Source organism: Hesperophylax consimilis, chromosome 2 (genome assembly GCF_061612785.1).
Source record: "Hesperophylax consimilis isolate HC1 chromosome 2, BYU_Hcon_1.0, whole genome shotgun sequence".
In the NCBI taxonomy this organism is placed as follows: domain Eukaryota; kingdom Metazoa; phylum Arthropoda; class Insecta; order Trichoptera; family Limnephilidae; genus Hesperophylax; species Hesperophylax consimilis.
In genome coordinates this window covers 37999736-38231119 of record NC_142837.1, presented here as the reverse complement: position 1 = coordinate 38231119, position 231384 = coordinate 37999736, and the positions used below count along the sequence as shown (strand labels likewise).

The window sequence follows — 231384 nt, the reverse complement described above, 5'->3', positions numbered from 1 at the left end:
ACCTACCCAAAGACATGACAAAGACAATTATCATACCGATAATAAAATCCAAACTGGCAGACATAACTTTACAGGAAAACTACAGACCGATATCCATCGCCACGGCCATCGCTAGAATATTTGAACGAGTTCTCTTAGATCAAGTCGGATACCATATGAAAACGAAAGATAATGAGATGGGCTTCAAAAGAGAGTGCTCTACTGACTGCGTAAAAAGAATGTTAGAATACTACAGGAAGCAGAAAATAACAACTTACGCATGCTTTCTGGACCTTAGTAAGGCATTCGACAGAGTTTCTCACCCCTTATTATGGAAAAAACTTAAGGAAAGAGGGATACCATGGAAAGTGGTAAAAATTCTAGAATCATGGCACTGTCAGCAGGAAAACCTTGTAAAGTGGAAAGATGGATTCTCAGAACCCTATTTCTTGAAAAGCGGGGTCAGACAGGGAGGATGTATGTCCCCAGTACTGTTTAACATATACATGGATGAACTAACCCACAGGTTAAACAATGCTGGAGTGGGCTGCCACATCGGAGGTCTATGTATTAACAATATGAGCTACGCAGATGATATGGTTCTGATGGCACCGTCAATAAGGGGATTACGAATTCTCCTGAAAATCTGTGAAGAATTTGCACTCGAAACCAACATGATTTATAATGCGAAAAAACAGCACTGTTGGTCATAAAACACGGGGAAGGCCCAAAGCAACATCTCCCCGCCTTTTTGAATGGTGAGCTTCTGAAGACAGTAGAAACCACAAAATATCTAGGACATGTCATCAACAATAAGCTAACGGATGATGAAGATATTGACAGGCAGAGGCGTCTATTGAGTATAAAATGTAACATGCTCAGTAGAAGATTTCGGCTCTGAGTGAAAAGGACGCTCTTCATAGCCTTTTGCACCACCCTGTACACATGTGAGCTCTGGGCTAATTTCAAAAAAATAACAATGGAAAGGCTTCGGGTGCAATATAACAACGCTTACCGATTGATGTTCGGACTCCCCAGGCACTGCAGTGCCTCCTCAATGTTTACAGAAGGGCGAGTTCCAGGATTTACAGCTCTAAGAACCAGGGTTGCAGGACTGAGGGGAAGGATAAACCATTCCAGAAACATTCTTATCATAGAATCCCGTCTGACTTCAGGATCGAGCATTGAACACCACTGGAGAAAGATACTTGCTCCCACAATCTTAGATCCGATGGATTCCTGTGCTTCTCTGCTTTAATCTAATTGTTTTTTAAATTTTTATCTTTATTTTCCTATTATGTAAATATTATCTGTACTTATACCCTTTATGGGATGTGTGGGATTGCACTCACCTCCCCACATCCTGGAATAAACGCCAATATTATATATTTTTACTTAAATTTAAGTTTTAAATTATACCCTCAAACACGTTATTATATTCACTGTGGGCCTTTAAATACTCGTGCTATTCGTATTTACATACTTATAAAAACTGAATGTGATATATTTGTATGATGAAATGTTACATAAACTATATTATTTAATAAATTGCATTACATATATTTTGGCCTTAAAAACAAGCAAACCATAAAAAATGCCTTAGCCTTTGGCAGTTTTGATATAAAATTATATTACATGTTCAAAATATACACCTATAAATAATAATATTATTGTTATGTACGTTGTTTATTGCCTTTTGTTTTGCAAATAAAATAATTATTAATATTTTATATTGTTTTTTTAAATTTTATATAATGTAGATATTTATTTTATTACCAGTGGAAGTCCCCGGCGTTGCCCGGGCTTTACAAATTACACAGAGTTTTTCAAAATCTATTATCTTCCTCTTGTTTCGTAGTCAAGTGTGCAAAATTTTATCAGTTCTGCAATTAAACTAGATTTATATAAAAATCAAATTCACGCTGCCCATTCTTCTTTATATGAATAAATAGATGTAATTTTTCACGTGTAGCAAACACATTGTGGATATACATAATTAAAATAAAATAAACCTTGTTTTTAATACCACTTTATCTCTAAATAGTATAAAATAAAGTCGCTATCCGAGTGTGTCTGTTTGTGCGCTTAGTTCTTCTAAACTACGCAACGGATTTTGATAGGGTTTTCACTATCCTTTAGAGAATTTCTTCCGGAAGGTTTATATATATATAATACAATTATATTTATAGAAAGTATAGACAAGTCAATGTTTTCTAAGCAAAATGGAAAAAAAAAATTTCAGGCGCTTACATTGCTAACGCTGGCTTACCCTTATAAGATATATCAAAATAATGTACTACGGAATTATAGATGTTGAACAGGCCTACAGAAAAGTCTGCCATGGAATATGTTTATCTCTTAAGGATAACTCCCAGCAACGCCGGATAAACGTCAGCTAGTTGTCTATATTTTTTAACCAACCGGTTTCGGATCACCTTGAACCTTTACCAGAGTTATATAACAACACTAGCTAAACCGGCAAACGTTGTTCTGCCATATAAATTATTTATATTGAATATTTCTGTTGTTAAATAAAAATAACAAATGTAGTGTAAGTGTGTGGGGATGGGATATATGGCAGAAAGGTGAATGGAGCACTGAAGACGGTGACCGCCGACAAAAACAAAAAACCACACACACCATTCATTTTCTCAATTCAATGTGTTTCATTAAAGTAACGGACATATTCATTGTTCGATCTTTTAAAATTTAAATGAAAAGTCAAAAAAATCTGTATATTTTTTATCCTAAAGTATGAAAATGAAATAAAGAAAATCAATATTAATTTCGAAGAGCAATTGAGTGTACAATATTTTTTGTCAGTCCGTCTGTAATGGAAAATATAAGGTAGTAGGCACGTTGTGCGCCATTGTAGCAGATTTGAATCCACTGTTGCAACAATTAAAAGTTAAAATTAGTTTGCAACCATTGTAAAATTTAAAACGGCTATAACCACGAGGGTCGCCTTTGTATAAATCTGAAAGGGAACCAACAACGGGTTGTTACGTTTGCAATAATGAAAGAATTAAGAATTTCAACAAAGCATTTATTTTAACAATGTAAAGTGCAAGAGCAAGAGACAAATTTAAATGTTCCATCCCAAGGCGTTAGCGTCAGAACGAAGTTTATATTATTTATAGGTAAAGGGTCACGTATGGAATATAGGAATCATAGGGCTATTAGCCTGCTAAGTTCAATTGGCAAGCTGTATGGTAGAATTTTGATTGAAAAGCTAAGAAAGGAACCAAAGGATAAAATATGGGATGTGCAAGGTGCTTTTATGAGTGGAAGGGGGTGCATAGACCAGATCTTCTCATTGCGTATGCTCACCGAGAAGTTTCTGGCAAAAAAACCAGAAACTTTTATGTGCCTTTGTAGATCTACAAAATGCATACGACCGAGTCGACAGGAAAAAGCTATGGAAGGTGTTGTCCAAGTATGGAGTGAATACAAATCTGACTCAGGTAATTGCGTCTCTGTATAAGGGAAGCGTTGCATGTGTTAGGGTGAACAGTGGTTTTTACGGGGTGGTTTAATATCACAAAGGGTGTTAAACAAGGCTGCGTAATGTCACCTTGTTTATTCAATCTATACATGGGTAATTGTATCCAAGAATTGAAAGAGGTGGGATTGGGCACGAATTTGAGTAGTCTGAAAGTATGTTGCCTGTTGTATGCTGAAGATGCAGTGCTGATTGCTAATAGTATGGATGATCTACAGCAGAGGTTCCCAAAGTGGTCTATATGGACCTCCAGGGGTCGATATCGGCTTGTTGGGGGTCTATGTCAGCGAGAAAAAAATTTGGGGGTCCACGAGATTCAAATGGGGGTACATACTTGCGGACCCCCATTTACCTCAACTTTATATTTAGGAGTTCCGTAAACGACACAATATGTACACCTAACACAAATAACACAGTTTATAGACTGAGAAATGACTTATTTGATATGTGTATGTTTATAAATCGTAAAGTTGTTTATTGAGGTGTATAAATAGAGTCTACGTTCCTTTTCTTGTCAGAATTAATATATTGAACCAAAACATTGCACATTGGAAGCTGCGAATTTTCCTAATTCACTTCAGAAGGAAGGTTTTTTACACTTAAGTTAGAAAAGTTATTAATTAATAAAATACGGCGCCATTGATAAGTAATACATATGTATTATCATTGATTTTTGTACAAGGACTAGCGAATAAGAAGCGATTACTGATTACCTTCCTTCTGAAGTCAGACCGGCCTTTTATACCAGTAATAATCTAGGTAAATTTCTAATCAATTCAAAAGATAAAGACGACAAACTAAGCCATTGAGGCATTTATAAATTAAATTGTAATAATTGTGCGGCATTTTATATCGGTAAGACAACACGTAATGTCAATATTAGGATTAAAGAGCATCTTCGTTGTCTCAATAATAACGGTTTCTCTGAATTTGCCAATCATCTGATTAGTACAGATCATACTTTCTGTCATAACACAGGCGCTAATATTTTACATACAAACGGGCATGGTTAACAGACTCAATAATCTAGAAGCACTGGAAATAAAAAAAAGCTGTAAAAACCAAAAGTCCTATTCTTAATAATCAATTAGATATATCAAGTAGTCCAATATTAACTTTGTTTCCAATAAACCCTTAAAAAATGTCCAAGTTCTCCTTATCACCATGTCAGTTGATGCGTTGTTTCTCCATATATATTATTATAATCCATTAGTCTACATAATTATCTTTCGGTTTTTCCCATGTCTTTTGTACTTGTGTAAATGTATTGTATGATTTCTCTGTGTTTGTTATATTTATATCATGTTGTCTCCCTCAATTCTTTTTTTATATTTAAGCTCACACTTTGTACTTCTTGTCTAGTAATAATTTGTACCCTGAAGATGCTTGAGTAAAGCGAAACCGGACGGTTCTAAAAATTATTAAAAACTCGTGGTTTTAAAACAAAAAGTATTTTATTTTATCAAATAATAATTATGAGTTTTAATTTTATTTTTTACGTATCTTTTGATTACAGGTAAATATTAGTAGTAATTGATAAAATTCAAATTTCAATAGTACATACTTAGTATATAATTAACTATTTAATTTTATCATTAATTAACAAAAAATTTTTTTTTCTTTTTTTACAATATCCTCTTAAAAAATTATATCAGCATTCGAACCACCAATAGCTTATTGTCGCAATTTATTATGTACCTTCGCTTGCAATATTATCAGCTCCGTTTACTCCAAATGTATAAAATAACTCCATGTACTTATACCACCTACTACCTACTTATTAATCGAAATGTAATAATATTATTTTTATTTTACTTTTATTCTTAAATTAATGTTAAATGTAAATAAATATTTTCTTCAATTTATTTACATTTACTGTGTATCTAATTTAGTAACTGCTATTTAATGTCACGTGTTCTATTACACGTAAAATGAACCATAAATCAAATCCACCATAAAATACGAGAGTAAAGAGCTCATTCAATTGGTTTTGAATAAATCACGGGAAAAGTGGAATGAAGAAATCAGCCTACCTTGAATTCCCATTAATCTGGGCAATAGTGCTCTCGATGAACTTGCACTGTTCGGGTGAAATTTCCTCCACAACGAGATAAACGAGATGTGATTTTGATATTTAGCACAAAGCATGTGAATAATACAACGAGGATACTACGATTGCACCTTCTTGCTATACGACACGAATTCGACTCTTGACTTGCGACAATTTACAATGCAACATAAAATCTCCTTATTTTCAAATGTTGGTGTTGTGTTCGCACAAACAGATCTCCAACTCGTCGTGGAAGGAGTTTTATAAATAATTGGTTCTTTTATATTAATCAGGGATTTATTAATACTATGCGTATTATATTGGTGACTCGATAGTCGACCTAACTAGAAGCTTGCAAATTGGAATTTGGGCCAGTGAGATTGTCTGAGAGCCTTCGCACTGTCCATGGCGACAACTGGCCACTGGCTCCATCTTGTGAACTTCCCCGCAAGCTCTATGCACAGCTATATATGTGCGTGCATCTACAAAGCTTCCTAACAGTGGGTAAGGCTGTTTTTAAGGAAGGAAATGGATAGTAGGTATGAGGCTAGCTTTAGACTTGTAAGTTTTTTCGTAAATTTACGACTTCTAGCCAATGGGCGTATTGGATTTTCAAAATGCAAGATGCCCATTGGCTAGAAGTCGTAAATTTACGAAAAAACTTACAAGTCTAAAGCTAGCCTGACAGTAGGTATATGATGGGAAAAATGGTAGACATTATCCAAAACTGTCTCAATACTAAACATTCCACCCGCCTTGAGGAAATGTACAAATTACAATTCTCAACAATTGTATATCGACATAAAGAAGAAGATCAACAAAATATATAAACTAAAGTTAATGTAACTCTAAAATTGGAGACTAAATAGAACAAAATTTATTCGATAGGAAATCGATATAGTTTCACCACGGGACGTTTAAAAACATCCTGTGGCGTGCGAACTGAAACGACACAAACAATTTTATCAGCGCCGGGAAATAATTCAACGACTCGCCCAACGGGCCAACGCATGGGCGCAGAATGTGAATCGTCAATCATTACTAGATCGTCGACTTTCAAATTGGGTGATGATAACGACCACTTGTTCCGTTGTTGAAGAGTGTGTAAATATTCTTTTTGCCTACGATTCCAAAAATGTTGATACATTTGTTTCAATAATTGCCAGCGCGATAGACGGTTCTTGGTACGTCCACAAAACCTTCTTCAACAACAGAAACTAGAGGGGCTCCAATCAAAAAATGTGCTGGAGTCAGGGCGTCCATTTCAGACGGTTCCGTTGACATCGTGCCAATAGGACGAGAATTTAATATTGCCTCGATACGAGTCAAAACAGTGGCTAGCTCTTCAAAAGTGAGTACTTGATTTCCCACCACCCTTTTCAAATGATGTATAGTTGACTTAATTCCAGCCTCCGATACTCCGTTAAAGTGTGGGGCGGAGGGAGGATTAAAGTGCCAGATAATTGAACGAGTGGCAGTGGAGTCTATAAGTGTGTTATTGTTTTCGGGTAAGCTTAAAAATTTAGAAAGACCTATATGATATCTATTGGCGCCGACAAAGTTGGTACCACAATCGCTATAAATGTTTTGGCAGAGTCCACGACGAGAAATGAATCGAACTAATGCTGCTATAAATACTTCAGTGGATAGATCTGACACTAATTTCAAATGAACGGCTTTGGTCAATAAACAAACGAAAAGACATAAATAGGCTTTATAGGTTTTAGCACCGCGACGCCTACTTTTGCGGACTAAAAACGGACCTCCATAATCGGTTCCTACATTTAAAAATGGACGACCTTCTCGAAAGCGGGAAGCGGGCAATTTACCCATCAAGGGTAAACTAACGCGCGGGTTGTTTTTAAAACAAGAGATACATTTGCTCAAACGATGTCAAATTACGTTACGAGCCGAAATTATCCAATATTTTAATGATAGATTGCAATGCACGCGGACCAGGGTGAAGGTTACAAAGGGTAGAAACGATGGTAATAATCTATTATTTAAGTTGTTAAATGACATTGCTTTGGTAAAATAACAGGATGTCTAGAGGTTTCCGACACTACTTGTGCAAAGCGAAGACGTCCGCCCACCCTTAATATTCCAAATTCATCGATAAAGGGAGCAAGCCTTTGCAGTTGCGGTGAACACACATTATGCGAGATTATACTATCTATATCTTGTTTAAAATAAATATTTTGAACGAATTTAATGCAACAGGTCAAAGATAAATTAATTTCTTTCAACGAGAGTGTGTTGCAACTTATCTATGAGTTCAAACTTAATCTATTAATAAATCGACGACACCAAGATATAACCCGTAATAATTTAGATAGTTATGAAAATTTCAATAAAAACTCTTGGTCACGAGTTGACACATTAGTTGATAATGAAATTAGATTCTTCGATTTATACTCTGGTATTTGTTCTACCGGAATATCTTGAGGTTTAACAAAGGACCACTCCTCTACGGGTGACGATATAAAACGTGGTCCATACCACCGTAAGGAAGATTCGGCAATTTTACTAGGAAAAACTCCTCGTGACCCCAAATCTGCAGGATTTTCTTGCGACGAAATGTGAAACGAATGTTCATAAGGAAGAATTTGAATGATGGTTTCAATTCGATTTGCAACAAAAGTTAGCAAACGAAACGTAGGTGTTTTTAACCACGCCAAGACAATAGTGGAATCGGTGAAAGCTATAATGTTTTCTATTTGAAGTCGGTCTTTATATACTTCTTTACAATACCTAGGTTAAAAGCTTTGCCAACAAAACTGCTCCAAGCAGTTCAAGCCGTGGAATAGATATCACTTTAATGGGTGCAACTTTTGATTTAGCTAGTAAGATGTGACTTGAAATTTCTTGATTATTGATTACAATCAAATAAACAACTCCACAATATCCTCATTCAGAGGCGTCTGAAAAACCAACCAGTATATAACAACTTTTTTGAGAGGTAGTAACAAAGCGATCAATTCTTAAATTGGATAGGGAAGGAAGTTCCGTTATATATATCTTCCACTTGAAACTCATTTCCATAGGGATTACCTCATCCCAATCAAGTTGCATCTTCCACAATTCTTGCATGAAATATTTAGCGACAAAAACGACAGGGTTAATGAATCCCAATGGATCATATAATCGTGCAATGGTAGATAGCATTGTACGTTTGGTACAGTGGTCACTAAAAGCATTATTAATTTTATATGTAAATTTATCGAGCGACGGGATCCATTGAATACCTAATATGTATATTAATATTTTTCTTATCACCGTCAAATTCAAAACTTAATGGTACTTCCCGATAATTGAGAGGAATGTCTTCTAAAACTTCAGGATAGTTGCTAGTCCATTTTCTTAATTCAAAACCACCCTTTTGAAGTAATGCATTCAACTCCATGATGTAATGTCGTGCGCTTTCCAAAGTTTGCGCACCACTGACAATATCGTCTACATGTGTCATTAATTAATATCCTTGCAGCCTTTGAATAGTTAGATCTTTCATCAGCTGCTAATTGATGAAATGTTCGAATAGCTAAGAAAGGGGCACTTGCTGTCCCATATGTGACCGTTTGTAATTCAAATTCTTTTACAGGATGACTGCGCGATTCACGACATAATATATGTTGATAGTTACACGAGTTTGAATCCTTGAGGATTTGTCGATACATTTGACGTATGTCAGCTGTAAAAACGACTTTGTGTATCACATCAATTCGACTATGTCCTTTTGTAATTTTGGACCCACCAAAAGTATATCGTTCAATGCAATACCCAATGATGTTTTGGTACTCGCATCAAAAACGACTCTCAAACGACTTGTAGAACTTGTCTCCTTGATTACGCCGTGATGTGGTATGAAATAGTTTCCCACTGGTGACTTACAATTATGTGTTCCAAAGATAAATACTCTCTCATAAAAGAAATATATTGGGTTTTGAGATCAGGATTTGTATCCAGCCTCTTTTCTAAATGCATGAAGCGCGACACTGCGGTGTCATATGACCTTCCCAATTTCTCTGGGCTTTCCTTAAATGGTAAAGCTACGACATACTTCCTGTCTTTGTTACGGTAGGTATTTTCAATATACAACTTTTCACACCAAATTTCATCAGGGGATCGAATTTCTTTCAAAGTGGGGACATTTTCGATCTCCCAAAAACATTTATGTTTATCCTCAATTGATTCATCCATTGAAGTAAAAAATGAATTTATCGAATCATTATACGATCCAACATTTCCCATTAATTTATTTATTCTAATATTTATTCTAATATGTTGCCAGTCATGTTCAACGATATGAGACGACGGAAAGTACGATGAAATTTTTTTGATTGACAGGACGAAAATTTGTTTTTACCAATCCGTTTGATCCAATTGTGCGAGTGCCACCAATACAGACGAGAGATAATGAATGTTTACTTGAATGAGAAAAGCCAAGGCGTTTTGCACACTCCTCTGAAATGAAATTAGCCTGACTCGCCGAGTCCAAAAGAATCCTTGCTTTTTGAAAAACGCCATTTTTTCCTAATATTTCCACGTAGGCTGTAGACAACAGTACCGATTTACTATTTTTATTGTAGAACGTTGTTAACGCAAGTGGTTCCGAATTTTCATGATTTTCGGCGCCACTTCCATCCGCAACTCGCTTGTCTGCACGCTTCCGGAATGTCTATATATTATACCAATATCTGGGAAAGTGGGAACAACAATCAATTCAATTCAAACTCTTATTTTAGAAGCTTTCCGAGCTGTCACACTCCACATGCAACAAAAAAATTCAAGAAATAAATCCACAGGACGGCTCCTTGAGGAAATGATGTAAATCTCTTTAACCATACCGATAACGTTCATACTAATATATACTTCTTAATACAAATTCTGCCTCAACACAGGCTAGCTTAGTGAGGCGGTATTTGAGAAACCTCAACTGTACTTTTATTTTCTCTTTACCTTCACAATATTATGTTTGTATTAATAGTTCTTCATTTTTGTTAATTTTAATTTTATAACCTTAAATATAAAAGTTACAAATCAATGTACACCATAATATGTATGTATAGTTGTAATGTGTAAACTTTCCTAAATAAAGATATTATTATTATTTTACCGATAATGGCCTCATAATCGACGATCAAGTGAAATCGGATTTGCCTGATAGTCTTGAAATCCAATTTAGCCCTAACTCCAAGCACGTGGACCCAGTCCACGAGAGTGGTTTATTTATGCAGTCCACATAGCAAATTCAACTGTCAAATATACATAATATTCGACTCCCTTCTCGATACACACACACATTTCACCAGCCCCTCTGAAGACCGAAGGGCCATAAAACACCGGAGCAACAAAAAAGCTTCTGGTCTAGATGGCATTACAAATTTCGCAAAGCCCTTCCCCCTAAAAGTATTCTCGCCATTGTGAACCCCATTAATTCCGCACTCAGCTGCGTTACTTCCCGAAATCAGCCTTCTCTCAAATATTGGTAAAATATTGTAACAAATTCTCTTCACCCGGCTCTTAAAGCACATCCACGAGGTGGCAACCCTCCCTGGTGAGCAACGTGGCTTCAGATCACAACACTCAACCCTACACCAACTGCTCAGAGTCTCCTAACTCATCCTCGGCGACATCAATTCCCAGCGGTCCCTGGACATAGTCAAGTATGGTCAAACGGCCTGCTTCTCAAATTGCATAACACGGGCATCGATCCCTAACTCCTCGGTGTCTTAAAATCGTTTCTTCGGCTCCGGACTTTTCAAGTAAAGATCCGAGGCGCATTTTCAAAGCCCAGATTCATGGCAGTAGGCGTCAACCAAGGATCCCTGTTTTCCCCCACCCTCTTTAATATCTACATGCATGATATTCCACTCACGGAAAATCAACATTCTTATAAAACCTTGTACGCCGACGACACCATCATTATTGTTCGATACAGCTCCCCAGGATGTGCACGCTCCGCTCACAACACAACATAAACAGACTTCAAGACTGGTGTAACAAATGGCGTATCGACGTGAACCCTTCCAAGAGCGCTGCCATATTCTTCTTACGAAGAAAGGTTCACAGCGCTCCTAAAGGTCACGTCTCCATGTACGGCCAAGCCATACCTTGGAAAAACAAAGTTAAATATCTTAGAGTCACACCCGATAAAAAAACTCACTTTATTTATTGTTTTGGTGTTTAATTCGTAGAACTCCATTTAATTTTTTAAATAAATTTAAAATAAATCAAATTTAATAATGTTATTATAATTATTAAGTTCTGCAAGTATTTCTGTTATTTTTTACAGTTTTTTAATGTGACAGCTGTTTCGGCTTTTGAGGCCATTATCAAACTGTGGATATGTCCACACGGCGACGACTTATTTATATGATTTTATTTATCCCCACCCATTTAAATTTCTATAATGGTCAAAAAAGATTCATTAAGAATTGGAATAACCAAAATATTTGGTAATCCAGCAGTGTTTGCACACCTGTTAAAATTAATGACCTAAGGGTTTTCTTAATTGTTGGTACGTGGGTGATTATGCTAAAGAATTATATTGTTTGGGTTTTTTGAAAATATTAAGTAGGGGAGAATTGATCATTTTTGTTTGATTATTAATTAGGGTTATGTTTGGATCATTAGTTCTTTTATTTATCTCTAATTGTTCTAGTAAATTTAATCTAAAATCCTTTCTTTATACGTGTAAAGGTTTAGGCTCGTTGTTGTCAAGACTTTTAAAGACGTTGATTTTAAAAAAAAAAAAAAATTAAAATAAAAATAAAAATAAAAAAACTCACCTAGAACACACACATCAAACATACAATTTGAATCGGTATCGGTGAATCAATCCAATATTTTATTTGTATGCCTCTCTTGAAAGAATTGAGTTATTATACGAACAAAACTATTTATTCATATTCACATTGCGTATGTACGGTCGCAAACAAAGAATTCACCTTAAAAAAAGTAAAGCATAACTTGCAAAAAGTGTAATAAAATAAATTAACTCCATCTATGAACACGTAGATTATAACGAACGTCATTAAGTGACATTTGTGTGTATTTGAGAAGGATTTGTGTGTAAGATTGAACTCCAAACACTTTTTCTGCTATTACACAGATGTCACAAAAATTCTCTCAATGGAGCTCAAGCCACCACGGTATGGCATGCGGTATTTGAACACGAAAGAAATTCAATCGCCCGATCACGGAGACAGATGCCGATGGACCCATTGTGCTATCTTCCATTTTACCTCATTCCTTTGAGTTCCCGTGACGGTCCTTGTTTTCCCGCATATGGTCCCCTGGATAATCATGAAGCGGAAAGTGTTTTCCCATAGTAAGTTCCTCTTTATTTGTGTTCCATGAAGACCCCAAGAGCGAAGAATCCACGAAGGTGGTCTCAGCTCTCCTCTCCATTTCCCCTTGGTTCCGTGTAGGCCCCAAGAGCGAAGAGTCCCTAGAGGTGTCCTCATGTCCCCTCCACTCCTACTAAACTGTACACCGATCTGGACTCCTTTATACCAAGCCCACATCGAAAGAATAGAAAGAATTCAAAAAACTTTTTTTAAACACATAAATTATAAACTAAACTTACACTTCTCAAATTATACCGAATCCATTAAAATTCATAATTTTTACCACCTTCAAACACGACGTCTAATTTTTGATCAAATCTTATTGTTTAAAATCCTAAATAATGGTCTGGACTCACCAGAACTTACCAATTTAATAAATCTTCATATTCCGTCTAGATCAACCCGACAATCTGATTTATTTTATCTACCCTCGTGTAGAACAAACATTCGAAAAAAATCCCCAATTCCTCATATTTGTGCACAATATAATACAAAATTTTACAGCATTGACATTTTTGGTAATAACCTAAAGAAATATCGATATGAAGTAATGCGTACGATCGATTATTAATATGAGAGTATGGAATGTATCGGGAGCATCTCCTATCCTCTTCCTATTTTCCTCTTCCTCTCCCCTTCCTTTAACACCAAATTAATTTTAAGATATTAAAACTTAATTTCCAATGAACTTTAACATAAGAAACTTCTGTGGCTTGACTTCATTTAACTTGTATATTTATATATATCATTGTATACAGAGGCGGATTTGCCCTTAGGCCTATGTAGGCCCGGGCCTAGGGCGGCCAGATATTAGGGGCGGCCAATCGTGACAAAAAAGTCACAGATGATAACAAGAAATTACTTCATAAGTTCCTAAATATTCTACGTACGAAATAGCGATATGCAAGAGCGTGTTCACACACAGCACACAGCGCACGACAATCGACAATTATACAGTAATTGAACTAGCGAATTTAGCAAGCGTATTTTTTTACATTAATTCCACACAGGAGGCTTTGAGGAAAATATTTTCCCTCGCGACCTATGTCATCTTAAGTGATGCTGTGTGGAGGGTCTTTTTAAGGAAGGGAAGGATAGGAAGTTCGAAAAGGAACATGTATGAGGGGTGGGTAGGAATCTGGGGATTAGTGTGTCCAGGAGTGACATACGTATGAATACATCCCTCCAACTGCGGTGCAAGGCGATGGGTCAAAATAGTCCGGCTGGAAAGGTCAAAAGGCCACCCTCACCCAGTCTCTCTCATTCCAGCCCGCCACGCAACAGACGTATCCGCCGCCAAGACCTGGACAAATCTCACCCCATGAACCATGAATGATAATGGCAGGAAAATTAAAACGGTTTTGACCCTAGGAACTTACTGAAAAGTTTGGATACTCCTGGTCAATATGATGGGTACTGAGAAAGGGGCGGCTACATGGTCTGAGGCCTTAGGGCCTAGGGCGGCCAAGACTGCAAATCCGCCTCTGATTGTATATTATATAAAAGCTGTTTGTTTCTTACAAAATAAATAAATAAATAATTATAATTAATTCGACATAAGGGCCACAAGGGTAATTTTCCTCCATGGGTAATCCGAAATTATTTTTATTCTAGATTGAGGTCAAAGCACATTTTTATCATCCTAAAATATTAAAGACCATGTTATTCTGAGTGGCTGATGTCATCGCAAAACCCTGGCCACCTCTCCGCAGAACTTTTGGTTCCGCGAAACCCACTTCGCTGCTCCAGGAAGTAGGAGATGGGAAGAAAAAAGGAAGAAGTTAACTAGCTAATCAGATCTACTTGTGTTTCGTTTCTGAATGGTAGTTTCTTTAACTCTAGAGTGAAAACAAAATACATTTCCAGTGGCGGTTCTTCACAGGGGGACAATGAGAACGATCCCCTCCAGATATTGCCGAAGCCTGCTAAAAGAAAAAACAAACGATGCTTTGTCTTCACCAAAATGAATAAATTTTTTAAATTAACATTTGCAGAAATCTGTCTCGATGTGGGTTTATTTTTAAACAAATCTACAATTTTATTCCGAGATTGATGAAATTTTGCACACTCGACTTTCCAAACAGGAGGAAGGTCACTGTCTACATAAGATTTGAAAAACCTCCCCCACCCCTTCAAAGCTGAATTTTGATACATCTTGATGAGATTTTTCATGCTTGAAGCGCCACAATTCATCTTTCCTCTATTGACTAATGACGGCCTATTACACGCTTGTAGGGTGAAAGCTAGAAACATTTGAGAAAAAATAAAAAATTATTTTTAAGGTAAGTTTTTAGATTCTCACGGCCAAAAGCATTTTTGTTGTTTGTTTTTGGGGTGTTATGCCGTGTTGCGCTAACTCCTTCTTTAGCCGACGTTTCGGACAGCGTTGCAGTGTCCATCATCAGGGCAGATCCGGTAGCAGACAGCAGATTCGGATCTACCGGATCTGCCCTGATGATGGACACTGCAACGCTGTCCGAAACGTCGGCTAAAGAAGGAGTTAGTGCAACACGGCATAACACCCCAAAAAAAAACAACAAAAATTATTTTTAAGCTTGAATTTTGGTGAGACACCTCGGCCACAGAAGACGGCTCCGCGCTACGTCTTGGAGCTTGCTAGCAACGGGAATCGACAGTCAGAGTCGGCAGCTTGTAGCAGTCCATTGTGGTTGGCTTACTTGCAGAGATGTGCTTTATTTCAAATAAATCCATTTCAAATGGAAATGCAAAATGCAAAATGGGTATTTTCCATTTTGCATTTTAAATGCTTTTCTAAAAACCATTTTGCATTTTGCATTTTAAATGCTTTTCTCAATGCATTTTCCATTTTAAATGCTTTTTTGCAACATTCTTCCTACTGTAGACGGTACCTACCAGCGACCTACTAGCGAACAACACAAAATAACTATTAAGTTAATTTCCTTATTATGGCAACATTCTGTGTCCAACACAACGGTCTGTCAGTCTGCCGACCGAATCATTCTTGATTTCCCTTTTGTCCCGACTGGTTGTGCCTTTTAGATTACCGTCTACATTCTAGAATCGTCCTTGTAAATTTTATTGTCGCGTATAACAATGTGTTCAAATAAACTCAGTGAATTTATATATTCTTTTATTAAAAACAACCTTCTGATATTGAGAGTCCTTTAGGATCTGTTTTACCCAAAACACGTAAGTAAGTAATCCTAAACTACTATCTCCACTTATCTTTTTTTCATAAGCCCCAAATATCAGTCGGTCCTCAACCTCACTATGAGAGATAATTTACATTTGTCAAGTTGGTCCCTGGTAGGAGCCCTGGCGATTGAGTGATACCATTACAAAAAATACTGATTCAAATACTGAACATGGAGCCATTACGCTGTAATATTAAATGTTAGATAGCAGTTTCTATGTTTTTACGTTGGCAACATTAGTCCTGCGCAAATTTTTTGTGGTTTCAAAATCTGTAGTCACATGGAACACCATGTTTTTGGATTTACCATCATGTAATATGTTTGTTCTACATTGATGTCCATTATTAAATGACAAAATTGTTTAAAAAATCTATAATTATTTTAATTGTTTAACCTGAGAAACCATTTTGCATTTTCAATGCATTTTGAAAATAGGTATTTTGCATTTTGCATTTGAAATGCTTTTCTAAAAACCATTTTGCATTTTGCATTTTCAAATGGAAAAGTTTTGACCCATTTCCATTTTGCATTTCAAATGGTTTTGGGTACCTTTTTTGCACATCTCTGCTTACTTGGTTCGACAACAGAGGGACAAGAATCATTATACAGAAATGTAACTTCTTTTTACAAATAAATTAGTATCCTGACGTGTGCGGCTAAGGAGGTTAAACAATCAGTTTCCTCATAAAGCCGTGGGGAAAGGGTGGGTCCCCACCAATGCCTCGACAACAGCAAACCAATAGCATCGCGCCAGCAAGGAAAACATCAGCTGCCAACTCGACAGCATGAGGACAGCTCAAAAAGTCTGTTATGAATGAGATTTTTGTATGAAAACTGTGACTGAATTCGACTACACGGAGCTGGCGATGCCATCAGCTGCTATCTGCTCATCTATTGTGGCACTTTGGTGCATTTTTCAGTGCGCAGAACCTACCGCGAACATGGTTCCCATTCCCAGGTGTCCCTGCATTTGGGTGCATTCCTTAAATTTCTTTCTCGCAATTGTTTGTTGATTTCATGCAGCTTTGGGACAAACCATTTTAAATTCCCTTATGATGAATTGGACAATTTGTTTTTGTTCAAGAATGTTACGTAGTTTCGGGAAGAAAAGAGTACGATGATCTAGCGTACGATGATAATTTACTATAGTACTTTACTATAGTCCGCCGTTATTTTAGTACTTGAAAGCAATGTTGTTAGAACATATATAAACACGCTGTAGAAATCTCAAAGTGGCAAGCCAAGAGAGTCAATTGTAGTTCTCTCAATTTCGTAGTTTTAGTACTAAACTGTCACGCGTCGCGTAAAGTTGTGTGCTTCCTCTAAGTAAATTGAATTAGAAAAGTGCCAAAATGTACTCGTCTGTGATGAGAAAATGTTTTTATTACTCGATACTGGTAAAAGCAAAGAAATAAGATTTCATTTGTGAATACATACAAATTATTTTATTATTATTTTGTTTATTTATAAAGGATGGTTTACATATAGTTCCCATGAGCACTTAGGCCATAGGCCCATTGTGCTATCTCCCATTTTACCTCAATCCTTTAACAGTCATCCGGTCCCTTTTATAAAGCTCACCAGGGTTGTCATTGGATATGTGGCTATGTCTTCCGGTTCCACAATGTGTTTTCTCAGGTCTCATCTCTCCTCTCCAATCCCCCTTGGTTCCCTGAAGGCCCCACAAGGGAAGAGAGCTTCGTCTCTCCTCTCCACTCCTCCTTGGTTACCCGAAGGCCCCATGGGGGAAGAGTTCACTCCCCGTTGGTTCTCTGAAAGCCCCACGACGAAAGAGTCCACTACTCTTTGGTTTCCTGAGGGCCCCACGAGGGAAGAGAGCCTCATCTCTCCTCTCCACTCCTCCTTGGTTCCCTGAAGACCCCAACGAGGGAAGAGAGCCTCATCTCTCCTTTCGACTCCCTTTTGGTTCCCTGAAGGCCCCACTAGGGAAAATTTCATGGAGGTGGCCTCAGCTCTCCTCTCCATTCCTCCTTGGTTCCCTATTTGATTTTTATAAAAAATACAATTATTTCAATCGTTTTCCGTCGATTTTCAACACCATTAGGGCCCGTTCCCACTTCCGTTTTCAAATCGGAGGCGGGTCCCGTTTTAAAAACAGATGGCCAATGGCCCTGTTCACACTTCCATTTTAAAAACGGATCCGTTTTAAAAACGGACCATACTCTACGAAAAAAAATAATTGTCGATTCAACAAAAACATGTTATTTGCTCATTCTTCAGTAATGGTGCGCAATGGACGACAATGAAGCTCTTGTTGTCATGTGGTACTTATTAAAAAGAAGGAAAAAAGTGAAAAGAAAATTTTGGGTACACCCAATCATAGCTGAATGATTTTCTGTAGGAATTTTCCAAGTGTTAATTGGTGAGTTGAGAAGTGATGAACTAAAGTTCTTTAATTATTTTAGAATAATAATGATTGGATTATTTATATAGCGCCGTTTTCACCGTGAGAAAATCACCTCAAGGGCGCTTTGGCTTAAGAGAATGTCTATCACTTACTTTAACCATCTACTGGAATGAGTTTCAGAGAGCTTAACATATCAAAATACAAAATTGACAGAGTGCATTTGTCCTGAAGAAAGGCTATCGATATTTTAAAGTAAGAAAACAATAACAACTCAAATATTTTTTATTATGTGTTTATTAAACTAATACGCTCTTCCGTGCATCGTGCATCTCATTAAAGCTTTAAAATTTTAAAAAGAGTAAACTTTAAAAAATTAAAATATAAATTTTGATATACAAAAGTTGTGTACGCCAAGTGTTTTGTTTTTATTTAGTTAAAAATAAAATATTACTATACTCTTTCTTCGACCAGTGGTATTAAATTTTCGGGTTTTATTTCCTTATCCATTATTGAAGTTTTGATTTATTTACTTAACAAAATTGCGACTGGGAGCGGGCGGGGAGGGGTCGGGGTGTGGCGGGGACTCTGCCGGAACGACTAGGCGACAAGTGTGAACAGCTCCATACAACACTATGAGCGAGCGTGTTCCGACACGATTTGAAAACGGACGCGCTGCGCTGGCGATCCATCCGACAAAAAATGTCGGATCCGTTTTCAAATCGTGTCGGACAAGTGTGAACAGCTCCATACATCCACTACAGCCACTAGGGCATCCGTTTTTAAAACGGGACCCACCTCCGAACGGAAGTGGGAACGGGCCCTTAGAGAAAGCAAAATAGCAAATGTGGCAACACATAAGTATAAGAAGTTCAACCTAATAGCAGTAGGTCATCTCATACAGAATTATGTATTCGTCTTATAGTTTAAGCGAGTAAGCGTGTCTTGTTATCTCAGTTACACCCGTGATATAGAATAGTATTAGAAGCAATTCGAAAATGCCGCCCAAGATCTTTTTTTTTTTTACCACACAGGAAACTTGACTTAAGTCATCTCTGGGAATGCTGTGTGGAGGGACTTTTTGAGGAGAGGAAGGAGTGAGCATGGGTCTTAAATAGACCCATGTTGTAGGAGGGAGGAAACACAGAAGCTGGCAAATCATTCCATAGCTGAGCTGTTGAACTCAAGAATGAGTCGTAAAAGCGACCCGTTCTCATGTGACAAATGTCAACCGTGTACATATGTTAGGAGCGCGTTTCCTGTTTATGCACTGGTGCCGAAGGGATCAATAACACGAAAAAGCACGAAACCAAGCTCTATAATTCGTAGAGCATAATTAAATACAATTATTTTATTTTTGTGTTGTTAATTAACCCTTCAGGCCTCGGAAGGACATTACTAGCCACAAACATCATATTCGATTATAGCCTCTGAAAGACAGATCTGACCGGGGCGTCAATACATTATAAAATGTACGTAGATCTGTCATTTGTTCGTCATTGGAAAGATAAATAATTATTCTTCACAATTTGTATCAAATATTTATACATTATAACATGGATAAAATTTAAAAAAATTGTCTAAGTGCATGATTACGAATTGGTGGTATTTTTTCATTGACAGTTGAAAGTTAAAAAACAATTTTTTTTTATTTTATTGTATAAACGGCATAAAAATTGAAGTGACAGTTTTACTACTAATTGCCTACAAAAAAGGAATATGTTTAATAAACATCAATTCTTTCAATCGAGTCAAAATGTCCTGGTAAGTTTTTTGTTAACATTTTCGTGTTTGATATTAAAAATTTATTGCTTAAAAAGTTCAATGTTGTTTTCAAATGCAAATATATCAAAGACAATTTTATCTAGTTTCTAAATTAGTATTTCTTTTAACGATAACTTCAAAAATAAGTATTATGTAGCACATTTTAGATACCAAGGGAGCATTCCAAAATTCCAAGAAAATTCAACTTGTCGTTGGAACTTGTTGGTAAAAATATTTAAAAATCTGAAGGGTTAACTACTTGTCATTAATTTCAATTTTGCCATCTATTTTTAGTCATAAAAGGGTTTGGCGTGTATCAACCTCCATTTGACATTTGAACGGCCCCTGTTAAATGAAGTTTCTCAGCCCGTCAAATATAACGGTCATGCTGTTATGCACCATGGCTGATACAATTTGATAGAACACTGAAACTTATCAGGGAAATCGCCTTTTATCGGGGACCGTTCAAATGTCAAAATGGTGGTCAATCAAATGTGACAAGAGTTTGAAACAACCCAACCGTAGGCAATAATAACCAAAACATTTTTTTATGTTTTTTAATAAAGTTTATTTGCAAAACAAAAAGCAAGTACAAAATACGAAACAATAAAATTGACATTACAATAAAATGTATAGATTTTCGGGTACATATATTTTTAACATGCAATAATACAATAATTATAATAAATTTATGTTAAAAAAGAAGAAATTCACATTATTATTCAATAAAATATATATAAAACTTCACAAAACGTACATATTGTTTGAAAATTCATTAAATTGTTAATAATAAAAATGGTAGATATCCTTAATTTTAAAAGCATCAATATTATTTGAAGGCACATATAACGGCTAAATATCAGTAAAGTCTCATTTCATTTTCAAGAGATTCTTTAGGATTGGACAGTTTTATTATGTAAATACCGCAGAAGAGTCCCAACTGCTCCAAACCGTCTGGAGACAGCGGGCCTGTGGCTCAAAGGAGTGGGACAGTTAAGGATATAAACATAAGCTATAACCATTTCATTGACGGAAGTCATCCGTGGTCGAAGGGTAAGACTCTCGACTAGCTAGCTGAAGGTTGCGGGTTCAAATCAAAGTAAATTTTATTTGATTAATTTGTTTTATTTCATAAATTTACTCATTTAAAATAATATATAGTATATTTACGGCACATTCCAGAGTTTAAGATACCCTCAGTATAGTCCTGGTGTAAGACAACCATTCAGAATTGAAACGTTGCTTGAAATGGCTTTGGCTGCATTTGGTGACCAGATCTGAGTAGCCATCCCACCCCCACCGTCCTCTACCTCATCTCCTTCCCCTCCCCACTACCTTTAGCCTCACAGCATACCATTGGAGATGCCACATTCTCACTGGCTCCTGACGGTTGGTGTTAGTGTTAATTATACAGGATTTTCCAATAAGAGGCGTTATTTTGATATTCAATCGTAAAAGATCAATGGTTTCGTTGCTTGTGGGGCACGTAGCGCCGTCTTGTTGAAAGTAAACGTTGTCCAGACCAATACCATCCAATTCCGGCCATAAAAAATCATTAATCATCTCTCGATAGCGCAATCCATTCACCGTAACTGTTGCTCCAGCCTCATTTTCGAAAAAGTAAGGTCCAATGACTCTGCCGGACCATAAACCGCACTAAACAGTAACACCTTGAGGATAGAGAGGCTTTTCAACTATAACTCTTGGGTTTTCCGAGCCTCAGATGCGACAATTTTGCTTGTTGACGAAGCCACCGAGGTGGAAATGGGCCTCATCCCTCAAGATGATTTGCATTTGATTCACTCAAGTGAATTTTAATAATTTCAATGCGTTGTTGAAGCGTGTATCGTTCCATTTTTATTAATGGCGTAGTTTCTACTTGTCAAATGTCAAAAAATGACAGCTTCAAAAGTAACACCTACCGAAATAGCGGGCTATTCAAAATAACACCTCTTATTGGAAAACCCTGTATATTAGAAATATTGGCAATAACTTATTTTTTACTAAGCATGTTTTGTCCATGAGAAACAGTGTCATAAAAATAATAAACATTGTTACGCACCAGAGTTAAGCTGACAGATTTACATGTAATGCTGCGTTTTAAAAATGTCAAACCAACTGATAACACCAATACACAACGCTGCAGCGCGTCATTATTCGTGTAGCGTCAACCATTTGAAATTTTCACAACGAGTAGCATCCACACGGTCTTTGCCCGTGTAAGACGCAGCGTAAGGAATTATAACTCGTAAAGAAAATTATTAAAAATCAGTCATTGAAATTGTGTCTGTTTTATATTATTAAAATTATTATTTTTGGATAATTATCTAACAAAAGACTAAATTTTGTGCAATTGTATTAGTTCATATTTCATTTCTTAAATCTAAATATTAGTAAAAAGCCATTCAGGTGGACTTAGGTCTATAAAAGTGCAATGCAATTATTTATGCAAAATCCTTATAAATAAATTGTATTCAATCGTATATACAAAAAAAACAGGGCTGGAAGACAAACTATCTTATCTATTGGCTGTATTATATAATAGGTTGTAGGTTATACAAACAGAGTTGAGTCAAACACAGTACTCACAAAAACGCATTGCTTGCATACAGCAAGTTTGACCATTTCCGACCATGCGTATATTTCAAAATACATAGATTTAATTATTTTTTCCTTCCTATCTAGACTGAATAAAAATTGGCAGTTGTTTTTAGATTGCTTGTATAACTGGCTTAGCGCGCTATTTTTTAAATTGGATTTTAGCTACTAGTTTAGGCGGCAGCCATTTTTATATTTAGAAATGTGATTTTTGTGTTCAATCTCGACTAAAATTTTTTTACGTATAATTTTTTTTAAATTAAAAAAAAAAAAAATATTTTTTTACCTAATGTTCTTTCAAATGAAATTAACAATAACTTTTAAAGTATAAAAAAAATCAAATAACCTTACCTATAAATTGTCTTTAACCACTCGGAACATTAGAACGTCAAAAGACGTAAATATGATAATAGCGGTCAAGACATTAGTACGTCTTTTCACGTAAACGCGCGAGATTTTACAAAAATCGATTTATTTCCATCACTAGTATACGGATTGCCATGATTTAAAAAACAGAGTATCGATAATGAATAACGCTACGCGTCTGCATTCGAGAATATCTATGGAATTTCGAGGTGCATTATCTAAGTCGATTGGACTTGTCATCTTGTTCGTTCATAATTTATTGCGTTTTTAAATAATTTATTAAAAATATTTTAGTTTGGACGGTTAATATTTTGAGGTGACTAATAGTTTTTAATTATATTTCTTCAATATATAAAGTGTTATTTCTTTATGATACTCAGAAAATAGTACATTTTTCACAGCTTTGAAATAATGGTCAGCGATTTTTACATATTTTTGACGTTTTCAGAAAATGTATATTTAGAAACGCAAATATTTACGTATAACAAAACAATACGATAGTGAATTTCATAATCTTTCCAAAACATTTTTTAGAATGAGGCTACGTTTCCCAAAACGTGAGTTATGAAGCTTTTAACAAAACTCGTGAATAACACAAAAATTTTCGCGTTTTGACAGTTCGCAAAGGGACACAAAGTAAATAAAAGTCCTTTTCTGAGAGGTTAAGCATCAAAAGTCTGAAAGGGTTTTGAAAAGCTGTTTCGCCTTCCGAAAGCATTACAATGATTGTATATACTTGTTGTCTCTTTCTCTCTAATAACAAAAAGTAAGCGCAACAAAGACAAAAGGCTGTTGAAAGTGTATACATATAAGCACCAATACACATTAATCATTATATTGTGTTTATCTCAACTCTAATTGCACAACCTATACCTATAACATTATGTAATAAGATTTGTTTTTGTGCGGCGCTTTATTATATTTATAATTTTAAATCGTTTTTTGAAATTGTATGTAATCTATTTTTTTAAATAACAACCTGAGAGATAAATAATATCATAATGCGAATATCTTTTATTCAACTTTATATATATGTTTCTTTCCATAGATATATCATAGACAAACAGAGTCTATATTCTAATAGAGTGTATAGTTTATATTAAAATATTATAGAAGGTTATAGAGAAATAAATCGACCAATTTTCAAATTATGTACTATGTAACACACAGCAAAGGACTAAATTCATCCAATAGGGTATTTTCAATGTTTTTGTAATTCTGTAAAAAAATTACAATAATTAAAGTATTTTTATGTTAACGGATATATAAATACAGGGTTTTCCAATAAGAGGTGTTATTTTGATATTCAATCGTAAAAGATCAATGGTTTCGTTGCTTGTGTGGCACGTAGCGCCGTCTTGTTGAAAGTAAACATTGTCCAGATCAATACCATCCAATTCCGGCCATAAAAAATCATTGATCATCTCTCGATAGCGCAATCCATTCACCGTAACTGTTGCTCCAGCCTCATTTTCGAAAAAGTAAGGTCCAATGACTCCGCCGGACCATAAACCGCACCAAACAGTCACACGTTGAGGATAGAGAGGCTTTTCAACAATAACTCTTGGGTTTTCCGAGCCCCAGATGCGACAATTTTGCTTGTTGACGAAGTCACCGAGGTGGAAATGGGCCTCATCACTCAAGATGATTTGCATTTGATTCACTCAAGTGAATTTTAATAATTTCAATGCGTTGTTGAAGCGTGTATCGTTCCATTTTTATTTATGTAGTAGTTTCTACTTGTCAAATGTCAAAAAATGACAGCTTTAAAAGTAACATCTACCGAAATAGCGGGCTATTCAAAATAACACCTCTTATTGGAAAACCTGTATATGCCATTTTCAATTTGCCGCCACACCGACATGTTCGTTTTTATCCACTGTCAATACAGCGGGGTTGACGTCACGCCGGGCAACGTTGGCGAAAGTTTTCTGCGTCAAAATGACGTTTCGGAATTTGCGGTTTTAGATCATTTTTAAAATCAATAATTATGAATGAAAATATTAAAATTATCAAAATCAGAAAAAACAACTTAAGATCCTACACAAATTTTTAACAGTATTCATAATTTGTGAAAACACCCCTTGGTTAGGTTAGATTAAGGCTGATTCACAAAAGTAGTTTTATGCTATTTTCACCATCCTACAATCTTGAAATAAGTGACTTTTTAAAGTTTTCAGATGCAGAGGTAGAACTGGCAGACAGCTCAATTCACCAAGTTACATTAAATTTATGATCAACAATTATGACACCATTTGAACGAAAATAAATATGGAGATCAATTTGTATATACTTATGAGTGAAATTCACCACATTCGATTAGCTGTAATCATCGAGTAGAGTACATTATCTGTTTCAACGCCACTTAGAAATGCTACCATTAATTAAATGTCAGTTTTTACAGTCGTATAAATCCCATGATTGAAGTTACTCGATGAGTAGTTTCTCGACAGTTTACTCGGAGGTGGTGAGACACCCCCTTAGTGTAAATGTTAATCAGACAATGGAAAGCACCTTTAAATAACGCGTAGTTCCCCACACCGAAATGTCTCTAAATAGGCTGTTAAATTTGATTTATGACCAACATTCTGAGACAGTTTACAGCGTGGGTTTCGAATTCTGTAGGAGTTGGGTTGAGCTAAGTTTAATAACTATATGTTTCATATCTAATCATTTGTAGAGTAATGAATTAGGTATTAACGCAGTGGAAGTATCAAGAAAGCACATTATTTTTTGGTATGTAATTAATTAGGGGAAGCACCATTCTTTTAAGACATAGCCCATAATAATGCATAGTTATATTAAGCCTTATACAATACGTAACATTTAAAGGGGTGTTGATCTTATTGCTGCGGTTGAGGGTAGCCTCCGTAGGTGGGGTAGCGCGGAGTGAAGTCAGATCTGCCATTGATGATCATGTTCTGGTGGTCGTCAGCATCGTGGATGGTTCTTGCGGAGAACTGACCTTCTTGGAATGTGGGTTGTGCTAAAATGGAACAATTAATAAATCGATAAGCATTTTGTAAAATTAAATAAAAGGAAACCATTTTGAAACAAAAATAAACAAAATCTTTGTTCATGTTGCCTATTTATTTATCTATGACAAACAGATATTATCATAGAAAATAATGTAATTACAGTAATGGACTGACGTATTGCATAGTCGCTTGTTTGTACCGGGGAAATCGTGACTACTTTTGATAAAAAGCAGGGCAATTGAATGGTTACGGGAATAGTTTAGGTGGTCAGGATGTTCAAAGCGTCAGGATCCAACTCAAGCGTTGTGGGTTCAATCCCCTGCTAGCTAAGTCCTCCATCATTGCATAAGTAACATTTGACGCCTATTATGATCATAGTAAGAGGAATTAAAAAAATTTCAGGTTATTCATATTATGTTTGTCTTTCTTAAAAATTAAATTAAAAAGAACAAATTGAGGTTGACAGTAGAAACCCCAAGAAGTTAATACTTTAAAGGAAGTTTACTTTGAAGGAAGATTAAAAGAAAATATGGCTGTAGGAAATGTGAAGTAGATGAACACATATCGATTTGGTGTCAATGCCTCGCTTTATAGGAGAGAACTCTTAGTGTGAGGCGCGTGGTAGAGCGTTCTGCGGAGTGGGCTGCGAGCGGGGCGTGCGACCATGGAGCTTCGCTGCCTGGCCTCAGTGAACAGACAGCGTTCGGGGGAAACAGTCATGGCTTCATGTGATATTATCGACATGTATTTAGAAGAGAATTTTAACTTTATCATATGTGAAAGGAATGTTGGAATGAAATTGTAAAACAAATTTTAAAAAATTGGGAATTTTATACACTATATGAAAATTCAAGGTTAAACAAAGATAATTCCACCCATGTACATGAATATCAGTGTCACCGTTTGATTATACAGGGTGTATCGGCAAGTACCCGACAAACTTTAACCAGCTATTCCTTAGCACATTTGTAGTAAAAAATGTTATGGGCGCTTTGCTGTCCGGTAACATTTTTTTTCCATTAAAAACAAAAAATAAATAAAAAATCCACACTCCGTCACTGTCATTTGCATTGTTTCTCGTGTTCAACAGCTGTTATTAGCAAGTGTGTCAAAAAGTGTCCTCGCTCTTTCGTACACACTAAATAATAATAGTTAAAAATGAGACGAATGGTGCCGTGCCATTTCGTTGTGATTGTAAAAGCGCGCCAACATAGTTACGTAGTACATTATTCAACGAAACTCGAACAAAATATCGCCAGACGGGTTTTCAAACTTTGACAAAGGATAAAACATTGGTGACATGTGGTGAAAATATGAATAATAAATTTTTTATTAAAAAAAAATGTTACCAGACAGCAAAGTGCCCATAACATTTTTTACTCCAAATGTGCCAAGGAATAGCTGGTTAAAGTTTGTCGGGTACGTTCCGATACACCCTGTATATTAGAAAAAAATAGAATCGCTATAAAAACTTCCATGTACCTACTAACTTTCATATTATATCAGATTTAATAACTCCTGCATTATATCTTCCAACGATATCATGCAAGTGTACTACAAACGCTATTCCAACACAAACCGGTTTGAGCCTGGACGCGCACACCCCGCTGAACGCTCTGTACACCACTCAACCGGCCGTCAATCAGGACTCTTGCATGTACGAACTGATGTGATTGTGGTGCATGCTGCACGCTCCATCTCGTAGAACGCTCGATTAGAAGGGGCACTCGGGCCGTACACAGATTGGGGGGTTTCACAGAAATTCAAATTATACCTTAGACACCCGGGGGTCAAGCTGTTGAATCAGGACACCCTTGGTGAACATGCCCGGTCCAGTGCCGGCACAATTGGAGCAGTCCGCTCCAGGCGGCGTCTTGCCAAGGCGCTGACAATATCTAATACAGCATCTTTGAGGTGATTTTTTTTACAAAAACGGCGCTATGCAAATCACCCAAATATTATTAATTATATCTGGGGGGAAGGATGTTTGTAAAGTTTTGTTGCAAAATAAATGTATTTTCTTTGTTCAAATGTGGTTTTTTATGTTATTTTGTGTGTCTAGTGTGACGGACATGCAATTACAATAGCACAATGAGCTATTTTTTTAGAAGTCCAAAAGAAAGCTGCATTGTTGATGTAGTTTTAGTTAAGGTTAAACGCAACGCTCGTTGTATTCTACGTGTTCACAGATGGCGTTAATTAATTAATTTTGTTTAAATACGCTTTTGCAAGGTATTGCTTTACAGTATTAAGACAAATTATTTGTTTGCGCCCTCATATACGCAATATGAATATGAATAAATAGTTTTGTCCATATAAAAACTCAATTCTATCGAGAAAAGCATACAAATACAATATTGGATTGAATCATCGGTAAAATATTGTATTTGTGTGCCTTTCTCGAAAGAATTAAGTCTTTAAACGAACAAAACTATTGATTCATATTCATATTGCGTATATACGGGCGCAAACAAATGATTTGTCTTAATTTTGTAAAGCAATACTTTGCAAAAGCGTATTTAAACAAAATTAATTAATTAACGCCATCTCTGAACACGTAGAATACAACGAGCGTTGCGTTTAACCTTAAGACTTTTTAACATTTAATCTGCGCCAGTTTGTTGCGCTATTTGGCTCAGGGCCGGGAGTTAAACTTTATAAAAGCAACCAAACTGTCGACGGAATCAGGTAAAATACGGGGTAAATAATTTGAAGACGTGGTTAATGTAATATTATGAATGAATTACCTAGTTGAGGATACAGTGTACTAGCTCCAATGGGCATGATTGCGGGCTGGTTGGGATCAGGCCCCAGACCAGGGTCAGGGATCATGGGGGCGCTGGGGAGCAGGGGGGCCTCCGCCCCTGGCTGTCCATAGCCCTCCCCTTGACCCTGCGCGGGCACGGGGGCCCCGCCAGGGGGCATGGCATCGAAGCCAACGATGGGCACAGTCCCCAGGATGATGTTCTTCTTGTCTTCCATATCCATATGCACACCGGACGGTGAACATGTTACCTAGAAGTCAAAATATCAGTACTACTGCGCAAGAAAATAACAAAAAAAAATTTAGTTAACAAATAAATAGTTATAGTCCAAGCGATGACCGTAAAAATCCCATCCCATAGGCCACATGAACCAAATTGGTACTGGGCTTTAACCCCAAATAAGATTAGTAAAAAAAACGCATTCATCCACATTTCGGCCCGGGAGGAGTCCTGGAAAGCGACGACTTCCGGTGTCATTTTTGGGATGAAAATATCTGACGTGCCACATTACCAAAACTAATGGCAAAAGTTGATTGCAAATTTGTTACGAAAAAAAAAATCGTTCGGCCAACTTTTGTGTGGGGAGAAGTACCTAACAAATGACATTGTAGGTATCCTCCAGATGCGGCAAAACATCTCATCGGCCCACAAATCGATGTCAGAATTTAGATAAAAATTCCCTTTTTATGAATATGTCGTTCGGACGAGGAGAACCTTGTGGTCTACGCGATTATTCGAGCGAAAAATACCTTTCTTCTAGCGACATTTTTAAATTACTCGCGTAGACCACAAGGTTCTCCTTAATATAATTTTGGTTGAACGATATATTCGTAAACAGGGAATTTTTATCTAAATTCTGACATCGGTTTCATTCTTGTGGCCGATGAGATATTTTGCTGCCTCTGGAGGTTACCGTAAGGAGCATCAGCTTGGTGAGCGGTGAAGGTACTAATTTGGTTCACGTGGCCTATGGGATTGGATTTTTACGGTCATCGCTTGGACTACTTGTAAGGAACAAGAGAAAACACCACTCTTTATACTCAAATCTAGAAGTTAAATAAAGAAAAATTAAAATGTGCACCTGTACAAAACCAAAGGTACCGACTGTGATTTGAAGAAAACTTAAGACTTTTTTATAAATTATTTTTATATGAAAAGTGAAAATTCTCCAACTGTCGACAGAATATGGCTGAGGCCTGAATGAGGAGTTAAAAGATCACTAACAAAAAAAAATTCCACATGTAATACCAGTGCCTACCAGTACCAGTGGGTATACCTGGGATACTGAGGCAGCATAACTTAATGGAATGTTTATATTATAATATTATACATGTATGTGCTTCGATACACATATATGGATATTGGTTATATTTAAAAATACATTCATACATTATATATATATATATATATATATATATATGTAGAATAATGTTCTCGGTTTACCCGCGTAAAGTAGTCCTTAAAAGGACTTTTTAATTTCTGACGTTTCGGACAGATCTCACTGTCCATCTTCAGAGGCCTTATGTCCAGAATTTCGTCTCAAACTGAACGCTTTCGCGTGTCTGTTCGGTCCGGAAGTCAAGATACAAGTGTATCTTGACAAGACTTGTATCTTGACTTCCGGACTCAACGGACTTCCGGACTTCAACAAGACTTGTATCTTGACTTCCGGACCGAACAGACACGCGAAAGCGTTCAGTTTGAGACGAAATTCTGGACATAAGGCCTCTGAAGATGGACAGTGAGATCTGTCCGAAACGTCAGAAATTAAAAAGTCCTTTTAAGGACTACTTTACGCGGGTAAACCGAGAACATTATTCTACATCTTACACCCGTGAAAACCTTAACCATAACATATATATATATATATATATATATATATATATCCCGCTACATTTGTTGCGTCCGACCCCTAAAAACTCCATAGCATTGCAGCGTCCACCGACTTACAGCGTCCGATATACGGACGCTACAATGTTTTGACCTCAAAATTGGCCAGAACGATGCTTACCCCATGTAGAATCGTATGGCAAAAATTTTTGTGGAAGCAAAAAATGTCTCAAAATGTCTGAAAACGAATATTGAACGTTTGACATTTTGCCGACAGGTTCGCTACACGATGTATATATCGAGCAGTGTATGTTTTTATTCATTTCTACGATCTTGCCGCGTCCACGAAGTAATATAATTTTCGATACATAACGACGATCATGCTGCGTCTACGCATTACATCGTTAGTATTGCGTCCTCAAGACCGATTACGAGTAGATATTATTTTATATACATAACGACGGTCGTGCTGCGTCCACGCATTACGTCGATAGTACTGCGTCCCCGTAACCGCTCATGAGAATATACTATTTTTAACTCATAATGACAATCATGATGCTTCCATGCATCACGTCGATAGTATTGCGTCCCAGTGAACGATCACGAGTAGATATTATTTTGAATATACAACGACGGTCATGCTGCATCCACGCATTACTTTGATAGTATTGCGTCCCCCTGGCCGATCACGTTGAAATATTATTATGAATACATAACGACGGTCTTGCTGCGTCTACGCATTACGTCGATAGTACTGCGTCCTCGTGGTCATTCGGAGTACATTGTTAAATATTATTTGAGCGTTTGGTTGAGTAAATCATCAGATTTGGCAACATTTGGTTAATTTACAACGATGCCGCTTGATACTCAGAACTAAGAATCGTCTTGCGTGGTTTTTAATGCATAACGACGATTTTGCTGCGTCCACGCATTACTTCGATAGTACTGCGTCCCCATGGCCATTCACGAGTACATTTTTATAAATTTTTTGAGCGTTTGGTTGAGTAAATCATCAGATTTGGCAACGTTGGGTTAATTTACAACGATGCCGCTTGACACTAAGAACTAAGAAGCATCCTGCGTAGTTTTTAATGCATAACAACGATCGTGATGCGTTTACGCATTACGTTGGTAGTATTGCGTCCGTTGTTGTTTTTTTTTAAAGAAAAAGCGTTTTTTTTGGGAGCGAAACCCGGTCGGCACAAAGTATAAAAAATAAAAGTGGTGTTTACAAAGTTATTGTTTTATTTTAAATTAAATATTGTTGTCAATTAAACAAACAATTTATAAGTTCCCGAATATTATCTGAATATAAAATAAATCTTATAGAATAAAATAAAAACCTCAAGATATGAATTAAAATCTAGCAAGAATATCGTAACACAAATTGTGATGATTATTATTAATATATTTATAGAATTATAACTATATATTTTATCACACCTTCATAAATGCAATGAAAACTTTAACTTAAATGAAATCAACAAAAAATAAAAAATATAGAAGAATACGTATGTGAAACATACAGCGAATGCACTAAAATCTAGAACAATATAATAAACCTACTAACAATCTTGCACTTAAACATAAGGAGTATAATTTGAAACATGGACGAACTTCTGGTATACCTATGTATTTAACATTATGTCCACAACCAGATTTTTTAATACTATCCGAGGCACACTCGCATGCAATACATAAAAATATACCAAGTATTCCAAACTACAAACAATATGTCACAAATTAACACAAAAATAAAAGTAGTGGAATTGTAGTCTATGCTAAAGAAAAATTTACGGATATCAATGTTAATGAAATACCAATATGTAACGCAAACTGTTTGTCAATTAATGAATCTAAATAATTAGCCAATTAATATAATCGCATGTATCGAATACATAGCTCTATTATACCCTTATAGTCCAGTAGGTACCCAAGCGATTCCTTCAGAAACTTGATCAGGGTGCTTAGGCTGTGAATATCTTGGAATAATTATCGATAATAACATCAAATGGAAAAGTCAAATAAACTCCACAGTAGACAGAATGAGAAAACTCATCTTTATGTTTTTTAGACTTAGAAATACTTAAAGGTATTTATTTTGCACTTGCACATTCTACACTACTACAATATGAAATCGTGTTTTGCGGGGGGGGGGGGGGTGCGTATAAATCATACCTACGTCCACTTGTGACAATTCAAAAAATATTAATAAAAATCATATTTAAAAAAGCCATATAACTATCCAACAAATAAATGTTTTCCAAGGTTTCCCGGTTCCCTTCTCACAAAAATTTATGACAAAAATACTCGTACATTAAGAACTTCAATTACATAAAGATTTATTTGATAAAAATAATATTCCATAATTAATTTTAAGCTAAATAATTATTTATATTGGAGGACTAACCGTACCACTAGTTCGAACTACAACAGCAAAACATCATTATTTATTTAACGGTATAAAATTATTCAATAAATTACTCCTGGATATATCTGAGGAAAATTATGACAGTTACAAAAAAAACAATTTAAAATTCTCTAATACCACCTAATAAATTTTCTTATTGTTTTAAATTATTTATTTATTTATTTTATTTCAGGGAAATCAACAGTTTACAATGTGGTTCATTTATACACGTGTAATTTACCTAACTGAGAAACCAATTGCAGATTTCCGCAATATTCTATTTTATTATGTATGTAAAAATTTAAAAACTATACTTACAAGAACTAAAAAATATTAAATTTATCTAAGAAAGCAAACACTTAGTGGCTTGACATTATACAAAATGAAACAAATACTTTGTTTTAAACCACTTTATTTTTATTTATATTTCGTCGACCGGTTTGGATTGAACCCAAATATTGTATAAAATAAATATTAAGTGGTTTAAAACATTGTATTGTTTCATTTTGTAAAAAATATAACGTTATTCAAGAGGGAGATTATTATAACATGAGATTATTTTAACTGGAGATTATTATAACAGGAGATTATTAAAACAGAAGATTATTATAACGTAATACTACATAATATATGTCATTACATAATATAATAACATTTTATGCAGTTTGGTACACGTTTAATACATTTTTAATATAGTTTTTATATTTATTTTGGTTACATTGAAGATAGAATCAGAGAGAATGTTATTATACATATGTTGAACATATTCTTCTAAGACAAGCATTTTTATTTTACTAGATTACATGAGCGTGTGTGCCGTGTAGGTACTTTCAAATCAATTCTGCTTAATAAACTCCACATATTATGTTTCTGCTTATCATTCCTTGGTATTATTTATAACTAACCTGTTTTTATTGCTTTTATTGTATTTTCTTGTAAGGCTATTAATAGTTTTTGTAATAATATTTGCAATATAAATATGTAAAAATATATTGTTGTCCTCTCCTAAGCACAAGCATCTTACTTATCAGAAAAGTGATTTAAATATTATTTAATATTATGTTGTAAATATTGTAACACTAAAGATGTTAAGAAATAAAAAAATTAAAAAAAAATATTTTGAACTTAATGGTATTAATAAGTTTAACTCATTAATTAAAATATTGCAATTTGAGGTTGAACTAATTAAGTTAAATATAAAAACAGATATTATTATATTGAATACGTAACGACAGAAGTTCTGCGTCGATGGTATTGTATCCTCGTGACCAATCACGAGTAGATATTATTTTGTATACATAACGACGGCCGTGCTGCGTCCACGCATTTCGTCGATAGTATTGCGTCCCCATGGCCGTTGGCGAATTTGTACATTTTTATGTATTGTTTGAGTCCTTGGTGAAGCAAAACGCCAGATTTGGCAACATTCAGTTCATTTACAACGTTGCCACTTAGCACTCAGACATTTTTGTAAGATGGTTTACAGTGGACGGTAAATTGATATCCCGACCTAAAAATGTCCAACCGCCCTCTGCAATGGAGCGAACTGGCGCGTTATGAAATGATACATTTTTACTAAGGATATCATTGTAAAAAAAATTGTCGCACGCCTGCGCCCAGTAGGTACGTTTGTATACAAGGTGCAACAAGATTTTCATTCAAACTTCTCACTATCAATAGACAGTTTGTTATCAGGTCTGGTGTGTTTCTGGATGTCAAAAAAATAAAACATAAATGTATATACATATATTTTTTATATACCTCACAAGAGTCTCAACCGCTCCCGTCTGGAACAGCGAGACTGTGGCATCCCCAATCTGAGTACTAGGGTGAAGGTATTGGGGAGGGGATGAAGATGAGGAAGAGAAATGTAGAAAAGTACCTGGCTATTTATATCTGGTCACCAAACACGGCAAAAGCTTGGAAATAACGTTTCCATTCGGAATGGTGGTCACACACCAGGGCGATACTGAGAGTATACTTCACTCTGGAACGTGCTGCAAACACACTTTATATTATGTTTAATGTATTAATTGTGAAATAACACAAACAAATAAAAATTTATTTGCGCACGCCGGGTTTGACCGTCAGATTACGGACTTCGGATTACGAGTCGAGAGTCTTATCTCTCAACCACAGATGCTGTAATTAATTAATTAATTCACTATGAACGTGAAAACTTCACTAGAAAAGTAAGAAATATTTTGTGTTGTTTATTTATTTGTTAATTTATTTATTACATCTAATAGACGTTTACATTCTAGTTTAATAGTTGAGTATCGCAGTTATTATAAATTCTTCAAAATTAAAACAATAGAGAAAACAAAATAGAATGAAAAAAAATGTTACAAAAAAGCGTATAATAAAATAAGATACATTGGTAAAAATGATAAGAAGTCTCACATAAGTAGATATTCAAAATGAACAAAAGATTGCAAAAAATATAGATGTCTATTTGTCTAGATATATAAAAGAATTAAAATAAACAATATTTATATTGATTATTTTTAAGGTGAAATATATCTCCCATATCAGAATAATTCATGTAATCCTAAGGGGTTTAATAATATAAGGGGCATAACAACGGCCTAAATTTACCTTTTGAAACTCTCAAAACAAATCCAAGAGTCTTAAGGGCCTTATATACGGAAGACGTAAAAATTAAATCGACCTTCAAAACGCCATGTACCAAACAAATAATATACACTCGGACGCAAGAATATATTATTCAGTATGGACGTGAAACCTTTATTAGAATAGTCAGCAATATACGGCGGACGTAACAATTGAATTAGAGTGAACGGACGTGAAACCTATATTAAAAGGAACCTTCAATATACAAAAAATATACACCCGGACGTGAGTATGTACGTGACGCTAGAAATGTATGAAAGTGTAATAAACATCAAAACCTGCATTATTATGAATATTAAAAAAATATGATATTAGCGATTATCGTGAGTAAAACATAGTGCAATATTCACAAAAACAATCTAAAAAAAAGAACTAGAAGTGCTGGACGCCCAAAGACGGATTTACGCACGGACGCAATAAATGTAGTGGGACCTATATATATATATATATATATATATATATATATTGACCTCTTCCCGTAGTATGTTGATCCAGTAAGAAGTTGTTAGACTAAGTTGATCCACCTTTAACACCATATAACTTGGCAATTATGGAATACATCTGAATGAATTGACAACAGTGGTACAATAATTATCAATGTTGCCAGTTTGCCAGAAAAACCATTTGATGTACTGTTCATAAAATTTTCAAAATTTGTTTGCAAATCGGATGCATAATTTATGTTGATCTACCCAAATTGGCATACTTATGTTGATCTCATATATATTGATCTATTCCCGTAGTATGTTGATCCAGGTAAGAAGTTATTAGACAAAGTTGATCTGTGTCCCTATATATGGTTTTACTAAATGAACCAATCAAGGGGGCAATCGGTGGACTGTTCATCACAAGGTTTTATCTGATTCCGTAATCTTTTGTGATATTGAACTCAAAGTATTAGTCTCTAGAGTCGAATATCGCATGAAATGAGTGTGAGATTGTACCGTTTCAAATAAAAACGACGTGTTCATTCGACTGTTTGTTGCTTGAATTGTTTATAAGAAATGTATGCGTATTTAGATTGAAACGAAACTTTCGCAAAAATCAAATCCATAAACAAATACCTACTGCGTGGCGGGCCGGATCGAAAGAGACTGGTTGAGGGATACCTTTTGACCATCAAAATCCAAAATGGCGGCAAAAGGCATAATGTTATATGGGAAATTTTGAACTTGCATCTATTACCATCTCTCCTGATTACGCTTCGTGACTTAGTAGGGGTGGCCGGGTTCTTGGTTATAATGAGTAATTAATGGATGATTGGACGAGGTTGGAGCTAACAAAAAACTGTCCAAAGAAGCGAAGCTAGCAGTCCACAATGGAGTGCTGGTACCTACCCTAATATATGGAAGTGAGGCATAGAACTGGCAGAAGAAGGCTGAAAGTAGACTGAATACTGTAGAAATGAGATCCCTGAGGCATATGTACGGTATGGTTAAATCATGTATGACGAAATGTGCGTATGCTGTGTCTATTCTACAGATATTTTATTAGAGCCTGTTAAAAGGAGCTAGCAGCATTGATCCCCGGTGCACCGTGCACGTACTTGATACTCGACGGACACGCGGAATACACGTTCACAGTTAAGTTGATGTTATCTATACATATATGAACGGGTCGTTTCTCCGACTCGTTTTATCGTAAGTCGGCTCGCATGTGGAACGAGCTATCGGCATCTTTTTTTCTTCCTCAATATAATCCGGGCCTCTTTAAGACCCGCATTAATAAATTCATTCCTACAGACCCTATCTTAACCCGCCCCATAACGCTGCCCAACTGGGTGGCGACATAGTTTCTTTGTATTTAACGTGTAAAGACAGGTGCGCTCTAGTGAGAGGTGTCACATAAAAAAATCATATCTCCGAATTTGAATATAGAGACATTCAAAATGATCTATATTATAACCAATGAATCCACCCATCTTTTATCGATTATCACATTTTATTAGGTAAATAAAATCCTAAACTTTTTAATCGCACAACTCAACTCAACTTCAAATATTAATATTCTGTATAAGCGATTGTTACATCTTACCGGAGGTGACCGGATAAATCATCAAAATGATAATTCATCACATCTTTAAAAAGTTATATAAAGTCATGGAAAGTGATGAAACAAAAACATTATTAACTGGGTTAAGTAGGTTAGGTTAGGTTAGGTTTAAATTTTTTATTCATCATTTCTAATGACTTTATATCACTCTTTAAAGGTTTGTTGAATTGTCACTGTGTTCAGTTATCATGGAACCCTTACCGGAAATGTGTATATTTTAAAGTTCTCTAAATAAAATGAAATGCTCTTAAAAGAATCATCTCATATTTAATATTGTAAAACAATATGACCGGAAGTCGGCATCTTTCTTTGAAATAAAATAAAGCATAAACTAAAAAACAGCTACAAGGTGGTTACAAATGCAATTATATTTAATCAATTTGTTCGATTATAATTTATATGAAGTTTTTTTTACAGTGGCCCAAATGAATATTATATGGGGCCAATTGAACCAATTTGACTTTAAGCATTTTCTACGTTTTGCGATAAAACTTAGATTTAGTTGTAGTACTGGGTCAATTGTACTGGTATCCCCCGAAAACATAAAAACAGAAACAATATAAACTACTTTTTGAAAAGAAAGACAAACATTCCCGGGTTAAGAATAACCTGGAAATATTTGAAAATCTCCTACTACCACCACAGTTAGCTGAAAATGTTGCTTGTGTTGTGATGGAGGACTTAGCCAGCCCAGGAATTGAACACACTATGCCTGGGTGGGACCCAAACGCGATGTCAACTCGGCCACCGACCGGTCTAAAATATGGCAGAAATCGCTCCAGTGGATAAGTAATAAAACGTAGTTTAATTGTCTAAAGAAACAGATAAATTTTTAAAACAGTAATAAATAAAATACATTCTGGAATCGTTAATAAGTCGGTTTGAAATATTTAGCCGTGTTAAGTAATCAATAGTATCGCGGTGGCAAAACGTGGAATTCCATAAACGTTTTTAATTTATTAAAAATATTTATTAAATCAAAGACAAAACAATTAAATGTATTCTAATCAGGGTGTTGTTATATCCCGGCTGGCGCAGAGTCCGCAGGTGCATTATTGTTGACCTTCGGATTGCTAGTCGATAGACTTACCCCTCGATAACGGAGGCCGTCATTTAGGTACGTTTTAAACTATGTTTTACATTTGAAAGTAGACGTTTATCACAATTTGGGAGGAGGGTATGTGTACCGCCGCCCCGGGAACCATTTATTGGATAACCCACACTTCTGCCATGGGTCACCCCAAGTTGTTTGATATGTTTGGTGACTTATCAGGAGTGCCCGAGTTTATGGGGTGAGGTATGTGAGGGGCTTGGCGGCGGATGCGCCTGCCTAATAACTGCGTGGTGGGCCGGATCGATTAGTCCTCTTTCAACGCATCGCCTTTCAACGCAGTAGGAGAGTTAGATTCTTATGTATATCACTCAAACACACTGAACCCCAGATTACTACCCACCCATCAAACCTATTTACTTCCCAGAACTCACTCTCCTTCCTTTCCTTCAAAATTCCCTCAACACAGCATTCACAAAGATGACATAGGCCCTGAGGGTTACGATTTTCCTCAGGGCCTACTGTGTGGATATGATATGTGTAAAAAATATAAGAAATAAACAAAAATCTCGCTAAACGTTGGCGGTGACCTATGGTAGGGGTGTTGGTTATCTAATGAATGGTTCCCGGGGCGGCGGTACACATAATTGTAATAGTTCTCGAGGGCTCTGATGTACAGACATTATGGCTACTGTTGATTGACGAACATATACTAAAACATCGTTGGTTGGAATCGTAGCTTGAAATGACTTTAGCCATGTTTAGTAATAAACAAATTAGAATAAATTTTTTAGCAATCATAATTTAAAATTTGAAAAATTTAATTCTCACCAATCTAATCGCCGCAATTTTAATAGGCACATATTATGGATATTACGCTTTGTTTCAACTTAATCATTACAAGAAACTTACGTCGGGAGAGATGGTAAAAGATACATTAAAATAAAATTTTATTCAATCAAAGTTCAAAATTTCTCTTATAAAATGACCCAGACAAACCTCACCCCATGAACCCGGGCACCCCTGCTAAGTCACGAAACGTAGTAAATGTTGTATCAAATTTACAATTTTTGTTTAATCAAGTTCAAAAGATTTTTTTATCATGGATTTGACGTTTGCGAAAGTTCCATTTCAATATAAATACTCGTGAGGCAGTCTATCCTCTGTAAGTATAAAGTCATTTTCATAGAATATGGATGTGCTAACAGGATCTAAAAAGTACGACAACGCGCACGAAATTGGCGGTTAAGTTACAACACATGCAAGCCGTCAAGTTTGTCAGAAATATATAGATCAACAAAATAAATCGTGTAAAATGTATATGCGACCGAAAAATGGGCGTGGCTTACAGCTAAATCTCGATGACACAAGTTGATCTATAGGGATTTACATATGTATGCCAGATTGGGTAATGGATCAACATATCCGGGGTGGATCAACAAATGCAAACGGATCAACATATACCTGGCGTACCGTCGCGCGAGATCAACATAGTACGAGAGGGGATAAATATATATATATATATATATATATATATATATATATACAGAAATAAAAAATCCACACTCCGTCACTGTCATTGGAATTGTTTCTCGTGTTCAACAGCTGTTATTAGCAAGTGTGTCAAAAACTGTCCTCGCTCTTTCGTACATACTAAATAATAATAGTTAAAAATGACACGAATGGTGCCGTGCCATTTCGTTGTGATTGTAAAAGCGCGCCAACGTAGGTACGTACGTACATTATTCAACGAAACTCGAACAAAATATTGCCAGACGAGTTTTCAAACTTTGACAAAGGATAAAACATTGGTGACATGTGGTGAAAAGATGAATAGTAAATTTTGTATTAAATAAAAATGTTACCGGACAGCAAAGGAATAGCTGGTTAAAATTTGTCGGGTGTATCGGCACTTACCCGACAAACTTTAGAACATTCCGGGAAAACATATATTTTAGGCATTGTAGATAATAAATTTTTCTCATGTGTAAGAGTTCGGATTCTTGGAATAATTTCAATGAGGGGTAAGTATATATTATGTATATATTTACCCTATTATTTAATTAATATTACTCCTCAAAATATTAACATGGAAACATATGAAACTGCTTACTGCGGTTTAAAGTCAATGAATCCACCTAGATCAATTCCGTTATCCCATATTTTTAGGTTAAAAACGTTTTTATTTTATTTTTCATGTGAAACCGCACAAAAGTCCCAACTTCTCCCAACCGTCTGGAGCCATTGAGACTATGACATCCCCAATTTGTTGTGAGGCTGGGGGTGGTGGTGAGGGGAAGGAGATGGGGTAGAGGAAAGTACCTGGCTATTCAGATCTGGTCACCAAACACGGTCAAAGCCATTTCAAGCAACATTTCAATTCTGAATGATGGTCTTACACCAGGGCGATACTGTATCTTCACTCTGAAACGTGCCGCAAATACACTATACATTATTTTAAATGAGTAATTTGTGAAATAACACAAATTAATTAAACAAAATTTACTTGTGTACAATGGGATTTGAACCTGCGACCTCTGACTTGCTAGTTGAGAGCCTTACCTCTAGACCACGGAGGTGGTCATAATATGTCAAAAATCATTTTAATGGTTATATAAGCCGTTTGATCTTAATAAATAAATAAAAAAATGACCTTTATTTCATAATCCAAATCAATAATTCCACAGTTGGTGAGGTTGGAGGGGGGCAGCGGGGGTATCTGCATGGTTTCTCTCCAGTTCTTGGAGGCGTTGGCTCCCACCTGTCCCAGCTTCAGCTCCGCAATCACAATCTTCTCCTCCTTGTTCTTCGCTGTTGGTAATTGAGAACGGAAGTTCACTATCTGAAAATTAATAAAATTTCATAGACTGGGGGACCAGGTATTTAAATAATAATAATAAGTGTTTTATTTTTAATATTTTGGAATAACTTAATGAGTAAAACCTTAAATTGTAATATTCAAAATGAAACAGAAAAATCAGAACTAGGACTTGAACCCAGGACACTCGCCTTGAATATGACCGAAGGAGATAGGGTCCCATTAGCTCAGTTGGTAGAGTGGTGCCCCAGCAATGCGAGGACCCTGGGTTCAAATTGCGACTGTACCTTTTTCTGATTTTTCTGTTTCAATTTTTTACTTATCAATCGCTAATATAACTAAATAACCATCACGCCGTTTCCCCGCAGGAGTAGGAAGAGAGGACAGACCGCAAAACAACTCGGTCTTGGCACACACTTCTTGCCTCATTCACATTCATACATACAGTACCTGATTCACTTGCTCGTGCCATGTCTTCCTCGGCGTCCCCAACTTCTTCTAAAATTCACATTTGCATCGTATATTCTCCTTACACTCCTTTCTTCGCTCATTCGCTCTTCATGCCCAAACCATCTAAGAGTCCCTTTCCTGATCTTACTCACTACGCTTTCATCAGCCTTGTACTCTTTGCCGATCTCCACATTTCTCACACGATCATACATGGTTTTACCACCCATTCGCCTCAGGGATCTCATTTCTACAACATTCAGTAATCGCTAATATTGTCTTCAATAATTAATAATTGTTTTATTATCTCATCAAAATGACAATTAAACACACCTTTGAAAAGTGATATAGAGTCAACAAAAACTAGGTTAAATAGTTACCTATACATGGGTAACTATTTAACCTAGTTTTTGTTTCATCACTTTTCATGACTTTATATCACTTTTTGTAGGTGTGTTGAACTGTCATTTTGATGAGATACCCGGTCACCGTGCGTAACAATTCAACCATGGTCTATTACAGAGGCCATTCAATACATAATAATATTACCTTTCTCATTTCGATAGTAATCTCATTGATAGAAACATTGCTGCCGTTTTCGCAGCTGATGTCTAGCGGGATGACCTGTCCAGAGCAATACCCCACCACGGGCAGGTTCACGTCTAGTATCAGAGGACCAGACTTGCACCAGCAACAGCAGAAGTTCTTCTCCAGGTGGATTTGTAGGGGCATCTGTAAACAAATTTATTGTTAATTATACAGGGTTTTCCAATAAGAGGCATTATTTTGATATTCAATCGTAAAAGATCAATGGTTTCGTTGCTTGTGTGGCACCTAGCACCGTCTTGTTGAAAGTAAACGTTGTCCAGATCAATACCATCCAATTCCGGCCATAAAAAATCATTAATCATCTCTCGATAGCGCAATCCATTCACCGTAACTGTTGCTCCAGCCTCATTTTCGATAAAGTAAGGTCCAATGACTCCGCCGGACCATAAACCGCACCTAATAGTCACACGTTGAGGATAGAGAGGCTTTTCAACAATAACTCTTGGGTTTTCCGAGCCCCAGATGCGACAATTTTGCTTGTTGACGAAGCCACCGAGGTGGAAATAGGCCTCATCACTCAAGATGATTTGCATTTGATTCACTCAAGTAAATTTTAATAATTTCAATGCGTTGTTGAAGCATGTATCGTTCCATTTTAATTAATGGCGTAGTTTTTACTTGTCAAATGTCAAAAAAAGACAGCTTCAAAAGTAACATCTACCGAAATAGCGGGCTATTCAAAATAACACTTCTTATAGGAAAACTCTGTATTAGGGCCAAAATTATTAATCCTTTTGGCTGATTTGTTCGTTTTTGGTCCCAAATAAATCGTTGTATCTTCCTTACTGTTGTAGTGAGAAATATGATCTAAACAGTGTTAGAAAGAGAAAATACCACGCTTTATATTCTAATCTCGAAGTTAACCACAGAAGAATTAAAATGTGCACCTCTATTAAATCAAAGGTAATGAAAACAATTTGAAAAAAATTTCGAGTCTTCGTAAGTTTTTAATTAATTATTTTTATATAAAACAACAAAAAAGGGAGGTAACAATAACGTTTGTAATTTTTGTTTCATCACTTTTATTGACTTTATAACACTTTTTATAGGTGTGTTGAATTGTCATTTTGATGAGTTATCTGGTCACCGCAAAAAACGTAAAGTGAGCCATTATAATTTTTTTATGTTTGCATTCAAAATTTTAATATTTAAAAAAAGTTTATTTCTAATAATAAAATATGAGAGTGTATTTCTCACTGTTCAAAAACAGTTTCTGCTAGTCCTATACAAGACCCCAAGTTAGTTATGGTTAGCGATTTTTCCAGTCAAAACTAAATTTACAAACCTTATATTCAGGATTAGAGTTCAAGTCCAAATGCGAGACAACTGTGAAAGCCATCTTGGTGTCCTGATCGAACTTCCACGGCCGGTCCAGGGTTGACTTGATAGTGTAGCGGACGAACCCATGTTCTCCCTCAAACGAGGAGGGCAGGGTGGGGGGGAGGGCACAGGTGAAGGGGTAGGTGTGTTTTCCCTGCGGCAGTTCCATTTCATTTCCTGAATTAAAAAAAATAATTATTATTATATCTATGCATTGTACAAGAGAGTCTAGTTAAAAATAGTGGGCCCTGGATTGAAATAGTTTTAAATGGCAACACCAAAATAATTTAACATAAAAATAATAGGAATTAATAAAATACTTCGTTTTTACCACTTTTATTGTTTATAACATTAGTAATACTATTAGAAAACGTAATTTACATACTTGCTATATAGACTACCAAAAGGCTTTCGATAGTGTCCCGCACTCGTGGCTGATCAAAATATTAAATATATATAAAATTAACCCCATTATTATTAACTTTTTGGAAAATATTATGTCCTTTTGGAATACCAATTTACTTATCAATTTAAAAGGTAAGAAAATAGTAATACCGGGCATTTCAATTAAAAGAGGAATTTTTCAAGGAGACTCATTGAGTCCTCTTTGGTTTTGCTTAGCATTGAATCCTCTATCTAAAATGTTAATTAAAAGCACGTTTGGAATAAAAGTTAAGGGTAATACAGGGGAGAGTAGTACAATTTCGCATTTATTATTTATGGATGACATAAAATTATTTTCGAATTCTGAACAAAATTTAGAGAAAATGATTGAGGTAGTTAAAAACTTTTCAGATGATATCAAAATGACTTTTGGTTTAGATAAATGTAGAACGATCCATATAGAGAAAGGCAAAATTGTAGATGGGGACGAGAGTATATTTAGAAATTTTCAAATTACTAGTATGAAAAGGGATGAGGTTTATAAATATTTAGGATACCCACAATCAAATAGATTAGACCATACTAGTATTAAAAATGATATTAGGATTAAATTTCAAACTAGGATCAGGAAAATTTTAAAATGCAATCTATCTGCTAAAAATTTAGTAAAAGCAATAAATACTTGGGCAATACCTCTATTAACGTACTCATTTGGCATAATTAAATGGTCTAATACAGATTTAGATAACTTAGAAAGATTAATTAGAACTACGCTAACAAAGTTTAATTGCCATCATCCAAATTCAGCTATAGAACGAGTTAATTTACCTAGAAATTTAGGAGGTAGAGGTACAGTCAAAATAACTTCTTTAAAACATAATCAGGTAGAAATGCTAAGAACTTTTTTCCATAGGAAAGCTCATAGCTCAGAAATGCACAAAATAATTTGCAAGGCAGATAGAAATATTACACCTTTAAATTTATACGATGAGAATGCCAACATTTTTATAAATCCCAACCAGGAATTATTAGATTCCTGGTCAAATAAAATTTTACACGCAAAACATTTCAATTATCTCAACCAAACATATGTTGACAAATTTTCGTCAAACAAATGGTTGAGTATTGGAGAGTTGAGCGCAGAAATAGAAGGATTTATGCTTGCCATTCAGGATAGAGTCATTAATACTAAAAATTATAGAAAGCATATAATCAAAGATACAAATCAAATTGATGATTTGTGTAGAAAATGTTTGGCTTTTCCGGAAACTATAGAACATATTATATCTGGATGTTCTATATTAGCACCGTCCGAGTATACATTTAGGCACAATCAAGTTTTAAAAATAATTCACCAAAATTTGGTAATTAAACATAACTTGATTGACTGCCGTAATATAGTACCATACTATGAATACGAACCAAATTCATTTTTAGAAAACGAATTTTATAAAATATATTATGATAAAACTATACTAACAGACCGAACGATTAGTCATAATAGACCTGATATAGTTTTACATGACAAAATTAAAAAAATAACTTATATCATTGATGTCGCTATTCCAAATTCCTGTAACATTCAAAAATCTGTTAATGAAATAATTAGAAAATACACAGATTTAGGAAACGAAATAAAAAGAATTTGGCATTCTCAGACTATAAAAATATTACCATTCGTTATTTCGGCTACTGGCATTATACCTAGCTCTCTAATTAAAAATTTAGGCGTATTAGATCTATCAAAAAATTTATATATAAAGATGCAAAAGTCGGTCATTTTGAATACATGTAGGATAACGAAAGATTTTTTAAATATTTATGTTGAGGGATCAGTAGGATTTATAGGCCCTGTTAGAAGTACTACCGAGCCGAACCCTCTGATATGAAAATATCTGGAGTCGGTGAATTTTTTTTTTCCCATTTGATCTCTGGTGAGTTGACGTGTTGTTGTTCTTGTATTGTTTTGTATTTATTTTACTTATATAATGCACTTGCATAGTGTTGATTGACTAGCTGATCATTTGTGGAAAAGTGAGTGGAAGGGTTTAGTTTTTCCTATGGGGAAGATTTAACCCGGACAACAAAATCGGAAGCATAAAAAAAAAAAAAAATTAAAATAATACTATTTTATTAATAATACTATTTTAGTATTATTAAAAACCCTGAAGAAGTGAGCGTTGCTCATGAAACATGTTGGTAATTATAAACAATAAAAGTGGTAAAAACGAAGTATTTTATTCATTTCAATTAAAATGGTGCCACAAAATATGTTTGCTGTGTTAGAAGAAATAAAAATAATATTTTTAATATCAAACGGTGTTGGGAAAATTGTACATCGTATTCATAACGGTGACTGGATAAATCATCACAATGATAATTCATCACATCTTTAAAAAGTTATATAAAGTCATGGAAAGTGATGAAACAAAAACTTTATTAACTGGGTTAAGTAGGTTAGGTTGTGTTAATTTTTTCATCGATTCTAATGACTTTATACGTATCACTTTTTAAAAGTGTGTTGAATTGTCACTGTGTTGAGTTATCATGGAACCATTCATAACAGTATGTATTTGTAAAAGTAAATAAATATGTTAGTCACAAATCTCTAGTTTTAAGACATAATTGTAAGTTTAATTATAGCAGTATTGTGTAAATACCCACTCGGTCATAAAAATATGCATGGTTCTAAGTCATTAGTTGTAAGACACTAGCTATGAGCAGTTATGTTATATCTCAGTTATAAGCCACTAGTTACAAATTGAAGTTATAAGTCTAAGGACGGGTTGTTTCGGAGTATTTGAACAATTCATCAAATTTCAACGTTCATTTTCAAGTTCTGTGAAAGATTTTTTCAAGTTTTGTATTTATTTCAGTTCTGTCAAGCAACTAGCCTATAATGATATAATAACAGAACTTGAATTGGACTTTCACAGATCCCAGAAATGAATGTTGAAATTTGATTAATTGTTCAAATACTCCGAAACAACCCGTCCTAAGTGAAGGGGAATAGGTTGAATTAAATTGTTAAGCACCCTTGATGTGATTTTCTCACGAAAACGGCATTGTAGAAATGATCCAATCATGATTATTAATAATTTTAATATTCCTTCTTGTCGTTATTTTAAAATTTTAACACTTAGCAAGATAATTGCATGGAAAAGATTTCTGTATTTTTAAAATGCAGGTCATATATCAAAGAAGTCATTCATTACAAATTAACCCTTGGAATGCCAGAAGTAAAATGCGTATTATCCGCCGTGTGCCGGTTGACACTATTTTGGTAAAAACTCACAAAACAACGCCAAAACCTGTCTCCTAGTCTATCTGTCCTGTACACTTATAAACACATATGTTCTTGTATAATACATTATTATATAGGTTTATTACATTTGTTCTACTTCCATTTTCATACTTGTTACTTAGTTCGGCTTTTAAATTTGTTTCTTAGTCCTGTTTTTTATATTTTAGTCTAAATTCACTAAATACTTAGTTGTATATTACTAATTCAACCATCTGTGAACATTTATAATTGGTCTGTTTCTTTTCCATCCTCCTTTGTACATTAAATTAATATTATGACTGTTTATGTTCCGTAACACGTTGAACGCCATGTAGGTCACCAGTGACCTCATAACGAAAATCGTCATTTTTCTCCCATAGCAGCATGACGGTCACCGGTGACCGCAGTTAATTTTCTCAATATTCATGGAAAATTTTGGTAAAAAAAAAAAAGGAATACGTTTTGATGGTCGCCGATGCCATCTGAGTATTTTTTTTTTTAATTTAAAATTTAATGTTTCTTCATTTCCACAATGGCGTTCAAAGTGTTAAAATAAATAAACAAATTAATGATGGTTTTGTAAATTGTACTGTCTTACCATATAATTCATTTATATATTTATAAAAATTGCATCCAATGTAGTTTCTTCCGGATAGCTACTTATATTCAGAGAAATGTGTTTTTTTTTCTCTCTAATATTATAAAAAAAAATAATATGTATAATGAAGACATTTGTAATTGTAAAGCGAATGTAAAGCGAACTCAATAATTTAAATACAATCTTGCCATCATCAGTACTGATATTAATTTATCAATTTCTAAACAGGAAGTTTGTCTTGCCGTCTTTATAGATATAGAAGGCGCCTTTGACAATGTTTCCATCCCAATCTTGAAAAAAAAACTTCTAGGCCTTGGCCTTCCCCCCATGTTTGTCCAATCTATTATTAATCTATTTCTAGATAGAAAAATGTTCATTGAACTTCCAGATATTTTTCCTCAAAGTAGGTCTATTTGGAAGGGTTTACCACAAGGCGATGTATTGTCCCCCTTACTGTATAATATATACACATATGATATGCATGTCGTTATTCCCCCACAAGTAAAAGTTATTGAGTTCGCAGATGACATAGCTTTCTTCTTATCATCCAAAATCATCCCTCTCGCCGTCAAATATCTTAACGAAGCCATGAATGCCCTTTGCACATGGCTCACGTTAAATGGTCTTGAACTTTCAATCCAAAAGACTCAGTGTGTCACCTTCTCAAACCGCCATAAAAACCCCCCCGTTCAAATTTTATTTAAAAATTCTCCAATCCCCAACGCTTCTGAAGTAAAATTTTTGGGAGTAACATTTGATAGGAAACTTAAATGCTCTTCCCATATTAATAATTTAGTTACTAAATGCGAAAAAAATTTAAATATCATCAGATCATTATCTGGCGTTTGGTGGGGTGCTCACCCTACTTGCATTAAGTTGCTTTACAACGCACTTATTCGAAGCCATCTTGACTATGCCTGCCCACTTTTTAGTACTGCCTCAAAAAATGTACTTGATAAATTAGACAAAATTCAATCTAAATCTTTGCGAATTATAACTGGAGCGATGCAATCGTCACCCATCAATTCCCTTCAAGTAGAATGTTCTGATCCTCCTCTTTATTTAAGGCGTCAACTATTTGCTGACAAATTTGTTCTTAAATGTTTAAATTCTAAATGTCATCAGGTTATCCCCAGCGTCTCGTTGTTCATTGACTCAAACCATTCATCTACAATCAGAGCTTCAACTAAACCTCTTCCTGACATCTGTAAAAATTTTAAGTCTCTCTCAGAGCTTCACATCATCCAAAATGATCTACTACCCTTATACAAATTAAAATATAGTCACGTCACACTATCCCCAACAATAATAGAAGGGATCGGAATCCTTAAAAGTCATTCCAATCTCCCGCCCCGAACTGTCAATAATATGTTCAATGACATTATTTCATCTAAATGGCCCAACTTTTCTCTTTTATTTACTGATGGATCCAAATCTCCCGACTCTCCTAACTGTGGTATAGGTATTAACGTTTACCACAATAATTCTAATGACAGAATATTTCATTCAATTTCAAATCAATTTTCAATATTTTCAGCCGAGTGCATTGCTATAATAGAATCTCTCAAATATATAATCAAAAATAATTTTGAACATTCCCTCGTTCTCTCTGACTCTCTTAGTTCCCTCCAAAAACTTAAATCCAGTCCTCTTCTTCATCCTGATGATCACTTTGTATGCCTTATTCGAGAGATGATAGCCTCCATTCAAAGCTATGGTAAAACTGTAACTCTGATTTGGATTCCTGGACATGTTGGTATCATGGGTAATGATATTGCGGATGCCTTGGCAAAACAAGGAGCGTCCAACCCTGTTGTTACCCTCGTAAACCACATTCCCCTATCTGACATTTTTTCCATCATCAAAGATAGATCCCGCAATGTTTGGTCGGAGTATTGGCACATTGCTAGTCAATCCAAGGGAGCCTGCTATGCCTCAATACAAAGGACTATTCCATCAAAACCGTGGTTTCAGCAATTCCCTCATTTTTCCAAAAAAGAAATTTCTTCACTCATTCGAATGAGAATCGGACATTGTTCCGTTCCTTCCCATCTTTTTAAAATTCACGTTGTTGACTCCCCAGATTGTACATTCTGTGGTCTAGAAGTGGGAACTTTAGATCACATATTTTTTGGTTGTCCCTCTCTAAACAAATATCCTCTATTCTATCAAGCCTTATCTAAAATTGCCTCCCCTCCATTCAACATCTCATCTCTTCTAAGTCTGAACTCGACTCCAATTTTCATTATAATTTTGAAATTTGCCTATTTAAATAAAATTAATATTTAAATTCACCTTTCATTTCTCAATAATTTTAAATGATGGCCAAGAACACCCTTGAAGGGTGAAAGCCAGAAATAATGTTAAAAAAAAAAAAAAATGAAGACATACAAAATTGATATTTATTAGATTTTCCAGCTAAATAAGGAGCTCTTCACAATAAAAATAAGTCGTATAATAATTCCTATAAATAAATACAGTAATATTAATTTGAAAATCTTAGTAATGAAAATAAAACAAATGAAACATAAATATTATATTTGCAAGTGACGAAACGACAAGCTACAGTTGCCAAGCGAATGAAATATAATTTAGTATGCTCGTGGCATTTTTAAAGTTCAAAATAGCAGTGGGGTACTAACATATCCATGGTGGATTTCTTGCCACACTATCGGCCAATAAAAAAATATGGAAGAAACATGCACTTTAAAAAAAACAACTTTGCGTTATGTTGTTTTCCTCTAAATGACAAACTGACATTCGGGAATTAAGCATAACCTCACATTTTAATGTGCTAAAATTTGTTCCAAAATCGGTATTACTCGGCATTGCAGTTATATTAATAATTTTTTTTTAGTTTCATTATATAAAATTATTGGACTCTCTTTGGGGACTGTCTGTGCATTCCAAAAAAATCAACACTAAAACAAAATAATAATATTTGACAATGTTCAGTGTGAGTCAATTATGTTATGCATAGAATGAATGTATTCACAGCACAGTTTGGAGACGCATTCATTAGCCCAAGGCCGCATTTGGAAAGGATATTGTGTCAAAGATTTCTCTTTTTAACAAGCTGCATAGTAATAATATTGTTGACGCAAAAGGGCAGTTGTACAATATTGTAGGTACATAATATTTTTGTAGTTTGGAGTCATGAACAAATTTGGTTTGTAGTTTGGAGTCATGAACAAATTTGGTTTGTAGTTTGAAGTCATGAACAAATTTGGTTTGTAGTTTAGAGTCATGAACAAATTCGGTTTGTAGTTTGTAGTCATGAACAAATTTGGGTTGTAGTTTGGAGTCATGAATAAATTTAGTTTGTAGTTTTTCACAGAAAGCACACAAAAATGCATTTGTGAAGTAAAATGTTATCAGAATTTATGCATATTTTGTTTCCTGCAGTTCAATGACAACTCAACACAGTGGCAAATCAACCTAACCCTAGCGTAATCTAGTTTTTTTCATCACTTTTCATGACTTTACATCGCTTTTCAAAAGTGTTTATTTGTCACTGCATTGAGTTGTCCGGTTAGTTTCCGGCAAGTGTAGGCAGAGAGGACGGACCACCAAACGACTCGTACGGCGCACACTCCTTGCCTCATTCACATTCATACTCTTCTTACAAATTTTTTTAAAATAATGCAATTCTGTTTCTATGTGGAAATGAATATTTCAGAAGAAAAAAATTCATAACAAAATGCGTTACAAAATATTTTTTTTAAACTTCACTTTCATACTAACAACACTCCAAGTGTTTTTCTTAAAAACCAATTTAAGCAAAAAATTCTTAGCTCGTAGTGTGATACATACAATTTTTTTTTTTAGAACTCCATAAAAATCACACAAGATTCCCATCTGGAGCCAGTACGACTATGGCATACCCTATAAATTGGGGCGTGTTGTGAGGCTAAAGGTAGTGGGTAGAGGTAGGAGGATGACCATTCAGATCTGGTCATCAAACATGGCAAACAAGCGACGTATCGATTCTGAATATTGATCTTTCATCATGGTGATACTGAAAGTATCGACCACTTGGGATGTGCCGCAAATGTATACTATATATTATTTTAAATGAATAAATTGTGAATTGACACTAATTAATCAGATAAAATTTTATATTATAGAAACAAAACAGTATATTGGTAAGATGAAACATTATACACGGTTCTGTGATAACTCAACACAGTGACAATTTAACACACTTTCAAAAAGTGATATAAAGTCATTAGAAACGATGAAAAAAAATATTTTTTTAACCTAACCTAACCTACATAGCCCAGTTAATAAAGTTTTTGTTTCATCACTTTCCATGACTTTTTATAACGTTTTAAAGATGTGATGATTTATCCGGTTACCATTATACACATAGGTACTATTAAATATTATTTCATAATGGCTGTCTGTGATATGTTTCCTTGTAATGTCTTATTAGTGGTAGGTACATTAATTACTGGGTGACGCGTGTATAAGTGTGTGTGTACATGCCAGCATGTTTGTAGTGTGAGTTGTGTAATAAGTGGTGATCCATAGAATTGAAGCGATATATATATACATGTGATTATATTATTGACATGATGTTCCTTTTAAATGTAGTCAGTGTATCTGGAAACATATCCATGTTAGAGTTTTGTCAGATTTTATTGAAGGTATAAAGAGCAAGGTTGATTGAATTGTATTGTATTTGTTTTGTAATTGGGCATGTAGAATAGTGGTGTATGGCGGGTACATTATGCAGGTATATTAAAATTCTAGGTAGAAATGTTAATTCAGCTGCTGTTAAATTTTGTTGCAGAGATTGAAATGTACTGTTTTCAGAGAACATGTGCGCTTCACTTTTTACGACCGTGTTTGCGCACACTTGTGAGCTCTAGTACTGTCCACGCTGGATCTTTTTGCGATGGAATTAAATAACCCTTAACTATTAATTACCGACTAACCCTTATGCTTCAAAAAATGTATAAAGGAATAAATCATGTTTAAAATAGGTACATTTTATTTTACTGATTATTGATAATATTTCAATAAAAAAAAATATATATATTATTTTGATAATAAAAATTACAGTAGGTAGGTACTAAATAAGTCAAAACATTCCTGTGAGAATGGTTCTGTTCTCGTCCGCCATGTGCTGTCGGTAATTACTCTGGTACACCTTTACCGCCGAAGATTCTCTATCCTTATCTATAGGCAGGCATTTGGAATTTGACATTTCTTTACTGTCGATAGTTTTTTTAAGACATTTTAAACGGTGTTTGTTTGGCGTTCCTCGGTTAATTATTTTAATGCGAATCATTTATTTGTAGACAATTGTATTTCTCTTATTTGCATGTAATAAGAGAATGTCTAATCTCGTTGAATTTAATTAATCTCGTCGAATTTAATTAATCTCGTCGAATTTAATGTTTCAAAGACCCAATCCTGTCTGATTACGTCTAAAAGGGATCTAAATGATAACCTAGTCTCCTTCAACGGAAGCAATCTTCCGAACAGGCCTTCCATTGATATGCTTGGTGTAACTTAGTAACTGTTTTTGACCGGTCAGTGGTTGAGTGGGCATAGCGCTTGGGTCTCACCCGAGCGTCGCGTGTTCGATTCCTCGGTTGGCTAAGTCCTCCATCACAACACAAGCAACATTTTCGGCTTTCTGTGGTGGTAGTAGGAGATTTTCAAACATTGTTGGGTTATTCGTAACCTGGGAATGTTTGTCTTTCTTTAAAAATAAAAAAAAATAAAAAAAATAAAAAAAATAAAATAAAAAAATCTTCCGAACAGGCCTTCCATTGATATGCTTGGTATAACTATAAGTGACCAGCTCAGGTACGGGGGCTCCATCGAAGCCAGAGTAAAGCTGGCCTCTCAGAAGCTGGGCGTACTGTACAGGGCCAGCAGATACTTTAATAGTACACAACTGCTGACCCTGTACAAATCGCAAGTGCGCCCTACTGTCGAATTCGGCAGCCATCTCTGGTCCGGAGCCCCTAAATACCTGAAAAAAACCCTCGACTCTGTGCAAAAACGGGCGGTCCGTTTGATAGATTACCCAATCTTAACAAACGGACTGCAATCTTTAGAGCACAGGCGTCAGGTAGGTATGCTGTCCTTGTTCTATCGGTATTACAATGGAAGATGCTCTGAGGAACTAGCGTGATTGATCCCTTCGGCACCGGTGCGTAGTCGGGATACACGCCAAACGCGCGCCCAACATTTGCACACGGTTGACATTTGTCACATGAGAACGGGTCGCTTCTACGATTCGTTCTTAAGTTCAACAGCTCGGCTGTGGAACGAACTGCCGGCCTCTGTGTTTCCTCCCTCCTACAACATGGGACTCTTCAAGACCCATGTTCACTCCTTCCTCTCCACAAAAAGACCCTCCACACAGCATCCCCAAAGATGACATAGGCCCTGAGGGAAATTATTTTCTTCAGGGCCTCCTGTGTGGAGTTAATGTAAAAAAAAAAAAAGTCAGACATTTTTATATTTAAGAGTAACTTGCTCAAAAGCATGCCAGTAGCGGCGTACAGCTTGCCAGTGGCATGTATATTGTGTCAAAAAAAAGCAAACAACAGCGCACACATATGTTCTCTCTGTTAGCTACTAGCAGAACGCGTTCAGACTTGCTGTGCGTCCCCCAATACTCCCCCCACGTCACACTGCATGCCACACACACGAAAAATCAAACGCCGTGCGATTGAATGGAATGCGAATTACTAGCATGTTGTATGTTGACAAAATTGTTGTTTTATTTTATTTTATTAAATTATTAAGTTTTGGAATATCGAAAAAAGTTATTTTTCTTTTTTACTTCTACCATCGTGTAGAATCAACTGCCGAAATTAGCGCACTTTATCCCCAGACACCCTGTATATGGTCACCGTGGCTTGTGACTTTGGAGTGTGATACTATGTTTGAAAAATTCGACAATAATGATGTTGTTTAGTCCAAAACGTTTTTCAATTATTTTTCGAAAATTCGATTTTATGTATGAAGATTTTCAAGAAATTTCAGTTTGGCCGTGCGCCACACCGATTTCATGAAAATCTCTAGTACGCCTAAAAGTCACGAGCCGCCACTGATGGTCACCAGCACTTAAACTGGGCAAAACCCAACCAAAAGCTGCCCACGGGGCCTAGCAGCAAAAAAACATTATTATAACCCTAATTAAAAGCTAATGAAAACTACTGACATCTTATGCATTGAAAATGCCTAGTAGCTGACGTGTTTTGCAGTCTTATGACCCGTCCTTTCATCGCCAGCCAGATCCTCGCTGTGGAGAGCGGCTCCTGGCAATCCACCACCTCATCGGCTTGCCTGACGGGCCTGTTGCCATCTGGGTCTTCGAATCACCTGGCTTTGCTAGATTAGAACATTGCATTTGAATGATCCTCCGGTAAGCAGTATTATTGTAACTATTGGTATTACTCCCCATGAGGGAGGAATTTGTATATTTTTATTACTTCAATATACATATAACTTGCTAAATGTCACCCTGTGTTCTTATTGGACTTTAATCACACTCTAAGAAACATGATACAACAGGTGCCCTCATCCTGATGTTGAATCTCATGCTCTGCTACTGAAATCCAATCCTTTTCAGGATTTGTAGCGCCCTTCTTTAATTAATTAAATTTAACTAACTAAGCCTTCAGTCTAGTTAAGCTGTTTGGGGCCTTTGAGACATGGTTCGATACATGTCTCAACTAACTTCTATCAACCTAACCTACCCACTTATCATACTGTCAATATTTTACTGGAGTCAGACGTATTATTAATATTCTAGGGTATTTGGTGACACATACCGACAGTTGCAGTTTGGTGGAATCAAAAACAAGTCACAACTTTTAATGTTGATGAATATGACCTTGTCGGTAAATTTTCATGTAATTTACGAATTACTCAAAGTAACTGTATATTACTATTACTCAGTTTGTGGTCAATAAAATTCAATTCTTACTCAAACCGGGACAACACATTAAATTCCGATTATTTCGTTTTCACTCCACATAACGAACTATGGCAGTACAGTTAAGTATGTCAAATCTCTAAATAGTATAAAATAAAGTCGCCATCCACGTCTGTCTGTTTGGGTGACCGGGTATCTCATCAAAATGACTGTTCAACACACCTACAAAAAGTGATATAAAGTCATGAAAAGTGATGAAACAAAAACTAGGTTAAATAGGTAACATAGGTAACTATTTATCCTAGTTTTTGTTTCACCACTTTTAATTATTATATCACTTTTTAAAGGTGTGTTTAATTGTCATTTTGATAAAATATCATGGAACCGTCTGTTTGTGCGCTTAGTTCTTCTAAACTACGCAACTGATTTTGATAGGGTTTTCACAATCATTTAGAGAATTTCTTCCGGAAGGTTTATATATATATAGAAAGTAGAGAAAAGTCAATGTTTTGTAATCAAGTCCTAAAAGCATTATTTTCGGGCATTTACATTGCTAATGTTGGCTAAACCTTATGAGATACATCAAAATAATGTAATACGGAATTGTATATTGTTATGAAAAGCACTTTCTCAAAATTAAAACATTCGACCCTGCAATATTTTTTGAAATCAAGTACTTTGTATATTTAAATATTTTCATATGGTTACCCCATGGGGGCGTTAACCATTATGTGGGAGGCGGGCGAGGCCTCCAGCTCCGAGAAGTGCGGGCGAGGAAAGCTCTCTTGGTTCCTAGCTTTCGTCAGCACAGGTTGTTTCGCTTCTCCGCTTGGAATTCGAGATTTGCTTTGCAAAACAGTGTTTTGAAAGAGTTTGCCACCAAAAATTAAGTACTAGTATATTTCGAGCCAGTATTTGCCGCTGCTCCCACCCTGGACGTCTAAAAAATCAACGCCCTGCGGAATCGTTCCAGTTTTATTCTGTTTATTTCTGTCTCTGCTCTCTTCCAATAAATTTAACATCATTTTCCATTCTTTTAACCCTCCACAAAGAGATTTAAGCTTTTCCTACGCTTATTTTGTATTTAGGCATATGGAAGCAGCGACCAATGGAAAAAAAATTGTACAGCGATCTTGAAGTGCTTTACAAATCATCCAAATATTATTATTATTCTTTTAAACTCCCAGCATCATTTCTACGTGTGCGCTTACAGTTGTGTGGCATTCCATCCTCTCTGCCTACCCTCACAGTACCAAATATTATTATCATTATTGTTTTAAGCTCCCAGCATCATTTATACATATGCACTTAGAATTTTGTGGCAGTCCATCCTATCTGCCTACCCCGCAGAAACCGCGTGATGTCTACTTAGTTAAAATAAACTGTTAGTTTTACATAACAATTAAAGATTGCTAAAACCATGAAATACACATAAAAATATGGCGAGAAACCTTTTACCTTAAACCTTTTAGTTCAGAAGCTCACCGACCCACAATATAATCTGATAATAATGAATGACTCACCGCTTTTGCTGCCCACCAGATAGTAGGAGATGGTGAAGTACTCTTCTTCTCCGGAGTAGGTGATGGTGGTGTTGGAAGCCTTACCCTGTGCATCCTTCCGCATGCCCGTCTCTCCCCACGAGGTCGCCGCCTCGCCTTTGAACTTGATGCAGATACCTTCAACACAAATTACTAAATTAGAAACTTATTCATTTGAGATCAGCTTATACACTAGAACCTCCGATACATTTTGCAATGTATCTCTCTTAATTTCTTGGGTGCCGCCGTCTCCATATTTATCAATTAAAAAAAAATTCAATGTCCTATTCTGGGGAAACTACTTATGGTAAAGTATATACTATTTTGACAAATATATTAACACATTATCTGGTAATAAAAAAGTTATTACATATTTAGCGTATTATTATGTGTGGCCGGCCGCGTTACACTGGTATGGTATAGTAAGACAACCAATCCTAGTGAAATATGAAAATATTAATGGGTAATATTTAATCTGAAGTAACATTAAGGGCGGCTTGCACCATAAGTTAAATTTGATTTAAATATAATTTTAAACACATTATTTGATTTAAGTCGACTTGGCGTCTTGCACCACAAAATTTAATTCGTTAAATGCGTTTAAAGAACTGTCAAAGTTAAATACCCAAAAGCGGCTGTTTAACTGAGTTAAACGTGTTTAGCCCTACTCGTAAAGCAGTACTGTCAAAAATATTTAGGTTATCTCTTCGATTTCTGATTGTGTTTAAAATCTATCTCATTTTAATTTGTATTCACAATGAACATTTGGGATTTGTATTCTGACGATCATGAAGAAATTATGTTATTGAAATTATAAATAACTTAAATAAATTATAATATAGTCAGAAAAGTAAACAAGAGAACAAATTTATTTGAAACACTCAGTGCCAAGAAGTTTCAAAGAATATTTCGTCTCAGTAAAGAAATGACATCATTATTAGTGCAAGAAATTGAACCTCAGTTAAAATTCAACACCAATAAAACATCAGCGAGGTGCTCGTCACTTGGAGCTAACACTCCTTATCGAGGAGTACTTTGCAAGGTTGTAAACTTCTAATCATACCTACAGCATTCTTATAATACTTTAAAACAATATAATATGTAAAAGAAATAAAAAAAAAAACAAAATTACTCGGATAATTGTTTTATTTTTAATTCCAACAACAGAAGCTCTTTTTGTATTATTTCATCATTATGTCTATTTGCTTTAACTTTTTCTTCATAAAATAAATGAACACACTATTAAACCACACACACAATCACAAAATATTTTGACACTTCAAGTAAAATGAAACATCGTAGCTGTTTTATTTACGCGTAAATGGCGGTAAACACGCGGTAACTGTTTTACCGACGCGTTAAACGCGTTTAACTAAAATTGCCACCGAACTGCGTGGTGCAGGACGCAACTAAACGCATTTAAGTTAAATGTATTTAGGGTCTTAAATACGTTTAGTTAAATACAATTTAAGATAAAATTTGCGATAGTTGGTGCAAGTCGCCCTAAGGCTTGTACAATTCATATATGGGTAATGTTTAAACTGAAGTAACATTAAGGCTTGTACAATTCATATATGGGTAATGTTTAAACTGAAGTAACTTAGGCTTGTACAATTCATATGTGGGTAATATTTAAACTGAAGTAACATTAAGACTTGTACAATTCATATATGGGTAATGTTTAAACTGAAGTAACATTAAGGCTTGTACAATTCATATATGGGTAATGTTTAAACTGAAGTAACTTAGGCTTGTACAATTCATATGTGGGTAATATTTAAACTGAAGTAACATTAAGACTTGTACAATTCATATATGGGTAATGTTTAAACTGAAGTAACATTAAGGCTTGTACAATTCATATATGGGTAATGTTTAAACTGAAGTAACTTAGGCTTGTACAATTCATATGTGGGTAATATTTAAACTGAAGTAACATTAAGACTTGTACAATTCATATATGGGTAATGTTTAAACTGAAGTAACATTAAGGCTTGTACAATTCATATATGGGTAATGTTTAAACTGAAGTAACTTAGGCTTGTACAATTCATATGTGGGTAATATTTAAACTGAAGTAACATTAAGACTTGTACAATTCATATATGGGTAATGTTTAAACTGAAGTAACATTAAGGCTTGTACAATTCATATATGGGTAATGTTTAAACTGAAGTAACTTAGGCTTGTACAATTCATATGTGGGTAATATTTAAACTGAAGTAACATTAAGACTTGTACAATTCATATATGGGTAATGTTTAAACTGAAGTAACATTAAGGCTTGTACAATTCATATATGGGTAATGTTTAAACTGAAGTAACTTAGGCTTGTACAATTCATATGTGGGTAATATTTAAACTGAAGTAACATTAAGACTTGTACAATTCATATATGGGTAATGTTTAAACTGAAGTAACATTAAGGCTTGTACAATTCATATATGGGTAATGTTTAAACTGAAGTAACTTAGGCTTGTACAATTCATATGTGGGTAATATTTAAACTGAAGTAACATTAAGACTTGTACAATTCATATATGGGTAATGTTTAAACTGAAGTAACATTAAGGCTTGTACAATTCATATATGGGTAATGTTTAAACTGAAGTAACTTAGGCTTGTACAATTCATATGTGGGTAATATTTAAACTGAAGTAACATTAAGACTTGTACAATTCATATATGGGTAATGTTTAAACTGAAGTAACATTAAGGCTTGTACAATTCATATATGGGTAATGTTTAAACTGAAGTAACATTAAGGCTTGTACAATTAGTATATGTGTAATGTTTAAACTGAAGTAACATTAAGGCTTGTACAATTAATAAATGGGTAATATTTAAATTGAAGATATACTATATTTTGAACGTTGGATACCAGTATCTTTCCCCCTTTTATTATCTTCTTCTTCAATGATATATTACATTGATTGGTACCTTTAAATTAAGTTTAAAAAAAAGTTGTTCCTGAATATTCATTTAGGGGGTATTTCACTATCTCTGATTATGTTCTGACCAAGCACTTATCCGCGGATTAGTCATTTTTTCGTTTTCACTATATCTGAATAACGCTAACGCTCGGGTTAAAGTTAGATTTGACTAATCAGTGCTCGAACTTCACGTTAGGCGCTATTCCTCGAATCAAAGATGGCGTCAAAACATTCCGAGTTTAACAGCTGAGAAGTGAGTCGAATTTTGTAGAATGAATTTGAATGCTTGTATGATCCATCCTGAATTATTTGATTGTGTTCAAAATAAGAAACAATGTATTAATTCGACACGAATCTATCTAAAATGACCTGATAATCAACATAACATAACCAAAAAAATGCACACTTCGCGGTGTGCGGACTGTGACGCATGACAGCCGTGGCAGTAGATGGAGTAACTGCAAACATTTTGCGATGTTGCCAGACTATTTCGAGTGTTATCTATCCGGAAGTTCGAAACAATGGTGAAACGGTCGCCGTTGAATAACGAAGTTATTCTGATCTTTAAAGCCAGCCAACGGATAGCTAGTCAGATATTTAGCCCGACATAGTGAAATACCCCCTTAGACTTTTAAAAAGTCAATCCCTTATAAATAAAAATCGGATATGTTTATCCGAGACACTATCTAGGTTACAAACCAATTTCATTAGAAACTTTGTTTCAATTAAAAAAGGTAGATGCCAAAAATATGGGAAAAATTAGTTGCAAGATGATATTGTTAATTCTGAATTTGAAATACAAGATTGACAAGTATGACGTTTAATAGATAGGTCCCAATGGTCAAGTTGATTAAAACGTCTGTCCCCGGAAGACAAGAGATCCTGGGTTCGATTCCTAGATGTGACTATTGTCTTTTTATTTTCTGTCTTGTTCTGTTTCATTTAGAGTTAATAGTATTATCTTCTACTTCAATGATGATCAAAATAAGTTAAAAAGAAAATGTTATTCCCGAAAATACATTTTTAAATTTAAATTTACACCAGTCATTTCTCTAATCTAATAAGACTTATTTGCTGATCGAGGTTACAATGAGCTAAGAGAGATAATTATGAAAACACAAACTAACCTAACCTAGTATAGCAGTTGCTAGTGAAGTTGAACTCTGTGCAATGTTCTGAAATTTGTTGATATGAAGCTAAATCTGACAAGAACCCAATATTATAATATCCATGAATTTCAATTAATTAATTAACAGGTTTTTTAAATATTAAAAAAAAAACTAAATAATGTAATATCCTCGCCGTTTTTGTTTTCTTTCGAAAACGCTTGACAAGACAACATCAAAAAAATTTCAACAAAATTTTCCACAAGTGTGTCATTATTGTTTACTAATGAGTACAAGCGGTGATTAACACGATATTTTTAGCAGTGATAAAACCATAATAAAGTGAGAAAGTAAACATGTTTTATAATTACAATTAATAAATCAACAAATTTTATGAAAACTCCGTGCTAATAAAAATAAATAAAAAAAGATGACCCTTTGGGATGACACAGACATCTCACTTACCTCTAACTTTTTTTGGAGCATCGAAAGTATATTCGACGGTCCCGTTAATTGTTTGTCCCGGATAATATGAATTCCACGGATTATCGAGAGTTATCTGACAATCTTTTAGACCCATTTTGAAGCTAATTAGGTTTATATTAATACGATCAGATCACGTACACGCCTCTTTGCTATGCTATATTCGTATAAAAATAAATCACACGTAGCTACGGACCCCGCCGGTCGTTTAAAAATGACGTACACCAAAAAGTATTTCTTCTCAATAGAGATGGTCGACATTCCCGTCCCATTTACTTTGTCTCGGTGACTTCGCTGTCACTAAATCACCCGATCATATCGTATTATTATCAAGGTGTGATGGGCCTTTTTAGGGAAAGAAAGTTCTGCGAAAGAAAAAGGTATGAGGGGTGGGTAGGAATCTGGAGGTGAATGTGTCCATGAAGTATGAATTCATTCCTCCCACTGCGATTGCAAAGCGATGGGTCGAGAAGGTCCGTCTGAAAAAGTCATATGGTCTCCCTCAATCAATCTCTCCCTATAGTGATGAAGCCATGTTAAGAAAGGGGAATATATCAAACGGACCGCCCGTTTCTGCACAGAGTCAAGGTTTTTAAGGTATTTTGAGGTTCAGACAAGAGGTGGCTGCCAAATTAAACAGTGCAATTGCACTTGCAATTTGTACAAGGTTTTAGCAGCATATTAAATTATGTGCGGGCCCTATACAGTACGCCCAGTTTTTGAGAGGCTAACTTGACTCTGACTTCGACGGAGCTCTCGTGCCTAAGCTGGTCACTTAGAGTTACACCGAGCATATCAATGGAAGGCACGTTGGGAAGATTGCTTCCGTTGAAGGAGACTAGATTGTAATTTAGATCCATTTTAGACGTAATCAGACATGGTTGGGTGTTTGAAACATTAAATACAATTAGGTTATTCTCACCCCAAGAGGAAACTTCTCCGCTTCAAAGCCCTCCGAGCTGTTGGAGTTTGTGTATCATTTGAGGGCATTCAAACAAAAAGCTATCATGGACTATACTGTTATCCGTGTAACAATGAATTGAATCGCAAGACAAAAGGTCAATATAAAAAAGGCAAGACAAAAATGTGCAACAAAAACAAAGTCGGCGACAGAACTGATCCCTGTGGGACACCAGCAGAGTGGGAGGAAGAGGTGAAACCATCAGCAACCGTCTGAATGGCCTCGGTGCCAAACCCGGTCAAAGGACATTCCAGGTACCGTCCCCAAATATGTGCCTCATACGCGAGAAGATCAAAGCACGAGCGGTTCCGCCGGAATCCGTATTGACGGTCGTTAATAATTTTGTTCTTCTCGGGGTTTGTGAGCAGTTTGTCGTTTACATCACCTTAGAAAGAATAAATGTGAACGCTATGGGGCGGTAGTTGGCCGGGTTGGAGCGGTCACCCTTCTTTGGAATAGGGTAGAGCATTGTCGACTGAACCACGGCTTTGGGCCCACACTAGTTTCTAAGAGTGGATTGTATGGAGTCATCCATCGCGGCACATCATGAAGGATACGAATTCTGAAAACAGACAGCTGACCATGGGAAAGCTTTGAAATGTGCCCGCAGACATAACCAATCTGATGACCTATAGTGCCGCGCTTTTCTGTTTAGCCTCTCGTTTGGCGGTCTGATGTTAACGAGGATTGATGCAAAACCTCTAGAAGGTTTTGATTGATGTCGTCACCAGACAGTGGTTGGACGATCCTAAAGGGGCTGTGACCTCAATCTTGTAACCGGGTGGTACAGTGGCTAGAAATAAGTCTAACATATCGGAGCGGTGAGTCTGGACATCTGGAACCCTTTAGACTTCTGAACCATTTCCACAAATCCGTGGCAAAAAGGGCAAAGGATTCCGTCTATCATCCGATCGAGTCTGTTGATCCTGAGAACTTCAACCATGGTTGGTAACGAAAATTTAAGTCCCCCAGAATCACAAACTCGGCGGAAGGGTAGCGGGGGAATATCATCAATAATTTCGCTCAAATGTTTTAATAGCTCGGATGTGTCTGATTCGCAGAGCTTCCGAGAGCATTGTATGGACACACGTCTCCCTCAACCGGTATATTCTAATCCGGCCCGCCACGCAGCAGGTGGGTTAACGCACCCACCACCGAGACCTGGACAGACATTATCCATTAACTCAGGCACCCCTGCTAAGTCACCAAACGTAGCGAACCAATTGGGGGAACCTACGGCAGATGTGTCGGTCATCAAATAAATGGGTCCCGCGGCGGTGGTACCCATACCCTCCTACCAAATTAAAAACATAGTTTAATATTATACTGCATTTTCCCACCTGATTTATTCTATGGCCAATTTATAGAACGAAAGTCGATTCACCAGTTCCACTGCGGTGATCGGTAACGGGAACCGCATTGACACCCATTTCAGAAATCACCATCTCTACGTTCTCAACAGTGACCCGTGAACATGTCGGTCGGTATTGCAGATTTCTGTATTCGCACACTCACTGTTTACTGTTTACCGCTGTCACCGCTGCGCTCACCGCTGAATGCACTCCATAAATAAACTTGCGTGCACTCGTGATTAGTTTATTTATGCGTTCACTCGAATTCTCGAATGCACTATGCCTTGAATGCTATCCTGAATCGGGGAGAACCAAAGTGAACTGTCTCATTGCGAGGTTTATCTATGTGCCTACTGCCTAATGCTATGACTGACTTCATTCAGTGTATTCTGTCATCTTGATAACTTATACACCGATCACTGTATCTCAAACAAAATCAAAGTATGTCATCGAGTGATTCAAGTGATGTCGAGGATATTATAGTGTGTTACTTATACCTACGATTGAAACGGAAGAAGAGGAGGTTTTGGGTGCACCCGCACCCCTACATTGAACGAAACATCCATTACAGGTTAAATGTAGCAGCCAGGGAATTGTCAGAAGCTGACGAAAAATTTAATGACATATACCGGATGTCTAAAAGTACGTTTAAAGAACTGGCCCGTGTTGTTACTCCATGTATCATAAGAAGGAATACAAACATGAGAGAGTGTATCGGTGCTGAAGAAAGGATATTAATAACACTGAGGTATAATAATTAACAAGGGTAGTTCCACCTTTTACGCCGGTCCTACTATAATGGCGGGAAAGGCATTGCTATCCGATATATATTTTTAAATAATGTATACAAATCTTTTTATAAAAGTTGCAAATAGGTATATGTTTAAAAAACATTTGTTTAAACAACTACACTACGCTCGGGGGCAGCTAGTGTTTTCTGTTTTGTTAATTGGTTTAACAAATGGCAAGGATAAATATTTTCCTAACATTTAATAGGCGCAGATTATGGAAATTACACTTCATATCAACTTATTTGCTACATGAAAATTGAATTAAAAATTAATGGAGTGACGATTGCAAAAGTTTAATTTCAATCTAAATACCCATAAATTACTTAATTACCGCAAACTAAGAACCTAATAGCCTACTATGTGCATGTATAGTTGTTTCTTGTAGTAATTGTTGAAGCGAAATGTAATTCCATAATCTGTGCCTAAAAGTGCAGCGGTTAGGGTATAATTGCTAATTATTTCCCTAACCGCCGCACTTTTAGTCACAGATTATGCGAATTGCACTTTGGTTTAAAAATGACTACAAGAAACTATATTCTTTATTGATGCAGAAAACAGGTTTTAAGGATTTTAGTTTGGGGTTATAATTAATGCGTATTTAGATTGAAACAAAACAAGTGACACTCCATACAAAAAAGTCCAAAATGGCAACAAAGGAATCATTTTATAAGGTAAATTTTGAACTTTGAATAAAAATGGAAAGGTAAATAATTACCAGAATAAATGTGGATCTCACGATCGATCCTCCAGCTTTCTTTCTTGCACTCGGCAACTGAAAATAATATACCTAGGAACTATGTATAAATTTATAATAAAACTGTTTTTTAGGTTCCTCACTACCGGCTGCACTTTTGTTTCCTTGGCACTATATTTTGCTCGAGGAGATACTACTATTTCGAAGATAATAGCGGAAACAACGTCAGCGATATGGGATACTCTTCATCATGAATATATGGCTATACCTTCAGCTGACAAATGGAAATCAATAGCAAACAGATTCAACGAACTATGGAACATACCTAATTGCTTGGGAGCTATTGATAAAAAGCACATAAGAATTCAAAAAATTTCTAATACCGGTTCATCTAATAACAACCACAAAAACCATTCAAATATTCTAATGGCCGCTTGTGACGCCGATGGATTATTTACTATGATAGAAACTAGATACGCCTGTAGCAACAACGAAGGTGGAACATTCCAAAATTTAAGTTTAACACATTGGTTAGAAAGAGATGGTTTAAACCTACCTCGATCTGCTCCTCTGCCTCATGATGAAACATGTCAAGAAGTACCATATTTTTTTGTAGGAAATAATGGGTTCCCTTTAAAACGGTGTTTATTAAGACCTTTCCCAAATGATTATAAAATTGACAATAAAAAAATAATATACAATTACAGGCTTAGTAGAGGAACAAACATAATGGAACGTAGTTTCGATACGATGACACAAAAATTTCAGGTTCTTTTAACTCCCGTTCGTTGCTTTAGCTACCAAACTGTCGCAAGCATTTCAAAAGCTGTTTGTATATTGCATAACTTTGTTGGTGTCAAAGACGGTTTGCAGAATTCCGCACCTGTAATTGAATGTGATCAAGGCAACGGGACACAAGAGTTTAGCTTACGTGAAGAAGTTATGCAGATAAATGCGAACTCGTCTGGCGCAACAGTTCGCCAGTACATGAGTAATTACTTTATAAAACCATGTGCATCACTTCCGTGGCAATACAATTACTGTGTACCTTCATAATAAATGAGGACTAAACATACTACATACCTGATCATTGTTTTATTGTTGCAATTTCACTCCAAGCTTGTCCATTGTAGTTTCTATTGAGTGTGCAGATACAGGGTCACTGAGAGGGGAGTTTAAATCATCAGGACCGGGGTTTGTGAAGGGGCTGCCCCAACAATCGCAGTACCTGATATTACTAAAGCAACGATTGTATCATGAAATGGCTATACAAATCATCCAATTATTATTAATCAGACCAATTGGCAATGCTTTCTGCCCTGGCAGTTATTCAAATTGATTTCCCATAAACACATGCTGTCTCAAGTAGAGCAATTCTTATCGGAACAGCATAAATTTATTGGTGTACAGAAGCTAGGCATACTGCGCAGGGCCCGCAGATACTATGATAGTACACAACTGCTAATCCTGTACAAATCTCAAGTTTGCCCCATGAGCAACCACTTCTAGTTAGGAGCCCCTAAATACCTGAAAAAAACCCGTGATTCTGTACAGAAACAGGTGGTCTATTTGATAGATTCTCCTGTCAGACGGATTGCAGTCTTTAGAACACAGGCGTCGGATAGGAATTCTGTCCTTGTTCTACCGGCATTTCAATGGAAGATGCTCTGAGGAACTAGTGTCATTGATTCATTCGGCAGCAAACATTTGGACACAGTTGACATGAGAATGGGTCGTTTCTATGTTCAACAGCTCGGCTCTGGAAAATTTACTGGCCTCTGTGTTTCCTCCCTCCCACAACATGGGTCTCTTCAAGACTCAAGTTCAATCTTTCCTTTCCACAAAAAGACCCTCCACACAGATTTACCATAGATGGCATAGGCCCTGAGGGAAATTATTTTCCCCGGCCTCTTGTGTGGAGTTAATGTAAAACAAAAAAACTTACAGATAATATATTAGGTGAAGGCTACCAAGTCGAGTGCCCATACAATGATTTCTTAAAGGCCTATGATACCGTAAACCACAACATCTTTTTAAATAAATTGTTAATAATAGGTTTTCTGTACGGTTTCTCATATTCTGCAAAATTTCATCAATCTTTGAATAAAACTGCTGATTTGTATAAAAATCAATGAGGAGAGATCAAAGGAGTGAACATGGGTCGTGAAGAGAGAGGAAACACAGAAGCCGGTAAAATTGTTCCACAGCCGAGCTGTAAAACTCGAGAATGAGTCATGTGTGTCAGAGAATGTGTCAAATGTCAACAGTGTATGTATAAATGTTTGGTGCGTTTCCCGACTATGCACCGGTTAAATGACTCTAGTTCCTTTGAACATCTTCCATTGAAATATCGGTAGATCAAGGACAGCATTCCCACCTGACGCCTGTGCTCCAAAGATTGATAACTATTCCATATTATGCTGTCTCAGTTAAAGTCACAAGGAGGAAATCCATAATTGGTTTTATTTTACTATATAGTACAAACTGATGAAATTTAAACTGTTGATTTCCCAAAAATGAATAGGATAAATAAAATGTGTCATACTTGGCTTTACCGGTATACTATGAAGGCCCAAAATTTCATGTTAAACATGTAATCAAATGTGTAACTCCACTATGAAGGATCTTGGTAGCACGTATTGAATAGTAATAGACATTTTATGCTCATATTGAAATGACCTGTAGTACTTCATTGAGAATGCCGGGTTTCGTCCTCTGAGGATTGGCACATTGAGAGGATTTTTAGGAACATCCATTTCTCATAATGCACATTGGTTAGGACCAGAGATGTGCAAAATGGGTACCCAAAACCATTTGAAATGCAAAATGGAAATGGGTCAAAACTTTTCCATTTGAAAATGCAAAATGGTTTTTAGAAAAGCATTTCAAATGCAAAATACCTATTTTCAAAATGCATTGAAAATGCAAAATGGTTTCTCAGGTCAAACAATTAAAATAATTATTGAATTTTTAAACAATTTTGTTATATAGAACAAACATATTACATGATGATAAATCCAAAAACACCACGACTACAGATTATGAAACCACAAAAAAATTTCGCGGGACTAATGTTGCCAACGTAAAAACATAGAAACTGCTATCTAACATTTAATATTATAGTGTCATGGCCCCATGTTCAGTATTTGAATCAGTATTTTTTTGTAATGGTATCACTCAATTGCCAGGGCTTCTACCAGGGAGCAACTTGACAAATGTAAATTATCTCTCATAGCGAGGTAAGGGACCGACTGATATTTGGGGCTTATGAAAAAAAAATGAGTGGAGATACTAGGAAGAATGTTGCAAAAAAGCATTTAAAATGGAAAATGGTTTTTAGAAAAGCATTTAAAATGCAAAATGGAAAATACCCATTTTGCATTTCCATTTGAAATAAAGCACATCTCTGGTTAGGACTAGGCTTGAGAGTGGGTCGCTGGTTTGGGGCCCGCATTAGCTGAAGTATTCCCTCATGTTGAAGAAGTTTAGAAGAGATATCTCTATCTGACTCCATCTCACTGACTCTATGCTCGGAATAAACCATCTACGGGTCAGAAGGGATGTGCATATTTCTTCAGTCTGGTTTGTGGGTGGTTTGAAAAATCAACTACCATGAAGAACATCAATTTCTATGTTCCCTATGGTTATCTGGTTGACCGGTCGATGGCCGAGTTGACATCGCGTTTGGGTTCCACCCAGGTGTAGTGTGTTCAATTCCTCGGCTGGCTAAGTCCACATCACAACACAAGCAAAATTTTCAGCTTACTGTGATGGTAGTAGGAGATTTTCAAATATTGTCAGGTTATTCGTAACCCGGGAATGTTTGTCTTTCTTTTAAAGAAAAAAAAAAAAAAAATAAAATAAATCTCCGTCACCGACAGCATATCTCCCAGTCTGCAAACTTGCCAATGATCATGCCGGTGGAGAGTAATATCTTGTTGTTAAATAGAATCACTTCTAATACTGATATGTCGTACCACGAATTACTGGAAAGGAACGAATCAACTGCAAGCGGCATTTCGCGTTATTTGTTGTTGCTTCGTTCCTTTCCCATAAGTTGAGGTTCAGTTCGGCAGTTTGGCTTGCTGATGTATACGTAGCATAAGACAAGACAATAACCTAAAATAAACCCAGAATCTTAACGACGTAAGTGAAGCAGTCGTGCACAAAAATATGCAATGTGTGGCCCAGTTTAATGGATAGACCTTCGGTCAAATTTTCCCCAACAAATCTCTAAAATAAAATGAGAATCTTAACGACATAAATGATGTACTCGTGTAAAAACAATATTCGCCGCTTAGCTCTGCATAATGGATGGACCTATGGTCGACTTTGCCCTGGCAGGCATAGAAAATCAATCTTTCTGTGGGGTTTATTTTAATTATTTCCAGAGATGTGCTTTATTTCAAATAAATCCATTTCAAATGGAAATGCAAAATGCAAAATGGGTATTTTGCATTTTAAATGCTTTTCTAAAAACCATTTTGTATTTTGCATTTTAAATGCTTTTCTCAATGCATTTTCCATTTTAAATGCTTTTTTGCAACATTCTTCCTACTATCTCCACTCATCTTTTTTTCATAAGCCCCGAATATCAGTCGGTCCTCAACCTCGCTATGAGAGATAATTTACATTTGTCAAGTTGCTCCCTGGTAGGAGCCCTGGCAATTGAGTGATACCATTACAAAAAATACTGAACATGGGGCCATGACGCTATAATATTAAATGTTAGATAGCAGTTTCTATGTTTTTACGTTGGCAACATTAGTCCCGCGCAAATTTTTTGTGGTTTCATAATCTGTAGTCGTGGTGTTTTTGGATTTACCATCATGTAATATGTTTGTTCTACATTGATGTCCATTATTAAATGACAAAATTGTTTAAAAATTCTATAATTATTTTAATTGTTTGATCTGAGAAACCATTTTGCATTTTCAATGCATTTTGAAAATAGGTATTTTGCATTTTGCATTTGAAATGCTTTTCTAAAAACCATTTTGCATTTTGCATTTTCAAATGGAAAAGTTTTGACCCATTTCCATTTTGCATTTCAAATGGTTTTGGGTACCCATTTTGCACATCTCTGATTATTTCTGATGAACGTATTACTAAAATCTGAAATGTTTCTCGAGGGATCCCTCGGGAAGTTACTAATTTATGGTCTATAACAATAAAATTTGTTGCTTACTGCTAATTTTATAGTTGAAACAGTTTTATAAAATTTTGAAACCATTTTACATAAAATATTTTAATGGTAAGGTCCTATTTTTATTAATATTAAATATAAATAACTTACATCCGTAGGGATCCCTCTACATACATTTGGGATTTTAGTAATACTTTCATCAGAAATACTATTTTTTTTTAAATATTTTAATAATTATCTTTTCGGTGAACTTTTAAAGATGAAGCAAACATAGATTTTATTTTTATTAAAAACAATAATTTTATTGTAGAACTTATTTGTATTTCTCTTTCGTCAAAATTCGGAATTTTCAACTTTTTAAATAAAGATGGGCTTTTGCAAATGAATTGAGTTTTATTTTTATTCATCATGCCTTAAGAGTTTTGAATTGAATTAACCTTCCAGCGGGCGCGCTGTCGTAAAATTTACGACAAACGCGCCTTATCGCTTCCCCCACTCTTGCGACTTAGTTGTAAGCACCGAGCTTCGAGCTATGCTAGAGTCAAATCAAATGTCAAACATTTACCGCAAGATATAAATGCTTTTCTCAAAGTGAATTACGGTAGGGCAGTTGAACCGATAACAGAAGAAGAAAACGGAAGCATTCCAAAATGCGGTGTTGGTCGGTTATGTGCACTGGATAAGAAAAGATCCTCAGCATCAATGAAGTGTTGCCGTTGCCAGTCCTTTACATGCAAGAACCATTCTTCAGTTGAGGTGGTTTGTAACAATTGTAAGGATGAGAATATTGATTCTGACTAAACAGGTCGATAAAATATTTTGTTTTGAAATATTAACATGTTTAGAGTGTTGCTTCGTTTTTTTAAGAAAGTCTAATTTTTTTTTTTTTAAGTACTGCCTATTATGATTTTTCATATCCTTAAAGAAATTCCCTAACGTTTGTATAAAGAAAACACCACTTACATGGAGAAAACTTGATGACGTAAAATTTACGACAAGCGCCAGCTCAAGGGAAATTTCTCAACGCGCCCGCTGGAAGGTTAAAGATTATCATAAAATATTAAGCCAGACTGTTTAGTAACTAACCGCTGCACGTTTAGTCACAGATTATGGAAATTACACATTGTTTCAATAATTACTACAGGAACAACTATTTGCCCAATATATGTTATTAGGTTGCGTATTTAGATTAACTAAACTATCTAAGGGTCATTCCATACCAAAGAAAGTAAAAAATGGCAGCAAAGGGATCGTTTTTTAAAGTGAATTTTGTACTTTGAATGAAAATGTAATTGTAATTATAATGCATCTTTTACCATCTACCCCAACATAAGATGAAACAATTTGTAATTACCATGATAAGTGCTGCAGTTAGTGAAATATTTACTCAAAAAAGTTTTTGTACATATTGCTCTTTATGAAAACGCTCCTCAATTTGAAATTAATTAATGAAGCTAAATGAATACGCTGGTAAGTGAATCTATATAAATAAAAATTTAATGTTCGTTTTTTTAAATCTTAAATCTCCAAAAGTTCTACACCGATTGCTTTGAAATTTTGACACAACTTTGCATTCAAATACGCGTTTTTTATATGCCTATATTATGTAGATGTTACATGTCAAAGGTAAAAACATGCTTTCTTGAAAAACAGCACCATCTGTTGGCGAGGTACAGCTAGTAATAAATAAAAAGCTAAGTTAGTAAACAAAAATATGTATTGGTTCATCTATTTAAACATGTTATAAAAATAAATAATTATCACTTTTTTGTAAGGTTTTCTATTCTAGTCAAATACGAATCCTTTTAGTTTTAAGTCTTGCCTCGCTTCCAAAATTTGAGCTTGAATCTCTAGAGCAGCTTCCTGGCAATCATTGAATGTAAACACCCTGTAGAGGACGACAGATGCAGCATAAATGCCGAATAATCCAACGAAAATGATTGGAGAAACAACAATCAAATTCATCCATTTATCTAGGCAGCAGGAATGCACGTAGCCAAATACGATTGAAAACCACGCTCCAAATAATACGACTGCTACTGATAACCATTCAAGTAATTTCGTCATTATGATCTGTAACGTAAAACATAACGTTAAAAATTAATTCATTATTATGAATTACCCTCGTATAAAACAAAATAGTATAAAATATATAAACTTACAAGCCGGATTCGGGAAGCTTATAAACAAATGGAATGTTGTCGAAATAATAATAACAAACAACTTGAGTAGACTGAGCAGACGATTTGTTTCTTGATTCAATTGAACTTTTTGACAGCGTTGAGTTGACAGAGTGTTGCCAACGGATCTTGGATCTTGGCCTAATGTCGCCGTTTTTCAAACATTAAGTAGCCTAATTTAGCCGAATTTCAGTGCTGCAGTAATTCTAATGAACTCGCATAAATTCTGCCCACATATTCCCCACAAATATTCTACGTGAGCTTGATTCCTCCTTTTATTATTCGAAATCCATGGGGGGGGTTAGCTACGGAATTCCATTTCGAAAAATTCCTCACCGGTTTTTTTCCGGTCGCAAAAATTTTTATATCAAATACCGATAAATTACCACTGACAAATAATACAATATATGATATGGTAAGTAAATTCAAGTTTTTCTTTCTTTTCTATTGGTATTAAAGAGACATTACGACTTCCAAGAAGTATTTTTTGTTTTTTTCATACTTTTATTTTTCCCAATTTTTACATTGTACATATAATATTATAAAAATCAATAAGAATAATGGGAACCAACTAAGGCGCAGCCTGTGCGTAGGTAATATAGTTAAATAATTTATATTATTGTATCTAGAAAGAAACAAATTGTCGGCATATTTAGCAAAAACAAGATTGCAATTTGTCTAAGTGGTTTGTATTAAAAAGTGTTTAAAATAGTGTATAGTAAAGTTATAATTATTTAGTGTAATATTAAGTGTATAGTTTGTGAGAAACATAAAGTGATACAAATTAAATAATAAAAGTTTCAACTGCTGTATTGAAAAAAAATAATTTTAAATATTGAGGAAGTTTAGTTATTACTTGAATATTTTTCGGTAAAAGATTAAAACTATGAGGTCCAATGAAACTGCATTGTGTTTTTATTTGTTTGGTATTCGTTTGGGGAGTATAAAATACATTTTTTGCAAAATAAATATTTTTTTATTCAATTTCGGTTCTCGGTCCTCATAAATAATTTGAAGTGCCATTTTGAGTACTTACCTAAATTTGTGTTTTAACAAAAGTTGCCAATTCATGGGAATTCCCCAAGTTCTAGGGAATTTTCAAGAGTTGGGTATTTTGGGCAATTCTTGATTTGTGAGAATTTAGAACAATTTCGGATTCCTAAAAAAAAAGTATGAATTTTTAAACCCTGAATGAAATAGAAAATCCGAAACCGACCACATGATAAAAAATAAATTTGAATGAATGAATTTGGCTCATTTTGGAAGTAATCAAGTTAGATCTTCAGGGGATTTTGTGCGGAATTTAAACATCTATTGTGGGTATTTTAGAACATATGCATTGGCAACCCTGGTTTTAACAAATAACAACACGATATATTTTGTAATAGCAACACTAAAAGTAATGACGTTTATCGCTTCGGTGTCAGATTATTGTGAATTGTGTTTTTGATTAGGTTTTTGCATTTTGTTTAATAATTGTTGAATCTTTGTCATACGTAATATTAAGAATGTCTGAGTTTCCCTCAAGTTAGTTATATTCATCCGAATATTTTACTTCTTTCATATCACTAAAAAATTGGCACTTTCCCCACATTTGATATCTCGGAAGAAAGTGAAGAATTCCGTTCGTGAAAATGTCTAACCCGTCGTATAATAATGACAGAACAAGCGTTGCAGGGGAGGTTGAGTACCCTGCAGACCCCGCGTCTGGTGGATTCTTCCAAGCTGACTACAAGAAGTGAGTTGCCCAACTCTATTAGCCAATTACTCTTATATTAACCTTATTTCGAATATTTGGCGTATATTTGGTGTAGTCTAAATTACTTAGGTGTTCATTTAGGCGCCGAAACCACTAGAAAGCTTTGCTGTTAAATATGGATATAAGAAATATTTATTTGATAATTTCCTCTTTCCCCAGCATTTCAGTTAGGTAGTTTAAATCCTATATTATTTTTGTACAATTTCACACTATTAGCATATTTAAAATTATATTAGTGAAACTGTTCAATTGGTGCTTACATTTTGTAATGGATATTTGGACTTTGAAAGGTGTGAATTATGTCTTCCATATGCTAAGCTTGATAAATGGAAAAATATTGTATTTTAAACATAGCTATATTGTATTTTCTGTAAATCTCTCTAAGTTCGGATTAGTTAAAAAGTTTTAAGATGATTCGTTAACAGTGTTCTTATTTATCCCAATATCTAATACTACCATATTGTTTTGACATAAACTATTATGTATCATTTGAGTAAAAGCCAATGTTTATTGTTCATAGTAGTTACACTAAATCGATGGCCTAGCGCACACATGTGTTAAGTGCAGTTTTAAGTAAAAACAATCACATGTTTTATATAGCATTTATCAAGATCGTTTACTTTGTAAATAGATCTTAAGTGCGAAACTTTTCATTACTTATTTCGTCTAGAATGGATAAAAAGTGGAAATTCGTATTAATTTTGTTGTTTTACATCTTATACCCTGGAGTATTCTTATAAATTGAATTTTCAAGTTGCTCTTAACGCAGGTGTGCGCTAGGCCATCGAAATACATATTGATAAAAACTTAAGAACCATTATGATTTATTTTAATAATGAAATTAGGAACAATACAAATTTTTTATTTACGAGCTTGTAGCTTGTAATCTAGAACTATTTAGTAGCTTGTAGTTTGTACTCGAGAACTATTTACTAGCTTGTAGCTTGTACCTCAGAACTATTTACTAGCTTGTAGCTTGTAGCTTGTACCTCAGAACTATTTACTAGCTTGTAGCTTGTACTCGAGAACTGTTTACTAGCTTGTAGCTTGTACCCGATAACTATTTATTAGCTTGTAGCTTGTATCCGAGAACTATTTACTAGCTTGTAGCTTGTAACCTAGAACTATTTACTAGCTTGTAGCTTGTACCTCAGAACTATTTACTAGCTTGTAGCTTGTACCTGAGAACTATTTACTAGCTTGTAGCTTGTACCCGAGAACTATTTACTAGCTAGTAGCTAGTACCTGAGAACTATTTACTAGCTTGTAGCTTGTACCTGAGAATTATGGTGAGAAAACTTTGTTCAGTAAAAGTTAAGAGACGATTTAATAAAACAGTCAATTCTGCTTAATCGGGACACAGCGGGTCCAATCATTTTGTCCCAAAGAGGCAGCTGTCCCAAATAAGCGAAGTTTAAGGTCATTAAAACAAATAATTTCGGGTCTATGGCTTATTCTGTAAGAAGGACGGAGTATTTTCACTTTGCAATAAAATCCAAATAAATTTGATAATTCAGTATGCAACTGAAACTTGTTTTTGAAAGGTGATGAAATACAATTTCAAATTTAATTATTAGAAATAAACATATAATTCTATAAGTACTAAAATTTTAAATGCAAACATAAAAGTTTCAAAATGGTTCAACTTACGTTTTTTTGTACAAAGACTGAACTAAAATTATTGATAACGAAAAACGCAAATTTTTTTATACAAATGTACTATAAAAATTACCGTCACCTCTTTTTTTTTGGTTTCATATAAAAATAATTGTTAAAAAATTCACGAAGTTTCATAAATTTTTCTCAAATTGCTGTCAGAATCTTTGGTTTCATAAAAATGAACATTTTAATTCTTTTGTGGGTAACTTCTAGATTTGAATATAAAGCATGGTTTTTCTCTTTCTAACACCGTTTATTTTATTTTTTATTTTTATTTATTTTTATATATATAAATTACAAACAATACAAAACAAAATGAACCGTTGTCTGTCCAACTGGGGAGGATTCCCGTTTCAGGACAGTGTATTTAGTACATAATATTCTTACAATCGAATGGCGATGCTGTCAAAACTAATTTTGAGAACATTGTTGATTGTATTCGAAGTGACAGGATGGTTTCATTATCCTTGAAAGAATCGCAAAGATGTATTGCCCCGTAGACCACTTGCCAAATATTATTTGTTCCGTAGACCCCCTGCCTACCGAATATTGAATTTTCCTAAAACTATTAACATCCCATGTGATAATCATTTCTTTTTTTCGTAAAAAGATTCCCTTCCCTTGCCTGCCCAACAACCGGGTGGCAATATAGTTACTCTGTTTTTGCATTGTGCAGACAGGGGCGCCCTTGTGAGGTATTACACCAAATGAAAATGGAGCAGAATAAGGAAAAGGAATTTCTTTCTGTAGCTGGCCCTACAGAACTGCCCCTTAAGTTCTTTGTTATTGCTTATTCCCATCAGGTCTTCTTGTCATATGATATCTGATTCTTCAACATTCCATTTCCCCAATCAAAATGTCCTCAAACTTAGTTTTGAAGTCTGTGAGAAGTACATCTAAATCTTGAACGTCATTATTACCCTGGACGTTTTTCAAAAACAAGTTGGGGAACTAGAAAAATTCGCGGCTTCAAATGTGCAATGTTTTGGTTCAATATATTAATTCTGACGAAAAAAGGAACGTAGACTCTATTTATATACCTCAATAAACAACTTTACGATATATATAAACATACAAATATCAAATAAGTAATTTCTCATTCTATTATTAGTATTACGTAAACTGTGTTATTTGTGTTAGGTGTATTGGGTCATTTACGGAACTCCTAAATATTGAGTTGAGGTAAATGGGGGTCCGCTCATATGTACCCCCATTTGAATCTCGTGGACCCCCAAATTTTTTTCTCGCTGACATAGACCCCCAGCAAGCCGATATCCACCCCTGGGGGGTCCATATAGACCACTTTGGGAACCTGTGGTTTAGATCATATTTTTAACAATGAAAGTAAGGGAAATACAGCAATTTCTATGAGACCATATGAGCTGTTCCCAAAAGCGAATAAATTAGCATTCTCGGATGTTTTTTTAAACTTAAAAAACTTGAAAAATAATTATGTAGATGTTCTCAATATTATTTATCAATCCTTTTTCAGGCATGATGATCTCAAACAGATGCTGGATTCCACCAAGGATTCCCTGAAGCTGGAAGCCATGAAGCGTATTATCGGAATGGTGGCCAAAGGAAGAGATGCTTCGGACTTGTAAATATAATTTCCATTTTTCTATATTTTAATTGCAGTGATACAACAAGCCCCCAACAACTTTTCAAATTGCTTAACTTTGTGGTTGCATCTTGTTTCTAATTCGGTTAACGAAATCCGCAATTCTAAACCTACATCCGTGGTCAAACCAGGGTGCTTGCACTATTCAATAATAATATTAGTTGGGGGATACGCGTGTGCCATGCTTGGGCGATATTTGGGCGAACACGATTTCAATCTTCTTGGAATTAATTTAATTTCAAACTAATAGTAATCATGTTCGTATGGACTTCGCCCATGCATAAGAAAGTGTAAAGCTATGTATTCTTGTATATTCATGCTCGACGTTTTGGTTCGATCGAAAATGTTGACTTGGAACCATGCTCGTTGTTGCCTGCACACGCAAAATGGGTACCCAAAACCATTTGATAAGCAAAATGGAAATGGGTCAAAACTTTTCCATTTGAAAATGTAAAATGCAAAATGGTTTTTAGAAAAGCATTTCAAATGCAAAATGCAAAATACCTATTTTCAAAATGCAAAATGGTTTCTCAGGTCAAACAATCAAAATAATTATAGAATTTTCAAACAATTTTGTCATTTAATAATAGACATCAATGTAGAACAAACATATTACATGATGGTAAATCCAAAAACACCACGACTACAGATTATAAAACCACAAAAAATTTGCGCGGGACTAATGTTGCCAACGTAAAAACATAGAAACTGCTATCTAACATTTAATATTACAGCGTCATGGCCCCATGTTCAGTATTTTTTGTAATGGTATCACTCAATTGCCAGGGCTCCTACCAGGGAGCAACTTGACAAATGTAAATTATCTCTCATAGCGAGGTTGAGGACCAACTGATATTTGGGGCTTATGAAAAAAAGATGAGAGGAGATAGTAGGAAGAATGTTGCAAAAAGCATTTAAAATTGGAAATGCATTGAGAAAAGCATTTAAAATGCAAAATGCAAAATGGTTTTTAGAAAAGCATTTAAAATTTCCATTTCCATTTCCATTTGAAATGGATTTATTTGAAATAAAGCACATCTCTGGACGCATCAAACTTGGCCAGCCTGAGCATGAGTTGCCTCTGAGTTAGATTGTCATTCACGCAGAGATCGGTCAAGTATGATGGTGCAAGCCCGTACAGTTCTTTATTGACTCCTCAAATAATACGCAATTTTAACTTGTATAACAATGACACAAAGATGTTTGGTTATGTCTATAACTTGTTCCTAGTTGTATTATTCGGCTAGTAACTTCGTCACTGTTTAGAATGCTAATAACAAACAAAAAACCGTTGTATTTCTAATTCTTAACAGGAAATTTTGATAAAAATTACAATGTTGAATTATTTTTTTGTAGATTTCCAGCTGTGGTTAAAAATGTAGTCTCAAAAAATCTTGAGGTTAAGAAGTTGGTTTTCGTGTATCTTGTTCGTTATGCGGAGGAGCAACAAGATCTTGCCCTTCTTTCTATCAGCACATTCCAACGAGCTCTCAAGGTATGTAAATAATGTTATTAGTCACTGAAGAAGATAATACTAGTAAATCTAAACGAAACATTAAACAGAACAAGACACATAAAATAAAAAAAGGTAGCAGGACTTGTTTTACCGGGACAGTTCTCTAACGACAGTAGGTCAAATTTTGTCATATAACCACTTGAGCGAAGGCTAGAAAAATTATAAACATAAAAGAATATGGGATAGTTGGTGAAATCTTCATGGATGCATTTGCCGAAGTAAGCAGTTCATATGTTTCTGTATTAATATTTGAAAGTATGATACTAATTAAAACGAATGGCTGAATAGAAAACGGTTCCGTGATAACTCAACGCAGTGACAATTCAACACACCTTTAAACCTAAGTAATATGAAGTCAATAAAAGCGATGATAAAACTACTGTATAAACCTAACCAACGTAACAAATTATTATAAGCAATAATTATTCGCTTGAAATATCCATACAAATCGAAAATATCTCCCGAGTAAAAATAAATGCCGCCAACGAGAATGTACGGATATTTCAAGGGACTAATTATTACTTAGAATAATTTTTTATCCTTTGTGCTATGCATAAAAAACCTCGTATTATAAACATTAGTAATCTATTTAACCCGCAGGAGCCGGCAAGAATATTCAATAAATAAAAATACAATTTTGTTAAGGCCAACATGAAGACAATACCAAACTTGATAAAGAGACATTTTGATTTTGTGATTTTGTCGAACCCAGTAGAAGTAATATCCTAAGGTAAAATGAATGTGTAAGGTCGACACTGCAATTGCAGTGCTTCGTCACATGCGTGGGCACAATTCTTCAACACTGCAATTGCAGGGCTCCAGCTCCCAAGGGTTAAACTATTTTTTGTTTAACTTTCACTTTCTATGACTTTAAACTAACTAACCATCACGCCGTTCCCGCAGGTGAAGGCAGAGAGGACGGACCGCCAAAGCACTAGGTCTTGGCACACACTTCTTGCCTCATTCACATTCATACATACTCTTCTATTATTCTGACTCTTGACATGGCCCGACTCAAGTCTCTGATTCACTTGGTCGTACCATGTCTTCATCAGGTGTCCCCGACTTCTGCTACCATTCACATTTGCATCATATATTCTCCCTACACTCCTTTCTTCGCTCATTAGCTCTACATGCCCAAACCATACATGCAATTATTCATGGTTTTACCACACATACGCTCAGGAATCTCATTTCTACAGCATTCAGTCTACTTTCATCATCACTTATATTATCACTTATCCTTCTTATATTTTCATCTCTCACGGCGTTTACTTTTACAGCTATGGTCAGTATTTATTTGGTAATTTACTTTCAGGATCCCAATCAATTGATTCGAGCCAGTGCATTGCGCGTGCTCTCTTCCATCAGAGTGGAGATGATTGTCCCCATAGTGATGCTTGCTATTAAGGAATCGTCATCAGACATGAGTCCCTATGTTAGAAAAACTGCGGCCCATGCTATTCCAAAGTTATACAGGTAAAATGATAACTTACGCTATGTTTTTTTATGATACTTATTACTATAAAAACAATTTATGCAAACACCTTGCAAGATTTCCAACCGTGGTCGAGGACTAGCAAGTTAATTTTATTTGACGAATTTATGTCATTTCACAATTTATTCATATAAAATAATAAATCTAGAGTGGAAGATACTCTCCTTATCGCCCTGGGGGCTTACTCTGTATCTTTAGGGTTAACAAACCAGTAAGTTCGTGGTTTAACCTTTCCTTGCCGGTGCTGTCAACTGGGTAAACATCATCTCTAATTAATAAAATCTCTCTAATATACTATAATAATAGTTTGCCGGCAAACCGGTCGTTTATTAGTCGTTTAAAGGTTTTTTGGCAATGTTGGTAGGTAAGTTATCCGTCTCACTAGACAACGTCTGTTCTGAGACGGGAAATAAATAAATAATTTAGAAGAGATAACCTGATTTGAAGGAGAAATATTGCACAGAATTTATACAGAACAAATTTGATATAATATAGTGATCAAAAGAATATATTATGTCTCATTTGAGGATAGTTAAGTAATAAATCATAACACCGATAATATAAAAAGCACATAAAGACATATCACATAAAATGTACACAGTCAAATCAAGCATGAAAGTACGAAAGAATCAGAAGTATATAAGAGATATCTCCTTTGAGGATGGTTGAATAATATATCATATCATAAATAGTATAAAACATAAAAATGATGTATATGCATAAAAGAATGTCGTAATCGTAAAAATAGAAAGTCAAAATTTCATAAAAAATAATTAATAAATTTATTTATTTATTTTGTAAGAAACAAACAGCTTTTATATAATATACAATGATAGATATAAATATACAAGTTAACTGAAGTCAAGCCACAGAAGTTTCTTATGTTAAAGTTCATTAGAAATGAAGTTTTAGTATCTTAAAATTAATTTGGTGTTAAAGGAAGGGGAGAGGAAGAGGAAAATAGGAAGAGGATAGGAGATGCTGCCGATACATTCCATACTCTCATATTAATAATCGATCGTACGCATTACTTCATATCGATATTTCTTTAGGTTATTACCAAAAATGTCAATGCTGTAAAATTTTGTATTATATTGTGCACATATACGAGGAATTGGGGAATTTTTTTGAATGTTTGTTATACACGAGGGTAAATAAAATAAATCAGATTGTCGGGTTGATCTAGACGGAATATGAAGATTTATTAAATTGGTAAGTTCTGGTGAGTCCAGACAATTATTTAGGATTTTAAATAATAAGATTTGTTCAAAAATTAGACGTCGTGTTTGGAGGGAGTTAAAATGATGAAATTTAATGGATTCGGTATAATTTGAGAAGTGTAAGTTTAGTTTATAATTTATGTGTTTAAAATTTTTTTTTTAAATTCTTTCAATATGGGCTTGGTATAAAGGAGTCCAGATCGGTGTACAGTGTTCCAGGTGCGGACGAATATATGAGGTGTAAAGGGAATATAGAGTGTTTATGTTGTGGAAGGGTTTTGTTATGCGAATTATAAATCCCAGCATTTTAGTCTACTCAGTCTACTGTCAATCGGGGTGATAGATACTAGTTACAAATATATGTTTTTTATGATATTTTTTTTTCTTCAATCTTTGCAGCTGTAAAGAAATAGATTTGTGGCAGAAAAAATGTACCTAGGGTTTTTCCAATATGTCTTGATTTTTTTCAATACAATTTCCCATTCTATAGAAAATTTGGTAGGAGTAATAATTTTCTTCTTCTTTTATTATTAATTAACTAGCGCAGACCTGTGGAAAATCACGTGATATTATAATAATTTTAGGATTTGTGAAGATGTATTTATTAAAAAAATATTTGCCTTATGATCATTGCCCTTCAAACAAGTAATTTAACTATTGAATGTTAGTAAACTTGAAAAATTACAAAATCTATCCAATGACATTATAAAAATACAAGGCATGTTATATTCGTACTAATAGAACAAAAATGTATACCGCTTATGAAAAGGATACGCACTCAAAGAATATGTAAATGAATGGGCCGCTAAAGTATGTTCACTGGACCTAGTTCAGCGAAACCTCCCACATTAATTATGTTAATTCATATAAACATCTGCCAAACGTTTAAAAAAAATATATACACATTTCAAATAAAAAATGATTCATTAATAAAATTATATTAGTGCTTACTTTAACGCTTGTCTGACGTGATAAGTAGTTCAATTAATTATTTGCGACGGTGACATTGACTGCCAAAGATGAGCACTCAGCATAAAGTCGAATATGCTCAGTAGAAGGTTCTGGCTTGGTAGCCCACGTGTAAAAAGAAGCTATTCCTTATGTTTTGTATATCCTGTTACATGTACGAGCTTTGGGCTAACTTTAAGAAGAGCAGCATAGAATTGCTACGCGTGCACTATAACAACGCCTAACGCAGCGTCAATAATGTAGTTTTAGAGATTTATCTTATATGTAGTATTTTTCTAGTCTCTATAGTATTTTATGTTTCTGTTATTGTTTTATATTCATTAGCTTTAACCCTTTCACACCCGCATTATTGTTTCCACACATATAAAATATGTAATGCTTGATAATACCTCAGAAATTTTTTTGAAAATTTTTGGCATTAAATTTTTTTTTTTTTTTTAGAAATTTTTCTATATTAATTTGGATTAACATTGGGCTTCAGAGGGTATTTTTTAAATAGCAACGTAAAATAAACATAACACAAAAGTAATACAAATAACTGTTTCATGTCAAAAATGCATATTGACAATGAAGTGATAATCTCTAAGGTACAAACAAATAACATTTTAATTAAAATTCATTCATAAATAAAGAAATAATCTAGGATAATAAATCTTTAAAAATTCGCCATACTAGTCGAAAACATGTCCGTCACTACCAGTGTTAATTTGAATGAACATTGAAATTCATTTACAATATTCTGGGAAATGACTGTGATCAGTGAATTGAACTGATGTTATTATTATAGAACACTTCTTAATGCATTAAAGTATTTGTAATTCGAGTATAAAATATTGATATCTCACCTTAAATGAAGTAATCAATGACGGCAGAAATTCGATGAAACTCACAATCAGCAGATGTCAAAATATTTATCGTTGTTGTGGCGGGAATAAGGGTTTCAACCGAGCGAAAAAAAATAGACGCCATAGAAAAGACTACAAACTATAAGAAACCGAAAACATGGCTTTTCTAAATCACTACAGTTACGGTAAAAAAATTAATAAAGTTCATGTTAATTTGAATTAACACTGGGGCTGAAAGGGTTAATTTTTTTTTTGTATAATTTTCGATAGCTTACTGGATAAATTCTGTTTTAAAAAGCACATAAAAGCAGTGGCGGCCAGCTAATATGTGCTCCCGAGCGCCGAACAACCAACAATATTTCCGACATGGCTAATCACAATACGAAACTCGGTTCGGTTATAATATCTCATTCAAAAGGTACCTACTTAGCGCGCAACTTGCAGACCGACTTGTGCCTATGTTCGTAGCAGTTCGTTTTCGATTGCGATCCAAAATTTAACTGCTTTGTCGCATATTCTGTGGAACAGTCGAAAGCGTGGGTACATACCAGTTCATACTATTCTTTGCAAATAATACCATATCATGAACGGCGTTCGGGGTTTTACCACCACATCAGAAGGAACGGTTTATTCAGTAGAAAGTTAAACTAAAACGCGTATTTTTGATGTTATTGTCGATATTGTGGTTTCAATTAACCATCTGCTATTTTCAGCGAATGTTTCGCTTCTTCGATACAAGCATTTAAGATAAAATTTGTCATTAAGATATGAATGATGGTCAGATTACTTATTATATCAGTTCATTTATTATTATATCAGTTCAGTCAGCCGTCGCCTTTGCCGGACACTGTCTGTTGAATTTAAAACTTTTCTTACTCTGCGAAAGTTTTGAAGTTGCAGGTTATATCGATCTTGTATATCAATTTTATTAATAAGGCATATCAATTGCAGGTTATACCAATATATGTTTACTTTTGTGTTTGTTCAACGCATAAATTAAGAATGAGTTTGAATGTGGAATATATTAAGAACAATAGGTCGAGTTTTGAAAACAAAGTGATAATAAAAAATGCCGGTCCACCTAAACCTGAACTGATAATAAAACAAGAATGCAAATCTGGATCGAAGAAGTTTACTCGATCATTTAACAAAACAATGTATAACAAAGCTTCTTGGCTCTGTGGATGTGATCAATTGAATAGTTTATTTTGTTTTCCGTGTTTAATTTACGATGTTGATTCAGTTGGGACAATTAGCGGTGTTACTGATTTAACTCACCTTTCTGAAAAAATCAAAAAACATAATTCTTGTCATTTACATTTGCAAAAAGTTTTAAGCTTAAAGGTTTTAGGAAAAGTTGACATCAGAATGCAATTGGATTCAGGCTACCGTGCCCAAGTTAAACACCATAATGAGCTAGCTAATAAAAATCGATACATCCTGTCCAAACTTATTGATTGCGTAAAATTTTGTGGTGCATTTGAATTAGCTATGCGTGGACATGACGAAAAAAGAGACTCGGTTAATCCCGGAGTGTATCGTGGTTTAATTGATTTTGTGGTCGAACTTGATATGGCAATGAAGCAGCATATGGAATCAGACTCTATATTCAAGGGTACTTCAAAGACAATACAAAATGAAATATTAGATGCAATTTTGGAAGTGTATCACAGCGAAGTAAAATCACAAATTTCAAAGTGTGAATTTGTAGCGATTCAAGCGGATGAAACGACTGATGTATCCACAGTTATGCAAATGGTAATGATCATTCGTTACGAACGGAATGGCGAAATCTGCGAACGGTTTTGGGAGTATTTAACACCAAAATCCCACTGTGCCGTTGGATTATCAGATTCGCTGTTTCAAGAACTTGGCATTTTAAATATATCTCCGAAGCAATTCATTGCTCAGTGCTACGACGGTGCTTCTGTAATGAGTGGGAAAATTGGCGGGGTTAAGGCCAAAATTCAAAATGTGTTTCCGTATGCGCATTACATCCACTGCTACGCCCATCAACTAAATTTAATTGTAGAAAAAAGTGTGTCCCAAAGTAAAGAAGTGAAAATGTTTTTTTCGAATTTGCACACATTCCCCAAGTTTTTTTCGCGGTCGTCGAAACGAACAGATATTTTAAATGAAATAGTGAAACGCAAAATTCCCTCAGTTTCTCAGACGAGGTGGAATTTTAATATAAGGACAATTAAAACCGTTGGTACTAATCGCGAATCCCTAATTGAGTGCATGGAGGCGATTTTGGAATCCGACAATGACAGCAATACCATCAATCAAGCTGATATGCTCTTACGCTACCTCAAAGATGAAACATTTATTTATTGGTTGAATTTTTTCCAAAAAATTATGCCGCATTGTGATATTTTATTCCGACAATTGCAGTTAAAAAACTTAGATCCCGTTATAATCCGAAATAACCTCAATGAGTTTGAAAAATCTGTTCAAAATGTACGCAATTCTACAGACAATTTTCCTGAGCCACCTACTAAACGACTAAAAACCGCCAAATCAATTATTTGTAAAGAGGTCTGCGATACAATTCTGTCCGAAATGAAACAACGCTTTGAATTCAGTAAACATCTTTCTGCAGCAACATTACTCGATTGCGAAAAATTCACCGTGTACAGGTCAAATTTCCCAGAACATGATTTCAATGTGACTCTTAAAACATATGACTTCCTAAATAAAATTCAGTTAAAAGGTGAACTCTGTGCAATTTACGCCCGCGACGATTTTTCAAAAGCTGACGGAGCTTTATCAATTTTACAACTTTTTTATAGTACTTGTTTATTAGAAGACTTTTCCGAGACTGTGAAGTTACTAAAACTTGTGTGCACCATTCCAATGACTTCAGTTGAAAGCGAAAGATGTTTCTAAACGTTAAAAAGAATAAAATCCTTTTTAAGAAACACGTTTAGCCAGGACAGACTGAACGCTCTATCAGTGTTAAGCATTGAAAAAAGGTTTATTCAGTCTATGCCTGATTTCAACACGAGAGTCATAGAGGTCTTCGCTAAACAAAAGGAGCGGAGAATAGAACTTCTTTATAAATAGGTATGTACCTTTATTTAATTTATTTTCTGACTTAATGTTGTAATCCGGTGAACCGCCACATATTTTGACCACCGGCCGCCACTGCATAAAAGCCCGGCTGGGCGTAAAACCTAATAAAATAAAATAAAATATAGATTTGTGGCATGTTTGGCCTACCCAGATACTGCAGTGCTTCCAATATGCTCACGGAAGGGCGAGTACCAAGTTTTGCAGCCCTCGTAAGAGCCCGGGTAGCAGATTTAAGGGAGAGGAAAAACAACTTCAAAAATGTCGTTATCGTGGGATCCCGCCAAAATCCAGATTCAATAATAATCATGATCATGATTTAGAATCATGTCTAAACAAAATCCTATCTATCCTAAAGTATCCCATAAATTATTGCTTAGTAAACTGTATGCATTGGGAGTGAGAGGCAAGTTGTTGTATTGGTTCTCGAGTTACTTGTCTAACAGAATTTTATTTGTCAAAATTAAATATTACAAATCTAAGTTATTTATGCAACTAGTGGCCTACCGCAAGGGAGTCACCTCGGCCCCATTCTCTTTCTTATATTTATAAATGATATCATAAATTGTTTTGACAATGTAGAAGTTCTGCTTTTTGCCGATGACATCAAATTACACAAAAAAATATCTAATATAAGCGATTGCCTAATCTTACAGACAAACATCGGCAAATTACATAATTGCTGTATAGCTAACAACTTATTCCTCAATATTGATAAATGTAAGATATTAACATTTTGTCGAAAAAAGACCCCACTATTATTCACATACACAATAGCAACGAAATCTTAGAAAAAGTCAACGAAATTCAGGACCTTGTAGTTATGTTTGACACTCAATTAAATTTTGTAAATCACATACAACAAATAACTAAGAAAGGTATGAAGACACTGGGATTTATAATCAGAACCATCAAAGACTTCGACTCGTTGGAGGTTATAAAAATCGTGTATCTGTTGCTAGTACGCAACTTGTTAGAATACAATTCAATATTGTGGTCCCCATACTACCAGATTCATATAAAAAATATTGAATGTGTGCAGCACAAATTTTTACGATTTATTAACTTCAAATTACACATACCTATTCAACACATAAACTATACATTCTTATTAAATACACTTAAAATACTGTTACGTAATAAAGTCACCCTATATAAAAAGGATGCTCACTTTAACCCCACTTTCCCCATGCAAACGGTCGCGGCGGGTAGCGATGAGTTTAGAGCCGTTGACACCCTGGGTGGTCCGTCACGTACGCCGCGACCGTTTGCATGGGGAAAGTGGGGTTAAAGTGAGCATCCTTTTTATGTAGGGTGACTTTATTACGTAACAATACATTCCCTAGAAAACAGAAGGAAAATAAATAACCTAACTTTTTAATTTAAGATTATTCACTCCAAACTAGACTGTTGTGAACTCCTGCAACTCATAGATTTCAGAGTACCTACTCGAGGAACTAGGAAAAATATATTATTCTGCAACAATAACTTTATTACCAACTATCACATATATGCACCTATTTCTCGCTTTCGCACACTTGAAACAAATTCACTTCAAATATCGACATATTAAATATAAGTTTGCCTGTGTTCAAGAGATACCTGAATGACATTTTTATGTAGCATATTTAAAGAGCGATTGCGTATATTTGTTGTTTTCTTGTAGATATGTTGTGAACTTAAAAAAATTGTTATTTTTGTGTTGATGTTTTAAAAATAAAACTGTATTATGCAGTAAATTATGTATAATGTAAAAGCCCATCAGGGCGTTTAAATTAATAAATAATAATTGGCTGATGATGTTTTCGTGAAAAATCACCTCAAGGGCACTGTAGAAATATATATATTTCATAATAAACTGGCTTACGGCATCCTAGTAAGCATCTTAGACACTGGAGAAAGTTGTTGGCCCTGTCAATCTAATGCTTTAACGTCTTTTTTGTCCTATGTATTTATAATAATAATAATTTCCTTGCTTGTGCATTTTATATTATTGTATTTGCTTTATGGGGGGATTGTACAAACCTCCCCACATTCCGGAATAAACACATTATTATTAAGTTAATCTTTTCTAGTCTCGATCCAGAACAAAAGGAAGAACTCATATCTGTGATAAAAAAGCTGCTTTCCGAACACACAACCATTGTGATTGGTTCGGCCGTGATGGCGTACAGTGAGGTGTGTCCGGAGCGAAGTGATCTCATCCACCGCAACTTCAGGAAGCTCTGCAACCTGCTGGTGGACGTGGACGAGTGGGGGCAGCTGGTCATATTGAATGTGCTCACACGGTATGCCCGGGAGAACTTCTGCGATCCTAATATCGGGGTATGTTATTCTTAATACAAGATAGATTCTTCTTCAGGCACAGCAAACTTATTTTGTGGCACCATTTTAATTCATAGTAATTATTAGTTTTAACCACTTTTTAGTTTTAATCCTTCCCAAAATTGAGTTTTTCCCAAAAGCGAATAAATTAACCTGATGGGTTAATTATTAATATAAATAAAAACGTAAATGTTTGTTTGTTCAAAATCTTAAATCTTTGAAAGCTCTTCATCGATTGCTTTGAAATTTTGCATTCAAATACGCTTGTGTTTTTATGTACATATATATTATTAATTATTGCCGGTTGTTTATTGACGTCAATGGTTATTTACAAATCATGTGCGCTACCTCACTCACTAGACAATATTTGTTCTGAGCCGGGTAGCAGTATCATTTCATATATTTTATAAACAAATCAGGGCTTTATAAAAAATACTTAAAATAATCTACATATAAAATATTACATACATATATAAAAAATAAAAAAAAATTGAACAAAGTGTGAGAGTTCTTATTGAGATGGAGTATCCCATAAAAACTTATCATATGTATAGAGTAAAGTTGTATTTAAAAATAAAAATAAGTAGGAAAAAAGCTAGCAATTGCGTTTAAAACATTAGAAACAGTAAAATAGTCTGTGAAGGTGTAAAAAATAAAAATAAATTAAATAATACCACGCTCAATTGCTTAACATAAATGATGTACCCATAATAAATTGTAAATACAATGCAAGAAGGAAAGAAACAATGCAACAAAGAAAATAGATATATAGATACAGGTAAAAAACATGCTTTTTTGTGAAAAACAGCACCATCTGTTGGATGTAAAATCAACATGCGCTATTGTCTCTCTATCTGCACAGATAGACTGAGCCACTATATAGATGTTACATGTGACAGGTAAAAAATGTTTTTTTGAAAAACAGCGCCATCTGTTGGACAAACAAGTTTTTTTTTTTAAATCAGTGCCATTATTTGGACGTAAAAACAACACGCGCTATTGTTTCTCTATCTGCAAAGACAGATTGAGCCACGGCGAGGCGTGGCTCATTCTGTAATTAATTAAAAAGATATAAAATAAAAAAATATGTAATATAAAATATAAAAGATAAAAATAAAAGATGATTATTTATTAATTAATAAATAATCATCTTTTTATTCCCGGCAGGTGCTAAAGTGCCTACCTATAATATGTTTTACAAGATGATTATTTTAATTCTCGTTTTGAAATGTGTAATGTTTTTTGATTCTATAGAATCAAAATTTCTCAATTTTCATCTTGGCAAGTCAATTTACATTGTACACTAGTATGATATAATCAATCTAGATAAAAAAAAAAAATGTTGACTAAGTGGCGGTGAATTATAACATTTCATAAAGTTATCTCGAGTATATCAAATCTTATCCTAGTATAATCTGAGATAACTTGTTTGTGATATGATTTCAGTTCTTGTTCTAATTCTTTAGCTGGCATGTCTTCGCTCTAGTTTGTATTTGTCCAACAGACCATTTTTTGCAAAATTGAGTTATGTATTAAATTGTTCTCAGAAAGCTTTTATTTATATGATATAAGTAAAAAAATAATAATTCCAAGCGTGTTTATCCAACATCTACAAGTTGGACAAAACAAAGCCTCATTTTTAAACCCAACATTCACAGCCATTCGTGTAAATTGGAGGTTGCCCACAACTTTCCCATGGCGTGCTAAGGAAACAGATAGTTTCCTCCTTCACCGTACACGACAAGATTCTATTTTTTTTTTTTTTAATAAAAGAAACTACTTTTTATAAAAATCCTACAAAATAAAGTTGGTTGTTTACTGGTGAAAAAATATAATAAGCAGTAATTGTTGATTGAAGTACTAATAAATATTGAATTATTTGGCGTGTTGGAAATAAGCCGACGTAGCTCAGTGGACCACAGCACCTGACCGGACATCAGAAGGTGCGGGTTCAATTCCCGTCAATGGCATTTATTTTTACTCGGGAGATTTTTCAATTTGTGTGGATATTTCAGGCAACTAATTATGGCTTATAATAATATGTTATCTTTTTTACAAGTCTACATCGTGCAATATTAGATCTAAATTCTACCCCATGTGTTTAAACGTCGAACCATTTTGAAAAAGAACTATTCGATTATTGTTTTACAAATTTCTAAAGAACATGTAGGTTTCAATTGTGTTTCGAAATCCATTTAATTATCTTACTATGTATTTTGAAATGTTACCAAATTTCTGTTGTCACATTATCCAATCTTCCGGGTTTGACCATAAAAATAACAATATTTCTAAAATTCGTACAGCGCAGTTTTAGCGTAAAATAATTTCAAGGGTGTTATAGTGATTTATTTTTGGGGTATTATGCCTTGTTGCGCCAACCTTCTCAACCTTCAACCTTCCTCCTTATTTAGCCAACGTTTCGGACAGCATTACAGTATTCATCGTCAGGGCAGATGTGTCACTGTACACTGTGATGATGAACACTGTAATGCTGTCCGAAACGGCTAAAGAAGAAAGAAGCGCAACACAGCATAATACCCCAAAAATAAATCACTATAATATAATAATTGTGAATATATAGTTTCTATCTTATTACTAACGATTGATGACCTACCTGATGCACTAATTGCATTCACCGGCTGCTGCTCGTAAATCAACAATAACACATGTAATCAATGTATGTATTTAAAAATCAAACCAGAATTTTTCGGTTCCTCCTAAAAAATATAGCAAATAAATCGATATTTTTGACTTTTAATCTAATCCCATAAGTATCAATGTTCAGTGTTAGACCTATTTTAACTGTGTTTCATATCAATATTAATTTGTTGATATATGTCATATCAATATTAATTTGTTGATATATGTCATATCAATATTAATTTGTTGATATATGTCATCAATATTAATTTGTTGATATATGTCATATCAATGTTAATTTGTTGATATATGTCATATCAATATTAATTTGTTGATATATGTCATATCAATATTAATTTGTTGATATATGTCATATCAATATTAATTTGTTGATTCTGATCTTCCTGTAATTCCGGACACATTGGATAAAGCAGTATTCACGCAAGAGTGCAATGTGCGCTTTTGTCCAACATCCAGTCTTCTTTATCCAATATCCAACTTTAACAAACAAGAATTTGTTACTTTATCCAACATCTAAATTAAAAACGTGTTTTCTGCATAATTTTAAACATTTGGAACGTATTATATTTAAAAATAATATTTTTAAATCATTTTAGTTATATTATCTAGCTAATTTCATTTTATATGCCTTTTTTGTAAAAAAATTTTAAAGCCCTATTTCTCGTCTGTTGGATAAAAACGAACGATGATGAAGGCAGTAGTATTTTCCTGTATATGTCATATTTATTGCCTCTGAACAATCCAATATTCAACGGGTCATAATTTTTTTGTCATGTTATTCTTCTTTCGTATGGTGGGGGGGTCAAAGGGTGACATCTAGGTCTGCGAGCCAGTCTCAGGCATCCCCATGTGGACCTCATCAATCCCGCTGGGGAATGAATGGAGCAGGCATTCGTTGACCACGTGTTCGGTGGTCTGCACCGCACCACATTCACACATCGCCGACTCTTTAAGGCCCCATCTGTGCATCATGTAGGCACAGCGGCTATGGGAGCACCTTAACCTATTATTTTGTCATGTTATGACAAACCATCTAGTATGCTAATTCCGAGTGTATATTGATTAGTTCTCTGATTTCGAATACTTTCTCATTCCCGCATCTCATTAGAGCGAGGGATGCTTTTGGTTAGTTTTTCACCTCTCCGCTCAGGCTTACAGATGTGATCCCTGGAGGGGATTTCACAGCTGTGATGACCGATGAAAGGTCATGTTTTGCTCTAGAAAGTTAGGTTACCTAACTTTGGCAGGTCTGCCTCAAGAGACACTCCGTAAACCATCTGCTTCGGAGATCAGCTAACCCAGAGAGAAAAAATACTCCCAGAGAGAGTTGAAACCCTTTTGATAAAACAAAGGGTTAAGGGAACATATTACGTTTCTTTGTGAGGAATGATACAGGTGTAACCTGTTTCCTCAGCGATCCCATAAAGGGGTTGTAAAACTGTATTACACCGTCTTATAATTGCTGAACTGCTATAAGTAGAGATGGCAAAATTTAGCATTAATTTTCAGATTTTTTAGCATTAACAATTGGAAATTTAGCGTTTTATAGCATTTTGAGGCATAATTTAGCGTTTTGTAGCAAAATAGAAAAAAATGTATTTCCTGAATGTTTTTAGCGAATATTTTAAGTATTTTTGGTAAAATATATGTTTAACCTTCATTTGCAAGTATTTCCATGTGAAAGATTATAAATAATTAATTTTAATATTAAATTAATAAGAAAGGAAACTCTTAGTACGGGTCGAACACAAACACAACAAATGCAGATTTCGATTAACATCAATAGGCGTAATTTATTTCGTACAAATTGTGCAATGTCAAAAAGCAATTTTAGCCTACAGTACAAAAATATAAAATATTTACACATAAAATAGTAACAAAATTATAAAAAATCGTAGGAAAGGCTTCTAAAAATGAAATAAAGTAGGCATAATACTTTTCCCTGCACATTCACATGAAACTACCTTCCTTATGCATTTTTCTCAATTCTTCTTTAGTTGTACTGGACTAAATATTACTGTATCAGCTTCTCCAATTTGTATGGTTCTTTGACTTCTGAAATACGCTATATTCTCGGAAAGCGTTTAAATTCAGCGTACAGTATAAATTAAAAATATTAAATATTTACTCATAAAATAGTAACAAAATTGTAAAAAGAGGTAGGACAGGCTTCCAAAAATGAAATAAAGTAGGCATATTTGAAATACAGGTAAATACATGCAACAATGGATGTGGCACTTTACTGATTGAATGATAGCATTGCGCACGTTTCAATAGTGGGCTCCTTCATTCTCGTACGCCTGTCAGTCAATACCCGGTATTTTCGGGAAATTCGCGCCTATTTAGCTAAATAGAATAATTTTTCTGAAATACGGCCAAAATCACATTTTTCGCGTTAATTCGCGAAATAGAAATCACTGGAAACACTTTCAAATGCCTTTAAACGCAAAGAAAACTTATAAATGCCCTATTTTCGAACCATAAATATTTTTTCGCGTTTTTAGTTAAAACGAAATTTTGCCATCTCTAGCTATAAGTATGTCTCATCTCTAAATAGTATAAAATAAATTCAAGTGTGTTTGTGCGCTTAATTCTTCTAAACTACACAACGGATTTTGATAGGGTTTTCACTATCATTTAGAGAATTTCTTTCGGAAGGTTTACATATATATCACATGCATATTATATTTATAGAAAGTATAGAAAAGTCGATGTTTTGTAGTCAAGTTGTAAAAAAAATATTTTCAGGCGCTTACATTGCTAACGCTGGCTAAACCTTCAGAGATAAATCAAAATAATGTACTACTGAAATGTATATCTTAAAAAGGCCTGCAGAAAAGTCCGTGATGGTATATGCCTATCTCCTAAGTATAACACCCAGCAACTCTGGGTACATGTCAGCTAGTACTTTCTAATTGATTTTACCCAAAATGAAGACTAATTGTGTTCACTGTTGAAATTGTGCATTTATTTATCAATCTCTTTACAGCGTTAAATTATATATTATTATATTGTCATTATAATGTAACAATTCACATTCAATTATTTTCCAATATACATTAACTAACAAATTTTATACTGGGTTTTTACCATAGACATATGAATATTAGTAGACCTGCCCTAAGTGATTAAAAGCGTATTATTCCCCACTCCCCATACCGGTTCCATTGGAGCCGGCTGTGCTCGCATATGGCCTCAAGTGAATTTAGAAAACGTGACGTCATCATTCTTGTGCGAACTATGGTCGAGGCATCATCGGTTCATTTTACGAAATAACACGGCAAAATGGTATCTTGTGGTATGAAAACTTGTAAAAATAGTGAAAAAGAGAATAAACCCAATTAATAATAATAATAATACTTGGATGACTTGTATAGCGCCGTTTTTGTGCAAAAACACCTCAAGGGCGCTGTACAAACTTATAATACATTTGTACAGTGGTCTATGTTATTACTTAACTATTTATGGAGAAAATATACAGTTCAATACTTACCTGATAGGTCACTTGAGATTAACACTTAATTAACATTATCTAATTGTTTATTGGCGAAATTTAGATACAGGATTTAGGACTTAATTGAAAAATTGAATATAACTGGACTTTCTCTTAGGATTGGTATATTTATTTTAAGGATACGACAGCTTAAAAAGGTAAGTTTTTAATTTAGACCTGAATTCTGTTGGACTTGTTATGGATCTTAGTTCCGGAGGGAGTTTATTCCAAGCCTTCGGCCCAGATACTCCGAAAGCGCGATCACCAAACTTAGTATTTGGCTTGCGCATAGGTTCTATCAGTCTGCCTACAGCTGCTGATGTTGCTGATCTAAGCGTTGACTGCCTCAGACCAGTGTTTTCCGGGAAGCATAGTTCAGAGATGTAGGGTGGGGCCATTTCATTGATGGATTTAAACACCATCCAGCACAGTTTGTACTGGATTCTTTCAGGGCACTTGAGCCAGTGAAGGTTACGAAGGTGTTCTGAAATGTGTGAATATTTTGAAACCCCGGTTATGAGCCGTGCTGCTGCATTAAACACTGATTGAAGTTTGTCAATTTGATATTTTGGAAGGCTGGCATAAATGCCGTTGCAGTAATCGAGACGTGAGACTACGTAAGAGTTGATAAGTAGTTTTGTTGCTTCTGAAGGAAGGTTTCTTCGGACAGACTTGAGTTGTCTTAGGTGAAAAAAACCGGTGCTTACAGTCCTATTTATTTGACTTTTAAACGAAAAGTCTGAATCTAAATTGACACCGAGAAGTTTGACTGTTGTTTTTGGGATGATATCGCTGCCGGAAATTGTAATAGGTGAATTGTCTATGAAATGTTGACGTTTGTTTGTGGCTACCCAGAGAAACTCAGTCTTAGATGGATTGAGCTTCAGCTTGTTTGAAGACATCCAACGAGTTATTGCTTCTAGACATTCAGTTATACGGATTTTGAGACTATTGATATCATTTGGAGCGCAGTAAAAATAAACTTGCTGATCGTCAGCGTAGCAGTGAGACAAGAGATCAAATGACTCGATTATTTTGGCGACATCATTTGTAAAAAGGATGAAGAGAAGTGGACCCAAAACGGATCCCTGGGGTACCCCTGAAGATAGTGTTGCGAAGTTGGACAATTTATTTCCAACCCTCACGGCTTGTAAGCGATTGGATAAATAGGATACCAGCCAATTTTTTATGTCGGAATTCAAACCAAATGTTTCCTCTAATCTCCTAATGAGGAATTCATGATCAATCGTGTCAAACGCTGCACTCATGTCTAGGAGTGAGATAAGTGATAACTTACCTGACTCTACGGCCAGAGTTATGTCTGATAGCATACGAAGTAGTCCGGTTTCAGTTGAGTGGAACTTTCTGTACGCAGATTGACGTTTTGCGAATAATTTATTTGAATTCAAGTGACTGGTTATTTGTGCGGCAGCAATTTTCTCCAGGATTTTTGAAATAAATGGTAAGTTTGAAACGGGCCGATAATTACCCAAGTTATCGGCGTCTAGTTTTGAATTTTTCAGGATTGGTGTAACTACAGCTGACTTGAGTGGTTCAGGAAAGTCACCCGTGCTAAGTGATTTATTAAAAACGTGAACTAGGAATGGAGCTAAAACAGTAGAACATTGTTTTAATAACCATGTCGGTATGGGATCAAGACTGCACTGTTTATTAGGCGAGCTTGAAATAATTTTTATTACTTCTTCCAGCGTTGTGGGTTTGAAGGAAGACAAAATTCCTTTAGAATTTAATGTGAATATTGGCGGAGGGGCGTGAGATGCGGAAGCACGAATGGATTCAATTTTTTCCCGAAAAAAAATTAAGAAAGCTTCCAGGGTAATATCTATTTTCGTTGGAACAGTGACTTCGGAAATTACTGTCTTTATTGAGTTCCAAAGACGTCGCGGGTCGGTTCGCTCAGAGTTAATCTTTTCTTTCCAATAGTCTGATCTTTTGGAATTAATTTTACACATATACTGTTTTTGAGAAAGGATCCACTCGTCTCTTGTAGTTACAGAAGAGTTTTTCCTATAGGTCCTCTCTAATTTCCGCATAAGTCTCTTCTGGTTTCGACATTCATCGTCAAACCAGCCGTCAGACTTTCGAACTTTGCGTGTTTTTGATGATGTCGGGGCATATTTATCTAACAGACATGAAAGTGTTTTATTATATGTCTTTACAAGTTCGGTAGGGGTCTTTGTTTCCCAAACATTGGGTGTACATAAGAGAGAGGTCTGTAACTCTTCCAGAAAATCGCTAAAGCAAAATTTACGCCATTCCCTTGATACAATTGTTTTATATGGTACTTTAGGCGGGTTAAAATCAATATCAGTGCAAACGAGCCGATGGTCTGACAGTCCTATATCACGAATATCTGCTGAAAGCGGTGGATCACTGTTCTTTGAAATTAGTACATCTAATGTACCACCAGCATCATGAGTTGGGACGTCGACCCATTGGTGGCATCCAAAGCTGGCTAATAGATCTAAGAATTTAACAGTGTTTGGTGATGTCACGCGCTCGAGACGAATATTAATGTCGCCTGTAATAATGAGTGTGTCGGAGAGTCCGACTGAAACTTCCAAAAACTGTGAAAACTCATTATAAAATTCGACAGAGATTGGTTTCGATCCGGGCCTATAAAGGGTGCACAACATGAACGACGTTCCTGAAGAAGAAACCCTGCATCCAATATACTCAAACGTGTTAAATGTACCGAGAGCTACTTTGTTTAGCCGTAATCCTGGTCGGGCTATTATCGCGACACCCCCGTGATTCACGTGTGAGATATTGTTTGATGGTAGGTCCCTACTAGGTCGGGCTTCTTCAAGAACCACATATCCTAAAGCTCGGAGTCTCTTAATTGAGTACGAATCACTGTTCTCGTGCCAAGTTTCTGTGACAGTAAGGATATGGAGTTTTTGGTCTCTGAAAATATCGTCCACCACCTCTAGTTTGTTGTTAAGGGATCGAGCATTCCAGGAACCAATCGCAAGCTGTCTGCTCCTATAGTTGGCATGTCGTTCTAATCTAATTTCATTTAAGTTGTTGTGGAATTTATCAGAATCGCGGAGGGCTTTAGACGGTAGGTAATTCTGTTTGTCGATCGGTTCGACTACTTGAACATCCTGTACTGACGGAGACTTATTGTTATTTTCATTACCATTGTTATTATTAATAATTTTTGGAACGTATTGTTCCTCCCTGCAAAAATATTTTGTTTTTTGTCCACCGCGACACCCCCTGTATCTAAATTTCACATTCGGATCACGGACTGGATTGTATATGGTTTCTTTTGCAGTCACTGAAGGGTTCAACACACTATCACTTTTAAAACTTAGGAGTGTAGCCCGATCACTTACAGCAGGAGTGTTTTCGGCCTGTACTGCATCACAAAGTATTGTGTCATATTGTTCCTTTCTGATGCACAGTGTATGTTTTTTATGATAGCGTCCAGCACGGCAACCACGAAATCTAATTTTACGAGTAGTATAATTATCGCGTCCAAGGTCATATAATGATATTTTTGCGGCTAATTTAGGGTCCAAAAAATCACTTTCACTTTTGAGATGTAGTAGTGTCGCCCTGTCGTATCGGATATTGTCGTATTACATTCCATATATAAGCATTATTTTACTTTATTTTAAGCATATTCACATCGTATAATATGGATCAGTTGTAGAAACATATACTATCACACCGAGATACGTCTGGACGCGAAACACAAAGCTGGTTGGTTGCTGGGAAGTAAATTATGAACATTTATAAAAGTGTCTTAACTAAATACGTAAGCGAAATATTCGACTCTGAAAATAGAAGAAATTTATTTTGCCGAATTTTGACTTCGCAAATTTGTTCATAACGTGGCGAGTAATTTGCGCTCCCATGTGAAATGTCTATTCATTCAATAGCAGATTTTACTTTTAAGAACTAAATGGTGATATTATAATGCGAGATGCCTATATACTGTCAGATTGATTTATTGACGAATCACAGTCAGCTTTACCCCCTTCGTTCTTCAACAGTTGATTTTACCCCTCATCTTTAATTTCTAGTCTATATATTCATATGTCTGTGGTTTTTACAGACGATCTCACTTACGTGAGAACAATCCAGTTATAAAAAATCATTTAATACACAAATAGTTACAAAAATTCTAAAAATCTACTCAGACGTAGGATACATTAATTTTCATACGTCTAAATAAAGATTAAAATATAAAACAAATAAAAATACAAAATTATAAAATTATATGAAAGCTCACTCAAATGACAAATACTACAAAAAAGTAAGAGACACAAATAAAGACGCAAGTAATACATAATATAATCAGCCCAACATATTTTTTAGCAATAGCAAAACATTTTTTCTGAATCCGTATAAATTATCGACGAAAATGTCTACTTCAGCACATTCTATCTTATTATATTGTCGACACATTTGGGTCAGAGAGCAAAATAGGCAATATATTTTTGAATGTATTCCGGTGAAACATGCTATGGCGTCTTAAACTGTGGGAATTGGGAACATTTATTTCAATATTGCTAAGGGCCCGTTCCCACTTCCGTTTTCAAATCGGAGGCGGATCCCGTTTTAAAAACGGATGGCCATTGGCCCTGTTCACACTTCCGTTTTAAAAACGGACCATACTCTACGAAAAAAAAAAATTTCGATTCAACCAAAACATGTTATTTGCTCATTCTTCAGTAATGGTGCGCAATGGACGACGATGAAGCTCTTGTTGTCATGTGGTACTTATTAAAAAGAAGGAAAAAAGTAAAAAGAAAATTTTGGGTACACCCAATCGTAGCCGAATGATTTTCTGTAGGAATTTTCCAAGTGTTAATTGGTGAGTTGAGAAGTGATGAACTAAAGTTCTTTAATTATTTTAGAATAATAATGATTGGATTATTTATATAGCGCCGTTTTCACCATGAAAAATCACCTCAAGGGCGCTTAATGGCTTAAGAGAATGTCTATCACTTCCTTTAACCATCTACTGGAATGAGTTTCAGAGAGCTTAACATATCAAAATACAAAATTGAGAAAGTGCATTTGTCCTGAAGAAAGGCTATCGATATTTTAAAGTAAGAAAACAATAACAACTCAAATATTTTTTATTATGTGTTTATTAAACTAATACGCTCTTCCGTGCATCTCATTAAAGCTTTAAAATTTAAAAAAAGTAAACTTAAAAAAACAAAAATAAAAATGTTGATATACAAAAGTTGTGTACACCAAGTGTTTTGTTTTTATTTAGATAAAGATAAAATATTACCATACTCTTTGTTCGACCAGTGGTATTAAATTTTCGGGATTTATTTCCTTATCCATTATTGTAGTTTTGATTTATTTACTTAACAAAATAACCAAATACAAGCACGCAGCGTGCCTGCTTCCTTGCGACAGGGAGCGGGCGGGGAGGGGTCGGGGTTTGGCGGGGACTCTGCCGGAACGACTGGACGACAAGTGTGAACAGCTCCATACAACACTATGAGCGAGCGTGTTCCGACACGATTTAAAAACGGACGCGCTGCGCTGGCGATCCATCCGACAAAAAATGTCGGATCCGTTTTCAAATCGTGTCGGACAAGTGTGAACAGCTCCATACATCCACTACAGCCACTAGGGCATCCGTTTTTAAAACGGGACCCGCCTCCGATTTGAAAACGGAAGTGGGAACGGGCCCTAAGACGTAATTTAGTATCAAGATGGCCGTGAATTATTTTGTGTAAACATATTAGATTAGTCAGTTGCCTTCTAATTTAAGTGTATTAATCTTGAAGTATTCAAGACGTACAATATGGCATAGAATATTATAATCATCATCAATATTAACACTCTGTTGTTCATATTTAATACACTTTGTTAACTAATGTTTGGCATCTTCAATTTGTTCACATAACGCCAAACCGCTTATTGGTAGACAGAGACTCAAAATGATCATTTCACATAATGTTACATTATTTTTTGGCAGTAATCTTCAGCATCTGGCGTCCAGTCATATATTTTTCCATTCACGCAAGCTTCGTTTGCCAACAAATCCGCCTATTTATTCCCATATATTCCTACAACATTATCTTATATTTTTGATTCTTTAGGCTGGAAATAGTGTACATCGGTAGCTTACATCCGTCACTTATGGTGATATGTAAGTGAATGAATGAAGAGCTGTAGTGCCGTGCTGACGGACAGCCTTGTGAGACACTACGTGCTGCGTGCGAGGACTAACTGTCCAGCTCATCAGCGCTACGCCGGCCGTTGGTCGACCGATGCGCTTACTATCTGTATGAGAGCGGTCAGTGCTGTGCTGATCGCGTAAACTAATGGGATTACACATGTGCAGTCTTAGTGAGGTGCATCTTCGCCTCGGACCTCGATTGGGACTTATCTACAGGGTTTTCCAATAAGAGGTGTTATTTTGATATTCAATCGTAAAAGATCAATGGTTTCGTTGCTTGTGTGGCACGTAGCGCCGTCTTGTTGAAAGTAAACGTTGTCCAGATCAATACCATCCAATTCCGGCCATAAAAAATCATTAATCATCTCTCGATAGCGCAATCCATTCACCGTAACTGTTGCTCCAGCCTCATTTTCGAAAAAGTAAGGTTCAATGACTCAGCCGGACCATAAACCGCACCAAACAGTCACACGTTGAGAATAGAGCGGCTTTTCAACAATAACTCTTGGGTTTTCCGAGCCCCAGATGCGACAATTTTGCTTGTTGACGAAGCCACCGAGGTGGAATGGGCCTCATCACTCAAGATGATTGGCATTTGATTCACTCAAGTGAATTTTAATAATTTCAATGTGTTGTTGAAGCGTGTATCGTTCCATTTTTATTAATGGTGTAGTTTCTACTTGTCAAATGTCAAAAAATGACAGCTTCAAAAGTAACATCTACCAAAATAGCGGGCTATTCAAAATAACACCTCTTATTGGAAAACCCTGTATTAATTTATATAAAGATCGGGTGTGTGAGTCATTGTTCTGATCTTTGATGAATACAATGTTAATAAAAATTACTAAATTTATTGATGACGAGTTAACTCGGGCGACGTCGGAGCGGCTCTTCGGCATCATCGTGTAACTGACGGTACGCGACTGATGTACGCCTCGCACTATTCCCAGCCTTATTGAATCTTCATAATAAGGTCTGTTCACACACACTGTCTATTGTGATAGTTAGTGTATTATATCCGTGTTCATTTACTGTTTTACACCTTTCGTGACGTTATATCTCTTTCGAAGAGTGTTCAGTTTTATTAGGGAATCTAATTTACTCTAGTATTATTGTTTATTTTGTCTTTACAACTCTAAATTCCAGGTAGTTATCAATTCTGACAATGATGAAACAGAAAAGCCATTCTACGATACGGACGGGTCTGAAAATTCCGGCAGCAGTGCTAAACAGAACGGTACTAATAAGAAGTCAAAGAAAGGCTCTAAGAAGGACAAAGGCGACCGCAAGAAGAAGTCATCTTCCGGTGCTACCCTGGACCCTGACCATCGTCTGCTGCTGCGGAGTGCCAACCCACTGCTGCAGAGTCGGAATGCCGGAGTCGTGATGGCGGTTGCTCAACTTTACTATCATGCTGGTCCAGGTATTAACTAACCTCCAAAACTAATGATCACTATGCCAATTTATATTCAAATCACATTTTTATTTTTATTTTATGTGATGTCAACTGATTTATTGCCTAGTAATTATTTCGATATCTCTACATACACAGGGTGTCCGGCAGTAAAGTGCACAAACTTTGAGAGGTGAATTTTTTTAGAAATTTCAATGTTTTAAGGTACAAAAGTTGAATTGTTTGTGTGGAAAAAATATTATTCTTCTATTGAAAAATATTTTTCTATGGGGAAATAACAACGTAATTTCGAAAAAAGTTATTAATCTTTTTTACTTTATTTTTATTCAGGAAAACCAACAGATTTTTTACATCTTTAAATAATAAACTTATAAACAATATAAATAAAATCTAATGACAGATTTTCACGTAAACATAAAATTATAACAACAAACTAATAGTCCAGTACCCGTGGGCTAAAAATATTTACAAAAAATACAAAATTGTAAATATTAAATAAAATTAAAATAACATAGGATATAAGAACACAAATAAATGACAACATATCAATTTTATCCTCACTGACAACACAAATAATCACTAATATATGTATACAGGGTTTATCGGCACTATCCCGACAAACTTTAACCAGATATTCCTTAGCACATTTGGAGTAAAAAATGTTATGGGCACTTTGCTGTTCGGTAGCATTTTTTTTCAATTAAAAACAAAAAAAATTAAAATTTCCACACTCCATCACTGTCATTGGCATTGCTTTTCATGTTCAACAGCTGTTATAAGCAAGTATGTCGAAAAGCGTCTTCGCTCTTTCGCACACACTAAATAATAATAGTTAAAAATGAGACGAATGGTGCTGTGCCATTTCGTGCCAATGTGCTAAGGAATAGCTGGTTAAAGTTTGTCGGGTACGTGCCGATACACCCTGTATACCTACAACTAAACTGAATAAATGTTTATAAAATGAATCACATGCAACTGGACAGGTTTTATATCAATAACATGATAACTTGCAGTATGTAATTAATAATTATTTAATAATAGCTAAGGCATATTTTTTAAATGTTCTATAACTACACGAAAATATGTAAATATCATTAAAATTCTTATTATATAAGGTAAACGCTCTGAATATAAAAGCGTTTTGTCTGAGATTAGTAGAACATTTTTGAAGGTGAAAAAGTGATTTGTCTCTATTTCTAAAGCTTGGGACTCTAAAATTAATCTCAGACAAAAGGGGCGAACAATCAATAATGCCATTGATAATTTTATGGAGATATATTATATCTGCGGAGTCTCTTCTAGTTTTTAATGGCTTTAGTCCATAATATTCTATCAAGCTGTTAATGTTGTGGTTACCAATATTCATCATAAAATTTAAATGATTGACAATTTCTTCTTGGATGGCTTCAATGCGCTTTACATAAATATTTCTACCACTGACCGAAGTTGGTGCACTATACCGCCGGACATGTCTGAACACAGAATTCATATTTTAGGTGTTCCTCAGCATAAAATAATTAAAACATAATTAACGTAATTGTTCAAATTCTGTGAAACAATTGGACCTTAGTGTCGTTCGCTAGATGTTGTAGAATTATTAGTTTAAGAATTAAAAAAATAATAATTGAAAAAATAACTTTGTTTTAACATCACATTATTGAGTATATATGTAAATGAATGTACATACCAACCGGTTTCAGTTCAGCCTAAACCTTTCTCAGGGCCCACTAAAGATGATGTTCCTTCTCCCGTTTCTATTTTTCCTATGCACTGTAATTCTGTAATTATTTTACTGAAATGTTTTTATGAAACCCTGAGAAAGGTTCAGGCTAAACCGAAATGGTTGATTTACATAATCATTTATGTAACCACTCTATAAAGTGGTATTCAAACAAATTTATTTTTTTCAAACTATAATTATGTATGTGTAAGTAAAAACACTGTATGGTCCTTGAGACTCTCGAAGACTGTTTTTACTTATGACAGCAGTATAACCACAAAGTGATCGCTACCTGTGAAAGTTTAGTAATTTAATGTTATTTTTCCAGCTAATGAGTTGCCCCTAGCAGCCAGGGCACTCGTAAGATTGCTGAGGGGCCCTATTGAAGTACAAAGTATTGTGCTTCATTCCATAGCTTCGTTAACCATAAGCAAAAAGGTAATAAAACTACAAATAAACCATAACTTATTATTGATTTTAAGTCCTTAGATTGGACGAGAACACTCTATATTTCATTAGTAAGAAGTCAAGTGGAATATAATTCACCTATTTGGTCCCCTTTGTATAAAGTTCGCTTTAAAAATATAGGACGAGTTCAGCATAAATTGCTTAGTGTTGTGTTCCCACAAACAGTTCTCCAAGTCGTCGTGGATGGAGATTTTAGAGAATAAGTTGTTTATATTAAATCAGGGATTTATTCAATGCTTCGTGTATTACAAGTGTGACTTCGATGGTCGACCTAACTAGGAGCTGGCTAAATAAGATCTGCAAACACCATGTTTGTCTGGAAACAGCCTAACTGGCCCTAGCGACTACTGACTACTAGCTGCCATCTTGCGGACTTCCATGCAAGCTCTTTGCACTGCCCTCTATGAGAGTATCTGTAAAGCTCTTAGCTAACTCACTTCCCAACACTTAGTTACATACATTTTAAGCTCAAAATTCCAATTGAATACATTAATTATGTCAGTTTAATTAATTAATTGCATCTAATAACATTGTCAGACAGGAAAATGATGTCAAAACTAGTTGTATTACACGGAGTCATTAACAACTTAATTGACAGCCCTGCCGTCGTCTCCACTATTAAATTCCATGTATCGACTAGGAACACAAGACAAAATTTAACATTCTTCTGCAATACATACACAACCAACTATCAGACACACTCACTAATCAATAGGCTGCATGATCTAATCAACAAGTTTGGGTGTACTATTGATATATTTACTGACACCATTTAGAGAAATAAACATAATCTATATCAGCACTTTGTTTAATCTTACATATTATAATAGCATTGGTAATGTAGTTTTAGTGATTTGTCTTATATGTAGCATTGTTCTAGTTTCTATTTTATTTTATTTATTTTCAGGAAATTGACAGTTTAAATTTAATCAGTTTGTACATAAGTATTATATAGCCAAAATAAAACCAATTATGGATTTCCTCCTTGTGACTTTACCTCTACTGAGACAGCATAATATGGAATAAGTAAATTAAATTTGTAAGAATGGAATATGAATTAAAAAATTTATACAAAACAAAAGATTATATAAAACGAAAAACTTACAAAACCATAAATTTATCAATATGTAAATTTATAGCCATGGAGAGAGGTTGTAGATATATTGGATAAAGAACTTACTAGCATACTTAAAACATTGTCGTAGAAGTTTATGGAAATCCTTACCCAAAACATGAAGTTGAACCATAGAAGTCGCTGAAAACTTCCAAAACCTAGTCCCCCTCAACACAGGATTTCCTAGTGAGGAGGACTACGAATATAATCAAAATCTATTATATGTATATATAAATATACATATTCTTGTAAAAATGTAAAAAAATAAAATATAGCTATTAAAAAAAAAAAAAAAATCAAATCATAATAGAGATACAAACAATTAAGACATAAACATTATTCACAAACCATCAGAGAAATATTATGCTACTGTTACATGTTTCACTAATATATATTTAGTTTATCAGTTTATAGTTTCATATTTAGTTTATCAGGTTTATTTTATTTCATGCTTTAAAAATTTTGTGTATTGTATAGCTCGCTAGGTATATTCTGTTCTTATAATCCACGTAAAACCAAATAAAATTAAATAAAAATAACACGGAGCTGCACCCCGGGGTTGGAATTGGTCTTCTCCACAAATGCTCTTCACTGGCTTTCTCTCTATGACCATCACAGTCTTTGGAGCCTACAGCTCTACAAGATTTCAAGTTCATGATTCACCTCTATCCTGTGCTATCTGAAGTCCCGGGCGTTGCTCGGGTTCTACCCAGGGTTTTTCATAATCAGTCAAATTTGATACTACCGTAATTCTGCTTTAAGGGGCGGGAAAAAAGAATTTGGGCGGTTTTTCAAAATCTGATGTTGACAGTCACCTTCCTCTTGTTTTGAAGGTCAAGTGGGCAAAATTTCATCAATCTTGGAATAAAACTGGTTTTCTATTAAAAACAAACGTTGTCACAAACACTCTTCCTTATTATAAACAGTGTCCGGAACTCGTGATAGCGGGAAACTGGTGAATCTAGTTCATTTTTGGAGTCTATATACATGGATAATTCATTTTCTAGTGTTGGTCTAAAGACCTACAATCCAGCTTAAATCTATCAATTAGTGCAGACTTTATGGTTTCCGGCAGCGCATTATAATATTGTATTCCTTTGTGTAAACTATTTTGTGTATTCGTATATTATATTTGTATTGTATTTTATGTCAATATCTCATGGTGTTTACTTCAGTTATGGTAAAAGTCCTCAGGCCTTCCTGTCTGCCTCTGGGTTACTTCCACCAAAACCCACCTCAACCCAGGACAGGACACTGAATCAAGTTGACCGCCGCAAGCAGGTTCAGTGTCCTTTCCTGGGTTGAGGTGGTTTTGCCTCCACTGGGGCACCCACAATTTTTGGTAAACTGAAATTAAATGCTTTTAAATCTCCTTTTCAGGGAATGTTTGAACCATTTCTGAAAACATTCTTCGTGCGTACAAGCGATCCGACGCATATAAAACTCCTAAAGTTGGAGATTCTGTCGAATCTGGCCTCTGAGGCTAGCGTCTCGGTGATCCTGCGGGAGTTCCAGACCTATATCACGTCCAGCGACAAGACCTTTGTGGCAGCCACCATCCAGGCCATCGACCGGTGCGCGGCCAACATCAAGACCGTGACGGACACTTGCCTTCAGGGACTCTTGGATCTGCTTTCCAATAAAGATGGTAACCAATTTTTTTACAATAACACAATAATGTCACAAAAAATTGACCTGTAGTAACTGTTAGTTCCCATAAAATATTTATGTATTACCTTTCCGTACCTGAAGGAAACAATTACATACGATTCGAAGGGGGGGTCTCTAGGATACCCCATAACATGTAAAAACTACCGTGTATCTTAGTATTCCTTTTGCCCTTTCCAGTAACACTCAGGTATTAGTTGCTACCATAAATAAACCACTCTCTAGATCGATATCTTCGGGCTTTTTATACAGTACTTAAGTACAGATTACAAGCGGTACTTACCGTATGGAGCAGAGCAGTAGACAAGGTAGAGAAACTCAAGGCCATTTAAAAAAAGGTGCAACCATAGACAATATAATTGCACTGAGCAATTCATTATTTAGCCCAAAAAACTATTTAAAAATAAAAATGTCCTTGAAGCAGAAAAATGTCGAAATGTTTTCTGACGGCAAGGTTCATCTGACTAAGAAAATGAACTTTTACAGTTTATTTCCTTAAGATGAAACTTTGCCAGAAAACCCAAACGTCGGAATAACCTAAAAACTGTCAATTCACTTTAAACTTGAACTTCGTAGGTAGGTTGAATATATGTTTGTAACTCTCTAACACTATACTGGCTTATATTGTATTTTTATCACGAAGAACTTTAACAAGCAATATTTTCGACGCGAAATGATAGTATTTCGGCTTCAAATGACAACCCGCATGCATAAATAAACCACTCTCATTTTGTTTGAATGATTTGAAAACAGTCAAACGACAAGATTCCGTCATCTCTTTCTGTTCCACGAGTCACTATGGAAGAGAGCGAGAGATCAAACCAATCCATCTGCTCTAACCAATGAGATCTGAGCTTTTAGCCACACTATTCGTTTTCTATAAGAATAAGGAGATTGCGTGGCGGTTTCAAATGGGTTTCAAGGCCAAAGCTGATTTAAATGCCCCTGGTTGCTACCCACCGTTTTAACCCGACATTGCAGATCTTTGGCCAGCAGCAGTCAAAGAATTGAGTAATGCAAAATGGCTAAAGAGATAATACAATATTGAGCGCAGCTCAAATATGTATTATTATTATTAGTTAAAGAGCAGGCAGCATTATGCTGATACGCTCGTATTTAATTTCCCAATAAGTTTAATAGAAATTGTGTTAATTAATATTTTTTAAATAATTCAGTCCTTTCTTCTTGAGAATTGAGAATTCAATCGAGCTCTATAATAAAATGTTGGATTTGTAGCCCTTTCCAGTAAAATAAATTTTAAAGGCCACACTGGCGGCTTGTTTGCAGCGAGGAAAATTTTTGATAACTAATAACTTATTATACCCCTCTGACCTCTGGTAATTCTGTCAGAATTTGTTTCTATTTACGTCTTTAATTAATTCCATATAAATGGAATATTTCTGCATCCCCGAAAAATAAAAACTGTTTTTGAAACAAGATGAAATAAGCTTTCTAATTTTTACACACATGCATTTTATTAGACAAATGTATTACAAAAGTTATTGTCACCTCACTTGTTTGTTGTCGTTTTGTATAAAAATAATGAATAAAATATTCACAAAGTTTCATTAATTTTTCTCAAATTGCGGTCGGGACCTTTGGTTTCATAGAGGGTACATTTTAATTATTCTATGGTAAACTTCTAGATTTGAATATAAAACGTGATGTTTTCTCTTTCTAACTCTGTTTAGATCACATTTCTCACCATGACATTAACTCTTTGCACGCGGCCGTATCAACTGTTGTTACGGCAAAAAGTCCATACTCACACGCGGCTGTATCAACTGTTGATACGGAAACTTTGAATGCCGATATTCCAGCGGTCTTTCGACATAAATTTATTTCCCGCTCGCTATAACATTCGTAGAACTATCACAATGCTGACATTTACAAGAATATCTCGAAAATAAAATTGTATTTCATTAAAAAACATCGATAATCAAGTGAGCCTCTTTGCGCCTTCGAGTGCTATAGTTTACAATTTTGTCAACGGATGGCGTTAGTCCAATTTTGTTATTATATTACGTGACATAAAATTTAAGTGTTCATTTTCATAACTAAAAATGATAAGTGCTCATGGTGTCCCACTTGTGTCTATCAACGCAGTGGCCTAAGTACACACACGCCGAGTGAATGGCGGGACCACATTCAAAAGATGCGGTACGTCTTTGTATGAAATTTTATGTTATTGTTTTTATAAACATCTAAGAGTGTTGACACACGAGGATTTGTTTTCATATTGTGGAGAATAATCTGTTCTGTCTATATAGTCCAATAAATCATGTCAGAATGCTATAATTTGACATTTAATTGCGTGCATAGGTATTTGAAAATATGTACCGCGTACGGGTATAGATAAAACGGAGCAAATTAACGCGTTCAAAAGGTTAAGGGAGATACTGATTTATATGAGACCATATTATGAGCTGCTCGCAAACAGAATAAATTAGCCTGAAAGGTCAATATCTTAAAAACTACTACATATTGGTATATTTTTTTTAAATACAGATATAGTTTACCAAATAGTTTTTCTAGGTTTACCTAAATTACTCACAAAACTCTCATTTGGGGTAAGTGTATTACCCCCTTTGGGTACGGGAGTGTTAAATTCAATATTTTATTGAAATATTCCAGAGGCAGTAGTGGCTGAGAGCGTGGTGGTGATCAAGAAGCTCCTCCAGTCGGAGAGCAGTGTGGACCACAAGGGCATCATCAGCCAGATGGTGCGTCTGCTGGACCACATCACGGTGGGGGCCGCCCGCGCCGCCATCTTGTGGCTGCTCGGGGAGTACAGATCTGATAAAGTGGCACCGGACGTGCTCAGGAAGTGCGCCAAAACCTTTGTGCAAGAGGTATTGTTGTGTGATTAACCTTAATTACATTTAAGGTTCCCACATGAGAAGTTTTGTTTTGTCAATCCCTCAAAGATTGGCAAAAGCCCTCATCTATCCCACATACAATGTTACATTCTTCTGCAATGCATACACAATCAGCTATCAGACACACTCACTAATCAATAGGATGTATGATCTGGGCAACAAGTTTGGGGGTACTATTGATATATTTATTGATTCCATTTATAGAATTAAGGCGATGCCATACGTAGTAATGCAAAATCATGTGTTTTTGGTTTGAAAATTTGGTCACCTAGAAATGTTTCATATGCTTTAATTAAATACTGCGAATAGAATACATCTTGGCCTTTAAAATAATCTAGTATTTTTTAGATAAATATTTTTATACGCCCAGAAAAAAATTATGTATAAGGCCTATGAAAACTGCTTTAAAGTTCAAAATCTCCTACTTACGAACCCATTTTCGGTTATGATTTTATTGTATAATGTGGCAAATTAAGTTATTTATAAAATGATCGAAAAAAAAATTAAATATTTATGCCTGAACATCCACAAAATAAAATAAAAGGCACTTTTTGGCCATGTTTTTTTCTTGCATAAATCAAAACAGGCGGATGGTGTTAAGTGGGAATTTAAACCTTATCGCCATCTACGTAAGGGTTATTATTGATAGCGGCTCAATTTAAAATATTACACGACGTAGTGCATCGCCTTAAGCGTAATCTATACCAGCACTTTATTGAATCCTACAAATTAAAGTAGCGTTGGTAATGTAGTTTTAGTGATTTTTCTTATATGTAGTATTGTTCTAGTTTCTATATTATTTTGTTACTGTTACAAGTTTTACTAATATCTTTTCATATTCAGTTTACTTTTATAACATGCTTTAAAACAATTGTGTATAATTTTCGATAGCTCTCTAGGTATATTCTGTTCTTAAAATCCATGTAAAAGCCCGGCTGGGTGTAAAACCAAATAAAATAAAATACAATCAATTCTGTTTTTACATGGTCGACAAAACATTATGAAAATGTTTGTTCCTATAATGCTACGTATACGTACGTGAGCCGAACTGAACTAATGGGAAAGGAACAAAGCAACCGCAAAGGGTGCGAAATGCCGCTTGCAGTTGCTTCGTTCCTTTCCCGTAATTCGTGGCTCGGTTCGCAAATGTATACGTACCATTAGAACTCTCACGTTTTTCAATACCAAATGTACTGAAATTTTGAAAACAGTTTTTTTTTATCGGTATTCCATGGAACATATTCCTCGTGTAAAAATACAATTTAGTGTATAAGGTTTTCCCATACCAATAAAAAAAAATCTTTATTCAAAAGAGAGTTTCACTGTATTACCTTTAGGGCGCCCGCAGATGAGAATCGTTAGAAAGCTATTCCAAAATTCATACCATTCGAAAAAAGTCTCCCAACTAAAAAGTCTCTCTTTTCCGCCTCCATATATTGTAATGGATTTTTATGCCTGCAATTAAAGTTTCCCATCTGCGGTCGCCCTCGTTAATGTTACCAAAGGCATACTGCTTATAGCTCTGTTGTAACCTCTTACTCTGTTTCATAAACATGTAACAAAATGGGAGGTTAGAACTGAGTTCTCAGCGGCCATAATTATTGCAGATATACGTAGAAATATTTATACATGCTTTTTTACATTGGTGGCATCACTAGTGAAGATCCAAAAGAATTCTCTTATTTAAAAAAATATTTGGAACATTCATTAGTCGCTCCTTTGGCCAACTCCTACGTTATTCGCACCAAACATATTATTGATTGTGTGCCCGGGGCCTAAACTTATATTTCTGTTAATTAAATTTAAAATGGAACACAAAATCTCTATCCTATTTTTATTACAGCATGTTTTAGCATTAATTCAATAATATTACACGTCGTAGAAAGCAAACTACGGCGACTATAAATATGCATTGGTAGAATGAAAAAAAATCGATGTTAAGGAATTGTCCGACAATCGAAACAGTTTCTCTGAGAATCTTAAATGTCCTCCATTTGCGTAAAATTATTAGTGGTTTGTTTTTTTATCTCCTTTAAATAGGACAAATATGATTTACACAGTGATGGATGATTGTCCGTGTTTGCATTAGTTTTGTTAATCTAATTTTTTACTGTGTAATGGATGAAATGATGGCTTGTTTGGAATTATTAGGTAATTTGATTATTAATTTATTTATTTTATTGTAGGATGACCTCGTTAAATTGCAAGTCTTAAATCTGGCTGTGAAGCTTTGTTTGACGAACCCAGCACAGACCAGACTTTTGGCTCAGTACGTGTTCACGCTAGCGAGATACGACCCTTCTTACGACATACGGGACAGGGCACGGTTTCTCAAGCGGTTTGTTTTCCCCGGTGAAAACGATTCCGAATCAGAGCTCATGGAGAATGCTCAGAAGATATTCCTAGCTGTAAAACCTGCGCCGTTGATTGAGAGCAAATTCAAAGGTAAGAAATACATTACGCCTCTGACATGTAATATATTTTATATCTGTTAGGTACAAGTAAGTATAATTACTTTAATTATGCTAATGAATTAAGCATTGATCACAATAAACTTGTTTTCACCCGTGGAACCATTACGGCTGGTTCAGACTAGGCTAGTAATTTAGTTGTGTGGAGAGTAACTTATTAATTCATGTTCTCCATAAAACTGTTATGTACATTTAAGTACAAACGTATTAGTGAGTGGCGTATTGGAAGATGAACGGGCTGCAACGCAACAAAGTAAATAAGCTAATTAACTAACTAACCATCACACCGTTTTCCGCGGGGGTAGACAGAGAGGACAGACAGCCAAACAACTCAGTCCTGGTACACACTCCTTGCCTCATTCACATTCATACATATTCTTCAATTATTCTGACTCTTGACATGGCCTGACTCAAGTATCTGATTCAGTCGGGCGTCCCTGACTTCTACCATTCACATTTGCGTTTTATATTCTTCTTGCACTCCTTTCTTTGTTCATTTTCTCAACATGCCCAAACCTTGGCTAGTTAAACTGATTGTAATGGATATTTTAGAAGAGGTGCAAGAAGGAATTAGTGAGATGAAAGTAAAGAAACTATGGAAATGAAAATTTATTAAAATTCTCTTCTCAAGGAAATAGCATTAGAAGATCCCAAAGAATACTTCGCAACTTTGAGAAGAGAATTTATAGCTCCTAATTTATCTCTTCTATTAGTGAATTTTCGTTTCTTTATTTTCATCTCACTAATTTCTTCTTGCACCTCTTCTAAAACTGAAAGTGTTTTAATTTTCTGTTAACCACTCAGAACATTAAAACGTCAAAAGACGTAAATATGATAATAACGGTCAAGACATTAGAACGTCTTTTCACGTAAACGCGCGAGATTTTACAAAAATCGATTTATTTCCATCACTAGTATACGGATTGCCATGATTTAAAAAACAGAGTATCGATAATGAATAACGCTACGCGTCTGTATTCAACAATATCTATGGAACGTAGAACTGCATTATCTAAGCCGATTGAATCTGTCATCTTGTTCGTTCATAATTTATTGCGTTTCTAAATAATTTATTAAAAATATTTTAGTTTGGACGGTTAATATTTTGAGGTGACTAATAGTTTTTAATTATATTTCTTCAATATATAAAGTGTTATTTCTTTATGATACTCAGAAAAAAGTACATTTTTCACGGCTTTGAAATAATGGTTATCGATTCTTACATATTTTTGACATTTTCATAAAATATATATTTAGAAACGCAAATATTTACTTATAAAAACACAATGCGATAGTGAATTTCATAATCTTTCCAAAACATTTTTTAGAATGAGGCTACGTTTCCCAAGACGTGAGTTATGATGCTTTTAGCAAAACTCGTAAATAACACAAAAATAATCACGTTTTGACAGTTCTCAAAGGAACACATAGTATATAAATGTCTTTGTCTGAGAGGTTAATGGAAATTCATTCACGAATTGAACGTAAGGATACTCTTATTAGGTTTTCCATTTTGTTTTTATAATCAGCTTATGCAGATTGCTTCATTTGTTTATGCTTATACAACATATATTCCATTCTGGCACTCATGTTGTAAATATAGCGTTACAAATTTCACAGTTGTATCTTCACTCAAACGAAACGACATTTTTGCAGCAGCTGAACTCTACAAAACAACGAGTTCGGACTTGTTTAGTGGTTGAGCCAGAGAGCGGTGAAACGTAGTGGGGGGCGTTACTCACCTGAAAAAAACTCCTTATATAGAATATCTTTCCTACCACACAACTTTTCTTGTGGCTTTTCTTAACCTTTACATCACTGGCCTTCCTATCATGAAGCGTATTTTGACACAGTGTATTAGTTATAATAAAATTTTATAGATCACATGCAACATATGTTTCAACTGCATAGAAAAGGTTAACAGCATTTACTTATAAACTTAACTTATGTTTGTTTGTTCCCAGAGCGCCAACAGTACACCCTGGGCAGCCTGTCACACTACGTGTCGGGACGCACCTCGGGCTATGCCCCCCTCGCCCCCTTCCCCGCACAGGCCTCCCCCTCCTCCCTGAGGGACCCCGTGTCCCCGCAGGGCACACAAGCCCCCTCGCCTCGCACCAAACGCACCGAACAATTAGTGAGTTCTATTTTGTTCGCCCTTAAATTCCAACTGCTCCAATCTTAGGATCATAAAGATTTATCTTATTTGCAAATCAGGCAGAATCCCTCTTATCCTAATCTCTATTTGAACTGTGCAAAAATCATTTTTTCCCATCTGATATCTTTGGTGTATTTTTATTTTAGGTTAAGAAGTTATTCTATTCAGAGTCCGAAGACAGTCCAGCTACTTCTTCCAGCAACTCTGGAGATGGTTCGTCCGATGATGGAGAATCTGATCAGGATAGTCAAAAGTATGTACGACCAGCTACCTTTTAATTTTGTAACCATTTAAGGCTTTTTCTTTATCCTGCGATTGAAATGCTTTTTTTTCCTACAGTACTAATGACGGCTTTGAACAGTTCTCGTTAAACGACGATCTTAAACACGTTAAACGTCAAGGACGAAGTTTATGTTGTTAGGTTGACAGTCGATCGCAATGTTGTTAGACAAAAATTATTACATTTGACAAAGAATTTGCGATGCGCTTTTTCACAGATAAAAAAAAATCAATATTTGCAAGTGAGGAAACAACAAGTTAGAATATTATTGTGGTACATTATTTCCTTGCCAAGCGAATAAAATTTATTTTAGTATGCTAGGAGCATTTTTCATATATATTTTATAACCCATGGAATATGAATATATAAAGGTTAATTGATTATTTGTCTTTTAAGGAAAGCAAAGAAGACCATCAAGCACACCAACAACATCGGTTCCAACTCGTCCAACTACGGCAGCGCGTCCTCGGGCTCCGGATCCTCGGCCGCCAGCTCCGACAGCGAGTCCGACAGTAGCAGCGATGGGGACCACAAGAACAGCAAGTCGGTCAGCTCCTCGTCGGATAGCTCCGACAGTAACTCTGATGATGAGAGCGATCACTCAACCAAGAATACAAATGGCATTCTTGTAGATGTACGTGTTTCTAATCAATACATACTACCTTGTTAATTCAAAACCCGAGAAGTCCAAAAAAAGTTCATGTAAAAATTAGAATTATTTTTTACTGTCAAACAGATTACTTTTTACATACCATTTACAGTATAACATTTCCCATTTTGACATTCTTAACACTTGGGAAGATAGTTATATAGAATGTTTTAAGCTTATAATTAAATATGTCCTCTGTTTTAAATATTTCATTCAATAGCACTATTCCTCTTGTCATGCTATGCTGTTATTATATATGTGTTCTGCAATGTGGTATTGTTCACAAGTCGTGGCTAAAGTTTTCTGGCAATTATAAGCCATAGCATTCAAAGAGGAATGGGCTACCAATAGAGTTATAGATTTGTATAGCGTCTGATTTCTAGACTAAATTTTTGGTCCACGAAAACTTGTCTGCGTAATTCAAAAAACTTGTCAATTACCTTGATCTGAATCTGACATGCCGGCCTTGACGGATTAACACTATGAAATTTCGATTTACGCAGGTGTATGTCATACTAATTTGTATTATTATTTCATATATCTGAAAGACTGGTTGACTGTAATATTTCAGTTTGCATGGGAATATGTTTTATTATTACGAATTTGATTGTTTTGACGGGGCTTAGGCGGCCTGTGAGCGATCGCAAAATTTGAATATATAGCAGTTTTTTTTAGCACTGATAATTTTTTTGATTTATTAAAGAAAAGTTTGTTGTATTTTGCCGCGCTGACTGATGTGACTTGCAACAATAATTTAAAACTATTTTTAGCACAAAACTTTCAATACTGTTAACACACAATGCAAAGAAGTTCACTTTTGTGAAAACAATGCAACAAAATTCGAAGGTCTTTAGTAAAACCAAGAAAAAAATATATGGTGCATGCAAAAACACATCAGAGTACTAGACCACCATTAATAATCGAAATTTTGCTTGAAAAGGCTTTAGCCATGTTTGGTGACCAAATCTGAATAGCCAGATTTTTACCCATTTTTTTCACTCTCATCTTCTATCCCTCCCCACTAACTTCAGCCTCCCAACATACCCCAATTGGGGATGCCATAGTCTCACTGGCTCTAGACAATTGGGGGCAGTTGGGACCTTGTGCAGTATATCAAAAAAAAAATTAAATGCCGTGAAGATCATTGTCATTAATAATATAATATTTTGTTTCATCAACAGAGTGCACCAGTTCCACCGGAAGTGAAAAATGAATCAAATGAAAAGTCACAGAAAAAGGAGAAATCCAATTTAGATTTATTACTGGAGTTAGGAGATATGGGAGACGCTCTGCCCATCATGACACCAACCTACGGAGGATTCCTGTCTCCTACGACTGGATCTCAACCACCTTTGGAAGGTAGGAACATTAAATTAATCTATATTATAGATATCGCCCCAATGCTGATGCGAACACGGTACTCCAATTCCAGTTTGTAAAATCTTGTTTGAATATTCAATTTCAATCAACATATACTTATAAACTTGTCCCTTTTTCGCTTTGTAAGAAGGCACAAATACCCTAGAATATAGGCAACACTTCCACCTACTGTAGTACTGACATTTCCTATACATTCTGATGGCAGTATGCTACACTAGTGCCTCCTATCGGCGGAGTTCTGCTGGTTGGTTTTCTTTCATACATTTTAATGGATTTTATGTGAATATTTTACATTAACCTTTCCCTTACTGTGCTAAAAAAATCCACAAGTTCCTGTGCTGTGTAGTCAATACACATCTCAAAATAAGCCATTTAATATCGGAAAAATATGAATATTCATAGCTAATCGCTTATGTTTATTATATTTTATATCAAAAGTGATAATAATTGTAATTTAATTGCTGAAAACATGAAACCATCGGCAAATGCTAAAAAAACGTGCGAGGGGTCCACATCTAACGACGGTCCGCGACCGACTAACGGCCGGCTGGCACAACAGGCGCTGGACTGCACACCGACAGCTATGCGGTCGTGGGTATCGATGGTCTAAATCAAAATACAACTGCGGACGTGTGGATTTCTCATGTTCCCGCATAGCGAACTAAAGCGGGACATCAATAGCGTGTCATTTCCTCGCACATTCTTCGCATAGCAGTGTCACACGGTTGATTGTATTGGTGTATTTGTTCCCGATTCTTAACAAAAATCTCTGATTTTTAATTGAATTTGAAAACTATGTAAAATATTATTTTTTAATTCAGTGCATAAATGTACAACGGAGCAATTCCTAAAATCTGAACCCAGAATTTATTATATTTTATAGAGTTATTAAAGTTATTAGAAGCAATGTGTAATAAATACGCACCACAGATGAGGAAAGGTTAATAAAAATTTTCAAATTAGTGTTAGGTAACTTACATACGACCTTACTACTTTTAAAAAAAAAAATTACACTCTCTTCAATCAATGTTGATCAAAATACAAAGAAAGCGCAAAACACCGCCACCGAGTACTAATTTCTATTATTTCCCACCATTATCTGAAAGGAACGTCAACATGCTACACTGGCGTAGTTAACTCTGCAGGTGGCCAGAAGAGGAACTAAAGTCATGTTTTTCGATATTCTGCTATAAAAATATTCAGTGAGGTTTCTTCAATGGTTTTTATTTAGAGGAACCCTCTTACCCTACAATAGTCCTACGATGCAGTACACTACTAGACGAGCAAGAAAATTATATTTTTTTACTTTTCCCAAGTATTTATTTTTATTTTTGAAATAATTTATAAAAAGACACTGTTTGCAGGCGGGACATGAAAAATTAAGGTTTTGGAAATGCGTGCAAAATTACTTAAGTAATCAAAATCTATAAAGTGTTGCATGAAGCATTATTCCATAGTCTAAGCATTCATTTGCAAACTTTGAAAACATATGAAAAGTCCTGATAATTCCAGTATTATGACTAATTGCCGCCAGTTAAAGTTATATCCCGAAAATAATTTTTTGATCCAAATGAAATCTGTCCATTTATTTTACACTGGTATCCACAATATCTACATCGATAACCCCACCGGCTGCAAAGTTAATTGTGTTGATTTATAAGATAACAAAAAATAGACAATATTGTTTTATTAATATTTCATCTTTATTTTAATAATTCAACCCTTTTTACATAGTGTTATATAGCAGCATGTCAGATAGATGTAATTCCTTGGTTTTTTAATAGTGTTTGACCAAGTAATTAAAACACTTTCGCATAACACAAAAAGGCATTTTGGCACCTTTTTAAGGCAATTTAGGAAGTAGCACACAACCATAAGCAACGCTTGACAGTTTAGTACTAAAACTGCAAAATCAAAAGCACTACAATTGTTGTTCTTTTTACTTGCCACTTTGAGATTTCTACAGTGTGTCTATGTATATTGTAATGTTATTGATTGCAGGCTGATTTTTTGCATTGCTCTTTTGTGATTAAGATTAAATCTCAATTAAAAACAACACAGACATGGTTTTAGTGGTTGCATTGTTCTCTTCAATTTACTGAATTAATGTTGGTCTTGATTGAGACAAGTGCATCTTGAGATATGAAACAAGAGCAGGCTCATCATTCTCTTTTACACAATCTTCTATTGACTTCCTTTATGGTTTATTTGTTTCTTCATCAGTCATTATTTTACTGCTGAAAAAAAAGGCAAATGATTGTGTTGAAACTCGAAAAAATGCCTAATTAACGAGCTTATAATGCAGGTATATTTGATTTTTTTTTTCAGATACTATTTCCACTGTCAGCCCGTCATCAATTCCCCTCAAGTCATATGAACTCCTTTCAAAAATATCAGGAAAAGGTCTGATGGTACTATACAGGTTTACGAGAGCGCCCCACCTGTATTCCAATAAAATGGCTTCCATAGAACTGTTCTTCAATAACCAGTCCAATGATGAAATTTGCAATATTAATGCAGGAACCAAGGTAAATTAAACTTAATTCCACATCTATATAAATAAAAATGTTAATGTTCGTTTATTCAAAATCTTAAATCTCCGAAAGTTCATCATTTTGTACACGGTTGCAGAATTTACATTTTCTTGTCAACAATAACTTCTATATCATCAACTTCAGGATCAGAGTCCAAATCTATGACATAATCAGGCTCAATATGATTGCAAAATTTGCCCACTTCTGCAGAATTTTTCAGTACTTTCATGCTAGAGTCGTCACAAAATTTATCTTCCAAAACTTCAACTGCCTTGTCTTTCTCCATTAAAGTTTTTAGTGTTTCATTGATTTCCATTAATTTTTCCATTGAAAACTTAATGAAATTCGTTAAAGTAATAAGTTTTTTTAGTATATCCATTTTATTTTCACGAATTTCTAACTTTTTTTCTTCAACTCTGGAATTTGTCATAGTTTTTACATGTCGGAATACTTCTACAACCTGATTCAGATTGAGATTATTTCTCAATTTACTTTGCGCAAGAGTTTCAGTACTTTTCACGCCCAAATCATCATTATCTATATGATATATGCAATTTTTCAATTCTTCTAATAAACCTTCAACGGTATCTTTGACTGTAGTTTTTTTGGTGGTATCCTTTTTATTTTTGCTCTTGGATTTTCTTATTGTTATCTTAATCACTCTCTTACTGTAGATTGAACCACTCCTTAGAACTCTGCTGACTTCCATTATAAATATTTTAAAAATAACATGCGAATTACAGCATAAACTGGCTTTCAAGATGAAAACAATTTGGCGGGAAATAATGCATCATATTTTTCCACCAGTGTTGCCAATTTTTTTCTTCAGTGTTGCCATGAAAAAAATTAAAGACCTCTTTGTTAGTTCAATATTTTTATGCAGTGTTTTCATTAAAATAAATCGAACACAATTTTTTTATTCGGTACCTACTTTTAAACTTGAAAATCTGTCTTTATCATGTCATGTTTTTATTTGACTTCTCTTTAGGGCTTGTCTTCCGATCAATCATTACATCCTTTTGCTGCGGTGTCAACGTTAGGATCTGGGTCGAGTCAATCTGCTATTTTAGGAATTGATTTTAATGACACCACACAAGCTGCGACATTCTTGATATCTACTAATTTAGGTAAGAACTTAAATGTTAGTATTTAACCCGTGGTTTGCGCGAGTAGCCTTCTGATAAATACCTGTTGTTTGCGTAATATATATAAGCATATAAACATAGGTTAGATATTAAAAGGCAAGTATTATAGCTTATTGACTGTGTACAATCGTATGTGTGTACAGTAAATCAAGTTAATATAAACTAACTAGGTGAAAGTAAATTTTTTTTTAAATAAATACGAACATTGTTAAAGTTTTCTTATTTCAATTAAATTCTTTTACTAGATTATCAGAAACATTATAAGGTTTGAATAGATGCCAAATAATTAAATATTTTGTACTTACTTTTTATTGATTTTCGGCATTTTCGAAAACTCTTTGGTAAACAACTATAATAATCACAATTACCAGAATCTGAAATTCATTGGCCAGTAAGAATGCTCCATTATAATGGACATATCTCTCTGAACCAATCATAAATAAGTCCCGTCCAGCAATTCTATGAAATCCATCAGTCTGAACTTGAGTTTGAGCACACGATGGAGCAAATTTTAACGATTGAATTTGAGTTACGTGCAAACCACAGGTTAAAAGAAGTTTTAAATTCTTAAGTATTTTTTACCATCCATCCAAAAAAATATCTCTTTTATAAAGGGGGAAGTTTTTAAAAAAATTAAATAAATATTTCTCCCCTCCAAATTTTCAAGTCATTATTTAATAGTGTTCTAAGTACGCATAATATTATTGCAAAAACTATAGAAATTTGTTTTAAACTTTGTTTGGTCATTATAAACCCCAAAACTTATATTTAGCTGGAAAATAGGTCTCATCGCTCTAGGTCTCGAGCGATGGCTACCCATATTTAGGTCTCATTGCTCTAGGTCTTGAGCGATGACTGTCTAAATTTAGATAGCAGGTTTTTACAAATTTATTTCGAAATTCCCGCAAATAGCTCACTTATAAACCTACAAATATGTTTTTTTTTGGAATAACTTAATGAGAAAAAAAAATTGTAATATTTAATTATTCAAAACAATATTAGCAATTTCTAAACGATTATTTGAAACAGAAAAATCAGAAAAAGATACGGTCACATCTAGAACTCAAACAAAGGAAAGACCCTTGCCTTGCCGGGGCACTAATTAAATATTACAATTTGAGATTTTACTCATGTTATTCTAAAAAAATTAAAATATTCATCCTAGACTTGCAGATTAAGTCAATAGATGTCGCACATTAAAATAAAAATAAGATATATTTATCTAACACACTGTCTAGATTGCATTTAGTTCGAGTTGAATCTTGCGATCATACATAAAGATAGCAGCCTATAAAAATGTGCAGTGAGAAAAATGAAGGCAATGTCGGTAGTTCTTATTCGAAGTATGATACAGTTAAATATGACCGAAGGAGATAGGGTCCCATTTGCTCAGTTGATAGAGCTGTGCCCCGGCAAAGCAAGGGTCCTGGGTTCCAGTCCTAGATGTGACCATATCTTTTTCTGTTTCAAATATTCATTTAGTAATTGCTAATATTGTCTTCAATAATTAAATACCACAAATATGCGATAAACGGTGAATTAAAGGTGGATTCATTAGCATTGAACCACAGTAATCATATGTTTCCATATTAATATTCAGAGATATGATTTTTGAAATGAGAACATATATATTTTGTAAATATCCCATCGATCGATTGGTTGAAAATTGGTTTGAAGGCTGAGTTTGAAAAATGCTCCAATTTATCCCACGAACTTCCTTCTTCTTTGAACTTCCTTCTTCTTCTGGCGTTAGTAAGATTAGATTGTTAATATTAATTTTAGTTGTAAGTTGCCAAATATGTAAATACTCGTATATATGTCGTTGAGATAGTAGTTATAGGCCTTAGTCGTAAGTAACTAGATTTAAGTCTTAGAGATAAGTCAGTAGTTCTAGTATTAACTATTTAAGAAATATATGTGTACAGCGCCCTTGAGGTGATTTCTCACGAAAACGGCGCTATATAAATTAGCCAAATATTATTATTATTATTATAAGAATTTTTTTCCGGTCCCTCGGAAAACCTTATAAGAGAGTTTAACGGTAATTGTAAATGATTCTAGGTGACAGCGCTGTATCTATTAAGCCCCCCGTGGGAGAGTTGATGAGAAGCGTTACAATGTCCGAAACTAAATTTCAAACTGAGCAGAAAAGACTACGAGGAATGACCCAGGTATACAATTTTCTTTTCTAATTTCAATTTTTTTTTTTAAGTTAAATACGGTATCACAAATAAAATTGTTTTTTTTTCAGGTTGAGGGAAAGAGTGGTGTTCCTGGATCATCCCAATTGATCTGTGAAAGAATTTACGAGGTTGCCAACGTCGCCCCTATTTCTTCTCAAGGAGAAATATTAAGGTTCGTAAAGGCAAATCATTTTAAAGAGCGCATGTTTGTATGTTTTTGTGCACACCGGCACTGATTCAAATTGGTTTGAAATAGTTTGTAAAACCCGTCCGCAGTACCCTCTCACCCTCCAGTAGTCCTACGATGCAGTACACCACTAGACAAGCAAAAAATCTTAAAATTATATTTTTTTACTTTTCCGAAGTTTTTTTTTTTTTATTCTTGAAATAATTTATAATAAGACACTATTTGCGGGCGGGACATGAACAATTAAGGTTTTTTGAAATTACGTAAAATAAGTACCTACAACATCTGAACTATTGCTTATCTATCTATCTATACAACGTCGCTCTAGTTCGTTTTTATCCAACAGACCAAAACATAAATCGGGAGAAATAGCGCTTCAAAGTTTTTTTTACGAAAAACGCATATACAATGAAATTAGCTCAATTCTAAGCTTACTAAAATGATTTAAAGTGATAGAAATTATTATTTTTAAGTAAAATTCGTTCCAAATGTTTAAAATTACGCAGAAAACACTTTTTTAATTTGGATGTTGGACAAAGTGTTGGATAAACACGCTCGGAATGTTGTTTAATTTTGGTGGACTTAGGACAAACTGCGTCTTGAAAACACATTAAAATATTTTTTTAAATTTGTTTTCCCTTGTATCGTATAAATAAATGCTTTCTGAGAACATCTGCATACTTAACTCAATTTTGCCAAAAATGGTCTGTTGGACAAAAACGAACTAAAGCGACGATAAATAAAAATGTTAATTCAAATGTTCGTTTCTTCAAAATCTTAAATCTCCGAATGTTCTTCACAGATTACCTTGAAATTTTGACACAACGTTGCATTCGAATAAGCACGTGTTTTTATGTACCTAAATTATATAGATGTCATATGTGACAGGGAAAAACATCCTTTTAAAAAAAAAAAAACAGTGCCATCTAAAAAAGCAAAAGGCACTATTGTTTCTCTATCTGCACAGACAGACTGAGCTACAGCAACGCGTGGCGGGGTACAGCTAGTTTTTAAATAAAACTTTCAATTTCTTATCTTATAGTGAATGCTTTATTAAGATTTAAGACAATTGTTCAAAAGCTGTTTACTCATCAACCGCAAAACCCAATTTTTTTAATGGTTCCGACCGCTGACATTGACACTTATGTGATTACTGCACTGCTCCAACTGCCTGGAACCAGTGGAACCGTGGCATCCCTAATAAAATTTATGTGATTTTTTTTCAATTTTTGTTTGAAATTAAAATATTCCAATTTATAAATATTAAAGTACATTTCAAATACAAAAATCTAAAAGGTAATTTTATCTTGTTTATAAAATAATATTTGTTTTCAAATATATGATTTTTAATCGATTGTATAAAATTTTCTCCACATATATTGGGAAGGCTGAATACGTAACAAGAAATACATAAACTAAATATTTGTATTGTTTCCACTGACAAGAACATAATGCATGCACACTTGTACCATGTGATATGCACCATTCCTCCCTGCCCAATACAGTGGGAATGGAACGGTTCTTCATATACACCATCCTACTTTGTTCTTCCATTTTCCCATTTTTCATCTATTACAATTTAATTTCTTAGATGCAGGTTTGTAAATAATGTTTTTTTTAAATGCAGGTTTGCCGGTCAGACTCTATCGTCCCAGTGCCTGGTGTTGGTATCAGTCCAGGTCTCTTCAAGTTCTTCAGAAATCATCGTAAACTGTGATAAAATGGTTATCGGATCAATGTTGCTAAATGAGATTAAACTTGCTTTATCTAGATAATTCCCCTTTGTACTGCCAGTCATCGTAATTATAATTGTAAAATAAATCCTATTAAAAATACTGTAATAATTAACACACATTTATTTTAAGTTCTTCTCTGTGTGTATTGGCGGTGTTTTGTAGAAAGGAAAAAAGTCTTGAAAAACCTAGTTATTTTATTAGTACTTACTTGCTTATACCTGTGGTGTTTTGAAATATAACAAAAAGTTTTCGCATTGCTATATCTAGATACTAACAATTGCATTGTGTATGCCCCTCTCAACCTTATCTAGGTGGCTGTCATGCATATGCAGGTCTTCCATTGGCAACTATCAACAACAAGTGTCGCATATGAGATCCATGAAGTTTGACTAAACATATACTACTTTTTAAAAATGTGCCGCATGGTGATATGTATTGCAATGGAAAGACCAGCATTAAAAAAGGCATAACATAACTCAACAATGTTACTCTTCCTTTTGTTATTGTATACATTTTTCCCATCCCCATATATGTTACAACTATTGTTCGGTTAGGTCTGGAGGAGCATACATTGTAATTGTTACTGAATGCATGTAACTGAATCTGCGCCGATGATTATTAGAAATTAATGAGGACAGTTTAACCTTATCTACGCTGCTTTTGCGTACGTGATCTATCAGTGGATGTGGCATGAAGTTTCATTAAAGCGTATACATTTTGTCGAAACGCGATGCTTTGTGGGATAAATTGCGTTGAAAAGGCTTTCTACAAAACACCGACAATAAGACAATCTATCCAAGAGAGTTGACATCTTGTGCTACGTTGTGTGCATGATTATTATGTTCTCTTATAGTTATTTTATATTGAATATCATTCCATGAAATCATTTTACAATGTACCTTCGACTGGTACAGTTTGAAACAATCTTTTCATGCGTCAGAATATCGAATTTATACTTAGTTATTTAAACTATGCTTAGGTGCTTCTTGAATATTTCATTTATTATGAAGACTGGTGTAACCATCTCATTATTACCTTCACAACTCTATTTTTACCATATTCTATGCAAATTTTATTAGTACATATAATAAAATACAAATGTTTTTTTAACAACTTATTGACTTTTATTTTTCCTCATTTTATTTTACCCTATTAGCAAGAAAATACATTTTAAAATCAGGAATACATCTAAAGTCTGAGGATTCTCAGTTACATTTCGTATGCAGAACTGTTTTTCACCATAATTATGAAATTCAAATTGGATGGCCATATTCAGGGCGCAGCAAAACAGACAGTTCAGTTTTGAAGAGCCGGTACATCCCGTGTGGTGGGAGTAAGAATCTGGGTCACATTGTGTTGGGAGGGTCGTGCCGTTTTCAGTCGTTACCATGGTTTGGTCCCGTGCTTCGTCATCCACACGTTTCTTAAAAATGGCCGTTCTTTCGTCACAACCAAGCGGGCCTTCCATCTCTGTGGAGCGGTGAATAAACAAGATTTTCAGTACTGGGCTGAAAATAACCCAAGGCATCTTTACGAGAGATCTCCTCAATCCCCAAAAGCGGTGTGAGATTTCCAAATTTGGGGAGATTGGGCCTTATTTGAGGAGAATGGAGGAACCATGACTGTCTATGCTCAACATTATGTTTCCATGTTGGAAAAATTTTTTGAACCCCAATTGGAAGAACTACCGGAGAAAACAGATCTGGTTTCACCAGGACGGTGCTACGGCCCATACTGCTCGAGTTTCAATTATGAAACTGCGACAGATGTTCCCTTCTCTCTTCAGGGGTGACTTGGGGTGGCCCTGTGTACTCACCTGATTTGGGCATTTGCAACCTCCTGCTGTGGGGCTACCTGAAGGAAAATGTTTTTATACATCGGCCTCATACCTTGGAAGAACTTAAGGATCGAATTTGGAAGAAAATTGCCGCTATACCCGTTGGGATGTGCCAAAATGCGGCCGGAAACCTCAGAAATCTAATTATTCAATGTAGCTGCTGGGGGCCATCATCTTTATAATGTCATCTTCAAGACTTGATGCATAAAACGACATGATGTACAGAATATAATAAAATGAACCCCATTTCAATGTCAGACAAATTCAAGAGAGACAGAGAGCGTGCTAAATGGGCTAGAACTAAAAGGTACTAAGTCAGTGGTGACATTGATTAGCATTCAAATCTAAGTGTAAGGCATTTCTTGTGTTCTTCTTTATTGACTAACTGTTGTATTAATACATTTCGGCCGGGTATTTTTTGCGCTGGCGTTATGTTGTCTCCGGGCGAAAATAAAGGTTCCGCGCGAATTACTTTAGATTGTTTTAAATCGCTATATCTTCGAAAATAATTGAGATATTTTTATAAAAATTTCTACGGAGTAACTCAGCATACCCAAGCTATAAAAGTACTAAACGAAAATCGAATATCATTTGAAATGCAACTCAATTAATCTTGTAATATGTTTATTACGGTCTGTCTATCGGTATTTGCCCACACCTGCTTTCTTTAAATACGCCCGACATCTCTCGCTCGCTTGTACAAAGTAGTTGAGAGGGGCAGAACAGAAATAGAGATTCGAATCGGGTTTCACAGTTATAAAAACCCTCGTTCCAGGAATTGACTTATTACAATAACAAATAACATACTATCCTTTTGTTAAAATACCGATGAAAACGAAAGGCATGAAGAAAAATACTAAAAAAAGACTTGCATCATGATTAGATAATTATGTACATACTAAAAATAATTTTTTTATGTTAACATTAATATCATTTCCCAAAAACCCGGTTTTTGTAAGTTTGCAACTTTTGGCAGTAACCCCACGATATGTTACCTAAAATATTTATGGTTTATAATTAAGTAGGTAGGTATTTAAGTACCTGCTTATGAATCATATGATTTCAGTGGAAATTTTGGTTTTGATTTATTAAATAAGAAAAATTCTTTTTTTTTTTATACCCGAGGTCTAATAATTATATGATCAATGCTTATAGGTATATCACTACCAGAGTTGAATCGAACATAGTACTAAACAGAATGGTATATCCTTGACTCAACAGGTTTATTGCCTGCATGTAGCATGTTTCATTATGTGCTATTTGACTTCATAAAAGAAAACTCCAGTGAAAATGAAAAACTTTTCAAATTCAATCAAAGTGAACAATTGCTGTCCCTTTCTCACTAATAACAATAAATAGGTAAGAATGACTGTTAACAAAAAACTTAAAAACAACTGTTTCTCAGTGACGTTTGGCAAGGACATTACTGTCAGAAGTGAATATATTTGCACCGATATACTATCCTGCACAATATTAAATTTGTGTTGTTAGGGTCTATTTGGCCAATCTTTTACTGTTGACACGTTTTCAATGTATTGTATACCACTTCATTGTGGGTGTATGGGAGTTTCCTCTACGATACTAAATAAACAACGATCGGTCGCTTGGGCAACTCTTAAAAAGAACACTGAGAAAAGTTTGTTTTCTGTCATGCTTTAGAATTATGGGGAAAGTATCACCTGAGACTGTACAGTGCCATTACTTAAAAAATAAACTGTAATAAGGTAAGACAAATCAAACCAAATAGTTAGTATTTCTGTGTTTTATTTGGAAAAGAAAAGATATTGGATACAATATTTTAAGATTTATTTTAAAGGAATAACTTGGACTAAATGGTAACCTTCAAATGTTTATTCTAATAATAACTATTATACAGTGTTTAAAATCATAAAATAATTAACAAATAACATTGCCTATAATGTATTTCACGAACCATTTGAATAAAATATGACACTAGAATTTTTCTAATGGTATCGCTGGACTGTTTATAGAAAACTTAGATAAATATTATGTAGTTTTATATTGGGCGGCAAAACTTTATTCTATTTTAATCAACTTCTCAAAGAGCTACATATCACAAGATAAAAATATTTAAAAAAAAACATTAGTTTTTTCACATTCCTGTGAAAATTAGAATTTTGTCACAATAGAAGTTTAACAGCCCAGTGACAATGTAAAAAAAAAATAACACAGTGGGACAATATTGAATTAATTTACCTTAATGTTCTTAATATTTTTATTATCTTTCTTCTCTTTTTCAAATTAATTCTTCTTTTACAACACTAATTTCCACTAATAAGTTTACAAGTATTTTCATATTATGATGTTTTGTAAAATAAACTAGGTAATGATAAAACCAAAGTGTTCTGTTTGTTTACAAAAAAGATTATTTGCTAAAACGACACACAACATAGTTACCGCATTCATTGAGCTTATTTTGTTGTTTTCTTTACAAACTATCTAGGCTTTAACAGTAATTAACTCACTCGATCGGATCTTGCCTACAAGAACCGCAAATAAATATATATACACATACTCCTGAAGCAGAATTGCTTTGAGTTGGTCCTTTCATAATACAAAAACATTTTTATTGTCAAGTTACCTGTAACATGTTTTTGTCTTCATATTTCGAATGAATAAATAAATGTACTGAATCTATTTAACTGTTGAAAATGTATTCAAATCCTAGTTAAGTTTCCCAGAAACATTTATTTTTGCTTCTACTTCATAAGTAGCGCGATTGACCAGAAATTTACCCTACTTTTTATTCTAGATTGATTATTGCATAGTCACATCTAAGAATGATTAAAAACAAACACACCGAATCCCCACAAACAACCATCGCTACTAAATATCGTTTTTAATAAAATATTAAGTCTAAATATATTTCAATGTTGTCCCACTGTGCAATTGATTAGCCAACTAGTGTTGGTGCTTCCTGAATACATTAATTTAATGATTTAATTCAACGCTATGTTAAATGCTTTCTAATTCTATAAAAGCTAAGTTAATGTTTCCCTTTTTAAAATGCTTTTGGAAAATGAATGCCCGTGCGAGCATATAATCTGCAATATATTAAAAAAAAAAATTCCCTTTTTCTGTTTTCAGCGCATACTTATTCAAAAGCATTTTTGTAAATATGGATGCATAATTGTGTAAATAATATTAAGTTAGGGGTTATACATATTTTATTCTTCCTGTAAAAATTATTTACAAAGATATATTTACATTGTACCTGTAGCCAATTAGAATGTAAAATAACTCGACAATTCACAATGTTTTATACAAATATTAACAACAAATACTTGGGGCATTTGGTTAATAATTAGGTCCATAAATTTATATTTAAAATACGTTTTTGTGAACAATCTTGTAAATAAATTTTATACCTATCTTAATAAGTCTTTTCGTAAACCTCTCGTAAAACAAACCGTCCTAAGATAATACAAGTTTTACAATACAAATTATTCAGATCAATTAAGACACTTTAGTTGGATCATTATTTCATGTTTTGAGATTCGACAAAAGATGGTTGGTCTTATATGCTGGGTTTTAACCTTGTCTATCTATGTCAATTTATTTATAGAACGAAAGCTGAAGTCTATTCAACTTTAGGTTTCTATTTCATAGAAAAGCGTGTTCCATCTGATCTAATTAATAGATTCTGAAACAGATCATAGAAGAGATCAGGTAGAATCCCTCCTTTACCGAAAATAACAAAATCATGGTTATATTTTCTAAATATGACTGTAACTTATTTGTAAAACTTGTATTAAAGTTCCTGAATTCTATTAAAACACTTCAATATTCTTTTCCCTTCATTTCTAATTTGTGTGTACACCTACCACCACCTGGATCCTGGATATGTAGAGTTTATAAAATTGTTTTTTCATAAGTGCAAATATTAAGCGTTAATTACAATTTTCATTGATAAGCAAGCAAACTTGCACACAACCCATTGAAATATAAAAATAAATAAATATAATATGAACAGAGACATTTGTGTCCAAATAATGAAGCAGACATTAAAATTATTAGTAGCAGACTTCCCATTTCCAATATTTTAATATAATATTACATAGGTATATCAGTTGCCAATGTTGCCATCACCCAACTTTGTTCGAAAAAAAAAAGCAAAAAATGTTTTTAATATGGCCCCGTATAACAGTAGTTTATGTAATGGTATCATTTGCCAGGGCTGCCACCGGGGACCATCTTGACAGAAGTAAATATCTCTCATGCCGAGGATATACAGGGCCTATGTAAACAATCCAATTATATTCTGACAAGAAGCTTTTGTGATTCTAACATAAATCAGAGGATCAAATAACATAAATCTGGATATTTAGCGACTTTCCAAACTAATTTCCATAAATAATGTATATAAATGTAAAAAAACTAGGTTAGCACTTTTAAAAGCAGTTATGGCGGCAAACCCAAATCAAGCTTACAAATCACTAACTTGTCAGATTGAGCTGATTTTCCAACATAACATTGAATTTTAAACTTGAAGAATCTTATTAATTAATTACTTTACAGCAGGGGTAAATTTATAGAAAAATTATATTTTCGTGCCCATTTACATTGTGTAATCAGGGTTGAACAACTGGCTTTTGGCAAATAATATTGGAAATTACTTGACGTTGTGTAAACACGAAGCGTTCATAACATATTGTGATAAAGGACTGAACGTTTTACATAAAAGAAAAGCGTTGTTATATTTTTGTATCCATCCGCGTTTTCCGCAATGACCAAAACTTAGGGTTGACCTCCATTTTCGCATCTCTTTTCACGATTCTAAAAATGTTGCGGCAAAAATATGTTTTATGGCTGTGAATGTATTTTCCTAAATTTTAATTAGCATATTATATCATTTCTCTTAAAACTAGTAATGCGTTCATTTACAGGCAATACTAAAAATTAGTCTAAAAGAGTAAAAATGAATTTTTCAGATGGTATTATTGTATCTAAAAATGTTTCGAGTAAAACATATTAATTATTTTAAGGAGGTAAAATATTTTAAGTGGGCCCTTTATTCCCTGAATGTAATAATTCGTTTTTATGATGTCCGCTGTGCGACAAATATTTCTGAAGTTTAATTCTGGATAAAATACAATCACTGGAGTTAGAAGGCCAGTGAGAAATGGATAATTATTTTAAAATGTGAATTTTAAATTTTAATAAATAGGTACTAGGTTTTAAACAAATAAGTAATAAACATCTTAAAATTACTTATAATAATAAGGTTTGGTCTGTAGATTACCTATGGACCAGCAATTAAAGCTTTGATTCGTCATGCAAATATTAAAATCCGTTTATTAAATTAAAATGCATTGATTAATAATAATATTTACATCATTTTTGCCAGGTACCTATTCCCTGCTTTCTGGTAGGTACCTACTTACATTACAATTATTAGGAAAGAGATTTTACTTATGATAAGTTTTGTGTAAATAAATTTATATAATAATATTCAAGTGTAGCGTTTATGTAATACATACCTACACTAGGTTCTAAATAAAAAGTGTATCAAATGTGTGAATCATGTTGTGTTTTTTTATATTAAATATTAAATTTTGTAATGATAATTACGAGTTCGTGAAATTAATGTTATCTAACTAGGGCTTTATTCCTAATTCCTATTATTACCTATGTAATATCAAAATTGAAAATTATTGATCGCTCTATATTTTTACAGCAGATTTAAAATTTGTCTTTATTTATAAGTTTATAATCATGTTTAAGACTTTCGTATTTTTAAATGGCCACATAAAACGCAACCATAAAAATAAGCCTGTACAAATTCAATGTATTGACAGTGATGCCACCATATGCGTACAAAAAAGGGTGTACGAGTACCTACCCTACGCACTACGAACGTAGACTTTTAAATTTAATAAGCACACCGAAAATAGCCTTTAAATGAGGAGAAAATAAACGTTTTTTTCTACTCAAGCATGAACGATGTAAAGTTGACTACATAAATATAGTTTTTTTTTTTCAAAAAGTAAAAGCTACACATATCCTTATGTTTATCTATTTCATGATTGGTTAGTAGCGCATTTTGTCTTCTCGTGAAATATTTATTATCACGCCTGTTCTACAGCCCCGGCGAGAACTCATCGCCCTTTGGATTTTGAATTCTTGTCGAATATTTCGGCAAGGCGCCACCGCGAGTGTAGAGCAGGCATATCATTACACAGTAATACCAGTCGTGAAAAATACAAATAAATATTGTATAGTACTTAATTACAATAATTAATTTAGCCTTGTGATCGCTACGCACAAGAGTGATATGGCGGTGGGCAGTTTATAATTTGGGTTGAGATGGGAGGAGGTGGCGGATGAGTTTCCCGCGAGGATCTGCGCCCGCAGTCTGAGCCTCTCCTGGTAGCGAGAGTCCTCTCCCGGCGGGTCCAGGCACTCGAACTCGCAGCATCTCTCGCCCACTCGGAATTTCTTACAAAACTGGACAAAAAAAGCATTTATTTTTCAACGGTCTCACATTATCGCACCCCGCAAGAAAAGTGTCGCAATTCAAAAAATGTGATTTGATGAAATCATTTAGAAATCTTTTTTTAAAGTTCATAACGTTTTTAAAAAATATGTTTGTGCTAGCAGTTATTCAGTTCCCCAGAGTTTCAGCACTCCGACTCCGATGTCTAAGTACAACCAATTGAAAAAAATGGCTGATATAAATTTATGATGGAAAATCGTTGTTTTGACCCAGAAATTCGAGACACTAAAAGCCATCTAAAAGCCTTTTAATTATCACGCCGCCAGGGCTCACTGTTCGAGAGTTTGTGTTTCTTCTAACAAACAGATTTTCTGATTTATATTGAAAATGATAGGTACCTACCTATATCATTTTGAAGGACGCCATTTGGGAAATTTTTTACAATAACCTCAATTAAAAAAAAAATCCAATTTTAAATAATATTATAACAAACTCGCCGGAAAAAACGTATTTATTACGAAGAGTGGAAAACGAATGCAATAGATAAATAACCCTACGACAGTAAGTTTGTCCCCATTTTGTAGAATTACTGAAATGAAAATTCGCTGTGCCTACAGCTTAGGTAAATTGGGTTAAGAAAAACAAAACAAACAATTAAAAAATGTCGCGTATCTAGGTACGCCAGTTTCATAAAGAATATCCTTGCACCGTGAGTGGCGTCGAGCCGTATAGCCCGGGGCTCATAGCTTTACTCATAGGTATATTTATTTACTTTGTGAAGAAAATATGTTTACTTAAAACTCGTGTCCGGTTATTTGTACAGTTTTCTAACTCGAGGAAAGAGAATTGCTGTGAAATCACGAGGTTGTGTTTAAATTTTTATTCAGACTGGAGATGTATTGCTTTTGGACGGAACTTTGAGATAATGCTATCATCATTTTTGAAGCATTTTCTGTTTATAAGTTATTTCTAGGTTTAGGCAACGATTTTAGCTCGCAACGTTATTTCCATGATTTAATTCGTAGGATCACAAATAAACCACTCACGGTAGGATAACTCTGTCAAAAAATGAAGTTGAAGTAGAAAGATATTAAAATACTTTCAAATAAATGGTAAATTGAGGTGATGAAAAAACACAATAAAACTGTTTACACTGTAGTTAATGAACTAATATGACATATATGGAAGTGTCCGGGAACTCTTACTACAAGCTTAGTAAAACTGGTGAATCTACAAACATTACATAGAGAACACAAAAAATCCATCTGAGCATTTACATTTTTATGTTTTTCGACAACACTAAAGTGTTGAGAAATTGGTTCCGGGTCTAATCGAAAAAAAGCTCATATTAAAAAAATATACATATATATAAACCTCAAAATCGACTGATCGATGTAGATTTACCAGTTTCCAGTACTACGTGTTTCTGGACACCGTGTATATAAAGGATATTATGGTCGGGGTGGAGGATTTGGTGGCTACTCGCCTGAGTGACCAATGATGACACGCGAAAGATTTTTTTTTTAATTTACTCAAAATGTCACCGGAGACCAAAATAACATTGTTTTAGTCAAAATAATATCAGGAACTACTGCTTGTAGTAAGTTCAATACGTCCCCACCCTGTATATTATAAAATAAATAAGAAAAAAAATTACATAGGGGGCATCACAGTAAATGGCTTTGCACCACATGGGCTCCGAATGGTAGCACACACAGAGCGAGCACACGCCCGGCCCGGGTACGTAGAGCAGCCCGTGTGCGATGCTATTACCCTGGAAGTCCACGCAGTCCTCCTCCATGCAACCTGAAACAAAACATCAATCATGTAGCCATAATATATAATCCGAATGTAAGAATATTACGTACTCAATTTGCAGGAAATTGCTTCAGGTGGTAGGTAGGTACTGTACTTTACTTATTGGATAAGTATCAAATTGCTAGTTTGAGTGACGTGGGGGTATTTGTCGCAAGTTATGAAGTTTATTCGGTTACCTGAAATGGGGTATTTTCACGAACTATTATGAATAATGTTAAAATATGTTGAAGATTTAACTTTTATTTTTTGGTTACATTCATAATTATAATCATTCATAACTATTAATCGCATATTCCGAAACGATTCCAACTGGCTACCACGTCATGTTGGCGTAAAAACGCCACTGGCTGGTAACAGGTTGATTAGTTTATTTATGGCTGTCACCGTCTGCGTGGTGCAGCCAGTAGCGGCGTTAGGGTAGGGCGCGGTTGGGCGACCGCCCAGGGCGCCGGATTTAAAGGGGCGCCACAGGCGCCCGGCGCGCCCCTTTATATCCCTCGTTCTTGGAACGAGGCCTACTTAACTACTTACTCGTAAATTACCTAAATATAAGGAAAAAATTGTTATGGTTGCAACGCTAGAATCTAATTCAGCGTCGTTGGTTAATATACTCCAATTCTAAGGATCGAATTTATTGTTTTTGTTACAAGCTATTTGATAGTAGCTCAACGTCGAGTTTAGTATCTGAAGGATATAACAACTGGAAACACTTGTCTGAAATGTTAAAAAATCATGAGAATAGCACTTCACACAAGAAGTTTTACTTTTCATGGGTTGATACTGAACTACGATTAAAAACAGGAAAAACAATAGATTGCCAAGAGCAACATTTGATTAGAAAGGAAACTACCAGATGGAATAATGTTTTGTCTAGATTGATGCATATTACACTTTACTTAGCTGAAAACAATATGGCGTTCAAAGGTACTTCTGACAAACTATATACGCCAAATAACGGAAAGTTCTTGGGCTTAGTACAACTATTAGCCAAATTTGATCCAGTTATGCAGGAGCACTTGCGATTAGCTATGAAGGTTGATGTTTCAGACCACTACTGCGGAAAAGACATTCAAAATGAATTAATAGAGTTGATCGGTGAAAAAGTAAAGTCAGAAATCATATCTCGCGCAAAGAAATCAAAATATTATTCTATTATAGCTGACTGTACTCCGGACATTAGTCATGTAGAACAACTTTCACTGACAATACGATTTGTTGATTTATCATCAGATGACGATAAAGTATCAATAAAAGAGCATTTCATAGAATTTATACCTGTAAATGAGTCGACTGGTGAAAAACTGACTGAAGTTATTATTGATGTTTTAAATAAACACGGACTGGAATTGAACGACTGTAAGGGGTCAGGGTTATGACAACGGAGCGAATATGAAAGGGAAAAATATTGGGGTTCAAAGGAGGATTCTGGACATAAATCCCTTAGCTGTTTATGTACCTGGTGGTTGTCATAGCTACAATTTCGTACTATGCGATGCCGCTAAGTCATCCATAAAATCAGTCACTTTGTTTGGGGTACTTCAGAGGTTGTTCACATTGTTTTCAGCTTCTGTTCATCGATGGAAAATTCTAACCGATCATTTGGGATTATATACTATAAAAAAGCTCAGTGACACACGTTGGGAAGCAAGAATAAACAGTGTTAAAGCAGTCCGTTATCAAATTAGTGCCATCCATGACGCTTTAATTACTTTGGCTATTGAAACTCAGAAAACTGATGTTCAAGTCTCTCATGAGGCTACTACTCTAGCCGAACAGTTAAAAGATTTCAGCTTCATAGTTTCGTTGGTTGTTTGGTATGACATACTTTTTCAAATTAATGTCGTTAGTAAATCTCTACAATCAACAGATATGGATATCAGTAAATGCACAGAAATGTTGAAAAAATGCTGCACTTTCTTGGAAGAATATAGAAATACTGGCTTTAAAAGCGCCATTTTAACTGCGAAGGGATTGGCTGAAGAAATAGAAATTGAACCTGTGTTTAGAGCCACAACAAGAATTCGATTTGTTAAGCGTCAAGCTGGTGAAACTGCCCACGACGAGCCTATAATTTCTCCAGAAAAAAATGGAGGGTGAATTTTTCAACTCTCTCTTGGACACTACATTAATTTCAGTTAATGAAAGATTTGAACAGTTAAATGAGTACTCGGAATCTTGGTCTTTTTTGTACAATATAAAACAGATTCCGGAAAAACCCGACCTTGTCAAACTCTGTGGTAATCTCCAATTGAAATTAACTGTAGACTCTAAATCTGATATAGATGGTTGTATGTTGTGTGATGAACTCGTAAGCCTGAAATCTTTTTTGCCTAGTCAGAATATGGTTACCCCTGCTTATGTTTTAAATTTTATCAAAGATCGCAACCTACAAGAACTGTATCCAAATGTGTGGATAGTATTGCGTATATTATTGACTATACCTGTAACGGTTGCTAGTGGGGAGAGGAGTTTTTCTAAGCTTAAGCTGATTAAAACCTATCTGCGATCGACAATATCACAATCTAGATTGACAAACTTCGCAACTTTGTCAATCGAAAATGAAATTGATGAAAATATCGATTTTGATAGCCTTATAAAAGAGTTCGCCGATAGAAAGGCTAGAAAAGTGAAGTTTTTTTAAAATAAATAGTTTTTTTTTAATAAACGGTTATTCCATTATACCCATTGCCTTTTTTCGTATGGAATTGAATTGCAGTTAGGGGGCGCCGTAAAAATCTCGCCCAGGGCGCTGATGGTACTAAAACCGGCCCTGGGTGCAGCGTGGTCGTGGTGTCAAAGCCATTCATGAATATAAACGAACATATCGTTTTGGCAGCTAATTGAAAATGGCAAATTTTAAATAGCTAAAGAAAATTTATTCGACAATATACAAACAAAATAAAAAATACCTTCACAATCGTAATTTTTTCGTTTAGGCTAGGGAAATTGTACATTTGATAGCCATTTTGAAACAAGGAAAAAATTACACTGCAGAGAAAAATATGTATGTATCAAGGTAAAAAAGCATAAAACAGAAACAAAAATTCGTTATAACTATTTGAATTGCGATTTTGTTTTCTTGATTCAATGAATGCACTGGAATCTTGGAAGTGGAAAGTTGTCGATGACAATACATTCTATCAACTTTTGGTGGCACTCATATACACAAATATATTTAAAATATTGGATGACATTATTTTTGAGTGGAAGATACTCTCAGTATCGCCCTGGTGTAAGACCACCATTCAGAATTAAAACTTTGCTTGAAATGGCTTTAGCCGTGTTTGGTGATAAGATCTGAATAGCCAGGTACTCCCCCACCTTCCTCTTTCCCATCTCCCTCCCCTCCCCACAATATTCAGCCTTCCAACATACCCTAATTGGGGATGCCATAGTTTCACTTGCTCCAGAGGGTTGGGAGCAGTTAGGACTCTTGTGCAGTATTCTCATATACATATAATGAAAAATTACAGCAGTTACAATAATAAATAAATGTCGGTACTATCCAATTAGAATTTGTTTTAGGTTTTAGCGTTGTTTACTCCAGTCCCTGGGGAGGAATGTTCAATCCTCAGTCAAACAAATTTTATTTAAGTTCACAACAGTTAAGAGCTAGTCCCTGGGGAGGATGGTTCAATCCTCATTCAAACCAAAAAAAATAATCTTTTAAATTGAAAACCGATTGCCTTCTCTAATGCATAGACGCAATGTAGGCATGCTGTGTCTGTTATACAGGTATTTCAATGGAGCCTGCTCCAAGGAGCTAGCAGCATTGATTCCTGATGCACCGGTGCACGTGCGCGAAACTCGACGGACACGAACTGAACACCCGTTCACGGTTGACGTTGGCTTCATGAGAACGGGCCGTTTTTACGACTCGTTTTTGTGTAAGTCGGCTCGTATGTGGAACGAGCTACCGGCATCTGTTTTTCCTCCCTCCTATAATCCGAGCCTCTTCAAGGCCCGCATTAACAAATCCCTTCCTACAGCCCCTACCTTATTCCGCCTCACAACGCCGCCCAACCGGGTGGTGACATAGTTCCCCTGTCTGTACACTGCACAGGCAGGGACACTCTTGTGAGGTGTAACATAAAAAATAAAAAATAAATTGACCACTAGCCGGCCCAGGAAATGTGCAACTAGGTCGAAAATTGAAAATAGATGTATTTTATTTAAAAAAACATTAGTTTATTACGGGTAATTTAAAAAAAAAATCGCATTTACCGATTGTGAAACCTGTGCCTCTGCTAACATATTTGCAAAAATAGCGAAAAAACTTGCATATAATAATTCATATGAGTCAGTTTATAGATCGAGGGATATTATTTTTTAAAATTGTATGCAAAAACCTATTGTCGGATTCAATATATAAAGAAAAAGTACATCACACATTCCACACAAGATTTAGTCTAAATGAAGGTACGTCAATTCCAAAAATTACTAATAAATACGGCCTACCAACCAAATTGCACCACTGCAATAATAATACAATATTTAAAAAATGGTTTGCTATTGTTTATAAATATATCAGTATCCATTGATTGTGTAAATATGCCTATGAGTGTGTTTATGTTGTTTGCTATTGAGTGTGTGTATGCCTATGAGCATACTGACTGCATGTTATATCTAAATGCCTATGTATATATTTTCTACATTGTGGCTCCTAGTTAAATGTGAAGAGCTAGAGAGTCTAAACTCTAAATAGTATAAAATAAAGACGCTATCCGTGTCTGTCTGTTTGTGCGCTTAGTTCATCTAAACTACGCAACGGATTTTTCAATATCATTTAGGGAATTTCTTCCGGAAGGTTTATATATATAGGGTTTTCCAATAAGAGGTGTTATTTTGAATAGCCCGCTATTTCGGTAGATGTTACTTTTGAAGCTGTTATTTTTTGACATTTGACAAGTAGAAACTACGCAACAACAACTTCAACAACTCATTGAAATTATTAAAATTCACTTGAGTGAATCAAATGCAAATCATCTTGAGTGATAAGGCCCATTTTCACCTCGGTGGCTTCGTCAACAAGCAAAATTGTCGCATCTGAGGCTCGGAAAACCCAAGAGTTATTGTTGAAAAGCCTCTCTATCCTCAACGTATGAGTGTTTGGTGCGGTTTATGGTCCGGCGGAGTCATTGGATCTTACTTTTACAAAAATCAAAATGAGGCTGGAGCAACAGTTACGGTGAATGGATTGCGCTATCGAGAGATGATTAATGATTTTTTATGGCCGGAATTGGATGATATTGATCTGGACAACGTTTACTTTCAACAAAATGGCGCTACGTGCCACACAAGCAACGAAACCATTGATCTTTTACGATTGAATATCAAAATAACACCTCTTATTGGAAAACCCTGTATATATGTCGTAAAAAAATATTTTCGGGCGCTTTCATTGCTAACGCTGGCTAAACCTTTTGAGATACATCAAAATAATGTACTACGGAATTGTACAGGCCTATAGAAAAGTTAGTGATGGTCTATCTATCTATATATGGTCTGTCTATCTCCCAAGGAAAACCCTCAGCTAGTAAATAATATTGTGAAATTGACCTGCTGACAAACTGTTTTGGTAATTTAGCTGGGCTTATAATGAAGAATAAAAAACAATTACAAAATAGGATTTGGAGAATATTCAATACCAATGGTTTAGCCTCGGCTAAACGGAGGCTCTTGTCCTCAATTATTGGTTTGCAGGGGAACAATAGAATACTGCTTCCATATTATTTCCAGTTCTTGCTTCCTACGCCTTTGTTTGAGTATAAACGTTTTGTTCATATGGCGTTATATTTTTAATAATAAAAAAGCTCCCTCTATTGTGGAAAACAAAGGGCTTTCACTTCATAAGGAATTATTTAGCAGCGTTAAATATTGAATCAAAGGAATTGTAAATAGGTACTTACTTACGGACGGATGTTTGAATTACCCGGGCTTTATTTAAATGAAATATCCTGCATGTTGTGAGGATGAGAGACTGGCTGATCAGTAAAAGTTTGCAATTAGACTGACTGATCAGTAAACATAGCTAAAGCCATTCCAGGAAAAGTTTACAATTTCTATTGTGGATTTTTCTTCTCGGGATATTAAATTCTACTTAATATTGAACTTGATTATTTTGTGTGTGAATACCGCACAAGAGTTCCAACTGCCCCGAGCCAGTGGAACTATCGCATCCTCAGTAGTCCCCTAGAAGTATGGAGGGGAAGCAGAATAACAATGGAAAGGTTAGAGGAAGGCAATTCGCTATTCAGATCTGACCACTAAACGTAGCACAAACCTCTCTTAATGGTATCGCTCAACAGGGCGATACTGGGGGTATATCCCGCTTTAAATCTTCTCGCCACTCTGTTGTCTTTTCTGTATCTTTGGTTTGGTTATCAGACCCATGAATATGTCATTTTTTAAATATGTGATTTACTATCTCCAATTATAAATAAGTCTTTTCATATTTTTGTCTTTATTTTCCAATGTTTGAAATCTTTTGTACTGGAGGTTCTAAATAACAATAAATGCCATTGTTGATTTCTTTTCGTTCGGAAAGTAAGATTCCGAAGAAAAAATTTATGAACTAAATCTTTTTAATTTTATGAAACGGAAAACTTTAAATTGAATCAGACGTAGATCTCGACAAAGAAAAGCTGATTTATCTATAGTGTTTATAATAGAGTAAGTACAAGATGCATCTCTCGCATAAAATCTCTAAAGCACCTCCATCTAGTCCCCCATAAAATCTCACGAAAGCACCTCGATCTAGTCCCCCATAAAATCTCTCAAAAGCACCTCGTTCCGGTCCTCCCAGTTTAAAATACATTCAGATTCTATCGAAAAAATTCAACATATAAATTCCTAAGACACATCTATTGTGCACTCGCTATTCCCATTGAAAGCACCAACTATAATATTATTTGATAAAGTAATAAAAATTATTAAAACTCTCAGATCGATTGATTTTATGTTCAGAATGGTAAATAGTAGAATAAACCGCCCAGAATTACTTAATCTCATTGAATGTCCTATACCTATGAGAGCTACTCCTTCCGAATTCATTTTTAAATGTAACAATACCAGGACTGATAATTTTAAACACTCGCTTGTACCAATATTACGTGAAGTTTGTACTATACTAGAAAATAAATATAAATTGATGTAAATATCTGCTTTTTTGTGTTTTGAATTTATGTCGATAGGTGGCTATTTACATATTAATTACAGTTTATTTACGAAACGTATCAGTTTGTCATATTAATATTATTATTATGAATTGTCCAGTTAATTATCCACGAAAGATTATCTACTTTGAATAGGTCAGTAAGCGCGCAATATAATGTGAAAAAAATCAGGAATAGGTCAGAAAATCTAACCCAACCTAACCTCACTTAACCTTGGTAAATAATATATTGCGTCAATGCGCCTTTGAAAATTTTCCACAGTAAAAAAAAAAGTACTTGCGAAGCGCCTATAATATGAGTTTATACAATCTGACTAGCACGGAAGTAAAAATACGGAATGCAATTAATTTTACGGAGCAGATTTTTCTAGAGAATGAGAAGATAATTATTAGAGGTACTTTTATTCTATTTACTTATTCATTGATCTACTAATATTAGATTGATTAGATTACGTTATATTATGTACTAGTAAAGCGGAATTGTAATGGTAAAATATTGACAAATTTTACTTTGCACATTTAATATTACTATAATTATTATTCAAAAAATTGTGCAACACGGATGCCCTATCTATTGTTTGATAATGCCTAAAGTGGTAGAAAAACATGTCACATGTAAAATTTAACGTTATCTGAAGTTAATCAATTTAATATCGATGTTTTATACTTATTTAAAAATACATGGAAATCTAAAAATTAAACAGAAGTCAATATAGGAATAGGAATTCTAAATAAAGAATTGTATTTTTTTATTTAACATCTCCTTTTGGTTTTTTAATCCAAATCTTAATTTTATATGTTCAATATTTTCTGTTCCCCACATTTTTTTTGTAGAGTATAACATTGTTAAAGCTTTTGTTATCTGTTTTAGCCTGCCGACTGGTTTTTTTTATTATTATTTATAATTTTTAGTTTTTTTTCTATAATATATAAGCTTACGTCATCAACTATAAAACAATATTGTATTTATTAATACATTTTTAAACTTAATTAAAATACATTCTAAATATCTAGCACATTTTTGTAGCCGCAATTGTGGAAGGAAACTGTATTTGAAAAACGTTTTAAAGTTTTGTCAACATCTCCAGAGAGTCATCCCATTTATTAAATGGAATTCATCCAATTCATCTAATGGAATCAGTAGTCTTTGAAAAGCATAGTCACACCAAATGCTACATTTACTCTAAATATATTTATTGTAAAACACACATTATAAAAATAATATATTCGTATAGGCAGCCATCAGACGCACTGCTGACAAATTAAATCGCACGAAACATGAAGAAACGAAATTGAAATTAAGACGACAAGGTTTAAGAAGAAAAAAATGTTTTAAACAAAGGGTTTCTCGTAACCCACTGAATCACAGCATTATTCTCAGAATGGACTAACCCATTATAATAAAAAGGAGTTAATGTTGTCAGTAACTCACTTTTTTTGCTTGGCTAACCTTCCAAAGCATTACAATAGAAAATATATAGTAGATAAATATATCAATCAGCGGCATATATCTTTATTGTATTATTATACATTATTTATGTAATGAGTTATAACTAAATTTAAGAGCATTGTCACAGTTTTTTCACTGTCAATTTATGAACAAATCAAATACAAATAATTGTAATTACTTATTAGAAAACTGACCCAGAAATGAAATGAGGATGGATGTCGGATCAAGATGCTTACAATCTGAAAATAATGCCTTAAATATATTGAATTTACTTAATTGTAAGTTTATTTATCTATTAATTATTATATTTTCGAAGTTTTCCACAATATTATCAGCTTATCTTCTCGTTTCTTTATTTTTTGTAAGAATATATATGTTGAAATTGTCGTCTATTCACAATTCAAAAATAAAAATAAATAGCTACTAATGTACATATCGCCTGCTTTGGACGAGTTTAAAACTACGTGTGAATACCTACATTAAAAATAAATACAAATTGATTTTTTTACGTTCATTGCTTGCTATACCTCACGAATGGGTACACACTGTGTTAGGAATTGCATCTAAACTCAACACATTTTAAATTGTTTAATCTAATATATAAGATTCAATAAATCTCAGTTATATTATAACATAATATAATCGTAAGTAATATTTATTACAGATGAAATATTTTAATATACGCAGCAGTTGGAACTATATAAAAACGTATACATACATTTATTACACATCTAATTTAATTAAAATGAAGTAATAAGACATTACGAGATAACGAAAAAATTAAGTTCTCGAAATATCAGTTAAAAATATTGCTTCATTTGTAATATTCTGTAAGTACCACAAAATTTAATAATCCTAAAAATATTTACGGTAGACATAAAATTGCGTAGTAAAAAATAGCTACCTAGTTAATCATTCAACAATTGTTTTTTTTTAAATATTTTTAGGTTTCGTGTCGGTGTTTTTTAACATTATTTTTTAGGTTATGAATCAAAATAAAAACTAACGAGAAAATAATGCGGCAAAACTTACCCACGATACCAATCAACACTAGGACAGTAGTTGCAAAAGAAAATATACTAAACGACATAATTAGCACTGTGAGCCTTCAGGCCAAATTAAAAGTAAGGCACAACCGACGTTCAGGGGACGAACATGGACCGGGACTAATGAACTAGTGGGCTATTGGGCTAGTGGACTAGTGGGCTAGTGTCAGCCTGTGCAGACTAAGGGCACGGGGAGTGGGTCGGACTAGAGTGGTCGTGGCGCGGCCTAGCTGATCGAGCACGAGCACGAGCACGCAGCAGCACGGGACCGGAGCACGCGACAATCTTCCGCGAGTGGTGCAGAACACTGGCGCAGTGATGCTTATGCCGCGGAATTTTCCCGGAAAGTTGGGAAAAAATTGAGAAAATGTGAGGAAATTTTGTGAAGGATAGAATAAATTGGATAGATCTGTAAAAATACAGCTTTTGGTGGGGTTAGGTTAGGTTAGGTTTCAAAAGCTCTCCAGATATTCCAAACCTAAACAAAAACTGTATTTACACACAATGTGTCATTACTAATATTGGCTTTATTTTGAATGCATGAGCTTGTAAAAAAAATATAGTTTCTATAGCAAAATTATTATCAATCAGCGTTCAAACAAGTAATAGATGCGACCTTTTTGTAATGGCTAGAGTTTTTTAGTAACCAGTTCTGCTGAACAGATGTTTTAATGTTGTACAATATTTAAGGAGTAAGTACGATTATGTAACAATTTACTCATCTGACTAGATTCCAGGGTGATGGGTGACCTTTCTGTGGTGAATTTAATTGGTTTCGCAAAAGTAAACCATCAATTTAAAATATATAAATTAACCTATGCAGAAGAAAAATAGTTCAAAATGTGAAAAGAACCACGGTAAAGCAGGTAGATTGCCAGAAAAATATAATTACAATGAATTTTAAAAAAATGTTAACATTTGTCTTTTGAATATGTAAGGTAACTCTGAAATGTCATGTATTTTCATTTTCAAAAAAATAAATATTTTTTTTGCAGATTTGGGTAAAACGCCTCATCACTCTGGCAACACCTCTGGCGGCATACTGCGGCAAGCACCCTCCCCCTATCAACCCCTCACCCCACGCGGACTTTTATAGGGGTAGGCAGTAGGTGGGCAGTAAGCGGCAGACACTGACACCAGGCACTAGGGCAGGCAGGAACTGGGTACAGGGTTGGTAGGAACTAGGTAATGTATTAGGGGTAGACCCACCCTGAAGCCACCCTACGACCACATAAGGTGCGAGTCTTTGTTGTTTGTTTAGGCAATAACGTTTATTCACATTTCGCCGGCTTGCTCCGACATTACATAAGCTGCGTATAATAAATTCAGCGTAAACAAACACGAGCTCGGGTTGTTTTGTCGTTATTTACGTATTTAGATTGGACTTTCGTAATTGATAACTAATAATAGATATTGGTAGATTTAGTATTTCTATTAATTTTCTACTATGCTTGGTAAAAGTACCCATACTCAAAGAGACGCGAAAAATGCCATTATTAGCCGTTCAGAAATCGAATGGATTAAAAAACTTAAGATTATCTATGTAACGCGCCCTTGCCTTGGTGCGATTTTTTTTAATTCCTGGTGGCTAAATAGTGCGATATAGAGTTGACCAATAATAAAAAAATATATATATTTAACTTTATCTTAACTTAACTTTATCTTTTTCTTTAACTTTATATAATACCAAGTCCTTCTTACTAGGGATTGTGTTGATTTTGCGCATGATTTCCTCATGTTCATGTGTGTAGACCTCATCTTCATTTTTTTAATGTGTTTGTTAAATATCTCATTTTCATGTTTGTAAACCTCATCTTCATGTTTTTAGATCTCATCTTAATGTGTTAGACCTCATCTTCATGTTTGTAGGCCTCATTATCATATTTGTTAATGTTCATCTCTAAATACTATAAAATAAAGTCGCCATTCTAGTTCTTCTAAACTACGCAACGGATTTTGATAGGGTATTCAATATCGTTTAGAGAATTGTTTATTAAATTTCTCATTTTTATTTTCATGGACCTCATCTTCATGTTTTTAGACTTGATCTTCATGTTTACAGGCCTCTATCATATTTGTTGGTTTTCATCTTTAAATAGTATAAAATAAAGTCACTGTCCTAGTTCTTCTAAACTACGCAACGGATTTTTCTTCCGAAATTTCTTTCGAAAGGTTTACATATATGATATATACATATTATATTTGTAGAAAGTAGAGTAAAGTAGGCACTACATTGCTAACGCTGGCTAAACCTCATCATGAATATCAAAATAGTATACTATGGATATTAGCAGCAGACACATACCTGGACGGATGACGCACCTCGTGCTGGCACTGTTGGTGGACTCTCTCGCTGCAGCAGCTGGTCCAGTTTCTTCAACACCTAGGATTCTTGCTGCAGAGTCTCCATCTTCTATCTTCGTGTCACCTGTTCCTGTACTGCATTTACTTAACTTAACTTCACTTTATTTTTGTAATATTTAAATTTTTTGTAATACCTGCATCAAGTGTAAAGCGCCCCTGAGGTGATATCTCACAAAAGCGGCGCTATACAAATTGTCCAATATTATTATTATTATTACATAAGGATAACCCCCAGTAACGCCGGGTACACGTCAGCTAGTTAAATAATTTTGAAAAATATACACGGTGTCCGGAAACTCGTAGTACAAGCGGGAAACTGGAGAATCTACACCACATGGGGAACCCAAAAAAACATAAAGTTTTTTGATTTGAGCATTTTCAAAAAAAATAAATATATATATTTTTCGGCTATTTTAGGGTTAAAGTTTTTTCTGGTGTTTAGGGTTGAATAACAGATGTTTTAACCCTGCAGAGCAGAAATATTTTATGATTACACCGGGTTAAATGAAGGGTGATTTCAAAATAATGCTTCAAATCCGAGTTTCTTCATTTGTTTTACTTTCAAATAGTTTTAATTAGTTGGGTACTTTGATCTTCAGTAATAATTTATAAGAATTTGATTAAAAAAAAAAAAAAAATCAACTTCAAACTCGATTTACTCGATAACGAAAGCTCAAATAAAAAAAAATATACTACAAAATCGACTCCAAATGTGATGTAGATTCACCAGTTTCCCGCTTGTACTACGAGTTTCCGGACACCCTGTATAAGGTTGCATTTTTGCTGTCGACACGATTCGAAATGCTTCCATAGCCTGGGTACAACTGAAACTTGGTATTTAAAATATTAATAAAGGATGCTGTTAACAAACTTACTAGGTAGGATTAATTTTAAACCGTAACTCTTTTGGCACCCAATAGAGTCAAATTAGATTCCGGTTAGGCCAAAAGTTCAAACAACAGCCGGTACACACTGCATTATGAGCACATTCTTGGCAGCGGCCGAATAATTTCGTCAATTCAATTTTAAAAGGTCCAATTCTGCCATTTCCGCACTTGATTTGACAATATATTTATTATTCAAGAAGGAGCCGATTGATTTTGATGATAAGACAGTTTAATTTATTGGTGGGGCGAGATATTTTGGCATCTCGGAAATTCTATTATAAATAAATCGCGAGTATTGTGATAATATTTTCGATCTGAAAAATCGATTGTCTTTTTTGAAATTAGCATTTTACCACAGACATAGGAATTAATAGACGAGAAGATAATGGCGAGGGGTAAAATCAACTGTTGAAGAACGAAGGGGGTAAGGCTGACTGTGATTCGTCAATAAATCAATCTGACAGTAAATAGGCATCTCGCATTATAATATCACCATTTAGTTCTTAAAAGTAAAATCTGCTTTTGAATGAATAGACATTTTTACATGGGAGCGCAAATTACTCGCCACGTTATGAACTAATTTGCGAAGTCCAAATTCGGCAAAGTAAGGCAGCTTCTATTTTCAGAGTCGTAGTTAGTTTCAGAGTATTTAGTTAAGACACTTTTACAAATGTCTCATAATTTACTTACCCCAGTAAACAACGATGAGCACACTTGAGAATCGCTACATTGTGATGTGATAGTATATGTTTCTAAAACTGATCCATATAATACGGTGTGAATAAGCTTAAAATAAAGTAAAATAATGCTTACTTATGGAATGTAATACGACAATTGGGTTTATTCTCTTTTTCACATCTATTTTTACAAGTTTTCATATCACAAGTCAACATTTTGCCGTGTTATTTCGTAAAATGAACCGATGATGCCTCGACCATAGTTCGCACAAGAATGATGACGTCACGTTTTCAAATTTCACTTGAGGCCATATGCGAGTCCAGCCGGCTCAATGGAACCGGTATGGGGAGTGGGGATAATACGCTTTTAATCACTTAGGGCAGGTCTACTAATATTCATATGTCTATGCAGCGGCCGAATAATTTCGTTAATTCAATTTTAAAAGGTCCAATTCGGCCATTTCCGCACTTGATTTGACAATATATTATTCAAGTAGGAGCCGATTGATTTTGATGAAAAGACAGTTTAATTTATTGTTGGGGCGAGATATTTTGGCATCTCGGAAATTCTATTATAAATATTTCGCGAGTATTGTGATAATATTTTCGATCTGAAAAATCGATTGTCTTCTTTGAAATTAGCATTTTACCCTTTATTAAGGGTATTTTCATTCACATTATTATTTTATTCATTAGGTAACGCGCAAGAGTCACTATGGCATTATCAATTTGGATGATAATATGCTGAAGAATCTGGGGAAGAGAAGGTGATGGGATAGAATGTGGGAATGTAACCCGCTATTCAGATCTGGTCTTATCTGATCTGGTAAACGGATAAATCCATTTCAAGCTACGGTTCAGCAACACGAAGGTAGGAATGTAGAACTAGTGAAAGACAATTATTTAGAACCGCCGATTAGGGATTCCATAATCCCACTGGTTTGGATATTTGGGACTCCTGTGAAATAATAAAAAAAAACTAGTAAAATGTACATAATTCACAAATTTAAAAACAAAATTTTACCCATTTCGCTTTTGCAATTAGGTAGGTACCTACCTAATATCGCAAATATTTTATGGATACAAAGAAATGTTATTTTTTTACCAACAAGTTTTGTAAAAAAAATAAGTAATGTCGATGGCCTGAGAATGAACATTGTACACTTCTATTTCAAATTATTTGCTATTTATGGCCCATTTACCAATCTTTTACTCGTTAGCTGGCTAAAAATAGCTCTAGCGTGTTTATTTTCATTATTATTAAGGGCTACGAAGTACAAAAAACTATAAAGCATTTTCAGACGGCGCCGAAAACAAAACGCCAGGAATTTACCTATTGCCTAAATAATATTAAATTACGAATATTTTTTCTTATTCCTAAATTGATAGGTCTCTCTCGAGTTGTTCGAGAGTGTTGCCGATCTCATGGCGAAGCTTAATGCTAAAGCACTAATTGATTAATCTTTATAACGAATTGTTGTTCATTATGAATACCAAATAATATGCTTTAGATAAATTGAAAGTTTTCCTATCGTTTCGCTTGAGTAGAATACAAATTAAAAAATAAATTATGCAATAAAAAATATAAATGTAAACTATTAAAAAATATATATTTTCAAAGGAAATTTATGAACGCGTATAATTTTTTTAAAAACAATACAGGATTATAGCTAAGATTATCTGTGACAGTTTCACTTGATTAACTTTTTTGCTTTCTTATAAAACTATGTACAAAATAAATTTAAAAAACAGTTTGTGCTTGAAATCGAACGACTCTAGATATAGACCAGAGGTTCCCAAACTTTTTTGCCCTGTAGACCACTTGCCAAATATATTTTTTCCGTAGACCCCTGCCTGCCGAATATTGAATTTTTCCTAAAACTATTAACGTCCCATGTGATCATTTCCCTTTTTCGTAAGAAGATTCCCTTCCCTTGCCTGTCTAACAATCGGGTGGCGGGATAGTTCCTCTGTCTTTACATTGTGCGGACAGGGGCGCCCTTGTGAGGTATTACACCAAATGAAAATAGAGCAGGATAAGCAATGGGAATTTCTTTCTGTAGCTGGCCCTACAGAACTGCCCCTTAAGTTCTTTGTTAGCGCTTATTCCGATCAGTTCTTCTTGTCATATGATATCTGATTCTTCAACATTCCACTTCCACAGTCAAAATGTCCTCAAACTTGGTTTTGAAGTCTGTGTGAAGTACATTTAAATGTTGAACGTCATTATTACCCTGGACGTTTTTCAAAAACAAGTTGGGAATCTAGGAAAATTCGCAGCTTCCGATGTGCAATGTTTTGCTTCAATATATTAATACTGACGAGAAAAAGAAAGTATAATTTTATTTATATACCTTAATAAACAACTTTACGAAATATATAAATTCAAATATCAAATAAGTAATTTCTCAGTCTATTATTAGTATTACATAAACTGTGTTATTTGTGTTAGGTGTATTGTGTCACCTACGGAACTCCTAAATGTTGACTTAAGGTAAATGAGGGTCCCCTCGTATATACCTCCATTTGAATCTCGTGGACCCCCAAATTTTTTTCTCGCTGACATAGACCCCTAGCAAGCCGATATCGACCCCTGGGGGTCTATATAGACCACTTTGGGAACCTCTGATCTAGACCAATGATACTCAACCTTTTTCTTCTGCGGGCCACATTCATATGCAACAATAAACGGAATATACAACAATAAATATCACTGACAGCTGTCGAGTTTTTTCTGTGTCTTACTAGAAACTTATAAATAGAACAAAAAAAACAGTGTTTTTAAACAAGTTTCAGTATACTGCAACATAATTTAGTGCACTACGTTTATTTATTAATAATCATTTCGAAATCATCGTAAATATTCACCATTATTATAAAATTTATAAATCAATTTGTTTAATAATCAATTGTGCACAGTGTTCCCTACGTCTCGCTCTAACAAGTAACAGGATAAGGTATTCTCTCCCTCGCACTTACTGGATAACACTTGTGGACGCTCCCGCTACCTACTTGAGTTAATTACCTGTACATTGCGAGCAGGGTTGTCACTCATATTATTTTCTTATAAAAAAAAAAAAAATTTAAATTTAACTTTCGAAATGAATAATAATGAAGCAATTGCTTTCCTAAACAAAGCTAAGGAGGAGATTAATAGCATCCACAATGCCATTACCGATCCTGTCTTAAAAATAACAAAAGACCAAATGGCAAAAATACTCAGTAAACTTTCTAATCTATCTGGAACTATGCAAGACCTAGGAGTAACTGTTGGAGTTCTTGAAGGAAAAGTTATGACATTCGAAAAAATCATTGAAAAGAAAGTATTACCACAGGAAACAACGCCAATTTGTGAGGTGCTCGCTGAGATAGAGGAACGCAAGACCCGCTCGAAGAACATAATTTTACTCAACGTCCCCGAGTGTAATTCGAACTCAACTACAGTGAGCGTCTTGGAGGATGGAAAAAAGGTATTAGCAGCTATTAGTGAAATTAATAGCGAGTTCAATCTAGAAGATGTGAAAATTTACAGGCTCGGAAGTAAAATTCCAAACAAAACCAGGCCAATTAAATTAGAATTTGATGAAGTCAAACAGGCGAAACTAATACTCTTTAACAAAACTACTCTGTCCAATGGAATTATAATCAAACCTGACAGGACACTACAACAAAGAAATCACTTAACTGACCTCTGGAAGGAATTAGAAGAGAGGAAAGAAAAGGGCGAAGTCGATTTACGAATCAAACATTTCAACGGAATTCCCAAAATCATCAAAACCCAAGCAAAAAACTAAAAAACAAACAGAACAGATTTTCTAGACTTACAGGATATTATCAAAATGTACGGGGAATGCGTACAAAATTGCACCAACTTAAAACTAACTCCCCAATCTTCTCACACGATATTCTGTTTTTAACTGAAACATGGTTAAATGCTGATATCAGCTCGTCAGAATTAGGCCTACATCAATATACCACATATCGTTCTGATCGAAATTCTATTACGAGCAAAAAGTCTAACGGAGGAGGTGTGATGCTGTGCGTATCCAAGAATATATCATCTACTAAATTACCGGTAAAACACAAAAGTGTTGAACAAATTTTTGTATTGCTCAATATACCTAATGGAAAAATTATTATTGGCTGTGTCTATATCCCACCTGCATCGGATTTGCAAACGTATAAAAATCACAATGAGGACATAGAAGTACTCAAATTCAAATATCCTAAAGCAAAATTTATTATTGCTGGTGATTATAACCTTCCTAACTGGACCAGCCAAGATGACAACGGACCTGCTACAAACCAAGCCGATTTACAGTGTGCTAAATGTAGTGAAATTCGTGATATGTCTTTATTTTTGGGACTAACTCAATCAAACAAGATTTTCAACTTTAACAATCGAATGTTGGATTTAGTGTTTTCAAGTGATTCGAAAATAGTGGTTGAGCTATCCGACGAATTATTATTACCATTAGATCAACACCACCCACCGTTGGACATTATCATAACAAATAGGCCTTTAACATCTTCAAAAAAAACAAGTGTCCCATCGTATAACTTTTCCAAAGCTGAATACCATCATATTACGGAGTACCTTGCCCAAACAGATTGGTCCTTTTTAGATGAGGAAAATAATATAAATGATCAATTAGAATACTTTTACTCGATTTTAAATACCTCTATAGAACAATTTGTTCCCAAGGTTAGCTTTACATCATCTAATTATCCGAAATGGTTTACAAGGGAACTAACTAATTTAATTAATAAAAAAAAATGTATCCACAGAAAATATAAACATACCAGAAATTCTAACGATTATATAGCATTTACTAAACTACGAAAACAATGTAAAGAATTATCAATAAAGTGCTATAGTGACTATGTTAACGTAATTGAAAATGAGGTACATCATCACAATGTGAAAAAATTCTGGAATTTTACTAAATCTCAACGAAAAGACAACTGTGGATATCCTAATAGCATGTTCTTTAAAGAAAAATGTGCCGACAGTATTGAGGGTATAGTTAATCTTTTTGCTGACTCATTTAAAAGTGTCTACGACAAAGATATTCCCATCAAAGCAGTCTCCAGTACGTCAGTGGAAGAGTCATTAAACCTAAGTCAATGTTTCATAAAATTAGATTCCATAGAAAGAAGCATAAAAGCACTAGATAGTAATAAATCTGCTGGACCGGATGGTATTCCTCCCATATTTTTAATAACTTGCATTGATAGTTTGATATATCCCTTACATAAACTTTTTAACAAATCCTTAGCGTCTGGCTGTTTTCCGGCTCTGTGGAAAAAGAGTTATTTAACGCCCATTCATAAAAAAGGCGACAAAAGCGATATATCTAACTACAGACCTATTTGTATTATGTCTGCTTTACCCAAACTTTTCGAGTCATTAGTATTAGATACCATTGTAAAACCTATCAACAATATTATTGTTCCTAACCAACATGGCTTTATCAGAGGTCGATCTACCTTAAGTAATTTAACTATCTACAATAATTACATATCTGAATCGCTCAGTCTGAAACAACAAGTGGATTCTATATACACCGATTTCAGTAAAGCATTTGATAAGGTTCGACATCATATTCTTATATCCAAACTCCGACTGTTAGGCATCAAAGGTAGTTTATTGACATGGATTATTAGTTACCTCAGTAATAGAGTTCTTTGTGTCAGGATTAATTTTATAGAATCCTATGTATTCGAGGCCACAAGTGGTGTCCCGCAAGGGTCCCACCTTGGCCCAATATTATTCTTAATATTCATTAATGACATTGTAAACATATTTTAAGATGTACAAGTCCTACTTTTTGCAGATGATCTAAAATTGTTTAAAAGAATACGAAATATATATGATTGCCTAATTTTACAAGCTAATTTAGATAAATTTTTTAAATGGTGCGAACAAAATATGTTATTTTTGAACATTGAGAAATGTCAAGTAATACGATTTTCCAGAACTCATTCTCATATCTTACATGAATATAATTTAAATAATGTTAAATTAACACCAGTATCACAAATTCGTGACTTGGGAGTTATATTCGAATCAAACTTAACATTCACAGCGCATATAGATGATATAACTAATAAGGCTTTAAAGATTCTTGGCTTCCTTTGTAGAACCCTAACTGATTTTAAGTCCTTGGATTGCATGAAAACACTCTACATTTCACTAGTTAGAAGCCAAGTGGAATATAATTCACCTATTTGGTCTCCTTTCTATAAAGTACACTCTAACAAATTAGAACGGGTTCAACACAAATTTCTTAGGTACTTAAATTTCAAGCTTAAAATTCCAATAGAAAACATTAATTATGTAAATTTGATGAATGGACTTAATTTAATTACGCTGTCTGACAGAAGAACCATTTCAGACCTAATTTTATTATACAGAGTCATGAACAACCTTATTGACAGCCCTGCCATCGTTGCTGCTATTAAACTCTATGTACCGACAAGAAATACTAGACAAAATACAACATTCTTTTGCGACACATATAAAACCAACTATCAGTCAAACTCACTTACCAATAGGATGCATGATTTGGGCAACAAGTTTGGTGGTATTATAGATATATTCCATGATTCCCTTTATAATCTTAAATTCAAATTAAACCAACACTTTGTGGAATCATACAAATTATTGTAATAGATTTAACGATTAGATATGTTATTGTAATGTTTTATATTATATTTTGTTCTTTGTTATTGTTAAATATTATGTTGTTTAAAATGTTTCTTTACGCCATATTCTTCAAAAACTACTTGTATATTTTTTTAAAATTCTTCACTTTTATAACTCTTAGTATAAATTCTAACTCGATAACTTATGTAAAACTTATTTATAATCTATGTAAAAGCCCCTATGGGCGTATAACAACAACAATATGTTTGTAAAGCTACGCGGGCCGCAACACCATACTGGTATGACAAAAAATATCATGAAACCCACCACCCCCGTTTTTTTGGAAAACAATTTGAGATTCATAAAAATATAACCAAAACAGAATAATAATAGTACATATCACTTATCAGCATACCCATCGTTAAAAACAAAACAATATTTTATAAGACAGCAAAAAAAACTATCGTACCCGTGTTACGCGTAATTTTTACTTGAAATAAAGCCGCAACATTGTGACTGTGACGCATTTAACTTTGGAGCTGTCAAAAATTTATGTGTTACCTCGAGCAAAATTTATTTGCGCGCATATTTGTCTGTCAAATCTTTGTTTTTTGGAGATATATCTAGCGTGTGCAGTAGCAACACTCTTATACCAGATCTGATGTTGACACGACAACGACTATCCTCTTCGGGTTTCAATGTCTGTACGTCAAAGTCGCAATTAATCTCAAATTAACATGATATAGAATGCCAGATTTTGTAAACCATGTTCCTGATATTAAATGTATTGAGGGCTGCACAAAATAGCTTGGCGGGCCGCAGGTTGAGTATGACTGGTCTAGACTGTCAGGCGATTTTAATGCCTATTACCTACAATATAAGGTTCGACGGCCGGCATAGTCCAGTGGTAACGCATTGGACTGCCATTCCGAAGGTCGCGGGTTCGAACCCGACGTGCGCAAATAAATTTTATTTGATTAATTTGTGTTGTTTCACAATTAATTAATTAAAAAAATATATAGTATATTTGCGGCACGTTCCAGAGTGGAAGATACTACCAGTATCGCCCTGGTGTAAGACCACCATTCAGAATTGAAACGTTGCTCCAAATGGCTTTAGCCGTGTTTAGTGACTAGATCTGAATAGCCAGGTACTTCCCCACCTTCCTCTTTCCCTTCCCCACTTACCTTCAGCCTCACAACATCCCCCAATTGGGGATGCCATAGTCTCACTGGCTCCAGACGGGAGCAGTTGGGACTCTTGTGAGGCATTCACTGTAAAAAAAAAAAAAAAAAAAAAATAAGGTGTACCAAGAATATACACATTTTTGGCTTGTAGCTTTCTCTTAAGGCCTCATCATGTGGGTACAGCGGCTGTGGGAGCACCTTATCCTACTGATGGAGGACCAGAGGCAGTCCTGGCTGTCCTCAGTGGGGTCGACCAACTACCAATCAAGTTTCCACCTATCTTCTGGAGGGAGAGGTATTCGTAAGAGTCTCTCTCCTTCCATCCAGAAGGGTTTGCCTGACTTTAGGCTGCAAGCAAGGTGAAAGACGACATCATCGTGCAAAGGTACTGCCCTATTTTGCAGCGCCTTTTTGTATTCCCTCAGTATTGCAATCAACATTTATTATAATAAAAGTCTAGTCCAGAGGTTTCCAAAGTGGTCTATATAGACCCCCAGGGGTCGATATCGGCTTGCTGGGGGTCTATGTCAGCGAGAAAAAAATTTGGGGGTCCACGAGATTCAAATGGGGGTACATACGAGCGGACCCCCATTTACCTTAAGTCAACATTTAGGAGTTCCGTAGATGACACAATACACCTAACACAAATAACATAGTTTACGTAATACTAATAATAGACTGAGAAATTACTTATTTGATATTTGTATTTTTATATTTCGTAAAGTTGTTTAATGAGATGTATAAATAAAACGTTACTTTTCTCGTCAGTATTAATATATTGAAGCAAAACATTGCACATCGGAAGCCGCGATTTTTCCTAGATTCCCAACTTGTTTTTGAAAAACGTCCAGGGTAATAATGACGTTCAACATTTAGATGTACTTCACACAGACTTCAAAACTAAGTTTGAGGACATTTTGACTGTGGAAGTGGAATGTTTAAGAATCGGATATCATATGACAAGAAGAACTGATCGGAATAAGCACTAACAAAGAACTTAAGGGGTAGTTCTGTAGGGCCAGATACAATAAAAAAGTTCCTGTTGCTTATCCTGCTCCATTTTCATTTGGTGTTATTACACCAGGTATTCCTCACAAGGGCGCCCCTGTCTGCAAGATGTAAAGACAGAGGACCTATACCGCCACCCGGTTGTTGGGCAGGCGAGGGAAGGGAATCTTCTTACGAAAAAGAGAAATGATTATCACATGGAACGTTAATAGTTTTAGGAAAATTAAATATTTGGCAGGTCTACGGAAAAAAATATATTTGGCAAGTGGTCTACGGGACAAAAAAGTTTGGGAACCTCTGGTCTAGTCTAAACTAAACTGCGATCTATTTTATTGTTATTTTCTATAAACTTAGAATATATCTTCTTGTTTATAAACAACGGAATCCTTATAAAATGCGTAATAAATTTTGGTCTTGTTGCTTGTAAATAAATTCCGCTTTGTTTTTGTCCTTTCATTCTTCATTTAGTTTTTTGTTTTAAAAAAAGGGGTACCTAGATATCGGATTCTGATTGCTCCCAAAAGGCCGGCCCTACCATTGCATTATATATTACGTTGGTAGGTATATACCACGGCGACGGAAAAGAATCCTTGATTAAAATATTGATTAGTAAACATGACATGCTTGCTGGCAGGGCTGGCCCCATGCTGGCGCAAGGAGCCAAGGCGCTGATATTAATAACACCTAGGAGCCATACATAAGCGAGCCGAACTGCCGAGGTGAAACTAAACTTATGTGAAAGGAATGAATCAATCGCAAATGGCGCGAAACGCCGCTTGCAGTTGATTCGTTCATTTCCCGTCATTCCTTTGCTCGGCTAGCGTTGAGGTTCGCAAATGTATACGTACCCTTATACAGTGTCAGACGCCCACAGTGTTTCGTTTCACACAAGCTAGACGGTAAAAACTCTAACACACCAATCAAGTGCTAGTAACCCACATGTGGGGTATATTTATCCCCAAAATGAAGACTATTTGAAATTATAAACACGGTTTTTTTTTTTTTTTTGTAATACGCATAAATATAAATATATTTTTTTTTTACAAAATTATTGATTTATGCGAATTTTTGGTCACGTATACTAGGCGCTGTGGTAGGTGTTAGTTATTATCAGCGCCTTTGCAAGTCGGCGCCCGGAGCAGACTGCTCCGATTGCGCCCGCACAGCACAGGCCTTGTGTATTTACAGGTTTAAAAAATAGATTAAAATAAGCCCACATTTGCTTTTTAAATACTTTTTCCCTAGATTTTCGAGAGACTTCAAATAAAGGTGCTTAAAATATTATTATATATTTTGTAGCCTTATTTTCTTGGGCAAACTCCTTCATGTCACGAACAATTCCTGCCTGGAAATCTCGTACGTACCTGTAAAATAACAAAAGAAACATATTATAGTACACTACATACCTTCGAAAGTAAACTCTATTTTTTTCAGAATCGAAATATAACACCATAATATACAACCCACAACGCAGCGCCGCAAGAAGTGAAAAAATCATAATCATCTAAATATTTCGTAAACTAACTATCGGACTTTCAGACTCCGGTATTGGTTAACCCGTGCATTAATCATCCCAGTAAGGAATCTATTTGTCACACTGTGTATCTGGTAATACACCCATGACGTCATCGTTCAAAAATTCCAAAGTAATATAAATATATTTCTTTTAGCTTTTATGGTGCCAATCACAGTGCGCCATTTGGCTCAAGTCCGGCCCTGCTTGCAAGCGGCCAAGGAAGAAACTATTTCGTAAAAATAATTATTTTTTAAATCCATACAATTTTCTTATTTCCAGAAATTCTACACTTGTGACGCCGCTGACTACAAAATTAAGACTGTCGATTTGTATAATATTTATTTATAGGTATAGTTGGTTTGACTCCCATTTACGTAATCATTTTAGTTTGTGACACAAAACTCACCCAAGAAGTTATCAGTGTGATCTGTGAACCCCGCGAACCGAAATATTAAATAACGCTATACACTTCATCAATCTATATTATGTATACAGGGTGTATCGGCACGTACCCGACAAACTTTAACCAGCTATTCCTTAGCACATTTGGAGTAAAAAATGTTATGGGCACTTTGCTGTCCGGTAACATTTATTAAATAGATGACGTATTCAGTGGCGTTTCGAAATCATCGTACTTATCTTGATCACCTCTCACTCCAGAAGACAGGTAGAAACTAGAGTGGCAATCGGCCGAGACAGCCTGGATTCAACAGGATAAGGTCCTCCCACAGCCGCTGTGCCCACATGTGTGAATGCGGTGTGGTGCAGACCACAGAACGTGTGGTCAAAGAATGCCCGCTGCATTCATTCCCCGGCGGGCTTGATGAGGTCCACAGGGTGACGAATGTGGCCCTAGACTGGCTCATTAATCTAGATGTTCCCCTCTGACCTGATACGAAAGAAGAAGAATACCCGTCGTTGGCAATCCCTGGCAGTGAATTCAAAGGGAAAAAAATAGCAATAACTCTGCAGCGGACTGGAGTTTCCCTTCATTCCTTGTCGTATTTGGGGATGCTGTGTGGCAGGTGTTTAAGGAAAGGAAGGAGTGAACATCATTGTTGGCTGACACTATTTCCATAATAAATAACATTTTTTTGGAAAATAATGTTTTTTTGTAAATTTTACTGTCTTTTAATGTTCCGAGGTATTTAATCCAGGCCTCTTCAAGACCGCATTAATAATCCCTTCTTACAGTCCCAACCTTAACCCGCCTCACAACGCTGCCCAACCGGGTAACGCCATAGCTCCCCTGCCTTTACACTGTACAGACATGGGGCGCTCTTGTGAGGTGTCACATAAAAAAAGACAAAATTAAAAAACGCTGGAGTTATTGTACTAGATCTGGGGATGATGTCATTTTATCTAATTGGAAATGGCGGCATATTTTTAATGGCAGAAGCCACGCTTAGCGACCGGTTTATGTGTGAATCCATTATCTACTTTATAAGACCCGTTAAGTTAAAATAGATAATGAATCCATCAATCATATCCATTTTATAACGTAATGCTGACGTTGGGTAATAAGATTGGGGTTGTTTAAATTATTCAAGCAGAACATTTTCTTAAAAGCCAAATAAATCAAGTGAGATTTATATTTATTTCTTACGTACTTGACTTACTCTATTTAATCTGCGATCCCTGACATTATTGAAATAAAAAATATTAATGATATTTTGGTATCCGGTGTCTTTTTTGGTGTTTTTTTTATCTTTTAAGGAGTAAGTAAAACCAGTTCCAGTTTTTTTAGATATTTTTATTTCAATGGGTAGCTACATAAAATATTATGTTAATATATTGCTGCTGTATAAATTGAAAAAGAGACATTTTTAGGCTTATTTGCCTATACGACGATCCACCTTTACGCGTAACATTGGGAATCAAACGAATTTAGTCGGTTTGATTTTTACAAAAAAACATCACAAATAATATCGAAATGTTTTCCGATAACTTCACTTGCCACATTATACAATAAAACTATATCCGCAGAGGGTTTTTTAAGTATTAGATTTTACACTTCAAAACATTTTTTATAACCCGTTACATTATTAAGTTCGTCTCAAAAACCGAGATTTGTTCTACTCGCGGTAAAAAATTTGAAAATTTTAATATAATTTGGCTAGTGATTTTTAATAATTTTGTTGAATTCTGCATTATTTGATTGAACTGAGTGTATTTTACTAATTCCTATAAACCTTAGGGTAAAAATTAAGGCTTTCATAGGGATATGAGTATAAGGGGAAAGATTCATTAAGGCGATGCACTATCTGGTAATGCAAAATCATGTGTTTTTGGTTTGAAAATTTGGTCGCCTAGAAATGTTTCAGATGCTTTAATTAAATACTGCGAGAAGAATACATCTTGGCCTTTGAAGTAATCGAGTATTTTTTAGATAAGTCTTTTTATAAGCCCAGAAAAAAATAATGTAAAGGCCTATGAAAACTGCTTTACACTTGAATTGGGTTGATTGGGGAAGATTTCACGTCTCCTAAGATAAGGCGAAAAGATTTTGACTGGATTTTATTTAATTTATGAGAATTCGAAGTGAACATTGGATCAAACAGACAAGATCCGTAATCGAGATGACTTCGTATGAGGGATTTGTATAGAAATTTGAAAGATCCTGGGTGAAATCCCCACCACACTCCGGCTAGAAATCTAACGGGATTGATGTTGCTTACGCATTTTGTGACAACATAATTTATATGAGAGTTCCAAGTATGATTGGAGTCCAGAGACATCTCCAGGAATTTAACTTCCTTAGAGATAGGGATTTTTTTATTTTTTATACTGAATACCTCACAAGAGTCCCAACTGCTCCCGTCTGGAGCCAGTGAGACTATGGCATCCCCAATTGGGGGATGTTGTGAGGCTGAAGGTAAGTGGGGAAGGGAAAGAGGAAGGTGGGGAAGTACCTGGCTAATCAGATCTAGTCACTAAACACGGCTAAAGCCATTTGGAGCAACGTTTCAATTCTGAATGGTGGTCTTACACCAGGGCGATACTGGTAGTATCTTCCACTCTGGAACGTGCCGCAAATATACTATATATTATTTTAATTAATTAATTGTGAAATAGCACAAATTAATCAAATAAAATTTATTTGCGCACGCCGGGTTCGAACCCGCGACCTTCGGAATGGCAGTCCAATGCGTTACCACTGGACTATGCCGGCCGTCAGGGATGACTTCATTCTCAAATCTCACCTGAATATCCGGGAACTTTCGGCGACGAGTTAAGATAACAACTTTGCTTTTGGAAGGGGATTACTATTTAACCACGACAAGAATTTTCTAAGAGCGTTGTTAATTGCTGATCTGGTAGTTCAAATAAAAAATCACACGCATTTTCCTTGTATGAAAATTTGTCCGGGAAATTTCCGAAAAGTGAGTGTTTAGTTCATGTATAAACATAATGTTATATCGCGTGATTTCTTGTACCTAGTATGCTACCCGCTACAACAGGTTGAAAAGAATCAAACGCGCTGTCACGATTTTCAACAGAAAAAGAAAATCAATACGCAATTTTCATGTGAAAAATAATACTTCCAAGCCAGCCGCCATGAGGTAGGTACTGTTTACAGTTCCGTTAATCCCTTTCCCACCCCTAGGTAGGCACAATTCGGGGTTTGAAAAAAGTACTGCCATGGCAACCGTTAAATAAATTCAAAATAAACCACATGAGAAGATGTATTAGGCGTGAATCGAATGGATTTTGCTGCCGAATTGTTTAAAAATAAGCCAGTTTTAATAACAAGATGTCGATTGAAATATCATTTAGTGCTAACAATTCCAAAGAAGCGGTAAGCGTGATTTTACTTGTTTTTTGTGCATTAAGTATTCGAATTTTAAACATGTTTATTTTTTCGTCAGTTCTATTTATAAATATAAATTCTAGGCTGTTATAAAGTGTCAAGCATGTTAGGCAGGTACCTACCCATTTCCTTTTCAAACTCGCCTTTGCGCAATATCTCTGTTGGAGTACATATCACCCCCTTACGCTTTGTGCAAGTTGGTCAAGTACTTACGTCCTACACTGTAGTGTAGTGTTTGTTGGAGTAATCTGAGGTGCTCTCAGCTCCATGATTCTCGACTCTCACCTTCAATAAGTTGAAGAGTTCTTATTGGTTAATTAAATCATATTTAGTACCTACCTCTCTGAATTATTACTTATAAGTAGGTATCAGCATTACCTATGTGATATTATTGGGAAAAAAACATTTAGGTTAGTACCTACTTAGATACCAGTAAATCACAAAAAATATTATTATGCGTAGAAATCTTTTTTTTGTTGAAATGATTAGGATTTGTTGTGTTGTGGTTCGTTTTTTAACGTACGGAAAGTACCACACGCGAATAACACATGATTACAATTTAATGTGAAAGCATATTTGTTATTTTCTTAAACTGAATTATTCGGAGGTACCTACTTACATCCGAATATTATTTAACAGGTTTGTGATGAAACTTTTTGTTAAGTACGCTATTAGGGATTTTAATTATCGACGCAGGTTTCGAAAAAAATATTATAAAGGTAATATAAAAGAGGTATTATATAAAGTAACTCAACGCGTAGGTAGCTATAATTTTCACCCTTTAGTTTAATCTCAGTATTATTATATCATTATGTACTCTGTATTTGCTTATTGAATATTTCAACATACCTTAATTTCGTAATGTTGCAGAAAGAGAACTCTACTAAAACAAGACGAAGAAATATATTATATTTGATTAGTAATTATTTAAGGGACGAAGGCCTTTTTGAAACCGCCGACCATCTATCAACAGAAGCACATCTCACCAATGAATACCAAGTGTGTGATAATATTGATTTGGACATCATTTTGCAAGATTACGCCAATTATTACTTTATAAAATTTAATAAGAATCCATTGATTTGTAAGAAAATTAAAGAAGGGGAAACACAGAAAATCAGTGGAAATGCAGATGCAAAAAGGAACAATGCAAAATCTCGCAAAGTTGGTAAAAATAATAAAGAAATTAAAAGTGAAGATGATCCAAAGAAAACTACAGAAGATGCATTTATAATTACGCAACTAAAAGACAGGGTGGGTACTTAGATATTAACCCTAGAATGCTAAACATCGCCTGTGAGGCGAAGCAATTTTTTTTTGGAGTGATATCTCCTGATCGCTCACTCGTATCAAAGCATGCGCTCGCGCCAACTCAGTTGAGTGTTGTACGAGCTAGCGCACAGACGTTTTTTGGATTTGCTCGGCTGCGTTGTTGAGATACAGACACGTGTGGCGCCTGTGAGGCGAAGTTTAGCATTAAAGGTAATTTTTTTGTACATATATGTTTGTGGTTTTTTTTTTGATTTTTTGCTAAAAATTAAAGTTTGAGTATAATTTTTATAGTTTTATGAAATGGCAACGTCTGAAGCGCAGCTACTTAAATGGCTGGAGGAAATATCGGTAGATGGAAGTGAAGAGGACGACGATTTAGGAGCGGATTTTGATTCAGATGACAGTGTGGATGACCCCAATTACGTCACTGAGTTAGACGATGACTTGCAGAATATTCATGTATCAAATCAAATTCATGTCGATGTACAATCCACACAGGAAGCTTTAGCCACGGCGCAAAATAGGGAGCAGCCGGCTTGTGAGAATCGGATAATTACGCCATCGGCATCGATTATGAGGGGAAAGAACAAATATATTTGGTCCTCAGAACCTTCTTCGTCACAACAAAAATCGAACAGAACTCCTTCGAGAAACATAGTCCATATTGTGCCAGGCCCAAAAGAAGGCGCCAAGGGCATTGTTGATCCCATGAAATGTTTTGAACTGTTTTTTACTTCGGAGTTGATGGACGAAGTACTTTTGCGGACTAATGAATATATTATACAAACAGCTACCAAGTATAAAATTCAGAATACTACTACATCACAGGTCAGAATAGAAGAGCTTCGTGCGCTTCTTGGCATATTTATCTTGAGCGGAGCGTTGAAAAATAATCACTTGACAACAAATGAGCTGTTTGATCCTACGATTTGTGGATCCCAAAATTTAGCTGCAATGAGCTGTGAACGGTTTGAGTTCCTTGTAAAGTGTCTGCGTTTCGATGATCGTAACACTCGAGACGACAGAAAAAAAACTGATAAGTTTGCGCCTATCCGAAATATTTGGGAAATTTTTATCAAGCAATGTAGAGATCTGTATAAACCAAGCTCATACGTGACAATAGATGAACAACTTTTGGCATTCAGGGGACGATGTCCATTCCGTATGTATATTCCTAATAAGCCGGCCAAATACGGAATAAAGATTGTTTTAGTGTGCGATGTTAGATCAAAATATATGTTTGATGCCTCACCGTATTTGGGAAAAAACCTCGGTACAGCTATAAACGAACCATTAGGCTCTTACTATTGTAAGCTGCTTACAAAGACTATACATGGCACAAATCGTAATTTAACTGCCGATAACTGGTTTACTTCTATACCGCTAGCTGAGCAATTGCTTCGACCACCATACAACCTTACTCTTATTGGAACAATTCGAAATAATAAGCAAGAAATTCCACCAGAGTTCAAACATAATTCATCACGCCCTGTTGGGACATCTCTTTTTGGATTCCACGAAAAGCTCACTCTTGTTAGCTACAAGCCAAAACCTCAAAAGACCGTTCTTTTGCTCTCTACGATGCACGACAAGCCTTCTGTTGACTCCGTTTCCGGTAAGCCGACAATAATTCATTCTTATAACGAAACAAAAGGTGCTGTGGATACTTTTGACCAGATGTGTGGTCACTCAAGCTGTAGCCGTAAAACTAGGCGTTGGCCACTTTGCATGTTCTATGGAATGTTGAATATGGCTCTACTCAATAGCTTTGTAATTTATGTATCCAATTGCGAAGCTTTGAAAATAAAGCCAATGTCAAGAAGAGAATTTCTCAAGATATTAAGCAAGAACCTATGCAGCGACTGGTGCGCCATCCGTTTGGAAGAAAGGCCACGTATGCAGAAAAGAGTCCGTTCTGCAATTCATGACGTGGTTGGTCATAATACTGACACTGATTCAGATGAACCATGCATAAAAAAGGGAAAAAGATCAATGTGTGACTTCTGCCCCCCGAAATTGAGGCGTATGAGTATTTATTTCTGCGCAAAATGCAAGTTAACATACTGCTTAGAACACCGGTCTCCAAACTGTTGCAAATGCGACAAAAAAAAGTAGGTGGAAAAAACCGAAACTTTATTTTGGTCTCAATGAATATTTTTAAGTTGTAAGCTGTGAAATATATTTTTATAGACTTAGTACATCTCAGGTCTATAAGACCCAGAAGTTTTTTTTTTTATTTCCAATTGTGAATTTTTTTGATTTTTTTTTTTTTGTAAAAGATCTCTGTATACCACGAAACAAAATATATGATCTTAAAATAAGCTTTTAATATATTTAATGTATTTAAAAAATGAATTGTGTTATTTTTTTTTTGTTACCCAATATGTAATAAAAGTGTTTTTGTTTTTGTTTTAATATGTTGTATTTTTTTTAAGTAAAATATGTTTTTTTTTTATAAAAGTCGCCTCACAGGCGAAGTTTAGCATTAATGGGCTAAAAAATATGTTTAGTATTCTAGGGTTAAAAAACCTTACTTTTCACATAACTCGAATTAGGTACTTACCTGCGTTGGTAGTAGGTAGTTGCCTACTTCGCGCAACGTCGATTGTAAATTGATTCCGTGAACCTAAAAAGCCCTAAATGGCATTGAAGCCAAAGGCAGCCATCGTGTATGTCCAACTTTTGAAATGGTGTGTGTGCAAAGTGGTATTATTGTAACTATTTTATTTTTTGTATTTCTTTGGCATTCGCTATGTAACAATTTCTAGACATTTTTTTGTTTTTTTTTTGTTTTTAATGAGTTTTTTTTAATCCACAATGTACATTTGTTACGTATAATTTTTTTATAAAATTAGCGACCGGTTTCGACACGTCCGTGTCATTAACTAGCTATTTTAAAACTAAATTTTTAAGTGCAGAAATATGGGGTTTTATTTAGTTTGGTTCTTTGGTGGGAGGCCCTCCACTTCCCTCTCAACCCCCTCCCCCTCCCTCAAATCCCCTCCCACCAAAGAACCAAACTAAATAAAACCCCATATTTCTGCACTTAAAAATTTAGTTTTAAAATAGCTAGTTAATGACACGGACGTGTCGAAACCGGTCGCTAATTTTATAAATAAAAGAAATTATACGTAACAAATGTACATTGTGGATTAAAAAAAACTCATTAAAAAAAAAAAAAAAGTAACTATTTTAATTTTACTTTCATGTTTTTTTATTGCAATTATGACGGCTTATGATTTTTTTAGGTATTTGATGAGATATTATGTTATTAAAAAAATTAAGTAGCTGATGGTATTTTTCATACATCTTCCCCTCACCCCGCGGCTTCAAATTTATCTCAAGGGCTTATTAGGTCCATGGTTGATACTAATGATTTGCATAATCAAAAATCTATCTAGGAAACTAAAAAATTATTGATGTTTCGAATAAGTCGCTCTCTAAAAAAATTATGTAAACGTCTACGTCATTTGGATGCCTAAAATGATTTTTACATGCGTCGTATTTTATATTCGAGTAATTTTCCGAACATTACAAAAAAGACTATTCCCGATTTATTAATAATGAATGAACTATCATAAACGATATGCCGAAACTTCGAGGGAAATGTTAATCGTATTTTACAATATTAAATTATATATATATTTTTTTTCATAGTCACAGAAAAATGTCACCAAAACCTTTTTGAAATAAATAGTTGTCGAGTCTCGTTGGATTCTAACAAGAAAAACAAATTCTCTATATTTTAGGGTGACGTTAACGGGGTGACGAAATCCAACGAAAATTTTGAGTTTCCAATAGAAACAAAACCCTTAACTAAATTCACTGCAGAGTTATCACCGGAATTAAAAGAAATTGCGGAATCGATCTACCAAACGACCAGACGCAAGAATTCCGCAGTTTCTTGGAGTGATATCAAGGGACTAGAGAGTGCCCAATTATCTCTGAGAGAGGCTGCGATTTATCCCCTGAGATATCCGACCCTGTTCCAAGGGTTGGTTTCTCCGTGGAAAGGCATTCTGCTCTATGGGCCTCCCGGGAGCGGGAAAACCTTACTAGCCAAGGCCCTGGCTACCGAATTCAACAGAACATTTTTCAATATATCAGCAAGTCTCATATTGAGCAAATGGAGAGGAGAGTCGGAAAAGAATATCAAAGTAAGAAAATAAATAATTTTTATATACGAGTATTATAAGACAATAAGATATTTTAAAATAATATATTTACATATTTAAACAGTGTCTGGAAGCTAGTGGTACAAGCGGAAAACTGTTGTATAAATTCACATCATAAAATAATTTATTTTTTTCGGCAACTAAAGGGTTAAAAAACTGGTCTATTATTTATATAACCTCCGCACCTTTGGCACAAATTATGGAAATTACACTTTGTTTTAACAATTACCACAAGAAACAACTATTTATAATATGCATAAAATAGGTTATCTATTAGTTTGGGTTAATTATTTATGCATATTTAGATTGAAACTAAACTTTCACAAACGTCAATCCGTACTAAAAAAAAAACAAAATGGTGACAATTTTGAACCTTGAAATGAATTTTAATGCACCTTTTACCATCTCTCCCGATCCCGACGTAAATAGTTGTTTCTGGCGGTAATTAAGTTGAAAACCAGGGTATTTTCTATAATCCTGCCTATTAAAAGTGCTGCGGTTAGGTAAATATTTACCAAAAACTTTTGGAGCCAGGTTTATGATTCAACGCATTTTAAAAGACAACAAACTGCTTTTGGAAGCAATATCATGCAACTAAAAATTCCATCTTCCCACTCGATTTACTCGAAAACAAAAACACAAATCAAAAAATTTATACAACAAAATCGACTACTGTTGTAGATTCACCAGTTTCCTGGTTGTAACACTAGTTTCCGGACACCGCGTATCAGTATATTTAAACTCATTTACAGGTGTTATTCGATTTGGCAAGATATTTTGCCCCATCTATAATATTTGTAGATGAATTCGAAGCTCTGGCATCCAAACGAGATAACTCGACAGAGCATGAAGCATCGAGGCGTTTGAAAAGTGAAATTCTCATAGAACTGGACGGACTAGGAAAGGACAGTGAAAATATTTTATTCCTGGCAACATCGAATTTGCCATGGTAAGAAAATACAATCTTTACATCTGTTCCTCTCTGCGAGTATGGCTGTACTATTACGGCCAGAACAAAATACTCCCCAAGGAGTATGGCCGTACTATAATGTCCTTGATTATTATGATTAAATAAATAATAATATTTTTACATTGCTAGATTTTGAGAAAACTATGGTTTTGCATTTAATTTTTTTTTATTAGTGTACTTCTAAAATGCTCACTCCTAGGAAACAGTTTTGTTCGAAAAAGTTCACTCTCCGAGAGGTTAATGTTTTGCATAAAACTTAATAACTCATATTATATAATGTGATTACAGCATGTATACTGGACAATTAGAGTTGACCCAAGCAACCCAATCTTAGGATTGTATGTATTGTTGCATATATATTATGTCCTGGCCAAACGTCATGGAGAAAAAACGTTTTGTCTTCTGAATATTCTAAAAGTATCTATGTGTAGTTATTTGAAAAGTTTTTAAGTGTGTTCTTTTTAATATTAAAAATTTTTCAATTTCACTGGAATATTCTTTTCTGAAGTTGAAAAACAGACGTTTGAAACATGCTGTATGCAAGCAATGAATTTGTGTGTGTACTATTTACTTATCACATTGAGATACCTTTGATATTAATTTGAAATAAATTTAATGGTTTTTTTTTAGGGAAATTGACCCAGCTATTTTACGAAGACTAGAAAAGAGAATTTATATTCCTTTACCAGATGCAGATTCTAGAGAAAGCATGTTCCAAATGTTTCTACAAAGTTCTGAATTTGAAACTTCTTCTGTAGATTGCGGTATGTTGGCTGAAATGACCGAGGGATATTCTGGGTCTGATATTCGGGTCGTTTGTAAAGAAGCTGCAATGGTTACTGTCCGAAAACATCTGTATGAAATGAGCTCAGGTAATTAATATTGGTAAAATAAATAAAATATGCATGCAAAGAAATTTATAAAAAACAGTTATGTACAGCTCGCCACGGATAATTTTATAGATGGTTGTGTTGCCACGATAGTTATTAGGGATGCTAGTGCAACATATTTTTCTAGAAGTAGGAACTTTATTCGGAACAATGAATTATTATTTTTTATCTGAATATCATCATTTAATTCAGAGTTTTCATTAAAATGTGTCAATTAAAATGAAGAGTATAAATGAATTGAAAATAACAATATGCATAATCTTTTATGGGTAAAACTATACAAGCTAATACAAGTTAACCCTTGAGACGTTGTTGATTTGCACGGATCGAACCTTCTACAAGCTTTCATTTTTTCAAAAACAATAACAAGCACTATTTCGTTCTCTTTCTGACATAAAAGAAATAATTAATTTTTAGATGAGAGGAAGAGAGATATATGCATTTTAATAATGTGCGGTCGTTCTGGGACAAATATGGTCTTAGGAGAGTATAATGCGCGCACGGCATTTGGGACTGTTTGGGTCTTAGAAGGTCCCAAGGGTTAAACTGACAGCTTATCCTAATACTGGAATCATCAGGATTTTTATAGGTTTTGGAGGTCGATGAATGAACAAGTTGAGAATAATTGTTTAAAACTTTTCAGGGTTTCTACTATTTGTACCACTTTAGATATATCATTAACTTCTCAAGCTTCGAAAGTACCCATTGAATATGAAAAAATTTTATCCGTTAAGCGCCGTCATATACAAATGATAACCTAAAAAAATACTTTCTGTTTATAATATTTTTATTCTCAGCACACTACAGAGGTATCAGTCGAGGGAGGTCGATATTCAAAGGTTAAAAAAAGCAATTGAGTTTGAAGTAATTGAACTGAAAATATTTTGACTGCTGAATAACGAGGCTTTTCTGGCTGCCTGCATAGTTCAGTTTCAGACTCATAAATAAACCACTCACTAGATCGATTTCTTTGGGTTTTCTGTATGAAACAAATTGGTCCTAAAAAACTATAGACATGCCAATATATAGACAGTAAAATTCTCATTCGGAGCTTACTTATACACCAATGAAAAACTCTGAAAGTTAATTCCATAGATTTTCAAAGTTTTTCATTGGTTAGGCAATCATATGACGTCACAATATGTTCGTTCCAATTTTCGATCGGAGTTATACCCCCTGGTTATCAGTGTCAGACATTAAAAAAATGTTACTAACAACTTAATTTTGCAGGTAAACCACATAATACAAAGAATGTTATAAAACACTATGACTTGGAATCATCCATAGACAAAATAAAACCGACAGTCAAATTATTGACTGAGAAATATTACCAGTGGTCAGACTCTATGGGTGCGGAATAATTCTTCAAAATGACTGAAATTCACTGTAAAAAATATCAAATAAAATTACAATTTTGGCATCAAATTATTTATTTATCTGATAAAGAGTCATTTGTCACAAAATAACCTTGACATGTTATTACATACGTATGTATATCTTAATTAATTTAGTTCATAATTATATTATAGATAAAGTACATTGATTTAATTAATTCTACATTATCCTAAGGAAAGAGGGAGATCACATTTAGGGAGAGAGAGGCATATAAATTTGGATTTAAATTAATACACAATATTATTAAATACTTGAAAACAAAACATGATTAATCGTTGAAGACAATATTAGTGATTCTCAAACGAAAATTTGAAACAGAAAAAGATTCAGTCTAGGAATTGACTCCAGGACCTCAGCCTTGCAGGGGCTTTCATCCATAGATTTCGCACATTAACCTGAAGGATCCGACCAACTACAATTGTAGTTGAAGGAAAATTCTCCTACAAGCCGACCCACTACAATAGCAGTTTCAAGAATTCGTCATGTTCATCTCCAAATATTGAGTTAATTTACCGGTAAATTTTCGAAGTAAAAGCTTCATACTCAAAAACTGAATGTTTTCTATCATACCATTTAAAGAGGAACTCCTTTTTACTTACAGTGATTTTTTAATTAATTTTTTTGTGTCCATGTATCCCTTCACAATTCATCAAACTTTTTGTCACTCGCATACAGTCTCGTAACGCGCGTCGATGTATGCGTGTCGTCCCGTTGCCGTGAGTGTGTTTACATTACAGACTGAGTTATTGCTACTTGCGGTGAACATAATTGTTTATTAGAATTTTTTATCTTTATAGCTAATAATAAACTGTTTGAGAAATGTGGAATCCTTTGTCCAATATAAGATAATCTTGTTAATATTTACATTAGTGAAGTGATTACTTTAGGTATACCATTTTATTTAGGAACATTTATTCGTCGGGTGTCTTCAAAAATATTCCGTTGCGGTGCATATTATTCCATGGTCTATTTTTTATTATCTCCAATAATTTCACATAAATAGTTTGGGTTTTTAATTCTTAAAAATGAATAACGAAGACATCGAAAACTTTGTGTTAGATTGTGATTCGGACTTTTCCATGAGTGATGATGAAGACTATATTCCAGAAGATTTGGAGAGTTTAGATGAATCATCAGAAAACGGAGATAATGAAATTGACATTTCTGGTTTGGACGAACATTCCTCCCCTTATATAAATTTTATGAATTTCTCGCCAATATGGGAAAATGGAATTAATTTCCAACCCGAAGAACACAATTTTAATCAACAATCTGGTTTAAGAGATTGTGAACTCAATCAGGAGAGTAGTGAAGTTGAATTTTTTGAACTTTTCCTAAATAAAACTGTCGTGGGTTGCATTACAACCGAAACCAACAGATATTTTGATACTGTAAAATCACAAAAAGTATTTGCTCCAAATTCGAGTTTACATAAATGGAAAAATGTTGATACAGAGGAAATGTATGTGTTCATTGCCCTGACTATGCTAATGGCAAGAAGCAAGAAGGGAAAAATCCGTCAATATTGGACACTAGACAAGCTCATTTCATCGCCTATATTTGGAGAAACCATGTCAAAAGATCGGGATTTATCCATTTTAAGCATGCTCCATATCATACTGTACAGAAGTTTTAATAATTTAAGTGTCCGCAACGCTAAATACTCTTATGGTAACCCTATCTAATATGGACACGATGTCTTGTAAGTGTATGTGTAGCCGGGGGAAAAAAGCGACTGCGTAGTAAGAAATCAATAATTGTAATCAATGTATTAATAAAACGGCAGATAAATTTTCATATGATGACTGACAAAGGTACATTATTTATGTGTGAAGAAAAAATTCTTCGATATTATAATGAATAAATAAACAATGAGTGATTATATTTGGAGTGGCGGCATTTTGAAGGTAAATTTGCTTTTACATTTAACATAACACAAAATCAGACACTAAAAACCTAATTTTCGATATACGTATACAATAAAACAACCTTTAAGAATGCCATAAAATAAAATTTATAACTTAAAACCTGTTTGGTGCAGCTGTATAAATTTTTAAACAATGACACAAAATTTCAGAAAATCATGCCGGTCCAAGCAACCAATTCATTGAGATCCTTCCCGGTTCCTAAGGGTTAAAATAAAAATGGATATATTAAAAACACTATCTAGATTCCATTTAGTTCAGGAAGAATCTTGCAGACAAAGATAGAAGACAATAAAATATGCATTAAGAAAATTGTACCGGACAGCAGATGGATGAACAAAAATAATTAAGGAAATTAATATTTATCTGTTATTACCACAGACATATGAATATTAATAGACTAGGAATTAAGGATGAGGGGTAAAATCAACTGTTGAAGAACGAAGAGGGTAAAGCTGACTGTGATTCGTCAATAAATCAATCTGATAGTATATAGGCATCTCGCATTATAATATCACCATTTAGTTCTTAAAAGTAAAATCTGCTTTTGAATGAATAGACATTTTTACATGGGAGCGCAAATTACTCGCCACGTTATGAACAAATTTGCGAAGTCCAAATTCGGCAAAATAAATTTCTTCTATTTTCAGAGTCGAATATTTCGTTTATGTATTTAGTTAAGACACTTTTATAAATGTTCATAATTTACTTCCCAGCAACCAACCATCTTTGTGTTTCACGTCCAGACGTGTCTCGATGTGATAGTATATGTTTCTACAACTGATCCATATTATACGATGTGAATATGCTTAAAATAAAGTAAAATAATGCTTATATATGGAATGTAATACGACAATTGGGTTTATTCTCTTTTTCACATCTATTTTTACAAGTTTTCATAGCACAAGTCACCATTTTGCCGTGTTATTTCGTAAAATGAACCGATGATGCCTCGACCATAGTTCGCACAAGAATGATGACGTCACGTTTTCTAAATTCACTTGAGGCCATACGCGAGCACAGCCGACTCCAATGGAACCGTTATGGGGAGTGGGGAATAATACGCTTTTAATCACTTAGGGCAGGTCTACTAATATTCATATGTCTATGGTTATTACGCATTTTACGATGCCGAATCCTTTGAGGCTTATCTCGCACGATGTGTCATTTTGATAAGATTTTAAATCACCGTAAACATGTCATATCTCCATTTCAAGGATGAATTACTCGCACGACAAAACCGTGGGACCTTGGTAATTAATTCTCGGCGCTATGAGGCATTTCTTTATAATATTTCTGTTTAGATATAAAAATAATTGCTCCACATTAACACGTGTAGAAACTGTTGAATTTTAACCCAATAAATACGCAAACAACTGGCCCAATCAGTCACTTGTCCAATGACATTCGCGAAGTTGTGTTTCATTGCAAATCCTTCCCCAAGGTACCACCGAGAGGAAGCCGGCATTTTACAGTCGATGTCACTGGCGTAGGTGTCCATTACAATAATGTTGGTAGTTCTTAGTCGAAGTATGATACAGTTAAATATGACCGAAAGTGATAGGGTCGAATTAACTCAGTGGTAGAGCAAAGCTTCGACAAGGCTGAGGTCCTGAGTTCAATTCCTTGATGTGACCGAATCTTTTTTTGATAATTCTGTTTCAAATTTTCATTTGAGTCGCTAATATTGTCTTCAATGATTAAATATTACAATTTGAGATTTTATTCTTTAAGTTAATCAAAAAAAAAAAAAATTCATGATTACTTCAGATAACTGGAATACATTTATTTTATTTTATTTATTTTTAGTAAAGAAAGACAAACATTCCCGGGTTACGAATAACCTGACAATATTTGAAAATCTCCTACTACCACCACAGTAAGTGGAAAATGTTGCTTGTGTTGTGATGGAGGACTTAGCCAGCCGAGGAATAGAACACACTACGTCTGGGTGGAATCCAAACGCGATGTCAACTCGGCCACCGACCGGTCAATATTTTACATAATGCTAAAACAGCAATTTATTTATATTATGTAGAAAAATTATTTCATTTGTGACAGTTCATCAATGATAAAGCGCACAAATATTATGTAAAATGCGATGTGAACTTTAATTATAAAATAATGATGTAAACCAAATTTATAGTAGTACATATATATTGCTGAACATATTCTAGATGAAATAATGGCCCCACACACTTGAGGCCAATTCTTGTAAACATATTAAGGATTCTAAGATTCTGAGCCTGAGTTATAAATCGAAATGCAGCTTTACAACTTTAATATATATCGTTTGTTTGTTGCAATAATGACATAAATCAAATATACATATGATGACTTATTTAGTCAAAAATAACAATTTCCAGTTTCCTTTTTACTAGTAGGACGACATACATACAACATAACTACCAAAAGTTGACGCAAGACAGCAGTAAGTGTCAGTATTGTTTCACAATACGATTACAATAACTAAAAATATTCAAAACTCGTTTGAGGAAAATTTGCTTATTTTGAATTGTGTCATTATTGCAGCAAACGAGCGACGTTTAAATATTTAAACAACTTAACATTAATACATATTTCGCCGTTACCAGTTCTCGTGGTCAGATTTTTTATGAAATTTGGATATACAAAACAAAAGAACACCATTAAAAAATAAAATAAATTATGGAAAAAAAATTTAAGTGTGTTGCGTTAACTCAAATAAATAATTTTAAATTAGTTTTTTTTAATTATATATTTACGTATTGGTAAACTTTAGACATTTCTAAATTATAAATAACAAAGAGTTATTAAAATATTTTCCCATAATATGTTTACAATAATAATTATTATAAAACAACCTGAGTGCCGTATTTTGTCCAATTTTGAAGGAGTCTAATTTTGAACTTAACAAAATTTGTTTTTGCGTGTTCTCTTTAACCGCTAAAATAAGACCTTTTTAATGAGTAATTTAAGAAATAAGGCTGATTCCTTGTCAAATTCTCAGAATATGACCTGGCAAGCTGACCGTTGCGTTTATGCAACATCAGCGTAATATGGGTTAACCTTTAAAAAATATAATTAATAAATCAAAAAATACATAATCGATAGAAAAATGTATTTACGCAGTGATATACACTTTTACAAGAAATTGGTTGCTATTGTGGAGAATTGTTATTTTAATAAACTAATACATAACAATAACAAATAAGTATACACTCTTGCGCATTACCTTTTAAGTAACATAGCTCATTTAATAATAACAAACCAAAATCATTTACCAATAGTGTACTAACTAAACACACATTACAATTTAAGTTAATAATATTTGAAATAAGTAGTACATAGTATACATACATAATAAACACATCATAGAATAAACATAGAATTAATTTTGAAATATCAAAAACAGGATTTAAAAACAAACGTAATAAATTCATAGTTTATTTATTTTTACTTTGTTTTTTTCTGTGCCATTAATCTTACATACCTATTTACCCATTGTTTTAATAAGATTTGATTTATGATTTTTACAATATTTCTTCTTTAACAGCCCCATTAACAATTTCCATTTCAAGTTCAACCCTGTACTCTGTTCATTTTAATATACATTACATAATAAAAAATGTAATAGAGTTCTTTATATTTGAAATTAAATAAATAAATACATACATTAATTTTGCTGCGGCTACTAGACTGTCGTAAGTCGAGTATTTTATGTTAATATTTGATAGTATGTATACCTTTAAAAGAATGCACAATAAAAATGCAACATCTCAAACTTACATGGATACTACAGTAAGCAAACAAAGTCTTTTATACATTTTTCTAGCATCGGAAACTGATAAACTAGCGCAACAACAATAATAATAATTTGATAATTTGTATAATGCAGTTTTTGTGAAAAATCTAGAGTTCAAAAACACTAGATAGCGAATATAATCCATACTTTCAAATTGAAATGTTTACATTAAAATTCTTAATTCATAATATATCCAACTAGTGAATATGTAAAACTTCAAAGTCTATTATCCCAGTTGGGAATATTCTGACACAAGGCATTCTAGTTGCGGGAGTGCAAAGTAATCAATCTAAAGTGTCTAATTTAGACACAGGAAATTGATCTTTAAATACATTATAATAAACTGCAGTCTTAGAGATCATTAAATTTCATCATTATTTAAAAAAAATAGATGAAAATCTGAATGTGGATTATTTAATAAAGGACAGAACTTAGATTAGAAGTAAAATACATTTAATAATGTATATTATCATCACACAAAAGCAACACGGCTCTTTTTTACTTGTACAAAACTGTATTTTATTTAATTGGTTCCAAGCGGATTTTATTACCACTGGTTTAAACGCTATTAAATTCTTGTTAGATTCAATTTTTTGTTGTTACAGCAGTATTGCTTTCCTGTAACAATATGTTGATAATGATAACGAAAAACTGATTTACCATTATAATAATAAAGGATCACATGAAAACTTAATTCAACTTATTCAAATAAAAATAAATGAAAAAGCACATCACAGGAATTAAACAATTTATTTATTTTTTTACATCACTTGGGATTTCTTTTTTTAACGTTTACAACTTTAGCCTATTCAACACAATCTATCACATAACGCAGCTCAATGCAAGTGATTATGTGAAACTTCACAGATCACATATATGCAACATCCACAATCAGGGAAGGTTGCCGATGGATCACTTATCCACTGGAGCGTTTTTGGCCTAACTTTAGCCAATTTGCAGATCTATTTTAAAACATTTATTGGAATTATTTAAAAAATTCCAGCGCCTTGGAATCTTTGATAAATAACAAAGCTTATTTTAGTATAACAAATTATTATAAGCAATAATTAGTCGCCTGAAATATCCATACAAATTGTAAATATCTCCCGAGGAAAAATAAATGCCGCCGACGGGAATTGAACCCGCACCTTCTGATGTCCGGTCAGGTGCTCTAGACCACTGAGCTACGTCGGCTTATTCCCAACACGCCAAATAATTCAATATGTACTAGTACTTCAATCAACAATTACTGCTTATTATATTTTTTTCACCTGTAAACAACCAACTTTATTTTTGTAAGAAAGGCTTTGTTAGTGCTAAATTTTCCACTAGATGGCGTCGAGACGTATTATATTTGTTGGTGAAATATTTTGACTTGTCAAATAATATTATTTTTTTTTAACGAAACTAATGTTTATAAGACAAGGTTTTTTTATGCGTAGCACAAAGGATAACAAATTATTACAGGCAATAATTAGTCGCTTGAAATATCCATACAAATAATATCAATAAATCCAAATAATTGCTTATAATAATTTGTTATCTTTTGTGCTATGCATAAACCACCTTGTCTGATAAGCAATAGTTTATCATTAAAAAAAATAATTGTTCTAGTTTCACACTTTAACAAGAGATGTCTCTGATCTCTTCTGAATTATTTGTTAACCACTCGGAACATTAGAACGTCAAAAGACGTAAATATGATAATAGCGGTCAAGACATTAGTACGTCTTTTCACGTAAACGCGCGAGATTTTACAAAAATCGATTTATTTCCATCACTAGTATACGGATTGCCATGATTTAAAAAACAGAGTATCGATAATGAATAACGCTACGCGTCTGCATTCAAGAATATCTATGGAATTTTGAGGTGCATTATCTAAGTCGATTGGACTTGTCATCTTGTTCGTTCGTAATTTATTGCGTTTTTAAATAATTTATTAAAAATATTTTAGTTTGGACGGTTAATATTTTGAGGTGACTAATAGTTTTTAATTATATTTCTTCAATATATAAAGTGTTATTTCTTTATGATACTCAGAAAATAGTACATTTTTCACAGCTTTGAAATAATGGTCAGCGATTTTTACATATTTTTGACGTTTTCAGAAAATGTATATTTAGAAACGCAAATATTTACGTATAACAAAACAATACGATAGTGAATTTCATAATCTTTCCAAAACATTTTTTAGAATGAGGCTACGTTTCCCAAAACGTGAGTTATGAAGCTTTTAACAAAACTCGTGAATAACACAAAAATTTTCGCGTTTTGACAGTTCGCAAAGGAACACAAAGTAAATAAAAGTCCTTTTCTGAGAGGTTAAACATTATTGAAATATATTTACAATATATTTCACGATATAATTGCAAACCGAAATTACTGAAATATATTTTCTTACAAATCATCAATCATGTGTTTCCATATTAAAAAATGAATGTTCAAATTTAAATTTATATTTTTGATTATCAAATAGGCCATAGACGACACACAGAAGTCATAATATTTAATATTTCTCCAGATAGGTACCACAAATGGCAATTTGTAAATTTTTAATTGTAAATTTAACGATTTTTTAATAAGTGTTTGATGGTCAAATATAGGTGCATTCAATGGCTCTCAACACGTTAAGCAGGTTATGTCTCTATATTACAATTCAGAGGTATGATTTTTTTAATGAGGGCGGGTAATTTCTGAAATTGATCACATTGCGGGACATTCCAGTGGTTTTAAGTAGAAACAGTTTTATTATGTTATTCAAACTTAAAACCAAGCATATAAGATAAAAATATAAGAGTTTGACCCACCACTTTTCATATATATAATAATATCCCATAAGATTACCATCATTGACCACAGTTCTGCCCAGTTAGAGATTTAAGAAAATATCACAAAGGGTTTACGTGTAGAATATGATGGCGGGTATTTGACCGTCATCAGCCGAAGTTCCATTGTTGTTTCCAGCCGCATAAGAGAACTGGAAGACCACCATCTCACCGTTGCGACACTCTGCCACAACTCGGCGCTGGCCCCTCGTGCCGTAGTAGGAGTCCGAACCCTGAAATGGACCAGTAGTTGAGATTACAAGCAGCAGAAGTAGTTAAAAGCAGTACATCTATCAAGATAACAATTTGTCAGGAATGAACACAGAAGTTTTCTCTTGAATTTTACATGTGTAAGAAAATTATTATAATCTTGTAAATTAGTATATCCGTCACCATTAACACGGAGAGACTTGCTACCGGGTAAAATTTACTTGGTAGGGAAAATAATTGTTAAAATATTTTTTTGTTAGCTTGCAACATTGACCCGCGCTAGGTACCTTTCTACACAGATGTCTTACCAATGCATCCGCCACTCGGCAATCAGTTGGCGCTATGTTTTAGTTTTTCTTAGTACTTATTATTAGTTAGGGAAAACTAATTACAAATTGAGTGTAGTAAGTATGTCAATTATTATAAAATGTAAGTTTATAATTTCAAATTATGATAAATGTCTCATAATAACAGAGTTCACAAGGAAAAACATTTTGCATGGACCTTATGAGGATTTTTTTGCTGAGATAACACACAGTACTCTCTTAGTAATCTGCCACTCAACAATTAGTATAATCCTCTGTTATTTTTACTAATTGAAAGCACAAAATCGAGCTTATCATAATTCGCCAGTATTCATAGCAGGGCTCCTTTTCACATATTTCCATGTCTAAAAACTTACACTATTTTTTTTTTAAAGCTTATTTAGAGGTCGCTACCAGCTGTGAAAGTTTAGGGTTTAACTAAAAAAATATAAGGAATTGGTATTTAACTCTTTGCACGCGGCCGTATCAACTGTTGTTACGGCAAAAAGTCCATACTCACATGCGGCTGTATCAACAGTTGATACGGAAAATTTGAATGCCGATATTCCAGCGGTCTTTTGTCATAAATTTATTTTCCGCTCACTTTGACATTCGTCGAACTATCACGATGCTGACATCTACAAGAATTTCTCGTAAATAAAATTGTATTTCATAAAAAAACATCAATAATCAAGTGCGCCTCTTCGCGCCTTCGAGTGCCATAGTTTACAATTTTGTCAACGGATGGCGTTAGCACTAGTTTATCTTATCATTAGTTATAATTAGATTTAATGTGCGGAGTCTGCGCCAATAATATTCTTTGTTCTTGTAATATTAAATTATTACGAAAAATTCTACTTTATTTGTTTACTTGAGATTTCAATTTTTTTTTTTAATTTCTCATGTGACCTTATTATGCCGAGTGACCTTATTGTGCCGATTGCGCGTATTTTTTAACATTTTATTTTATTACAAAACTGAGTTGTTGACTTCACTATATCCTTTTTTCGTGTTTCACATACTATTTCAAAAATTGTTAGGAAACGTTCACAAAAAGTTTTTAGTTTTTTAATTCATTTGATTTTTTGGAAAAAAAAAAAAAAAATGGCCCATAGTTTTGAAGATTTTGGATTCTGATTATGAAATGTCCGAGGATGAATTTGAACCTTCGGAACATTCAGATGCAGAAACTCAAGCGAATGAGTCTGTAAGTAAAGAAGTGTTACACTCATGGGTGTCTGGACCTCATATTCCAATAGTACACGAATTTGATGATTTTCAATACGGCGTTTCTGTACAATTTTTTTGAATATTTTTTAAATCGCTCGATTCTGAATGAAATTGTTCGAGAAACAAACGACTACCATACTTTTCTTCTCATTTCAAAGGAATTTGGTGCAAAGTCACAAATTCATAAGTGAAAGGACACAAGTATCGAAGAAATGTATCTATTTTTTGCAATAACCATGCTTATGACAAGGAACGAAGACTTGACTATTGAAGAGTATTGGAGTACAAAAGTATATTTCTAAGTTCCCCTATTTTTGGCCAGATCATGAGTAGAGACCGATATCAAATTTACATATCTGTGACTCAAATTCGCTTCCTATAGATTGTCTTTATAAAATAAGGTTAATTTTAAATCACACCCGAGCACTATTTAAAGAGTCTGTGATATCTTATGAAGACCTGTGTATAGATGAAAGCATCATTGTTTTCAAGGGTAGGCTTATTTTTAAGCAGTATATTCCATCAAAACGACATCGCTTTGGAATCACAATGTTTGTTTTGTGTGATGTGAAAACTGGATACATTCTTGATTTCATAATTTACTGCGGAGAAGGCACGGAAATTACAGATGAGCAGAACTTGGGAATAACTGGCGCTGTTATTACTACACTCCTAACTGATTATTTTGGCAAGGGGCACAATTTGTGTTGTGACAATTGGTACTCAAGTTATTAAATTTTTTGCATTCGAAAAAAAATAATGCCTGTGGGACGGTAAAAAAGAACCGAAAAGAAATGCCAAAATTTATAAAACTGAAAAAAGGCGAATTTCAAAAAGCCGCGGTCCCCTTTTAGCATTAAATGGTGTGATAAAAGGGATGTAAATATGCTAACTACCTTGCACGATAACTCATTTAAAGAAACCAGTAAAATAAATCACAAAACTAAACAACCCATTCGCAAGCCCGCCTATGTCATTGATTACAATAAATCTATGGGAGCTGTTGACAAAAGCGACATGATGTTGAGCAGTTTATTCTGTATGCGGAAGACCATAAAATAGTATAAAAAAGTATTTTTTCACATACTTGACCTAGATTTTCAATTGGCGGTTATTATGCAAGTAGTTGAGAAATATAAACCAGAGATTTCTCAAATACCAGAGCCTAATACATCAGCCCACCTCAACCTGTTTCGGGTTTTGCCTAAATATGCCACTAAGCATATGGCCGAATTGATTCCATCAACTGACCAAATAAAAAAATCCAGTTAACGAGATACGTATGTAAAGAATGTGGTGTGTCTTTATGTATCGCACCCTGTTTTAAAGTTTACCATAGTTCCAAAAAAATTTGAGCGACACAGATTCCTCTAAAGTGCTTTAATAATTAAAAAAATATTTATGACGTGACATAAAATTTATGTGTTATTTTTCAGTGTTGAGTTTTAGAAAAGTTTTCATAACTAAAAATGATAAGTGATCATGGTGTCCCACTTGTGTCTATCAACGCAGTGGCCCACATACACACACGCCGAGTAAATGGCGCGAACACATTCAAAAGATACGGTACGTTTTCGTATGAAATTTTATGTTTTTGTTTTTAAAAATCTAAGAGTGTTGACACACGAGGATTTGTTTTCATATTGTGGAGAATAATCTGTTCTGTCTATATAGTCCAATAAATCATGCCAGAATGCTATAATTTGACATTTAATTGCGTACATAGGTATTTGAAAATATGTACCGCGTACGGGTATAGATAAAATGGAGCAAATTAACACGTTCAAAAGGTTAAACTGAGGATCTATTTTAAGAAATTTTTTATAAAATATAGCTTAATTCAAAAATAAAATCAATTAAATTATTACATGGAACATTCAAAGTAAACATTCAAGATGACATCAACGCGGGCTCTGAAGTCTGAATATTTTCGTCGATAATTTTTTACCGCCAAGAGAAAATAATATTGCTTCTGCTCTTCATCAGTGGCGTGAAGACGATTGCTCTTCCATGAACACTACTCCTCTTTCTACTAAAAACTTTCATAAAATGTATAAAAGTCTTAGATTCGTTTTAGTCATCACCATCCTTCCAGATCTTAACATCTTTCGTCAAAAAATCACACAAAACGACAATTATTTTGGAAAAAATTCATTGTTTAATTTGTAACAAAACTTATAAGTTTTTAATCAGATTGAGAGCAAAGTTATGGGTTGCTCGCTTCGGAGAATCATCCAAATCTTGTCTTTCGATGGCTGGTCCTCTGTTTAGTTTCCAAGGAAATTTCATCATCGAAGAATGCAAACGCAACAAGCTCTGCGGACAGATACCAAAGTTGCACCATTCTTTTGTAGCAGCTTTTAGCAGGTGATTGAAATATCTCTTCGTATGCCACCAAATCCTTCAAAAGCTGTTAACCATCCTTTGGCGCAGACCATGTGTGCAAGGAGCTTGAAACCAGTACTTTGCGTAAATACAAACAGTAAAAATACTTCCATTTTGCATGCCTTTTAGTTTTCTCTTTGTCAATTAAGGCTATTCTTTAAATAGATACATCTGTAAAGAATATAAATAGCAATCTTTTCCTCGGTTTAGTCCAGCAGGTGCTTTAAAGGACAGAGCCTTTGTTCAGGGTGTTCACAGGTGTTCCTCCCAAAAATATAAAAATGAGGTTCAGTAACTCTTTGTAATGGTTCCGTGGTTAAAACTGCTGTAACTGATGTGTAGAAAAATAAATCATTGCTGTGGTTTTACATCTTCAACATACATTAACATCTCTGGATTGGAATGCACCCCCTTAAGTTCCTCTTGTTTTATTTGTAGCCAATGGTTTTAGAAATCTTTTGAATATTTTTCAGAGGAACTTTTTGTGTTTTTACTTTTTAACATCGCAACTCTTGTAACTTCATAGCATGTCTTACGTAATTCTCTCTGTCTAAATACTCTAAACCACCTATGTGACCAGGTTGTCCTATTTTCTCCTAAGTGAGTCCAAACAGTCTGTCTTTCTCGATTTCCAGAGCATTGGCCTGAACAATATCAATAAAAGCATTCTAAACTTTTCTTCCTTATTTTTCATAACAGCAGAACGTTTTGCTTTATTTTCTTTGTTTTTCTTTAACTTTTTCCACTTAATACAATATTTTATGTTTCTTTAGTCTGGTAGGAATACTTGCTTTTTCTCATATTTGCAGAACATCACAGGCAGTAGAATTATTATTTTTCCTCACTATAGTTTTATAACAAAAACAAACTCATAACTTCTTTCACAGACAGTAATCTTGATTAAGGTAAAGTTTGTGTAATGCGTCCAATAAGCCTGTCATTTTTTTTATTTTTAATAACACGTTCACTGGTATACGCCATTTATATAGCACGATTAAAAATTCATTCTTACGTTAAAAAGTACGTTATGTATTATTCAAAGACTCGATACCATCACGTTTAAACTAATTTCCTATTTTTTACAATACTGAGGAGGGTCAGGCGAGGGGTGTGCTCAACCTCTCCGCGGCTTATCATGTCGCATGCAGTGACATGTTTGGTCTGAAGCTTTGCAATCATTGGCCTAAACGGCGCCTATTTCGAAACATTGATCAACGGTAGCGACCCCTATAATTTATTTAAATTAAAAATATGTGTCTTTTTCTGGCTAATGAAAGCACATAAAAGGGTGCCCAGTAAAAAATATTAATTTTTATCTTTTGAAGCACGCTAATAATAATACACATACGTAATACGAATTTATAGTTTTGTCCTTCTTAAAAAACTCAATTCTTCTAAGAAAGGCATACAATTTATTGACGAGTTATTCACGAACGTGCAGCACTATTAAGCTCGCTCTTTTTAATGAGCCGTATTCCTACGACTCCTGGTAAACCGTACCACGGCACAATTGAATGTTTACTCTTTTCCACATATTTTTTTTTTTTTTTTTTTTTTATTTTTTTTTTATTTTTTTATTTTTTTTTTATTCTTTAATATATTTGTTAAACAATGGTATAGTATATTGTCCTCCACGCTAGGAGTTCACCTGTGTTGTGGAGGAAATATTAATTGTTATTACACACACAGAGACGTGAACGACGTCTGACAGTCCGACATCTGGACTTGGACATATGAACCTACACTTACTAACTATCTACCATCTTATTTTTCTCGTGTCATGAGGCGGAAAACCGGTACCAAGAGTCGTACGATCATTCATAAGCTTAGGCTGGAATCTGAGGCTGGGAGCTGGGATCCGTATCGGGGGAACCGTAGCAGGAGTAATAAAATGAGTCATGACCCATCGCTAATACAAATACTATATTGTATCGGTGATTCAATCAAATAATTTATTATTTGTATTCCTTTCTTTAATGAATTGAGTTTTTATACGAAAAAAAAAACAATTTATTCATATTGTGCAAAGAAATAATTTGTCTTAATATTTAAGAGCATAACTGGCAAAATATATGAACACGTAGATTATAACATACGTTACGTTTTACCTAAAGAATCGAAATATAGCTTTATATGGTACAATGTTTAGTTACAAGATATGAATAGTCAGGTACTTCCAAATTTCCTTGGCTCCTTCCCGTCCCACATTTCCTCATTGGCTAATTTGGTATTGTTAGTGCATATTTAGGCATTGATGCATGAGTGCATATTATCTGCATGGCTACTATACTGCATATAATCGAATGTCTAGTTGTAAGTAAATTGTTACCTTCAGTGTAGCGCTGGCAACATAAGAAGTGTTGGGAGATATCTCAATAGGATCCTTGAACATGGCCCTGAAGGTGTCGTCTGTCCCATCACAGCTGAATGAAGTGTTGTTTGATCCACACACTTTCTTTGAAACAGTGTGGATTATCTGAAAAATAAAGCCTTTGCATTATGAGCAGGCATAAAAAAAAACACAAAAAAACATATAGAATAACTTATTATTATTATGTAATGAGCAGGCAGCATTCTGCTGATGCGCTCATATCTGATTTCACAACAAGTTTGACAGTAATTGAGTTGTTTTATGTTTGAACTAAGTCCTTTCTTCTCTCCAAATGTGAATCCAATAGAGCTTTGAATTGATTTATGTTTGTTGCATCGATGACATGTTGTGGGAGTTTATTCCAAGCATCCACTACTCTATTTGCAAGGAAGTGTTTTCTAGGATTAGACGCAAAAGGCGTTTTGGTAATTTTTTTTTAGTGTCCACGGAGATTTATATTTTTATTAGTAGTGAAGATTTCTTGGATGCTAGGGCAACTGTAATGTCCAGATTACAGTTGCCCTAGCATCCAAGAAATCTTCACTACTAATAAAAATATAAATCTCCTTAATGAATTTATATCAGTTTTCAAAGGTGTGTTGAAATAATTAAAAATTCATATAGCGTCAAGATAAACCTGAAAAACCGATTTATTTCATTTGCCCACATGCAGAACCAACGTTAGAAAAATTTCCCCAATTCCCTTATATTTTGTGCGCAGTGTAACACAACATTTCACAATGTAGACATTCTTACCAATAACCTTCAGAAATACCGAACAAAGTTAATGTGTACGATCATAAATTAATAAATGAATACGGAATGTATCGGGAGCATCTCCTATTCTTATCCTATATTCCTCTTCCTCTCCCCTTTACTTACTAATTAGTTATAAGACATAACAAAACTCCTATCTTTAACTTAGTTTAACTAGTATGAGAATAATTTTTGGCTTAAGTTTAATTTTTGACGTGCTACGGCAAGTTTGCAAAAACGTTTTGAGCGATTGCTTGCCATAATGTGCCAAATTTATAGAACCTAAAAATATGCGATAGATGGCGAAATGTAGGTGGATTCAATGGCTTTAAACCACAGTAAGCAATTCATATGTTTCAGTATTAATATTTTGAGGAACGATATCAATTAGATAATATGGTAAATGTACATACACATACAACCAATCGCTCGAGTTGATATACTCGTAGATCATTGTATTCATAGACATATGAATATTAGTAGACCTGCCCTAAGTGATTAAAAGTGTATTATTCCCCACTCCCCATACCGGTTCCATTGGAGCCAGCTGGGCTCGCGTATGGCTTCCCGTGAATCTTGAGAATGTGACGTCATCATTCTTGTTCGAACTAGCGTCGAGCTATGGTCGAGGCATTTTATGAAATAACACGGCAAAATAGTGGCTTGTGATATGAAAACTGTTAAAAATAGATGTGAAAAAGAGAATAAACCCAATTGTCGTATTACATTCCATATGTTTTTTTTATTTTTTTTTTTTATTGTTGATACATTTTTTTTTTACAATATTTCATATTTCAATTTAGTAATGTTGGCCTCACTGGGTTGTTTACCCGTGCTGAGGCCCCCATTTTATAATTTAAGAATTTATACATTTAAAAATAAAAGAAAAACAACATTAAAATAAAGATAAATTTAAAATAAAAATAAAGATTAAAAATAAAAGAAAAATATCAAAAGAGAATGTAAATCGGTATTTATAATGATATATGTGTTTGTGCGTGTTGCGTGTTTTATATCTTTTTGTGTGTTGCGTGTATATGTTTTATTCTTTTATGTTATAGAATTTTGGTAATATTGTCTTTTTGTTCTTTAATCCATTTTTTTATTTTGTGTTTGAATTTATTTTTATTTTCCTCAATTTTTGTTTCAAGTGGAAGACTGTTGAATGCTTTAATAGCGTGGTATTTATGGTGTCTTTGTCCAAAGGTAGTGTTTACCGTCGGAGTTTTTATGTTTTCTTTGTACGCTTGTCTGACCGGTCTATTAGTGATATTTTGTGTTTGTTGGGGTTTGTTTTTTTGGTCGAAAATGTAGTTTAGTAGTGTTTTAACATATAATTGGCGTATATCAAGTACGTCACAGCTTTTAAATATTTGGTCTGTGTCGGTTAGTTTATGTTTTTTGAGTATTACCTTTAATATCGTTTTCTGTGCGATTTCTATTTGAGCGATAGCTGCGTTTGTTGCTCCTCCCCAAGCAATTATTCCATATTCTATTATTGATTGGCATAGTGCATAATATATTGTTTTCAATTGTTTTATTTTATATATGTTTCTTATGTTTAGGAAAATGTGTATTGTTCTGAGGAGTCTATTTGTGATTTGTTTGATGTGATGTGTCCATCTAAGATTATGGTCAATTACGATTCCTAGATACTTTATTTGTTCTGTTTTTTCTAGAGGGGGGCAATCGCAGATGTTGGTGTTTATGCATTCGTGTATTTTTATGGTGATTGTATTGTTTTTTGGCTGTCCTGTTTTAGTTATGCTGTACGTTGTGAATTTTGTTTTCGATATGTTTAGTGTGAGTGTATTTGAGTCCAACCATTTTTTCACTTGCGTGATTCCTAGATTCGCTATGTTATAAACCTTATTCCAGTCCTTAGATTTAAATAGTAAAACTGTGTCGTCTGCGTAACTAATTATTTCTCCATCTATTTCCATGCTGCAAAGTTCATTTATGTAAATTATGAAAAGAACTGGCCCTAGTATGCTTCCTTGTGGAACTCCGTGTGTAATCGGTAGTGGTTTGCTAGTATAGTTATTAATTTTGACTTGTTGTGTTCTGTCGCTCATGTAACTTTTTAATAGTTGTAGTTCTTTGTCTTTGATACCCATATTTTCTAATTTTTTAAAAAGTGTTTTGTGGCATATTGAATCAAAGGCTTTAGCCAAATCTAAATATATCGCTATGCATTTAAACCCTTGATCTAAGTTGCTATGTATATAATCTATTGTACTAGCTAAAGCTTCTTTTGTGCTTCTTTTTTCTCTAAATCCATATTGTTTGTCCGAGATTAATTTGTTTTCTTCCAGGTATTTTATTATTTGGTTTTTTAATAGTCTTTCGAAAATCTTTGATAGAGAGTTTAACAAAGTGATTGGTCTATAGTTAGTTATTTCCATTTTATCTCCGGATTTATACATAGGGATTACCAGTCCTTTTTTAAGAGTATTAGGAAAGCAGGCATGTGTTATGCTAAGGTTGATTAGGTGTGTTATAGGTTTTAATATTTCATTTTTTATTATTTTAATGCAATCCGTTGTTATCTCATCTAATCCAGGAGCAATCTGGTTTTTTAATGTATTTATTATTTTGTTAATTTCCATTTCCGAACTTATTTTTAATATAAATCTGTGTTGTGTTGGTTGGGTATCGATGTTTGATCTGTTTGTTTGTGTTAGTGTGTTTGTGCTGTGTTTTTTACGATTCGCTAAAACTTTCCCTATAGTTGCAAAAAAGTTATTTGCGTGGTTTGCCATCATTTCTATATTTGTTTTGGCATCTATTTTTTTAATGTAAATGTAAGCGTCATTTTAAGCTTATTCACGTCGTATAATATGAATCAGTTGTAGAAACATATACTATCACATCGAGCCAACATTGGTCGAATGTAGCGATTCTCAAGTGTGCGCATCGTTGTTACTGGGGAAGTAAATTATGAACACTTATAAAAGTGTCTTAACTAAATACGTAAACAAAATATTCGACTCTGAAAATAGAAGAAATTTTTTTTTGCCGAATTTGGACTTCGCAAATTTGTTCATAACGTGGCGAGTAATTTGCGCTCCCATGTAAAAATGTCTATTCATTCAAAAGCAGATTTTACTTTTAAGAACTAAATGGTGATATTATAATGCGAGATGCCTATTTACTGTCAGATTGATTTATTGACGAATCACAGTCAGCTTTACCCCCTTCGTTCTTCAACAGTTGATTTTACCCCTCACCTTTAATTTCTAGTCTATATATTCATATGTCTGTGATTGTATTATATAAAGTCATTGTTTTTTTTCAAATACATATAAGTAATGGAGGACGTGGCTTGCAGAGGATCAAACCTGCAACTCCTGGGTGTGAACTACAAACCAATTGATTGCAATTGAACTTGTTTGTTGTTTTCATAAATATGTATTAGTAAAATCACCTGAATTTGAACTTCGTATTCAGAGGATCCGAAGAATGATCCATAAAGTCCGAATCCAACAACAAAGATCCTTTGGTCAACGGTGAATCGTATTCTGTCGGAGCTTCCGCTGTAGCCCCAGCGGGATTCGGTATGAATGAACCTGGTAAGGAAAAATAAACTTGGGTAAATGAAGACAGTAATAACAAATTGTTTCCACATTACTATGAATATATTAGAACTGGTGAGAAAATAATCAAATTATAAAAAAAATTCTCTTAAAAATATTATATTTTAGGTAGGTAGTTTATCGCCCCTCAGAATTCTTCAAACAAACAGTTATAATTTTGAAAATGACACATTAAATTTAAAGCTCATAGAACCCGAGTTACAGACAGACGCACAACTAAAATTAGTATTTTTGATGATGATGATTTTTTGTAAATGTGTGTCCATACGGCTCTTACTTTTGAAGGCCATTTGTAAAAGTGGAAATAAAGCAAGAGTGTTTAAAAAATTTTAACCCCTCAGGCCTCTGGCACATTTTCCCAGAAGGTCGGAGTACTTCCTCTTTTATTTTTAATGTATCTGAAAATTAACAACTTTCAAATTTTATTATTAGAAACAAACATCAAACATCATTAACCTCTCAGACAAAGACATTTATTTACTATGTGTTCCTTTGAGAACTGTCAAAACGTGATAATTTTTGTGTTATTTACGAGTTTTGCTAAAAGCTTCATAACTCACGTTTTGGGAAACGTAGCCTCATTCTAAAATATGTTTTGGAAAGATTATGAAATCCACTATCGCATTGTGTTGTTATAAGTAAATATTTGCGTTTCTAAATATACATTTTATGAAAACGTCAAAAATATGTAAGAATCGCTTACCATTATTTCAAAGCCGTGAAAAATGTACTTTTTTCTGAGTATCATAAAGAAATAACACTTTATATATTGAAGAAATATAATTAAAAACTATTAGTCACCTCAAAATATTAACCGTCCAAACTAAAATATTTTTAATAAATTATTTAGAAACGCAATAAATTATGAACGAACAAGATGACAGATCCAATCGGCTTAGATAATGCACCTCTACGTTCCATAGATATTCTTGAATACAGACGCGTAGCGTTATTCATTATCGATACTCTGTTTTTTAAATCATGGCAATCCGTATACTAGTGATGGAAATATATCGATTTTTGTAAAATCTCGCGCGTTTACGTGAAAAGACGTTCTAATGTCTTGACCGCTATTATCATATTTACGTCTTTTGACGTTCTAATGTTCTGAGTGGTTTAATCATTTAAATATATAAAATTTTGAATGCAAACATAAAAAGTTTATAAATGACTCATCATACATTTTTACTGAATTAAAATTACTGATAATGAAAAGAAACACACATTTGATTAATAAATAAATGATTTTTTTTTCTCAAATTGAGGTCAGAACCTTAGGCTTCATGAGGTGTGCATTTTAATTAGTCTGTGCTTAACTTCTGGATTTGAATATAAAGTGTGGTGTTTTCTCTTTCTAACACCTTTAAGTTCATATTTCTCACCATGACAGAAAGTGAGACACAACAATTTCTATGAGACTATATAAAATTAGCCTGAGGGGTTAACTAATGATAATAGCACATGATAATAAATAAAAAAATATACCGCTCAAATGCCAAAAATCTGATTGTCCAGAAGAGACAAAAAACTTTTGAGGAGTTTTAACTTGGCATGTCAAAACTATGTTTTGGCGGGAGTATTGGAGATATTGGGCAGTATTTCATTCAACATATAACCAATGTTGGTTGTCTGGTACTGCTTATTTGCCGCTGTACGCTATATATCTAATGGAAGTATTATGAACTTAGTGTACAGACATAGGCGAAATTCGCTTCTCTACCAAATTTCATAATAAAGTGATTTTTAGACAGTACGTCACTTAGGCAGTATCGTTTCTTCGACGACGATATAGCATTTTTTAGTTAGATATATTTATTTGAATTACCTGTGAACCGTCTGTTCCTTGCCAGTCATACAGCACCGTGGCAGATCTAAGAAATCCACGGCTGGCTTTGGATTGACGATGTAGTATAGGAACAGCTGGACACATTCTCGGTCAGACAGGATCCCGCTCTGTGCGGGACCGGTTGCAAACTCCTCCACGGACATGATGGGAAACCGGATTTTGGAGAAGGCGCGGCCGATGACGGTACGCTGGTTGGCGGGAGTCAGAGGCAGCTGGCGGCGGCTGCATTCCGCTTCGGACCAGCGGATCACCGCCGTGAATATCTTCGCCTCCCTTATCCGCAGAGTATCCCTGGAAACAAATTACTGATACGGGACTCTGCGTGACAGTAAAAGGGTTATATTAACATTCAGGATTGAATTAAACTTAACACAGTTGCACTCAATATAGAAGCAATAACAGCATATCACACTATATAGAAGCAATAACAGCAATTTCCACCAACTTCAATGGGGTATTTTCACAAACCAACAATACCATTAAAAATGTGTGGATTTAAAGTTTATTTTTATGATTATGACTATCATACTTTTTAATATTTTCATTCATAACTATAGATTTTCAAATATGATCCAAAACTGCACATTCCAAAACGGTTCCAACTGGTTACAACGTCATCATGACTTGGAAAATGTCTTTTTAGGGACAAATTGAAAATGGCACATTTTAAATCGTTATTAAAAATCTATTCATCAACATAAAAATACCTTCATTACTGTAATTTTTTTCGAGAATATAAAAGACTGAAAATACTTAATAGTATTATTGTTTGATAATATGAATAAACAGCTTATTTTATAAATACGTATATAAATTTTGAGATAATGCTTTCAATTAGTTTTAAAAATTTTAATATGTCATTTTTACATCTAGAGACATCAGTTTCTTTTAAATGATCATTCAAGTGCTGACAATGCACCAGAAACTTTTTTAAAGACGATTTGCCTCAGCTCTCAAATATTCAATTTAATTTATTAATGCTTCTGACAGCTGTCTTCAAACTGTAAAAAAATATAGATCCCTGTCACGTCTCCACATATTGTTCACAGAACATGACTTTGCAGCTTGCAGAACAATCTACAGATGACATTTAGCAAAATAAATAGTGTTTTAATAATTAAATGCAATCTCACCTTTCCAAAACTGCATTCAATGTGGCTGGGTCAATGTCCGTAAAACCATCCGCATTAAATGCATCTGCCGTGTACTTGTCTATCATATCGAGGCAGAGTGCAGCCAATTGCGGTTCATCAAACAATTTAGCCTGAGTTAGCAACAGGAAGGCATTATCACTGCCGAGGTTGCTCTTCAGGAAATCAACACAATGCTCTTCAAGGGCGGACACCGCATACTTCTTGGCGGTATACAATGTGGTCATTACTGTTTCTGGTCCAATCTGAACCTCATCAGTGTACAGAAACTTCAGAAGATGCAGGAATGCCGATGGCTCGACATCTGGTAATTCTATTTCGTCGGAAGTCGCAGCTAAAGTCCCGTTGAACATGGCATCAAACACGGCACTACCTACTGAGAGGACAAACTTGTGAGCGGGGATGCGTTGCTGTTGCGTGTCTTTGCCCACGAGGAAGTGAACATCACACAAGATGTCACTGTTGAAGAGGAAACCCATCCTTTCTTTCAGAGTTGCTTTTGTCGCCTGCCAGTTGTAAGCAGGCGGCTCTTGAGAGTTGGACGGAAGTGAAAGCTCATCCGGTCCATTTTCAGAATCCTCACGTTCTGCGCCTCCCAGTCTTCCCTGACGATTCGAGGGTTGCATGTTTTGCGGTGCATCTTTAAGAGACTGATTCCCTTCCTGCCTCGAATTCATATTATCACGGGGTACTCTTTGAAAATCACTATTCTTTGAAGGATTCGCCATTATGTTTGTTTTGGTTATTTTTTCGGATAAAGATTCTACACTTGCATTCAATACATTTATTACATTGGCTTACCTAAATTGAAAAGTGTATTTAATGGGCCACAAATGTGGGTATAATAATTAAATATAAATAATATTATTTGACAGTCACGTACCAAAAATTTAACTTATGAAATTACAGCCTGTTACAGCCATAAAAAAAATCTGGCACTGCGAAATAATATGACAGAGATTCCAGTGCCCACTCGTGATGGTATTTTTATCTGTGGCAAAGTGAAATTTTTAAACCTCAAACTAAGACAGGTGGTTGTTTTCAATGAAAAATACCAATACAGTACTTTTAATATTTTGCAGAGTGCATAGAATCTAGATCGATAAAATATTGTAAAATAACAATTCAATTCAATTCATTTATGAAGAGCTCTCTTTATTTAAAAATAGTTTCACTATCGATAGCGAAACACCGGTACATTTTAGTTCTACTGTTAAATTATTGTTTTTTTATAAAAACCAAATTTATTTCTTCAATAGTTGCAATATACGAAGTATTTTATTTTTACATACCGTAATTTATGAATGCTTTATCTCTCAAAGTACATAATTCAACAGAATTATTTTTTAACACCTACCGTCGTTACGTCCACATAAAAAATGCATAATTAATACCATAGTAATACCTAGGCAAAAATTTTGATAAGGAATAAGAAATCATGTCTATTTTTCGTAAGTTTTACAGTAAAATTTATATATTTAGATACATTAAAACAAAATAATAAATAGCTGTTTCACATTTTTTTGTCATTTTCTGTTACACTTCAGGTAAATAAATTGATTATTGAAAAACTGAATTATCCATTTCGACACCTACACAGAGAATAAGAATAGTAAAAAATCGTTTTTGGAAGATATTTATTTGAGCTTTGAGCTTCGAGCTTTGAGCTTCGAGTTTTGAGCATTGATATTTATAACTCGAGTTTAGAGCTTCGAGCTTGACTTTGGAGCATTGAGCTTTAGGCTTTGGGCTTTGAGCTTAAAGCTTTAGTCTCTGAGCTTTTTCATTTGATTTCGTCCTTTAAGATTTGAGCTTCGAGTTTCGAACTTTCAGCTTTGGGCTTTGGGATTTGAACTTTAACCTTTGAGCTTGGAACTTTGGGCGATGAACTTAAAAACTAAAATGACGTACCTAAGTATCAATGATTTTAAAATATACTGCAGTTTTTTCAACGCGAAAATAAAATACAATACCGGTAAATATTAAGTTTCCCAAAAATAGAAAAGACTAACTAGTCCACGAGAAACATTTTGGAAACCTTGAAAGAAAAGAATTGTTGTCTTATTTGCTAATCGCTTTTCAAAGATTGCAAAGTTTCCGGCAATGTTTTTGAATCGCTGGCCACGCTTAACACAATTATTTGTTTGAAATAACAGATTAAACTTAATTACTATAAAAGGTAACTATTTACTTTTTTACATTAACCCCATACGGAAGACCCTGAGGAAAATAATTTCCCCCCGGGGCCATGTCATCTTTGGGGATACTGTATGGAGGGTCTTTTTAAGAAAATGAACTTCTGGGAAGGAAGATGGTATGAGGGGTGGATAGGAATGTAGGGTCAGTGTTTCTAAGAGTAACGAATGTATGAATCCATCCTACCCGCTGCGGTGCGAGGTGATGGATCGAAAAAGACCAGCTGGAGGGTCAAAGGGTCTACCTATACCTATGCCAGAGGTGTCGGTTATCCAATAAAACTGGTTCCCGGGGCGGCGTTATCCATCCCCGCCTCCCAAATTTAAAATACTGCGTTAAAGTACGATTTTTGTCAATTAAAGTTTCAAAATTTCTTGCGATTATTAAATCGCAATACAAATCGCTTAAACTATTAAGTTCGGCTTTTTTATATAGTGAGCAGTGATTCTAAAAGTTTACCCTTTTCCGTACATTTTTGTTGTGTGATAATTTTCATGGATTGGAAGAAGAAGTTGGGCGGTTTTTGACTCGTATGAAAAATGCACCATACCTACCTACTACTCCTGTGGGATCTAAATTAATTAATTTTAAGAAGAAGATAAAGAAAAGGCGGATTTACCAAAAATTGGCAGTTAAAATAAGTGGACAAATGGTATGTTGTCTATTGATAGAAATAGTAGTCGAGTCGTGAGTGGCAGTATTGCCAGATGCATGGTTTTTACCATGTTTTCATGGTTTTTTGGGTCATTTTTACCTCCATGGATTTTAGAAGAAAATAAGTCTAACAATATATATTTTTACCGGTCACCAAAAATTACTTTGAGTAAGATACGATTTTTTAGCATGAGTCGAGTAAGGGAAACTCCTAATTCAGGAATGTAGTTCTTGAACTTCAGTAAGAATTAACAATGCCTTATTAATCTAATTATTATCTTTGACAATATTTAATACTAGCGAACCCCGCAATACTTGGCTATTTCTAATTTCTTTCTGGGGCGTATCTGACTTCTTCCATCATTTACTACTGTATACCTTAATGTTACTCTTAAAAAATTACATAACATCGACTTCAATTCGACTCCGTATCTCATTCTGGTGAAGAAATACTGCGTTAACTAACGTTAATACTGCCAAGAAATAGGGCATCCCCGCCAAAACCACTCTCTTAACACTCCTGGCGCTAATAAGAACAAAATTGAAATTTACTTTAAACAACTTTTCGAATATTTATATATATGTGTATACAAAAAAATAATATGTCATGTGACTTTAATTATGTACCTACACCAGGTTGGGAAAATTGTGAAAAAACAAAAAAATACATTCAGAACGTGAGAACGGTTTTCTTTCACCGTACGTCCGATACATTTTGAAAATAGTTAAATAAATATCACGTAATCTTCGTGTTCGATGCGCACTCATAAAAATAAGTATGATTAAAATTAAAGCTAGGGGACTCGTACGTAGATTCATTATTGAATTTTGTGTTCGGAATGCACGAATAAAATTCTAGTTATGGACAATTACTCTGAAGTTAAGTATGTTTGAAGAGTAATTGTTAGCACTCTTTTTAGGGTGAATTACCTAACACAAAAAAAAGAGTCATTGTAAAAATTTTGTAGCAAACTAAGTGCTGCAAAATTCAGAGAAAATTTATTTTCCAATTCTGGGTGCAGCATAGTTTTAGGGACTTGCATACATATTCAATTATAAGTTTAATTAAGATTTGCTCTCAATTACTTTTGTGTTCTATATGCCGGATGAAATTTGAAACCGTTCTAAAGTTCCGGTGGAGTCTAAAATTCTAATATGCTGTAAAGTTCTTAATTTTGGGTTCAGAATGTAACGATACATATTCAGTTGTGAGTTCATCTGCTGGAAGAAATCATTTTCGTGTTACATGAAATTCGAGTTGCGAAAATTGGAGGAAAACAATTTTTGCATTCCAAGTAGTTTCATTATTAAAGCTAGGGACTCACATAAAGATTCATTCTCGAGTTAAAACCAATTTTGTGATCCAAATTGCGGTTTCATCCGCTTACGTATTTCGAAGGAAATCGTTTTTAGGTTCCTAGCGGAGTTAAAAATGCTGCAATATATGAAGAAAAGGCATTTGCATATGCTGAGTTTTATTCTAATTAATGCTGGGAACTCGCACACAGATTCATTCTTAAATTAAAACCAGTTTTGTGTTCATAATGAAACATAAAACTTCATTATGAACACATTTATCTACTGAAACATCTCGAAGGAAACCATCCCCATCTTTGGAGTGATGTTTAAAATTCAAGCCGCCCACCATATGCTGAAAAATCAGAAGAAAACCATTCGCTTTTTCCGCGTGTAAAAACTCTTTAAACTTGTGGCCTCTCATGCTGAATCACTCTTAAGTTAAAACAAGTCTGGTGTTATAAACGGAACATAAAAGTCTTCACCATGTGGACTCTCATTTGTAATGTTAATTAACATCTTTTCCTTTTTTCTTTAAAAATAAAAAAAAAAGATCCTTAATAAAATAAGGTTATGATAATATATCAAGAAATTCCAACCCCCTCTCACACCCCTCCACTCCTTTCCCTTCCCCATCGCCGGAAAATCTAAGTGCTTAAAAAGGTTCCCCACCCCTGACCCACACTAAGGTAACTACTGTAAAATATAGAAAAAAATTATTATTCTTTAGGAATTGTAGAATTTTTTCTCATCGACCTGAAAAATCTTTTCTCTTTTAAAATTTATTTAAGTTATTTAAATTTTAATATTATTATTTCATTTAAAATGAAGGTCTACAAATTAAACTTGAAAACAGTAAAAAAAAACTTTTCTGATAATTTTATTTACATTTTTTTCCACAAACACAATAATTAATTCCTATTATTTAAATGAAATCATAAAATGATTGTTTTTTCATACAGCAGTCTAGATCAAGTACCATTTTTTTCTTATTAAAGCGCTTAATAAAAGCTTCAAATAAACATATTTTGGTAATTTTTGGATAGGGTCTGACACGCTTATTACGAATATTTTTTAGAAAAAAACTTTATATTCGCCTTAATTACTATAAAAGAAAACTTTTTGCATTTCGGGCGGCGGAAAATTATGAATTTAAATTTTCAATTGCGTTAACCAAAATTCACTTCGCGAATCGATGCGGCGGCAATCAGCTGCCATTAGGTACGTCACTGTTATGTTGGTATCCCTGATACATTGATTTGTATCACAAACCATGTTACACAAACCTAGCGTAGCCGGTAAACTAGTTGAAAACTGGGATGTTTTTCTTGCCTTGACGCGAGCAGGCGTTCTTAAGGGGCACTTTCCTTTGTATCACAAACCATATTACACAAACCTCGGCATCCCACGAAGATAGCAACGGTCGTATTTAGCTCTTGTTAATGCATCAGTGATACCAACATAACAGTGCGTTCCTAATGGCGTCGCGTTGTCGCCACATCGATTCGCGAAGTGAATTTTGGTTTTATGCAATTGAAAATCAAAATGCATAATTTTCCGCCGCCCGAAATGCAAAAAGTTTTCTTTTATAGTAATTAAGGCGAATATAAAGTTTTTTTCTAAAAATTATTCGTAATAAGCGTGTCAGGCCCTATCCAAAATTTACCCATATTTTTTGCGTACTTATTTTAATCACTTTCAAAAAATGGTAAAACATGTTTTTTTTACCCCTGATACAAGGTTTAATTTTAATTATGGGACATGGCATCACTGGAGAGTGGCATATGCAATCTATGGTAATATCTATGGAGTAGTCTATTAAAAATGGCCGCTTCTTTTCGAGCTGTTTAGCTGGTGTTTTACAGTGTGGAGCGCGAACGCGTGATATATACGTTTTTATTTTGTCATTGATATAGTTCCCTTATTTCAAATAGATTTTAAGCGTTAATTCGCTGTGGCTAATGTTGTTTAATTTTTTTGTCGATATTTAATGAACATAATGAGTGTCGATGCCTACGGCCCCAGTTCGCAGACCCTCACGTTTCTTGAGACGGAAGAAGGTGATCTCATCGGAGCTGACACTCAAGGATCCGAGTTCGAGTTCACGGACTTTACCTTGCCGTCTCAGAGCCAGACTCAGGCTTCCCAACACGATCATGGATCGCACGGTATATCCAATCAGGTTAGTAACTGCGTCAAATATCTCGCAAAGTTATGTACATGACGTTGTCAATAATATGTGCTCTTACGATGTATGGGATTTATTATTTTAAAAAGTGGTTAGTCAGGCCATCAAAATATTTTGCAGTTAATGTGATGACATTTTCAAATAATTGCACTGTGTCATTTACATTTCAGTGATTTAAAATGCATGCAAACCATTAACCTTACATCTGTTTTTCTTGCTATATAATACTCGATATAAAGTTATGTTTTCGCATCAGAGATAGTAGGCTGAGCCTCTTCCGATAGTATTATGTTATCTGTTAATAAATGTGATAAAACTGTATCGCCGATTGACAACTACCCGATTATTGCACAATAATTTTCTAACACAAACGTTGTTGTCTACTTCAAAAATATCTTAAGAATATGTTTTGTAATGGTACTCCCATATTTTAGAGTAACATTGTTATTGGCTTAGAAAACTAAATTGAACAAACTACTTTCTGTGTAAACAAACTGATAAATTCGCCATAAAAATGGAAGGGACTAAGATTGTGAATTGGCCACCTTCATTAAAAACAGCTTATATTATACCTGTCATAGCGCAGAAACTACTAAAATTTATTTTGAATTGTGGTTGAATGCTGTGTGTAATATGTTGTATGTAAAAACAAATTTAAAACATGGAGTGAAGATTACATGAATTCTATTTTATACTACTTCAAATTTATCATCTTCAAACATTATTGCCATTTTATTCAAAACTTCCTATGCTGTGCTATTAATCTTTATCTGCAGTCATAAATGGAAAGCATTAAATAATATTTCTAATTAATAGTTCTTGAGTTTGTGTGACAGCTTTCATGGTGGCAGTGAAATTTACAAGCATAGAACATTAAAATGTATATGAGTACAAGTCAAAACCAACAACTTTTCAAGAGCGCGATTTGAAATTTATAAACTGTCTGTAGGTACTTCTAATGGGTGATTAAGTAACAAATGCCCGTTTTTAATTAAATAAATTTTTATTTTGAATTCATTGAATGAAAAAATCTAAAATTTCCCTCTTTTGACTTATACTGTTTATATCTAGAGTGATAGATATAATATACTTCTACAATGATCTATCTTATTACTTACTGTAGACTAGACAAACTATTACTATACAACTTATGGCCAACAGATAGCATTCACTGTTTCGTCGATCACTAATACAAAACTATATGTACAATGCATTTGATCAATGAATGTGATGCTGTGTTAGAATGTACAGTGGGTGGCCAAATTATTATACTCAAACAAAAAAACGTCGCTATCTGTGAAAGTGGTGGCTATAATTAATTTATTATTGGAAAAATGTTATGATTTTTCAATTTACTGATTAGCCACTATATCTGGCAACACTTTCATCAGTGTGGCAACACATAAATGTTTTTTTTATCAAAATGGCGGCTGCTAGTATCAGTACATGTCGAAAATTTTACTGTGCTGGCTTGTGAGAAGTCTTCGAAAAAAATCTTGGCTTCAGTGTTATCGACTTATTATTCAGTAAGTGTTCGATTTTTTTACATTTAGAATTATTCTAGTACTCGATCAATACATTGTGATCATGTTTTAGTTAGTTTTTGTTTTTTTTTGTTTTTTTATTGGTTGTCAACCGACCTAACCTAAAAATGTTTATTAACAGATATGGGGAAGTGTGCTGACCTCACACCAAGGAAAAAAGCACAGATTTCGACAATGTTACGGCATTGTCAATATACCCAGCGTCAAATTGCTGATTTGTGTGATGTATCACAGTCCAGTGTGCGTAATATCAAGCAAAAATTGGACGCCGAAATACCGATCAAGGAGGATCGAGTCGGTAAATGCGGGCGAAAACGCATTACAACACCTCGAACTGAGCGAGAAATACGTCGCATTACACTTGAAAACCGTCGAAAGCCACGGCTCATCATAAAACAAATTCTTAATGATAATGGAGTACAAATATCAGAGCGGACTCTCAGGCGAAGATTTGTAGAAATGGGACTGAAATGTTGTCGGCCACTAAAAAAACCAAAACTCACTCCAGCCATGAAGGCCAAACGTCTGGCCTGGGCCAAGGAGCATCGACACTGGACACAGGAAGACTGGAGCAAGGTTTGAATAACCCTAATACAAGAATACACATGGTTAGAGTATCGTTTTTTACACATTTATACAAAAACAATTTCTTGCAGGTTTGTTTCTCGGACGAGTCGTCAATACAGATTCTCCAAGATAAAACTGAGTTTGTTCGGCGAAAGACGCATGAAAAATTCAATGAAGACTGCATTGTGGAACGTGTAAAGCATCCTGCTTCAGTGATGATATGGTCCGTCATCAGCAGTAAAGGGACTGGAAGGCTGTACATCGTCCAAGGAACTATGCGTCAGGATCAGTATAAGAAAGTTCTGGAGGAAAAACTGATCCCACAGGTAGCAGAATGGTTCCCTAATAGGAATTTTATATTTATGCAAGACTCTGCTCCCTGTCATAAAGCCAAATCTATCACAGAATACCTAAAAAACAAACAGATTAATACCCTGAACTGGCCTGGAAACTCGCCCGACTTGAATCCTATAGAAAATGTGTGGGCAGTCCTGAAAACTGAAATTTCAAGGGATAAAATTATAACAAACAAAAGAGAACTGATTGAGAATATCATTAGAGTATGGCACAACACTCCAAAACTCCAAGAAGTAGCCATATCATGCATTGAAAGCATGCCACGCCGCGTTCAAGCCGTCATAGAAGCTAAAGGCGGAGTAACCAAATACTGAATAATATGTATTTCTCTTTTAATAGACTATTCAACTTATCTACACATGTTTAATTTGTATTCCTAAATACACTTACTAGTATTAAAACAATATATACTAGTATATATTGTATATATTGTTTGTTATTTCATAACAAACTGACAAAATACAAATAAATAGTTTTGAGTATAATAATTTGGCCACCCACTGTACATCTATATAAATATTTGTTTGTTCAAAATCTTTACACCGATTGCTTTGAAATGTTGACACAATGTTGCATTGGAATACACATGTGTTTTTATAATACACATGTCTGTATTACATAGATGTCACCATGTGACCAGTGTCGGCTCTTCTAATGATCTCCCAAAAATATGCTGCAATATTATTAATGTAAAAAAAAAATCATTTATCAAACTGTCCGATTATTAACGTAGCTTAAAATATTTGTGCGGTTTCGTATAGTAATAATACGGGTTCCAAATGAAAAGCTATTACATAATTACATATATCAACCGTGGGTAACTTTAAATTTTGTCCCCCAACTATATCCTTTCTTTTTTCTTTGCCATACAGACAAAGGAGGTAAACACTATCATGTGTGACGTATGCTTAGTATCAAGGGGTTTCGGTCATGACAGCGGTGAGATAGAGAATCAAAATAGATAGAGATGACAAAAATGTCAATCGAAAGTTTTTTGTGTGATCCATTATCTCAATGTAGCCATGCCAGTGGTTTATTTATGGTAGCCATCTTGAATATTAGTTTGCGAAATTATGTTTATTATTGTTGAAGTAATTTGCATGGATTCATTTAAAATGTCAAGTTCTGTGAATATCGTATTGAAATAAATCGCAAACAATCATGACAAACGTTTTCAAGTGAAGTCTCAATTAGTTTCTGTTACAGGAGATAAATATAAAGAGATTAAAAATTATATTTTAAAACGAAAAGTTATAATTTTTGTTTTGCTATAAAATGAACATATAGGTACTTTTGCTTTCGCTGTATACTTTTTAACTCAACTGATAAACATTGGACTGAGATTGGAGTTAGTGATTTTAAAACATTTTAATAGAAATTTTTTTTTGAAGAAAAGAAAAAAACATTAATTATTTATGTGTAAATAATTAGATAAATAATCTTAAATTAAATAATTTTAAATTAAATAATTTTGTAGTACAGGCTTCAGAATAGGTGAGTACGGGAAAATTAATTACACACATTGGCTTTTTTATAATATTAACAACGCATTGGCAATATGTATAAACATTTCATATTCATTTTTTTTCGCTTGACTGGTCACAATCTGTTGGACGTAAATGCAACATGCGCTATTGTTTCTCTATCTGCACAGACAGACTGAGCCACGGCAACGAGTGGCGGGGAACAGCTAGTATATTGTTATTTATTTATATTCTGTTCAATAATATAAGGGCCATACTTCTTCCACAGAGATACGCAAGTTTCACTTTGCCGACATTTTGTAGAGTCCCCCACGACCAACCAGACTAGGTTTTTGCTACTTACTGTTTGAGATCAATGCTAAAATAAAATAACAAACTTTGTTTAGTTGAAACATACGGCAATATTTTATTACAAATGCAAAATAATTATTCAGGTTGTAGGAGTATTTTTACCAATATTAATAATTCCCTAAAAGGGAACTCGATGTTACATGTGGGTAGAATAATTGTGTGCACCAGTTAAATAAAACTCTAATAACAACTTTATCATTTATTATATAAACTGAAAACCACACATATTGCTCTAGAAAAATAATATTTAGCATGAGACTCAATATAATAGCATTAATACTCGAGGCGTGTCGAGTTAGAAATTAACCTCGATAGATGACATAAAATGCAAGTCCTGACAGTTGAATTATAAGGCGGCGATACACATGCCTGTAAAATGGAACAGTAGCTTGCATGCATGTTAATGGCATGTACAAGTTACTGGCGCAATGGGAATACACATGCAAGTTAAACTTGCATGCAAGTTGCGTCCTTGCATGCCTGTATTTGCAAGACGTATACACATGCCAGTCACTAGACAGTACGTGTCTCAAATCACTCTGAGACTGAGTAGTCTCAAGCTTTTTGGCAATGGAAAAACATTCGAAGTGAACAACAGGTCAGCTACTGGCATGCCCGTACCTGTCGCGACGTTCACACATGCCGGTTTCATAGCCCCCCTCCTCCCCTCCCTCAACTTGCATGCCAGTAAATCAAATGTTGTGCAATCTACTTGCAAGGCAGGTACAGGCATGCAAGTTAGCGTATACACATGATAGTAGCTGGCATATGCAAGGAGCTTGCATGCAAGTGTGCCAGCTACAGGCATGTGTATTCCCGGCTTAAGAACGGATAAAATGATGCTATAAAGAATTTACAGGGCGCCAGCTCAGAATCACATAATTCTAAACAAATTTATATAAATTATGAAAGTAATCCCTAAAGATACTAATGAATAAAAGTCAATCTCAATTTGGAAGGCATCTTACGTAAAATCCTAAGTCCGCCAAGGCCAGCAAGCTTCAACCTCCGTCCCGTGTCCCTGAGAATCTCGCCACAACTGGCGGAACAAATTGAAACCATACACAGCGCTCTTCACACCCGTAGCTCGCAAATCAAAACGGCAACTTGAGAATCCTGTCAGCCGCTTCGGTAGGAACTAAAAAGCAAGACAGCTACAAGTGTTTTTCCATCAATTAAAAATAATTACACCTACGATTTTACGACTGCAATTATTACTAAAGACATCTTCTGATTTAAGTTAAACTATGCTAAGCTGTTCGGCCATTTTATTACTGTCGGCACTAAATATTGTTATTTTAATATCAATGATTTAATAAAAGCAAAACAAATGGAAGTCATAACATTATTTGATATCTCTATTTTAACGGCCAGTACCTACTCCAAATTATAATTTTTATTCCTTATTATTGTTTTCGACGATGAAAACTTATATTGTTGTGATGATCCTAAATGTTTTCCGTTTTAGCAAGGTTTGATATCGAAACAGACATTCTTTGGTTAAATTTGAAAAATAATGGTATCACGTAGATTATGGAAACCCTTTGCGAAAGGATGTATACATATATTAGTAAAAAAACTTCTGTTATCTTATTAATCCTCGGTATGGGTTCAGCTTGAATTCGTGTATCTATAATAGTCTCCACAGTTACAGCTGAAATTCAAATCCTTCCATTTTTATTTACCATTGGTTTAGGTATGTATCACGTGAAATGTAGTATCCTTTTTGCTAAATGAAAGAAATTCATATTAACACATTGTTTGCGGGAGACGCTTAAAAGCGTCTTTTGCGTACTGTTGGTAGAGAGCGGGAGACGCTTAGAAGCGTTTTTCGTATTTGTACACTATTGGTAAAGCGCGGGAGACGCCAAAATGCGTTGTAGGTACACTTAGAGTAACAATATATTACGAGTAACGTATGATGTTGGTTACTCTGTGAAGTAAAAATTATGCGTCAGCTCTCGTGACACGTGTACTAGGTACCTGGCAATTCGTGGAATTGGGTCGGGTGACCGGCTGTAAGATAAATGTTTCGTTTTTTTTTAATCTTTATATTTCTTCAGTGTTAAAGCGATATTGTTTCGTTCAAGACGTTCTCTATTTTCTTTTCTGTCTACATTCCGCTTTAAAAATTTCGTACGAAGTATTTGTGTGCTGTGCTCGAAAATTTATTTGTTACATAATAAAGGGATATTTTTTCATAAAAAATACCCTATAAAATGGACTACGGTAATGATAATCAATTACAATAAATATATGAAAGGCATTGACCTAGCAGACCAATATCTTTCGTATTATTCTATTTTACGAAAAACCACCAAAAGGACAAAAAGGCTAGCGATGTATATAATAAATTGTGCATTATTCAACTCATTTGTTGTGTACAACTCCGTAAAAGAAAGGAAAATAAAATATAAACAATTTTTGAAGGAAATCGCAGAGCACTGGGTGGCTGATCAGATTTCGTCAGATAATAGTCAAGACCCGGAACCAACACCATCAACATCTGGAATGTTAAGCAAAAAATTACTAAAAATTAGAGTTCTTTTTAAGCTATTAGCTATTTTTTATTAAACTCGTAATGATGTCCATTAATTAGAATTCGGATTTTACCAGCTCATCAAAATGGTAATATCATCTGTCATCTTCTTTCCCTTGTCCTAGTGGGGTCGTGGACCCATCGCCTCGTCGCAGCATCTCCTGGCGTCGCTGTCTCGGGCAACTTCAGCGGCTTATGCACATATAGGGCCAGCCTCTCCTCGCACAACCTGTGGGTTTGCTCAAACATAAATGATTTTTATGCATTCCAGGTGAATGGCTTAGGAAAGTCGGTGGACATCAGCTCGAAGATAGCAAGTGCCTCGCAGGCGCTGACAGAGCTCCAGTTCGAGGAGGAAGATGAGCTGCTCTTCAGTAACCGGGAGCTGCCCGACCACGCCTGCAAATATTGCGGCATCCACGAGCCCAGCACCGTGGTCATGTGCAACGTCTGCAAGAAGTGGTCAGTTCTTTTCTTAATTGAAGAATATATTCTTAGCCACATAAAACTTGAGAGTAAAGTAAAGTGATTTAACTATGATGAAGAAAATATGTGGTGAGGCAGCCAAAAGCCGCGGCAATCGTGATATTTGCTCAATTTTTAGGTCAATGTAACATTTTCGACTTGCAAGATGATTCCATAATCAGCTATGGAGGTTTGTAATGCCGAGTTAACTATAAAAAATACATTAATATTAGAAAAAAGGCTGTTGACATAAAAAGCATCACAATGGTGATTTCACATTTTATCATCCAAAAATATATCTTTTTAAAGATTTTCCTTTCTAGATTGATTATTATACTTTTTATTGCTATAATTTCTCTAACTCTTCATTATTCTAGTTTCTTAAACAATTTCATTGATGTTAAAACCCTATTGTGAGGCTGGCTACATTTGCAATCCAGTGAAATGATGACTACCTTGGTGTGAACTCTTCAGCCAGGTTTATAACGCATTTCGTTACTGTCCATGAAAATTCCAAAGTAAAAAAATTGATTTTGTAGAATTATTTCAAATCTAAGTTTCAATATTGAATTTGGCTTTGAGATATTTACAATATTTATCTCGTCTCATAGGGGTTAAAAAAAATTAATTGCAAAAGAGGTTTTTTTAGGAATCGTTACGGGGAAACTAAAGCTAAAAATGAAACAAACATAGATTGCCATATTGGATATGGATAGGTTAAAAGAATGCGGTACAGATCTCTGACGAGTTTGTACTATGACATGATTGAAAATATTTATAAATCCGTGTCAGGTTCTGTAATGGGCGCGGCAGCACATCAGGCTCGCACATCATCAACCACCTGGTGCGCGCCAAGCACAAGGAGGTCACCCTGCACTGCGACGGGCCCCTGGGCGAGACCTTACTGGAGTGCTACTCCTGCGGGGTGAGGAACGTCTTTGTGCTCGGTTTCATCCCGGCCAAGGCGGACTCTGTCGTCGTGCTGCTGTGTAGGTTCGTAACGCTGTTGTTAATTAAAATAATTAACCATCTCGCCGATTCCCCCGGGGCAGAGAAGGCAGATCGTCAAAAAACTCGATCTTGTTTTTGCTTTTTCAGTAGATTGCCATTACATGGGCGTTCTGTAAAATTATACCCATTGTTGGCTGTGAAAACAAAGATTTATTTTTTTAATAATTTCTCGTTGTCTCGCGACCCCCACTTTGAAAACTCACCTATGTATGAATATATATATATTTAACCCTTCAGGCTTTTGGGATAACTCACATGGTCTCACAGAAATCATTGTATCTCCCTTATTGTCACGGTGAGAAATATAATCCATACAGTATTAGAAAGAGAAAACACCACTCTATATATTCAAATCTAGAAGAATTAAACAGTACACCTCTATGAACCCAAATATTCCATTAGTAATAAATTAGTCTAATAAAATGCATGCATTTTTATATATTTTTTTTGTTATCAGTTTTAAGTCAATTTTAGTTACAAAAAACGTGAAGTGTTCCGTTCTTATTTATTATGCTTGCATTAAAAATTTTAAAATTAAAAAAATATATGTTTATTTCTAATAATAATTTTTAAAAGCTTGTTTTATCACATTTCAAAAACAGTGTTTTAGTTTTCGAATACATTCAGAAATATTCCATTTATTTGGATTTTATTATAAGCGAAAATATTCCGACCTTCTGTCAAAATATGGCCGAGGCCTGAGGAGTTAAGCCATAATATTTTATTATAAGCGGAAATACTCCGACCTTCTGTCAAAATATGGCCGAGGCCTGAGGAGTTAAGCCATAATATTTTATTATAAGCGGAAATACTCTGACCTTCTGTCAAAATACAGCCGAGGCCTGAGGAGTTTAGCCATAATATATTTGAATGGATTTCTTAACTGGAGTTATTAAGTAAAAAACAGCAAAATCTTGAGATCTCTTTTCTGTGTGTAAATTATTTACAAGTTAGTTTAGTTTAGTGATTTGATCCTAGTGATTCTATTCCAGACAACCGTGTGCAGCCCAGAGCTCTTTGAAGGACATGAACTGGGACCAGGAACAGTGGAAGCCGCTGATTGCGGACCGCTGCTTCCTGCCGTGGCTGGTGAAGGTGCCCCTGGAGGCGGAGCAGGTGCGCGCGCGCCAGATCACCCCGCAGCAGATGGGGCGCCTCGAGGAGTTGTGGAGGGACAATGTGGACGCCACCTTCCAGGACCTGGAGAAGCCGGGGGTGGACGAGGAGCCGCATCAGGTCTTGCTGAGGTACTATTAATAACTATCGCGCCCTTTCTCTGCATCTGATTCACTTGATTGTGAGGTACTCTTCGTTCCTAAATCTGATCTATCCAACCATGGCTGATTTATTTTTTCCATGAGTTCCATTGTTTTAAATGGTTTAGGCTGCGTTTGGCGACCAGTTCTGAATAGCCAGGTACACTACAACCTTCCTCTTTTCCACCTCATTCCCCACTCTAGACTGTTAGTTGGGAACCTTGTGCAGTGTTTGCATTAAAAAAAAAAAAATTGGGTCTTGCATATTTATGATATAGTCGCATCAATCAGGTTAAAAGTTTTAGGTAAGTATATATGAACTAAAAAAAAGTTTATTCACTAATAATAGTTAACCTATAACTTATTTTTTTTGTTATTTTCAACAAAAGGAATAGATATTAAAATTTAATTAGTGTATTCTTATACTGATTAGTTGTTAGAAATTGGCATCAGGTTAATAAGCCCACCCAAAATATGTACTGCTAAGTATTATAAAAAAGTTGTGATGAATTAAAAAAATAATAATAATTGCAGGTACGAGGACGGATTCCAGTACCAGAATGTGTTTGGGCCTTTGGTGAAGCTGGAGGCGGACTACGACAAGCGGCTGAAGGAGTCCCAGACACAGGAGAACATCGAGGTGCGCTGGGACGTGGGCCTCAACAAGAAGACCATTGCCTATTTCACGCTGGCCAAGACTGACGGAGACATGAAGCTGATGCACGGGGATGAGTTGAGATTGCGGTAAGACTATAAATCAACTTAACAATCAATTTGGGAAGCGGGTATGTTTACCGTCGCCCCGGGACTTATTCACTGGATAGCCAATAGGTCACTACATTTGGTGTCTTAGGAGGGGTGTCTGCCCGCCAACCGTGTAGCGGGTCGGATCGTGAGAGGATGTTTGGAGGAGACCCTTTGACTCTCCAGCCGGACTCTCAGTCCATTGCCTTGCACCGCAGTGGGAGGGATAGATTCATACATCCGTCACTCCTGGACACGCAGACCCCCAGATTCCCACCCCACTCACCTTTCCCAAAACTTCCCCTCCTTCCATTTCTTTAAAATACCCTCCACACATCACCAAAGATGACATGTGCCCTGAGGGAAATTATTTTCTCAGGGTCTCTCCTCTCCCTTGAGGAGTTAATGTAAAAAAAAAAATTAAGGGCTCTAATCCTTCGTTTTTATCAGCGTCTAAAAGCCTCCCTCCTTTTAATATGTCCTTTAATTTTTTCTAAGAACTTTGGATACCTTAAAAAACCACTCTTTTGCAATTTCAGTCGAAGGTGTAGCTTCATTGGAACCTCTCCCTCTTTTTGTAAATGATGCATGTACATATCACAAAAGAAGTTACAACAGCGCTCTTTGTTTGACTTTCAATACTATTTTCTTAAACAATTAGACACTAAAGAATAAACATTTTGTCTTGTCTTAATTTTTGACAGTCGAATTAGTCTTAAGCTCCATAGACCAAGAATAATGTATCAATATTAAAAATCTTATATTTTTATTTAGTTCGAAATCAAGTTGAATATATAATTCTTCTATCTGGTCCCTCACTTTTTAAAATCTACACCGATTTTATTGAAAACTGGAGCATAAATTTCCAAGATATATTAACTGTAAACTCGGTCTACCAATAGAAATTATAAATTACAACTACTTAATGAATAATTAAAATTAATAATACTCTCGGATAGAAGACTCGTTTCCGACTTATTTTTATTATTGTTTATGAATTATAGATAGCCCTGATTTATTGAGTCTAATCACCTTCAATATACCAACTAGAACAACTCAATCGAAAATTCTTTTTAATTGCAGCTATAATATATCAGGGCTGAGTCATTTAGATACTCGCTTATACCTAGATTGTATGCAGTTGCAAAACTTTGGCAGAAATAGTAGATGTGTTCAACTGCAAGGAATATAGTTACAAGAAGGCTATAGTAACATACTTCAATAATATTAATAATTAAGTTTGGCATAAAACTATTCTGCCAAATAAACTTATTCTGCCATAAACTTCTGCCTTGAATTTCTATACAATTAATAGCAAATTTATTTCTTGATTACTGTTACACTAAACTATTATGTATATCAAATGTTTGTAAAAGCCCGTATGGGCGTACAATATATATAAATAAAATTAAATTGAAATTCTGTTGGAAGGTTTTAAAATGTTAAGCTGTAAATTCTGTTACGGACAGAAAAAGCTGTGTGAATTTCATGACAATATTAAAAATGTTAAGCTGTAAATTCTGTTGCGGACAGAAAAAGCCGTGTGAATTTCATGACACCATATTTAAAATGTTAAGCTATAAATTCTGTTACGGACAGAAAAAGCTGTGTGATTTTCATGACACAATATTTAAAATGTTCAACTATAAATTCTGTTACGGACAGAAAAAGCTGTGTGATTTTCATGACACAATATTTAAGAATGGCGCTCTGGCACAGATTGTCTCCTTTACAGTTGAATGACCTATTGTGGATGCCCAGCTGCTCTCCTCTCCTTTACGGTAAAACAAGGATGATATGATTGATGTTCCAGGTACGTTGGAGAGTTGCACAAGCCGTGGGCGGGCGTGGGCCACGTGATCAAGGTGCCCGACAACTTTGGGGACGACATCGGCCTGGAGCTGAAGAGCAACAGCGGAGCACCCAGCGACTGCACCAACAACTTTGTGGTGGACTTCATCTGGAAGAGTACCTCCTTCGACAGGTATGTCGATTATTTACGGTGGAAAGTATTTGAAAAACATTATCTTTTTATAGTGTACATGTATTTTCCTTTTTACCATCACTTACGAAGCAACCGCAAACTAAAAATATTTTAGTTTTCAAAGTAGTATAAAGGTCTTATTTGTTTGAAAACACCATTTGATTGTAGTTTTTCATGTTGAATGTATTCGGGTTTATGTAGAAATAATAAAACCAGTATGTGTTTGTATATTTATATTTTTTTGACAGTTCGACAATGGGACATTATTATTTTTTTTTATAGCTATTCTGAGGAAACATCTTACGATCTGAACATATGAACTTCAGGGGGTGATTCTACATGATAGTACAAGTATAAAAGATAAATAACTTTTTTGAAATTCCAACACTTTAAGGTGATTTTAGGTTAAAAGTAAAAAAATTTGTATGGGAAAATAAATATTCTTCTATCGAAAAATAGTTTTGTATGGAAAAATAAACATTTTTTTAAATATGATTTAAGATTTTCACGGCCAAAAGTATTTTTGTTATTTGTTTTTGGGGTGTTATGCCGTGTTTCGCTAACTCCTTCTTTAGCCAACGTTTCGGACAGCATTGCAGTGTCCATCATCAGGGCCATCATAATTATTAATAACACATCTGCCCTGATGATGGACACTGCAATGCTGTCCGAAACGTTTGGCTAAAGAAGGAGTTAGCGAAACACGGCATAACACCCCAAAAACAAATAACAAAAAAAAAAAAAACATTTTTTTACTTCTACCATCGTGTAGAATCACCTCCCGAAGTAAGCGCACTTTTCCCCCGGACTCCCTGTACATGTATAATATGAAACATTATTTGTTTTTATTCCTTCATTTGGTCAAAATTCATAGAGGTGATTTTTGTACGGCTCTGCAAATTTTCGCCCCGTCAGTTGGGGCATATTGTCTTTTTCCTATTCCGACATTCAAAATGTCAATTTCTGAGTGCATATTTTACTGTGCGTAAACAATTATTGTGTATTATATTAAACAAATCAAAATGGTGATGTTTCCAGGATGCAGCTTGCCCTGAAGAAGTTTGCGGTGGACGACAACTCAGTGTCGGGCTACATCTACCGCCGCCTGCTGGGCCACGAGGTGGAGGAGGTTCTGTTCCGTTGCCAGCTTCCCAAGCACTTCAGCGCACCCAACCTGCCCGATCTCAACAGGTCACAGGTAATTAAACTATCAAAGGGTAAATAACCATCCACTTGTCACAATTTCATTGTACCATCTTTCTCGCATTTGTGACGAGAATCAATTTCTATTATATGACACGTTCAATATTGATTTAAACCGAACATGCTATATTATACAGTAGAACCTCGTTAACCGCTTCTGTGCCAAGAGCGAGTTAACTCGCATTCTTGGCCTGCTGTGCACAGCTACACTTCTACCTACTGGCATTTAAAAGGTTAATTCGAAATCCACGAGACATCAAATTTCGAATTAACGAATTCCCAAGTAATTCGAAATTTTATGAAAAAAAAAAAAATAATAATAATATAATCGATTTTCTCGGCCGCCTCTTCAAATCCGGGTGGTATTCGCGGTATTAGCTGTAAATTCGTATTAGTACCAATTATTTCTTTATTTTCGCGGCCGATTACCGTAGCGGCCGGCCCTTTAAATTTAGATATTCGCAATAAATTCGTAAAAATGCTATATATTTACGCGTAAATCGAGATTTCGCTGCCGATTTCGGTCGCGGCCTACCCTTTAATTTGAGGTATTCGTAAAAATACGATATATTTCCGCGTAAATCGAGATTTCGCAGTAATTTTCCGTCGCGGCCGGCCCTTTATTTCAAATATCTGAATTTGGATTCGTAAAAATACGATATATTTCCGCGTAAAACGAGAATTCGCGGCCGTATTCCGTCGCAGCCGGCTCTTCAAATTCAGATATTCGAAATAAATTCGTAAAAATATGATATATTTCCGCGTAAATCGAATTTCGTTGGCAGTTTTTCGTCGCGGCCGGCCTTTTAAGTTCAGATATTTGAAGTAAATTCGTAAAAATATGTCATATTTCGGCATGGATCGAAATTTTTCGGCCGAAATCCGTCGCGCCGTATTTTTTCAACTCGGATGTTCGAAGTAAAGTTACTAAAAATACGATATATTTCCGCATAAATTGAAATTTCGCGTCCGATTTCCGTCGCGGTGATGAAATACGATATATTTACACGTAAATCGAAATTACGCGGCCGAGTTTCGTCGCGGCCGACCCTTTAAATTAATATTTGGCGTAAACTCGTAAAACTACGACATATATCCGCTTAAAATGTATTTTATATCAAAATAATAATACTAATTAGATCGATGTATAACCACGTAAAAATACATTTTTCGGCGTTTTACCGAAACGGCTGACTTTTAGATTCAGATTAACGAAATATTATGATTTATTTTCGCAAAAATCAAATTTTTTCGAATTACACGAACAAATTTTCGTGCGTGGACAAAAATAAATTTCGAATTACGAATTAACGAATTTCGAATTAAAAAAAAATTTTAATGAAAAAATTTTTCAGCGGAAATTTTTTTTGCGAAAATTTCGAATTACGCGTTTTTTCGAATTATCGGGGTTCGAATTAACGGGGTTCTACTGTAGTACTGTATAATAATGAAAAAGTAATAAAATTAAAAATTTGATGTTGTATGGTATATTTCGAAACACGGCTCCAAACAGAGACCAACTTCACAATTTGCACACCAATAACGATTCTCCCTTCAGATACGTTTTCCTGAGTTATCTGGCTTGGAACAGCAGACCACACATCTTTTTGTAGGTCTATAAATAATATACAATAATGGTAAAAGTCGTAAAAAATGCAATACGAAAATTGTAATCAATGTAAATATGTATATAAATAATAGTAAAAGTCGTAAAAAATGCAATGAATCAGTAATTATTGAAATATAATACTCACAAAATATTTTTGTGAAGTTTTCAAAAAGTTGAAACAGAAGAAAAGATTTGCGCAAACCTCTAGGTACGAGCGTCAAGTGGCGAGTGGCGAGCGCAGTTCGTTTGTTTATCTTGTATGCAAACATGTCAAAACACGCGAGCAGTGTTCGGGTTTTCGCGGTATGATACACGCGCCGTCCTCGAACACTACTCGTTCAAAAGCATTAGGTGGTTAACCTGATGTAATATAGTTTTATCATGACTTTATCACTTCGTGTTGAATTGCCACCATCCTGAGTTACCAGATTTTTGTTGTATCATGATGTAATCATGAGTTTTTTCAGAATAAATAACCCTATCAAATATAGCTGAATTAGCTTATTGTCTGTACCTGAAATAAGGGACCTTGGAATAACCTTTGATACTAAATTAACATTTACTAATCACTTTAATATCATTACTGGTAAAGCAATGAAAATGTTGGGCTTCATCCTAAGAATATCAAAGGATTTCAAAACATCCTAACGTTCATAATACTTTATACAACTCTAGTTAGAACTCTATATGGAATCCGTCCTACAACAGCCATGTAAATTCCATCGAGAGGATCCAACGAAAATATCTCCCATCAATTAATTTTAAATTAGGAATTCCTGCGGACGACATTAATTATGATTTTCTATTAAAACTCGTATCGTTAAAAGATAGAGGACCACTTAATGATTTAATTTTTTTTTAATTTAAAATAAACAGTAACAGGTTTGACTCCCCTGAACTAGTCTCGCTGATAAATTATCATGTACCTAGTAGACCAACTCGACTCATATCGCCATATTATTGTAACAATATTGCCACTAATGCAGAACCAAATTCTTTAATATATCGCCTGCATTGATTAGGAAATTAATACTTTGATATCAATGATGAAGGAAGTCTGTTATCATATAAAAGATGCATAAACAAAATATTTTTTACGTATGCAAGATTCAAGAGATAAGTAATTAAGCATACATTGTTGTTTACATTGTCGTTACTTTGATAATCATTTATGTTTGGCATAGTTAACAAATAATTCTTATAATTTATTGTTTATAATTAACTTAACTTTATATTTAACCTTACACTTTACCATAAATTATACTTTACACTTTTATAATTAACTTTATATTTAACCTTTGCACTTTATACCATATATTATACTTAAAACTTAATGCTGTATTCTTTATACCTTATACTCTTTAATTTATTTTTATATTTATGTTAATGGCACATGTCGTGTCGTTTGTATTTAAATAAATCTACCCTAGCGATGTAACCGATATATATTTACACGATATCTTATGGTTACAATAATTAATCAGAGTGTTGTCAGCATTATTACTCGCCTCAAATACATATCCAGCCCAGTCAAAATGTTTTTGCTGTTTCTGAAAACAGATTCATGCTTGTTAACATAAAACTGTTTGGATGTTATCTAAACCAATGATAGATCTTTCATTTATAAAATTGTAATTCCAGGTGTACGCGGTGAAGCACGCCCTGCAGAGGCCATTGTCTCTGATCCAGGGCCCTCCGGGCACGGGCAAGACTGTCACCTCGGCTACCATTGTGTTCCAGCTGGTGCGGCAGGGGGGCGGCCCTGTGTTGGTCTGCGCCCCTTCCAACACCGCCGTGGATCAGCTCACCGAGAAAATTCACAGGACGGGATTGAAGGTAATGTCACGGTGATTATCCCTGATTCGGGGTCTAATAAGACAGTAAACCTCTTCCTTGTTGTACCTAATGAAACATTTGTGCTGAATATGAAATTATTTCAATGAATAATTTTATTTATCAGGTAGTGCGTCTGTGCGCCAAGTCCCGAGAGGCCATGGAGTCTAACGTGGCATTCTTGGCGCTGCATCGCCAGGCGCGCGCCTTGGAGCCGTGTTCCGGGGAACTGCGCAAACTTCAGCAGCTCAAGGAGGAAGCTGGAGAACTGGCCGCCGGGGATGAGCGCAGGTATGTGTTCTCTCTATGCTCTATTCATTAACAGACCATACTTGATTTTAAAATATCCACAAATGGACAGCAAGCAAAAAGTGCGTAGACGCACCTCTCTTGCCAAGCAAAAGGTATGTTTTATCAGTAGTTCATTGGTTGTATGGCTACGCCACACTCATCTTCTTGAGTGGTATCACAAATATGCAGATGGGCACACTTTTAGAATAGCTGGCCATGCTCAATATGAACGAATACCTCAAACAAAAACATGGCCGAACTGTAATCTTGAAAATTTGACTGAAAAAAATGGAACTTTAGTACAGTATTTTTCACTCCCCCGGATGTAAATAGTTGGCTTTGTAGTAATTAAGTTGAATCTAAGTACTATTTCAAAAAAATATTTGTTTTAAGCGTGGCCAGCGATTCTAAAAGATTAAAATGCAAGGAAATGGTATCTGGCAGACAAGGCTATGCCCAATACATACCAACCGTTTGAAGAGTCGTCAATAATAGAAATAATCTGCGTGGTTTCAGGTATCGTGCCTTACGTCGGGCTGCAGAGAGGCGTTTGCTTGAAGCTGCTGATGTGGTCTGCTGCACCTGCGTAGGAGCCGGAGATCCCCGGCTGGCCAGGCTGCGTTTCCACTCTATTTTGATTGACGAAGGTGATTATTGCTGCATATTGAGTAGTCATAGTACATTAATAACTGTGATCTCCTCTAAGAAATACTAATGGAGTAATATGAAATGTTTCAGGCATGCAGTCAACAGAACCCGAGTGCATGGTCCCCGTGGTGCTGGGCGCGCGTCAACTGATCCTGGTGGGAGACCACTGCCAGCTGGGGCCCGTGGTCATGTGCAAGAAGGCAGCCAAGGCTGGCCTCTCCCAGAGCCTGTTCGAGAGGCTTGTAGTACTAGGAATCAAACCCTTCCGCCTGGAGGTGCAATACCGGATGCATCCCGAGCTGTCTCGCTTCCCTTCCAACTTCTTCTATGAGGGCTCGTTGCAGAACGGTGTCAGCTCTGATGAAAGAAAGCTGCACAAGATCGACTTCCCTTGGCCCATTCCAGAGAAGCCCATGTTCTTCTACGTGACCCAGGGACAGGAGGAAATAGCCGGAAGCGGAACTTCGTACCTCAACAGGACGGAAGCTGCCAATGTGGAGAAGATCACCACCCGCTTTTTGAAGGCAGGCGTCAAGCCGGAACAAATAGGTATCATCACTCCTTACGAAGGGCAGAGGGCTTACCTCGTGCAGCACATGCAGTACCAAGGAAGCTTGCACTCCAAGCTGTACCAAGAGATCGAGGTAGCTAGTGTGGATGCTTTTCAAGGCAGAGAAAAGGACATCATTATCATGTCTTGCGTTCGATCCAACGAACATCAAGGTATAGGATTTCTAAACGATCCGCGGCGACTTAACGTCGCTCTAACTAGGGCCAAATATGGAATCATAATAGTGGGTAATCCCAAAGTGCTGTCAAAGCAACCCCTGTGGAACCATCTGTTAAGCTTCTATAAGGAGCAGAAGGTTTTGGTGGAGGGACCTCTGACCAATCTTAAAGAGTCCATGATACAATTTGCCAAACCTAAGAAGTTAGTGAATGCTTCCAACCCCGGCTCTCACTTCATGTCCACATCAACATACGATGCCCGGGAGGCCATGGCCCCGGGAGGAGCCTACTGTCGCGCAGCCCCTAGGCGCCCCCATGACCCCCTGGCCTACATCGGACCCGAGAGGGCGCAGGCAGCCCTGCACGCCCCGGCTGTGCCTGTGGCTATGTTCATGAACATGGCGCACGTGCCCCCGCGCTTCTGTCAGCAGCAGCGCCGGCGCCGCGCCCCCATGGCCCCGCGCCCGCTGTCTCAGGAGCCCCTGTCGCAGGTGGGCCCCGGGCTGTCCCTGTCACAGGGCCTGTCGCAGCCAGACCTGTCCCAGGAGTCGGTGATGCTCGAGTACCAGTCGCAGGCCGAGGGACTGCTGTCGCAGGACTCGACGTACCAGGGGAATTATCACCCGGCGGCGCGCTTCTCGCAGCCCTACTGAAGCCCGGACAGGGCCAGGCCGGCCTGATGAAGCTCCCGAGGGGCCCCCGGCAGTGCAGGACCCCGCGCCGCTCCGATGAATCGCTCCGCGGCCCGTGCGCCGTCTCCGGTTGGCTCTTAAATTTTACTTTCTATTTGTCTAGTAATATTATTTTCTCAACCAACTCTTTTTTATTTTTTTTTTATTTGCGCATTAGACTTCTGACGTACTTGAATGAGAATGTCAACCCGAAGTAGCCGACACTAACACTGACATCGGGTAATGTAGAAGAAGTAGAAGCTTGGGCCACACGCACACGCCCCTCACCTCTCTGCGTGATGTTACCGACAAGGTTAGCTGGCTGTTGTGGACAAACGATGGCAGTTAATGAAATCATGTGAAGATTTTAGAAAAATCGCATTTCAGTTATCGTAATGTTATTTTTTGATGAGTGATCACGGTACCTTCTCACGACTGGAGATTTGATGTCGACTCTAAATAAGAATTATGACGAGGGTATTGTTGAGATGCCATTTTTTTTATTTATTTTACCAGATATCAAATTTTATTAAAATATCTAATTGGTTGAACACATAAAAATATATTTTTGTTAAAAATTGGGTTCCATGATATTTCATCAAAATGACAATTAAATACACCTTTAAAAAGTGATATAGAGTCATTAAAAGTGATGAAACAAAAAGTATTGTTTCATCACTTTTCATGACTTTATATCACTTTTTGTAGGTGTGTTCAACTGTCATTTTGATGAGGTACCCGGTCACCTAAAAAATTGAGGTGGAAGTATGACGTACTTCTGGAAAAAATGTTATATTTTCTCTAAAAGATGAAGTTAGATAATTCTTAGTAATCTTAAAAGCAATTTAAAAGATAGCATATTGCATTTCTGTGATGTATTATTTGAGATCCATTTTATTTCCAAATGAACAAAGTAAGATATTGTATTGGAAGAGCACAAACATGTTGATCAGTCAACCATTTCAACTTAGTTATTCACTTCAGAAAAAGGCTAATTAAATTAATTTGTTTTATTGATCAGCCTGTTTCTGATTATTCATTAATTATTGCAGATCAGTTTTAGTTAACATGGGTAATGAAAATCACTCTCTTCTCTGGTTAAGGATGAGGATGATGCATATTATTATATTATGTTGTTATTATAAAAAGTTCAGAGTTATAATAAATTAACTTCTGAAGTATCACTGATTTTTATTTTCCACACCTACAACAATGTGATAAAGGTAAGAATATAAAGTTAAATAATTTTACCTACGGGTCAATCCGCACCAAATCATCCAGAAAATTTTGGATTTGTCACCCACCATCTCAGATTTTGATGAAACTTTAAATTTTTAATCCTTCCATATAGATAAGAAAATATACCAAATTTTACCTTCCTACCTCAACTCGTTTTTTTTTTATGGGCAGTTGAAGTTTGGGCAAAATAAGCGTTTTTACATATTCCGAGCACTCCGGAAGAGCTTGTACAGCTCGACATTTAAGTGTAGAAAACAAATGATGGCGCTGCAATCGTTTTCTAGGTTTTAAATGGCAACACCAAGATGGCTCATAGGACAATGAATGTATGTTAAAAAAAAAACACTTCAGCCAAAATGCATATTTCATAACGTATTTGTATTTTCAAAAATTTTGCACAAAAAACTGTAATTTAAATGGAAGTAAAATAAAACAAAACAAGTCTTAAGTGGGCGTTTATTTCGCTATAAAAACGTAGGTACAAAAGGTATTTAAAAATCTGAGTCTATTAATTCAACACCTGACATGTAATTATTATCTTCGTCCTCATGCGATTCTTCTTCTTCCGTATCTTCATCTTCATCTAAACGTATTATCAGTTCATCGATATCATCATACAGAGTACTGCCTCGTGCATAATATTCTGCCTCAATTTTCATCACGTGTTTGCAACAATTTTTCCAATCATCAGCACTTATGCTATTAAAAGCATTTTCTGTCAGCTCTTTTATATTGACCGTGTTTCCAATATTCTGAGATGCAACTTTTCGTTTGGCCTGTGCCCAAATTAGCTCAATCGGGTTAAGGTCGCAGTGGTAAGGGGGAAGCCTTACAACCGTGTGACCATGCTCTCCTAATACTTCATCAATATCATATACAGGCTCTGGCTTATGCATTTTAACCAGAGCCAACAATGATGGTTTCCTTAATGAATTGTCAAAAACAATGTTGTTATGTAATAATCATGCTTTTATGTCATTAACTCTCGTTGAGGTTGTTGGTGCCTTGTTTCTCACAACACTGTGATAAGGCGCATTATCCATGACAATAATGGAGGGCTCTGCTATATTGGGTATGAGCTTCTCAACAACCCACTTTTTAAAATTATGTGCATTCATTTCAGAATGGTAATCCTCTTTTTTGTTTGTTCCACTAAAAATTAATAGGGCATTAGGGACAAAACCCATTTCACTTCCAGCGTGAACAATGATCCAGCGCTTACCTTTTGAAATATCGTGTTGAACTCCTGTCACATCCATAGATTGCCAGCATTTCTTTAGCTTGTAGGATGAATGGATATAACTTTCATCCAAGTAAATAATATTTTTTTGCAGTTCTTCAGGTAAATTTCGGTTATCCATGATAATTTTTAAGTAATGCTCTCTTTTCGCCGCAATATTTGTTTTTTCCATTTCCATTTGTTATTAAGTTACTTTTCTATGAGTTTAAAGAAGTTGCAAATTTTTTTTTTTAATTGAGTTATTCCCTTTTTCCTGTGGCCTCATATGAACTGTCAAAAGGAAATGTCAAATTCGGATTGTTAAGCATAACCTCAAATCAGATTGTAACGGTTATAATCGCTCGAAAATTGGCATAAATCTTCTAATACTAATGAAATTTATTAAAAAAACTATACTACGTACCAGTCATTTCTGCAGTTCGTTTGTAAACATCTTCTAAATTAGATAGGAGCATCTTCGCGCGATATTCGGCTAGGCAGCGTTGAAAAACGCTGTATATAACTTCTCTTGCACCACTACGTATCGGTTTGTTCATTTTAATTAAATTCAAACAATATACAGGCAAACAATGAAAAAATAATTATTAAATGAGCGGATCATACACGGATTTAAGACAGTAAATCGGAGCAACATGACCATAACATGACAGACATACGAAACGTCATAGACAAAGCAACTAATTCGGTGTTGCCATAGTAATGAAAAATTTAGTTCCAATTTAATACATTTCTAGACATGCTGGATTCACTGTACCTTCAATGAAAAAAAATTGTATCTTTGTCATTTATAGTGCAAATGCAATGAAAATTTTCAATATTATCAAGAAAACTATGCTGATTGCAGAAAAAAATAAATAAACCCTTTACATTTATCTACTTGACTTTAAAAAATTACCAAAAGTAATTTTTTAAGTAATTTTTGGGACGGAAAAGGTACTTTACAAAAAAGCAATATCTCGGGAAGGTACAGTGTTAATGAAGTAATTTTTTTTTTATTCATATCTACAAATAGCATAGAATCACATACAAAAATAAAATTCATGGCATTTTACTTGCTTCAATAAATAAAATCCATTTTAAACTTTTTTCAAACTTTTTGTAATTTTTTTTTTATTCTTATCTACAATAAACATAGTACAACCTAAAAAAATAAAACTCCTGGTATTTTGTGTGCTTCACAGTGTAGAAACGTTTTTAAAATGAGAAATCTTAATCATACAGAATTGTTCCAAGTTTTTTAAAATCTAGATACTGTATTTGCAAATAAAAAAAGTCAAACTTATTCGGTCCTTTACAACATGCTGGTAAGCTTGCAATGTAAGCTTAAGGCACCAACAAAATAATGTACCTTGTTCCTTACCCTGAATGCATACACCATAGCAATATTTTATAACAAGATCAACTTTTTAACTCTTTTCAATACAAAGTTAACTCTTTAAAAAACAAATACAATAAAAATAAAACAGGCAATGTAGGATTAGGTTAAATGAAAGTACATTACAATAATATTGTTTACAAATAAATGTTCAAGTTCATTTTTTACTTTTATTCTTGATCTGACCCATAAGATGGTTGAACTTTTGATCAGCATGATGAACGTCTTTTTCAAGAAAGTAGTAAGCTCTTCCTGAACCTTTTGTTGTGGGAGGGTCAACGATATTAAAAATATTTTGTAGTGGAACAAAACAAATATCTTCTTTTTGATGTGGCCAGTAAAAGGATGGAGCTGGGCCAAAAGGATGCATAAACTTGATTGATACATCACACTCGTCTTCATCTTTGGAAACCACAAGTCCAAAAAACCAATGGTTGTCATATACGCAAGCTACATAAGAGTTTGTACAAATTTGTACCATACTTAGTTGCTCAGAGCGATTTCGTTCCCCACTGAAGTTAAAAATTAATTAATTAATAAGGTATTAATGTTCTCTGAAAATTCCAAGGATACTGTTCTTAAAGTTTTTGTAATTTTCCTTTTGTGGCTTTGGAACGGGTCAAAACAAGCTTTTTGAAATGTTTCATATTTATTTAAGTTAAATATTCTGTGGTGCTCACAAATGTTGAAAACCAAGTCTGTAGATACAAAACTTCTTTGTTGAATAAGCTTTTTTTCAAATTCACTTAACAAATCCACACTCGTTAATTTCTCTGACTTAGTATAACTTTTTTTGTGACATTCAGTACCATTATGTTGTCCCACACTACATTTAACTAAACTTGTTTCGATTAGAGACATTTTAACAACGTACACCATAACATGAAACAACTACTGTATTTATATAGATGATCACTGCTTTGAAGCTGACTCAGAACTAAGCATGTCAGAGGAAACAAAGCATGTAGTATCCTGCAAACTTAGTGATGAGGCAGATAGTAATTTTCATGTTCTGTCTTGTTCTTGTTGCAGATACATCATTTCCATGTAGTGACTTGTCTCTAGGACTGTTTCTTTGATATTAGTCCATTCATTCAACCTATATTACTAGCTATATACCTAAACTATAACTTGCCCAATTACAAACTAAAAATAGATATAAAAAAAATCACAAAAAGTTTAAAAAAAGTTTAAAATGGATTTTATTTATTTTTGTATCTAGATTTAAAAAAACCTAGAACAATTCTGTATGATAAAGATTTCTTATTTTAAAAACGTTTCTACACTGTGAAGCACACAAAATACCAGGAGTTTTATTTTTTTAGGTTGTACCTACTATGTTTATTGTAGATAAGAATAAAAAAAAATTACAAAAAGGTTGAAAAAAGTTTAAAATGGATTTTATTTATTGAAGCAAGTAAAATGCCATGAATTTTATTTTTGTATGTGATTCTATGCTATTTGTAGATATGAATAAAAAAAAAAATTACTTCATTAACACTGTACCTTCCCGAGATATTGCTTTTTTGTAAAGTACCTTTTCCGTCCCAAAAATTACTTAAAAAATTACTTTTGGTAATTTTTTAAAGTCAAGTAGATAAATGTAAAGGGTTTATTTATTTTTTTCTGCAATCAGCATAGTTTTCTTGATAATATTGAAAATTTTCATTGCATTTGCACTATAAATGACAAAGATACAATTTTTTTTCATTGAAGGTACAAGCTCTTCCGGAGTGCTCGGAATATGTAAAAACGCTTATTTTGCCCAAACTTCAACTGCCCATAAAAAAAAAACGAGTTGAGGTAGGAAGGTAAAATTTGGTATATTTTCTTATCTATATGGAAGGATTAAAAATTTAAAGTTTCATCAAAATCTGAGATGGTGGGTGACATGGCCTGGATGATTTGGTGCGGATTGACCCTAACCAATAAAATTTGTATTTTGTTTCCATCGAAGCCTGGAATCCATTATGAGAGAGTTTGCTCTTTCGCCCTTTTTATGTTTTGCGAGTGTATATTAACTATATTTTATCCCTTTTTTTCAACTTGCCACACTTAATCCCTCTACTCGCTGTCCTAGTTCTTGTATGTTCAATAGACCTTTTTTTGCAAAACTGAGTTATGAATGCCAATGTGTACATTAGCCTATTGCGCATTAATTAAGTTAAAAAAAAACATATTTTTTGGTTTTTAAGTGACATTTTAAGCATTTTTCGAGTGCCAATATCCACTCACGGAATAATGTTTCAGTTCTTATTTGTTCAATCTCCTGGATATTGAACATTCAAACACTCAAAGTTATGAATATAATATTTTTTTTAAAGTTCTTAGATATTTGTTCAACATCCCGCCGAACGTTGAGGTCTTGAATGTTCAATCTCCACTGTCAACCAATCAGGAGCCGGCTAGTTAAAATGTGCGGCCATGTTGATTTTTAGTTGTTTTCTAACAACGAAATTGTTCCACTAAAAATACGTTTAATTGCGAATATATACTGTTATTGAACTAAAAAATGACTTCACCGACTCCAGAATCAATAAACCTTAGAACAGTAGCTCAAATAGAAAGGTAAGTCTTAAAATTATGTCATTTATAGGATTTTTCACCATATTTTACATGTACTTCTTGAATTTGCTAGGCAAATATACAGGATGCTTAATTTATTATTTATTTATTCAATTATTTATTTACAAACTTAGGACTTTTACCTAAAATGAGTATTAATAAATTATATTAGTGCATTAAAACTTATTTTTATTCAAGAAATACAACAAAAGAGCCAGGAAATGGAAATGTGCAAAAAGTCGACTGTCCTCATAGTCTGATTGAAAGACATCTACGACACACATTTTGTCCGTTATCACTGCTGAGATCGCTGATGAAAACGAAGTCCAAATATTTCAATTTTGAATTAATTCAATTAAAAGTTTCTGATTTTTTTGTTTTTTTTAGTCACATAAAAAACAATAAACATTCTTATGTAGGAACTACAAAAAACCAACTAGGCAAACGACTAACAACAATAAATGTAATGTTAAATAGCGCACACCCATAACCCAAATCGCGGGATATTATAATTTTAGGATTTTAAGAGCTGAAAGTATTTAAAAAAATAATATTTTATTCACGATAATCAACATAAATAATAAGCTCACTGCTCGGGCCAGTTATTGTTGCATAGTATTTGGTTCGAGTTGTTTCCCGCCCGCGTTCCGCGCGTTTACCTACATCAAGTCAGTTGTTTAAGTAACCGCGCCGCAAGTGCAACCGCTTTCCGCATAACCTATCTTGAGTTATTAAAACCACCGCGCCGCGCTAAAAACGGCAAATGTTATACCGCAAATACCGCCGTGAAATAGTGCATAAAAATAGCAATCTATAACGCATTGAACCATATCGCAAAATCCAATATCACTATTCCCTTTCCTTGACCTCCTCCAATACTAACAATTACCCCCACCGGTGATTAAAGCAGAGCAAAGTAGCGATGTGTAGGTTCAGCCGGATTGAGTCCTTGAGCCCGAGTCCTTTGCGGGAAGCGGGTCCTACTCCCACTCCTTTTCGTAATCAACCACTCCCAGAGAACTCGGTCTGGGACTCGGACCCGAATGCCTCCAATCAACGACTCCCAGAGAACCCGGACCCGAGAATGCCTCTAAGGACTTGGACTCGGACCCGAATGCCTCTAATCAACAACTCCCAGAAAACTCGGACTCGGGGTCTCGAACCCGAATGCCTCCCTCCACCACCGGCCTCGCGAGTCCTGCAGTGAGTGGTAAGTTCTGGTGGTGAAGACATCTTCTGTTTACCTGCTTTACAGTAAGTGGATGTTTTGTTTATCGTTTAATATCTAGTACTTATTGGAGTTATTTGGGGTTATGAGTTGCTTTTCTAAACCGATGAGCTAATTAGTTAAATAATAATATCGACTGACATGTACTAATAAATCAATAATAGCAATAAATTATTTGAGTGATGTAAAAAAAAATAAGTTAAGTAATATTTAATTTAATTAGGTGTATAAAAATTAGGCTGTGACTGGGGTTTTCACTTTAAAAAAAATTGATTCTTACCCTAGTATTGTCGATAGTTTTATCAATCAATTCTGTTTCAGCAATCAATTCTGCCATTCGATACAATTAACAGCATTCCTCAAAATATTAGTATTGAAACAATAAGAAATGATTATTGCGGCTTATAGCCAATGAATTCACCTAGATTTTACCATTTTTACAATATTTTTAGACTCACTAAGTACTCTAGGATGTACCTAGAGGTGCTACTAAGATATTGCAATACTTGCAAAAATTTGACGAAAAGCGCTCCAGTGGATGTTTTTATTTATCTTCTAAAAAACACAAGCCACTAAAAAGCATCTTGCCTATTATTTATAATATCCATAACACTTCATTGTAAATATTGTATTTTTTGTTGTCACTGTTAATAACTACAACGACTACAGAAAACAGATAAAACAAGTTCATTGGATTTTGAAGGAACAACCTTGGAAGGCTCAGCCATCCGAAAGTTATTACCTTAAATCAAGCCCATTGTTCGTCCCTTTTTACATATTTAAAAAAAAAATTGTTGGCTAAATCAGATAATTCGGGAGTTGCAGCCAAGCCGATTGTTTGTTACAGCGTTTCCCAAATGGTGGGTCTGGAGTCTGGATAAAATAAAAACTCTAATTAATTTATTATTTTACATTTAACTTCATCTCATAACAAAATATTATTGTCTTCTGTTATGAATTACGACTCTCATTTTGTGATACCTATGACATATTACAGCGCCCATAAGGTGATTTTTTCACAAAACGGCGCTATGCCAAATATCCAACATTATGTGCATCCTGTACTAAATAAATAAATAAAGATAATCTTAGGAATTTGATTCAGGTGGTTGTGAAATGGCCTCTGTCTTCCCTGACTTATACCGCAAATCAATCTTCCATATTACACACACACTAATCTAATAATCTCCTGAAACACCTTTCTCCGCTCTTCATGTCCAAACTATCTAAGCGGTCCTTCGACCAAGTATCTCTAGACAAGCCCTGTGATCTTAAAAATGCCACCCGAACCAAAAACATTGGTTTACGTAAACATTTATCAAAAACAAAGTGCATTTTCTCGCAGTCCAAAGATCACAATAAGCATTGGTTTTTTACCTTTTATTGGTCTGTGTGGAGCAAATTTGTCCTCCAGTAAGTTCGCGGCAACAGAATCGCTAGTTTTGTGAAAATCTTTTTTTTTCAAACACAAACATGAGGCAGTCCGTAGTATTTTAGGTACGGGCTATCGCAAACTTTATTATTAACAAATTGATCAGTTATATGAATACTTCAAAAATAGATGTACCTAACAGATAGATCCGAGGCAGCGTACAAAGAAAAGTAACAAAAGATCAAAATGTTTAAATTCTTCCTAAGAAAAAAACCACGTTACGCAACAGATGCGACGGAACTCGATCGGTAGGTAGGTACCTAGTAGTATTATGAAATGACGCGTAAGGTGGTATTACTTTTGGATTGAAATTAGGTATGGGAGGGCTAATCTATACTTATTATATCGATGAAGCGGTAACTTCTTAATCTTGTGCATTACGCCGTGCACTTTTTCTCCATATTTATACTGTCTTACATTCCTTTAAAAAATATTAATTAAGGTTAGTTTTTTTTAATGTAAATAGGTAGGTTCTAAAATGTGTAGGTACTGAATTAGATTTTATTTAAACAATACGTCAATATTGAGTGAAATAAAATTTTGTGGATCTGTGAAAAAAATAAAACCAAAAGGACTGCGGAAACAAGTTTGGGAAACGCTGAGAGGAATATAATATTCATTTTGTCACAAAATCATATCGACTACACGTGCTCCACGGCGCGGTGGGAGGTCTGCTGTGCACGCGTTTGTCTCGTGTGTTTTGCTGTGTGCCGGTTTTTAGCATGCGTTTTCTCGTGTGTTTCACGTGATAATTTCGGAATAAATAGATATTAAAATCGATGAATCGATGGACTGGAATAAATAGATATTAAAACATGTTGTTAATTGTTAAAATTTTAATAGTTCAATGCTGTACCTAACTACTTCCTGACTTTGTTTTTAAAACATCTCGCCTTTACTGAGTTTCATTTGATAGAGGCTTCGACCAAGTACCTTTATCTATATCGATGGACAGAGATTATGAAAACGACAAATTCTCAACGACAACCGAAATTTATGTTACTACATTTGATTTATTACTGCTTACGCGTGTGCTAAAATTATCATCTGGAACTTGGAACCTAATACTACATCCGTTACGGCCTCGCATTAGCCGTAGCCCAATCAGCTGGAACACGACAAGACACGAATGGATTTCGTTGAACTTCGCCAAAATGTAAACTGCACAACTCGCGACTCGGGTGCGATGGGTGACGGGATTGACTCCGTGTTCTCGTGTGGGTCCGAGTTCTTGTGCGGGTCCTTGTCCTGCTACGGGTCCGAGTTCTTTCGCGGGTTCTATCCGAGTCCGAGTGCCGAGTCCTTGGCCGGACCCGTGCGTCCCGGTAGTCGCCCAGTACCCAGTCCGCACCCAAGAACTCGGACCCGGGACCCACTCCAAGAACTCGAGTTCTTTTAAAAGGAAGCAGTCCTCGGATGCCTCCGGAAAAATGCAGAACTCACCCACCTCTAGAGCAAAGTGGAAGGTGCCGACAGTTTGGAGATATTG

At 34.7% G+C, this 231384-nt stretch overlaps 7 protein-coding genes and 1 long non-coding RNA gene across 8 annotated transcripts; 4 read left to right on the top strand and 4 right to left on the bottom strand.

Moving 5' to 3' along the window:
* Positions 1 to 20739: 20739 nt before the first annotated feature.
* Positions 20740 to 62510, bottom strand: LOC149425988 (arrestin domain-containing protein 3). Its single transcript, XM_089642699.1, has 7 exons — positions 62280 to 62510; positions 57758 to 57913; positions 44029 to 44240; positions 42684 to 42866; positions 41523 to 41711; positions 28875 to 29142; positions 20740 to 26135 (listed from the first exon to the last, which is right to left on the bottom strand). Exons 1-7 carry the CDS (start codon positions 62392 to 62394, stop codon positions 25993 to 25995), a joined length of 1266 nt encoding a protein of 421 aa, XP_089498825.1. The 5' UTR covers positions 62395 to 62510; the 3' UTR covers positions 20740 to 25992.
* Positions 62511 to 64774: 2264 nt separating this feature from the next.
* Positions 64775 to 67177, top strand: LOC149425987 (uncharacterized). The gene is made up of 2 exons (XR_016304282.1): positions 64775 to 65358; positions 66230 to 67177. It is a non-coding gene; the product is annotated as an uncharacterized LOC149425987 (long non-coding RNA).
* Positions 67178 to 72940: 5763 nt separating this feature from the next.
* On the bottom strand, positions 72941 to 73531 carry Dpm3 (Dolichyl-phosphate mannosyltransferase subunit 3). The gene is made up of 2 exons (XM_089645423.1): positions 73404 to 73531; positions 72941 to 73314 (listed from the first exon to the last, which is right to left on the bottom strand). Exon 2 carries the CDS (start codon positions 73306 to 73308, stop codon positions 73027 to 73029), a length of 282 nt encoding a protein of 93 aa, XP_089501549.1. The 5' UTR covers positions 73309 to 73314; positions 73404 to 73531; the 3' UTR covers positions 72941 to 73026.
* A 1300-nt stretch (positions 73532 to 74831) lies between these two features.
* rb (adaptor related protein complex 3 subunit ruby) lies at positions 74832 to 127312 on the top strand. Its single transcript, XM_089642687.1, has 19 exons — positions 74832 to 75159; positions 78332 to 78439; positions 79817 to 79955; positions 81295 to 81455; positions 89656 to 89905; positions 103387 to 103663; positions 105703 to 105812; positions 108337 to 108604; positions 111259 to 111476; positions 113690 to 113948; positions 115939 to 116111; positions 116279 to 116385; positions 116809 to 117046; positions 118243 to 118420; positions 120770 to 120969; positions 121964 to 122102; positions 124182 to 124291; positions 124372 to 124475; positions 126118 to 127312. Exons 1-19 carry the CDS (start codon positions 75056 to 75058, stop codon positions 126263 to 126265), a joined length of 3291 nt encoding a protein of 1096 aa, XP_089498813.1. The 5' UTR covers positions 74832 to 75055; the 3' UTR covers positions 126266 to 127312.
* A 6317-nt stretch (positions 127313 to 133629) lies between these two features.
* Positions 133630 to 146324, bottom strand: LOC149425984 (uncharacterized). Its single transcript, XM_089642674.1, has 3 exons — positions 145995 to 146324; positions 136178 to 136326; positions 133630 to 134531 (listed from the first exon to the last, which is right to left on the bottom strand). The coding sequence occupies exons 1-3, from the start codon at positions 146050 to 146052 to the stop codon at positions 134322 to 134324; spliced, it is 417 nt and encodes a 138-aa protein (XP_089498800.1). The 5' UTR covers positions 146053 to 146324; the 3' UTR covers positions 133630 to 134321.
* A 17644-nt stretch (positions 146325 to 163968) lies between these two features.
* Positions 163969 to 172775, top strand: LOC149425983 (katanin p60 ATPase-containing subunit A-like 2). Its single transcript, XM_089643986.1, has 6 exons — positions 163969 to 164095; positions 164978 to 165361; positions 169129 to 169536; positions 170307 to 170503; positions 171155 to 171396; positions 172645 to 172775. Exons 1-6 carry the CDS (start codon positions 164051 to 164053, stop codon positions 172773 to 172775), a joined length of 1407 nt encoding a protein of 468 aa, XP_089500112.1. The 5' UTR covers positions 163969 to 164050.
* Positions 172776 to 180861: 8086 nt separating this feature from the next.
* Positions 180862 to 196126, bottom strand: LOC149425982 (BTB/POZ domain-containing protein 2-like). The gene is made up of 6 exons (XM_089645416.1): positions 196080 to 196126; positions 195179 to 195997; positions 194025 to 194336; positions 192031 to 192172; positions 187806 to 187952; positions 180862 to 181579 (listed from the first exon to the last, which is right to left on the bottom strand). The coding sequence occupies exons 2-6, from the start codon at positions 195922 to 195924 to the stop codon at positions 181421 to 181423; spliced, it is 1506 nt and encodes a 501-aa protein (XP_089501542.1). The 5' UTR covers positions 195925 to 195997; positions 196080 to 196126; the 3' UTR covers positions 180862 to 181420.
* A 5040-nt stretch (positions 196127 to 201166) lies between these two features.
* Positions 201167 to 221966, top strand: Upf1 (Upf1 RNA helicase). The gene is made up of 11 exons (XM_089645409.1): positions 201167 to 201524; positions 208644 to 208834; positions 209630 to 209830; positions 210841 to 211095; positions 211639 to 211848; positions 213662 to 213832; positions 214871 to 215030; positions 218286 to 218480; positions 218605 to 218768; positions 219285 to 219415; positions 219507 to 221966. The coding sequence occupies exons 1-11, from the start codon at positions 201333 to 201335 to the stop codon at positions 220796 to 220798; spliced, it is 3162 nt and encodes a 1053-aa protein (XP_089501535.1). The 5' UTR covers positions 201167 to 201332; the 3' UTR covers positions 220799 to 221966.
* Positions 221967 to 231384: the final 9418 nt, after the last annotated feature.

What these genes read in the sequence shown, in the direction of transcription:
- LOC149425988 (XM_089642699.1), bottom strand. Translation starts at nt 62,394, where the DNA reads ATGGGTCTAAAAGATTGTCAGATAACTCTCGATAATCCGTGGAATTCA. An exon ending in ATTTGGATTATGAAATAAAG is followed by an intron (nt 29,143 to 41,522) that starts GTCATTTTTTTA and finishes TTTGACTTCTAG; the next exon opens with GTAACATGTTCACCGTCCGG. An exon ending in TACACTGTATCCTCAACTAG is followed by an intron (nt 26,136 to 28,874) that starts GTAATTCATTCA and finishes GTTCCATTTTAG; the next exon opens with CACAACCCACATTCCAAGAA.
- Dpm3 (XM_089645423.1), bottom strand. Translation starts at nt 73,308, where the DNA reads ATGACGAAATTACTTGAATGGTTATCAGTAGCAGTCGTATTATTTGGA.
- rb (XM_089642687.1), top strand. Translation starts at nt 75,056, where the DNA reads ATGTCTAACCCGTCGTATAATAATGACAGAACAAGCGTTGCAGGGGAG. An exon ending in TCTGCTTTCCAATAAAGATG is followed by an intron (nt 108,605 to 111,258) that starts GTAACCAATTTT and finishes GAAATATTCCAG; the next exon opens with AGGCAGTAGTGGCTGAGAGC. An exon ending in GATTGAGAGCAAATTCAAAG is followed by an intron (nt 113,949 to 115,938) that starts GTAAGAAATACA and finishes GTTTGTTCCCAG; the next exon opens with AGCGCCAACAGTACACCCTG.
- LOC149425984 (XM_089642674.1), bottom strand. Translation starts at nt 146,052, where the DNA reads ATGTCGTTTAGTATATTTTCTTTTGCAACTACTGTCCTAGTGTTGATT. An exon ending in AGTGTTGATTGGTATCGTGG is followed by an intron (nt 136,327 to 145,994) that starts GTAAGTTTTGCC and finishes GTTTTGTTTCAG; the next exon opens with GTTGCATGGAGGAGGACTGC. An exon ending in TTTACTGTGATGCCCCCTAT is followed by an intron (nt 134,532 to 136,177) that starts GTAATTTTTTTT and finishes TTTTTTGTCCAG; the next exon opens with TTTTGTAAGAAATTCCGAGT.
- LOC149425983 (XM_089643986.1), top strand. Translation starts at nt 164,051, where the DNA reads ATGTCGATTGAAATATCATTTAGTGCTAACAATTCCAAAGAAGCG. An exon ending in AGTCGGAAAAGAATATCAAA is followed by an intron (nt 169,537 to 170,306) that starts GTAAGAAAATAA and finishes ACTCATTTACAG; the next exon opens with GTGTTATTCGATTTGGCAAG. An exon ending in GCAACATCGAATTTGCCATG is followed by an intron (nt 170,504 to 171,154) that starts GTAAGAAAATAC and finishes GTTTTTTTTTAG; the next exon opens with GGAAATTGACCCAGCTATTT.
- LOC149425982 (XM_089645416.1), bottom strand. Translation starts at nt 195,924, where the DNA reads ATGGCGAATCCTTCAAAGAATAGTGATTTTCAAAGAGTACCCCGTGAT. An exon ending in TTGAATGCAGTTTTGGAAAG is followed by an intron (nt 194,337 to 195,178) that starts GTGAGATTGCAT and finishes ATTTGTTTCCAG; the next exon opens with GGATACTCTGCGGATAAGGG. An exon ending in TTGCCAGCGCTACACTGAAG is followed by an intron (nt 181,580 to 187,805) that starts GTAACAATTTAC and finishes GGTCCATTTCAG; the next exon opens with GGTTCGGACTCCTACTACGG.
- Upf1 (XM_089645409.1), top strand. Translation starts at nt 201,333, where the DNA reads ATGAACATAATGAGTGTCGATGCCTACGGCCCCAGTTCGCAGACCCTC. An exon ending in CGCACGGTATATCCAATCAG is followed by an intron (nt 201,525 to 208,643) that starts GTTAGTAACTGC and finishes TATGCATTCCAG; the next exon opens with GTGAATGGCTTAGGAAAGTC. An exon ending in CTCTATTTTGATTGACGAAG is followed by an intron (nt 219,416 to 219,506) that starts GTGATTATTGCT and finishes GAAATGTTTCAG; the next exon opens with GCATGCAGTCAACAGAACCC.